Source organism: Lepidochelys kempii, chromosome 2 (assembly GCF_965140285.1).
Source record: "Lepidochelys kempii isolate rLepKem1 chromosome 2, rLepKem1.hap1, whole genome shotgun sequence".
Classification (NCBI taxonomy): Eukaryota; Metazoa; Chordata; order Testudines; family Cheloniidae; genus Lepidochelys; species Lepidochelys kempii.
In genome coordinates, this window is record NC_136381.1 from 79031588 (window position 1) to 79319945 (window position 288358).

At 41.5% G+C, this 288358-nt stretch overlaps 1 protein-coding gene across 1 annotated transcript; it reads left to right on the forward strand.

Moving 5' to 3' along the window:
* Window positions 1-35203: 35203 nt before the first annotated feature.
* CDH2 (cadherin 2) lies at window positions 35204-210251 on the forward strand. The gene is made up of 16 exons (XM_073331333.2): window positions 35204-35798; window positions 49767-49878; window positions 157922-158148; window positions 160677-160823; window positions 162020-162175; window positions 164166-164310; window positions 166053-166225; window positions 171881-172018; window positions 172792-172977; window positions 174678-174934; window positions 176577-176719; window positions 178517-178750; window positions 179120-179353; window positions 183095-183234; window positions 198771-198935; window positions 208888-210251. Exons 1-16 carry the CDS (start codon window positions 35724-35726, stop codon window positions 209092-209094), a joined length of 2739 nt encoding a protein of 912 aa, XP_073187434.1. The 5' UTR covers window positions 35204-35723; the 3' UTR covers window positions 209095-210251.
* The last annotated feature ends 78107 nt before the right edge of the window (window positions 210252-288358 follow it).

Here is a 288358-nt window from a genome sequence, read left to right on the forward strand (position 1 = left end):
AAACTACGGCCCGCAAGCCACATCCGGCTCACAGGACCCTCCTGTCCAGCCCTTGAGCTCCTGGCCCGGGAGGCTACCCCCAACCCCTCCCTTGCTGTTCCCCCTCCCCCGCACCTCAGCTCAGTGTGCCACCAGTGCAATGCTCTGGGCGATGGGGCTGCGAGCTTGCCCACAGCCTGACCCGATGCTCTGTGCTGCGCGGCCGTGTGGCTGGCTCCGGCCGGGCGGCGCGGCTGCCTGTCCTGGTGCTCTGGGCGGTGCGGCTGTAGCACCGGCAGCCACCAGTGCTCCAGGCAGCGCGGTAAGGGGGCAGGGAGCAGGGAGCTTGTATAGAGGGCGGGGAGTTCGGGGTGGTGGTCAAGGGGCGCGGGTGTGGATAGGGGTTGGGGCGGTCAGAGGGCAGGGAACAGAGGGGTTGAATGGGGGCAAGGGTCCCAGAGGGGTAGTCAGGGGACAGGAAATAGGGTGGGTTGGATGGGGTAGGAGTCCAGGGGGACCGTCAGGGAGAGAAGCAGGGGGGGTCAGATAGGGGGCAGGGGCCGGGCCACACCTGGCTGTTTAGGGAGGCACAGCCTCCCCTAACTGGCCCTCCATACAATTTCGTAAACCCGATGTGGCTCTCAGGCCAAAAAGTTTGCCTGCCCCGATCCAGACCATCTCTGACAGGTGTTTGTCTAACTTGCTCTTAAAAATCTCCAATGATAGAAATTCCACTACCTCCCTGGGTAATTTATTCCAGTGCTTAACCATCCTGGCAGGAAGTTTTTCCTAATGTCCAACCTAAACCACCTTTGTTGTAATTTAAGCCCATTGCTTCTTGTCCTATCCTCAGAGGTTAAAGAAAATAATTTTTCTCCCTCCTCCTTGTGTACCTTTTATGTACTTGAAAACTGTTATCATATCCCCCCTCAGTCTTCCCTTCTCCATACTAAACAAACCCATTTTTTTCAATTTGCCTTCATGGGTCATGTTTACTAGACCTTTAATCATTTTGTTGCTCTTCTCTGGACTTTCTCCAATTTGTGACTATCTTCAGTTTGGTGGCTGACCTAAAAAAAATCCCTCCAAAATTTCAGTCATTTCCAACAAAAACTTTTTTTCTTCAGTTTTTCGCATCAAACCAAATTAATTTCATTTAGGTCAAATGAAATGTTTCAAATATGACATTTCAAAACTGTTTATCTTGACATTTCTGAAATTTTTGTTTCCAGGTTCTCCCCTCCCACCAGCCAAAACTATTAGTTGAATCCACAAATAGTTTTGGTGCCCCAAATGCATTTTTTTAGCTAACCAGCTATTGGCCAAAAACAATTTGCCCAGCTGTCACAGTGATGTAACATTACCCCTTTGCAGCTTCTTTTTTTGGTTTGTTCCCAAGCACTGGATCTGCATAGTCTTAGGTCCACTTGCCTCTTCCCCATTCTACCCCCAGAGACCATTACCCCCATTCCAGTCTAGTTGGGGCTTTCACAGATCCCATCCTCACACTACACAGCAGTGTAGAGACATATGCTTCTGGATCATCCTACCACTGGAGTTAAGAGTGATGAAAGGCCTTCCACTGCATCCTAGTGAATTTCCCTCACCAAGACCCTGTTTGAGATATTACATCTCCCCATGCTTCAGTTTAAGGCCATTCAACCAAAATGTTCCACCGTAACTGGAAGACATTTATATAAAACACGTTTAGTACAATAATCTCCTAGGAACAGAGAAATTACTGCCTGCTCGTGGCTACAGTAGACGTTAAGACCAGGGTTCCTTAAAGCGACGTTTGAGTTTTCCCTTGCCCTGTGGCAAATAAGAAGACTTCTGAAACCATGGCATTAGCTGAAATAAAGCTTGAAATGAGTACATTCCACTAGTGTAATTAGATTTTAATAGACATCAGTGATGGTTTCCTACTAAGCATATAGAACAGGAGTACTTGTGGATACAGACTAACACAGCTGCTACTCTGAAACCCGTCATTATGCAAAGCTACTCAGAATATGAAACTGATCATAGAATCCTAGAATATCAGGGTTGGAAGGGACCTCAGGAGGTCATCTAGTCCCACCCCCTGCTCAAAGCAGGACCGATCCCCAATTAAATCATCCCTGATAAACAGGCTGCATTTTTATGCTTCCATGTTCCATAGTTGAAAGAGCAGAATGGAACCAGATTCAGAGTTATTTCAATGCCTTACTCTGCCAACACAATGCATAATGAAAGAAATACCAGGTTACCAAAGGAGATAATTGGAATTGAAAAGTGATAATGTGGCAATTTTCTACCTCATTTTTTTTCAAAGTGTGGCTAGTCAATTTTAGCTAACTTTTCCTTAACACAGATTAGCATCTTTAACTTAGTTTTGTGCAGGCTTTATAGTTTAATATTTTAACAGTGATTTTAATGAGACTTACCTTGCCATATTTACTTGATAATCATTTTCTAAAAATAAACTAAATTCAAAGCTAGAACATCATTAAGGAAGAAACAAGTTGAGGGCATCGGTTGAGCCTTCAGTTTGGTGCTTTCTGAGTGAGCAATGTAAACCGCTTCTAGAATCCTAGTGGGAGAGGAGAGAAGTTCTGCTTAGGGCTTGTCTACATTTACAATGCTGATTTACAATGCAGCTGTGCCGCTGTAGTGCTTAGTGATGACTCTACCTACACCAATGGGAGAGCTTCTTCCATCGGCATAGGTATTCCACCTCCCCAAAAGGCGGTAGCTATGTCGACAGGAGAAGCCCTGCTGCTGACATAGTGCTGACTACACCAAGGGTTAGGTCAGTACACCTGCATCACTCAGGGATGTGGAATTTTTTCCACACCCCTGAGTGACATAGTTATATTGGCATAAATCTGTAGTGTAGATCAAGCCTCAGTCATGCCATCTCTCAAAAGGTCTTCTTTGGTTGGCTGTTTGACTTGTCTGGCAAGATTTCACCATCACTGTTGTTGACACAACCTTCAATACCTCTACTGAATAATAGTTTTCTCTCAGACCTCTTTGTTGGTCACTTTTTATAATATTTTCTACAAATAAAACTTAAATTTTCTTTATTTTTTTAGAAGAATTTCAAAACTACGTAATAAGGTGTGCACAGCATATTAAGCGTAATGTTGTTTAATGAATAACTAATGCCTGAAATAATTTCTTCTTACTGGTCTATATCTAAGCAACACAGGTAGATCTGACAATTACTTTTCATCTTTAGTTGTTGATCAATATTTAGCTCACCATTTGAGGAAAGACCCCTTTTACCTTACTATTGTCTGGTTTGCTTTTAGATTTGTGTTCAGAGTGAGGCAATGAAAAAAAACTCGACATTTTGTTGATCTGCTGTACAAGCCAGTGCTACAGTCAGGATCTTATGCTTCGCTGCTCTTAAGTATATCAAAATGATTTTTTCCCAAAAGGGGTGCATAAGTGCTGCATAATCTCAGTAAAAATAGCTCTCTAGAGAATTGTATCCATTCACTTTCTCACCCACATTTAGAAACAGTATCCTAGTAAGCTATAGTGCTGTTTTAGTTGTAATTTTCTAGTGCTTAATTTCCTAATACCATTCTCATTGGTACAAAGCACCTCTCCAACTCGTCTGGACTCTCGCCAGGACCTTGAAGTATCCCACTTTTTCCTTTAAACTTTTCCAGCATATTTCCTAATGCAGAACTGGGAGGAGGATGTCAAATTTCATGCTTGAAAAAAAAGATCCATATCTTTCACCAAGGAAGATTCTCCTTCCATCCTGGGAAAAGAAAATTAAGCTTCTATTTTGTCTGATTTTGTTCCACATCTAATTTCTTCCCCTTACAACTTCATCCTTCTGACCAGGGATAAAATCCTAGGACTATATTCTGTCTGGCCTTTTATGTGGGTGCACAGTTTGTGGGCAAAGGGAGGGCACAACAAGACCTCCCTGTCCTTTGTGTGGCCCTGATAACGGCCAGGTAGAACTGTTGTCCTGGTAGAGGGTCGGCTGCATCTCTACTTCCTTGGGAGCACACTACAACCCAAAGGGGTTTGTGTGAGCAGGTGGAGTATTGCTCAGTTCTGCCACCCAACACCATCAAGAAGTGTAATAGTTTGTATGCTTTTCCCTACACCTGGAGAGTACAAGAAAAATTTCTGCCTTCTGAGACAGAATGCCACCCTGTGCTCACTGTGCCTAAAAGTGAGAAGCCATCTCCTTTTTGGTTTGGGGCTATCTATTTAGTTCCCTTTGCATATTTCTTGGCCTCTCCATTGATCTTGACTATTTTCTTCCCATTTCAGTTTCCTTCTCATTCCTGTAGATAGACAAATGGTACCAAATTGTTCTCTCAACCCCTGCCTGACAATCAGAGCTACTAAAACTTAGCCAAATATGCCAAGCAAAAGTTGTAAATGGGGGTCTGGGGAAGAGGGTTGAAAAGGACAATGTGACTCCAAGGGTTATTCCAGTATTATTTAAAGTAGTGTAACTCAGAGCAGAATTTGACCCTATTTGTTTGGTTTGGTTTTTTGGGGGTGGAAGGCTTTGTTTATTTGCTTTGGTGCTTCCAATGCAGAAACATTTTTAACATTTCTATCTCCTCATCTGTTAAGTGTTAAGAGGAATAAATTGTTGCTGTACTTCTGCGTGCTATACATGATAGATATTCTGATAGCATCCTTCAGTTTTACCAAAAGAACAACTGTCAACACTTTACTGATGAAAGTACATTAAATTGTGGTCTGCATCTAGGACATCAATTGAGTAATAAAAATTTAGAAATACATGCAGAAGGCTCTAGTTTAAATATTAGCATGCCTGGTACTGCAACAGAGGCCAGAGCCTTTGTGCAGGCAGAAATACAGTAAACTCCCTGCTGAAGACTTACTTTCCCCACCAAATGAAATGGGAAAGAGGGAATAATAGTGAAACTCTACTCACAACCCATTTGGTGTACTCCTTTCCCAGGTGACTGCCCCCTTCCTACCTTCAAAGTGCCTCCCTGCTTGTTCACTTTGAGCCCTGAAAGGGAAGTGGGGTAATGGGATGAAATTTAAAAAAAGGAAAATTTAATCTGTACCAAAAAAATAGGGAAAACTAGCTGTGTGGGAACTAGAATTTTTATTTCATGGAAAATTTAACGATTGCAAAATTTTTCATTCCAACTTCGAATAACAGCAAAAAATTGATATTTTCCACAAAACAAAATTTGAGAATTTTATGTAAATTGAAATGTTCCATTTCAGTGAACATGAAATGTATTTGTTCTGATTTCCATAGTTTATTTTATACCGTAATAATTGATAATATAAAATGTTGAAAGTCATTTCAAAATGTAAAAAGGAATCATTCCATTCCGATAGGCCAAAATAGATCTTATTGAAATGCTTCATTTTGATTTTTTTTCCAAAATGAATTTTTGTCAAAATCAACCCATTACTGCAGAAAGTTTCAATTTTGTCAAAAAGGCATTCTGAGATGGAAAAACGTTCAAACAGAAAAATTTCAACCAGGTCTAGAAAACTTACTGTGAGTGTGAAATAGTGGTCCTAAGAAAGTCTAGGAGCTTATAGAGACCTTTCTAATTAGATTGCCTGACACCTTCCATTATAGAAAAAAATTGTCATTTTTTTTTAAGAGACACTATTAACACCTCTGTTATTTGCAGATAGTCTTTAAAATTCAGCAAGAGAAAGTCCTCAAGCTAGGCTCTTGCCTCTGCCATAGGAGCTTCCAGAGCAACTGTAGCAATAGGAGGTGAAGATAACCAGTCCAGGCTGGGATCCCCACCCCAATATGCGACTTTATCACCATATCTGGTACATGGCCTCAGAAGCCCATCCCCATTTTGGAAGCCCCATCTGGGACAGGAGTGTCTCAAAATCCCAGAGAGTAGCGGGAAAGAGCTGGGCCAGGCACCTTCCATAAACTCTACAGTCCCAGCATGTGGTGTGAGTGGCCCATCTCTTTCCTCCCCCACCTTGGGGATAAGTCTTTGCTGGCTACCAGCTGTCATAGTTACGCCTAAAGCTCACATGGTAGGTGTCTGTGCTACAGTGTTGAAGGTTCAGTGTCCTAACACTGCTGGTGATGCATAAAATCTGGGTTTGTTACAATTGTACATAAGAAATTTGTTTTTCTGGGGGGGAGGGGGAACCCTAAGAAATTACATGCAAAAAATGTTGTTTTGGTTGCAAAGATAAGTACTCAAAACTTTTTAAAATGCCAGATTTATGGTTGCCCATGCAAGCTTCATTCATCTCCCTTGTGTATATCCATTATCATAGTCTTCAATTACATGATGACATACTGGGTTTTTTTCCCACTGGACCACCATCTGCCTCATTCAGTGCACAGGTTGGCTGCACAAGGCAGCAGAATTAAAGAGCCTAGACAACTGTAAAAGTGCCATTTCCTAACTTTCAGGTGCTTGACTTTGACACCTAAATAAATCTGATGTTGGGGGGGGCATTTTAATGTATTTTTAAAATAGACTGGATAAAGCCCTAGTGATAATTCTGTATAATGCATTATAGAGAATACATATTACATGTACTAGTAGAGGAAAGGACTACATGGCCTAACCTCTTTCCTATAGGAATGGATTTAAGGATTAGGGTACAGTGGACAAACAAACTGCAGGACAGGTGATATTCGGGCCCAGTCTTCAACTTAAGAGAGGGGTATAACGAGGAATACAGCAAATCAGGAGCAGTGGGTCACAGGCTGGAAGGAGAATATGATGCAGGGATTGAGAGTGATGGAACAGTGTCCGACTAGGGAGGTGGGAACTCCCCTCAAAAGCTGATTCCTCTGCAAGAATCACATGTATTCATATTATCCACAGGTGTCTTGGTATTAGATTTTCAATATTTAAAAAGTTTCCTTGGTACATCTCCCTTGGGGTTTTTTTCAGGTTTTTTTTCAATCCACTCTACTTTCCCCTACTCCTCTTTTCCTTTTTTCTTTGCCTGTTTATTTTAGTGTACTTTTTTCCTCTGTCTACTCAATTGTTCTTTCAATCCAATTTTCTTTTCTGGCAGTGCTAAGCTGTTTGGTGAACAGGAGTAACAGTTCTGCAACTGGGCTCTTAGCATGCTGCCACCACTGCTGCTGAAGGGGATCAAAGGGAATCATCACCTGGCTTCCTCCTATGCAATCTAGAAATTACATGTGTTTCAGCAGCTACCTCTCCTCCCTCTGGGCTCTCTGCTCCCTCCACTTTTAGCACTCGTCTCCCCAAAATCGGTAATAACTCTGTCAGTTTGCTCCTCCCCATCTCCACTCTCAGACCTTGTCTACACTAGAGAAATTTACCAAGCTCAGAACCACGCAGGCCTCTTAAAGTGCTTGTAAAACAACTCACATCCTCGCATCCAAGTGGTTTGCGCTCCTGTCAGATATCACTTGGATTACATTTGCTTTCCGCAGGACTAAATACCAGCTTAGGCTGAACTTGCTTTTGTGCTTGTGCAGCCAATACTAAGATAGTTCAGACTGAAACCGTTCGGACAGTCCTCCTCCTACTCGCCCAGTGTGCACCACTGTCCTTCTGAACACCACCAGAACTCATTGCTTTTGAAATCTGTGCTGGGGGCTGTGGGTTAGCTACCCACAAAGCTTTGCAATTGCAATGATTTAGAGCAGAGTTAGTATGGACGTGGGGCGAAAGGTCAATGGTTCAGAACATGAGTCAGCATGACTAATGTGGACATATTGAACCATCGTGCTGAAATTAGTCAGGAACAGTTCAGTCCTCTAGGCCTTAGTGAAGGAGACAAGTGAGGGCAAATTACCTGTACAATGGACTAGCATAACTGCCGGCTTACTGCTCATTTTTCTCTGCTCTGTTCCCCACAACATTATCTGAAGGCAACCCAGACCCGCTTCATCAGGGTTTTTTAAAAAAAAAAATCTATTAGAGTAACATTTTAAAATGAACGTGGGGCTTTATTTATAAAATATAAGCAAACAGTTGCACTTGCAAAGCGTGATTAAGGGTATAAATGGTGAGGCCACTGCTTTACTTTTTTAATTTAAGTAGCTAGAGTTGAAAATGACAAAAAGGAGGGTATCTAAATGGTTCCAGTTACAGTTGCCTATGAGAGGAGAGAACCAAAAGTGTATCTTTTTCTGGTGCTCCCACCCATGCACGAGAAAGGGAGATACAGAAGAGTCAAGTGTGGAAAGAGGCAGTGCTGCACCTGACATCCTCCCTGAGGGCTGGGGCATCGCCAGCTGACGGCCTTCTGGGAGGAGCAAATAACTTCTGCCTGCTACCTCCTGTCAAGCAGGATCTCTTAGATGGCAAAAAGGCCAATTAAGCCAAAAATATAGGGAAAAGTTAGCAGAGGGGCAACAGAGCCTCTGGAACATCCATCCAACCACTCCTATCTCCACCCCCCACAAGCACCTGCTCTGGCAGATAGTTTCAGGTATATTCCTGCCTGCCTCCTTCTCCTCCATGCAAGCAGCATCATGGGCACTACTGTTTCCTCCAGGCAGTACAAGTTTCTGGGCTGCTGTATGAGAGAGGCAGAAGTAAGGACATGTAAAGTCCAACAGAAGCGTTGGGAACTCCGATGCATGTGTCCTCCATCCACTTCTGAGCTTCTAGGGTCCTGAGCAGCCACTTTGTCCTTCTGTGGGATTAACCTGGCCCATGCAGAGCTCCCATGTGTTGGGAATAAAGGGCTTCCATGGAACTTGGCTCTGGAAAAGAGAGCAAGAATGTTGTTGAGTAGAGATAAACTAGCTCTGAAATTTTGACTAAGCTGTCCCTTGATATAACACAGCTGTGCATTCAGGTTCTCCTACTCTTCTGCCTAAAGGCATGACAGAGTTCAATATCCAATGAAGAGCTGAGCAAAAATGTTTGCCTTTTTTTTTCCCAAAGAAAAATCAAGATTCAGTGGTAACTAAACACTTTGTGAATGTGTGTCAATTTCACCAAATTGTTTCAGCTGGGGGGAAAAAAAACCCCTTAAAAATAAATCAGTGATTCAGTTGGAGATTTTCAAAATGAAAAGTTTCAATTCAAAGTGACTTTTCATTTTGAAATTTCCTTTAATTTTATTTTTTTAATAAAACCCTACAATGATCTTTCTTTATTGGAATGCTCCTAGCACTACCTTGGGCATCACTCAAAATAATAATATAAAATAACTTCATTAGAGTTAAGATTTTTCATCATGAGTTTTGTTCTATTTCCATTACAAGAATTAAAAAGTAGGTTAGTGACCCAGATGCTGTTCAAAGTCAGGTAGGGCTCAGCCAAGCAAGCAGTGGGAAGCATAGGTTGCTGGTCTCTGTTGTGTATTCAGAGTCCAGATTCCTTTATGAACGCCACAATAAACTAAGAGCTGACTCTGCTTGAACTAGTTCTCATCCTTGTACGCCAATATGTTTACAAAATGAAGTACGCTCCACAGGTACAATAAGTTTGTAATTCATGCTGTGTTTTCAATTTCACCAGTAATAACATCCTTAGAGGGAAAAATACTGTTAAGATTATGTGAATTCAAAGGGCCAGAATCTCTTGTCTAACCTGATAGTGCAAAGAAGCCTGAAGATAACCAGATCTTCCTAGCTGAGGTGTGGCGTCAATGCAGCTAGCCCTGGTATGTCCCATGCTGATGCTCCCTGGCATGGATGAGATGGGGTGAGGAGGAACTGTCACCAGAGCATGATGAACTCCAGCAATTCCTGGCTAGTGGATAACCCTGTGGGGGTGACTGTCAACCTGCATAAAATTGGCCCTAGGATCTCACAGCCACAACTGGCTCCCCTGCAACCCCTCAGCACACATGCTACACCTAGTAGAATCTTGGGTACAGAATCCCAAACTTCTTTTCATACGGTATAAAAGTTCTCCAATATTTCTTCTATGATAATGTTCTTTAAGGTGACATTATGTTACATAACTACATTTCCTCTGCGAAGTGTTATACAGAATTTCTCCAGAGGCATAAGGAACAGTTAGAGGCAAGAAGACAGCACCCCATATTGCTAACACAGCAAATGCCAGAAGAGTAGGAAAATATTGTACAATAAACTCACCTTCTTCTCTAACCTTTTAAAAAAGCTACTACTCTGCACAGAACTGTTCCTGGTAGAGGATTGGATTAACACATTTACTCCAACTGACTTCAAAACCAGCTGTTTCTTGTTATGAGGAAATCTCAATTTGCTCATCAGCAAAGATCAGTCTGAGCTAAGACTGTTTCTCTGAAGCCACTGTAGTTCTGACAATGCAGGAGAGACTAACTGCGCCATCTTCCCTCCCTGAATTTCATCCAGTGTCCTGGTCAAAAATTCTAGACTTGCTACATTACAGCCACTTAATTATCTTCCAGTTGGATCCACACCCTTGTGAATATCAGGGAAATGCTTAGATCCACTACTAGGGCAGGGGGAACTATAAATGCCTTCCAAAGCAAGTCCAAGCTGCCTGCAGACCTTGAACACCCAGCTCTTGTTTTAGAATTAATCTCTTGATATGAATGTCCTCATCACATTTTGATGATCTTTTCCAGAAAAGGGAAGTGATAAGGCCAATTCGCACATCAGAAGTCTTCTAGTGCTTTAGATCTCAGTAACTAGGAATGCTCAGTTCTTGATGTTGCAGTAGATGGAAGAGGCATTCAGAACTATGGCTTTCAAAATCTTCAGTCATGAGGTACTACTGACACTTTTTTGGATGTAGTAAATGAATGGACGAAAACATCTTAGCATGGTTCCAGGTACTGTGGTGGCTGGGGCCACACAAATGCTTGTAATAAATTTTAAATTTACCCATGGTGCACTCAGTGGTATCTAGGTGCTCACATACTGCCTCTCTTCAGCTGGATTTCTTTGTTTTTTCCCTGCCACATTCTTTGCTGTCACTTGGTTTCTGTTTCTAGTGTTCTTTTTTTTTTGCTCTTTCCCTTCTTCAACTCATTTTTTTACTTTCCTTTTACTGTTTTTCTTGCCTCACGCTCTACCCTGCCTCCTGGAACCATTTCCTCACTCACTTGTCCTTTATCTCATTAAGCTAGTCTTTCTGTGGCAAACATACTGTCTCCAGTTGCCATTCCCTACACTCAACATTTCAGATTCCAACATTCTTCCTCTCTTCTCATTAAAAGGGAGATAATTATACCTGATATTGGAATAACATGAAGTGGATAATAATACCACTTTGTGGGTACCACTGCATTTTATAAATACTTTTACTTTCTAATAACTCAAACTGAATTCAGACCACCTGGAAATTCTTAGAAACAAAGGAATTTATTAACGTAGCAATGCTGGCTGTAGCTTTTTAGTTTCTTGTTGATGTGGGTGTAAATTATGTTCATGTTGATTGTAGCGTGTGTTATTGCTGTTGGGTTTGGGGGGGGGTTAAGGATAGGGGGTATGCAGTTAACATTTTATAAGACATGAGGCTCCTGTGGTGCCCATATCTCATCAGGGGAACTGTTATAGTGTAACTCTGGTCAGAGAAAATGACACTATAAAAATGACATCCATCGTGTACCACATTTATTTTCCCTCTGTGACTTCCAGATTAAATCTGCTCAGTTTACAAGTGAAGCAGAGACTTTATTTAACTGCCTTTTATCTAACAGTCTACACAGCAAGTTCAGACTAGTTGGGTTCTTTCTGTTTCACACATCACTTGCCATCCACCACTTACGATGAGGATTCTTCAATTAAAATGACAGGTTTCAGAGTAACAGCCGTGTTAGTCTGTCTTTGCAAAAAGAAAAGGAGTACTTGTGGCACCTTGGAGACTAACCAATTTATTTGAGCATGAGCTTTCGTGAGCTACAGCTCACTTCATCGGATGCATCCGATGAAGTGAGCTGTAGCTCACGAAAGCTCATGCTCAAATAAATTGGTTAGTCTCTAAGGTGCCACAAGTACTCCTTTTCTTTCTTCAATTAAAATGTACTTTACATTTCTATTGATGATGCATAAACCAGAACAAACTACAGCTCACTCAGCATGTTGGTAAGATTACAAATAGTTTTTCCCAATAAGCTACTTTAGCAATAGAACACATCCTATGTTATTAAAGGGGACACTATCAGGTTAAATATATGTATGTGTATTACATTATATATTCCAAACAAATATTCTGTGGTCTTATACAGTCTTTAGGCACCATTCTCTTGATCAGGATTATGCCTGAATTGCACCACCCCAGCTCTAGACCCAGGAAGCATTGTGCCTCAGACACTTATCTGAGAAACAGTTCCCTCTCTGCTTCTCCCTTCTCCCTAAGGAAAGTTGAGAAGGGGACAGTAATAATTTCCTGCTGGAGTATATTAGCAGTAAACTATGACTCCCACCCTTTCAGCATGTTGGGAGAGTTGGCATCAAAGCTCTACCCATTCCCTACCCCTTTCCTACCACTCTTTGCCCACTTATTTTTCACTGATTTCCTTCTCAGAAATGGCAAAACTGTTTGTGCAGAAACTCATTTTCCCTTCTCTCCCATCACAAGCTCCACCCTACCGGTCCACCAGCCAGTCCCCACCTCTGGCTCAATCCCAACAACTGCTTCCAGTGCTCCTTATCTTGCTGTGGAAACCCTGTGACCAGCCTGACTTCCTCCTCTACAAATTCATTCTCTCCTTTCAGTTCTGCTATCTTCCTTACTGAACAACTCAACTTCAATTTAACTGAAACCCACTCCTGCAATCCCAGCTGCCTATTCATCAGCTTTGACTCCCACCTCAAAACCTCCCCTCCTTCTTCCTCCACTTCTCTATGTATGGGATCTCACTGATTTCTTCCAAGAGAAAATTGACAAAAAATGATGTGACCTTCCCATTCCACTGCTAGAACCCCCTTCATCTTCCCTATTAGAGATCCAAAAGTTTCTCCTTTAACCTCTCCAACCAGTGATCCCATCCCAGCACCTGACCTCCCACACTCAGGTCCCATACTCTTCTTAGCTCTTCATTCTCCTCTGACTCTTTCCTCTCACAACACAAGCATTCTTTAGTCTCACCGTTGACTCCACTTGGCTCTATTTCAGTGTTTCTCAAATTTTTGTACCAGTGACTCCTTTCACATAGCAAGCCTCTGAGTGTGACCCCCCTTATAAATATATAAAAACGTGTTTTTAATTTAACACCATTATAAATGCTGAATGCAACGTGGGGTTTCAGGTGGAGGCTGACAGCTCGCCACCCCCCCATGTAATAACCTCGTGACCCCCTGCGGGGTCCTGACCCCCCAGGTTGAGAACCCCTGCTACTGATGGACTGTTTACAAATGCTGTCTTGAGGTCCTTTCCTCCAATTTCATCCTCGATCCCCTTCACTCTGGCTTTTGCCCCTTGCACTCAACTGAAACTCCTCTTGCCAAAGTCTCTAATGACCTTGTCCTAGCTAAAGCTCAGAACCAGTACTCCACCAAACTAAAATCTCTGGCCTGTCTCTCTGACATCTCCTTGTGGATGTATAGCTGTCAGGTCAAACTCAGCATGGCTAAAACAGTACTCTCAGTCGTCACCCCGCCACCTTTTCAGCCACATCTTCCCTGCTACCTCCTTCCTCGATCACCGTGAACAACATCATCACCCTACCTGTCATTCAGGACCACAGCCTGGGTATCATCTTTGACTTGGTCTTCTCTCTCCAGATCCTCACAGCCAGACTATGTTTCAATCCAGCAGATTCTTAGTACATAACATCTCTAAGATATGGCCTTTCCTATCCATCCACACAACTTAAATTATCATCAAGGCTGTCAACTAGTGTCTCAGTTACTGCAATGTCTGTTTCTCTGGCCTTGACAAATGCAATCTTGTCCCATTCAGAATGCTACTGCAAAGATCATTTTCCTAGCCTGTTGCTTAGCATCCCTCTCTTTGCATCCTTCCACTGGCTTCCCCTTCTCCATTGCATCAGAACATAAGCGACATACATCTTTCATTTGCTTTTGAGAGGTTAACTCCCACCTCTGCTCAGCCCATGATGTCTGCCTCCATCACCCACTCATTAAATTTTCAAAGAAGTGCCTTTGTGCTTTCTCCCATGCTGCCCCTCATGCTTGGGAGTTACTTATGCTTCAAAACCTTCCTGAAAACTCTCCTTTTCTGTGATGCCTCCAAAACACTTGACAAGGGTTGGCTGCTGGTGTGCTGAAATCGCAGCCTATCATGATACTCTATACTGTCTCATTTGTTTCCTGTCCCCACCAGCTTCTGTCTGCTTGTGTCCATCTGTTGTCCCTTCTCTTACACTTAAGATTGTTTTCAGAGTAGCAGCCATGTTAGTCTGTATTCGCAAAAAGAAAAGGAGTACTTGTGGCACCTTAGAGACTAACCAATTTATTTGAGCATGAGCTTTCGTGAGCTACAGCTACATGCATCTGATGAAGTGAGCTGTAGCTCACGAAAGCTTATGCTCAAATAAATTGGTTAGTCTCTAAGGTGCCACAAGTACTCCTTTTTCTTTTTACTTAAGATTGTAAATTCTTTGGGGACAGGGACCATCTTTATGTTCTGTGATTGTACACCACCTAGCACAATTGGCCATGGTTCATGACTAGGGCTCCAAGGTGCTAAAATTACAAAAATAATAATGAAGTGTAAGACCATTTGATCTATAGACATCATAAATATAAATAATACCTATGATAATACATGTTACTATGATGTAGATTATTAATATTAAAATTTTAAAGACTGAATTTATTATTTGTATGGTTTCCTTTGTCTCTGAATTTGGACAATTATTATTTTACTTTGATTTATAGTTAGTTGCATGGAAGTTTCATGTGCACAGTTTAAGGTACCAGTGTTTGGGTTCAAATTTCAGGGAGACATTCATGTATTTAAAAAAAAAATGTTGGGATTTAAAAAAAATGAAACATTTCGACTGATTTTTATGGTTTTTGTCGAAGATTTGCTTTTTAAAAAAACAAAACCCTAAATCTGGGACCTGCTTAGACCTCACAATGTCTTTTTTTCATTTACAATATGAAATATATTTAGCCATGTGAAGGGGAACATGCATGGGCAGTGCTGCCCAGTGTTCACGCTGGCCATGGCAGGTTGTCATTCCCCTTTCTCAATACGGATCTGCCATGTGGGAGTCTGTCCTTTTAGTGACTCATCCCTCTGGCCGGGTCACTTGTTTGGGTCCAACTCCTTCAGGATACACATAAGGAGTCCAATTATGTGGAAATCTTCAGATGTCAGCAGGGCTTCAGGAGTCAGGACTTACCCCTTGGGTTGGGGTTTTAGGGTCTGGACCCTTACACCTTCAGGATCTTCCCCAGTTAAGTTCTCCACCAAGGGATGGACTTTGGTTGCTGTCCCCTCTTCAGGAGTTGGTAGGGGAGCCTGGGCCCACCATCTCCACTGAGCTCCAATCCAGGACTCAATGACAAGCAACTGAGATCGGCACCTTGGGGCTCTATGCAGATGCCTCCTTGACCGCTTCCTACCACTCTTCCCTCTTCCTGTATGGTAAATTAAAAAACCGAACATAAAATTAGAGTTCCTGGCCTTCAACAGTCACCAGTCCTTCCATTATAGGCTTGTCAGGACAGTATCTCCAAGCCTCAGGCTGCAAGAGTTCCTGGGATGCTCCTTCCCAAGAGCTCAGAGCACAGGTCTGCTCCCTTCCACCGTGTGCCCCCCTCTAAGCCCTGCCTCTAGCTTATGCAGGCTTTGCAGGTGTGGCTGGGCAGGTTTGCCTGGGCCCAGAGCTGCTCCTTAACCCCTTGTTCTCCAGTGTGGGGTTTGTACACTATATTACAAGCCAGTTGTGCAGATTCTTGATATTTGTTCACAGTATGGACTGCAGGGGAAGTATGCTATGGATGCCCAAAAACAATATACAGGAATAAGAGTACATACAAATTGCCATACCATAAACCAGTCCAGCCCATCTTGTCCACCTGGGTTCAGGAGGAGGGAAGCCATGAAGTTCTGCATCACAGAACTGCCATGCTTCACGGGCAGGTATTTTTTATGACAAAACAATTTCAGACAAAAATTGGTCTTATGAAAATGTCATTCACATAGTGGCAATTCCTAGTCATTCATGATGAAAATGGATAATCATTGGAGCAGGGAAAAAGTAAGAATGCCTCTATCGCCTGAGGGTTAGAGTACTCACCTAGGATGAGAGAGATCCAAATTCAAGTCCCTGCTCCAATGATTATAGTATTTTATACAAAATGGAACAGCTTCAACAGAAGAGATTGAGAAAGACTCATATCACACTGTCCCCTAGCCCAGTGGCTAGGGCCATTTCCTGCAATGTGGAAGATTGAAATCCCTTCTCTCCCTCAGACAGAGGGTGGAATTGAACCTGGATTTCTCACATCCCAGGAGAGTACCCCAATCATTGGGTGAAAGGTTATAAGGGAGGTCCTTTGGCAAACAAAGTATTTGCTGAAAAAATTTCATCCATCTCTACTTTCTACCATAAGGGTAAAGCTCATCTGCAGAGCCAGATTAAGCCACCACTAGGCTCTGAGCAAACATACACTTCTGGGCCCCTACCTTCTGACATGAACAACAACAGATAGGCAATAAATGGAAAGAAGGGGAAAATACACTCAGTGATGATCCCTTGCATACATGCCACTGAAGTAAATTCCCACCCCAGCCTGTTCGCTCACTGCTGCTGGAGAAGGAAGAGGTTTCTTTACCCAGTGCCCTCCTCTCCTTGGCTCTGTTGGGAATTGAAAAATGAGTCTCAGCTGTGTGAGGAGTGTCTCTGCTCACTCACCTACTGGTGGAGATGTGTGCATGACCTGAAAGAAGTTCACTCACATGAGTGAGTGGCATTGTGATTTGGTGCATGGGGTTGTAATGCCACTTAAGTTGAATCCCTGCTTTAAATGCAAAACTCACCTGAACATCAACTAAGGAGCTAAGCTGATGCCTCCATAACATAATATATAATGGACATTGGAATTTTTGTACAACCTTCCAAATAGTAATTTACAATACAGTATACAGTCTTTGGACTTGTTTTGTTTTTTACCTAAACTAGATAAGATCTGCAAAACAAGTCAAGTTTGAAGAAAAGAGTTTGAGTATTCATTTTACCAAAATTGCAGGTTATATATAGGCTTGGCAGAATTTGATTTTTATTTTTTGAACAATCTCAAATGATATTGATAATTTGTAAGCATTTCCCCCCATTTTTATCCATTTAAATATTCACAGTTGCACAAAATTATTGGTGTAAGCATTTTTTCTATTTTTATCTATTTAGATATTGTAGAAATTATGTTGGGGCCAGACAATAATTATTTAATGACTGTAGATGTTGAGATTCAAAAAGTTAAAGATTTATAACAATTAAAACACAAATTATCAACATCACATGTCAAAATTTATCAAGTAAATATCCTTAAATCAAACTCTCTAGTAAGTTCTCAAGCGGCATTTTTCTTTGCCTAACTAAATTTTGATATGATGGAAATATATTTTTGTCAGTTTATGTGTACAGTAAAATCGACATTTACTGCTAAAAATCTAATCCTTCCAAGCCTGGTGATATACTGAAAGGAATCAATCATTCCTACGTCTTTTCATTCAAAAGCACGAGACACTTTTCTTACACATCAAACTAAGTGCAATATTATCATTATTTTAATTAAGATATTTGCTTGCCACATTGTTTGAAAAATAGTTCCACATGGAAGTGGGCCTGTAACACTGCTGTCAATGGCAAATTCACATTGATTTTAAAAGTTCTGGATCAGAATCCTGGGATGACTTTAAACTTTATCCCATGTGGCTGCTATTTGAGAATCTTAACTTGTTTCCTACTTCTTTCTAAGTCTCAGAGACAGCATTTGCAGACAAACACACATCTCTCTGGAATGAATTTCAAAGTCTGGATGAAATACAATGATGAACAGCTGCAAGTGCTGCTTGATCTAATCCTCTTGGCCTGAGACTGTTTCTGCAGTGGAGTTTGCCACTAGCTCAAGAAGAAGTTAAAATACAAGGGGGGAATGGCACCCGGTATGAAGCAGCAAAAAAAATTCAAGCAATATCCTACTGCCTAAATATGTTCATGATCCAGCAGTGAGAATGAGAATCTGACAATGTTCTTTTTTACTCCAGAATAAGTTTGAAAGGGAGAATAGTGAACTGAATTCTAAAGTTTAGTGGCAAAGAAAATAGAAACCAAAAATTAAAAATATATTGCAAAGCGCATTGGCCAACAATATCTCCACAAACTAAACTACTTTTTTTCAAGGGTAAGTTGGAGTTAAAAAATGAGAAGGTTGCTAGTCTCTCTGAAGAAACAAACAGGTGAAAGCAGCGGCACATTCAGTGGCATAGATGATGCAGAGTGGCAGCGGAGCTAGGCAACGTGAGGGAGCAGCAGCCTACCAAAGCGACTCTGGTGTGGGCAGCTGAAATCACTCCAGCTGGGTTAGCTAGTATAGCCCCCAGAGCAGCCCAGGCAGTACTGACCTGCTAGAATCCTTGGACTTCTCCAACCTAGGACAGCTAACCATGACTGGGGAGCTGGGGATGAGGGACGTGGCCCGAATACATCAGCCAGATGAAATGGCCAAAGGAGGATTGAGGCCTACTGTTCTGGTGGTATTAAATCATAGAATATGTTAATTGCTGGCTTTTCCAAATTCATTCTGTCATCTTCCTTCTCCTCCCCTGCACCCCAATTTAGTTATTTTTGTTGAAACCCCTGGATTCAGGGCTTGTGAGTGGGACCCATGGTGGTTACATTGTTCCCCAGGTGGGGAGTTGAGCTGGTGCTAGTTAAATCTTTAAGAAAACCTCTAGAAAATTGAACCCAACCCTTTTTGCTGTTAACACCATCTGTCAGAGAAGCATGTTAACACATACAGCAGCAGTCACAGCAAAAATAGTTGCAGAAATTATGGTGATAAAGAAAACTCTTATCAGACATGTTACCCTATACCATATTACGTTCAGCCAAAACATTAGAGAATCAGTTGGGGGGTGGGGGAGGGGGAGGGGAGTAAATATTACAGATGTGCCACAAGGCAAGGGAAATCTCTGGAACCATTAATACTTATTAAGAAGATGGTCTGATTATTTTTAGGGTTTAAACACTGAGTTGTGAATTTAAACTCTATAGCGCTTTTGGACTTGTAAAGTTGGGAAATCTTCAGATTACAGTGTTTGCAACTCTGCTGAACTCCAGAGCCAGAGAGAGGATTTTAATAGTGGCAAGGAGGGAAAATCCCCTCTAGGCTCTGCCTGAGCCATTTCAGGGTATTCCTGCTCACCTCTGCAACCTCTTGGAGGTAGGGCCAGAATATTTGGGATCAGTGGTATCAGAGAGCGCACAGAAGATCAGCAGGATGAGCATGGCTGTGTTTCCCCTGTCTACAGAACAACTGAAGGTTTCTTTAATATTGTTCAGGATATGACACGTTTTAGGGTGGGTGCTAGACTCCTCTCAGATGTGTTGATAGTTGCTATTAGGTTCCAGATGTTCCCTACTATCTTTTACTAGCCAGGAGAGGCAAAAGTCAGAGTTGCAGATGTTGCTCCTGATTGCTGTCCATGCTCCCAATACAACTTCTTCTGTGAATAGGACAAATTTTTGGAAGGAGAAGGTCCTATGTTTCAGATTCTATGCTTGGCTTGTTGCTCCTGATTGTTCATAAGGCCATCTTGCACAACAAGATAACTCCTGACAACAAGAGGTGCTAGGTTCTGTGGTTGAGTGAAGGCAATATGACTTTGCTATCTCTGATCCAGAAGAAATGGAACCTCTTCACATAAACAGCAGTGACATCAACTAGCAGAAATTCCTTCCATCCAAGGCTGTTCATATCAGCCCACATTTTCCACACTCCTACCCACATAGTCTTTCTTCCCACTTTTTCTATCTCAGTTTATCCAAATACCATGGCAATGTGTGGGTGTTGGGGTGGGAAGGATTCAGGAAGGGGCTGTAGTGCTTTCCTAGTACAGCTACTTTTTGACCTCTTCATTAGGTTGGGTTTTATGAATACACTTTGGAATTGGGCAAAGTTCAAAAGTTTTCAATGATTGGTCATGGTGATGAATTTAATGTGTTGTGTCATTTAGGAGGCTCTTTTTGTCCACCTGATAAGAGACTGGATAAAAGTTTTAGGTATATGAGCAGATAAAAGTTTGGATTTTAGAAATCTTGTGTGGGAAGAAGCAGCAAATATTTTAGACATTATCTGGTAATGTGGGATGAGGAAGGAGGAGGAATTGAATCTGGTCTTGCAAACTGGAGTTGACTTTAATCTGTGGAGTTATAAAACAAGAGGGCAAATGTTGCTCCAATAGATTAGTACAAAATTATAGCAGGGCATTTCAAATTTCTTTATGAAATCTCATGTTCTGTTTTATTCAGGTTTAACTACATGTTTTTTAAAAGCATCTGGTTGTCATTTTTTAAGTAAAACCTTTTTGCCAGTTTCTAGTTGTCAATTTTTACAAAACCTTAGCAGAGTTTTTAAACAATAGCTATAATGTAGGTACTTATCAGTACTGCAGCAGTGTGAGTCAATGTTTATTAAGTTTAAGTTATTATGAAATATCTCATTGTTGCTGAAAAATCCTTTCTAATTCCCGTCTTTTCTCACATCCTAATATCATTTGGTATATTACTTTTGTTCTTAGTCAGGACAGAACCTTCTCAACCCACACAGACCCCTTTTCTTGGTTTTCTAAATGGACTCATTAAAGTAATCTATGGCATCTGCTCATAATCTGACTCATCTGTGGGTTTCAGCTGCCTTTTCTCAGAACTAGACTAGTTGGAATGTGTGTAAAACCTGCTCACCCACTCTTCAAGAATTCTATGTCCAGTGTCCCACAAGCCTTGGCTAGGATCAAGAGGTAAACCCTTTGGGGAAGGAATTATCTCTTGTCTATGTTTGTACAGTATCCATCACAATGAGGCCAAAAACCCAATTGGGACCTCTTGGTTACTACCACAATATAAATATTTAATAATAATAATAGGGAGCTCACTAATTTCATAGGGGATGTGGTTACCATCCTCTGAAATTCTTAATGTCCAGGTTTTATTATATTAGTCCCATTAATTCTTCTCCAAGGCAAAAAGGCCATGAAAACACAAACTTATCCATGCTATTTGGGTTTGTCCAAATACTGAAATATTTGGGTTTAAATGTATTGAGGTCCATGGGAAGCTCAATGCCCAAATGTATCATTCAATGTGGCTGCATAAGAAATAAAGAGGGTAAGTATTTGAGGAAGGAGGCACAGGGAAGCGAATAGCCATACAGAATGACGGGAACATGGGGTGAGCCCGGAAGGAGTGCCTACCTTGTATATTGTTTGTTTATATTACAGTAACACCCAGATGCCCCAGTCAAGGATCAGGTCCTCACTGTGTTGGGTGCTGTACAAGAGACAGCCCTTGGCCTAAAATATGTACAGTCTAAAGTGCTATTGGTAGCACTTCTGCTGCAGAAGGACTCCAGGAAAGCTGCCTCTTTCCCTAACAGCACTGAGCAGTGCTTGAAAGGCCACCAGCTGTGGGAAGTAGAACTAGGAGCTGAATTAAAGCCTCAAGTTCAGTTTCTTGAGTAAGAGGCTACGTTTACTTTGGAGCTGCAGGGCCAAAGCAGAAGATGTGGGGAGAGAAGGAATGGGGAGGCAGAGGTGAAAGTAAGCTGGTCCGGTCCGGCATACCGGCAAGAGTCGGTACACAGCTGACCTTAACAGTAGGGGGCACCTTCCCCAGGCTGGCAATTTAAAAGGGCACTGGGCTCCCGCAGTGGCTGGAGCCCCTGGCCCTTTAAATCACTGCCAGAGCCCCAGGGCTCCCAGTTGCCACCACAGCTACAGTTACCATGGAGCTACGGTGGTGATTTAAAGGGCCCAGGGCTCCCGGCCGCCGCTACCGCAGCCAGAGCCCCGGGCCCTTTAAATCGCTGCTTGAGCCTTAGGATAGTGGTAGCGGATTCAAAGACCCCGCCCCTTCCTCCTGAGGCCCCGCCCCTTCTGCCCAAGCACTCCCCTCCGCCCCCCACTGCTCAGGACCCCAGCCCTGTGTACTGGTAAGTCCCTTAAGTTACTTTCACCCCTGTGGGGAGGTGAAAGACAAGCAGGAAGGTAGGGAAGTTAAATGCTTTGGCTGCCTTTGTATTTAAAGCCTATAATATAAGGAGGAGGTGATCCCTATTATACCAGTTATATCTGATTTTTTTCCCTTGGGGTGAAAATTATCCTTTTACCATTTATTCACATATTTTAATCAATTTAACATAATGAGTATAAGGATTTTTTTTTGGTGATGAGATCATTGTGCATCATTGAGAACTGGTGCCTGACTGGGGAAGACAATCTTGTGAAAAGGGCTTATTGCCCTGGCTTTGGCAGCCCAAATCTACACCTAAGCTCTAATGCTGCTAAAACTTAGTTTTAATATATTACTAGGCTACATTCCCAAATCTTTTTAAGAGCCCACTATACTGATGAGCTGGTCATGCAACCCTGTATATTTTCCTCTCTAAATATTAACAGGGAGAAAAATATAACTGAAGTATACTAAGTTCCAAAATATGTGGCAACCAAAGGAAGCCATAGCTGTGGAAGAGAAAGGAAAAATAAGAATGGAGAATAGATGAGAGATAAAGATGAGCAGTAATCGGGGCTAAAATGGCAAAAGCTGGTATGAAATAAATAGTACTTAGTGAATGAGCCTATTGATGTCTTAAATTGGTATTTCAAATAGCTTTCTTGTGGTTTTTCTCTATATCACATATGATAAAACTTCATGTCAGCAAACTGCAGCAGAAAAGAACATAACATGTAATGTTATCATTAAAATAGCATTAAGAAGTCTTGGAGGGGAAAACAAAGGAATCAGAGAAAATAGTACCTGCAGTTATAAAGTAGTTCATTTTGTCTGACACATAAGGCAATGAAGACTTAAATTTTACTAATGGTAAGGAATTTGCACTCTTTACTATTTCAGTCAAGGATTAAATGTCATTATATCCCATCTGTATATATATGCCCAGTGGTAGTGTTCTGCCTTTATATATTGGACAACTATATCTCTGGTCTGAAAAGAATACTTCTCAGAAGATACTTTATTCATTTATAACATTTTAAAAGCTATCTGGTTTAGAGTTATGATATTAATCTTAATCTAAAATATCTGTTAATCTAAAATGTTCATACAGTATAGAGTACACTAAATACCATTCAGAAGGTCACTTCTTTTGCTTAAAAGAAGAAAACCAGGAATATATCAGTAGCTGTAGTCCATATTAATTGCTACATATACACCTTCCCCAAAATACCTTTTGACAATAATTTCTGAATGTGAGACAGAGCTCACCTTAAATGGGATCTGATTCCACTGAGGTCTATGGGATTCTTTTCATTTGCACCAGAGGACATTGGATTGAGCTTGTGGTGTAAAACCTAGTATTTGCTCTACATTTCTTCTGGAGAGAAATTCTAAACATAAAGCAATTGCTCATGTCTTCAGGAAAGATAAATTCTCTCTCTTTTCTTAGCACCATCAGGTTTTGGAGGCTTGCCACTTGCATTTGCTGGGACTTTACAACATACTGTACAATATTCAAATAAAACTATATTACATTGGGGGGAAACCTATGTTAACACCATTTAAAGTTTAAACTTCAGTTGTGCTAAAGTCAGTAAACTCAAAATTAAGCTTCCCACAGCATCCTTAACTCTGCTCCACTGTGTGTACGGCAAATGTCTTTCACTGAAAAACTGTGTGATCATGCGATAGAACATCCTATTATAATGTATAAACATAAATATATTAAAAGATAGGGAAGAACTCACTGCAAAGGAAATCTCAGCAGGGTTAAGAACACAGTTTCTTCTTAAGTACAAGGTAGTACATAAAGCTAAAATTGTGTTAAGTACTCCTTGTCCTTCATCTTGTTTTAGCTTTGCCTGTGAAACAGTTTCCAAAGCAATCAACTCAAGAAAATCCTGGACTTGTTGTGCAAGGTTTTTATCTGCATGAATCCCAATAAAATCAATAGGAGGCATGTAGCTAAACCCTTTTAAAATGTACCCTGTAGCAGTTCAGTCATCAACTTTAAAAGTAACTTTCATTTGCTAAGTCCCCAAAGTCACAGGATTGCCTACTGCCTAATGTTCCTGATATGAATTTTGTTTTCCATAAAATAAGACTTTTTATTTTCTTTCAAAACAATAACCAAAAATCATGTCATTGCCTTTGGACATAATGTCCAAAGCTGAGCCTGTTTTTAAAATTAATCTCATTATTCTGTGAAAGACATTGCTACTCCTTTATCTGTTGAAGAAATAGCCTCCTCTAAAGAATCAAATCTTTTATTTATCATTTCAGTGTTAGCTACAGTTAACTTTGTTATTTTAAAGACATTATCTTCTCACTAAAGAGACCTGAAGAGAAAAAGAGGTCTGTTAAAAGGACACATTTTGTAAATGACTATTAGTCTTTGAAGGTTACCGCACATTGTGTGTTTTTATCTCCAGGAGTACAGTAAATAATTTATACACACACATGTGGATATATCTTTGCTGAATAATAACATTAAGAAGACTTACTGCATCTCCAACTAAAAACTGTATATGAGCCATCACCTATCACAAAAAGTATGATGTGTGCTGGATATAGATGGATTTAAATATATATATATACATATGCAGAAATCCTCAATACATGAATTACAATATAGGTCAATTGTCATGGTGTAAGAAACTTGGCAGTGTTCGTTTAAATATGTAGTATCCAGAGTCTTATGAAACAGTCCTACAGAATTCGATAGAGATGACACCAGTAGGAGTCTATAGAATTTTAAAAAGATTATACAGAAGTTATTTCTAAAGTGAAATTCAATCCTCCACCTACATAAATTTTAAATATTCAGACTCCACGCATGTTGAGTATGGAGGAGTTGGGGAAATGAAATCCACCCCACTTCAACATAGGCCAGTGTGTGGAGCTGTTGTACATTTGCTTCAATAGGATACAGGTGCTCAGTATCTGTAAAAGGCCTGATTCAAAGCCCATTGAAGTCAGTGGAACTGTCCATTGACCAACTAGCATATGTTTAAAGTATGCTGCCTTATTTATACTAAACTTTTAAAAGTGTTAGGTAGACTGTGTTAGCTAACACGATTTAGCAGTATTTTTAACCTAGTTTATCCTTACTCAGGTGCCTAACTTGTGAGTAACTCAATTAAAGTCAGTGGGACTACTCAAGTGCTTAAAGTTAAAAAAGGCACTGAATTGCTTTGCTTGTTCACGGCCTTTATTTACAGTGGTTTTCTTCAATAAAAAGTACAAAGAATTTTCCTATACTTTTCTCACCCATTTCTTCATACAGGGGGAAACTATCCAAATTATTCTTCATATGTGATGTTAGGGTGATTAGGCCTGTACAAAAGATCTCTCTCTCTTTTTTTTTTAATGTAAGGGCTATACCTTAGATTTTCCAGCAAAGCATGCTGTGTCACAGAAACAGAATAACGAGTGCTGCTTCATTTTTTAATAGTGTATTTATTTTAACAGACTTTTTTTTTCCCAAAGAAAATGTGGATCCAGATGAATCAGTGGCTGTTTGGAGAGACCTATGGTTAAAATGTTTTTATTATTTCATGTCCTCTTAGTTTCAAACTAACAAAACTTTACATTGATATCATATTGATTTTTTTCAGACTCAGTTTGATACAAACAAATGTAATGCTGTCCTTCAGTTGACATTGGCAGAGTCAAACTTTTGCTCAGATTTTACATAGCATGATTTTACATAGCTGAAGATGCATCGGCAAAGTATTCTATTTATCATGATTTCACATAGTTAGAATAATGTGTATTACTTAGTAGTAAACACTGACATAATTTCATTTGATGGGATTTTGCATTATAAAATTATTATACAGCTCATATTCGTATGATGTAGAATCATGCTGAGAAGGAATATTGCAGGAGTCCTAAGGTGTATTCAGGTTAGTTTCAGGCTTAATTCTGTATTTCCATTCAGGCCTATTGAAATAAATTTGCGGACGTTACATCATTCGGGCCCTACCCCCCCCCCCATATCACTTTGTTACAGACATTTTTGGGGGTGGGGGTAACTGAACTCAGAGCCCAGTACAATTGACTCCCCCCCCAACCCCCCAATCAGCCCAGTTTCCATGTGCTTGTGAGTTTTTCACAATTTTGCTGTGAAATTTAAAAGTACAAAAAAAGAGTGGAGGGAAAGGCCCATAATACTTAATAAAACAGATTCCTTAGATACTTATTTGAGAATAGATTATGCCTTTCTTTCATAGATTCCAAGGCCAGAAGGGACCACTGTGATCATCTAATGTGACCTCCTGTATAACATAGGCTGTAGCATTTTCCCCAAAATAATTCCTAGAGCATATTTTTGGGGAAAACATCCAGTCTTGATTTTAAAATTGTCAGTGATGGAGACTCCACTACGACCTTTGGTAAATTGTTTCAACGGTTACTTACCCTCACTTTCAAAAATACATGCTTTATTTCCAGTCTGAATTTGTCTAGCTTCAACTTCCAGACATTGGCTTGTGTTATACCTTTCTCTGCTAGATTGATGAGCCCATTATCCCCGTGTAGGTACTTATAGAATGCACTCAGCTCTCCCCTTAATTTTCTCTCTGTTAAATGAAATAGATTGATCTCTTTGAGTTTATCACTATACCATGTGTTTTTGAATCCTTTAATCATTCTCATGGCTCTTCTCTGAACCCGCTCCAATTTATCAACATCCTTCTTGAATTGGAGACACCAGAACTGGACACAGTTTTCCAGCAGCATTCACACCTGTGCCAAATATGGAGGTAAAATAATGTCTCTAGTCCAACTTGAGATTCCCCTCTTTATACATCCCAGGATCAGAGTAGCCCTTTTGCCAAAGCATCACACTGTGAGCTCATGGATTATCAGATGATTATCCACCCTGACTCCCAAATATTTTTCAGAGTCTCTGCTTTCCACAATACAGTCTCTCATCCTGTAAGTATGGCCTCCGGTCTTTGTTCTTAGATGTAAACATTTACATTTAGCCATATTAAAATATGGATTGTTTGCTTTAGGCACAGCCCTCAGGAAGGGGTGGTAAGTAAGGTAAGGTAAGACACCTCTCCGAGACTCAGTACTCTCCCTCCTTCCCCCTTGACCAGGTGGAATAGTAATTTGCTGTAGTCCTAAATGAACAGCAAATTGACACTCCCTACATCAGTTCAATTGTGCTGGGTAGTATTTCAGGGCAGCATGGCTACGTGAAGCAAGTGCTCCATCCATTCCCTGTTCACTCCTCATAACTCAGCAATATGTATGTGTGCAGGACTTATTTATCCCTGTGTGGTGAAACATAAGGTCCAGATACTTCACGGAAGAATTTCAGGAAGTGGTGGTTCTTACTCGCCCTTGGATGGTGGGTCGCCCAAGTCTCAGTGTAACGTTCAGTTATTAGATAAATAATAATACTTTACATTTACTATACTATATAACATCTTCTGTCCTGTGAGCACAAGGCGATTTACATTCATTAATAACTAATGCCTCGCAACAACCCGTGAAGTACTCTCACCATTTTTCATAAACTACTCTCGATTTAGTCTTGACACAGGATTTTGTTGAAGATGTGACTGTAATTGACCCATGAAGTAATAATGACCACACAATAACCAAATTCAATATCTTCATGGGAAGCAATCAAGTAAAAAGGCCCAGGGTTTTTTTGACCATGAAAATAACTAAAGCATTGGAACAACTAAACAAGAGTTGTGGTGGATTCTCCATCACTTTAAATCAAGCTTGGACATCTTTCTTAAAATATGCTCTAGCTAAACCACAAGTTACTGGGCTTAATACAGGAATTGCTGAGTGCAATTTGATGGCCTGTGTTCTTCAGGAGGTCATACTAGATGATTATAATGATCCCTTCTGGGCTTAAAAATCTATGAAAAACTTCAACGTGACACTTTAGAAATGGGATTTTTCTTTTTTAGCACATGGGCCCTAATTAGAAAGAACCTTAAAATAAGTGTTAAGGAATTAAAATCCCTAGCATCATTTCAGAAGCTATTCAAGCATATCTCACTAGAGTTCAGACTCCTAAACAAAAGGAAAACAAGAAGCAAATACAGAGTCACGTTTTTCAAAAATCAGAGCCTAAAATTAAGCACCTAAATCCATAGTAAGCTTCCTAAATTATCTTAACATGTGGAGGGGCCATACAGGGGTGTGTGTGAGGGGGTGAAGGGATGGGGATCAACTGTAATCCCAGTTACATCCCTGCCTAGGTACATAGGCCAGTACACCATTATACCTAAGCGTGTTGCCCAGTTTTAAACAGGAAGTCTGTGGCACAGCCAGGATGAAACCCCTATCCCCAAGCTCCCAAATGTCTTATTTAACCACAGGAGTATGCCTCCACACTAAATAAGGCTTTACAGATTTAATAAAATGTAGATTGCTGACCTGCTCATGTAAATGCATACAGCATTTAGGGATATTTTAAACTTGCATTATTTGCACAACACAACGAAAAAGTCTCCAAAATGTCATTTCAAAGAACAAAGCTATTTTGAAGTCCTACAAATATAAAAAGCAGTCAACACCAGGAAAAAAATCTTTTTTAATCATCAAACAGATTTTTCTGAAAGTATGGAGACTATTGCTGCGATAGATTTTCCACAGTGTATCAAATTTTAACCTGGAGTGAATTTTTACAGCCAAATTGCAAGGCTTTGAAGAGGAGCACTACTATAATTAACCTTAGTTGTCAATAAAAGCAATTCCTGTGAATCGTGAATCCACATCTTACAACATTTCTGAGGGCTCTAAACTTCTAGCACCACTGGACCAGAACCTTGAAACCGCCCCGGTCTCTTTTTTTTAAAACTGCAATTTTGGGTACACAGTCTATGATCTAGAACTTATGTAATTGTGCTTTCTTTCTTTGAAATATTGGAGGACATAGAATATAAACATAGAATAGGATAGAAACAGAATATAAATAATTTCATGATGCTGGGCAGCTTTGTACTCTTCATCTCCCAGTTCCTCTATAGAAAATACAGTTATCACCATTACAAAAGAAGGCATCATAGGGCACAGGTCACTTGCTGGTTTTAACTAGAGTAAATGGTGGATTCTCTGTAACTTGAAGTCTATACATCAAGATTTGAAGGACTTCAATAACTCAGCCAGAGACTATGGGCCTATTGCAGTACTGGGTGAGTGAGGTTCTGTGGCCTGCAATGTGCAGGAGGTTGGACTAGATGATCCTTCTGGCCTTAGTTTATGAGTTTATAAAGTATCTAGAGAGTAGAACTACTGTTTGTATTGATAGTGGTCTTTGGACTGAAGGTCTGTGAATGCTTCTAACACTTCATGTCTGAGAAATATTAAAGTACAAATTTATTTTCAGTATTACATCCAAAAGGACTACTGAGTCCATCCCACCTCCCATTTCGCCCCTCTGTGTTCCACTCAGGCTACCTCCTTCTCCACATACTCTGGGCACTTGCCGAAAGTGAAAGCACACTGCCACCGGGAAAAGAGAAGTCCAATAGATGCTATACGCATCTTTCCTGGCCAGGTTCTATTGCATGATTCTTTACTTCCCAGAAAGTTTGTTTTGTTAATATTCTTTATATTATTTAAAGTTATAACCCTTGGAGGCCAGGTAGTTCCCTATGCTGTACTGCCTGTCCATAACCTAGCAAGGAACTACCACTACCATGTTTTTCCACTTGGACTGTGATAACCTCAATAACTAGAGTTGTGTGTGCTCACAAAGCGAAGAGGTGAGGGATTGGGGAATCTACTAATTAGTTTTCCTGTGGGATTTTAATGTGGGTTTTCTGAAACCCTTGAGTTTTTCTAGGTTGAACTAAATTATGTCCATTATCCTTATGCTACTTAAAAAATATATAGTAAATGTAAACAGTGAATTGGTTATGGCATGAAGCTTTTTAGCATTAGGTCACCAGTTCAAACGTAAACTGGAAGTTACCAGGGTGAATTAAAATCAACAATTTAATTAAAATTGTTCTTTTATATTTAAATATTTTAATGTAAATTACATACATTTTTATTTTTAAAAATAAACCTACTTAACATTACATTTGAAATTGACTACCTATATTAAGACCTAAACTTACTATAATTTATTAAAATAATTTAAATTAAATAAAAATATTAAGCAGTACCTGCTTGCGGCCAAAGTTTTAAAGAAAGTCCAACCACTGAACTGGAGGAAGTCACTGGCTAAGCACCTGAAACCAGCGTTTGTTGTTGAAGGACCAGGTCCTCCAAGTTATTTAGGTGCTTAATTCCCATTGACTTCCCTTTGACGATCTGGGGTAAGGTACCTAATCCGCTTTTGATAGCAGTAGCTTCTTCTGCAGGTAGAGAGAGAGAATATTTTCTTCATTCCAGTGACCAACTCATTCAAAGCTGAGAAACCAGCTAAGAACTGAAAAAGGAAAAAAGCCTGTTTTCCTCTTCCATTCTATGAATAAAAATCATGAGTAAAAAAAACATCATCTAATAAATAAGAAATGAGTCATTCACCATTTGCTAACATAATAAAAACAATAAAAACTAAGAATCTGTATAAATGTGTGGTAAGCTATTACTTAAATGTGTCTAAATATAATGTATCCTCCTGGTTAGCTAAGGAAAATATCAAATTTAGTACAAAGGCTGTATTTAGTTGCAAATCAACATTTTAATGGTTATCAGCAAATGAGAATCAACTTTTCTTTAGGAAATAACTAAAAAGTACAGATGCAAAACAAGATTAAAATCAATAATTTAAATCCAGGTTTCCTGCTTGGTGATTTAAATAATTATTAAAATCAGTGATTTAAATCACTTTGATTTAAATCAATCCACCCTGGAAGTTACTGCCATCCAAAGGCAACACATAAGTATTGATAGGGGGGTGGGGAGGGGGAGGGGGGTTGCGGAATTTAAAGGTTCTGGTGGTATGCAGTGAGATTCAGGTCAGGCACACAAGAGACAAAGGAGTTTTGATTTATAGAGCTGCTTCCCATTCCCCACCGCGCCTCCCACACCCAATCCAAGACAGCACTGCCTTGCCCAACCACCTCATAGCTCCTTCCCCACTTACTTCTCCCATCGCTTCCCCGTTGGGCACGGCACGTGCTGGAGCAGGCTCTGGACACTGTACTGCCGAGTATTGGTAACTGTGGGTAAGGAAGGGACAGGACTCAGCGGGCTTCCCTGCGACCACTCTGGCAGAGCTTTGCTACCCGCCCAGTCTCTCTTCCCTGTTCCAAGCACCTCCTAAGGGGCCTAGTGGGAGTGCTAGGTGCCTGTGCCTTTCCCAGGCATGTCCCTCTCACCCACATTCAGCCCGATTCCCACCCTAGCAGAAATCGGGGGAGGATGGGAACGTGACCCTGCATACTCCCCCCTCTGCCCACCGCACATCACCTCTGCCACCATCTGCTGACTGTTGGGTGATCTACATGAAAAAGTTTGGTGGTCTTAGTCCAGTTCCCAGTGCCCATTTTATAGAAACTCTGGTGACAAATGGCTAGAACCTTTGTTGCAGATTTAAAATAGACTGAACTAGTTTTTCAATGATACAGGTGCCTCCTCAGATCAAAGTTGAGCTCGATTGCACTGGCAGAGTGATGTAGGAAAACTTGCTCCAGCACTGCATGTTCTGTGGATAGAGGACAAAAGTCACCAGCAGTGATGGTGATCCTGGCACCTTTCATAAGCATGACATTCACCTTAAAATAGCTAGATTAAAATGTGCTCTTCAGTCGGTGGGTTTGGAAAAGCATGAGCTGTGTTGCTGTAGGAGCATCTCCAGCAGTGGGAAAATGCTGTGAGCCAGATACTGATCTTAGTTGCAATGGTGTCAATGAGGGAAGAATCCAATCCTTTTCCAGCAGCTTGTTGAACGCTGAAGGACTGAATAGAAAGGTCTTGTGAAAGCAATTTTTGTTTCATGGTATGACTTTTTCTGTTCAGTAATTTTATGGCAGCAACAGCACCATGAAAAGTGTCAGCCAGCCCCTGCATGAGGTAACCTTCCAGGGGCACAGCTATTATTTTCTCAAACATTTTGGAAATGGATGTGCTGAGAGCTATGAGGGGCCAGGGCTGATTAGATGCTGGGTAATTACTACTTTATTATGTTAGTGGACATTCTGTTTATTTTACATATCTATAGATTGTTTATATTGTACATTGTGCATTTTTTAAAAACATCTAAAGTTTGAAACAATTGAAAACAATTCTCAATAAATGAAAACAATTCTCAATAAATAAATGAAAACAATTCTCAATAAATAAAATAAATAGGCAACTGTTAATAATCACGTCTACTTGCATAGAAAGTACAAATATAAATCTATTACCCATAAAAAGTCACACTTTAGCCTCGCTATATTATTTAACAAATGAAATATAGATAAGACAGAAATATCCTTAGACCAAGGAAGCTTGGGGGAAAGATAAAAATTGATATTGCTACCTGCATCCAACACCATGCTCGCTCAAGTGCAAACTCGGTAAACTCATCCTTCTAGCCCTATCCCATGTTCCACTCAGCAGCAGTGCAGCTCAGGGTTACTTTCAATGAGTCCTGGGCTGAATTTCTATGCAAATCTTCATTATTGGCCTTTGCAATTTCTATTATATATAGTTCTTTAAAGAAATTAATACCAACTGTTTGTGACAACATACAACGTTATGGGCTCATGGATTACAGCCTTTTAAAAAGTCACAAAGTTGTTTTGCAAAACATTGGAGCTGATTCTCCTTTCTGCTAAGACCCCTTAATACTACTCTGGTGATATAAAGAGCTCCAATGAATAAGCCACTAGGATTTTACAGCAAGACAGCTGATTAAGAGATACATTATGGGTCAATTACAGGAATGGGTGGGTGAGTTTCTGTGGCCTGTAATGTGCAGGTCAGACTAGATGGTTATGATGGTCCCTTCTGGCCTTAAAATCTACACGTCTGTGAACTCATGCCTGATATCTCACTGTAAACATACTTTTTTGGTAGTAAAGATATACTTGTAGCCTAAGGCTATGTCTATACTACAGCCTATGTTGGCAAAATTTATGTCGCTCAGGGGGGTGAATATTCCATCCTGAGTGACATAAATTATAGCGACATAAGTGTTCGTATGCACAGCGCTACATCAGTGGGAGAGCTTCTCCCACCAACATAGCTTAAGCCACTCACTGAGATGGTTTTGTAATCCAACGGGAGGGCTCTTTCCCATCAGCATTGAGTATCTTCACCAGCCCTGCTGCGCTGCTGCAGCCCTGAATGTATAGATATATCCTAAGAAGCCTCCCCTGTGGCAAGGAACTACTTAGCACAACAGTATGCCTCTTCATCCCAGCTTTTGTAAGAGGGTGTGGGGCTGGGACAAGGTGTGGCATGAAAGGAGAGGGAGAAAAAGGAGTGTGGTTTCCCATGGCCCATATAGGCAGGGTTTAAGGTGAGGAGAGGACAGCTCTCCCATCTTTGTTGCAAGGGGGAGAGGGCTTCTTTCTCTCTCTGCGCTGGGTAAAGAGCTGCATGATAACTCATAAATGATGGGTATTTTGAAGGCTGAAGCTAATGAAATCAACATTGCACTAGTTTGTAGATGCTCCCCTCCCCATCACTAACTAAATATAAAGATACATACAAGCCTTCCTCTCAACATCTCTGCATGGCAGTTCACATTATTATTTCCAAATCAACAAGCAAAACAAAGATGCTTTTTTCCTTGCAAGTTCAAGTTTAAAATGAGATGCTTTAAAATAAGGAACGCACCATTTTGTATCTGCTGTTTGTGAGAGTGTCTAGGGGGCTAACGCTATAAATCCTTTCCTTCCTATGTCCCTGGATGGGAGCTCTGATGCATGGACACAAAACAACTTTGCTCAGTGACCTGTGGGTGAGGGGGAATCCTTGCCAGCGCAGCAAATGACCCAGCACTGATACTTGCTGCTGTAACTGTTCACTCAGCAACCTTCCTCGTTTCCGTTATGCTGACCTTTTTTGGACCCCACCTAGGCTGGGACAAGGTGTGGCATGAAAGGAGAGGGATCAGATGTCCGGATCAGAGGTCAGCACCGTGTCCATACAGGGACACAAGTGTCTGTGGTAAGAATGACAGGTTTCAGAGTAACAGCCGTGTTAGTCTGTATTTGCAAAAAGAAAAGGAGGACTTGTGGCACCTTGGAGACTAACAAAATTATTTTGTGGTAAGAATGTTGAGGTCCCTGGTAATTTTTCAAAAAAATAAATGACTGAATGACATGAACCCCCCCCCCGCCCCATGTCCCTCAGGAAGTACGGTAATTTTGTCAAGTATCCCTTGCACAACAGGGTGGTGCTCACCCCTGGTCCCGATATTAGGGGCTTTGTCTGACATAGGTGCCTAGAACCTCCCCCATTTTTCACGCTTGCTATCTGGTCACCCTGGCTCCAGCCTTTGGAAACATTTGCTGATAAATTAGGCCGCTAGATAAACGGCACTCGCTAACCAAGTAACAACCAGTGACCGCAACTTCCGAAGGGGCTGCTCCAAGCAGGGCTCGGCGATGGCGGGAGAGGTGTGAAGCCAGGGCAGCCAAGCGCTAATTTCCCCGCCCCAGCAGGTGGCTCGTCGCGATCGCCGTGCATCAGACAATGGACGCGCTCGGCGCTTCCCACCGGCGCCGGGAGTTTGTTTGTTTGTTTTGCACGCTCGTTTCCCTGGCGAGGCGGGAGAGGGGGCGATTTCTCCCCTCCGCCCCCAGCCCTTTCCTCACTCCGGTTTTTGTCCCGATTACAGGCAAAGTTCCGGGCTCGTTTTTAGTATTTGTTTGTTGTCTGGCCGCGGTATCCACAAGGGGCCGGGGCATTTCCCCCTCCCCCGGCTTACAGGAAGCTCAACCTACATTGGCAAACAATTCACAGACACCCCCAGTGACTCCCCTCTGGCTGCAGCAAACCCTCTTCTCTTGGGCGGCAGCTGCTGCCCACCCTGTGGGCGGATGATGCCTGGCGGGGCAGGGCTGAGCTGCTGCGGGTAGTTGGGTTCCCATTGGCCGTGCGGCCGGCAGGGAGAGCCAGGGAGGAGAAGCGGCCAGGCGCAGGGAAGGCGTATACACACACGCACGCCGAGAGAGAGGCAGCGGCTGCTCCGGCTGGCATTGTTATCATTGTGCGAGCGGAGCGGAGCGGAGGGGTTTGGGCGCGGGGCTGCTCGGGGGAGGGGAGGAGTGAGAAAGTGACGGGGAGAGAGACTCGGGAGCGGAGCATGCAGCAGAGCGGGGGCAGCGGCGCGGCGGCCGGTGCACGGTGGGCTGCCGGCTGCGAGGAGACCTGCCTGCCCTGAACTCAGCCGCGGAGGACGCGCTCCAGGAGCAGGGAAGGCAGCAAAGGAGCCGCTGAGGAGCCAGACCCGGCAGCGGCACTACTCGCCCCCCTGCCTTTTGTTTGCCCATCCTCCTCCACCAGCCCATCCCCTTCGCTCCCTGCACCAAGGACGGGGGGAAGCGGAGGAGCAGCCGCCTGACCCGGTGCTGAGTTTAACCCGTTCTCCGTCGCTGCACCCTGCCCAGGAGCCAGCTCGAGCAGCCCCCGCAGTACCGCCACGGGCTCGGTGCCAGCCCAAGGGGAGGGCAGACAGCGCCCGCAGCCGCCCTTGCTCCGCCGATCCCCACACTTGATCCGCATCCCGAGACCGCTGGTGGCCGCCGCTCCCTCCCGCCACCCACCCCGCCTCCATGTGCCGGATAGCGGGAGCGCCGCCGCGCAGCCTGCTGCAGCCGCTGCTGCTGGTGCTGGCGGCCCTGCTGCAGGTAACGGCGGAGGGGGGTCGGGGTTGTGGCTCTTTGTTCCCCTGCTCGCGGCGATGCCGGGGAAGGGGAGCAGGGGACTGGGGGGGGGGTGACACGGAGGGTGTCTCTGCTGCGCTGCCCCGCAGGCTCGGTCTGCCTTCTCTGACCCGGCAGGGGGCTGCAGGGAGCAGGTGGCTGCTTTGAACGGCTGGGGCCGGAGCGAGAACCCCCCCCCCCCTCCGGCCAAAAAAGGTTGGGGAGGACGCGAGCCGGTGCCCGAGCCTCGGGGTGGGATGGGGGGGGAGCTGGTGCCCCGTCCCCGTGAGACCCCCCGCTTCGGAGGAGCTGGTGCCCCACGAGGAAGGGATGGGAGCTGGTGCCTCGCAGTTTGGGAGAGGGGGTCTGCTCTGCCTGGGAGCTGGGGGGAGGGAGGGCAATAGCGGGGGGTCCCATTGTGCTTGGTGGAAGGGCTCGGGGCAATAGCGGGGATCCCCTGGGGTTGGGAGGGCTGGGGGGGCGGGCGATAGTGGGGGTCCCCTGGGGTTGGGGGCGCTGGGGTTGGGAGGGCAATAGCGGGGATCCCCTGGGGTTGGGAGGGCTGGGGGGGCGGCGGGCAGTAGTGGGGGTCCCCTGGGGTTGGGGGCGCTGGGGTTGGGAGGGCAATAGCGGGGATCCCCTGGGGTTGGGAGGGCAACAGCGGGGGTCTCATTGTACTTGGGCTGGGCTAGGAGCTGGTGCGCCTTTTGCTTGGTGGACCGGCTAGTAGGGAGGCAGGGGGCGGACTTAGGGTGGGGACCCCAGCCTGTCTCGGGGCGCCACCCTCGAGGTGCTATCGGTAGGGGGCACTGCGCCCCGCAGCCCGTCTGCCGGAGCTCCGGCTTTGGGGAGGGGTCTCTGGGGGTCGCCCCCAGCGCTCCGCTAAGGAGGAGCAGCCAGAGCCGCCGCCGCCTCCCCCAGCCATGTGCACGCTAATCCTTTCCCGGGAAGAATTTAATCAGCCGCCTCCTCCGCCTGGCAGCCTCGCCTGCCCCCGCTGCTACTAACGGGGAATTTCCATTGGGACAGCTCCTCAGTCTGAATGTATATTACCGCCCTGCCCCCTCTCCCGGGAGGGGACCCTAGCGCCTGGGAGGACAGGGAGTGTCTGGCGCCTGGCAGGGTGTCCCTGGGATAGGGGTCCCCTTCAGTGTACGGGGGAGTGGCTCTGGAGCAAGGGTTGAGTATCCTTAGGGTGGGCGGATGCCTTTGGGATTGGGGTCCTGTGCAGCCTGTGTTGGGGGGAGGGGGGATGAGTTTAGGTGTCCCTAGAGTGGGTGAGTGTCTTTGGATGGAAATCCTCTGTGTGTGTGTGTGTGTGTTGTATATGTTGAGTTGGAGGAGGGGCGAATATCCTTTGGAGGTCGAGGGAGCAGTGTGTACGTGGGATAGGGTGATCAGTGTGGGTGGCTAGGTCCCTACGTTCTGGGATAGGTATCCCCACTGTATGTCCTCCTCGATAAGGGTTTTGGGTGCTGCTGGCTAGGGGTAGGACATTGTGTTCCTGGTGGCGGGGTGCGCATCAGAGTTAGGAATGGGGGTTTGTGGGGTGGGGTTACCCAATTCGCTTGCCTTTTCTAGGGTAGGAGATTGAGAGTGCTCCTGGGTGGGGTGTGTGGAATGACTGTCATTATCTGGGTTGTTGGCATTGCTATGAGTTGAGTGTGAAGCTGGGTGCAAGGGGCAGAGAGGGCCGTAAATCTGAGGGACAGATGGTGCAGATCATCCCCCTTAATGGTATTTCTGATTGGGGCATTTCTGGATCTCTGGGGGAGGGGAGCGCAGTGTGTGGGTATGAGGAGAAGGAGGTATCACTTGTAGGACAGTGTGTGTATGCTGAGTGGATCAGGCTGGTAGCTGTGGCTGGCCTCCCCCTGGTCCTGCTGGGGTTGGTGGCTGGGTAGAAGGAGGCGGAGGCGGTAGCAGCAGCAGCAGAAGCAGAGTCACTGTCCATGGTGCAGAGGATTACACCTTCTCTCTCTCGCTTTGTGACACTGAAGTGAACTAAAATCCCTCCTTGTTTTTCAGATAGCTCCCTTCTCTGTCCCCCACCCCGTTTCCAGTCACTTTTTTCTGCCTTCTCCCCCCACATTTACCAGGGTTTGATGGCTGCACCCTACATGGGAGGTGCTGAAACATTGATTCTAAACAGCTGGGGGATTTTCTTTCTAGCTTAAGAGGATGTTAGTTTCTCTCGTGACAGAGAAGTGTCTGACTGGGCGCCAAGGTTCCTTCCATATGAAACTGCTGCCCTGCTCAGAAACTTGTTTTGATCTGTCACTAAAAAGGTTGGTTTTGTTATCTGAGTTTGTGTGGAGTGGGGGAGTCTGGATGGCAGTTGTTTCTGTGTTATTAACTTGGAAGAGCCTACCTGCAGCTTCTTTATGGGTGTTTTTGTGTGGCCTTTCTTGTAAGCGCCTTTCTGCTTCTGTTTATACACCATATCACTTAGTAAATCTTTAAATCATGAATTCTGCAGTGGGCTATTATTCCACCATCTTTTCACGCAGGACTGATTTTTAAATTAAAACACAAACTATGAATTAAGGGCAGGAACTAGCCTAATTGCTTTTGTGTATCGCTCAGCGTCAGTTACGGTTGGGAAATCCAATTTCCCCCTTGTTTGGGTATCTGCTAATTCAGGTTAGGGCTAGTTTTAATAGGGTGTAACAAAGTTGGAACTTAGGTATGAAATCAGTTTAATAACTCTGTGTCTGGAAAGCAGTCTTTTATTTTAACAGATTTTTTTTCTTATGTACTGCTAAGAAAAAAACTTACAATTCAGACATGCATTATAACTTCTTTCTATATTGACTGCTTTTGGTAAATAGAAGTTAATTAGTGAGAGATTTTTCTAAAATGTCCAAGCTTCCTATTTGCTGTTAATTTGTTTATTTTGTCATTTCAAATCTTTGTTGTACTGAAGACATATAAATTATTTCCATGAGTTATTGATGACTTCATCATTTGTCAGTGGTGTAGTGAAACCGTCACAATTGAGTTATTTGAAAGATCATTAGAACTGGAAGAATATCAGGAGTCAGACCTTTGTAACTTCAGTTTATGTTTGAGAAAGGTGGGATTTGAAAGCAGATACTAAACTCAGGTTTTCAGCAACATATGCAGAACATTTGAGATTAGAAACTGGCCTAGTCTGTGGTGGTGATCTATTTTAACATGATTCTGTAGCTGCTATGCAAAATCTTAACATCAAAGAGGGAGGGGGAGAAGAGATGGCAAAAGGAGAGATTTGCTTAACTATCAGAATCGTTGGGGGAGTGGTAAATAATGAAGAGGACAGGTCATTGATACAGAGGAATCTGGATGGCTTGGTAAACTGGGCACAAACAAACAATTTATGTTTTCGTATGGCTAAATGTAAATATATACATTTAGGAACAAGGAATGTAGGACATATTCACACAATGGGGAACTCTATTCTGGGAAGCAGAGACTCTGGGAAAAAAAATTGGGGGTTTTGGTAGATAATCAGCTGAACATGAGCTCTTAGTACGATGCTGTGAACAAAAGAGTGAACGTGATCCTTCCATGCATAAACAGGGGAATCTCGAGTAGGAGTAGAGAAATTATTTTACCTCTATATTTGGCACAGGTGTGACTGCTGCTGGAATACTGTGTCCAGTTCTGGTGTCTGCAGTTCAAGAAGGATGTTGATAAATTGGAGCGGGTTCAGAGAAGAGCCATGAGAATTATTAAAGGATTAGAAAGCATGCCTTATAGTGATAGACTCAAAGTGCTCAATCTATTTGGCTTAACAAAGAGAAGGTTAAGGGGTGACTTGATTATTGTCTATAAGGATCTACACAGGAAACAAATATTTAAAAATGGGCTCTTCTGTCTATCCGATAACATGATATAGTGGTTGGAAGTTGAAGCTAGACAAATGAAGACTGGAAATAAGGTGTACATTTTTAACAGTGAGAGAAATTAACCGTTGTCAAGGGTTGTGGTGAAGTCTCCATTAGTGACTGTTTTAAAATTAAGATTGGCTGTTCTTATAAAAGATATGCTCTATTATTTTAGGGAAGTTCTATGGCTAATACAAGAGAGCAGACTAGATGGTCATAGTGCTCCCTTCTCTGGCCTTGGAATCTGTGAAAACATCAACTGCTACCATTGGTGCTTTAACTGGGGATAAGGACAAAATTGAAATAGAAACAGGAAAGTTGGATGTAGAATTGAAGAAATAAAGTGAGGGAGTGGCGCTGTTGACAGAAATGTTTCTGACCTTCAAACATTTGTTGAGAAGGGGAATAGCAAATAAGTACTCAGAAGGGGGACAGTATTTTTTAAAATATGAAAGATGATTGGATGGCTGTGGGGATGGTGTTCAGACACTATGGTGATGGACATGTTAGAAAAAATAGATAAGTAATAATGTGCTATGGAGCCTTTCACTCTGTAGTTGCTGGTCTGAACTTAGCCTAGAATGACAGAATGAAAGTTAATACTGTTTGAAGACTGTATTGGTTTTATTACATTTCCTAGTAAATTTATCCATGTGGCAAAACCACCACCCTAAGTGACATTCATGCTTGCTGCGAGAATCAAATGATTGAATTTCTGTGTGGACTGAACTACCCTGTTTCCTCTAGTAGTGGTCTCTTTAGGTCAGGTTTAAGGTGAAGTGGCTATTGCTGTTGTGTGTGTTGTGTTTTTGGTGGTGGTGGTTTCGTGTGTGTGTGTGTGTGTGTGAAGGGCTTCACTCTCCAATGGTATGGCTGGTATATTTCACAAGTATTATTTCACTAAAATATATTAAAAGAACATGGTCAAAATATGATTGTATAACCACAGACACAGAGTTGAGGATTCAGGGGCAGGAGGAATACCAGTCTTACTGCTTTTAACTCATTTTTTAAAAACTGACTAGACTTCAACTTCACCATGTTCACTTGAAAGTGAACAGAAAGCATTTTTAAAATATTATTTAAAAATTATGGTGATCCTGAATCATTAGTAGAATACTTGCCATGTGTAGACTTTCAAGATTTTCAGTGGACGGTTCTATGTAGGTGCAAAATATTATTATTACTGTTTCAAGTACATCCACTTTTAAAGGGTATGTGGAAAACTTTTAACTTGGTAAGATCTGATTTCAAGATTTTATTTTCTCCTGCATCACTAAAACTTATAATAACCAAAAGAGCTACAGTCATGGTATCAGCTAGGTGTTAGTGATGTCATCCACACTTCCTGGGAAAATGCAGAAAAGTAAAAGAAGGAATTCTTTTCTTTTTACATTGTCTTACTCCTATTATTAAACAGGCAGATACCATTAAAAGATGTGTTGTGTGAAATGATTTGGGATCTTTTGCAGCTTTTTAAATTTATTTTAGGATATATCAGATCATCTTTAAGTCTTAAACTGACTTCTTTGAGATAAAATAACTGGGTTTTGACACACACAAATTACTTTGTACTTTTATGAATCCAGTTCATTTTGTTTTGCTGTTAAGATAGAGTTACATTAGCATTGTATATTATGTTTATATTATATATGTTCAAGAAGTTAAAGTAAGCTTATATAAATAAACCATATATTTTTAATCAGTTTGTTTATAAAGCCTCCCTCTTCTTTCCCTTCAGCCCCCATCACCACTCCCCCAAACATACACGCAACTTGCTCTGCTGCAATTTTGAAATACAGCCAATAAATAAATTCAGCTTAAGATGTCAGAATAAATAATATAAAATAGTTTGGGAACCTAGTGAAGTGGCCTTATTTTAAAACTGCAATTAATTTGGCACAAGATACGTATATCCAAAAATTTAGCTTCTCCTCTTCATTGGTTTCATCTGGCTACTACTCAAGTCAATGGCAAACTCCCATCAGGCCCCATCTTAATACAGGTGATTTTTCCAGATCAAGTGAAACTTACAGCGTTCTTTAATTATTTAAAAATTATTTTTAAAGTATGCAAGCTGTAAAAACGTACTGTATAAATGTAAGAATAGCTTGAGGAAGTTGGGAGTAAAGTTATTTTTACTCAGTAGAGATTATCATGCATAAGTGACTCATGCTCTGCTTCTTTTCTCATCTTGTGATTGTCTGTACTCAGTCCTCATTTGTGAAAATGAATTATTCCTCCATGTGTGGTATAGTCTTTTAAGTACCATATGATTTTTTCCCAGTTTATATAATGAGTGCAGTAGAATGTCTACATACAACAGTATTTTGGATAACTGAATGGTTTAAAATCACCTCCCAGTTTTGCTATTGACCTATCAGTTAACTTTACAAAAGTTCAGCATCAAAGGCTTTTTTTTATACATTTTGCTGAATAATGCTATATTTTCATGTTTTGTTCATTTATTTATAATTTTGAGAAATATCATGGATTGAATATTTTCCTACTGGTATGTCTTTGTCCTCCTTTATGTTAAACATTAAAATATATATTGATTGACTATTGAAGTCCCCAATTCAATAAAGACTTTTATACATACTTATCTTTGTGTATGTGAGTAGTTCCACTGGGACTACTCACATACACAAAGATAAGTATGTGCATAGAAGTTTGCAGGATTGAAGCCTAAAAGTGGTACTGTCATATTGGACAACTCCCAAAGTACTGCATATCAATTTGTCCCTGTAAGGCTAGTTAATCAGCCTAGAGTTCAGCCTCAGATTCATTTCCCTTTTTTGGGAGGTGAGGGAGTGGAGGGCAGGGGTGTTAAATAACTTCTCTGACATGCCTTAAAGTAACATGTTTTTAGTTACACTTCCTTTTTAAAAAAGGAACCCTTTACTAAAGTAACCCAATATTATATCCATTTAAAAACTCATTGTGACAGTTTCATAAGTGCACAGGGCACCTGATTAGGATAGAGGAGGTGTCATTGTTCTCAACAAACATATAAAAATCATGGTCCTTTCCCCAGCCTGTGTGCCCCAATCCTACAAAGATGTCTTTAACTTAATTTTAGGAGGAAAAGATAATAATCTTACTTATACGCATGTAGTCCCATTGAACTCGGTGAGATTACTCATGTGTGTATAAGTGTAGGACACAAGAAGATAAGTCACAGATGAAAGGAGGTGTGTGTGTGAAAGGGATACCTTTTTTGCTTTAAAATTATTATTAGATAAACTAAATTTCAACTATCCTCTTCTGCCTCAGCGTAGCCCTTGTTAATTGACTGATTAAATATTGGCCTCCTTAGAGGGTTGGTCTTGAGGGAATGTAGAAGGAAGGGGTAGCATCCTTAAATATGGATCAATTCAAGGAAAGCTTGTTGTATCACAACCAGCTACTGAAAGAGTTTTTAGTTTGTTACTGATTTGAGAGGGATCAAAGTTTTGGTCTGGGTATCAGGATTGCTCAACTTCACTTTGCAATTCTTTTACCAGTTCACAAGACAATACCCTAATCTGTATGATTAACAATTGGGTCTGATCCTGCCATTTTTATTCAAGTCCATGAGAGTTTGGTTTGGCCTGAGTGAGGAGAGAAAATGTAGGCTTTCAATTTTCATAAATGATTTATGAGAACAGGGTTTGCAGGTTCCAAAATGGCAGGCCCATCACTGCCAAGCCTTTTGAACATTTTGCTCAAATTATTGTTTTGTTTCATTCAATATTTATGGATTTGATTTATAAACACACTCATAAAAGCAATGTTTATCCTTTTTTCTATGTGCGACTTGACGTATTTTAAAAATACTTTTGTACAAACTCCTCCGGGGACTCCACTTTTTCTCAATAATATATAATCATCACCCAGCAGCTTAACGTAGTTCAGATCTTATGATATCCCACCAATCCCTGGCAGCTAGGGAAAACAAGTAGGCCTTGCAAGTGCCCTGAAGGTCAATAAAATAGACAGGGCTGTCCTTAGGATTTATGGGGCCCTACACTGTATTATTAAACTGGTGTTCCTATGCCCGACTTGTTCTTTGCAACACAAACAAGCTTACAGTATTGGAAAACTTACCACATGCACTTTATTAAAAATAGTTTAATTGTGCCGCCTTCACCGCTAACCCCTGCATTTCCCTCCCACCTGCGCCCCCAACCCCAGCCCTGCCACACCACCTGTCAGCATGCCCTGCCACACCACCTTCCTGCCCAGTACCCCTCACTTCCTTATGCCCAGTGGCCCCTCACCCAGAGATCTCCACCACAGATCCCTATGCCCAGCGAGCTCCCCCTCACAGACCCCCCCAACTGCCCAGCACCCCATATTCCTGAGGGAATTCAGCACCAAAAAATTCTGTGCACAATATTTTAAAATTCTGCAAATTTTGTCAGTAAATAAATGTGAGGCTCTAGCATGGAAGTGGCAAGCATAGGCCACTGGCTGCAGGGAGGTGGGAGATCACCCTGCAGCTTTCTCCCTCCCTGCCCCTCTCGTCCCCTCCCCTCCCTCTCCTAGCATAGGGACTTGGCAGTGAGTTACCTCTGTATGCACCTCAAAAGGCCACAGAAAAGCATTTTGCATGATGGCTGGGATGTGAGCCATGACCCAAAATCCATTTGGATGACAAAAAAGAACTAGCTGACACCAATGGCTGAGTCAAGCCCTCATCCAGGTCCTTGCCAGCCACCTCTATGGGCCATCAACTCCCAAATGGCCTTTCATTCTCCCTAAAATAGAGCATTTCCCTCTAATCCTGAAAAGTAAAGAGGTGCTTAGGATGTGCAGTTTAAAAAGCAAAGGAATTATATTCAGGCACATTTTTCTGCCCTGATTTACACACCTGGTTGCCACACACGGCTCAGTGGGATTGTACTGGGTATAACTCAGCACACAGTTTCAACAATACTTCAGCAGTGGGGCTGGAGCCATAACCAGCCAAGTCTCATTTGAACAGTGGCTCTTGTTTTGGATTATTTAAGGCAGTTTTTAAAGGTCTTTGCCATGGGTGAGGAAGAAGGTGCTGCATTCTTAAAGGGATCTTTAAAATCAACTCTGCACTGTTTAGAACTCTCCCTCATTCAAAATGCTACCAGCTTGAGAGACAGCCCTGGACATACTTGGCTCCACAAGAAAAAAAATCATGTCCCTTTTCTCTAAATAGAAGTTTTCAGCTATTCCAGCCTTGTCAAATGTGAGTCCATCTTCTTTCCCAGCTAAGTGGTTGCTCCCTCCTTGTATTCTGCAGCCCTGATTGCTGCTTTGCTGCTCTAGGTAATCCCCCTCCTCCCTTTGTTTTAGTGTCAGTTTCCTCCTGTTGACACCGTAATATTGTGAATGGGCAGGAAAAGCAAACACCATCTTCTTTATTTTCCTTGTGTGTGCCTCTCTCTCCTCCCAGCCCCTGTCTGCTGCTAATCCCAGCTGGGGGAGGAAGGAGAGGAAAAGGTGGCGGTCCAAAGGGGATCAAACTTCAGAGCAGAGGGAGGCGGAGTGAAAAGGAGACTAGGAGAGAGATTGCAGGGAGTTGCTGGCGGGGAAGGGCACGTGGGCAGAAGAGGACAGAGGTACAGGTACAGGGCGGGTCTGCTCGGAACAGCTGCTCTCCCCTGGGGCCACCAGCCTGCTCCCGAGGAGGCCCTAGAACTAGCACATTCGCTGCTCGCTCACTGAGCCAGACAAAGAGCCCCCCCGTTCTTCTGCTCTTTTCCCTTCCCAGTCTGGTTCCCCCCAGCCATCCCCAGCCCAGTTCCTCCTCCGTCCCGCCCCGCTCCCTGTAGTCCTGTGCCTGGCTCTACCCCCCCCCCCCCCGAGCTCGGCTTCCCCCCCATCTCTTCCCAGCCTCCGGGTATTCCCCCGCTCTGTTCCCAGCCTTGCCCAGCCCCCCACCATCTGGCCTGGCTCCCCCTGCTTGCTCACATTCAAACTTTTGCTCCTGGCCCCACCCAAGCTAGAGCCCTCAGCTGAGTAGTGAGTGGGTGGAGGGGACGGACCAGGGGGTCTGGAAGAAGCCTGCTGGCCCAGCGTGGGGGAAGGGCCAGAAAGAAGTCTGCAGCCAGTGACGGCGGTGCCCCAAATTTTCGGGTCCCCTACGCAGCCGTGTGTGCTGCATATGCCTAAGGATGGCCCTGAAAGTAGATTTTAGAACTTTCTTTCTCTTAAAATTGGACTATTGGGATCTTCGTTCTCTATGTTTGATGGAGACCCTTGACCTCTTTGGTGGATCAAATATTTTAGATGTTTAAATAACCCCTGCTCTCAGTTATGCAAAAGGAGAGCTGCAACTCCAACAGCCTCATGTTACATCAGGAAAATGGTGTTTGGAGTTCTTTATGAACTGTAAAGCAGTAGTCAATTACAACAACTTTCTTTTTGCTTTGCAATTCATTTTACAATAGGAATGGGTGGAAAAACAGATTTTTTTGTAATTTGGGGTAAAGTAAGTATTTTAAAGAAAACTTAACTGTTGGTTTAAGAATCAACAATTTCTCATTTGAAATCCCCTGACTTAATGAGGTACAACACCAGATTAGATCTGATGAACTTTTAATGAAAACCAAATCAGAAGCATTTCAAATACAGACCATGAAGAGGTTGCTCTGAACCTGAATTTGGAAGCCTTGAGCTTACAAAATAGAAACTTGAATGAAAAGAACATTTCTTCCACCAATTCAAGCCAACACTGGAAAACAATGTCCTGATGTTGCAAAAAATTACACATAAGTTTAGATTTAAATTTATGAGTCGTGCCAGAGGGTGAAATCTTGGCCGGCATTAAAGTTAGTGGCAAAACTCTCATTTACTTCAGTGGGGCCAGAATTTCACTCACTCACTTTAATGGGACTGTACACTTGTTTGAAGGTAAGCACATACATAAGTGTTTGCAGGACTGGGGCCCAAATGTAACATTATGTCTGGCCACAATTGCAAATTAATTAAGAAGAAAGAGCTGAACTACCCAGTTATTTGCTGGGTCTTACATTGCAACTTTCCATAATGCATGGAAACCAGAAAATAGACTTTTATTAGAAACGAACTATATAGTTAGGGTAACGAACTATAACTGAGATTAGCTTAGCTTGGGTGTAAAGCAATACCTGCATTACTGTGTCCTCACTGTTTCTTCCCTCACCTATGTGTGTCTGGAAGCATATCCTGTTGTTCTTTGCACTGAGACGTTCCATGCTTTGTTCAGTTGTGGGAGAACTTGTCTATCTTTGGGGCAGGAATGGTAAACGGAGTCAGACTGTCAACATTTGAGTGACTTAGCCTGCACCCTCAGTGCAAAGTGGTTGGGTTCTAGTCTGAGTTAAAGTGTAACCCGGGCTCTAACCTATACTCCCATCTGAATAAGCTAGCCAGGGCTTAAAGCACCTCCAAACCCTGGTAAAAAGCTTCTGTGGGGGAGGGGGAATGGTAGAAGGCTGGGGTAAAGCCCAGATAAGAGGCTGGGTTAATGCGGCAGTGAAGATATAGCCTTAGATGCAAATTTTCAAAGTGTTGCCCCTATTCTAGGCTTTAAAACTCCCCTTAAAGTCAGAAGGTTTTGTATTGGTAACATTGCGTGCAATTGCTATTAAAAGGTAAATTGTTCAGTAATCTTCTCTTGTGGATGAATGTACAGTTATTATATTCTGCTTGAATTGGTCTTCTGGACTGTGCTAGTCACAGAAAAAACCCTGTAAATTACAACAATTTGTTTTATAATCTCCCTTTCTTTCTTGCTTTTGGGCCATACAGTAAGGGAAGGAAAACAAATTTCAATATTTTCTTGATCATAAGATTTCATACTTTTAGTTCAGATTGTTTTTCTGAGAGATATTATCTTGTAAACCCAGCAACGATTTTTAATACTCCTGGGCTGAACTTGAAATGACCCAGATCTTGCCATGGCTCAAGCTATGACTTTATTTAATTGAAAATGCATAACACAGGTTTTGTTAAACATTAGAATTCTGCCTCCCCTTGGGGTTTTATTCCCAAAGAATGTTTACAATGAACTGTTTTTGGGAACAGCGTACTGTCTTTTGTTTTTGTATAAAATTGAGGGCTTGCAAATGAAGGAATAAAGAGGCCTCTTTATTCATGTCCCGAAGTCTTTGTTTCATTGGGCATTGTTTCACTTTATAAGAGTTGTTCAGTACATCTAGCTTGTTGGAAAGGCTGAAGGATTCCCAGGCACATCAGTGCAGACTTTTAAAAATCCCGTTATCTACTCAATTGCCCACTCTGGATTTATTTGTTTCACGGATACCATAAAAGACTATTTTTTCCCTTTTTTCCCTATCACGTTTGCTTTGAGATCACCTTTGCACAGTAGTTTAAACAGTTCTTTCTTTAAATTATGGAAGCTGTATGAAACTATTAGTTGTGTTATAAAGCTGGGAAAAAAGGAAGATTCAGTCATTATTTTTGATGTAGTAGTTTTTCAATATTGAAAAAAACTCTAAACATTTTTATCATTTATAAATCTGATACTTAGCTGAGTGTTCAGTACAGGTCCCTCATAACTTAGAGTTATAACTTTGTTTGCAGTCTTAAATTATATATATGCTTTTGTCATTTACATTTTGTTTTAAGCATTTTTGTCTATAAAGTGTAAAAAGCATGTAAGTAATTGACATCGCTGAGAGATCTGTGGTGCACTTTAAATTACAATTAAATGCAGTCCACAGTTTAAAGTTAATTGGACACAGACACACTTGACAACTAGGGGCCCTGTTACAGGTGCTTACTCTGATAAAATGTACTACCTCACAAATGGATGGTAGGTTAATTAAAATTAAAATTGCAGTATGCTGACAGATTTGCTGTTCTGATACAACTCTTGAAATGAACCAGGATCAGCTGGATGTGGGCTCAGCTGAACACTTCAAGAATTTCTCCAAGTGATAAAATTCTTGTAATGGGAGTTGGAATGCTGACTACCAATATGTGCCAATGGAAAAAAAGACTTTGGTACATTTATCCCCACTAATGAGTGAAAAGACCTGTGAGCCATAAAATGTATGAATATGTTTGAGTCCCACAAGACCATCTAAGGGGAGTCCAATATGGTGTTCCATTATGATCACAAACACTGCTTCTTTTGTTTGATACATTATTTTAAACAAAGTAAGTACTAGGATCATACAAAAGATGGCCACTGTGGCTTAAACAGCAGGACTATTTGTAACCATACACTGTTATTTGGCCACATGTAAACTAGAATTTTGCTATGTGTGCCACTAATATAAAAAATGAACCAAACAGAAAACCGTTTTAGTTCTTTGCCTCATAGAATTGTATGTAGTTACTGATGACTATGCATAGTCGATAGGTTAACTCTTTAACTTTAAAACCTGCTTGGAAATAAAGGAGAAAGGTGAAAATACCCATTTTAAATGTCTTTTGTGGAAGTTATTTTTCTCAAACTGTGAAAATGATGTGATTTGGAAAAGGCTTTATTTTTAGAAGTGAGATAGTAAACTCAGTTTCAGTGGCTAATATATTGCCGTGTTATGCTGATTTAGTAATATCTCCTTCTCTCTTTCACATAGAAGGTGATTGTAGTAGAAGTATGTGGCCTTTCTATGGTCTCTGTTTAAATATAGGTTCAACTAATTAAAATGTTGCACTTGTGATTTTTTTCTCCCAGCTATTTACCCATTGAGCGAATGCAGACACAGAAAAGTACCCACAACCAAACATTTTAAACTGATGGTTAAATCTCTCCTCTCAAAAGTAACATATCCATGTCTGAAAAAGTTGGTGATCAGTTTTGTGCAATGTTTATTTCCAGGAATGTTTTTGTCCCCTCTGTGATTCCACTTCAGTCTCAATGGCTGTTTTAGTTGAAATGTTCAGTTGTTAGAGGAATCAAGATTGTGTATTATTTAGATCTTATGAGACAAATGGGATTTGTTCCCTCCATTCCAGTTATCAAAAAGATTAACCCTTTGCCCTCAGAGTTCTAACTGCAGCTATTTAGATACAAAGACGGTGTGGTAACAAAACGGGGTTTATGCCAAGTGGAATGTTTCTCAGCTGAATGGGACTGCAAGTATTACATACATTTTGTCTTGCATTTCAGGCACCAATAAAAGCAACTTCTGAAGGCATATTATGCAAGACTGGATTTCCCGAAGATGTTTACAATGCAGTCATATCGAGGGGTTTAAACGAAGGACAGCCTCTTCTCAATGGTATTGTTAGAAGAGACATTCTGTTTTCTTATTATCTATAATCTTGAACATAAATTGGACTCAAGGGCTTCTTTTAAGCTTCTTAAATAAGACCTTTTTTATTTCAGCTATATTACTTGATTTTTTTCTCAACTTATTGTAATGAGACTTGAGGGAAAGTTTGTTGACCTTAACAGTAACTTGTGAACTTCCCACTGACAATAGTTTGGAGATATGTGAGTTCTGGCAAATATTCCCTTGACTCTGTCCTAATGTACTCCTCAGCAAAGACTTCATACTGAACTGTATTTCTTATATATTACCTCCCAGTAATTGCACTATTAGCATATGTCCCCACTGTGTTACTAGAAAGGCCCCTTACATGAACGGTCAATGGGGAGAATGGGGAATAAGAGCCTTCCACTTTACCTGACCCACAAAGGGGTCATAAATAACTGCAGTCCTTGTGATCAGCGTAGCACTGAGGCTGTTCTCTTACTATTCCTTTGAAGGCCCACCTTGCTCCAAAGTGGGTGGGAAGAGGCACAGAGAAGGCAGAGTCATGGCTCCGCTGTTCCATGCGTTGGCCAGTGGAGTTTACCAGTCACATGGATGTAGGGGGGTATGCTGTACTCCTTTAAGAGGTGTAGCAGTGTACCTGCTTCCCCTGTGCACTGGCAGAGTATCTCCAGTGCTACGTGTTGGGCAGTGTGGCTCTTCATCGCCCCAGCGCAGATCTATGTCTAAATGGCACAAAGCCCAGAATGAAGCTAACAAAGTCCTAAACTCACAATGAGCTCTGCAAGTGCAGACTCTGGTGCCTATGCGGAATTTAACTGAACTTAGTGGGACTCTCCATGGGCCCAGGTATCTTCTGGACTGGAGTTTTAATATGCAGTTCTGTATGTCTATTTTTTTTGGGGAGATACAGATGTTGTTTCTCTTTCGAGAATGCAAAGTGGCATATTTCCTAAGTATTTATTAGTGTATAAAATTGCACCTCAATAGTTACATTTAAGTGGAATAGTAATGGTTAGCAGATGGTCTAAAATGCAAGAAATACACATTAATTTTGCTGTTTTATAATTTGTGAATATCAAAGAAATTGCTTTCTAGCTAATTTAGAAATTGTGGAGCTGATCAACAGGATTAGTTTCAGGCAGTTTCAAATACATCTTAAATAAGGACTAATTTAATTCCATTCATTGTTTCTCTCCCATATGAATATGGCTTCACAGATCAAGACATTTAAATGAAAAGATCTTTCTTAAAGGAAGCTAAAACACAAACGGATCCTTGAAACAAAAGCATTAGTCTTGATTTAGCAAACTGTATGTAGCAGTATCTCCCCATAATTATATTTTACGGACCTGTTCTGTGTTTTTTATAACTATAATGGAAATTTGAATGCAGAAATAATTGATTAACTTTAATGTATTAGAAACTGAGTTATTCAAGTATTCTTCTGCTTTATTTCAAGCAACTAAACACTCTCCATTTCAGACTTTATTTTGTTAAAAGGGTAGCTTAGAAATTAATGTAATAAATTGAAGTAAATATTTTGCCAAATTGAGGTAGTGTGGTTTGAGTAAAGGTGGGGATTTTTTTTATTCCCCCCGTCTGGGAATTGTTTATATTTTTATTTATTACTTAATGCTTATTTTACAGTAGCACCCACAGTTCTCACTGTGCTAGGTGCTGTACAAACACAACAGATGGCATTGTCCCTGCCCTGAAGAATCTACAATTTAAGAAGACAAGTGCTTGTGGAAGGTTCCAGCTGAGAAGCACTGAAGACAGAATGCTTCTAGTTAAGCATAAAACAGACACCACATAGACAGTGAAATCTTCCCTACGTTGCCCTGGTCAGTCTCCTTGGCCATTCGATCTTTGCCCTCCTCAGAAACTTCTGACAAAGCTTTTTCCTTTGATTTTTTTTTTAAATGGTTTGGATACCTGTCCTATTAAGAAGTGAACTGAGATATTGAACTCATTTCATATCAACCATCTGATGGTAATGACTTTGTCACTACTAATCTGAGTGGGATTTGAGACAGTGCCATACAGATGAAAGACTTCCCCATTCATTACCAGCTCCATGAGCCAGTCAGTACGCTGCTGATTTTTACTTTTTAACTAAGTGTGTGAAGCAATATAGCCAATCTTCCTTTGAAAGATATTAATATGTGTGACGTTTTAGGGAAGTAGGAATTGAAAAAATGTACAATGCATACAATATGTATCACATCTGTGAGATAACATAAACTAGTTGAAAAATGACCTGGGGGAGTTTGTCTTCCTACCACAACTTCCTCAACAGAATTATTGTAATGGTTAATTCTTTTGAAAATTTTGACATGCTTAAAAAGTATATAATTTGCCATTATACACAAACATACAGTCCATCATTGCGTGGCTTTGACTTAAATGTAATTATACTTTCATTTTGAAATATGATTGTTGTGAAAAGCCCATTTTCTGATTATTAAGCTAGATGGAGATGACAATTGAAGTTAAGTATAGTTGCATGACATTTGCTTTCTAAAGAAAAATATGGATCTGATTCTGATCTCACGAGTAAATAGTCTCATATCTCTAACTCCTTTGAAATCAGTGGAGTTACTTCAGATTCACTCTGTAATGATAGGTTTCCTGTAGGGTTGCAGAAATGAGAGCACTAAAGATTTTTTTGGTTATGCACTTTGATGTCACATTCACAGAGGCTTTATTATCCTCTTTGCCAGAAGTAAAATAGACAATGACCACTCACTGTCTTTGTTTTCTTTCATAGAAAATGTTGACTCAGAAAATGACCAAACAATTAACACTTTTTTCATTATTTCCCTTTTGTCTTAATGGTTAGACAGCCAACATCTTTAAGGTTTGTATTTTTAGAATATTATGTTCCCCTCCCTCCCAAAATTTAAATAAAAGTCAGACTTATGTGAATGTTGTATAGGGAGCCATGCCTGAGAGATCTTTCAGTTGCACACTCAGTAAGATACAACAGATACAGGGAATCTGTTTTAAAATATTATATATGGACATTTAATGTACAGGATGTTGGGTGATGTTCCACAGCTAATGAACCACACTGGGTCTTGTACTTTCTGTATGTTTTCCCCCCTCCCCCCCACTTCTAGGTTCCTTCACCTGTAGTCTGTACTAAAGAGGTGGTGGGGAGATATTTGCAATATTGAATTTTTGTTTCATATTTAAAAATATTTACATTTTCTAGCAGATGTGCCTCTAATACAGAGTTTCCTAACCTGTAGGAAACTCAAACTAGTCTGGGATGTGTGGGGACCACGGGGAATAGCCTGGGGAGAGGAGAGGAGAAGAGAAGAGAGGAACAGTAGAGGCAGAGATGGCTGCATAGCTCTGCACCCACTCCATGCTTTCACTGCATATGCTTTCTGTGGCAAGACACCAAGCCACAGATGGCAACCATGTCCAGGAAAAGAGGCAGAATGTAACAGATGCCTCACAATGGGATATTTTGCAAAAAGCATGCAGATCACCAGGAGCAGTAGAAACAATCCCAAGAGGATGTGTTGCAGTGGGGAGCTTAATAAAGATAGGAACTTCTTGGTCAGGGAGTTTTCTAATTGCTGCTTAAAGCATAGCTCTTATGTTTGTCCTCACCCTGCACTCTCCTCTTTCTAAAGGTAGAGGAGTAGGTAGTTAGCTCCTTGAATGTTACCTGTCTTCCTTCCCTGTTTCTACAGCAGCTTCTAGAGCCAGCAGCAATGGGAACTCATGGGTTTAGGGGTGCAGGCTCCGATAAGCTCAGCGCATGGGCTCAAGCATCTCTTGTTTATTTCCATTTCACTTGTGTCAGCTGTCTGAGTTCATACCCCTTGGGGCCGGGGGTAAACATTCTTTCATTTGCAAGTTAAAGTTCACAGCAGGATTAAAGAATCTTAGCTGTCATTTTATCTTAGAATTACTTTATTCCTATGATCAAGATGCAGTACAGTCATGCTACTATGCCCTAATTCATAATGGCTCCTAAATGTAAACAGAAGATATGGGGGCTGATTTTGTGCTCACTCTCAAATGTTTTACACCATTATTATTCCAGTCATTTTGATGGAGTTACTCTGGCTTTACATAAGTGTAAATTAGCTCAGAATCAAACTTACTATGTTTGCAGAAAATTAGAAATCTCTGTGGCAACAAAATGGTATAAAGAGCCCCTCACTCCGCTCCTAATCCCTATTATGATTTAGCTGCAGACAAAGCTGTGTGCTTTCTTGATAGAGATTCACCCTAGAGCTTCTCTAAAGACAATTCTCTGGCTTTCAGGGGCTAGACTCAAAAATTGATTCTTTTGAGTCTGTGTGATCTGTTGGCTAGTAGGACTTCTTTACTGGAGGGCAAAAGTGGGGTAGTAAAACCTAGAGTAAAACCTAGAAACAGTTCAGAAGCAATTCCAATTTGGAAGTTAAAGGTTAAAATAGCTTGAAAAGTTTGATATACACAAATGAAAGCAAAAACCAGAAAGAGATAAAACTCTACCTTTAATTTACTGCCAACTCTGTCCTTGTCTTGACCCTTCGTGCCTGCATGCTACAAGGATGTATAATCAGTGATTTAGGTGACATAACATATGCCTTGGAATTCTTGGGGCAAAAGAGGGTAAGTTAAGGAGGGAGTTTGATTTTAAATATTAATAGTCCTTTCTTATGCTGATTTGTCACATTAACTTTTTTTTTTTTAGTTTAGCGTGAGAAAAAGAATTAGGATCTTGTTTATTACAAATAAATTTCTAGCTTGTTTAGCTAAATCTTTAGGAGTCTATCCTGCAAACAATTACACAGGTGAGTAAAGTTGCATTCCCACTGAAGTCATTCATCTGAGTAAAATTATTTGGGGTCATGTTTGCAAAATCAGACCCTACATTTACAGATGCTTGATCTATTAGTCTGTGGTAGGGCTTATGAAGATATTTTATTTTTTGTCAGTCTTGTTGTTGCACATGTACTCTAAGTTTTGTGCTAAGAGGGTTCTTTTTCTAATCAAGATTTGTTATGTGGATTGTATATTTATAATAATGTTCAGAGCTGGCATAGTTACAGAATGGTTAAGGAGAAGATATCTTAGTGTCGGTCACTGAGATGAAACAATGATTACGGATGGGTAAGGTTATCTCAGTTTCTTCTTTCTTCTTCAGAACATCATTACAAGGCAGAGTTAAGATTGTTTTAAGATCATAAGAATAGCCATACTGAGTCAGACCAATGGTTCATCTAGACCAGTATCCTTTCTTCCAACAGTGGCAGGTGCCAGATGTTTCAGAGGGAATGAATAGAACAGGGCAATGTATCCAGTGATCTATCTCCTGTCATCCAGTCCGAACTTCTGGCATTCAGAAGTTTAGGGATACCCAGAGCATGGGGTTGCATCCCTGACCATCTTGGCTAATAGCCACTGATGGACCTCTCCTCCATTAACTTAACTAAATCTTTTTTGAACCCAATTATACTTTTAGGCCTGTGTTACACAGAAAAGCTTTGTTTATAGGTATATGTTAATTAATCGTCTTTTAAAGTAGGGTTCTGGATTGTATAGTTAATTATAGCTAATGATTATTCTGGGGTTTAGTGTTTTGTTTTTTAAATGTGTGTAATGGTAAATATTGTTTGTACAAACACTTCACAGCCTTAACTGTTACTAACAAGACTTTTTTGTTTTGGCATTTCCATGATTTTTTTCGTAGTTGTAATGAACTACTGAAAATATAAATGTTGATTTAAAAAAAAAACCAAACTGGTTGGAGAATGGTAGATCAGCGGCATGAAAGAGGCTTTTCTTTTTGGGAGAATCCTGTTACTTGGGGCCTGTTGGCTGGCTTTCTAATTCCTTCTCTGTTGTTGATGTCTCTCATTATCTCAGACTCTGTATGAGGTCCATATTATGGAGGCTGGAAATGGAAACATAGGAGATGGAGGTATCATGAATATAAAGACAGTTGGTTGCTGGCCATGTGGTCTGCTCCCATCACTCTAGCAACTTGAGAAATGAACCAATTGGAGATCCCCTGGAATTTCAACAGCCAGTCATGCATTCCTTTTCAGACTGGGGTTGGAGTGAACTCCTTAACGCAATTTCTTCAGTCCCCTGGATGCTGAAGGAACACCAGCTGTATATTTTTCTACTACTGCTTCCTCAGCCTTCCCATCTCAGGCAGAGAAACAGAAGGCACGTTCTCCCAAGGTGCCTGAAGAGGATCCTCTTGCTATTTTAAGGAACCCTACTGTGACGGAGACCTCCTTGGGACTGTCACCTGATGTGCTGAGACTACCTCTGAGCCCGTTTGGACCTCCAGCACCCTGCCTTGTTGAGCCAGACACACCAGTCTGCTCTAACACAGATCCAGGATCTGAACCACGTGCCCCAAAGCTGCAGACGTAACTGAAAATAGCTTAAGAAGTGCTCCTGTCTCTAGCATCCAGACACCCAGCTCCCAATGGGATCCAGACCCAAATAAATCCATTTCACTCTGTATAAAGCTTATGCAGGGTAAACTCATAAATTTACCGCGCTCTATAACACTGATAGAGAGAGATGCACAGCTGTTTGCTCCCCCACGTACTAATAATTTACTCTGGGTTCAATAATAAACAAAAGCGATTTTATTAAGTATAAAAAGTAGGATTTAAGTGGTTCCAAATAATAACAGACAGAACAAAGTAAGTTACCAGGCAAAATAAAACAAAAACACGCAAATCTAAGCCTAAAACATTAAGAAACAGATGACAGATAAAATCTTACCCTCAGAGATGTTCCAATAAGCTTCTTTCACAGACTGGACTCCTTCCTAGTCTGGGCCCAATTCTTTCCCCGGTATAGTTCTTGTTAGCTCCAGCTCAGGTGGTAAGTAGGGGATTTCTCATGACTGGAACCTCCTTTGTTCTGTTCCACCCCCTTATATAGCTTTGGCACAAGGCAGGAATCTTTTGTCTCTGAGTCCCCACCCCTCCTTCTAAATGGAAAAACACCAGGTTTAAGATGGATTCCAGTACCAGGTGACATGATCACATGTCCTGTGAGACCCCCAAGCCTTCATTCTTCCTGACCTGACTCTCGGGCAGAGAAAGAAAAGCCATATTCTCCCAAGGTGCCTGCAGAGGATCCTCTTGCTACTTTAAGGAACCCAACTGTTAGGCACTCCATGAAAAATATCAAACAGGATGAGGGGGAGGTATACCAATCAGGTAAAGGAGTGGAGTGCAAATAAACAGCCCTATACTTATTTTTCCCCCACCAAACACTAATGCAGTATGATGAATTTGCTGAACAGTCACAGGTCAGCAGAGGGGCTGTGTCATGAACTGTTAATAGCAAATCTGGTGCTCTTCTTGCTCCTGATTGGAAGGATATAGGCTGCGAAGAGGAGAAAGGGTCTGTGGCATTCGGTCATATTCAACAATAGGGCAGGGATGCAGGGTGTCTGGGTACCTTGAAAGGAGCATGGCAGTTGGAGACAGCTGGTAGAGTATGTTGGGTTTCACTAGGTGCTAGACCCTATGTCTAGTATTTTGAATCATAGAATATCAGGGTTGGAAGGGACCTCAGGAGGTCATCTAGTCCAACCCCCTGCTCAAAGCAGGACCGATCCCCAATTAAATCATCCCAGTCAGGGCTTTGTCAAGCCTGACCTTAAAAACTTCGAAGGAAGGAGATTCCACCGCCTCCCTAGGTAACGCATTCCAGTGTTTCACCACCCTCCTAGTGAAAAAGTTTTTCCTAATATCCAACCTAAATCTCCCTCACCGCAACTTGAGACCATTACTCCTTGTTCTGTCATCTGCTACCACTGAGAACAGTCTAGAGCCATCTTCTTTGGAACCCCCTTTCAGGTAGTTGAAAGCAGCTATCAAATCCCCCCTCATTCTTCTCTTCCGTAGACTAAACATTCCCAGTTCCCTCAGCCTCTCCTCATAACTCATGTGTTCCAGTCCCCTAATCATTTTTGTTGCCCTCCGCTGGACTCTTTCCAATTTTTCCACATCCTTCTTGTAGTGTGGGGCCCAGAACTGGACACAGTACTCCAGATGAGGCCTCACCAGTGTCGAATAGAGGGGAACAATCACGTCCCTCGATCCGCTGGCAATGCCCCTACTTATACATCCCAAAATGCCATTGGCCTTCTTGGCAACAAGGGCACACTGTTGACTCATATCCAGCTTCTCGTCCACTGTAACTCCTAGGTCCTTTTCTGCAGAACTGCTGTCAAGCCATTCGGTCCCTAGTCTGTAGTGGTGCATGGGATTCTTCCGTCCTTAGTGCAGGACTCTGCACTTGTCCTTGTTGAACCTCATCAGATTTCTTTTGGCCCAATCCTCTAATTTGTCTAGGTCTCTCTGTATCCTATCCCTACCCTCCAGCGTATCTACCTCTCCTCCCAATTTAGTGTCATCTGCAAACTTGCTGAGGGTGCAATCCACACCATCCTCCAGATCATTTATGAAGATAATGAACAAAACCGGCCCCAGGACCAACCCTTGGGGCACTCCACTTGATACCGGCTGCCAACTAGACATGGAGCCGTTGATCATTACCCGTTGAGCCCGACAATCTAGCCAGCTTTCTATCCACCTTATAGTCCATTCATCCGGCCCATACTTCTTTAACTTGCTGGCAAGAATACTGTGGGAGACAGTGTCAAAAGCTTTGCTAAAGTCAAGGAACAACACGTCCACTGCTTTCCCTTCATCCACAGAACCAGTTATCTCGTCATAGAAGGCAATTAGATTAGTCAGGCATGACTTGCCCTTGGTGAATCCATGCTGACTGTTCCTGATCACTTTCCTCTCCTCTAAGTGCTTCAGAATTGATTCCTTGAGGACCTGCTCCATGATTTGGAGCCTCTGACATCTAGTGTACAGCGTCACCCGTCATCTAGAAGGACCTGGTGTCCTCCTGCTCCCCACGAAGGGCCGGAGATTACAGTAATCTTGATAATGGGATTACTTGGCTGTTTTTGGTGCAAGTGTATATGCATTGTCTTTTATGCTGTGAACAAAACTGCTCATCAGTAACTTTAGAAGAGAGAACACCTCATACTGTGCTTAAAATTAGAGCCAATAACCCTTCTATTAAGGCTTCTCTTTCCTTCTGTAAACAATTATTCTCTTGTGCCGGTAGCATGTACTATGTTTCTTTGTGTTCCATCAGACCTTAACAGTAGAGCTCGTCAGGAGTTTTTCTGTTAGAATAATTTTGCAACAGGAAATTCCCTTTTTGTAAAATCCAAATTGTCCATGGGAGAATTTTAATTTTGTCAAAAAATGTCTGTTTTCCATTAGGAAAATCAAAATGAGGCTGCCTGTCTGGTAGGCTCTTGTCAGTTTTGCTTTCACCCTGCAGGCAGCAAATGAAATTGACAAGAGCCTTCCATGCTGGCAGCTGGGAGCTGCAGAGAGGCTTCTGAGGGAGGTTGAACAGCAGAGAACCATGGCTCTCTGCCTGCCCTGCAGCCCAAATGCTGGAGAGGCTGAGTGCCCTCGCTCCTTCTGCAGCCTCTCAAAGCTTTTAACTTATTCTCAAACACTTGACCTCTAGAAAACAAAATATTCCCTTTCTGAAGCCAGAACTTCCTTCTTGTCCATTGTAATGTGGTTTCTTACACACACCCTGCACCACAGTTAAATATAGAATATATCCTAGAGTATGTATAAAATATTTGTTCACCTTATTGAACAGCTGTAAAATATCTATATTAACTCGGCATCTTTTTTTGGCTTTTCAGTTTTTGTAAACTTTTACATCTGATTTAAAGTTAGGGTGTCCAATTTTAATTTCTTTAAATTTCTAGTTAAACTGTTCATTCATATTTTTGTCTTTTAATAACTGATCAAAATAATAATATATAGATAAAATGTGATACATAATAGTCATTAAATACAACATTTTGGATATATATACAGTGGGTCAAAATTAAGTTCTCATTTAAATTCATGAAATTCCATTGTCTTCACTGGGGCTTTTAGTTGTAATGAAGGTTAAAATTTGGTCCTGTGTATACATCCAAACTGTCAAGGGAGTGCTCATGTCTGTAATGTAGTAGCTCTTACTAGCTTGAATTCTGAATAAATATTTTTTGCCATTTGAATTTAAGCTTAAATATTGAACATTTAGCTTTTCTAAACCCTATATTCCAGTTTCATTTTGTTACATTTACTTGACGGAGAAAAGCAAATACTGAAAATAAAGAGAGGATATGAAAAGATGAAATGCTGTTTTCAAATGAGTTTTCAATTGTCATATCAATCAGAAATTCTTTGTTTTCCTTTTCTCTTGTGGAGTACCTGAGGCTAAAGACAGAAGTATTTGTTTAACCGTGTTAAACACCCCCCCCCCCAACAAAAAAACAAAACAAAACAAAATCACACTTCTGTTCCTGAATTTCAGTACAGTGGCTTATAATGCATTTTGATATGGTGAAAATCCATTTATAGAGAAATAAATATAAATCCTGTATTGTTAGAATGTGTAAATTCTTATTCTAGGTAAGAGTGTGCTTTTGCTTATGATGAAGTTATTTGTGGGGAGAAATACTTCATTCACGTTATTTCATTTCCTCTTTAACTGTATGAACAAATGCTTATAAAGATCTAAAATACAGTGTTCTTCATATGTAAGAAAATATTAAGTATAAGGGCTGAATCCTTGGCTGTGCCCAGGGCTTACTGGGCACAGCTCAACAGGGAGCAGGAAAGGAGTTGTTTCTGACTGTGATCTTAAGGCCAGTTTTACACCATTTCCAATGTCATTTAGAGCAGCCTTAGGGCTGCTCTAAACTATGCCATCTGGTAATAGCTCTCAAAGGACCATTACACCTCCTGGGATCACTGAAATGCAGCATTCTTCCGCTATCATCTCTCTATATGGGAGGGCTATGGCTATGCCAGAGTTTTGCACAGGGGCCAGAGCACACAAAGCTGAGGATTTGGCCCTAAAAGGGGGGAATTTAGTTATGGAGGCCTCCAATTAAAAAACAAACTTTAAAAATAAATTAGAAAGGGCCATTGTATTGGAAATTGCAGAACAAAAATGCAAGTGAGTATGTATTCACATAATTCCTACGTGAAACCCTGTTGATTTTCACATTGTGTGTGTAATTATACATTCCCTTCTATCATTTAGAACTACAATGGCATCTTTTGTTGACTTGTCATCTTTCTAACAACCCAGGAGACAAACTTACAAAAGCTTCCTATTGAACTGATATTATAGGGAAATATCCTGTATTGCAGAACATATTAACATACTAAATAGAACTGATTTCCAGTAGTAGCTAAATACTTGATGACTAAATTAAATAATACTGTGTTAAAGTTCTTGACATCAATCAACAAATACAAAGTTATTTTGAGCCACTGTGACTTCAACTCTATGCAGTGAGCCAAATTCATTCTTGGTGTCATTTCAGTGTCTTCTATGGAGTTATACCAGAGATGAATTTGTGTTACTATGCCTAATTCACAGATTAGAGGCAAGGATTCTGTAGAAATGCACATGTTGTACAGGCCACCATATTCTGTTGCTATCTATCATATAGTTTCACATTATGAAATTTTTGTTTTACAAGTTTTCCTTAAAAAGAAAAACTAGGAAACTCCATACAAAAAGCAATGTTAACAAAAAAGTAAGGTTGAAGAGAAAAGCATGCATATGTAAAGCAGTGTTAATATTGTGGTTGCACATATTTTGATGATTTCCTTTTACATATGCCTTGTGATGCAGTTTTACACACAGTTACCACAGGATCCTACCTCAGTCAGTGCCTGATCCTGCAAACACGTATGCATGTGCTTAACTTACTATCATGATTAGGGCTCAGGATGTCAATACACAGACAATACGTACTGAATGAAACAGGTTGCCTAGCTCAGTGTCTGATTTTTGGGCCAAGATGCGATTGCAGATTCCAAAATGTAAATATGGAGTAAATCTTTTGAAAGCTGGAGACTTTGAATTTACACTGCTATAACGGAGGCCGTATTTTGTCACTTATATTGAATGGACTTGGTGTAATGAATGAGACTGGGGCCATTCATTGATCAATGAAAGTAAAATATATAATTCAGCTGCTTCAGTCACAGATCACTATCCAGTTTATTTCCTATGGAAATATATTTATATAACCATGTAATTAAAGAATACGTTGTAATGCATACACTGTCTGCGACAGAGTAAAGATTGCATAGGCAACCTTAGAAGAGATACTGACAACTTGACATTTTAGTTATTTTTTAAAAAATGTAAAAAGTAGTTTCAGGTAGGACACTTGGCTGAGCCTCCCCTGCCAGTTCTTGGGGTTTTACAATCACACTCTTATTTTTAAAATGTTTTTCTCTCCCTTGTATGGGTTTTTTGGACAGCACAAACAGGGAAGACTGACTGACAATACAGGGAAACTGACTAGACAAAATGTTGTCAAATGTAAAAGTAAACAAACGGAGGAAACACACTTTCTTTAGTATCTCAGTTACAGTATGTTTAGATAGTGGTACTGTTCAGATAATGACTTGTGTTTAAGTAGATTGTGGCCTTTTAAAATGATTTTAATGTGTCTTTTTATATAGTGGATAGAGCATAAAGAAGTGTGTATTACAGAGCCAACTAGAGTACTGTCGGCAGAGTAAAAAGCAGAATGGTAGCTTTAACTATGAATGTGCTCAGTTTTAATGACTTTCCCACTGACTTACAAGATGCAGGATCAAAGTGTGATTTGCCATTGACTTAGGTGAGTGACCTTCAGAGAGTGACCTTGAAGACCCATGGCCAAGTAGCTTAGGCAGGGAGGCAAAAGAAGAGCCCTGATCGATTGAGTCCTCTTTAGACTGAGGTTGTTCACACCCCATTTAAAGAGGGAATTGTCCTTAATATTCCTGGACTTCTTCCCAGCATTCAGTACAGTCACTCAGAAGGTATTGTTATCCATTCTGCAAGAAGTAGCAGGGCTCCAAGGAAACTCACTACAATGAGTTAACTCTTTCTGGGAAAGAGGCACTAAGAAGGTAATGATGAGAATTGCACCACCCCTCGCTTGTAGAGACTCACAAGACTCAAGTGTCTTCCTAGACCTATTTAATATTTACATATATCCACTAGGAGAACCTGGGGGGACTTCACGGATTCATATGATGATAATATGCACTTACCTGTCCCATTTTTTTTCAACCTATAATAACTGCGTGGAGACCTCATTATCCCAGTATCTGGCTAAGATCAGCAAATGCATAAAGAATAGCTGGTTGAAGCTGAACCCTAACAAGATGGAAGTTTACTTGTAAATAGAAGAGAAATAGTTTGAAGAACTTCCAGCCATAGTGTGGCCTCCACTGATTAAGGATGCACAGCCACAAATCATTGTCAGTCTGCAGTTCTGGACTCTGTACTGAAGCTAAGCTTTCGCATAGTAGTGTCTGTAAGAACTAGCTAAAAAACTGCTGCTTGTCACTGCTGCTGATGACCTGGCTTCAGTAATACATACTTTCAGCACTTCTCATCTAGATCATAGTAGTTGTCAAGGTTCCTTCCTCACTCTGAACTCTAGGGTACAGATGGGGGGACCTGCATGAAAACCCCCCAAGCTTATTTTTACCAGCTTAGGTTAAAACTTCCCCAAGGTACAAACTATTTTACCTTTTGCCCTTGGACTTTATTGCTGCCACCACCAAACATCTAACAAATATAACAGGGAAAGAGCCCACTTGGAAACTTCTTTCTCCACAAAATCTCCCCAAGCCCTACACCCCCTTTCCTGGGGAAGGTTTGATTAAAAATCCTCACCAGTTTGCAAAGATGAACACAGACCCAAACCCTTGGATCTTAAGAACAATGAAAAAGCAATCAGGTTCTTAAAGGAAGAATTTTAATTAAAGTAAAAGAATCACCTATGTAAAATCAGGATGGTAAATACCTTACAGGGTAAGCAGATTCAAAACATAGAGACTCCTTCTAGGCTAAACCTTAAGTTACAAAAAGACACAAAAACAGGAATATACATTCCATTCAGCACAACTCATTTTATCAGCCATTTAAACAAAACAGAATCTAACGCATATCTAACTAGATTGCTTACTGACTTTTTACAGGAGTTCTGACCTGCATTCCTGCTCTGGTCCCGGCAAAAGCAACACAGACAGAGAGAATCTTTGTGTCCCCGCCCCCGCCCATAGCTTTGAAAGTATCTGGTCTCCTTGTTGGTCATTTTGGTCAGGTGCCAGCGAGGTTGTCTTAGCTTCTTAACCCTTTACAGGTGAAAGGGTTTTTCCTCTGGCCAGGAGGGATTTAAAGGTGTTTATCATTCCCTTTATATTTATGACAGTAGTGCAGTCTACCTCCGCGTGAAAACATCAACGCTGATAAAACTACAACTGGTACAGAATGCTGCTATACGTTCTGCAGCAACACAGGATGCTACAGGCATGTATATCTGCCATTCATGTGGCAGGAAGGGAAAAGAACTATTGCAGACAGGCTAAGCAATGGACTGTGATGGACTGTCAGAAATAGTCCCCAGACAAAGAGTGCTACAACAGATCTTCTTCCAAAGGGAGATCCCAAAAGTTCAGCTGTTCATCAGTCACCTTGTCACAGGGCCCTTCTTCAGCTACCCTCTGTGCCACACTGCCTTGCCTTGTTCCCATTGCCTGGTGGTCATAAACATACACAGGCTGTTTCCCTTTCACGACATGTACCTTTTATTCCACAGTTCTTTTGGAAGCAGAACATGACACAGGCATACTGCATCAGAAGCTTTCCACACAGCTCATTCACTGAGCTCCTCTCACCTGCTACCTGTTCCTCCCACCTCCCAGTTACTGCCAATTGTGTCAATAGCCTAGTAATGACCAGTCCGTGCTTGTAATCCCCCCAACAGAAGGTGGTTAACTGCTTTCAGCTGAGCCTGTAGTCCTCTCCATGGAGTAGCAATCTTAGTGACCAGGGTATTACAGCTAGCACCCTGTCATACCCCTGAACAAAATGCCACCCGTCATCTGCCTCTAATGCTGAAAAGAGATCAGAGTTGGTGAAGGCCATCTTCTCTGTCCCCTGTGAAGGAAAACTTGATGTTTCATCTTCTTGCCAGAACTTCTGGTAGTGAGGGTCCTAACCAAGTTCAGGCGATCCAAAGGTTGGATCATCTTAATGGTCCCTTGCTGGCTAATAGGAACAGAAAGAGGATCCAGCCCTTATACAGCACAAAGTGAAATTACACCAGCTAGAGATTTCCGTTGGAGAACTTCCCCTCTGTCAGGGGACGCTTCAGCCAGTGTAAAGCTGACAGAGGCAGCTGTTCTGTCTCCTGTGGCCTCTTCCTCTCTCGCTACTGCTGCCGCTGCTAGAGGTGCACCATGCAGCAAAAGGGGAGTCGTCTTACTGGGGAAAAGAGGGAGGTGAGGGAAGAGAAGAGGGGAAGAGGGCATGGCAGAGGGAGACTCCACTATGGCGGATTCTCTGTTGGCAGGAGGTCTTCTGCCAGCACTATCATTTAAAGCTGTCCTCCTGCAGCTACAATTTATGCCAGGCCTGGGTATCTGAGGATTTGGAAGATACGATTTGCTCCCTGTCAGTTCTCAGCTGTACATGACATTATGTGGAGGATTAAGCCCATAGTTCTCAACTCTGTTGCAAATGGCAGTAACCAATTCCATTACTTCCTGAGTCTGGCTGCTGGTAATCTCTGAGAACCAAGGCACCTAGTCCATCACTGGGCTGGGATCACTTTCTCTGGTGGCATGGCTGGTGAGAGGGGAGAGAGCTAGCTCTTAGTAGAGGGTCAGCAGAATGAAATTGACCTGATTCTTGTCAGTTTCTCTGTTGCCCACAAGGTTCTGAGTAGGAACAGTAACTTCAGTTTTCCATTTGCAGCAGTTTGGAAAAGCTCTGAGCAGTGACACAGATTCTGGAGCTGTCCACCTGCAAACTTAAGCCTTATTTGCATAAGGAAGTTGTTCCTTGTGTGCAGTATTACCTTGTAACCATAAGGACTACATTTTCTTTTTTGTTTTTAAATGAAGACCTTAATGACACTAGCCTATGAAAGATTCCTACTTGCCACAGACAGGCAGCATTTTCAAGCTGTATGTGTGTTTTAAGATTAGTGTGGTTTTAAAAGGACAAAAATCTTTGAAAGGCATAATTTGTCACAGAAAAGCTGACAGAAGCAATAGGATGTGTTTAATACAAACGTGTTTAAAAATTGGATTCTGTGCAGTTAAAAATCTGAAATATATATACTAATTTTATTTCAGTGCAGATGCAGATAATATTTGAAGCCTGTCTGTAAAGGCATTGGCACTGCAGTTAATAGTGAAATGCTACTTTTTCTGTAAGGGGATCAGTGATGTTCTCTAATTAGCTGGAAAACTGATATTCAAATACAAGTAAACTAGCAATCAAATGGAGGCAAAACATCCAAATATACTTTTGGTTTATGCCTTTAGCATACCTCTGTCAAAATTGAAAAATATAATTCTTGGTCATTTTCAGTGAGGTGTCTGTTAATAATAGCATTGGATCTAAATCAAGTTGTTGCTTTAAAATGGGCTAATGAAAAGGTTACAAAAACCTGTCTTTGACTAATGGGTGGTTGTTAAGCATCACTAAAAAATCAAATATAGAGATCGGGGTTTGAGTTTTTTTTGTTTGCTTCCCCAGAGCTTATCTACTGGTTCTGCCCAATAGGGTTTGATCCAAAGCCCCACCGAAATCAATGGGAATAAAAATAGAATAAAAATAAAATAGAATGCAAATTTTACTATCTAATGATGTTGTATAGCCTGCATATGGAGTAATTACTACAATAACTGTAGACATAACGCAAAAAGAAACGTGACACTTAAAATGTCATCTGATATTTGTTCTGAGGTTTTGCATTGCAGAAGGAACACTGCTTTTGAATCTTACAATTTAATGTATAGTTGTTTTCCACAGAACACCCTCAGAATAAATAGAGTAAGGGGAAACTGTTGTGCAAAAGATAAATAAAGCTCTTGCAACTAAAATTTGGATTTCAATTAAAAAAAATCCCTGTTCAGTCCTACTCTGCTCTGAAAGAGTCATTGGCATGTTGGTAGTTTAGTAACGATCTTCAATCTTTCCTTATTCATATGCACATTATGTTTGTTGGACAGATAAAAGTGTGAGTGCATGAGGATAGCAACTAATCATTAATCATGTCCCCCTCCCCCTTTGATTTGAAGCCCATTGCATTTGTCATTCAACACAGCTTTCAAAGTAGTAAGCTATTTGGAACATATTTTTATAAACAATTCTTATAAAGTGTCTTTGTCAAACCCATTTATTATAGTTTGCTTATTATTGTTAGAATTAACATGCAATGTTATGCTTATTTTTTAGACTTCCAAGCTCTTCAAAAAGGGGATAGTGTGTCTATAGACTGCAAAGCAACAAGCACGCTTTTTGGCACTGTAGAAATAATAATGCCAACCAAAATCTGTAGTTCTCTTACTGAGCATATGCCCTTATACTCAAAGAACAACACTTTCCTTTCTTACTTAATAATATAGTGCTGGAGTGCACACACTTGCTTTTATAAAATTGATTAATTCAGTTCTCAAGAGATTGGTAATGGGGAATACAGCCTTTCACTTCTAGGTCACTAGTTCAAATTCAGTCTGTCAGTTGTATATGAAAGGACTTACTAACTGATGACTCCTCAGTAGCCTATTGTGAAAAAAATGTGCTGGTCTCAATCCAGTTTCTGGTAGATATGTGTCTATGTCACACAAGCCACCATCCATGAATTAGATGACTAATCCTTACATTTAGTAGTATAACTGAGTTGCGTGGGAAGTGGGATCACATATGTGAGTAAGGCTCACTCACACGACTAAGGGTTTCAGGATAGAGTAAAGCAGTGCTTTTCAAACTTTTTTCTGGGGACCCAGATGAAGAAAATTGTTGATGCCCATGACCCAGCGGAGCTGGGGATGAGAGGTTTGGGGGGTGGGAGGGGGGCAGGGCTGGGGCAGAGGGTTGGGATGCGGAGGTGAGGGATATGGGGTGGGGCCGGGAATGAGGGGTTCAGGGTATGGGAGGAGGCTCTGGGCTCGGGGGGCAGGGCTCTGGGCTGGGGGTGCAGGCTCTAGGCTGGGGCCAGGGATGAGGGGTTTGCGGTGCAGGAAGAGGTTCCGGGTTTGGGGGGCTCAGGGATGGGGCAGGGGATTGGGGCATGGGTTGGGGCACAGGCTAACTCTGGCGGTTCCCGGTCAGCGGCGCAGCTGAGGTGCAGAGGCAGGCTTCCCACCTGTCCTGGCACCCCAGACCACGCTGTGCCCTGGAAGCGGCCAGCAACAGGTCTGGCTCCTAGGTGGAGGTGCGCAAGTGGCTCTGCGCGGCTCTCGCACACAGGCAGTGCCCTCAGCCAATGAGAGTGCGGAGCCGGTGCTCAGTGTGGGGGCAGCGCACGGAGCCCCGTGGCCCCCCTGCCTAGAAGCTGAACCCACTGCTGGCCACTTCCGGGGTGCAGCACGGTGTTGGAACAGGTAGGCACTAGCCTGCCTTAGCTGGGCAGCACCGCCAATGGGACTGTTAATGTCCTGGTCGGTGGTGCTTTGACCAGAGCTGCTAGGGTCCCTGGGTGCTGAGCAAGGCGACCCAGTGCCTTTTATGCTGCGACCCAGTACTGGGTCGTGACCCAAACTTTGAAAAACACTGGAGTAAAGGCTGCAGCACTAATTGTTAAACTTGCTAGAGCAGAAAACAAGTAAAAGGGAGTCACAAGTAATTGTTCTCAACTGGAAGGACTCCATCCAAGTCAGAGTTAAGGTACATGGGGTAGCTTGGAAAAAGTGTTTCCAAAATTTTCTGTTTTATCAATCTCCAGAACTATCAGTTCAGCACTTTTTTCATGAGCCCTGCATTCATATAAAGTAGTAACATTGAAAGTCAACGACTCACATCCTTATTTATACATTGACTCAGTCAAGTTTATAATGCTACTTTACCACCATTTCCAACTATATTAAGTCTATTTTATTCAAACCTTGTTTACTTATTTACCTTAATCAAATATTTCATGCATATAGCCATAGGTTCTGGAACTAAGGGAGCTGGGACTGCTGCCACACCCCCTGGCTTTCCATCATATGTAAAGTTTGGTTTAATGGCTCTCAGCACCCCCACTATACAGATTGTTCCAGGACCTCTGCATATATCTTATGTTAATAAAATGCATTATTTTCCTTTAATTAAAAAGTTATTTTCATGTGACAATATATTTGGTTTCCAAATTCTCTTTTTCTCTATTTTGTTCTTCTTAAATAGCTACAGAGTCAAAGATCATGTTTAACTGCTTAAGGGGGTTTTCTTTAGAAGTATTCTTTTGATTTTTAAAACAAAAACAAACCCCATGCCTTAGATATGTTACACAGCCTCCCCAACAAAAGTAAAACCAGAGATTCCTGGTTTTGAAGAGACTTTTACTTATAAGCAAATTACAATTGTGACAAAACTACAAACAATGGATGTGATTTTTAGAACAGAGTTCTGCAACGGGATCTTTGACCCTTATGTCTTGATAGCCTACATTGTGATTCAGACAGGTATTGAAGTCAGCAGGGCTCCATTTGGTGGTGTGGTGCAACCACACAGATCACAATGCTTTATGTGGGCCTTGCTTTGCAGGATCAGGGCTTTGCAATGTGTGACGGGGTGCGACTCACCACTGCAGCGCCTCCTGCAGGCTGTCATGGGGGTTAGTTCTTCTCACCAGTGTGCCCTCTTCTGATGGTGCCTCACTGCTGTCACTTCTGCTCTGGGGACTCACATCACTCCCAGGACCATGGCTTCCTCTTCATGACATGGTCGTCCGGCTGTGCCGCACTCTGTGCTCTCCTCTTCCAGGGGACAGTGTAAGAGTCCGCTGTCCAGCCACTTCCTTCAGTGTCTTCTGCAGCCAATTGTCTGGCCACTTCCTCAGTGGCATGGCAGGGGAGGGGCAGAACCTGGCCCACCCACTATTTCAGGTCCCAGTCCAGGGACCCTGTAGATAGCAGCCACATGCTGTGTCCCCTCCAACCTCTCAATACCTTTCCCTGGCCCACTTCCCCATGGCCCCAGCACCCTCTTTGTCCTTGCCTCAGGACCTCAGCCAGCAGATCCCTGCAGCCCACCAGAAGCTGCCTTTAGCTCCCCAGGTCTCTGCCTGCAGCACTGCTCTGTCTGGGGTGCTTGCTACCTTCAGCCTGCAAGGCAGCCAGTCCTCCTCCCTCCTCAAGCTCCAAAGAGTGACTGAAACTGCTTTGCTCTGCAGCCCTTCTTAATGGGCCAGCCCGACCATGATTGGCTGCCCCTCTTTGATTGGCTCCTTCTGCGCAGTCTCCCAAGGACGCTATTAACCCCTTAGAGCGCAGTGTGGGGCAGGCGTCCCATCACCCACTGTAATGTGAATCTGCATTTTGTTCCAGTTTCTTTTTAAATTAAAGCCAAGTGTATTGACTATCAGGATAGAAATTCTTGTTTCCCTTAAATAAAAATGAAAATGAACAAAATGGTATCTTAATCTTGGAACCCCATTTTAAAATAAGATTTCAAGTAGCAAAAACTATATGGGCTCTGAATATTTAATGTTAGTACCCCTTTAAGGTTAGTATGAACTTTCAGATATTACTGTACATTTTGTATAGTAACAGAGGCAGAGTGCAGAATAACTCTAGTTTTAATACTGTATGCTGTTTGCTAGTATTTGCTAGAGAGACAAGGTGGGTGAGGTAGTATCTTTTATTGGACCAACTTTTGTTGGTCAGAGAGACAAGCTTTTGACATGGGGCTGACGTGGCTACAACTGTGCTGTTTGCTAGTAGGTCAGTCGTAACTTTTCTTATGTACTGTAAAAAAAATACTGTTTGACCAAGGGGGAAAACAGTGTTGTGTTGCTCATTTGTTTAGTAATCCAGAACTGCACATCATGCATGGCCTAGCAAACAGTAAGGGGTTTAGTTAGAATTGATCAATAAATTCAGAGCCTGTTGTTTAATAAGATCAATACTCTGTAATGAAGTCTGTGCTCCAATTCCCTGCTAAGGATCGCTGCAGGGGATATGAAGGTGTCTGTTTTTCTGTTATAAAGCACAATGAAAATTATGTTTGAAGTTTTTTCCTATCATGCAAGGATTGAACTACACTTCTTATTTTCCTCCTCACAAATTCTGAAAATCCTCAATATATAATCTTTGTTTCCTGAAAATGAACTCCAAAGTTTTCCATTAGATTGTTTTGTTTTTGTTTAAAATGACCATGCTGTGAGCTAAATTGATCGCCATCCGAGTCTTATTAAAAAAACAAAATAAAAACCCAACTTAATGGAATCCTTATTTCGTGGGATTCTGTTGGGCTATTTTGTTTTGCCTGGGTCAGAGTAGATAGCATTTTACAAAATAACTTTTTTTTTAAATTAAAATGCATGGTTGTGGGCATAGCAGAAGAACGTTGTCTGAAGGTTTTAATACAATCCTGCACTTACACTAGTGGGCACATCTTATATAAAAGTACTCTTGTTAATAGAATAGGTGTGATGATGGTGTGGTGGAGTGGAGTGGTTGTGGTAGCTGTTATGCAACCCTCTCACCAGGGTGCTTCGTTAGCCATTTGTATTCATTTGTGAAATGGAGAATAGTGTGTGAGTTGTATGTAATGTTGTAGTTACATGAGAGGTAAAAATTGGGTTATTGGGTTTGGGATTTATTGCTGTTTTTATAGTATAAATTCATAATAAAAAGTTTGATATCAAAAGACCTTTTGATATCATTATTCTTGTAAGAATGTGGAAGTCTTTCATTTTAAAATTTTCTTTGGTGACATCTTTATGGGCCAAGACCCAGTGCCCTCCATGGCAAGCTGAATCTAAATTCAGTGGTACTCCACTGCAGCAAATTAAAACAGTTGAAGTAAATATAAAATGAACAGCACAATCAGCAAAGTATTCATTGTAGTGTTTATATTTATGTCAAACTTGGTTTATTTTTCTTGCAGTTTCCAGTACAATACAATAGACGTTTTGTATAACAAAACAATTGCAGTGTACAAGTTGTCAAGAGAAGCAGTAGAGGATTGTTGGGGTGTTAGGCACATGAGAGACTGCTTGAGAGGTAATTTTGTATTGTTGGATAACTGGTAGCTGAATAGTTTTACTAAAATTATCAGAAGTTGGCTAGTCAATAGTGTTCATATTTAATGTGCCATCATTAGCATTCAGAGTTAACACACATTCAGATATGTGGTAGCTCATACCTTTGAGCTGTTGCTTCAAGCCATTTGCAGAATCAGGAATTCAGCTCTGAATTGGTTCACTCTCCATATCTGGAAGATTTTCTTTCCAGCATTAAGGGATAGAAAAGTAACAAAAAAGAAAGCTTCGATTCTCTTAATACAATTGTGCAGAAGCGTCATGACTGTGGAAACACCAAATGTATGGGGCCCCGCTCTTCTCTCCCAAAGTTCAGTGCATTGGGTGATGACACGTAAGGATAGAGTGCTTCAGAACACTTGGAAAATGGCCAACACTGACTGACTGCCTGAGATGTAAAGATTTATAAGATAATGGTTTAGCTGCCTCTTATTGGGGAAGAGCGTTGATTTGTTGTCATTTTAGGTGCAGTAGATCTGCAAAATTATAGTGAATGACTCAGTACCTCATATGCAAACAGGATGACCTTTCCTCTACCATTACATTTTAATGAATGTGTAAATCACAGTTATTTGACAATTAGTGAACACTCTCATATGAAATATGAGAACCAAGTGTTCCATTTTAATCTCTTTGATGTTTCTTTTTTTCCAAAGTATGAGCTTGCCTGGATTTGCACTGCAGACAGATCTGCAGTCTATTCAGAGGGTGAGATTCTGTGCCATGCCTCTAAAAGGTGAAGCACAGAACTTGCAATCCACCGGGGAGCTGGTGCGGGCTATGATGGCTTTAAGCCACCTCTGCGCCCTCCCAATCCTGGACTGTTCCAGAGGCTAGAGAGGTCTTCAGTACCATTTAGGTAGTTTTGGGGCTCTGTCTAATTTATGGCTGCTTCCTTGGCTGCTCTGTCAGCTGCAGTGCCACATCACTGCCTCAACGCTCCTCCTACAGCAGGGCTTTGGAAGGGAGTCTTTCTGCTGTTCTGTGCTGGGGGAATAGGGAGTTTTTAAGGCACAAGTAGACCGGTGCAGGCACCCAGAGTGTTTTGTATGTAATGAATGGCAACTGAGATGGGAAGATGAGTGCTTGAGGTAACTGAGAAAAGAATGACTGTATTTTAGGGGGTGACATGATTTATAATCAGTTCATGGGTTGTCTGAAGTTTAGAGCAACCTCTAGAACGCTTCAGTTTTTCTTTTTCATAGAATCATAGGGTTAAGTTATAGTCTTTAAAAATACTTGGAAATTCCTAGTACAACTTAAAAAAAAAAGTATTAAAACCCCGCAAATCTTGCTTAATTATTTACTGTACATACCTTTACCCAGCAGGGCCTGATTCTTCTTTCACATCAGTAGTCTTTATAAGAGGTAACTCTTGAAGTGTAAAACTTGTGTAAGTGTAAGAAGAATTAGGCCCATATGTTTTAAAAAGATTCTTATAACTAAAAGCAAATGATAACTAATTTGGTATGGACCAAAATTAGACACACATTCAGTGGGTTTCTTGTGCTTAGTTTTTTATTTATTAAGAAAATTGCACAAAAAGGAAACAATAACTTGCATAGAAAAGATATTCTGAAAAAGATAATGTAGATGGTTTTACTATCTCATATAAACCATACATATGTTAATATTGTATTGTGTAAAGAATACTGATACTGTTTTTTGGTTTGGGCAAGGATGAGCTACATATGTTGATTACTGCACTTGTGTGTGTGTGTGTGTTAGAATTTGAAATATAATGGATGTACATCTGATATTATACATATTTTTCTCCTAATATACCGATTTTTGTCTCTGTTTTATTTTAATCTGGATCACTACCCCTACAGTCAAGGGAACTATTTATTCCTTTTTCTTTTTTTATCCGTGACAGGCTGAAATCTTTTTATGTGGGTTTTTAGTTAATTGAAAGCTAGATATGTAATAACATAGCATTGTTAGTCTTGGAGCACTGATATGCAACTGCGTAATGTGAACATGATAAGTAACATTAGGGTTTCCTAGTGGTTTCCATGGATTTTTTAATTTGTCCTTGACTTGTAATGAGCCTATTATCTACAACCTATCTCAATGCCAGTGGGCAGATCCTGATTCCAAAAGTAAAAGCTGACAGCTGTGGCCAGAGGGGCCTTTATTGTGAAATACACTGTTGCTGTTGCCAATAATTCCAATTTCCTGAACAGATTTTTTTTTTAATTGGTTTTCATTGATGGGACCAAAACTTAATGAAAGTAACATTTCTTTTTAACTCTTATTTCCTTTTTATTTACAGTGATATGGTTTTGAAATGTGTTTAAAATCTAGAAGTATACACGTTAACATTGCAACTAAAACATAAATCAATCATCTTTTGATATGTATTAAAGAATGGTTTCTCATCTGAATTTAGTCACTGGTGCTTTGACCTTGGAGAAGTTAGTAGGGACCAAATTCTTAAAAGTGGTCTCTTATTTTGGGTGTCCAACTTTGGACACACAGGGCTTGATTTTCGGAGCTGCTGGCTTTTGAACTTTACATAAGTTGTTGGTGTCCAGGACCTTTTGAAATCAGGTGATTAAATTTGGGCACTCAGAAATTGTGATACCCAAAATTAGAGGTCACCTTTTAAAATTTAGCCTTTAATCTCACTGTCTACCTTAATTTCTGCACCTATAAAAAGAGGCCAAGTATATATCCCTCACATGCTTTGCAGGGATTGATAATTGTATAGCACTTTGAGAGTCTTTAATAAAAGGTGTTGTGTAAAGAAAGTGTGAACATTAAAATGCCATCTTTTGGAGGTGAGGGAGGGTGCCATGAAGAAGAAAAGACTTAGTAGCTCCTTGTGATTCCCATAAGAAAACCTTATGTGGTTGGCTTTACATGGGTATCATTTTAAATGCAGTTACAAGCTATAAAATATATTTTTCAAAAAGACCAGATATAAAAGTTAGTTATTCCCCAGTTACCTTTCATTACTGATTGTTAGGAGTCTGATAGTTATAAATCAGTTTGATGTTTTTGTCATCTTTCTTGCAAGCTGCAATAAACTTGAGTAAAATTGAGGCTGATTTTGTTGCATAATTATGCAATATGTCAATAACAGTTAAGTGATATTGGCTTTATTATCACTAGGATTTGTGTTTTTCTTTCTAAAATCATTGACATAGCAGCAAAAGGTAAGAGGTTGTTATTGACTGTAACCTGCAGTCAGCACAAAAAATGTAATCAGAGCTTAAAATGCATTGTATTTTGTAGAGATTCAAACTTAACGCTGAAGGTTTATTCCATACACAACACTGTATCCCTTCTCTTGGGGACTGGAATGGTGGAGCATGTCACTTGCCTTGGTCTTTGTCCGTCCCTTTGGTTCTCAAATAAGTTCTTTCTTTCATCCATCCCACCCACAGTAAAGAAATTATGATGAAACTTGTGGTATCAGTTGCCACAGTGGCAAGTTGGCCTGCGGGCTGCAACTACATCTGTTCTAAGTCTCAGGCTTCACCGCTCTTTCCAATTGACAAGTGTGCTTCCCGCTGAGCAGAGCATGGTGGGGCAGAATAGACCTAGCTCCTGTGGGAGCTGCCAGGTCCCTCCCAAGGAGAGAAGAAAGACCCATATGAAACCCTCGTTCAGAGAGAGCAGTACCCCACTAGCAGCCAATCCCCCTTCACCTTCTAGGAAGAAATGTCTGGCATTCTACGTCACAGCAAAAAAAGGCCCATAGCCCTTTTTGTTTCTGAAGAATCTCAAGGGGTTGCTTCTCATGTGGAGGGATGATCAGAGTACTTTTCAGAGTACTGTTACAGTACATCAGAGTACTGTTACTGTTACATTTGATGCAGGATGGATTGGTTGAGGGAAGGCTGCTGGTAGAGCATCCACTCCTCTGCCCTCCCAGCAGGCAGATGGAACTTCTCATTTCTTTCTTCAACCACCCTGCCCCTCAAAGGGAGTTTCCCAGGGGCTTCTCCATCCTGAAATAAAGGAGGTCCATGAAATGCCTTCTCTCATAATCTGCCTAGCTGAGTGGGAGCACTCGTGTAAAAGTGAGAGAATGGGCTCTGCAGTGTGACAGCGTCTGGGTCCCCTTGTGCAAAATTAACCAATGAGGAAAATGTTGCAGGCTCCACATGATGTGTGCAAATCTGATGCTGCCTTTTCTTTTAAGAGATCATTTTACTGTCAAATTTGTGTCATTCATAATTGCATAATAGAAAAAAATTAAATTAGCAAAAACATTCAGACTTTTTTCCTCCACCCCTCATATCCAACATGGTTATTAATATTGATATCTTTCTTTAAATTTGTGTGTGGGTTTAAATTACACCTTGTCTATATTTCAAAAGAAGGGAAGTATGACTTTTTGGGAAGTCCTATGAATAGTCATACTATTTTAAAAAAATAAATAATGTTCTTTAGCTGTTAGAAGAAAGCTTACAAACTCACATGCAAATTTTCAAGTGGCCACTCAGTCTGGTTGTGTCTGGTTTTGGGTGCCCGACTCAAGATACCTAGAGCTTGATTTTCAGAGATGCTGCAGAAGTGCTGAGAACCTGTAGCTCTATTTGACTTGAATAGTGTTTGTTGGTGCTCTAAACTTCTGAAAGCCAGGCTCAGGGTGTTTCAAGTTGGGTACCCAAAACTTGAGACACCTAACATTAGTGGCCCCTTTTGAAAATTTTGGCCTTTTATCCACTATTTGTGGGGCAACGTAGTTATTCTTTTAAATAACTTCACTTTTTAATATTTTCTGAGTAACCCACTTGTGTTTTTAAGTGATAAATATTCCATATGTGCAGTAGCTCCAAAGGGTGCTTATTGTGCTTTGTGTTGGCACAATGTTATACAATAACATCCAGTTCTCCATAAAACAGGGTGAAGCAGTCTGTCTTTGACACCCAGCTGTCTATCTCATTTTCCATAGATGGAACTGATACTATTCTTTACAAAGATGCCACAATACATACAGGAGGTCAGCACACGGATGAAAGGCAGCCGGCTCAAACTCCGCATGTAAAAGACTGGCATGATGCTGGTTGGAAGGGGAAAACAGAGGAACTAACAATGACACTGTTTTCTCCTTACATGGAGGTAATTTCCCCTCCCATGCTCCATTTGTCAAGATGGTACAAAGCCTCAGGATCAAATCATCATTAAGCATAAACAACCAGGTGTAGTATTGGTGGTAAAAACAGCTTTCATTCTGCTAGGAAACTGCCCCTTCCACCACGATGAGGATTTGGCCACAGCAATCCACACATCTGTCATGTCCTGACTGGATTATTGTAATTTTCTGTAATTGGGGCTGATTGTGGAAATAATGTGGAGACCCCAGTTAATGCAAAAGGGGCAGGACGCCATGAACCTTTCACTCCCATCCACCATTTCCTGCACTGGTTCATAGGCTCCAACTTCCCCGCTTTCCCCTGGGTGCTCGACCCCCCGACCCCTGCCCCACCTCTTCCCACCCCATTCCAACTCCTTCCCTAAATCCCCGCTCCAGCACCGCCTTTTCCCCGCCTCCTCCCCCTCCCTACTAGAGCATACTAATGCCACCAAACAGCTGTTTGGTGGCAGCCTGGCGGGAAGCGCTGGGAGGTAGGTGGAGGAGTGAGAACGTGGTGCGCTCAGGGGGACGGAGAGGAGAAGGTGGGGTGAGGGGAGCTTGGCTGCCAGTGAGTGCAGAGCACCCACTAATTTTTCCCCATTGGTGATCTAGCCCCGGAGCACCACAGAGTCGGCACCTATGCACTGGTTTCCAGTCTGCTTCTGGTATCAGTTCAAGGCCTTGATTGTGTAACCACACCACCATCCTTAAGCCACCTTAGGCTATGCCCTTTTGGGACAATGCAGCTCACAAAAGCCATAGACGATAGTGTTGTTATTCAAAGGGGTCCGGTTATGCACTAAGCTCTTGGAGGAACTTGACTGACCTGTAGTATAATCACCTTTAGGGCACAATAGCCTCTTTGAGAAAGCTTTCCTCCCATAACAGGATAGAACACAACAGAGAGTCCCCACAAAAAAACCCAAAACAAAACCCAGATACAAATTCAACTGAAGCATCGCATCGAGGGAGAAGAGAAGAAAATATCATGAAAAACAAGAGGTTCAAAGTACAGCTGCTAGATTTATAACCAAACTATTACTGATTTTGATTTTTTTTTTCCCAACAGCCAATTTATAGGCAAAAAGTTGAGGATAACCTTTCAATCTTTAGCTGGACTTTTCTGACTTTTGTAGGCTTAAATCAGACCTCTAACAGTCAGTTTTTGGGTAGAGTTTGTGGGGTGATTGATATCAGTAAATGTCTGAATAAACACACAGACAGGAGCAAGGTGTAAGAGGTTCTATAGTCTTTAATATCATTTGATTTATTTTTAAATATAACATTGAGCCTTCAATTGCTCGATTGCAGATCTATAATATTTGAGGGAGTACAGCACAAGTAAAAAGAGAGAATATATAAAATTGCTCTTTGATTATTACAGACATTAATACTGTTTAAAACAAATTATCTAAAAAGAGCAGTAATAAAACATCAACAGAGCGGTCTTTAGGTCTAGCCATCACCTTGATAGCAGATCCAGGATGGGGGGGTGGGAGAGAGAGCGAGAGGGTGTGTACGTACATACAGCATTTCTAACAGACACTCTGCTTCAGCTATGCTGAGGTCATTAGCACACCATGTGGAATTCTTCAAATATCATTAACTAGCTTGCAGGACAATAAAGGCAGAAAGTGGCTGTGGTTTATTTTGGTTCAATGAGTTTATGGCCACATAGCAGAAATATGAAATAAGCAGGCCTGCATACTTCAAGGAACCCATAGTGGGTGTGATTTAAGAAGTTATCTACGGGTGACAAGGCTTTCTAAATACATCAATGTATAGATACTGAATGTCATTTCTATGAAATCCGTCACTAACTGCTAACAGCTAATAGTTTCACACATGCTATAACATCAGTTAAAGTTAAATGGTAAAGAGATGAAAAACTTCCAACCTTACGTATGACCAAAAGCAAAGACCAAATCAAACTCAAAAGACTTTTAAAAAATTTGGCATGAGTATTAATGTAAATTAGAAAAAATAGACTTTAAATGTTTGATATTTTTTGATTGATTGATTTTTGTGAACATCACATGTGTACAACTACAAGATGAAGAATCAGGCCCAGATCCTGCCACCCTTACTTGAGTTATTACTTACTTTGCCACTAGTTCCCTTGAGGTCCATGAGACTTTTTTTGGAGTACTCATTGTGAGTAAGGGTGACAAAATCAGGTCTAATAGAATAAAATACAGTTTAAGAAAATGCCATAACATACAGAGAAAATCTCTACAACAAGAACATGTATAATATGCTCCCATTTCTTTTGTCAGTGCACATGGATAAAGCTACAATATAGATCCATTAACTTGGAAAAATAAGTAGAATAGTAAGATTATTATTTTGAAAGAATTTCAAGTAATTTCTATTTAATGTCAGGTGAAGCTAGATAAGGCATTTCTCTACCTATTGCCTGATCAATGAGCCCTGCCATTAAAATGACCAAAGAAATATTTAAGGGGTGGAGAATATTATACTGCAGTTCAGCACATTTGATATTGTAGAAAACCTCACTCTCAATTTTAATTTTCAGCTAGTGTACTTTCTTTAATAATTTAAATTGTTGATTGTGCTATTAACAAGTGCTTTTTTCATCTAAAGATTAACGCTTGCCCATACAAAAGTTTAAAAAATAAAATTTAGAAATGCTTTGCTTGGTTTATTTGTAGGCTCTGGATTTTAGGTTGTTGGGGTTTTTTTAATGAATGTAGTACTCATGTCTGCTGCTGGTTTATGTGTACTGGAAGTTGATTTCTGTACCTTGTAACAAATACTTTATGAACAGTGGTATTGCACGCTTCCCCATGCTTGTTTTGCCTCAGATCTGCTGTGGAGAAACCTCCAAAGGCGTGAGAGGGCAGGTCATTCTTTATGCCCTTTCAATCCCTTGATCTTTCTGCTGAGTTTGGATAACAGGGCTCCCAAACGGGAGGATGTGTTTTTGCAATGTGAATATTCACTAATAGCTGGACTGCAACCATACATTCACTTCAGACAGGCCATTTAGCAATTGGTAACTAGGTCTCTACTGACACAGGTTGGAGCTGAGCCAAAGATTTGAAGGAGAAAGATTCAGGCCCAGTTTCCTTCTCAGACCAGCTACACTGCAAGGTAGCTCTATGTGGTCCTCCTGATTTACCCTGGTTTCAGTGAATGGAGAATCAAGTCCTCAATTTCCCATTACCAGTCCTTTGAAACCCTTGGCTCATATGGAATTATATATAATGTGGATAATTGTCGGTCTTGATTTATCCTTTATGGGAGTAAACGTGGAGTTTCAGAGGCTTCGTTTGAGACATTTAGATAGCACTGGAGTGAGAAATGTTCTTAAGGGGAACAGAAACTGAACCTATCAATACTGGACAGGGAGGAGGAGCAGAAACAGTTGGGAGGAAGCTGTCTGGGCATGGAAGGAGCTTACAGATCTTTCTGGGCAAAATACCTCAAAGGGATTTAGTGAGGATGATTTTTGTTTGCAAAGCACACAGAAGACAAAAAACAGTATAGAAGTGCTGAGTACTATTACTTCTATCCTTAGTCTGTCTGGTGCATAGTAAATACATCTTGTGATGTCTGTTATCTTCTGGCCAGGGAAAGCTGGTGAAATTCCACTAAGTGTTTGTTACCGCCATTCCACTAGTTAGCCAGATTCTCTTTAAAGAGCTGATGTTGCTTCATGAAAAATTTTAGAAGACATTGTCTGTAGAGTTTTGTTCTTTCCCTTGTTTTCTGTAGTTCCCTTCCCTCTTTCTATATGCAACTCCTCGTGATAATGTAACAATGAAGGTCCAATAGTTTAGGCATCATAATCCTCTGCACAGCTGCTGACTGTGACTAGATTGATCCTTTAGGCTCAGTCCTCAGTATGAGGCGCCACTTAGCTATGGACGAGTTCTGAGAGGAATAATGGCTCAGTCTCAGCTCGTCTTCTGCAGAGAGTGGTAAGAGGGAGAAAAGTTACTTTATCCCTTTTCAGGGGGCAGCTTACTTCCCCTCTGGTATCTAGTCAAGTATTTTGGTCAGTGCTTCGATCCATAGCTTCTCTCAAACTCCTTGCTTCTTCCCTATTCACGTGCTCCAGAGGTGATCGTGGATGCACAGTTCTCTCCCTCCCCGGGACCCCCAAACCACAGTGTGAGGCAGCTCTAACAGAGTCATGTGGAGGGTTGCAGGGGACCTTTACTCTTCTGCATAGTTGCATTAGGATTAATCAAAAACGAGATTTTTTTGATACTATAAACTGGAGCAAGAACTGCCTTATTCTGTTTTGGAGCAGGGACTGTCTCACACTATTTTGTAAAGTGTTATGTGTATTTAGGTGCTATATAGATTATGTATTTAGTGAGATAATTTAATTATTGAAATAGTTACTGCTTAACAAGAAATAAGGTGAGTAACTTCATGTAGACGTCATGGTTGATAAAATAAGAGAAATTCTGAGATTACATGATAAAGAGGCATAAATGGTTCTAAAGGAACTGAAAAGAAGTTCTCTTGCAGACGTCATTTGCTGTCTAAGGATTTGGTACAGAATCCAGATTTGCTTATTTTGTCATATAAACCCCATAATTTGTTACTTAGATGATTGTGGGTATAATTTTGGAGGAAGCCTTCCAGAAGATACATAACTCAGAGTTATATTCTTTCTCAAAGTAAGATTGCAGGGTGGAGGGAGGTGTTGTCAGCTTTTTATATCCTTTCTGATTTTCTACGTGGTAACGTTAAAATTAGACTGTGTATTCATGTTAGCCTGCATTTTTACATCCACATATGTTGTCTCAGAGCAAGTTGAGAGGGGACAGCATGACTTGTATTTATGTAGCCTTTTGGAGATGTTTAGGAGATTACAAGCTTTTAATCAAACCTAAATAAATAAATTAAATAGATTACAACTATACCAATGTTCTGACTCTATGTAGGACTTTTTGTTTTGAGGAATGAAGAGACACAGTATAAAGTAGTCTTCAGAATTGTGATGATCACCTTACCTGCATACATGCTAAATATAAAGTATTGTTTGCTCACATCAGTGCCCTCCTTTGGTCGATGCTGATCATGGCCAGGATTGCAGTGCAAACTTCAGTGGGGACAGGAAAATAATTCTGCCTGGATCCTCTCTTTCATTAGAACACTGGATATACCACCTGTAAATACAAGCCATTTGGTTCAAAATACAACTCTTTCTCCCCCGAACCACTGCATTAACTCTTACTCTCATCTCAACCCTCTATTTTTTTTTTTTTCAAATTTTAGCTTAGACTTCCAGGAAGGAGCAAGGTGCCAAACTGTTAACATTTACTGCATGTGTTGCTTTAAGAGAAATAGAAGACATGTAGAGGGGAAAAAAGAATTGCTGGATGTAGCACCTGTCCCTTTAAATAGGATTTTTGAATGCTTACCAGAGGAATTTGGTCTTTCAGAAATGGCAACTGGAAACTTGGGAGGGAGAAGGGGAGTTTGTTTTATCAAAATTTATTGTCCTACGGAGAGATGTCAAAGTGTACTGTTTTTAGTTGAAATGTAGCGATGCAGTGCATACACAAGTTTTGTGAATTGCAAGAAATCCTTAAATGTTTAAAACAAAATTGATTCTGATAACCCTGCCTTTGGCTTTACTGCTGAAGTTGACTCTTATAATGGGCTCAAAAGAGTCCTGTAGCAGCTGTGTGATTAAAGACTGAGCACCAGCCTATCAGGATGTGTTAGACTTGGCAGGGTCCCAAATGTGTGTGATTGCATTTAATCTGTTTGGTGTCTCGACAGCTGGACCTGTTTAGCTGGATACTTGTGGTTTGTCCTTCAGTAGTGGGCTGAAAATTCCAGTTGCAATTAAAAGAAAAAAGTTAATGAGGGCATATGCTAATAAGGAGTAAATGTGCTAAAGAAGTTTATATTTCTAGATGTGTTAGCGACTGGTAGTTTGCAATACTTTATTTCATTGCAGGAAAAGACACTTTGGTCAAATGCCAATATTAGGAAATGAGTCTATTTACATTTTTTACAGTTTATGCTCATTGAACACCTATGCTTTTAACACATAAGTGAGTAGTTCTCACTTCTCAAAATCCGCAGCCTTTCAGATGCAGAAAAAACAATTGATAGGCGCCAGCTTTGTTTGCCTCTTAAGGGGGGTGGGGTAGGGTGTGTGTTTAATGGAAACTGTAGGGTAATTGAGTTTAATTTGTAACAAGAGAATATTTGTATTGTAAACAATCAGTTCTTTTTAAGATAAATCCTGTCAGTAGCTTCAGGAAGGATGCTAAAGAAAGCATAGTCTTTTATGGCCAGGAGTGGGAGGGCTTTTCTTTTGCTAGACAACAAAGTGCTAGCTACAGAAGGTGTTAATTGGTAGTCTTCACCTGCTTCCTTTTTTGCAAGCTGGCTTATTAAAATGCATGAGGAAAGTTTCACTTATCCTTTTCAAGGAAAAATATTTTCCATTTGCTTCATTTGCAAAAACTTTGTTTCCTTACTTTTGTGGTGTTGGGTGAAAGTATATAGACAGTGAGCAATTTTGGGACCCTATAATAATAAATTAATGCACACATGTATATTCATAGCACTTTTCCTATTATTTGCTTGATCCTTGTGTGCAGCCAATAGCTAGAAATTTACATGAAGTCTGCTTCCTAACACACTGAAAGAAAAATTGCATCTCATGCATATGACCAAAAACACAATAGGTACTCCTACCAATCAGTTTTCCCTTTTTTTGTTAAGATAATTTGCCACTGAAAATGAGATTCAGATTTGAAAGGCAAGTTCCATGCTTTGTTTGTTACTTTCAGAATCTTTCATCTTAAGTTTCTTGATATGCAAGTCTAAAAGCATGACCACTTTTTTGGTTTTGGATTATTTTAAATAAGTTCAAATTTTTTACATCTGTGAAAAATACTTTGATATTACACTTCGTTTTTTCCCATGATCTCTTTTCCTCCTCCTTTCTCTATTTTAACCTTGGAAGTAACAGTGAGTGAAAAATAAAGTGTCAAAAAGAGTATGGAACATTTTTTAATACGCTTTGCTCTTGGAGGGAAGTAGCATGGAAAAAAAAATCCAGTATATTTGTTAACATATATCTGGGGTTCAGAGATACTGATTTCTTTTTCCTGCCTCTAAGATGAATAGCCAAGAAAGGAGATTTGTCATCTAAATTCCTCTCTTGCGCTTTCATCCTAATTTTACAGTTATAAATGTACTAAATGATACAGCTATTTACAAATTGGTGTATTAGTTCTCCTTTGTTTTTCATTAGCCATAATGAATTTGCAAAAAAGCCTTGATGAATCCTCTAGATAGTGGAACAAACTGTAGGTGGATGGTTAACCATAGAATGCTGGGACCATCTGAGGGGCTTGCAGGCAGAGGCTACTGAGAAAGGTTGAAGGCAAAGTGGACTGTGATTGGTGTCAGGTTTCAGAGTAACAGCCCTGTTAGTCTGTATTCACAAAAAGAAAAGGAGTACTTATGGCACCTTAGAGACTAACCAATTTATTTGAGCATGAGCTTTCGTGAGCTACAGCTCACTTCATCGGATGCATACCGTGGAAACTGCAGCAGACATTATATACACACAGAGATCATGAAACAATACCTCCTCCCACCCCACTGTCCTGCTGGTAATAGCTTATCTAAAGTGATCATCAAGTTGGGCCATTTCCAGCACAAATCCAGGTTTTCTCACCCTCCACCCCCTCACACACAAACTCACTCTCCTGCTGGTAATAGCCCATCCAAAGTGACAACTCTCTTCACAATGTGCATGATAATCAAGGTGGGCAATTTCCTGCATAAATTTGTGCTGGATGTGGCCCACCTTGATTACCATGCACATTGTAGGGAGAGTGGTCACTTTGGATAAACTATTACCAGCAGGAGAGTGAGTTTGTGTGTGTATGGGGGTGGGGGGGTGAGAAAACCTGGATTTGTGCTGGAAATGGCCCACCTTGATTATCATACACATTGTAGGGAGAGTGGTCACTTTGGATGAGCTATTACCAGCAGGAGAGTGAGTTTGTGTGTGTGGTTTTTGGAGGGGGGTGAGGGGGTGAGAGAACCTGGATTTATGCAGGAAATGGCCCACCTTGATTATCATGCACATTGTGAAGAGAGTTGTCACTTTGGATGGGCTATTACCAGCAGGAGAGTGAGTTTGTGTGTGTGTGTGGGGGGGGGGGGTGGAGGGTGAGAAAACCTGGATTTGTGCTGGAAATGGCCCAACTTGATGATCACTTTAGATAAGCTATTACCAGCAGGACAGTGGGGTGGGAGGAGGTATTGTTTCATGATCTCTGTGTGTATATAATGTCTGCTGCAGTTTCCACGGTATGCATCCGATGAAGTGAGCTGTAGCTCACGAAAGCTCATGCTCAAATAAATTGGTTAGTCTCTAAGGTGCCACAAGTACTCCTTTTCTGATTGGTGTCAGGCAGCCATGCATCTTGCTCTCCTGAATCTTCAGAGGTTTACAACAGGACTTTTAAACCACTAAGTGTGTCTGAATTTGATTCCATGGCCAGTGGTGCTGCCAACAACGTAAGATTCCTGTTGAGTGGTAGCCACACTGGGCAAAGGGTTCAGAAACAAAATCAAACAAAAAAAGAAAAGGAGTACTTGTGGCACCTTAGCGACTAACCACTTTATTTGAGCATAAGCTTTCGTGAGCTACAGCTCACTTCATCAAGTACCAGCTAATTAAATTCTAGGTTGCAGTAGTTAGAAGCCCTAGGGTTCCCTACTACACGAATGTAGTGAAGAATATCATAATCTAGATTATGCATCTGAAAACGGCCAAAATGTAAGGTGCTGTGGCCATGCCACTATTCCTTATGCCAGGGAACTGAAAACAGGTGGCATAGACCCAGCTGTGCTGGCTGTATGCCTTCCTGGGATTCCCTCACACGACAGAATCTCCATTTGCCACGTTAGGAAAGCTTTCTGGTCCTTTTGCACTATGGTTCTTATCCTTTTTTAGGAGACGAAGAAGAGGGAGACAAGCCAATCCTTAAATTGCATTGGCAATGGAGAGAGAGAGAGAGAGGATTGGGTTCAAAAAGGAAATAATACTCAAAATGAGAATTTTCTTGTTTATAGTGAATGAATTTGCAGCACCTTCCGGACCCTAGCAGTTCTTGAAACACTGTGACTTCAAATAGCTACATAGCTTTGTTTCCTTGATCTGGTCACTAACAGTCATTTGGTTTGGAAGTGATGATCCCCATATCTTCAGACCCATGAAGAGACATGAGTGACAAAGGAGTAATTAACAATGAGCATAGAACATTGCTGTGCATTTAAATGTCAAGCTGCTAAAAGGCCTACCATTCTGGTGGAAGCTTGTTGAGATTCTATAGCACTGTAAAAGAAAAGATCTCTTTTACCTCCAGACATTTTAATGCAGACAGTTGAGACTATTTAGCGTATGTCTACACTTGCAGAGTTTTTGCGCTGTCAGATTCACCGTGAAAGAAAAGCGCTGGTTTGTGTACTCACTTCCACAGGTGTCAGATAGTTTGCAGCACTTCCATCGCCGATGAGAGCATTGCACTAGGGCAACTATCCCACAGTACAGCTCTCTCCATTTTGTGGATGGGGGGGTGAGCGCAAGGCATTCTGCGTCCCTGCTCACTGCCCCGAGATGTACTGCCTCATGTCCCAGCAGCCACATTACTACTTCGTTTCTTTCGTGGCATTTTTTAACACCCCTGCTGTCTGGCTGTTTTCACCACCACATCTACAAGCAGGAATGGATCCTGCACTGCTGTCCATTACTCTGTTAACTGTCAAAGAGAACTGCAGTCAGAGATGCCTGATGAGCTGCCTGAAATGGAAAGCAGTAACATTTGATTGCTTTTGGCATTAACTGAGCAGCTGAGCACTGTGGAATGGCATTTTTGGGCTAGGGAAACTAGCTCAATGTGGTGGGGTCGTATCGTTATGAATGTCTGGGATGACAACCAGTGGCTTTAAAACTTTCGGATGCAGAAAGCCACCTTCATGGAACTGTGTGCTGAGCTTTCCCCAGACCTGCATCGCAAGGACACCAGACTGAGAGCTGCACTCACTTAGGGTATGTCTACACTACGAAATTATGTCGAATTTAGAGAAGTCGGTTTTGCAGAAAGTGTTTTTATACAGTCTATTCTGTGTGTCCCCACACAAATGCTCTAAGTGCATGTAGTCGGCGGAGTGTGTTCACAGTACCGAGGCAACCGTCGACTTCCTGAGCATTGCACTATGGGTAGCTATCCCACAGTTCCCACACTCTCCGCCGCCCATTTGAATTCTGGGTAGAAATCCCAGTGCCTGATGGGGCTAAAACATTGTCATGGGTGGTTCTGGGTACATATCATCAGGCTCCCCTTCCCTCCCTCCTTCCGTGAAAGCAAGGGCAGACAATTGTTTTGCTCCTTTTTTCTTGAGTTACCTGTGCAGACGCCATGCCATGGCAAGCATGGAGCCCGCTCAGCTAACTGTCACCGTATGTCTCCTGGGTGCTGGCAGACACGGTACTGCATTGCTACACAGCAGCAGTTTATTGTCTTTTGGCAGCAGACAGTGCGGAATGACTGGTAGCCATCGTCGACGTAGTCCTGGGTGCTCTTTTAACCGACCTCAATGAGGTCAGGGGCGCCTGGGCAAACATGGGAGTGACTCAGCCAGGTCATTTCCCTATTAAGTTTCGTCTCATGGCGATTGAGTCCTACCGGCAGTGCCAGCAGAAGACGATGGCCAGCAGTCATACTGCACAGTCTTCTGCCGAGCACCCAGGAGATGACGATGGCTAGCGGTCATACTGCACAGTCTTCTGCCAGCAAGATGTATAAAATAGATGAAGTGGCTCAAAACAAGAAATAGGACAGATTTGTTTTGTATTCATTTTCTCCTCCCTCCCTCTGTGAAATCAGTGGCCTGCTAAACCCAATTTTGAGTTCTATCCTTGAGGTTTTGAGTTCTATCCTTGAGGGGGCAATTCAGTTTCTCACAAAGCCACCCCCTTTGTTGATTTTAATTCCTTGTAAGCCAACCCTGTAAGCCATGTCATTAGTCGCCCCTCCCTCCGTCAGAGCAATGGCAGACAATCGCTCCGTGCCTTTTTTATGTGCAGAGGCCATACCACGGCAAGCATGGAGCCCGCTCAGCTCACTTTGGCAATTAGGAGCACATTGAACACCACACACATTATCCAGCAGTATATGCAGCACCAGAACCTGGCAAAGCGAAACCAGGCGAGTAGGCGACATCAGCGCGGTGACGAGAGTGATGAGGACATGGACACAGACTTCTCTCAAAGCACGGGCCTTGGCATTGTGGGCATCATGGTGCTAATGGGGCAGGTTCATGCGGTGGAACACCGATTCTGGGTTTGGGAAACAAGCACAGACTGGTGAGACCACATAGTGTTGCAGGTCTGGGATGATTCCCAGTGGCTGCGAAACTTTAGCATGCATAAGGGCACTTTCATGGAACTTTGTGACTTGCTTTCTCCCGCCCTGAGGTGCAAGAATACCAAGATGAGAGCGGGCCTCACACTTGAGAAGCAAGTGGCAATAGCCCTGTGGAAGCTTGCAACGCCAGACAGCTACCGGTCAGTTGGGAATCAATTTGGAGTGGGCAAATCTACTGTGGGGGCTGCTGTGATGGAAGTAGCCAATACAATCAAAGATCTGCTGATGTCAAGGGTAGTGACCCTGGGAAATGTGCAGGTCACAGTGGATGGCTTTGCTGCAACGGGATTCCCTAACTGTGGTGGGGCCATAGACGGAACCCATATCCCTATATTGGCACCGGAGCACCAAGCTGGAGAGTACATAAACTGCAAGGGGTACTTTTCAACAGTGCTGCAAGCTCTGGTGGATCACAAGGGACGTTTCACCAACATCAACGTGGGATGGCCGGGAAAGGTGCATGATGCTCGCATCTTCAGGAACTCCGGTCTGTTTCAAAAGCTGCAGGAAGGGACTTTCTTCCCAGACCAGAAACTAACCGTTGGGGATGTTGAAATGCCTATAGTTATCCTTGGGGACCCAGCCTACCCCTTAATGCCATGGCTCATGAAGCCGTACACAGGCAGCCTGGACAGTAGTCAGGAGCTGTTCAACTACAGGCTGAGCAAGTGCAGAATGGTGGTAGAATGTGCATTTGGACGTTTAAAAGTGCGCTGGCACTGTTTACTGGGTCGTTTAGACCTCAGCGAAACCAATATTCCCACTGTTATTACTGCTTGCTGTGAGCTCCACAATATCTGTGAGAGCAAGGAGGAGAGGTTTATGGTGGGGTGGGAGGTTGAGGCAAATCTCCTGGCTGCTGGTTATGCACAGCAAGACACCAGGGCGGTTAGAAGAGCACAGGAGGGCGCGGTACGCATCAGAGAAGCTTTGAAAACCAGTTTCATGCCTGGCCAGGCTACGGTGTGAAAGTTCTGTTTGTTTCTCCTTGATGAAACCCCCCGCCCTTTGGTTCACTCTACTTCCCTGTAAGCTAACCACCCGCCCCACTCCGCTTCGATCACCGCTTGCAGAGGCACTAAAGTCATTCTTGCTTCACATTTATGCATTGTTTATTAATTCATCACACAAATAGGGGGATAACTGCCAAGGTAGTCCAGGAGGGGTGTGGAGGAGGGGAGGACAACGCCACACAGCACTTTAAAAGTTTAAAACTTTAAAACTTATTCAATGCACCGCGTTCTTGGGCGTCTGGGTGTGGAGGCTATGGAACTTGAGGAGGAGGGCAGTTGGTTACACAGGGGCTGTAGCGGCAGTCTGTGCTCCTGCTGCCTTTCTTGCAGCTCAACCATATGCTGGAGCATATTAGTTTGATCCTCCAGCAGCCTCAGCATTGAATCCTGCCTTCTCTCATCATGCTGCCGCCACCTTTCAGCTTCAGCCCTCTCTTCAGCTTGCCACTTACTCTCTTCAGCCCGCCACCTCTCCTCCCGGTCATTTTGTGCTTTCCTGCACTCTGACATTGTCTGCCTCCACGCATTCGTCTGTGCTCTGTCAGTGTGGGAGGACAGCATGAGGTCAGAGAACATTTCATCACGAGTGCGTTTTTTTGTCTTCTAATCTTTGCTAGCCTCTGGGAAGGAGAAGATCCTGTGATCCTTGAAACACATGCAGCTGGTGGAGAAAAAAAAAGGGACTATGGTATTTAAAAAGACACATTTTATAGAACAATGGGTACACTCTTTCAGGGTAAACCTTGCTGTTAACATTACATACATAGCACATGTGCTTTCATTCCAAGGTTGCATTTTGCCTCCCCCCTCTGCGGGGCTAGCGCCTTCACCCTCCCCTCTCCCCGTGGCTAACAGCGGGGAACATTTCTGTGCAGCCACAGGCAAACAGCCCAGCAGGAACAGGCACCTCTGAATGTCCCCTTAAGAAAAGCACCCTATTTTAACCAGGTGACCATGAATGATATCAATCTCCTGAGGATAACACAGAGAAATAAAGAACGGATGTTGTTTGAATGCCAGCAAACATACGCTGCAGTGCTTTGTTCTACAATGATTCCCGAGTACGTGCTACTGCCCTGGAGTGGTAAAGTGTCCTACCATGGTGGACGGAGTAAGGCTGCCCTCCCCAGAAACCTTTTGCAAAGGCTTTGGGAGTACATCCAGGAGAGCCGCAAATGTCAGGGCAAATTAATCATTAAACACGCTTGCTTTTAAACCATGTATAGTATTTGAAAAGGTACACTCACCAGAGGTCCCTTCTTTGCCTGGCGGGTCCCGGAGGCAGCCTTGGGTGGGTTCGGGGGGTACTGGCTCGAGGTCCAGGGTGAGAAACAGTTCTTGGCTGTCGGGAAAACCGGTTTCTCCGCTTGCTTGCTGTGAGCTATCTACAACCTCATCATCATCATCTTCCTCGTCCCCAAAACCTGCTTCCATGTTGCCTCCATCTCCATTGAAGGAGTCAAACAACATGGCTGGGGTAGTGGTGGCTGAACCTCCCTAAAATGGCATGCAGCTCATCATAGAAGCGGCATGTTTGGGGCTCTGACCCGGAGCGGCCGTTCGCCTCTCTGGTTTTCTGGTAGGCTTGCCTCAGCTCCTTAAGTTTCACGCGGCACTGCTTCGGGTCCCTATTATGGCCTCTGTCCTTCATGCCCTGGGAGATTTTGACAAATGTTTTGGCATTTCGAAAACTGGAATGTAGTTCTGATAGCACGGATTCCTCTCCCCATACAGCGATCAGATCCCGTACCTCCTGTTCGGTCCATGCTGGAGCTCTTTTGCGATTTTGGGACTCTATCATGGTCACCTCTGCATGGTCACCTCTGCTGATGCGCTCTGCATGGTCACCTGCAGCTTGCCACGCTGGCCAAACAGGAAATTGAAATTCAAAAGTTCACGGGCCTTTTCCTGTCTACCTGGCCAGTGCATCTGAGTTGAGAGTGCTGTCCAGAGCGGTCATAATGGAGCACTCTGGGATAGCTCACAGAGGCCAATACCATCTAATTGTGTCCACAGTACCTCAAATTTGACCCGGCAAGGTCGATTTCAGCGCTAATCCCCTTGTCGGGGGTGGAGTAAGGAAATCGATTTTAAGAGTCCTTTAAGTTGCAAAAAAGGGCTTCGTCTTGTGGACAGGTGCAGGGTTAAATCGATTTTAACGCTGCTAAATTCGACCTCCAGTCCTAATGTTGACCAGGGCTTAGAGAACTGTGTCACATTGTGGAAGCTGGCAACTCCAGACAGCTACCAGTTGATTGAGGACCAGTTTGGAGTGGGGAGATCAACCCTGGGTACCATGGTAACTCAAGTGTGCAAGGCCATTAATCGCATCTGACTGTGCAAGACCATGACTCTTGGTAATGTGCATGATATTTTGTATGGCTTTGCAGAAATGGGCTTCCCTAACTGTGGGGGGGCAATAGATGGAACATACATCCCTGTTGTTGCCCCGGTCCACCTTGGCACCGAGTACATGAATTGTGAGGAGTATTTCTCCATGGTTTTGCAGGTGCTAGTGGATCACCGTGGGTGTTTCACTGATATTAATGCTGGATGGTCCGGAAAGGTGCATGACACACGTATCTTTAGAAACACTGGCCTGTACAGAAAGCTGCAAGTGGGGACTTTCTTTCCAGACCAGTGGATCACTGTCAGGGAAGTGGAAATGCCCATTGTGATCCTGGGAGACCCAGCTTACCCATTAATGCCATGGCTCATGAAGCCATACGCTGGAAACATAGATGTCAGTAAGGAACGTTTCAACAACAGGCTGAGTAGGTGCAGAATGGCTGTCGAATGTGCTTTTGGCCATTTGAAAGCGTGCTGGAGATGATTGTACGGTAGACTGGAAATGAGTGAAGAAAATATTCCCATGGTTACTGCGGCGTGCTGTACTTTACATAACATTGGTGAGGGGAAAGGCGAAAGGTTTACTCAGATGTGGAGCATGGAGGCCGAACGCCTGGCTGCTGAGTTTCAGCAGCTAGATACCAGGGCTATTAGAGGGGCACAACGTGTGGCAGTTAGAGAAAAGAACTACTACTACTCACTGCCGAAATGGGAATATTCGGGTGGACACTGGATAAGATGAGAGCTGATTGGCTATGCTGTGAAATGGGTCTGAATAATACCTCCCCGTCACAGAAACGCTGAGGGAGTGTTGACTGGAATGGCTGGGTCATGTGAGACAAAGAGATATGGAATATGTTGGGCAGACGGTGCATGAGTGAATATTTCGTGGGACAAAGATCACAAGGAAGACCTAGAAAAAGGTGCTTTGAGATATTGATGGGGCACATGAAGAACGTTAATTTCAGCTTGAAAGATGCACTGGAAAGGACACTTGGAGATGAAGAACAAGACCCTTATTGATGGGACCAGGTGAAGGCAAAGAAGAGGTGTCTGATAGTGAAACATATTCAGAAGGAACTGTAAAATTAGTCCCATCTGGCAGTTGTTTTCAAAAGATCTTTATGGGCAATGAGGTCATTTGTGGACTAATATGTGGTGTCCTCTGTCAGAAATGTTGTTGAAAACTTATCAGCTGTTCCTAAGAAACATGCTATGTAGAGTCCTGCACGGAAACAAATTTATACCTGCAAATATAAATTGGTATCCACGGAAATGCAGTGGCAAAAGGAGCAGAATGTGGGGCCACCGCTCCCAGGAGCCAGTGCCCCTCGCTGGCAGCTCCTCAGGCACAGCTGTACCACTCCAGCCCTTTCACCCCCCAACCCCCACCCACCCCCCACTGGGGTGGGCACCAGGCTCCAGCAGCTGTCCCTGGTTGTGCTCTTGCGATGCTGCATGGAAGGGACAGGGGCAGGGCTGGGAACAGTACAGCTGCGCCGGAGGAGTGGCCCAACGTTCTGCTGTATTCACTGTTGTGGTTCCCAGGAGAGCTCTGCGGTTCTGTGGATACACGTATCGGCAGATATAAATTTGTATCCACTTGGGGCTCTACTTATGACGAGGACAGAAAGACTGATCACTATACCTGTTGCAGGTTGAAGGAGTTGAAATGTTGGTTTTACTCTATCAACTTCCCTCCTGAGATTAGTACCTTTTCCCAAACACCCAGTTCCCCATCCAATAGCTGTTTTTGGAGGGGTGTAGAGGTGGATATGTAGGCTTCCTTTGGCAACTTGAACACAATTAGCGCAGCTAATTCCTGGTTTAAGTATTGGCAAAAATTGTGATAAATCAGATGTTGTTTGGTAGCTGAAACAACTTTGGTAGCTGAAACTTGCAAATGCTGAATATTTATTTATTTTTAATTATAACTGCTTAGGTATTGCCTTACAAAGAATATTTAAATCCACAGGGAAATATTTACAAGTTCTCATATATTGTCCTTATACAGAGAGTACTTTTTGATGGAAACTGGGACTGAAAGATTCCTTATTCATTTTTCCTAATTTTGTGACTACTGGATATGGGATGGTGGCAAATCTCAAAGGAGTACTGTAGGCTTGCTGGCTAGGTCCAAAGTCATTTTGCCACAGGTTTTGGCTACTGTAAAACTTTTGAAAGTTCATATGCATTGACCCTCAAAAATTAGGTGGAAAAATCTATGAACTACAGCAGAAATTGTTGACAGACATTCTGAGAGATGCTGGTCTGCATGGATAGCTACAGTTTCTCCGGGGTTATTGTTTGTTTGGAGGCTTGTGATCAAGCAGAAGAGCTCAGCTTCTGAGTAATATTTTTTTGAGACCATAGTTGTGTTTCTCTCCTGGTTAAGGTTTGAACATATAACCGAGGGCATATCAGTCTTAATCAGGTCTGACAACACTGACACGGTGTCCTACATAGGGAACTGAGGAAGCATCAAGAGCAGAAACCTTGCAACAGAAGGCCACAGACTATTCTTTCAGTTTCAAAGACCCAACTCCCATGTACCCAACTGGTCAACTAATTAGAAAGGCAAACATATTAGATGTTTGGCTTACCCAATAGGGATGGTGCTTCCCCCTGAGATCTTCAAAGACTTGACTCAGAAATGGGACAGGGCAGGAATGGACTTTCTGGAGTCTTGTCAAAGCTACCTGTAGTAATGAGACGATTCTACAGTAAATATGGGATTGCAGTCTGTTACCATTTTCACAAGAACAGAAGTCCTATGTTTAGTCTCAGGTATTCAAAGGTAAATTTATTTCTTCTCACAGATCTGTAGGTATTTTTGTGGTAATTTTGTTTGGGCCAAGTATAGTGCAAATAGGTGATATGTGCAATCTTTCCCTCGTAGCTCTGTCACAAAACATCAGTCTTATCCATAACATGTATGATATTCCTGTCCTAGGGCTCTCTCGCGCAAATACCGACTTTGTGCTATACTATAGCAGGCCATGTGTTGATTTTTATCTACTAGGAAGAAGGGGTGAGACCACCAAACATTTTTAGTTGTGCCCTAAGCTAAGATTTAGATGCCCTCATCTGGAACACTGAAAAAAGTGTCACAGGGGGTTTTGCTCCTAGTCTTTTATTTCTAAAAAAATCATAATTATGACAATTATTTGTGCACTGAGTTGATTTTTGCAGTTAATCAAGTCATATGATGTTAAATATGTTCTGGATTATACAGGAGGTTAGACTAGATGATCACAGTGGTCCTTTTTTCTGGCCTTGGAATCTATGAATCTGTGAAAAGCTGCTTTACCTGTCTCTGTTTTCTTTCAAAGGTGAAAAGTGAACAAAAAATGCAACCTATCTACTGTTCAAGTCAGAAAGTGTTAAAATCATGTGTGTCTTCAAATTCCTCTCTATTACTGTATTTCAAATGTTTCTTCCTGAACTAAATTGCAGGAATCCCAGCAGAAGTCAGACATTAATGGACATACCAGTTTTCTTCACCATGTGAAGTAAAGGCCTAGAGATTAGCACCTTTAAAGGGACATTTAGGGTTAGAGTTGACTAGGATACTGATTTATTTAAATATTTGTTAACATGTAATGTCTGCAGGTGAACTTGATGTGATTGATGTTTTACTGTTTCACAAGCCTTGAGTTGAGAAATTAGTCTTTTTATATTGTGTATTTACAAAATGAAGAACAGTTTATGCACTTTGCTATAATTTGTGATTAATTTCTTTCTTTTGTATATTTCAATGGGAACAGTGGGTACTAAACCATTACTATCACAGAGAGATAGAAAACAGAATAGTGAATTAACGGACAGAGTTCTTAAAACCACAACTTTGCATCTCTACATATTTTTTAAATGGTGCTTTTAACCGAGTCAAATAAGTATGGATTTTGTTCTGAAATGCTGTCAGTTTTAATATTTTAGCTAATAGGGCATCAATTCTTTTGACAAATCTAGAATCTCAGCAGAAGAGGATTTTTTTTTCATGTGTAATTTACACAATCTATCCTTGCAAAAGAAAAACTAAACTTTGTAGGCAAGCACTGCCCTGTGTTCAGCTCATACCATCAAAGCTGTCATTCCTTTTTTCCAGTGCTTTTACAAGCAAAGTTTGGTTCTCATACAAAGATTATGTGGGGAAAAAATACAGAAGGCAACTGTGAATTAAATAGCATAGCTATTGTATACATGTATTGTTACTCTATGAAAAATATTTGGCTTTTAGTATTACAGACTACAATCTAGAAATATTTGGGCATGAATAATGAGATCCTTTTTATTGGACTACTTACACATTTAATTATTAAAAAACTGAGTTCCAAAAGTTTTTATAATCTGTAATCCTAATATTTTTACAGGCACAACTTTGCACTTGCAGTGAAATGCAGACAAAAATATTAGCAGATTGATATATAATTACTTACACATCTTCAGAAATGAAATAATGTAGCTAAACATTAAAAGGATTTTGTCAGTTTAAAACCACACTTAATGTAGACAATCTTTTTAACTTATTGTTAAAAGTACAGTTAATAAAACCAAAAAAGTGATCAGAAAGAAATATTTTCTTTATTTTTTTAGTTTGTATATCGTCAGTTTCCCTGTTTTCCCTGTAGAGTCAGTTTGATAGGGCCCCATTCCTGCAAAGTGACCTGTGTACTTTTGAGCTCTGCTACGCCCATTCAAACCCATATCAAAGTCATCAAGCATCTGTGCAGCTGTAAGGGTCTGTCATAAATCATTCTGCAATATGAGGGCCTTCTTCAGTTTTCATGGTTTTTTGTTCTTTTGCACAACGGAAGAGAGAGAAACAATTTTTTTTAAAAACAGATAAAAGATGTGATTGAAGCACCACAGTAATTGTTCTTGATGTGGGGATGGATATAATATGAACTGCTCTGATATTGTTTTTTGAATTACTGGATTTAAATTTGACAGTATATCTTTTCAATGACTATTTCCATTCATTGTTCACTGTATCTGCAAAAAATCCAGGCTGGGTTGTTGGCCTGGCTGAATAATTGCCCCTATGCATATACTACTTTTTTATTTCTATATGTGGTACTATAAATATATTTTGGAGCACATGATGGCAAAAATACAGCAGTGCAAAATATAATCTTGAGTTGCATTTTGGTATGAATGATGGGGGTGTTAAATTTTTTATTCATTCTGTATCAGCAGTTAAAATCAAGATATGCTGAATCAGTAATATTTTTCTCCTTTTTGAGACTGAAGTTCTGCTACTGTTTCACTTAAAATATAGTGGTTTGTGCTTGTTCTGGCTTTAGCTTTTGGTTTCTTTGCAATCTTGTATTTTCATCATTACATTTTCGTTCATCATCACAGGTCAGTGGGAGAACTGCTTTATCATGCTTTTCTTTACACAGATGCACAGCTCTTTGTGTGCTTTGCTTCTAACTTGTCTTTCATCCTGCCTTTTGTCTCTTTTGCATGGAAATTGATCCCTCATAAAGAATGCTATCAAATTCAGGAACTGGTAAAAGGATACCATTTCAAAGGTAGACTGGAGATCGACAGATTCTGAAGGATGAGACAGTGAGTTTGCCTGCTTCAACATGGCTGCATAGCTAAAATATTACAGCTGGTGGCATGCTGTTAAATCCCTTTGTGCATACCATCTTAAGAATTTCTCAATGTGGATAACCTCCAGCCCTCTGACTGTATGCAAAGGAGGAAGCCTGAATGAGAGCATTGTGTTGCAAATACTTAAAATGAAGCAGGACTAAAAGCCCAATCTCAGTGGTTATTTTGGACATTTAACATTCAAATCATGTCTAAAAGAAAAGAGCTCATTATGACTCAGTTCCGTTAATTAGACGTAAATTGCCATCTTTAGTGCCTTAACACAAAAGAAGGTAGCGGGAATTCTGCAAGACCAAAGGATACAGAAATTCTAATCAGATGAGAGCATAGGCTAGGAAACTGTAACTGAATACAAGGCCCCATTGAACTTGAGCAAAACCCTCATCACATATATGTGTGTGTGTGTGTGTGTAAGTATGGTATTTAAAATAATTACTACTTAAACTTTTTTCCTTGATTATACACTCATGTTTGGATTGACTGTAAATAGTGTGGTGAACAGATGCACTTCTTCCCAGTAGAGACTGTGTGCACTACATCATGGCATGAAACAATTACGTTCAGTCTAAAAAAGTGAGAGATCATTCTTTTAGACAAGAGACATAACTTTTCATAATCTTGGGATTATGTTAGAATGACTGATTGTCCTTATTAATTGTATGACTTTGGGCCTAAAAACTAACAGAATACAGATTGCATTGAAGCTAACATACACTGATTTTAGGATCCTGTGCGTCTTTAGACAAAACAAAAAAACTGAAAGCCAAAAGAAGTAAATATGTACGTGTAGGCAGCTTGATGTTGTAATATTGGTAATGATTATTGTTATATTAACTTAAATATCCTGCATATTGCACTGTACATTTGTTTTTACCTTTCTTGCAAAATTAATAGGAAAATAATTGTATGTTTAAAACATTATTTGCACAGATTAGAGCCTACTAAAAATAGATCAATTAAATTCATACACATGAAGTTTTCATCTTCCTCTCTTGGGATTTTATGATGCAGTGACTTCTAATAAATCTCTACGTTGTGCACTAAATAATCTTTCACAGACTTGTCCTCCAAATTAAATTCAGAAATAGAAAATTAAATGTGAAGGAATGTTTAAACAATCAAAGGCAAGAAAATGGAATAATGCTTACTGGGAGACTAAAAAAAATTAAAGCATTTCAGATTAATGTTTTTTTTTAATGTAGGCATCTAATAAAGAATAACTTAGTTATGTAGAAATGAGATAGGTGATGTGGGCAAATTATTTTTAAGAAATTGATTTCATTTTTTCCTTTGTGTTAGATTGATAAAGGCCAACTGACTGTTACTTTCTACATTGTTGTGAAGTTATTTGTCTCTGTTCAGTTAATAAATATTTTTATTTGCAAAAATGAAAGCCAACATATTTTTGGAGCTTGGTTTTCTGTTATTCTTTTAAGGTATGGTTTCTATTTGTCAATATGATGTCCTCCACCACATAATATCTTGTTACCTTCTTTACCTACATACTCAGTTACTTTGGTTTAACTGAATCTAAAAGAGAAGGCCAGTGCTGCAGCATGAACAGAAGAAGCCTTAGAGACTGTGTGTAATTGATTGTGTGCTTGGTTCTCAGAGTTGTTGAGCATCTGAGTTGCAAGAGCGGGAGAAAGGGAGGACACCCTCAGTGGTGTAGAGCTGGCTAGCCTCAGCTCTATGACATCTTGGGACTCCCCGAGGCCAAGGGAATCCTCAGCTACTCCGTTAGGATGGCTCTCCAACCCCTTTGTGCCTCCAGAAGTGAGTCAGGAGGTCCTAGGCCATGAACTTATGGTGGTGGTTTTTGTTTGGTTTTTTTTGGTCAGTTCAGCAAATAGTAGGAAAAAATAAACAGGTATAAAGGAAGTCTGAAAGAAGAAATAGGAGCTTCAGTCACTTTCAGAATCATGCCACTAGTGTATAGCACACAACATAAAGCACTAAAAAAAATTAAAACCCATAAAAATGTCCAAGTAAATATGAATAAAAGGAAAACTTAAAGGGTGAGTGAAAAGAACATAAAGCCTATAAAATGAGTCATTTTTTAAATTCAGACTACTGACACCTCAACAGGATTCTAGACAAGGAAAATATGGCTCTTGGGATAGCACAATAGTTTAAAAAACAAGAACCAGAAATATCACTGTTTTCAAAAGTTAGCTGACACATAAGCAAGCTTTTTTGTCTTCTTCAGATAACATATATGTGAATTTAGTAGGTTTAATGATTTTGAGTTATTTTAAATTAATCAGCACTAATTTTGAAACTGTTTTATTGAAAGTACTTTCTTAAATAACAACCTATAAAAGTACAAAAATAAAAATGTCTCAAACCCTTTGTATGGGGGTGGGGGGGATGTGAGAAAACCTTGATCTATGCAGGAAATAGCCCGACTTGATTATGTAAAGAGCTGTCACTTTGGATGGGCTAGCACCAGCAGGAGAGTGAATTTGTGTGGGGGGGTGGAGGGTGAGAAAACCTGGATTTGTGCTGGAAATGGCCCACCTGTTGATCACTTTAGATAAGCTATTACCAGCAGGACAGTGGGGTGGGAGGAGGTATTGTTTCATGATTTCTGTGTGTATATAAAGTCTGCTGCAGTTTCCACGGTAAACATCTGATGAAGTGAGCTGTAGCTCACGAAAGCTCATGCTCAAATAAATTGGTTAGTCTCTAAGGTGCCACAAGTACTCCTTTTCTTTTTGCGAATACAGACTAACACGGCTGTTCCTCTGAAACCTGTCAAACCCTTTACACACTAAAAGATAAATTATGGCACGTGTAACTGTAGGCAGAATTTGTCACTGAAAATGCTGATCTAGAATCTTAAAGCAGCTGCTCTGCTTTTATGCTATTCAAGAATTATGGAATTTTAACTTGTCCTCATGTGTGTCTTTTTTTTTTTTTAAATTCACAAATTGATTTCTTTTGTCCTCCTGTATTGAACTATTTGGTTTGTGGATTTTGTGTTAACCATTACTTCAGAAAGGTGGTGGGAAAACACCAATTTTTATTGTACATCCCCATTTGTTAAAAGTACGTTCTGTAAATCATCACAAGTAGGGATTTAATTTAATGTACTAGTTGTAGATTGAAAATATTGCTTTTACCCATGCAGGTACAGGGTTCAAGTGATATAACCCCAAATCAGATCAGAACACAAAAGGAGTTAGCAGATATTCATTTTATTAACCATATTTTCATGTCATATGCATCCAGTTTATAACAATACATGTTGTACAGACACCAGGCACAAATTCTGCACCATTTACACCATTACAGTGCTGTAAATGTGGAATGACTTCATGGATGTTAGTAAGGTTACCCCAGCTTTAGACTGGTATAACAGAGCAGAATTTGACCCAAAGATTCTTCCTTGTCAAAAAATGTTCGGTAGGAGTGAAGTGCTTATTAAATAACATTATAAGCTATATGAGTCATGCAGGAAGCAGGTCCTGGAGCAAACCTAGGAACCCAACTGTAGCAAGTAATGTTCTTTTCTTCTATCAATATCAGGCAATTACATACCGCAGTAGTGGACAAAGTACAAGAACCTAAATACTCATCAGACTTGTGCCAGTGGCAGGACCAGTAAATTGCTTCCCTCAGCATCCTGGTGTGCATGTGTGTTTCTTTCCATTCTGTTAGTCAACTGAGGAATGAATGTAAAGAGGCTTTGTTCAAGCCATGCACTATCAATTTAATTAAAGAAATTGCTGTTATTACCAAATATTTATTTTTATTTATATTTTTATCATTTTGCTAGAATAGAAATGGTGCTAATTATCTGAAACATATAACTTAGGAGCACTTCATTTACAGCTGTGAGTCTTTGGTGGGTGTGTGTGTCTGTTTGTTTCCTACTTCTATGGCCATAGATGCAGACTTCTGTGAAGGCTGCTGATTAGTTATTCCCTGTGACTCACCCTACCTCAGAATCTTAGCAAGCCTAAGAGGAAGTAAAACTCTCTTCATTTAAGAAGGCAATATCTATCCACATAAGTGCACTGGCTTCTTTCGAGTTAGAACTAGATTTGGAGTTTTCAAGTGCACCCAACTGTATCTCTCTATTGGCCCAAGGCGCTGGTATTCTTCAACTAGTTCTCTTAAAAATAATAATAATCAATAATAAATTAATAGTGTGTTGGAGACTGTCTGTGGATGCTGATTGTCACAGCTATGTTCTGATTGCTCAGTTGGGACTTTGGGTGAACTCAAAAGTGCAAAGCTAGGACCTCATCAAGACAAAGTAAGGAAGTTCAGACATCCATTAGGTTAAACAGAATTTTTTTTAAAATAAATGTTTACTAGTATACTTCCCCACCCTTAAACCTATGTTTTTTTCCTTTGTACCCACAAGATCCCTTCTTTTCCCACATCTGCTGAACTTTGCATCTTCAGAAACTAAATTGGGAGCCTTAAATCACTTTCTAATTCAGGTTTGTTCAATATACTTTTATCTTAAAAGCACTCCTAAAGCCTCTGTAGCACTGCTGCGCACCACAAAGCTGTGCTGAAAGTGAAGCAGAGTCCCTTTGAAGCACACTGTTCGGTGTTCTTTATGCAGAGGTCCTTCAAGGGAATGGATGCTTCTCAGCCTGGTTGCAGTGCTCAGCAGCGTGATAGGTTTCAGTTTAAAGAGTGTTGTTGAGAAGCTGAACAGGGAGCTGGTTTGAGGGTCACAAATCAGCTTCCTGAGCTGTAAAGTTTACAAAGTGGGGAAAGGGGGGAAATTGACACTTTTAAACTGCCTGTGTCTGTCTGAATTATGCTGCCCTTTCAAGCAGCAATTTGTGGTGCTTTGGGCACTTTCATGTCTCTCTTAACTGAGACAGGAAACAAATGAATTTTTAAAAAAACCCTAACATTTTATTTAAAAAGCCATGATTTAATAACAATAAACCATTAAGCATTAACGCTTAATAATAAAGCATTAGGCAGTGAGGCCAAATACACGGTCGGCATGCACCTGTAAACTAGGCATGCACGTTCTGATGTGACTTACCACTCCAACAGTTGCTTTGTGAGCGCTCATTTCTGCCCTTCCCCCACACTAACTCCTGCCTGCTTCTGACACTGGCATTATCATTCCATGGATTTAGGCCTTGCACCATTGGATACAATTGGCTTACATCTTGCCGCCGCTGTAGTCTACCAGTTGCATACTTCGCTCATCCAGTTTTTCTTCAATGGCTGATTTAAAGCTTCCCTCTGGGTTCTTCCTGCTCAGCTGGGCACAGTTCAGCAATTTATGGGAGGCTTTTTGTTTGTGCCTGTCAACTCCATTTCGAGCCAGATGAGGGCATTGTTCCTCCCCAAGCAGCAGTGTTAATTGCAACCCAAATTGGCCATATTGTAAAGACTATTTTGGATCCCTTGCTAGCAGCCTTTGCCAGGTCAGCCTCTATCCATCCAAGGTCAGGTTAGCCTATGAGTCCCTAAGGACAACTGCACTGAAGTTCTGTTTTTAAAATCTAGCTACAGTTCACTGGAAGGGTTGTGTGAGAGCACAGATTTTTGGAAGACTGGTTTCCCTTATCTATTGATTCTAACGTCAGGCAGTCCTCAACCTCAGAATTGTAAACAAATGTATCTGTAATTTTTTCCCCTCTGGGTAGCAGTGTATATAAACCTCTTGTAATCTGTACTGACTTTATCAGAGTCACTGGCTGCAAACAGACTTCCTCTTTTCTCCTGTTTTCCTTAGTAAGAACAAATCACATTCAGTATTGGGTTCAAACAGGAAAAATATTAATACTCCCTTGCAGAAGACTGTCCTCTGAACTTGAAGTACCTCTGTTTCAATGAGTTAGTACATCTATTCATTTGTGCAGTTTTTGGTGTTTTTTGTGGCTTGTGTCAATGTGATTTGATATGCCTAGCTATTTGTGTTGTGGATTGTATCAGTCCTTCCACTGGTGACTTAAATTCTGGCCTACAAAAGAGCATACTTCCCACACCCATAAAGATTGGTTATGACCAGTGCCAGAATGATGGGCAGAGAAACTCACTTTAGGCAAACCTAGTTTCAAAGTCTGTGTTCTTATGTATAGCAAGCACAGCATTAGGGGAGTGGAGAGGAAGTATGGTCTAGAGGAATGAGCACAGAAGTATACATCAAGAAATCCTAAGCTCTAATGTCTGCTTTACCATCAACTTGCTGTGTGTGGCATTTGGCAAGACATTTAAGTTTTGTGTCGCTTTCTCCATTTGTAAAATGAGAATACTTACCTACCTCAAAGTGCCATTGTCGGGGTTGTATGATTCTTTGGAGATGTAAAATGCTATCTGTAGTCAGCGCTAAACACTGTTAGCTATCTATCTCTTGCAACCTTTAAAGATGTTCTTACTTATGTGAAGATCTATTGTAACAGTAAAACTGCAGTAGTTTCTGAGAAAAATATGGGTTTAGCGGATAAACTCTGAAGGTCCAGTTTTCGGATGATCAGCTAAAAAAGAGAAATTGGCCCAATAAAAGATATTACTTCATCCACCTTGTCTCTCTAGAAAGAGATTCTTTGCATTTTCTTTTTGGCTAGCTGTGTACATGGAAATGTGCACTTGCCCAGTGTTAAGAACTTCTGCCTGACAAAGAGGGGGTGCTTGTCATTCATTGACTAAGATAGTTAAATAGGGTTTTGTTTTTTAATTATTACTTAGTCTGTGCTCCTCTATCCTTGTTTCTGCACTAGATGGGAGGATTGCTAGCCAGTGACAGCCATAGATGCCCCCTGAATTGGAACCTGGAGGGAAGTTATCCCCTCTTTGATTTTTTTGCCATTGATTCTTGTGCTACTTGGGAGAATCAAGGATGTCAGTATGTAAATCACTCTGCTAGCACACTTTGGGATAGAGGTTTTGATAACTGTTTTTTGTTTGCCTCTTGAATTCTGGTTCCAAGGAGAATCTGAATCTCTTTCTGAATCTCTGAACCTTGTATGTACTCCTTATTAATGACAAAGGAGAAACCAAGGTCTTATGCAACAGATGAACATTGGATATGATAGCTCTTATTCTTACAGCAGCAAACACCATCTGCTTAATACAGACTGACCCTTACTGTTGTATTTGAAATGGTTGATTTGGAGAGACAAATAATGTTGCAATATTCACACATTATGGCTTATGTTTATTTGGGTAAGTTGAAGAAATATCATATGCATTCTGGGATGTGTGTCAAGGGCATAGGCGCAGTTTGAAAATCTCTCTTGCCCACAAACACCCATGGTGTCGAGAGAATACTGTATGTACTTGTAGCGCCCCCTCTCCACCTGGTTACCTCCTTTAATGCCAATCTGCTTACAGGTTTTGATGGACAGGTCTGGGTTCTTTTGGATCCCGCCACCCACTCAAGGGGGTATCTTCTTTCTTTTTTTCCTATGAAATTATTTGGCAGTGCCTCCACCCCCCTCGCTCCTTCCTGGCAGGGTCACCAGAGCAGCTTGGGCGAAAAATTCTAACTACAGAGTAATCTCTACTTACTTGCCAGATAGTTGGAGACTTCCAAGAAATAAAACAAACACAAAAATATATTCAACACAATAATTATATTAAACAGGAGACACATACAACGTAACAAGGTAAAACACTATTTTTAGGGTCACTGGTGCCCACACTGCAAATACCCATGACTTGATGTAGCATATGTAAAATTAGTGTCCCGTTGGTACACGTACTTTGCTGTGGCCCTTGATGACCTGTGACCACAAAATTCTTCTCTGTAGTGGTTTAGCAGTGTGGCTGACTAGGTTCAGTACAGCCCAAAGGACTCACAAGTGGGAGAAGGTGGTAAATCTCTCCACAGATGTAATATGCAGCAGGTTATAAAATCCTCAAACCCTTACTCCCTGGCTTGAGGACACAGTTCAGGGAGTAGGGGGTCCCCAAAACAAATTCCCTGACTAACTAAAAGATGGTGCACGCAAAAACTCCATGAATGATCCTCAGATTCGAAGATGACTCTGGACTCCTCAGTCACTGCAGAGGGGCTGTTCTCTGTTGGCGGGGATCCTCCTCAGGCAGGAATCAGGCTGTGTCCGTCCCAGGATTTCCGATTTCCCCTCACCACAAAGGGGTGCAGGGCTCAAGGTGTGGGTTACACAACTACATTAACATCCAAACTGTAGCCTCCTAGCCCAGCCTCCAGTCACACACTCAGCAGGCAGCTTCCCTGGACTAGCAGACAGAGCAGAGCTGACCATGTGGTGACGGGTCTCAACTAGGGAGCTGGAGGGCGAACTCAGCCTGGCTGGGAAGTTTCTCAGCAAATGCTACAAAGTGGGAATAGTCAGTGGGGAAGGAAAAACCCAGCTGAGGGATCTGGTGCAGATCCCTAGAGGCCAGTTCTCAGGGGGAACCCTGCATGCAGGCCTAGGACTCACCAGCTCCCCACACAGCCAGCCCTGCCCTTTCCCTCACTGGCTCCAGACTGTCTACAAAATGGCTTCTCCCTTGGAGAACCTTTCACTCCCTATTGGTTGCTGGGCGGACTCTGAGTCTGCCTTGGCTCCCCCTCCCGACCAGGGATAGTGTGCCTCTCCCTGAGCTGCCAGCAGACAGCGTCACAGGAATCTAGGTAATCTCCTTGGGGGGTACATACTTAAATGCACAATCTCCTTCAATAAATAAACGGACATGAATTAAGTTATTTAAATAACCACTGACTTATCTCTTTGCTTATGTGAAGTTTTACTTTTTACTCTGAAACTAAATGTATTGCAATGTAAAAAAAACTGTGTGCTTTGAAAAGCAAATAATTTATAACCCATATGCATTTGTATACTTGCTTTGAAAAGATCACAGATGTTCATTTGTGGAATGACTGATATGTTTTGGAGTCTGTGTTTGTGAAAAGTGTCCTGACCTCCTATTAAGGCCTACAGTATGAAAACAATACCAAATACTTTGATTAGGTTATCAGGAAAAAACATATGAAATATATTTTTCTGTTGAAAAAAGTGAGGATTTTTTGTTGATCTTTGAGAATTCTAAGGAACTTCTAAATCTTTGTTTTCACAAAAGAGAGGAAAAACAACCCTAAGATGCACTTTCTAATATGAAAATGCAGCTCCATAACTTTTAGAATCTGTTTACTCATTCTTGTACATTGAAATACTTCAGTGAGTCACTTTATGCAGATGTTGTACGTAACGTATTTTTGTCTGTAGTGGTGGTATAGCCATGTTGGCCCAAGATATCAGAGAGACAAGGTGGGTGAGGTAATATTCTTTATTGGACCAATCAATGTATGTTGGTGAAAGAGACAGGCTTTTGAGCTACACAGAGCTGAAGAAGAGCTCGAATGCTTTTCTCTCAGCAAAAGGTCCAATAAAAGTTATTACCTTACCCATCCTGTCTCTCTAATATTTTTCTAAATAAACTGCATCTCATCTCTGATGTGTTTATTTGTTGAATTAAATGTGATCAAATTTACCTTATTTTAGATGAAGGCCTTGATAAAATATGGAGATAGGATAAACTGAACACTTGGATTTTTATCTGGTTGATAAAAGGGATTTAAAGGGCCCCGGAGCTCCAGCCGCCGCTACTGTCGCGGGGCCCTTTAAATTCCCGCCTGAGCCCTACTGCCTGAGCCCTGGGGTAGCAGCAGTGGCGGGGCTCTGACGGGGATTTAAAGGGCCCTGGAGCTCCAGTCGCTGATGCTGCCCTGGGGCCCTTTAAATCCCAGCCTGAGCCCCGCTGCCGCTACCCCAGGGCTCAGGCAGCAGGGCTCAGGTGGGGATTTAAAGGGCTTGGGGCTCCAAGTGGTTCCATCAAGCTAACCACTGCTTCTTGCGGAGGTGGAGTGCATATGCCAATAGCAGAACCCCTCCCATCTGTGTAGGTAGTGTCTACGCTGAAGTGAAGGAGGACTTGTGGCACCTTACGGACTAACAGATTTATTTGAGCATAAGCTTTCGTGAGCTACAGCTCACTTCATCGGATGCATTCACTGGAAAATACAGTGGGGAGATTTATATACACAGAGAACATGAAACAATGGGTGTTACCACACACACTGTAACGAGAGTGATCAGGTAAGGTAAGCTGTTACCAGCAGGAGAGTCAGGGGGGAGGGGGCAGAAACCTTTTGTAGTGACAATCAAGGTGGGCCATTTCCAGCAGTTGACAAGAACATGTGAGGAACAGCTGGGGAGAGGGGGTGCGGGAGCGGGGAATAAACATGCGGAAATAGTTTTACTTTGTGTAATGACCCATCCACTCCCAGTCTCTATTCAAGCCTAAGTTAATTTTATCCAGATTGCAAATTAATTCCAATTCAGCAGTCTCTCGTTGGAGTCTGGTTTTGAAGTTTTTTTGTTGAAGAATTGCCACTTTTAGGTCTGTAATCGAGTGAGCAAAGAGATTGAAGTGTTCTCTGACGGGTTTTTGAATGTTATAATTCTTGACATCTCATTTGTGTCCTTTTATTCTTTTACGTAGAGACTGTCCAGTTTGCCCGAAGTACATGGCAGAGGGGCATTGCTGGCACGTGATGGCATATATCACATTGGTAGATGTGCAGGTGAACGAGCCTCTGATAGTGTGGCTGATGTGATTAGGCCCTATGATGGTGTCCCCTGAATAGGTATGTGGACAGAGTTGGCAACGGGCTTTGTTGCAAGGATAGGTTCCTGGGTTAGTGGTTCTGTTGTGTGGTTGCCGGTGAGTATTTGCTTCAGGTTGGGGGGCTGTCTGTAAGCAAGGACTGGCCTGTCTCCCAAGATCTGTGAGAGTGATGGGTCGTCCTTCAGGATAGGTTGTAGATCCTTGATGATGCGTTGGAAAGGATTTAGTTGAGGGCTGAAGGTGATGGCTAGTGGCATTCCATTATTTTCTTTGTTAGGCCTGTCCTGTAGTAGGTGAGTTCTGGGTACTCTTCTGGTTCTGTCAATCTGTTTCTTCACTTCTGCAGGTGGGTATTGTAGTTGTAAGAATGCTTGATAGAGATCTTGTAGGTGTTTGTCTCTGTCTGAGGGGTTGGAGCAAAAGCGTTGTATTGTAGAGCTTGGTTGTAGACAATGGATCGTGTGGCGTGGTCTGGATGAAAGCTGGAGGCATGTAGGTAGGAATAGCGATCAGTAGGTTTCTGGTATAGGGTGGTGTTTATGTGACCATCGCTTATTAGCACCCCTGTACACTGAAGTGGTGCAGCTATGCCGCTGTAGCATTTCAAGTATAGACAAGACCTAAGTAGTTGGACTGTAATGGAATAACCAATTTTAGCTAACTGTTGCAGTGACAACAACAGCTTCCTCTCTACCCCAAAGAGTTTACAATCTAAGGCCCCAATTCTGAAAATATTGACACATATGAGTAGTCATGTGGAGCTCAATGCCTGTAAAGTTAAGCATGTATATAACCCTTTGCAGGATCAGGGCCAAAGAAAACGTTCACATTTAGAGGTATATATTTGTGTGAAAAATCACTATTGCAGTCTCCTACTGCACCCTCCAAAAGGAAAGTTAAATATGCAGTTTCAATTACAGATGCAATCTTTTGTAATCACAATTCTTCAGGAGCCTTGATATTCTCGAATTTTATTTTGTGTAGAAATTGTACTCAACTTGGAATAAGTATTAGCTTAACAGTAGTGTATAGATTTTAAAGATCTAAGAATGGATTACAAAATGAAGGACTCATCTCTGTCAGAAACTTTATCTATCCACATATCTATTCAGGGGACACCATCACAGGGCCTAATAACATCAGCCACACTATCAGAGGCTCGTTCACCTGCACATCCACCAATGTGATATATGCCATCATGTGCCAGCAATGCCCCTCTGCCATGTACATTGGTCAAACTGGACAGTCTCTACGTAAAAGAATAAATGGACACAAATCAGATGTCAAGAATTATAACATTCATAAACCAGTCGGAGAACACTTCAATCTCTCTGGTCACGCGATCACAGACATGAAGGTCGCTATCTTAAAACAAAAAAACTTCAAATCCAGACTCCAGCGAGAAACTGCTGAATTGGAATTCATTTGCAAATTGGATACTATTAATTTAGGCTTAAATAGAGACTTGGAGTGGCTAAGTCATTATGCAAGGTAGCCTGTTTCCTCTTGTTTTTTCCTACCCCCCCCCCCCCCCCCCCAGATGTTCTGGTTTAACTTGGATTTTAACTTGAAGAGTGGTCAGTTTGGATGAGCTATTACCAGCAGGAGAGTGAGTTTGTGTGTGTATGGGGGTGGGGGGGATGTGAGAACCTGGATTTATGCAGGAAATAGCCCAGCTTGATTGTCATGCACATTGTGTAAAGAGTTGTCACTTTGGATGGGCTATCACCAGCAGGAGAGTGAATTTGTGTGGGGGGGTGGAGGGTGAGAAAACCTGGATTTGTGCTGGAAATCACTTTAGATAAGCTATTACCAGCAGGACAGTGGGGTGGGAATAGGTATTGTTTCATATTCTCTGTGTATATATAAAGCCTGCTGCAGTTTCCACGATATGCATCTGAGGAAGTGAGCTGTAGCTCACGAAAGCTTATGCTCTAATAAATTGGTTAGTCTCTAAGGTGCCACAAGTCCTCCTTTTCTTTTTGAGAAACTTTTAAATGTTTCTGCTGTGCAAACTCAGATGGTTGTGAGTCTATTTAATAACAGCTCTGGCAACCAGATCTCTTTTATGTGAAGTGTACTTATCTTTGTCTCTACATGAAAAAAAGCTGTTACCAAAATTGATGTGTAAACATTGTATTAGGGAAACAAGTATTTCCGTGTAAATGTGTGGTTTTATTTGAATTTATTAGCTTTGAACCGTGATTAATAATATGAGATAAGAGTATCAAAATTATAGATGTTTAAAATACGTGAGTGTTGGTTACGGGAATCACAGTCCTCGCTTCTGTTCATGTGAATATGGTTTAACTAACAATAATTTTGCATGGGACAATGTGGTTTGTAGTTATTTTTATTATGCCCCAGAGAATGTAATGAGGTGACAACAAACAGCCATGTCCAGCTTTAAGTGCTTTTCTGATGTTGTCTTATACAGCAATTTAAAGAAAGTTGTATGAAGCCAGTTTACATTTTAAATGGCTTAATCCCAGGAGTCCCATTGTGCCTGGCACCCCCACCTCCCTACATACTGCCCCATACTCATTGACAAGAACTTTGCAAAAATCTCATTGGAGCATTGTAGTGTCTATTCTTCTCCACAATAAAGCCTTCCCAGTGGTGTCAGTGGAAATAGAGTGAATCTGACACTGTATGAGCCTAGTTAGCGTCCCTGTGCTTTTGCTGAAACAGAATCCCAGAGCTGGGATACAGGCTCCTTTGCACTTTCTGGCCTCTCTCTGCTTCTGCACAGTGGAATAATTGTCTGAAGCAGGGGGAAGAAGGACAGAGTACAGAGGGTTGAGGAGAAAGGGAGAGAAATAAGGAAAGGCTGTGTGGAACTGAGCTATAAGCGTAAGGTAAAAATGAACTGCATAACAGCATTGCCATCTTGGATTTAATATCAAGATGTGGATGCACTTAATAAGGTCAAAGAGTCCTGTGGCACCTTATAGACTAACAGACGTATTGGAGTATAAGCTTTTGTGGGTGCATCCGAGGAAGTGGGTATTCACCCACAAAAGCTTATGCTCCGATATGTCTGTTAGTCTATAAGGTGCTGCAGGACTCTTTGCCGGTTTTACAGATCCAGACTAACACAGCTACCCCTCTGATACCTGAATAAGGTCAGTTACTGAAAACTCTTATCTCCCATCAACCCCTGACCTGCTGGGTTCCTGTCTCTCTCCTAGCAGCAGAAGACAGAAAACATATACTCTTTCATTGTAGACATTTTTAAGAGTGGAGTAAAATCTGGCTGCTTCAATTAACATCAGGATACAGAGGTAATTATAACCCTAATTTTTAAGCATATGCCTAATTTGAAGCATATGAGTGGTTCTATTGACTTCACTGGAGATTGCTCACCTCTTAAAGTGAGGACATACTGAAGCAGTTTGTCAGGGCTGACTGTCCAATCCTCCAGGCTTTAGTCATACAAGACTTCAACACACAAGTAAGTGTTGAAGGATCAGGCCATTACTGATTTTGTGTACATTATTTAATATTATATACTCACCTGTACCAGCCCATTTCTTTTCTTCATCCTCTTCCCTCTCCCTTTATTCTAGCAATTTCAGCTTGATCTGTTGGGTCTCTCTTGATTTTGAAAACATTTTGGAGGTTTGGCTTTAGTCTGAAATTTCAGATGTCATGAAAAAATATGTCAGAGGGGTGTTGGAGCTGAACTTTGAACCTCAAATTCCCCAAGATAATTTTGGCAGGATAAATTCTAGCTGGCTTTTGAGTTTTATCTATAGACTATATAAAGCCTCACTGCAGACTGACAAAGGATTGGAATTCCCATACAATATTTGAATGGAAACTAGTGGCTTCTGTTAAAAAAAAAAAGGGGGGGGGGAAGGCCTGTTCCATTTAGTGTAATAAAAGCCTCAAGATGTAAGTTTGCAAATATTTATTTTTCTCACTAGTTTTGATAAGATTCTGCAAATTGGCTAACCAATTACTGTTGTTACGGAGAGCACGCAGAGTGTGCTAATCTAAATGTTAATACATTCGTAGCATTTCATTCTGTTCTGTGAAAAGAGAAAGTAGGGCGGGGGAACCTTCTTGGTTCTAGTTATTATAATTATGTCACGTTTTGTTTTTGTTTTTCTTAAATGAGCTTGTTTCGGTTTTACTGAAGCCTGTTAGGTGGGCTAATAACTTTAGAATTAGGCATTCCATGTAGCTCTGCCACATGCAGCAAAGAATTGGGCAGGTAAAGGCCTTTGGAAATTGAGCATTCCTGTAAATTCTAAAAAAAACCAACATTATAGATTTCAAACTGCGAAGAAAGAAATGATAAATATTTAGGTAACTTGAAGATCACTGTTTCCCTGCTTTGCTATGATGAAATTAGTTTTTATAGACTCTCTCTGGTATGTCATGAGCACAGTGGCACAATTTAGCAAACACTAGATGAATACCAACTACTCTATAAATGGAGATAGTAGAAATTCTAATTCTGATAATGTCCTTGATGGACTGTATGAAAAATCAGAATTAAAATTTTGGCTTTTCTGGAGGCATGAGGAAGGATCAGAATTTTTTTTTTTTTATTGTTTTGGCATGGGTAGAAGGAACAATAGAAGAGGGTTTTAAAATTCTCCACATCTTGAAGAGAGTTTACATTGAAATATGGCAATAATGTAATAAGCAAAATTAAATACTATAATCTCTACTTGTTTAACCAAATTTTCATGGATTGATCTGACATTATGTTGCAACTTCACATGAGCTAATTTTGAGCAATTATTTGAAGATATTCTCAAAAAAAGGGATAAACTGTGCATAGTAAGCATACATTAAAGCAGTGGTTTTCAAACTGTGGGTCGCGACCCAGAACTGGGTCATGGAATGGAAGGGACTGGGTTGCGGCAGCTCTGGTCAGCACTGCCTACTGGGCTGTTAAAAGTCCCATCAGCGGTGCTGCTCGGCTAAGGCAGACTAGTCTCTACCTGTTCCGACACCATGCTGCACCCCAGAAGCGGCCAGCAGCAGATCCAGCTCCTAGGCAGGGGGCCCACAGGGCTCCGCGTGCTGCCCCTGCCCCGAGCACTGGCTCCACACTCCCACTGGCCAGGAACCAATGCACACCTCCGCCTAGGAGCCAGACCTACTGCTGGCTGCTTCCAGGGTAAGGCATAGTCTGTGGTGCCAGGACAGGCAGAAAGCCTGCCTCTGCATCCCCGCTGTGCTGCTGACCAGGAGCCACCCAAGGTAAGCCTGCACCCCAATCCCCTGCCCCAGCCCTGATACCCCCCACAAACCCAGAGCCCATTCCTGCACCCCAAACCCCTCATCCCTGGCCCCACCCCAGAACCTACATCCCCAGCCCAGACCCTGACCCCATCCCACACCTCAAACCCCTGCCACAGCCTTGAGCCCCCTCCCACACCCTGAACCCTTCATTCCTGGCTCCACCCCATAGCCCTCACCCCAAGCCTCTGTCCCAGCCATGAGCCGCTCCAACACCCCAAACCCCTCATGCCCAGCTCTGTTGGGTCACAGGCATCAACAATTTTCTTCAACTGGGTTGCCAAAAAAAAAGTTTGAAAACCACTGCGTTAAAGGAAGAATTTTCATCTGAAAGAGTATGTGTATTTTAAATCCTACAGCTGCTGCTCCTGCTCCTTAAAGTGTGCAGTGGATCTGAAAAGTGACTATAAAAATATCATTTGTGACAAAGCTCTGTCCTTGCCTCCATGGGTCCCACGTTTCCTGGCAGATTTCGCTAGCCTCAGAGGCTCACTGTGACCCTCCACGTAACCCTTCTTTCTCTAGAGACAAGGGTCACAGTCTACTGAGCCATTTTCATCATAAGCCAGTGAGGGAGGTGAGGAGAAGTTATCCTTCCTTGCACAGTCTCTGTTGTCTCCCAGTCTCAGTGATTAATCAGGGGGCAACAGTGTGTGTGTGGGGGGGGAGCCCAGGCCCACCCTCTACTCCGGGCTCCAGCCCAGGGACCCTAATAGTATCAGCTATGGTAGCTAACCTTTTAGAAACATGACATGTACAATTCCCTGGGCTACTTTCCCCACAGCAGCCCTCACTTCATCAAGCTCCACTTCACCCTTACCTCAAAGCCTCCTTCCTTGTGCCTGATATGGTGTGTACTACTCAGCCTCTCCAACAGCATAACTTCCTTCCACAGCACCTGACATGCACACCCACCTGACTGGCTGGGAGGCTTTTAACTAGTTTCAGCCAGCCCCTGATTGGCTTCAGGTATCCCAATCAACCTAGCATTCTCCCTGCCTTCTGGAAAGTTCTTAATTGGCCCCAGGTGTCTTAATTGACCTGGAGCAGCTTCCATTTCATTTAACCTGGTACCAGGGATTTGTTTAGCCTGGAGCTAATATATCTATCTCCCACTACTTTTCTATAGCCATCCGGCCTTGCCCCGTCACACATTGTAATATGTATATTACTGCTATCTGTATGTATTTCAAATATTTATTTAGTTTTTATTTCTGCAAATTCAATAGAACTGAGGAACAGTATTTTATATTTTGTTCTCCCTCACGAATCATCAACAAAATGGTCATCTTTTTTCTGAGTTCAGTCTTTATTGTTGGTGTTGATACATGGAAAAGGGAGGGCACAACTTGGTTATTTAGTTCTCCTAAACTTTACAGCAAGAGTCTGGACGTTAAGTTCCTGTGAAATGCCCCTATATCCATCTTAGAGGATCTCTTTGTGGAAGCAAGATCAGAGTCATCTACCACTGATGTGGCCTGATCCTCCCACATTGCCATCTCAAGTATGCTTTAAGGTACAAAGACACATTTGTCCCATCTTTATTTCAGAGTTCATCAACTTGCTCATTGCAAAAAGAATTCAAAATGAGGTATGCAAGTGCAATTCTACCTCTGCTAGAGGAAAGTGATATACTGAGATACTGCACTCATACTGGGATACCAAAACAACAAAGTTTTTTACCCACGAAAGCTTATATCCAAATAAATCTGTTAGTCTTTAAGGTGCCACCGGACTCCTTGTTGTTTTTGTGGATACAGACTTACACAGCTACCCCATGATACTATCCCTCCCACCAGACGCATCTTATGTTTGCCAGTTCACAATGTTCAGGCTGGCACTGGGGAAATGTTTGTGTTGTACACACAGAATGGGAGTGAATATTTTCCCCTTACCCGGATGACTGGCTGATCAAGGACTTCACTTTAGAAGGAATCCAAGCATCAATCTGTACCATCATCAGAGGGCTGGAGTCACAAGTGTTCATTCTAAACTTCCCAGGTACTTGGCTAGAACCCAAGAGACAACTGGGATCCTGGTAGACTTGGTTTGACTCAAGACCAGATCCGTGACATTGGAAATCCAGCAAATAGGATTTGTCAGAGTTAACCTGTTTAAATAAGAATCAGGCTGTAGATACCAGGCCGTATGGCTACAGTAGTATTTGTGATATCTATAGCATACCTCCACATAAAAGCACCCCTCCATGGATTTTGAGGACTTAGAGGTGAAAAAGCACATATAAGTAACCACCACATCTGGGTAATAGACTCCTTCCAAGACTCACAGTCTAGGTACGCTTTACACTGAGGAATGGATTTCCAGATCTGTAGTAGTATAGTAATTGCAGATGCACCCATCCCGGAGAGGGTGCCCACAATGGAGAAATTTGGACCAAGATTTAAAAAACTAGCTGCCTAAAGTGAGGTTCCTAAATTCATATGTAGGTGTCTAAGTGGCCTGATTTTTCAAAGATATTGAGCATCCAGCCAGCCACCAGTTACTTTAACTAACACAGTGTGCCTTTTCCTTGGCTCTGTTTGGTAGCAAAAATCCTGACCAAGCTCAGAAGAGAGACAGCATCTATGGTCTTAACAGCTTCTTACAGCTGAGGCAAATCTGATTTTTAAACCTGGGTGACTGGTAGTAACTGATCCCATGAAGCTCTGCATCTCACCTCATCTGATCGCAAAACCAGGTACAACCTGACCTAGGCTTTCTGTCCCTGTCATTATTGCTTCTGAAATCTCTCAGCTGGTTCAGATATATCCACTTGAAGGGCATATCACTGTAAATTAAAATAATAAAAGATTCTAGTCTTCATTAATTTACTGAAACATCCTTTATTCAAGTGCCACCTCTTCATCTATCCTACAACCACTCAGAACAGAATATGGAAGGGTTGCAGACCAAACTGGATGAGCAAGCATCTCCAACAGATTATTAAGAGAAAGCAGGAAGCTTACAAGGAATGGAAGATGGGATGGATCAGCAAGGAAAGCTACCTCTTGGCGGTCAGAAAGTGTAGAGGAAAAAGGGAGAGCTGCCAAAAGCCAAGCAGAGTTGGACCTTGCAAAGGAAATTAAAACCAACAGTAAAAGATTCAATAGCCACACAAATAACAAGAAAACAAGGAGTGAAGAAATAGGACTGCTAAGCACTGAGGATCAGGTGAAGATTGAAGATGATCTAGGCATGGCCCAACACCTAAGCAAATACTTTGTGTCAGTGTTTAATAAGGGTAATGAAGATCATAGGGGTAGCAGCAGGGTGGCAAATGGAAATGAGGATATGGAAGTAGAAAATACCACATCAGAGGTAGAAGTCAAATTCAAACAGCTAAATGGGACCAAATCAGAGGACCCAGAAAGTCTCCATCTAAGAATATTAAAGGAACTTGTAAGCCCAATAGCAAGGATTTGTAATGAATCTGTAAACTCAGGAGTCATATCTTACGACTGGAGAATTGCTTATATACAAGGTTTAAATTCAGCAGAGCTGTCTGGAGAACAGCTCCAGTAAATATTTCCAAGCCTGTGGGAGCCCCAGAGCTTCCCACGGGGCTGAAGCCCCGAGCCTCTGGGAAATACTCAATGAGAATTTAAGTCCTATTACTATATTACCTATTTTTAAGAAAGAGGAAAAAAAGTGATTCCAGAAACTTCAGGCCCATTAGTTTGACCTCAATTGTATGCAAGATATTGGAACAAATTTTGAAAGAGAAAGTAGTTAAGGGCATAGAGGTAAATGGTAATTGGGATAAAATGTGACATGTTTTTTCAAAAGGTCAATCGTGCCAGACCAGCCTGAGCTCTTTCTTTGAAAAGATAACTGATTTTTTTTAGACAAAGGAAATGCATAGATCTAATCTACTCAGATTTCAGTAAAGCATTTGACACAGTTCCACATGAGAAATTATTAGTTAAATTGGAGAAGATGAGTATTAATATAAGAATTGAAAGGAGGATAAGGAACTGGCTAACGGGGAAACTACAATGGGTCATGCTGAAAGGATGGAGTGTACCAGTGGTACTCATGGGAGAATTCTGTGCCATCATGCACGTGCAAAATTCATGTCTCTCGCAGATTTTCCCCACACCTTCAGAAAATACATTCTTCTGGGGAGGCACTGCAATTACACCTTTTGGCCACCAGGGCTGCTGTGGCACCAGAAGAGAGGACAGCCGGCTCAGCCAGCTGTGCAGAGGGAGGCTAGGTGAAGAGGCATGGGATATGGGGGAGATGGACACACAGGGCTGGGGGGGGGTCACATAGACTGGGGTTCAGAAGGGCTAGTGTTGGGGGGGCAGATTGAGGTGGAGGCACAAGATCTAGTGGAGTGACAGTACTGAGCCGGGGCTGAATGGGAGTGAGAGTGCAATGACACATGGGGACAGGGAGTGGGGGAGCACAGAGCCACATAGGGACAGGAAAGAGGGGTGGCTAAAAGGGGTGCAGGGACACATGGGGATTGGGGAGGGAGGTGCAGGGACACATGGGGGAAGGGCAAATGTACCTGACTGAATGGGAGAGAATACAGGTCAGCCAGGGTCTGTATGGGGATTGCTCCCCAACTCCCTAACAATCCTCGCCCCCCAAAAAACTATTTCATACTTCTCCCACCCACACACAACAACTCTCCAAGTTCACACCCAGGCTCCTTCACAGCAATTATTTCCCTTTTCCTCAGTTCCTCCATTACCCCTGACTCCCCCAAACCTTTGCACTGCTTCTGAGGGAAGTATGTTTCAGTATTGTATTTTAAACGAATTATTACTCAGAGTTCTGTATTAATATTCCTAACAAGGAATCTATTTATTAAACATTTCCTGAATATGTTTTGCTGTCTGTATTGTTACAGATATACTTTCTGACAGGTATTTTGAAATAAATTACCAAAATAATTGAAACTAGCATGATTACACTGTATTATTTTAACACACAAAATATGCAGAATTTTAAAATACTGTGTGCAGAATTTTTATTTTTTTGGTGCACAATTTGCCCAGGAGTACCTTTCCTCAGGGATTGATCTTGGGACCAGTCTTATTTCATATTTCATTGATAACCTTGGCACAAAATGTGGGAGTATGGTAATAAAATTTGTGGATGACATGAAGTTGGGAGGTATAGCCGATATGAAGGAGGACCAGAATATCGTACAAGAAGATCTGGACAACCTTGAAAACTAGAATAATAGAAATAGGATAAAATTTAATAGTGCAAAGTGCAGGGTCATGCACCTAGGGGCAAACAACAAGCATTTTTGCTATAAACTGGGGATGCATCAGTTGGAAGTGACAGAGGAGGAGAAAGACCTGAGTGTATTGATTGATCATAGGAAGACTGTGTTGCCAATGTGATGTGACTGTGAAAAAGGCTAATGCAATTCTAGGATGCATATTTCCAGTAGAGATAGGGAAGTGTTAGTACCATTATACAAGGCACTGGTGGGACCTCATCTGGAATACTGTGTGCAATTCTGATCTCCTACGTTTAAGAAAGATGACTTCACACTGGACCAGGTGTGGAGAAGGGCTACTAGGCTGCCCAGAGGAGTAGCGAGCCTGCCTTATGAGAACAGACTCAAGGGGCTTGGCTTGTTTAACCTAACCAAACGAAAGCTGAGGGGAGATATGATCTCTCTCCATAAATACATCAGAGGGATAAATACCATGGAGGGAGAGGAGTTAAAGTTGTGCCAGTGTTGACACAAGACCAAATGAATATAAACTGTTCCATCAACAAGATTAGGTTTGAAATTAGATAAAGGTTTCTAACTATCAGAGGAGTGAAGTTCAAGAACAGCCTTCCCGGAGTGGTGGGGAATGGTGGAGACAAAAAGACTAACTGGCTTCAAGACGGAGCTTGATAAGTTTTTATGGAGGGGATGGTATGATGAGACAGCCTAAAACAGTATGTGGCCCATATGCAACTGGTAGTTGTAAATATCCCCAGCAGTTGGAGATGGGATACTAGATGGGGAGGGCTCAGGTCAGATTGGCAGAGACCCTGGCGGGGAAGGGGGTTGTCTTCCTCTGCAGCAAGGGTCACTTACAGGTTTAAACTGGAATAATGGTGGATTTTCTGTAACTTGAAGTCCTCAAATCATGATTTAAAGACTCAAGTAACTCAGGCAGATATTATGGGTCTATTACAGGAGTGGGTGGATGAAATTCTGTGTCTTGCAATGTGCAGGAGGTGATGTAGATGATCACAGAGGCCCCTTCTGGCCTTAAAGACTATGAGTCTGAAGTCAAGGAATAGGCAGACAAAAACAGTCATAAAGTTAATGATGTGTGTATTGCTAGACTCTTCCTCTTCAGTCAATCTACTGTAAGATAAAGAGGGAAGTAGCGTGAAGAAAGAGACTTTGATAAGGAGTATCGTCAATGAGCAATTGTTTTTTCTAGATCATCTCACGTTCCCCCACCCTACATTAATCAGAACTGAATGTGGATGTACTGAGCCAAATTTTTGGTGTAGATACAGAATTTTAAAATGAATGTACAAAAAACCCAGTAACTCTTAAAATCATGACAATTACAAATACACACACATCAAATTACCCAGTAAAGGAGTAGAATCCAGATCCTCTTTATCAGAAATCAGTACAACTCTAATAGCATCTCTTTACAGCAGTGCTAAGCAATAGCAAGTCTGTCCTGCGAGAAGTTCTGATACGGGGGTAGGTAGTCATCATATCAAGATCCTTTATAGCATGTGTTTTCTGGCAGATGTCGTGGAAGCCAGCCACCACCTGACAATATTAGCACTTAGTGCTAGTACTACAGGCAGGATGGCAGCGTGTACCTGAAGATACTGATATTAATCACCACAGTTGCTATTGTAGTACTGTGATTTTTTAGCCCCTTTGTTTAAAACAAATAATAACATGGGTGGTAACAGCTCCTTAGTTCAATTTGAACTTTTTCAATATAAGGCAATTATACTCAGTGAGACTTAGTTTTGAATTAGATTATCAAGAAAAATGGTGGAAAAAATAGAAACAGTCCTTATCCAGCACGCACTTGGTAGAAACTCCCAGGAGGGAGCCGGTTAAACTGAATGCTACTTTATTGCTGTAATTGTTCCTAGCAATTGAAAGGTGCAGAACAGGTACTTGCATGGGATGGATCAGATATGTAAAGCTGTGATATGCTAATTAATTGAACAGTTCAATAGAGAAGTTACTGGATGATGGACTTGTAGTAGCAACGCAATAGTTAGAACTGCAGAATTCTATCTTCATTCCACTGTAATTTGATTTAAAAATTCCCTGGGAGCTGAAATTGTTCTTGCTTCATCTTACTCCAAAAGTGAGGGGCATTTGTAAAAGTTGATACTTTGATATTTTTACTGATATGGTAGTCATAATGCCCACTTTAAAAAAAAATCAAAAAAAATCAGAGATTGCAAATAAGGAAATGAAGTAAAATGGTTGCCATTTGCCAATAATAATTAACACACAAATACAGACTAACACGGCTGTTACTCTGATGCAAATACCACAGTTCTTTCCTATTCTATGCCTAGGGGGGAACTGATCACTTAGATACTTGTTGGCAAAAGCTAATTTGTAATTGTGGCCATTGTAACACACACACACACACACACACACACACACACACACACACTCGACCAGAGGTTGGATATCTGAATTGCTTCCAGTTGTTTGAAGGAATGTATCAGAAGGGCATTCCAATCAAGTGGAAATAGTTCACAGTTTGGTTCCAAAAGCACTGTGTGAATCCCTTTAGACAAGCTGCTAGACATTGTCTCTTTTATTTGTCAATCTGGTTCACAGACCTCTTCCCCAACTGTACATTTTTCAGTTATTTGGGCTTTTCATAATCATGTTTAAAAGTTTATCAATTTATCTGCAATTACTAATCACTCAGATTCATGGGATGCTAATTGCAATTGAAATCCTCCATTCAGAAAACTTGTGTCATGGGATACTAATATGGGCTTTACAAAGCTGATGAGACTTCTTTTTCAACTTGTGAGCTTAAATTTCTTACATGGAAGGTTTAACACTTCTGCAGTGTTAAACTCCCCAAGTGAGCCGTCTTCAGTCTTTGTCAATTGATCACCAAATAGAAATACTACATTCTCTAAGGATAAAGTGGTGCTGTGAACCCATTCTAAAAGCTAGTGCTAGAATTCAACCTTAATCAGTTAGTCATCCTGCCAACATTCTTTGCATACCCATCTTAGCAAGGCCCTTCTCCCCAAAATCAACATGAAAGGGAGTAGACGAAAAGCTTTAGAAAGTGCACCCAGCTTTTTGTTTCTTTTGTAACCAATACACTAGGTTCTGTTATCTCCAAGACAACCATGTCTAAAAGGTTGTCTGACTGCATCTCTCATTGCTGTTCTGTAATAGGCTTGCTGGTAGGTCTGCTTCTGCAGCCAACCTCCAGTCATGTTTTATACGGGAGAGTTTAGAACAGCTACATAAGTGCGTAGGGTACCTGTATACTCTTGCAAGAGCAGTGTAGCTTGGAATCAGGCTTAACACAAGACTTAAAATGTTTGGTTTATCGGTATTAAAGAAATTTTGGGTATCCGAACTCTTCTGTCTCCTAATTATTTTGTGACTGGACTGTCCCAACTCTTTGTTATAACAGTATAACATTTTGGCCCATTGTGAATTTAAAATTAAGCATTCTACTGCCACTGAATGAAGGAACAATGTGGGTGAGGGAATATCTTTTTTCTTGGACCATCTTCTGTTGGCAGGAGACGAGCTTTTGAGCTTACCCAGAGCTCTTCTTCAGGTGATGGGAGGCACATTTTACCATTTATTCTGCCTGCTCTTTGCTGCATTAACATGTCTTTGTATTTTTCTTACATCATTGCAAGTCATAAATTTAAGCGTAGACTGTCAAAACATACACATACTTTTGCATGTCCATGCTCACCTGCCCTCAGAACTTTCCTAATGGCAGCTTATACCACGTTTTGCTCAGAAAGAGCTAATGGTTGGGAGCGCTAAGGGTTCTTGTGGCTGCGTTTCAGGAGCTGTTAAGTCAGTGGTTTTGAAACTTCAAGCTATGGAAATTTCTGCTAGTCACCCCAAGAGTGGTGACTGTTATAGCGATAGGAAACAACAGTTACAGATAGATAAATATCTCTGTTTATTATCAGTAGCAATATCTCATATGATGCATTAATAATACATTAATGTTTTAAGTATGCAAAAAAGATACATGTTCACAAATTTTATGGAGAATGTTTAACAGAATATTGTATATTGCAGACACCACATACAAATAGACACTGAAATAAGTATAATGGTCCCTGGAAAAATCATGGAGCAGTTCCTCAAGGAATCAATTCTGAAGCACTTAGAGGAGAGGAAAGTGATCAGGAACAGTCAGCATGGATTCACCAAGGGCAAGTCATGCCTGACTAATCTAATTGCCTTCTATGATGAGATAACTGGCTCTGTGGATGAGGGAAAAGCGGCTGTCCAGTTTTGGGCCCCACACTACAAGAAGGATGTGGAAAAATTGGAAAGAGTCCAGAGGAGGGCAACAAAAATGATTAGGGGACTGGAACACATGAGTTATGAGGAGAGGCTGAGGGAACTGGGGATGTTTAGACTTCAGAAGAGAAGAATGGGGGCGGATTTGATAGCTGCTTTCAACTACCTGAAAGGGGGTTCCAAAGAGGATGGATGTAGACTGTTCTCAGTGGTAGCAGATGACAGAACAAGGAGTAAGTTGCAGGGGGGGGAGATTTAGGTTGGATATTAGGAAAAACTTTTTCACTAGGAGGGTGGTGAAACACTGGAATGCGTTACCTAGGGAGGTGGTGGAATCTCCTTCCTTCGAAGTTTTTAAGGTCAGGCTTGACAAAGCCCTGGCTGGGATGATTTAGTTGGGGATTGGTCCTGCTTTGAGCAGGGGGTTGGACTAGATGACCTCCTGAGGTCCCTTCCAACCCTGATAGTTTATGATAATGAACAATTAAATCAATGTAGCAGTGTATTCAGTCACGGGCATTTTTATGGCTATAGTATCTTAGTTTTTCACAAGCATTGATGAATTTATCTTCACACACACCCCTGAGTTGAGGTGTTATTATTATCTGTCTTGTGCACTGACTGAGGCAGAGTTGATGTGGAAAAACAGTATGTGATCACATAATTAAAGATTAGATCATAATGCATATGTAAAAGAGGACTGAATTAAGGCTGCATGAACAACCATAAATTTGGTATTTCTTTAACCTTTGACTGTTCTGTCATTTGAGCTAACTGAGTAACAGGTGGTAATAGTAGGCTATTGTCCTCTGTGTCGGCTATCTACTGGAAGGGGTGAGATAAACACTTGCCAGTGGGCAACAGAGGAATATTTGGACTCAGACACCATGGGTTCTAACCCATGTTCTGGAGGGGAGTGTTCTCTAGTGGTTAGACACTTCTGCTCCTGTCCCCGCTAGCCTATGGCCTTCATCTCCTATCCTCTAGCAATCCCTTGAATCTGTCTCTATTGCATTCTTCCCCCCCGCCCCTTTTGTTGCTGTCCCATCCCCTATTCTGTACAATGCCCCCTCTACTTTGGTCCCTGTTTTCCCCTTCTCTTATCCTTTCTTTTTCCCTCCCCAAATCCTCACCTTTCTCCCTTCAACTCAGGCTGCTTCCTCCTTCTCCTCCTCACTGCCTGGGTCTGCGAGAGGAGAATTGAGAACACAGGAGAGACTGTTTCCCTTCTTTCAGTGCTGGTGTGCGGCGCCATCAGCTAGGAGGAGAATCGCAGCCCCAGGCTGGAACATGCTCATTGAGCTTTGTGGGGGTGGAGCAAGCTCATAGTGTTTAGCATGGAACTCTGTAGGAGTGGAGCATTCTCAGTGGAGATAGAATGTTCGCTGAATTTTGTTGCCAGCCTCTGCTGAGCATATGCAAATGGCTATTTTCAGACCGAGGTGTATAATTCAACCAGATTTTTTCAGGGAAGCAAAAGACACCCCTTCAACACCAGGGTGATTGCTATACTAGATTTCAAGTCCCTGCTCCCAAGCATAGTGGAGTCCAAGCATAGAGGAGCCTCTTAGATCAACAATTGTAAGAATTTTTTTAACACTTTTTCTCCTAACCTCATTCTCAGGAGTAGTTGAACCATTTTGCTGAAACTTTTTAAAAAATTTAATCCAGGGTTGCATGGAAAATTTCAGCCAGAATGGTTGAAGTTTAGCAAAGTTTTATAAGCTATTGAAAAAAGGAGGATCTTTTATAATAGAAGGGTTTAGGAAACCTTAACTAAATGTGATGCTGCCAGATGTGCCTATAAGTATATACATTCCCGTCTGTTTGAAATCACTAAACTGGTCTAAACCCTGTTGCAGACAATTAATGTATTCAAACTTCACACACTGGCATCTTCAAGGTAAATTGGCTCCCACTGACTTTCAGCTTTGCATGTAGATGGAAGCACTAAGGCATTTGTTAGCATGTGTTAATGAAGTTTTTGTGCTCTGTGCCATTGATGAGATCAAAACATATTTGTGGGTGTGAGCATTACCATAAATAACTTGAAAGAAATCTCCCGTTCTTCTTTGCTTGCAGTTATGGAGACCAATTCTTGTACTCCCTAAACATTGTCTACATTAGGATTTTTCTAAATTTTTCCACCAATGCTACCAGTAGCTCCACTGTACTCACAGGAGCAATGGTGCAAGTTCTAGCATAGACCAGGCACCCTTGGTAACTGGTGGTTTAAAAACTGTCATCTAGACTTGGTCTGAGCAAGATTATATGGCAGGGATTGGCAACCTTTGGCCCGTGGCCTGCCAGGGTAAGCCTCCTGGCGGGCCGGACCGGTTTGTTTACCTGCCGCATCTGCAGGTTCAGCCAATCGCGGCTCCCACTGGCCGCGGTTCGCCAGTCCAGGCCAATGGGGGCTGTGGGAAGCGGCGGCCAGCACATCCCTCGGCCTGCACCGCTTCCCGCAGCCCCCATTGGCCTGGATTGGCGAACCATGGCCAGTGGGAGCTGTGAGAGGCCAAACCTGTGGACGCAGCAGGTAAACAAACCACCCAGACCTGCCAGGGGGCTTACCCTGGCAGGCCACGGGCCAAAGGTTCAAGATCTCTGTTATATGGCACAGTGCTTGAAACACCAACGTCTGCTTGATGCCCTGTCGATACTAGCGCTCCCATTTTCCTACCGTTGGGGTAACAATGGTGGGGAATTTTAGAGAGAAAAATCCTAGGGGCAGAGCCTCATCTTGTGTAAACTGTCATATCTCCATTGACTTTCCCCCTAATATAGACAAATAAGAGCCAATTCTTGTAGTCCTCATTCACACAAAACTTCCTTTGGAATCAGTTGGAGTTTGTATAGTCAACTGGAGTATTTGCAATATTCTCTTGCTTTCCTTTAGTGTCATCTTTGCAGATCCAGTGACTTTATTCTACAGCAGTGACTATATATTTCCACAGAAATCTTTTGATTGTTGGCATTTATTTATTTAGATTTTAAACACAAAGTTGTGTTTTATGATTGTAGTCCAAAGATGTCTTTGGTGTAACTTTCATAATGAAGTCACAAATGAAAATTAGCATTAATTTAATGATTATTTATATCCGTATTCTTGTAAGTTATTTCTCGTGTAGCATTTATAGCAAGCATAATACACAGAACGCTCTAACAGTTTCAGATTTTGATTTTCATGAGCTGAAGTTACATTAAGTAGCAAGAAGATACTGAAAGTATACTGTTCAACAGTTTTAATGGAACAGTGAAATGATATTTTATCTGGAATCTGGCTTTCTCAGTTTAAGTTTTATAAGCTTTTAGATGTTTTCAAAATTTTGTATAGACTTTTGAGAATATAAGGTTGATTTGATTGGACTCCAATCTGCTTCCCTTTCAGGCATTAACAGGACATTGCTAGTTGGTTCTGTTTAGAATAAGCTTTTCAGCCTTTGTATAATTTCACACTAATAATGTGGCTGCCCTGCATTAGCTGTTCAGTTGCACAATAAATCATTTTGTTTCATGTGTATGTGCTGATGTTGTGAGCATAGAGTTTACATAATTATGAAGACCGTAAAACTATAATTTCATCCACTGTGCAGTATCAAAATAATGAAAAAGACAGAACTAAGACTTTTTCTCAGACGATGATGGTATTTGAGTTTAATAATTTAACAGATTCTGAATTGTTGTTGGTTTAACATGAAACACAGAAATAACTAACATTTTCATTTGGAAAGGTTGATTGTTCCTTTCTGTAAATGGATATTAGATCAATATTTACCAAAGTCACCTTCTCAGTCTTCAAGAAATTGAATGTTTTTACATTTGTCTCATTTCATACAGTAATTTTAGTAGTTTTGGTACAAATAGCTCCTTTGCTTAGATAAGATTTGGAAAGGAGAGTTACATTGATATTCAAGGTTATTATTAAAGGTCCTCTTTGCCATCAGCTGTGTTATAATTTCCCATATTTAAACCAAGAAAGCAATGTAATTTAAAATAAATTACCAATAAATAATAAAGAAATCAATCTTTATTATTATTGTTGTTAAATCAGTACCTGATAGCATAGCTATACAGTTCTGTCAGTTTACAAATAAATAATTTTTCAGCAATTTATAATTTCTTTTTAACTTGCCATACAAATTCTCAGCCTAGGAATGTAAGAACCTTGAGAACTGGTTATACTGGGTCAGACCAATGATCCATCTAGCCCCATATCCTGACTTCTCACAGTGGACAGTGCCAGATGCTTCAGAAGGAATGAACAGAGACCGAGCAATTTCAATGATCTATCCCCTGTCGTCCAGGCCCTTCTTCTGGCGGTTGGAGGGTTAGGAACACCTGGAGCATGGGGTTGTATCCCTGGCCACCTTGGCTAATAGCCATTGATGGATCTATCTTCCATGAACTTAATCTAACTCTTTTTTGAACCCACTTACACTTTTGACCTACACAATATCCCCTGGCAACGAGTTCTACAGGTTGACTGTGCGTTGTATGAAAAAGTACTTCCTTTTGTTTGTTTTAAACCTGCTGCCCGTTAATTTCATTGGATCATCCCTGGATCTTGTGTTATGTGAAGGAGTAAATAGCACCACTTCATTCACTTTCTCCACACCATTCATGATTTTATTGATTTCTGTCATAGCTCCCTTTAATTGACTTTTTTCTAAGATGAACAGACCCAGTCTTTGATCGCTCCTCATATGGAAGCTGTTCCATATTCCTAATCTTTTTGTTGCACTTCACTGTACCATTTGCAATTCTACTATATCTTTTTTTGAGATAGAGTGACCAGAACTGCAAGCAGTATTCAAGATGGTGGTATGCCATGGACAGGGCCGACTCTAGGCACCAGCAAAACAAGCAGGTGCTTGGGGTGGCACATTTCTAGGGGCGGCATTCTGGCGCCAGCCATGCCGCCCCTAGAAATGTGCCCCAGCTCGCCTCTGCTCCGCCTGCTCCCAGGAGCGTGCCGCTACTGCTCCGCTTCTCCCCCCTCCATCCCAGGCTTGTTTCACATGGCAAGCCTGGAAGGGAGGGAGGAGAAGTCTAGCGGCAGCGCCTCGGGGGAGGTGGTGGTGGTGGAGCGGAGGCGAGCTGGGGTGGGGAGCGGTTCTTCTACCCCCCCCATTAATTCCTGCGCTCCCCCCGCCACCCTCGCTCACCTCCGCTCTGCCTGCTCCCCTGAACGCACTGCCTCTCCCTTGCCTGAGAGGGAGGGGGGAGAAGCGGAGCGGTGGCGTCTTCAGGGGAGCAGGGGGAGCGGAGGTGGCGGGGGGGGGGGGGAGCCGCAGGAAGCAATGGGAGGGGAATGCGGCACGCCCGGGGGAGGAGGCGGGACTGAGGATTTGGGGAAGGGGTTGGGAAGGGGCGGAGTTGGGGCGGAGCTGAGAGTGGGGGGCACGAAAAAAAAGCGGGAGCAGTCAAAAATTTTTTTGCTTGGGGTGGCAAAAATCCTAGAGCCGGCCCTGGCCATGGATTTATACAGTGACATAATGATATTTTTCTATATCTATTATCTATCCGTTTCCTAATGGTTCCTAACATTCTGTTGGCTGTTTTGACTGTTACTGCACATTGAGCGGATGTTTTCAGAGAACTATCCATGATGATTCCAAGATCTGTCTTGTGTGTTAACAGCTAATTTAGACCCCATTGTTTTGTACGTATAGCTGGGAGTATTTTTTTCCAACGTGCATTACATTGCACTTATCAGTATTAAAATTTTTTTGTGTAAAATCTACATGTCTTTTTTTTTTTTAGAAACAAGGCAAAAATACTTGTTTACACTGCAAACCTTTGGACAGGGAAACTTGTCAAATACGTACCCCTTTATTTAGACCTTTAGTAATGTTCCTGGTCATATGACTTGAAATAAAGTGAGAGCAAAATGAAAAATATAAAAGTCTTTTACATGCAGTAGAAGACTTGGCAGATTTGATAAAGAAGCAAATCTAGAACTCTCCATCTCTGATTTCCCCAGACACCAGTAAAGCACAAATGCTTTTATAGTATTGACTGCGCAGGCAAACCAGAAAGATTACTTCCCCTCCTAGTCAAAAGTCACTGGCACAGTAAACAAAATAGTCACTAAACAATTTGCTGCCCCTGATATTTTGTTGCCCTAGATGACCTCTTGTTCTCCCTATCTGGTAGAGTTGCCCCTGCAGCAGCTTAAAGATGGAAAACTCACTGGTTGAAATGTTTCTTTGGTATTTACATTTTCCACTGAAATTGTTGTCTTTCAGTGCTTATATGATCAAGTTTGAATTCATATTCCAGAGAAAGTAGAAGCTCATTTCTGTGTTTGGATAGGAGAGAGGAGTTCTTGACATTTAAAGGAAGTGCAGAAATAGTGTACCATTGAGATCAGAGAAATAATTAAGGCTCTATATACCTATGTGCTAACAAGCTTCTCTGCCCAGGTCAGAGTGTACTTATTTGTGGGTTCTATAATATGAATAATCCTCTGCTCTAATAATTGTAATAATAATGAATACTTAGCATTTTAATACCATCTTTCATCAGCTCATCTCCAAACACTTTATAAAGGTTTGCTAAACATTATTTATTTCCAGTTTGTATAAATATGAAAAATTATGTACAGAGGTTACTTGAACTATCTCAGTGAGGTTGCGTTATCTCGTTCAAGGTCACACAGTGAATCAATGAGAGAGGCAGGAATAGAACGTATATCTAGTTCTGTGTCTTATCCACTGGAGAATTATTATTATTTTTTTACAGTAGCCTACACTTTGTTTTGGAAAGCTTTCAAAACACTCAAGAGGGATGGTCTCTGCTTTGAAGAGCTCACAATCCAAAGTCAGACAAGTTAATGGGATGGGAACGACAAAAGGCAAGGCATATATATATATATATATATATATATATATATATACAAACCCACATAATTCAGTGGGTAACGTAGACTCGGCTCATGGGTCTCCAAAGTATAGTCAAGTAGCTGCGAGAAGCACTGATGCACCTTTCAGAACCTTAAATATTAACATCAGAAAGGAAAATATTTTTGAGTCCAGTACTAAACTGCAATCAAAACTGTATTTAGTTTTGTCAGTGCTGTACTTTGAAGTCAAAGACTTTTTCCCATGACCTTCCAAACTATTCTCTACACCTAATCAGAGTCTTCCCACATACAATCAAATGGAGTTGGCCAGAGTGTCTCAACATTTCTCAATTTATGAATATAACTATGAGCCTGAAAAAAAAGTCAGGCGTGTCTATGGGTTTTTTTTTTTTTTTGGAAGGTAAATATCATAAGTGCTGAAAATACTGTCTGACAGAAAAATCATTTGGGGGCAGATTCATGCTTTTCGTGAAAGGGAAGCAAAACCCTAAACTCGCCCGGTGAGAGGACCACTGGGAGCTAAACTGAGTACTTTCCTTTAAAGGCTCAGATTTCCCTTGCATGACTATCATGTCCAACTACAGGTTTGATCTGCTGAGGCTAGCAAGAGGGAGTATATCTCCATTGATCAGGAGAGAGAATATGGGTAAAATTAACCTATTTAATAATTTTTTTTAGATAAGGACATGGTGGTTGTGTATTATTCAACATAACTGTAGTAGCTGAAATGTTTGCATTTTGTGAAGGTTATTTTATTAATTTCTTTGCTTCTTGTTCATTCTGGTTCGGTTTTCCTTTCTTCTTTTTGTATATAGCCCTTGACTCGTTTTAAACTCTAAATAAATTAGATAATTTTTTTCCTACCAAGTGAAGATTGCTTTATTTGAACTATAGTAGTAATCTACTTTAAAAAAAGAGCTTGGGGGAAGATGGTGTTTAACACAAAACATGGTACTCAGTATAATAGAGGGGACAAGGAAGATGTCCCCTAGGTTTGCTCTACACACAGATTTTGTACCAGTATAACTATTTCACTCATGGGTGTAATTTTTTTTTAACAAAAATGATATATTAATGTAAATGAAGTACAGCTTACTCCCCTTTCTGCATGGGAATATCTAAATGGGTATGAACATTTTTATATTGGTATAACTGAGTTCACACAAGTGCGATTGTGTACTGCTATACTAGTACAGTTAAAGTGGTACCACTTCTATGTGTAGACAAAGCTTTAATCCTTGTAAATGTACACTAAAAATAGGAGTTAATTGGATGGCAGCTAAAACCTAGTTTATTCTATTTTCTGTTGGAATATCCTCCAAATTTCAATATGCATTGGCTGATTAGATAAGGATCAGAAGCTGCCATAAGATCACCTATTCCTGAGGAATCGTGCCCAGCTTAGAACTATTTTTTGATTCCTTTATGAAAGGATTTTGAATTCAGTTCTCCCCCATTTGGTCTGGTGCAGAGAAATAATCGAAGAATTGCTTTGGGAAGCCTTTATGTACATAGAATGAGTTAAGATTGCTCATCATTCTATGTTATAAGGGAATAGTATTTCAGACCTTTTTTTCATGTTCCATATTATGCCCCTACAGCCTTCATGAGGAAGAGCTGACTGTTTTCCTAAGCAGAGCTGTCCTCTCTCCTGGTGGCCAGCTGGCCCTTTCATGTCTCTGGTTGCTGCCTGGAGAGCTCTACCCTATGGAAAAGAGATGGGAGTGGTCTAGCTGAGGGAGTGGTCAATGGGTGAGGAAAACTGGTGGTTGGCTCCCAACAGGTACTGGCTGATATAGCACCAGCATTGCCCCTCTTACCATGGGCATATTAGACTTCCTGGTAAGGGCACTACTATTTTTCAAGCTAATTAAATATTGTTTGAGGGAATTTTTTTTGCTCTAAAACCCAAAGATGAGGAGTGAGGTGCTGTCATGCACAGGGGCAGCTCGAGGCAGGATATGGAGTCATTTGTGGAGTGTCAAAGCAAGCTAATTTGGCAGAGTACAGTGCAAAAGCAAGGGAATAGACAAACTGAAGCTGAGATGTAGCAGAAGCAAAACTGCGTAGTACCTTGAAGATCAGGAGTCTGACTGCGATTTGGAAACAAGTAGACAACCAGTACATGCATTGGCTAGTGAATTTAGTGGTCCTGCACAAATACATGGTTTGTATATCCAAACTTCTTAGCTTGTTTAGTCTGTTTCTCTGGTATTGTCAGTACAAATGAAAGAGCCGTGCTGAAAAAAATGCACTGCAGCAACTGAAAGGTTAGACGAAAATGTAGTCACACAATAGGTTCTTGAAAATCGATTAACTACATTCATAATGAACCTTTGCCAGTCATGGGCACTAAAAGACACATCTGTCCATTTGAAATGAAAAACATGTCATGAACTTTGTCAAACATTGCTAATGAAGAGCAGCAGCCATATCATGTATTTGTGGGCTAAGAAAATTGTTAATTTGACTGCCTGGCTGCTGACCCAAATGTCTTTCACCAGGTTCCGGGTACTGTACTTTGCACAGTTATGACACCTCTTGGATGTACCTTTGTAGGTTTCCTGATGAGAGACAATGAACCCATCGGGGCTTTCACATTAACATTATGACTTTGTGATATCACAGTCTGTTCTCTTTTGTAAAATCACCAACTTATGTTTAAAGAATTACAAGGATTATTTAATAATGGATGCTTGGTTTTGCATAGCACTGAATTTTCTGTGGATTCAGGCTTCCTTTGGCAGCATATCAAAGCAAAATACCAGTTTTTTGGTGCCAGTATTTTAAAATCTAGCTCAAATGCCTAATGTAGGGACATAGCGGCTCAATTTCATGTTTTTAGGGCTGTTTCTTTCTCCTACTGAGACTGCTTTTGATTTAAAGAGATCCATCTCTCACAGAAGGTGAGCTTTAAAGACCATATTTTAAGCCATGAGGAGAGAATCTGAACAGAATATCAATCACTCCCAGCTATCATATCTATTGTATGCCAAAATCGTAACTCTTACACCATTATACAATGCAGACACTGTATGGACAGATAATTTTAGCTCTGCAACCATCTCATTTGTGTGTTACATGCCTGCACCTCATGTCATTGTAAGTTTTACTGTGTGGACATGCAGTAAGCACACTGTAACATGATGCGGTTGACTGACTTGGTCACATTGACTTCTCAGCTCTCTGAGGCCCTGATTCATGCCAGTCCATCCCTATTCAGGATGGCACTTAAGCATATTAGGCCCTGATTCAAGAAGGTACTTAAGCACCTGGGTAACTCTAATGGTATTACTTACATGCTTAAAGTTATGACCTTAAAAACCTTGCTGAATTGGGACCTTAATTTTCAAACTTGTCTTTTCCCTCAAGATGTCCCCAAATAAAGCAATCACAGTGGAGAATCTCTGCATTAAACAATATGATACAAGCAGAAGCAAGTGTGCCTTTGGTTGTTTTAATTTCTCTCTCTGTTCTAAATCACACAACCTGGAGAAACAGTCATGTTCAGAGAGTGAAATAGACCCCAAATAGCAATGAGAGCTGGACTATAGTCCTGGGGTGCAGTAAGTAGATTGGCAAGACGTGTACTCTTATTGCCATGCAGATAGTATTTGTCAATTTGCTCAGACATAGATGGGAGTGGAGGATTGTTTTAGCTGCGATTGATGAATATGAAGCTCCCAATGTCTGATGACAGGTTGCTATTTCACACTTTGCAGTTTTGTTTCAACAGAGATGCAGTACGTTGTTTCACTGAACAACTTTCTCTAGTCTAGATAGCGGAACCAAAAGGATTCTCATATGCATATAAAAACACATTGTGGGTTGTAGTAAGTGTCTGAGATTTATTAGAGGTGAACTGCACTTCATGCACTGGAAGAAAAAAAAAGAAGTCTTTTGTGTATAACTGTGTAACAATCATTTAGATAGATCATGAATCGGCTTTCATTATTAGCTTTCAAGATGCCACATTTAGGTGATTTTTATACAAGATGTTCATAATAATGTCCTAAGTTTGGAGAAAAAACACCTCAGCAGAGAAAGAACATGCTCATTAAGTAGTCATGCCAGTAGGGTATGCTGGGCAAGTACTTTCTGAAGTGCAGTCAAGCTGTTTAGCCATAAATTCCATTTGAAAACTGGCAATCTTCTCTTGAAGCAAAGGAGGCAAGAGACATGGAAACACAGGTCTGAAAGGGACCTTGAGAAGTCAACAAGTCCAGACCCTTGTGTCGAGACAGGACCAAATAAACCTGACAGGTGTTTGTCCAACCTCTTCTTAAAAACCGCCAGTGATGAGGATTCCAGAACCTCCCTTGGAAGCCTAGTCCAGTGCTTCACCATCCTTATAGCTGGAATGTTTTCCCTAGTATCTAATCTAAATCTCCCTTGCTGCAGATCAAGCCTGTAATATATTTGAAGACTATCAGTTCCCCCTGCACTCATCTTTTCTCAAAACTAAACATGTCCAGTTCATTAATCTCTCATCATAGGTCAGGTTTTCTAAACCTTTTATCATTTTTGTTGCTGTCCTCTGTACTCTCTCCAATTTGTCCACATCTTTCCTGGCACCCAGAATTGAACACAGTACTACTGCTCAGGCCTCACCAGTGTTGAGTCGAGCGGGACAGTTGCCGATCCCCTTCCTCCCCCCGTGTGTCATATGGGACACTCCTGTTAATATACCTCACAGTGATATTAGCCTTTTTTCACAGCTACATCACGTCGTTGACTTATATTCAATTTGTGATCCACTATAACCCTCCAGATCCTTTACAGCAGCACTACAATCTAGCCAGTTATTCCCCATTTTGTAGTTATGTTTTTTCCCCTTCCCAAGAGCATTTATCTTGTTGAATTCAGACCTATTCTCCAATTTGTCAAGATCATTTTGAATACTAATCCTGTCTTCCAGAGTGCCTGGTGTGATCTCCAAATGTTGTAAACATACTCTCCACTCCATTATCCAAGACATTTATGAATATATTGAATAGTACATGACCTAGAACTGACCCCTGCAGGACCCCACCGAGGAGATACACTCTCCCAGTTTGACAGCAAACCATTATTAACTACAGTTTGAGAACAGTCTTTCAATCAATTATGTACCCACCTTGTAATAACTTCATTAAGACCACATTTCCCTAGTTTGCTTATGAGAATATCACATAGGACTGTGTCAAAAGCCTTATTAAAACCAAGATATATCATGCCTACCACTTCCCCCAAATCCACTAAGCCAGTAAAATAACCCTATCAAAAAAGGTAGGCTGGTTTGGCATAATTTGTTCTTGACAAGTCTGTGTTATCTATTACTTATTACCCTGTTATCTTATAGTGCTTACAAATTGTTCCAGTATCTTTACAACTAAGGAAGTCAGGCTGACTGATCTATTAATCCTTAGGTCCTCTTTGTTCCCCTTTTTAAAGATAAGTACTATGTTTGCCTTTCTCGAGCTCTGTGGGACCTCACCTGTCCTTCATGAGTTCCTGAAGACAGTTGCCAACTGTTCCGAGATTGCTTCAGCAAATTCCTTAAGTACTCTAAGATGAATTTCATCAGGCCTACTGATTTGAATACATCTGACATATCTAAATATTTTTAATTTGTTCTTTCTCTTATTTTGCTTGTATTCTTACCCTCCTTGTTGTTGATATTTATTGTGTTGAGTATCTAGTCACCATTAACCTTTATAGTGACAACTGAAGCAAAATAGGTGTTAACACCACAGCTTTCTTGATTATCAGTTGTTAGTTCTACTTCCTTCCTATGTAAAGGACCTACACTTTCTTTCATCTTTCTCTTGCCCCTAATCTATTTAAAGAACTTCTTATTGTCTTCTATGTTGTTTGCTAGGTATAACTAATTTTGTGCCTTAGCCTTTCTGATTTTCTCTGTACAGCTTGTGCTGTTCTTTTGTACTCCCCCGTAGCAGTTTGTCCATTCACCAAATTGCCTTCCCCCTTCAGATTTGGTAACAATTACTCCGTGTTAGTCAGAATCAAGTCTAAAAAAGCTGTCCTTCTAGTTATTTCCTCCACTTTCTGAAACAAAAATTTGCCCTAAGAAAACTTCCAAGAACTTACTGGAAATTTTTTGTTTTAACACATTATTTTTCCAACAGATGTCTGGGTAGTTAAAGTCCCACATTACTACCAGGTTTTGTGTTTTGGATATTTCTGTTATTTATTATAGAAATACCTCATACATCTCTTCCTGATTTGGTGATCTATAGTTAGGACATTACCAAATTCATGGTCCATTTGGTCAATTTCACGGTCATAGGCTTTTAAAAATTGTAAATATCATGATTTCAGCTATTTAAATCTGAAATTTCACAGAGTTGTAATTGTAGGGATCCTGACCTAAAATTGAGTTGTGGGGGGGTCGCAAAGTTGTTGTGTGCGGGGGGGGGGCGGGTTTGCGGTATTGCTATCCTTACTTTTGCGCTGTTGCTGGTAGCGGCGTTGCCTTCAGAGCTGAGCAGCTGGAGAGCAGTGTCTGCTGGTCAGGAGCCCAGCTCTGAAGGCAGAGCCACCGCCAGCAGCAGCGCAGAAGTAAGGATGGCATCATATGGTATTGCTACCCTTACTTTTGCGTTGCTGCCTACAGAGCTGGGCCCTCAGTCAGGAGCTGCCACTCTCCAGCCACCCAGCTCTGAAGACAGCAGCACAGAAGTAAGGGTGGCATGGTATGGTATTGCCATCCTTACTTCTGCGCTGCTGCTGGCAGGGCGCTATCTCTAGAGCTGGGAGCCCAGCTAATAGCTGCCACTCTCTGGCCGCCCAGCTCTGAAGGCAGTGGGGAAGTATGGGTGGCAGTTCTGCGACTCCCCCTAAAATAACCTGGCGATCCCCCTGCAACTCCCTTTTGGGTCAGGACCCCCAGTTTGAGAAAAGCTGGTCTACCCCCGTGAAATCTTTATAGTATAGAGTAAAAGCACACAGAAGATCAGATTTCACGGGGGGAGACCAGATTTCATGGTCGGTAATGTATTTTTCATGGCCGTGAATTTGGTAGGGCCCTATCTATCGTAGACCCTTACCATGACTTCACCTCTGTTCTTTGCCCAGACACTTCCAATTGGTTTGTCTCTCACCTCCTTCCGGACCCCAGAACAAGTATATATGTTTTTGATGTATAATGCAACCCCTTTTTCTTTTTATCCTGCCTCTCCTTCCTGAAAAAGATGTACCCCTCTATACTAGTATTTCAGTCATTAGACTTATCCCACCAAGTCTCAGTGATGCCAGCTAAATCATAATTTAGCTTATGTACTGATACTTCCAGTTTTTTCTGTTCATTCCCCATACTCTTTGCATTTGTGTATAGACATCTAAGATGTTGAGCAGAATCCCCCTCTAATTTCCTTTTTGTTGCTCCCATGATCCTATTGTAATTTTCCATTCCCCCCCCCCCCGCAACATTTAGTCTTCCATTAAGGTTACCTTTTTTATGCTTACCTGTGGGCTTTTGTCACCTGGCCCCTTTGATCCTAGTTTAAAGCCCTCCTCACGACATTGGTGAGTTGGTGCGCAAAGATGCTCTTCCTCTTCTTGGTCAGGTGGGCTTCATATTTTTTCTGGGACAGCACTGCATGGTGAGGAAGCTGAAGCCCTCCCATTGACACCATGTGTGCAACATGATGAGTACTGAAAAGAAACCACAGTTCCAATAGCCATCATGTTTGGTTTTGGTTACAGATGTGGCTTTTCATCTCAGATTCCTTTGGGATAACTATTTAAGAAATCATCAGGGTGAATGACCGTTTAATGGCTATCTAAATATAAGTGAAGGAGTATGAGTTATGTGTGGTATCAATATAGGCCCCATGACAAGGTTGCCCTGAGGAAGAGAGGGAAAAGGTCAGTAAGAGCTTGCAGAACCTAGTGGGAATGGCCAGATCAGAGGAATTACTGTTCATTCTGGGAGACTTCAGTGCTCAGACCAGCTCAGGTTGATCAGGCTATGAGCAGATTCTGAGACAGTATGAACTGGGATTGCAGAACACAGAGGGCGTTGCACTGCTTGACATGGCAATCAGTTGGTGATTACCACATTTGGTTTAAGAAAAAAGAAAGTCATCTTTACACATACCGAAGTGGTGGAGTAAGCATGCAAATAGATTTCTAGCTATTCTAAAAGAACCAGAGGAAGATGGTTAATGATTGCAAGCAAGACTGTCGCACCCCAAGACAAGACTGGCAAATGAACCTAGTCTACTCTTTGCTCCAAGGAAACATGCATCAGAATGTTTAAACTGTGCAGTGTGACTGTAGACAAGTTTACTGAGACACTCACAAAGTTTGAGTCAAGAGATACACAAATTAGAACAGTAGAAGAGGAGTGGTGTCTCTTCAAGAACGTATTGATCCAAAATCTGAGATGCTATGTGGACATGCTAAACTGGGTAGACCGCAATCTGTTGAAGAATGGTAGTGGGAAAAAAGAGATTCAGAAAGCAGTAAGAAATTAAAGAGATGCCAGAAAGGTGATGGAAAATAACCCTTCAGAAGAAGTGATTGCCACCGATAGCATCTCCAAGCAAGAAGCAAAGCAAGCAGTCAGGCGATAAATGTAGCTTTAGGGAAGCTGTATAATGAGTTTAACAACTATCTTCAACTTGCCAAAAGGAAATATATGTGATCATACGGATGAGAAACAAAAGAAAGGAAGACAGAGTGAACATACCATTCCTGAAGAGCACAAAGACAGACTGCTACTGCTGGGGGAATTCTGTACCATTGTGCATGTGCAGAATTCATGCGCCGTGCAGAACTTTTTTTCTCAGCAGAAAATATATTCTGCTGAGAAGTGCTAGTGCTACACTTATGCCTTTCACCCACCAGGGGCTACTGTGGCCCCAGAACAGAGAGCCGCCCCCGCTGCGAATAGAGAAGAGAAAAGCTGCATTCCTCACCGTTCTCTGCCCATGGGGCCAAGTCAGGAGACATATGATATGGGGGTAGAGACAGCATAGGGCACATGGGGCTGCTGGGGAGGGGGCTCACAGACTAGGGTTCAGAAGGGTTACTGGGGGGAAGAAAGACTGGGGTGGGGACTGAATGGGAGTGGGGTTCAGGGACGGGGGAGGGTATGGCTGAGTGGGAGTGCCAGGACACAACGGGGAAGAAGGCTTAGGGATACATGGGGAGAGCAGGCTGGCTGAGTGGGGGTGCAAGGGCAAATGGGGACAGGGGCAGATGTGCCTGATTGAATGGGAGAGGCTAGAGGTCAGCCAGGATCTGTATGGGGGAGGCTCCTCAACTCCCTAACAATCCCTGCCCTCCGCACCCCCTCAAAAAACTGTTCCATACTTCTCCCACCCATACCCCCACACGTTCACACCCAGGCTCCTTCCCGACAACTACTTCCCTCTCCCTAAGGTTCTCATAATCCCTGACTTCCCCAAGCCTTTGCACTGCTTCTGAGTGGTGTAGGAAGTACATTTCAGTATTGTAGTTCAAATGAATTATTTCTCAAAGTTCTGTATTCATATTCCTAACAAGGAATCTATTTGTTAAAAAACATTTCCTGAATCTTTTTTGTTGTGTGTATTGTTACAAACATACTTGCTGACAGGTATTTTGAAATCAATTACCAAAATAATTGAAACTGACATGATTATATTGTGTTATTTTGACAAATAAAATATGCAGAAGTTTGCAGAAACTTAAAATATGGTGCACAGAATTTTTAATTTTTCGGCCAGAAGTCCCCCAGGAGTAGACTGCTTGTGACCGAGGACGCCGTATGTAACTAATGGCAATTAATACTCTGAGGGTCTGCTTAATGAGGAGAACCCTTTATATGCTATGTTACCATCATGCAAATCGATAATTATGGATGTCAGAGGCAGACATCAAGACTGCACTGCTGAAGATGGCACCTGGAAAAGCAGCAGGTCCACACAACATCATTGTAGAAATGATCAAAGCCTTGAGACAGGTTGGTATATGCTGACTCACACAAGTCCTGAACACAGTTTGGAAAGAGAATTAAATCCCAAGAGACCAGAGAAAGTCTATACTGCTACTGATATGCAAAGAAAAAGGTGTCATACACGACTGGTTGAAGTACTGAAGAATGAAGCTGTTGTCTTACTGCATAACACTGCTCCAGAGAATCAAAGATAGCAGCATTTGTTGAATAGTGAAGCCCATTGTAGGAAAGGATCAGTTTTATTTTCGAAAAGAAACAGGGATGACAGATGGCATGTTTATAGCTAGACAGCTGGTGGAAAAGAAGCTGGAGGGAAATGTTGCGCACAGTTGAGCTTTCCTGGAGTTGGAGGAAGCATTCAACAGAGTTTGCAGGCAACTGCTAGTGCCTCTGCTATGAGTCTATGAAGTATTAGAGGATCTTGTCCAGATGGTGATGGGTGCTCATGGTGGTTCCCGGACAAAAGTGCGGATGCCCTTTGGTGTAACGGAGGGTTGTGAAATGAAGGTTGGGCTCCACCAGGGATCAGTGCTTAGTCCATTGCTATTCTTAATTGTAATGGACTTTGTAAGTAAACATATTCAAATGGAAGGTGGTACGAAGTTGATCTAGGCAGACGATATTGTGTCAATGGCCATCAGTGAGTAATATTTGCTCGAGGCGATTGATGTCTGGAACAGGGTACTAACAAACTGTGGCTATAAAATGAGTAAAGAAAAGACTGAAGTCATATGGGTGACTCACCCATAACCTAGAAAGATGAATATTAGCATCGAGGGCCAGCACCTAAATCAGGTGTCTGTGGTTAAGTACCTTAGAGGCTGGTTAGTGACAAATGGAGAAATAGAGAGATGACTGCAAGCAAGGCTGCTAAGTATGGGGGAAGTCCAGTTCATGATAAGTGGAGTTATTTATGATAAACGGAGGCCCAGACTACTTAAGGAACACTTATGCAAAACCATGGTTAAGACCAGAAATAGCTTAGGGCAGTGTGTGTGGCGGGGGGAGGGATGATATTGCTGGACCACATGCAGAATGATGTCATCAGAATTGAGACCAAGGTCTGTGATATTAGAGAGAAGCTGCAAGAAAGGAGGTTGAGATATTATGGGCATGAATGAAGGGAATCCTGTTAGGGAGGCATTTGAGACTAGAGTTAGCAGGCTGACAATAAGAGAATTGCCTAGAAAACTGTGGATTGATTGTGTACTGGAGGATGGAGTGCATATGGAGTGGGCAATGGACCGGCAAGCCTGGAAAAAGACTAATCCAGCAACCTGAGCCCAGATAGCTGGGAAAAGGGGAAGAAGTAGAAGCAGGAGTAGAACTAGTAGCCTTTAGGGAAAACAAACATCTTATTTTCTTTGCAGATTACCAAAAATCTCATTTCCATCACCCAAATGTTGGTACATGCTTGAGAACAACTTCTCTTTTTTTGGAAATTATTAATATTATTTATTTTTCAGTAGTATCTAAGAACCCCCATCAAAGATCAGGATCCCATTGTTCTAGTCACTATAGAGCACATAAAACAATTGCAGCCTCAGAATTTTCAATCTAGGTAGTGGGAGGCAAACAAGTTTCTGATGTGTAACATCTCTCTTCAAACCCAGTAGTCTTTACTGAGAAATGTGAAACTTTGCGGTATCATGACCTAGAAACCTCATGAATCAGGATTTCATAAGCCAAAATGTATTGCTGCTTATCAAAGAGAATTCCTGGCTGTAGGCAATAATAGGTTAAGGATTGTTTCTGAATGTATTAATGAAATTGCTTTAGAAACAACATTTCGGTAAGATTTTTGTTGTGGTACATGTCATCAGTAATCTCCAAACTCTTGTAATTTTGTTCACCCTGCAATAGATTTCGGAAAGGTAATATTCTACTCCTGTCCCTACGGTTTCTAAAAGTAGACTTCTAGTTTTACTTTAATCACTGCCCCTATGGGTTTCTAAAAGTAGACTTTTAGTTGAACTTTAATCCATCAACCCCCACTGCCATTTTCACCCAGTATGCCAATCCAACACAAGTTGAATTGCAATTACAGTGTCTTGTATTTTGCACTTAGCAAAGCCAACTGGAAAGTCCAGATAAAAATTTGCTTCATTTGTCACAGGAAGCACATCTTCAAATATATCAAAAGGTCTGTTCATTTCCCTTTTTGTTCTTCAGGGGCTGGAAGGAATCATGATGGTTACATTAAAGCATATTCAGCCAGGTCTATGGCAGTCTGTTCCCTAATAAGATGTTACCTGGAATATATTGCATACATTTGCACAGTGTTGTCTTGGTACTGGCTCTTAAAGTATGTTTTAATTTGTGTTGACTGTATAATAACATAAGATGCTTCTTAGATGAATGCTGTAAAATTTGCAACCCCTCTCATTTGTCTGTATTTCAGATCCAAGGATCTTTCTCCCATCCTGTATTATCATATGTATTCATGTTATATAGCTGTTGCACTCATCTGCATTTTAACAAGAAAACAATTCTCTCAGTTATTTTATTAGCATTACACTTTTTTGTTCTAATTTTGGTGGTTTACACTAATTGAAGTGGGTTGTTTTTGAGCCTTGCAATTTTGTAGTCTCCTAGACTGAGTATATGAGGGAGGGTCATGGTCTTTGAAAGAAAATAATTATTACTTGTAAATTGACTTTTCTCATACAAAAGCATAATTATCTGCTCTTTACATTTTCAAGGGCTTGAACTTTATGGAGTAGTTAGGCATGGCAATGAAAGGAAAGTTATAGTGGCTTTCTACAATCAGTATTTCTATCTGCTTTACTGTCAGGCAAGCCTTATGTAAAAGAATTCAGTAATTTTACGTATTTTGTAAAGGAACCTGAATCTGAGGCAAAAGTGACACTAATGTGAGACTCTGACAAAAATATGGCCTTCAAAGAACTTTCATTAACACAAGTAACAAAGCTGGTCTAGTAACCTAATAGTATCTGTTTGTGCTGACACACCAGAGACCCAATTTTTTCTTCCTCTTTTTTCCTGCTTACTGGGCCAGCTAGAAGTGGGAGGGTTGCCCTTGATGTCAATGAGGACGTGATACCCTTTCTTTCATAGATAGTCAGTCATCCGTGGTATTCATAGAGTGCCAGTCACTGCAGAGTGTTAGGTAGTAGATTCCTTCTAGTGCTTATACTTTTTCTTAATGTTTTAGTTTAAAAGAACTAAGGTCAAAATTAAAAAGCACATATTCAGTATTGCCTAACTCTAAAATTAACATAAGGCTGTATTCATCCATGTGATTCTGCTGTAGTTTATAAAACATAGATGAGTTTTCATGTTTTGTGATGTCAAAGAATTCCTCCAATTAATTTTATTCATTTGTAATGAATGTGAGGCCTAATATTAACCCTTCTTTGTTTATTTCTAAGAATAATGAAACTAGTTGAGGCTATTTAACCTGTGTAGGGGGCAAGAATGCATACTAGCAGGTGCACTGAGCCATCAGAATGGTGAAAAATCTAGATACTAACAGAAATTCCTTCCAGCATGAGAAACATGTATTACCTTGTCAATGCCTTTGGTATCTTTATACGTCTTTGTTTTCTTTAATCACTATGTTGCAGACACGCGCTCCTTCAGTGTACTATTATAAATGGCTATAGCTGTGTTTTCATTCATATATATGTGTAAAGTATATAAAAAATGCATTCAAATGACTATGAAAATGTAATTGATACTCCTCAAATACAAGCAATTCACTGTCAGTCCAAGTACTGCTAGTTCTCTTATCTTTAGTTTATTTTAAGTGTACTATGAAATACCAGAGGAACAATTTGTTTGAAATTTCACAACTCTTCTAGGGCAGTTTTATATGTGAAATGTACTGCATTAGCTTACCAATTTACTGGATAGTTTTTAAGGGTACATATCAGTGTGCAAGTGTTTATTACAAAAAAAAATCCTGAGGATAGTCTAGGTAACATTAAGCAGCCACTAACTAGTTTTCTGCCAGAGGTAGACTGGACATGATCCATTGATAATATAAACCTTATTATTTATGAGTTTTATTGCTCTGTCTCTCTAATACATCAATGTAAATATGGCTAGGCTGTCACTGCTTTTCTTCTGCAGTAACTACAAATTCGTTGCCTTCTGAATATAAAATCACCAAGTTAAAGCAAGTAGGATATTTTTGTACAATTAAGGATTTTTTCTTGAGGTAATAAGATTTGTAAAATATAGACTAAAATTGAATCTCTAGATCTAGATTTCTATTTTACTTAAGTTCCATCGTACTCACAGTTTGACAGGAAACACTGATGCATAATACCAAGTACATTGTATTTAATACTTATGTATGAGACAGCTGTGTCAGTGTTTCCCATTAATTAAACTTTCCAGGAGTTTCACTAGACTCTCTAAAGAGCTAGTTTTCTATTTAAAAACAAGACGTCTTCTGGAAATTGAAAGCATCACCAGAACATATTACATAACACTGTTGCTCTGTATTAAAGATTAATAGAGGCCACTGCACTGTCATAAATATTTACAGTTTCTAAAATTTTGACCATGATGTGTTTGAATCCTAGAGTCAGGTCTTTTTGATTGTGCCAGACTAGGCGAGTTTGGGCATAGGACAGCCGACAGAGAGGCACAAGTCAGGTGGAGAGAGCAGCATGAGCTCTGGTTCATTGCATTCCTCCATCACAAATATGCACCTCTTTCAAAGGTTAAAGAATCAGGCAACTGCTGAAAAGATGTCTGCCTTCCCTTACCGCTCCCATAGCAGCCAGCTGAGGGAGCAACTCAGATATATAAGGATACAGGCTCAGACAGCAACTGGCAGAACTAAATGTCTTCTGCATGCTGGGCTGTGTGGGGAGGGACTGTGCTTATAAATATAAAATCCCTTACACAGTAATGAATTAAAGGCTGACATTTTGGAGACATGCACATTTTAGTGCAGTCTCCAAAATTTCAGCCTTTCATTAAAATGTACATTTTAATGCTCATACAGCCTTGGGTTGTAGGACTTGTTTTATGTATTGCAGTAATGTTGGCTAGAAAGTGGTGAAAGAGTCCCGTAGTCAGTGTTTCATTTTGGGCAAATCATTTCTCTATCCCTACTGGTATAATGAAGATGATGATACCTACCTTCCTTTGTGAATTGTTTTCAGATCTATTAATGGAAAACTTCTCTATAAGAGCTAAGTATGATGATAATGATTAAGACTTTGTCTACGCTCGAACTTTTGTCGATCAGGGGTGTGAAAAAACACACCCCTGACCAACATAAGTTTCACCGACAAAAGTGCTGGTGTGGAAAACATCTCCCACCAACATAGCTACCACTGCTCATTGGGGGTGGTTTAATTATGCTGGTGGGAGAGCGCTCTCCTGCCGGCATAGAGCGGCTACACAGGAGACCTTACAGTGATGCAGCTGCAGTGGTACAGCTGTGCCGCTTTAAGGTCCATAGTATAGACAGAGCCTAATTGTCTAGTAGTCCATAAACTATAGAGAGAATGTCCATATTTCAGGGCCTGTCTCAGCACCTATGTCGGTTTTATACAGCAACTCTTTTTTCCTGTTTTTTTTCTAAAACCCCTGCAGACTCGCCATCTGTGAGAGCTGCCAGCCAGCTGTGCTGGTGAGATTAACATAAGAACCATAAGAACATAAGAATGGTCATACTGTGTCAGACCAATGGTCCATCTAGCCCAGTATCTTATCTTCTGACATTGGACAGTGCCAGATGCTTCAGAGGGAGTGACCAGAACAGGGCAATTATCAAGTGATCCAGTCCCAGCTTCTGGCAGTCAGAGGCTTAGGGACACCAAAAGCACGGGATTGTGTCCCTGGCCATCTTGGGTAATAGCCATTGAAGGACCTGTCCTCCATGAATTTATCCAGTTCTTTTTTTGAACCCACTTACACATTTGGCCTTCACAATATCCACTGGCAACGAGTTCCACAGGTTGACTATGCGTTCTGTGAAGTACTTCCTTTTGTTTGTTGTAAACTTGCTGCCTATTATGTTTGTTTTAAACTTGCTGCCTATTAATTTCATTGGCTGGCCACTGGATTTTCTGTTATGTGAAGGGGTAAATAACACCACCTCATTCACTTTCATGAGGCTCATTCATGATTTTTATAGACCTCTATCGTATCCCATCTTAGTCATTTATTTTCCAAGCTGAACAGTCTATCTTCTTAACCTCTCCTCATATAGAAGCTGTTCTATGCCCCTGATAATTTTTGTTGCCCTTCTCTGGACATTTTCCAATTCTAATATATCTTTTATGAGATGGGGTGACCGGAATAGCTGGCAGTATTCCAGGTGTGAGTGTAGCATGGATTTATATAGTGGCATTATACTTTCTGTCTTATCTATCACTTTCCTAATGCTTCCTAACGTTCTGTTCGCTTTTTTGACTATGGCTGCTGCACATAGGGCAGATGTTTTCAGGGAACTATTCACGATGAGTCCAAGATCTCTTTCTTGAATGGTAACAGCTAAGTTAGAACCCATCATTTTGTATCTATTGCTGGGATTATGTTTTCCAGTGAGCATTACTTTGAATTTATCAACATTGAATTTATCCACCATTTTGTTAGCCAGTCACCCAGTTTTGTGAGATCTCTTTGTTACTCTTTGCAGCCTGCTTTGAACTTTAACTACTGTGAATAATTTTGTATCATCTGCAGGTTTTGCCACCTCACTGTTTACCCTTTAATCCAGATCATGTGTGAATATGTTGAACAGCACTGGTCCTAGTACAGATCCTGGGGGACCCCACTGTTTACCTCTCTCCACTGTGAAAACTGGCCATTTATTCCTTCCCTTCATTTCCTTCCTATCTTTTAACTAGTTACTGATCCATGAGAGGACCTTCCTTCTTACTCCATGACTGCTTACTTTGGTGGTGGAATCTCCTTCCTTTGAAGTTTTTAATGTTAGGCTTGACAAAGCCCTGGCTGGGATGATTTAGTTGGGGATTGGTCCTGCTTTGATCAGGGGGTTGGACTAGATGACCTTCTGAGGTCCCTTCCAACCATGATATTCTATGATTCTATACTTTGCTTAAGAGACTTAAGACCCAAGACGGACCCAAAGGCTTTCTGAAAGTCCAAGTACACTATATCTACTGGATCACCCATGTCTATCTGTTTGTTGACCCCCTCAAACAATTCTGATAGATTGGTGGGGCATGATTTCTCTTTACACAAGGGGCATGATTTCTCTTTACACAAGGCATGTTGACTCTTCCCCAGAATATCATGTTCAAATATGTATCTGATAATTCTGTTCTTTACTGTAGTTTCAACTGCCTGGTACTGACGTTAGGCTTACCGGCCTGTAATTGCCAGCATCACCTGTGGAGCCTTTTAACAAGTCAGCATTACATTAGCTATCCTCCAGTCATTTGGTATAGAGGATGATTTAATCAATAGGTTACATACCACATTTAGTAGTTTGCAATTTCATATTTGAGTTCCTTCAGAACTCATGAGTACATACCATGTGGTCCTGGTGACTTATTACCGTTTAATTTATCATTTTGTTCCCAAACCTTCTCTCTTGACACTTCAATCTGGGACAGTTCCTCAGATTTGACACTGGCCTGCCCCATTATACTTTTTCATTTGATTTGTCTGAGTTTATGCTCCTTTTTTTTTTCCTCCGTAGGATTTGATTTCCAATTTTTAAAGAATATATTTTTGTCTTTAAGTTCCAACTTGACTCTATTGTTTAGCCACGGTGGCATTTTTTTTGTCCCCTGTTTATTATTGTTATTGCGGGGGGGGGGAGGGAAATATGTATAGTTAGAGCCTCTATTATGATTTTTTTAAAAGTTTACATTGAGTTTTCAGGAATTTCATTCTTGTGACTGTTTCTTTTAATTTCCATTTAACGAGCCTCATCATTTTTATGTAGTTCCCCTATTTCAAGTTAAATGCTTCTGTGGTGGATTTCTTTAGTATTTTCCCTCTACAAGGATGTTAAATTTAATTACATTATCATTGCTATTACTGAGCAGTTCAGCTATATTCACCTCTTAGACCATATCTAAGTACTAAATCAAGAATTGCCTCTCCCCTTGTGGGTTCCAAGACTAGCTAAAGAAGTGTCTAGAAATGTTATCTCTACATCCCATCCTTTGGTGACATGTCCCCAGTCAATATCATGAGAGTTGAAATCCCCCATTATGACTTGGTTTTCTGTTTTTGTAGCCTCTCTAATCTCCCTGAGCATTTCACAATCACTACCATCATCCTGATCAGGTGATCAGTAGTATATTCCTACTTCTCTATTCTTATAGTTTGAGTCATTTAAGATTTTTACTATATTTGGCTCCATGCTTTCTCTTGCATATAGTGCCACTCCCCCACCAGTGTGATCTACTCTGCCATTCCTATATATTTTGTACCGTGGTATTGCCATGTCCCATGGATTATCATCATTCCACTGCCTGTTATAGCAATATCCTCATTTAATACCAGGCACTCAGGTTCACCCATCTTAGTATTTAAACTGCTTGTATTTTTATACAGTCACTTATCAAATTTGTCCCTATTTAGTTGTTTGCTTTCCTATGATGTAATTGAATGGGACTCTTTTTCATTTGACTGTTTCTCTTCAGCTCTTATCTATGCTTTATCAATTTCTCTCCTCTCCTCTCTACTATGATACAGAGTATCCCCTTTAATAAATCCTCCCCTAAGGGATGTGTCTGTCCAAATCATGTATTCCTCTGTACCTGTTGGCTTTCCCCTAGCCCTTAGTTTAAAAATTCATCTCTGACCTTCAATTTTATTTGCCTCTGTTGGCTCCCCCCTTTCCCAAAATGTTCCACAGTTCCTATCAAACCTAAATTCATCCTCCGAACAACATTGTCTCATCCACGTGTGAACAGTAGGTTGACTGAAAGCACGTGTAGCAACCAAGGATCAACACATCAGGCCTGTTCTCATACTGTTAAGCCTAAAGCCCCACTTCTCAGCCATCCCTGCCCCATACTTAGAGTCAGATCACATGAAGTGATGGACTCACTCTGACTGGGCATGATTGAAGGTCGCAAGCCTACTGGCAGGACAGCCACAGCACCTCCATTTAGGGTAGATATTGGAGATTTTGTAGATTGAAAGGTGGGGCAAAGAGAGGCTAAGTGATAGACAAAATCATAAAAAATATGAAAACAGAAAACTCAGGCAGAAGGAGAAAGTAGGAGACAGGGAAGAGCAAAAAATAAAATAGAACTTGGAGCCTGAATATGTAGAGATGGTGGAAAGTACAGTGCAGAAACTGGGACTGGGAGAAAATAGCAAAGGGGACACAGACACTTACTCTCTTCTGCACCCTGGGCTTTTGCATTTAAGGTGGGGGAAGAACTGTCTCTTGCATTTTCTAGGGATGACTTAAAACAAACAGAAAACATTGGTTGTTTTCCTTTTACAATGTAATATTTAATTATTTTTATTGTAGTTAAACAGCCTTCTAAATTCTACATTGTGCTGACAAGTAGTAGCATCTCAGTTTCTTAAACCACAAAAAATTGCCTTAGAAAAGAAGCCATTGTTTTATAATATATTGAAGACAAAGAAACGTCCCTGCTTAGAGCCTAAACTGTGAAGGTGGTCTATTTTCTGCTGGCTATGTGTAAGGCTACACTTTCCCTTCAGACTCCTGAACAGATATTCTTTAATTACCAAATTGGATTTTAGCAGTTGTTGTGAGTTGATGCATTGTGGGCACATGAGATTAGTGTTTTAATCCTGCTTTTTATTACTATCTAGAATTGTATACTTGAGAAAGTATTGCAGGTGTATTGCACACTCCAGAGTACAGAAATGATACTTATTACTGAGTTTTCTTCCAACTGGCACCAGTTTGAAAAAATTCCAGCAGAGCTCTGCAGTGATGCATATCCTTATATTTACCAGCAGTGTATTAAATAATGTGAAGTAAAGGAGGACTGCAATCTCTTAATATGTATATATTTTAAAACTAAAGTAGTGGTCTAAATATAAACATTTTCCCTCATTACCCCAAGATGTTTACTCTCTTCTCTTGTATTTTATTTTTTCTGAAATAAAGACAAAAGGGATGTCGGAGCTCAGAAAGACTTTGTGTTAGTGAGCAGTTCGGAAAAGAACTGAAAAGGATCAGTGAATCAGATGTAATTTGGGCTCTGTTTGAGATACCAAATCTGTGTTTTGCTGACGGCCAGTATTCCTGTTTTGAAAAGCTGCATAGGCACTTCTATCAAACAGAAAGAACTTTATCCCTATTTTCATTCTGGCATGCCTATTATGACTTTGTTCAGCAAACAAAGAGGATTATGGGAAATGGAAAGTAGGTGACATGTTTTATTAAAGAACTGTGCAAGTCTTTCACTGTGAATTGAAGGATTGAACAGTCTTGTGATAGTATTCTCGTTCACAGGTAACTTTAAAAATATAGGACCCTTATATTAATTTAGCTAGCTTAAGTGGAAACCAAGTAGCATTGAATGCTTTAGGTTCAATATTTCTCATTTACATTTTGCAAAAATATATTCAGCACAGCTGAAAGTATACTTTTTAAAATTAAAAACTATAAAACTGCACAGAGAATAAGAAAAATAAAGGTGAAACTTCTGTCTGTCTCTCTCTCTCTGTGTCTCTGGCATAAACACCCAGATTGTCTTGAACGTGCCATATTTTAGGACAACGTAAATACCACAACACCTGGTGTGATGCCATCAACTGTGGGCACTCTGGCCAGCACAACAGTGCTTAGTATACTCTGTGTGTTTGATGATGTTGTTGCATATACTGTTGTTGCTACGTGGAAACAAATTAGCTCTTGTATTGAATGGCAAAAAAATAACAGAAACTGGCACAAAGTGTTTTTGCCAGGATATTGTCCTAATAACTCATTCACAGTGTAAAAAGTGCATAAATTTCACAGAGTAACACTTGTATTCTAGGTTTCAGAGTAACAGCCGTGTTAGTCTATATTCACAAAAAGAAAAGGAGCACTTGTGGCACCTTAGAGACTAACCAATTTATTTGAGCATAAGCTTTCATGAGCTACAGCTCACTTCATCGGATGCATAATGTATTCTAGCAGTAGGTTAAAACAGATACATACCAAAACTTTTTTTTAAACCATTATATTAGTACTGTTTTCAACTGATGAGATAAACAAATCCTGTGACTTAGGTCTCAACTCTGCAAATATTTTTTCCCCTTTAGTTAGGCTATTTTTATTTATTTATTTATTTTTTCCCTAAAGGATTAGTGAACTGAGTAAGGGAGCCTTACAACATGGAGATGTGGAAAGCTGAGCTACTAAGGATCAGATTGTGGACCCCTTAATACTGCAATAACTCAGACGAATAGTCCCACTGATTTCAATTGTATTGCTTGTGTGATTAACTCCACATCATCGTGAGTAATACTTTCACAATCTTGCCCTGAGTCTGCACAAATTTGCAGAACATTTTGTGAGAGGAGAGGATTTGCAATCAAAGAGCTATATATGGCCCTTAATAAGCATCTGAACTCCCATTGCATCATACGTACTGCATAAGACTAATTGAAGTTAGGTACTACTCAACATGAGTAAGGATGTCAGAATGTAGCACATAGAGTATGTCTACACAGCAGTGGGATACCCTCGGCTGCCCTATGCTAACCAACTTGGGATCGCGGCACTCAGGTTGTGGGGCTGTTTCATTGCTGTATAGACCTCTGGTCTTGGGGTAGGACATATGCGGTGGGAGGGTCCCAGATCTCAGGCTCCAGCCTGAGCCTGGAAGTCTACATAGCAATGGAACAGCCCAAGCCCCATGATCCCAAGTCACATGGGCCAGCCACAGGGTTTTCTTTGTTGTCTGTGTACAGAGACCCTAAGAATGTAGGCCCAAGATATTTAAAAGGAACTAGTGGATTAGTATGCCCACTTTCTGAAAGCACTAAGGAACTTCCCTATGAAAGTCCACTAAGGTGTCTCAAGTTAGGCACCCAAATAACAGAAGCACCCAAAAAATAACTAGACTTTTAAAAAAATTATTTTTGGTAGAGCATGGAATAATTATAAAATGTGGTGCATGTGTGTAAGGACAGAACCAAAAGGTGCTACAAAAAAAGAATTAAATAACATGTTAAAAAGAATAATGATATTGAAGCATCTGTGAAAGATACAATGAAAAGTTTAAGTATAACATTTAAGCATGGTTATAATCAGAAAAGTGACTATGTAAAAATGACCTAATATTTGATATTTATTCTCCAATTAATGATTTCCCTATCAAATTTGCTTGTCTTGCAAGTGAAGGCAAGATATTTTTAATTGCAATTACTGCAGATCATCCTGTTGTCCAGAAACCAAACTTGTGTTTTCTTCTATGTACATCATCCGTAATAAAGATTCTGAAATCAGATGATGCATAAGGCAGGCTAGAATATACTTCTTCACAGCTACAATAATCCTACAGTTCTGATACTATAAAAAAATCTAACTTTGTATATTACTTGAAGATTACCTATATTTGTGTTGAAAGATGTCTCATGAGCATTTCTTGTGTCAATCTGGAGTACCACAAGTTGAAATATGAGTGGTTCTGTTCAGATGTTTAAATTGGGAGTAACTGATCCCCTTGCAAAGAAGGGGGTAACCAGTCTGAACAACATACAATGTTATAAAGCGGTATATTTTATTTTGTAAAAATATTTTTTCCAGTTTCCCTATCCATGAAACGGTACAGTGGTTCAGATGTTAAAAATCTTTAGACTGTCAGAAATCAAGGTAGAGCATCTCTAAATACTTTCTGGTACTCTCAGAAGTAAAGAAACATGACTAGAAGCGTGCAGACTGGGTAATTGATGTGTAATTGTATCATGGTTACTTTTGTTGCTATTTGTTTGATTCACTAAGAAGTTATCCTGCAGGGATAAATATATCTGGATTTTCCATTTTATGACATATTTTGTTTGCTGTTTTTTGGAAATATGTGTTTAATAGCACTTGGAAATTACAGTATAATCTCCAAAATATCCACTAAGTGGACATTAGCTCTAAGGACAACATTAGGCTAAGATAAGTAATGTTGTTTCTATAAAATACAACCAATGTTGAACCATATTTCTGCCTTTAATCTCCAAGCATGGACTCACATTTTAAAGCTGAAAAATCCAAATGGCAAACTGCCCCTGACTGGTTTGGGATTAGCACAAATAAATGAAGTTGCATATAAATATTTTGTATGAAAGTATCTTTATTGATTATATGAAGATAGCCCATTCCTTACACTCTTTTCTGAGTCCTTAGTTAAAACTCCCCTTGATTTCATTGGGAGTTTTGCCTGAGAGAGGATCGTAGGAGTGGGCTGTCAAATTGCAAACCAACTTGTTAATGGAGAAACTGAAAGTATATTTTAATTGTATGAGAAATGATGCTAGTTAATTGAAACTTACTAGTAAAGTACATCAGAGTAGAGATGTATTTTACAGATATTATGAATCATTCATTTCATTAGTGTGTGAATGGTTTAGTTCTCTAGTGTACTCTAAATGAAATTGCATGTTTTGTAGTACTTCAGGTTTTATACACTACACATTAAGACATATGTTTTTGTTAATTGCATACAAGAAAATTTAATTTGAGAGCTTTATTTAATACCACAGAGATGCAGGAGTTTAACTTACCTTTTTGTGGTTGCAGAGTTTAATTTTTTTCTCTTTTAGGCAACAAATATGTATTTGTTTTGGTTGGCATATAATAAAAAGCAATATCCAATTAATAAATTTTATTTACCCTCTAAATTCAAAACTGTCAAATGGATTATCTTTCAAAATACTCCATATTTAACAGCACAGCAATAACAATACAAATAACAATAACATAAATATAAATTTTGCTTCTGGATTAAAGCCCATATCCTGCAAATACTTACACACAGGAATAACTTTAAACTCATGAGTAGTCTCATTCACTTCAATGGGAATATTCACATAATTAAAGTTAAGTATGTGCGTAAGTGTTGGTAGGATTATGGTCTAAGTCTTCTTAAAATCTAAATTTCAGCCTTTCATAATTAGTCTGCTTCCTTTAACTTGCAGAGATTTATATTTGATTATTTATGTGGATACCAATAATAAAGAACAATAAAAGATTATGTAAATATCTGTCATTTTTGTTGGCGCAGACACAACAATGTGCTATAAAAATATAGCTGATAAATCTTTTTAAAGTGAAAAATACCCATTATAATTTTTTTTTTTGACAGTAACATTGTTTTGGAAATCTGCATCCCTTTCAAGGTGTTTGGAACATGATTAGTACCAGTAATGTCTATTCTCAATGAAAAATATTTCCTTACTACTTCTACAAAATCGCACTACTAACTAGCACTGAAAGCAAATAATTAGGATTCCATATTTGTTGATACCAGTTGCGCACTGGAAAAATGAAGCAAACTAAACTGAATCAGATTTCTGAGACTAATAGCCATGCAGTTGGGGAAAAGGTAGCTACTACTCAACCTGTACTCTGTCAAGGTAATTTAATTATGAACAGTTATACTTCTCTGTAATTTGTTAATGTGTGTTCTTTGCAGAAGGAGAATAATTCTGCCAGGGCATTGACAATTTTAAACATTTTAGGCAGGTTGCTGTCAAAAGACAGAGGTTTTCATTGAATCTCATAACATATAGTTGCCTAGAGGAAGAATATCAATGAAGTGGATAGCGGATTAAATTATATATTTTTTGAGTTATTAGGATCTATGTGAGAGAAAGTGGGGGGGATGGGAAATCTTTCAATTTCTCATGAATTTTAGTATATAAAATTGGATGCATCAAATTACTGAATAATACTTTTTAAATTATATTTTTCATATCATCATATCTTAATAGTTCTTTTGAATCATGCTCATTGCAGTGTTCCTTTTAAGTCTTACCTCTAAAAAAAAAAAGAGAGAAAAAAAGAAATCAAGTTACAATTTACATGTATTACCCTCCCCCCAAACACACATACACACACACACTTGTCAGGGGGTAGATCATGCCCCCTGCATACACAAATATCATTATTCCCTTCCCCTGCAACGGGAATCCCCTGTTAAGCAGGAATCCCCAACTGGTGGAGGAAGGCTGACAAAGACCCATGGGTCATGTGCATGGTTCTGACTCCTTGCTGACCCTTTCAAACCTAACTGTTTTTAACAAAGTGTCTTACAGGGCTCCCTCTCTACTAGGAGTTCTGCATCTCCATGGGAGCAGAGCCAGCATGAAGGCATGCTCTTCGGTACCCTAGCTTCTGTCCCATTCTGTTCTGATTGCTCACTTTCTTCTCTGAAATGATTTAAAAACTCATTGAGAAGATCCTCACAGAGTTTAACTCTCCACAGAGCCCTAAAGCTGATCTGATTATTTGTAAATAGGATTCAGAACTGCTCTTAATGCCATTGTCTAAAGGAGAATGTGGAATATTGTTAGCTTAGTTTATTTGAATGCTGTTTTGAGGATATTGCAATAGTAGATTTCAGGAAAATTAAGAAGACCCATTCTGGGTACTTCTATTCTTACATTTCTATAATTAATATAGTCTAGTGTGGGGTTGTATTCTGGTTAGAAGGTCAGAACACAGAAGTATGTCTAATTAGGACTATGATTTCTTTATAATGATAGAGTTGCTGTAACCAATTATTTTACTTGTATTTCTTTGGCTACTTGTTGCAATTCAGAATATGAACTCGCCTTGGTAAATTGGGTCAGATAATGAAGTAGTATGGATAAGGGAATAAGGTATAAGTTACCACTTGGCTCACATCTAGGAAGGGGATCCTCTACATGTGGCTTTCTTTCCTCCCATGTGGAATTGGGGTTGAATTGCCCCATGTCACTGTCCCTTCCTCCCGCACAGCCCTCTTCGTAAATCTGTGGATCCATGTGGGAGAAGGGGTTGGCTGTACCTTATGAAATAGGTGGGACTTGGGAGCTACAGACCCAGGGAACTTACCTAGAAAAAAATAGTGGAGTCCCAATTTGGATGAAATGTTTGTGGGGATGCTCCACCAAAAAGCATGGGATCTCTGCTGCAGTATTGCCAAGGAGCCAGGCAGAGATAACAGGGGCCAGAACTAGTGCAGAGATTCAGAGCTTCTGCATGGATAGGCTTGTCCTTCCCCATATTCGGTGAGATCTCCCAGGTTTGATGGCCATTTGTGTGCCTTTTTCCTGGAGGAAATTAACCTTGCCCCGATGGAATGATATGGTGGGAACTGCATGAAATATTCCTCAAGGAGATTCTCCCCCATCCCTGAACAACTCAAGCAGGTTTTACTGCCAGAAAGGGTGATCAAGGCCTGTATTCCATCACAGCTAACTGACTATTCTTGTTTAATCTTCCTTAAAAAAGCTAACATTTTAAAATTTCTATTGAATTTTCTGTATTCTTGAAAAAAGAAATAAAGTTTTATATATATAATTTTCCAGTCATCGTCGTCTTTGTTTGCGTCAGAGGTCAAAGGGATGTGGGAGACCCAGCATAACACAAAAGGATTAGTGAGGAAACTAATTTTATCTGTCATTTGAATGTCGGTCCCAGTCCTTGGAGTTCAAGTATCAAAAATTATAATCTCTCTTCTCACTATCTTCCTTATAACTATAGTATTTTAAAAAAAGAAAAAGAAAGCATAAGATGTGCAGCTTTTAGCAGGGTTTCTCTTGAGGGGAACCTTTAGATTTTTGGAGACTTATAGTTTGTGCATCATTCATTTCAGTGTAAAAGTCCAAGAACTGGAATGAGGCACAAGGATAGGATTAATCTTCACTATCTGCATTTCAGCCCAACCTTTAATAATAATGCTTTGCACTTCTGTTGTTCATACAGTCTGAAGATCTCAAAATGCTCTGAAAACATTAAAGGGAGATAATCAATTTTAAAGCCACATTTCCATCTGATATTTTTTACTTGCTGTTGTTACAAGTAACACTGACGATAACTAGAAACGAAGGGGATCATAGAGAAAAAAAATCTGTTGTACTTTGTGCATTTTACAGTACTGTGTATATATTCGGTTTCACTAAATCTGTTTCACTGTGGATCTTTCACATAGCAAAAGAGGAGAGGAAAACATTTGTAAATAGGAAAATATTTTAAAGTAGGAAAATGTGATTGTTAAAGGGAGCTTATAGGCAAGACTAGTACCTGTAACTGCTTTTAATCTACTTTTTGAAATTGACTGGATTTCAAGTGAATTGCATCCCTTTAAGACTTCTAGCATTCCTATGAGGTAAGCATATATTATAATTCCCCTTTTACAAATGGGGAAACTGAGGACCGGAGCTGTTGTGTGTTCTGTCCACAGTAATACAGCATGTTGGTGACAGAGACAGGAATAGAAAGTAGGTCTAACTCCCAGAGTTGTGCGCTGACCTCTAGGCTGCTACTTCACTGCTGTTAGCACTGGAGGTGCTGAATCTAAACCATGTTTGTGATGATGATTGCCACATATTAAAAATGTCCGGGGCATATTTTTTTCCAGTCCATGATAGCAGTTTGACTACTTTCTCTCCACTCAGTCCTTTTCACTAGTTTTAGGCGTTCATAAAGGGGAAAAGACCTTTTTAATTTTCAGAATGCATATTATTTTGTGCACTTGTTTTGTCATTCTCTGCAGAAAGTCTAATGAGATCATAGTGAAATCTAACTCTAGATATGAAAAAACTATCCTTTTTAAAAAAAGTTATGAATAGAAAAATCTCCCTTTGACAGGCGCTTCTCTGTGTCGGTTTGAAGAGCCCCAAGTGTTCTTCATTTTAATCCCCTATGGCCTTTGACCACTTGGGTTCATCTATCACATATACTTATTAGTGATAGTAATTGCAGTCAAGGTCAAAGAGGCTGGACCTGTATTTGGAACCAATCAGTTCTGCCCCTTTGTGAGAGAGAGCAGGTGGTTGTTGTGGAGGTCAAGGCCCCTGTAGTAGAAACAGGCAATCTGGTTGGGAAGGAGAACTTAGTCTTCCCTCTCTGAAGGATGCCACTATTATGTGGGCTGATCCATAAAGTACGATTTTTAATTCCTCAAGAATGCATTCACTTAATATGATGAAATGACAGTGAGTTTATTGTGACTGCGGAGAATAGGCTTTTAAGATACAGGTTTTTGTTCTTGACCTAACACCAGCTGATGATTCAGTTTAAGCAGGCTCTGTCTCTTTCAGTTCTTATATTCTCCATGTTTTTTGTGTTTTACAGTGCGATTTAGAAGCTGTGATGAAAAGATAAAAGTACAGTTTGAAAGCAGCGAGCCAGCAGATTTTAGAGTAGGTGAAGATGGTATGGTATATGCAGCAAGAAGCTTTCAGCTTTCTACAGACCCCACAGAATTCATCATATATGCTCAAGACAAGGAAACCCAGCAACAGTGGCAAGTGGTGGTGAAGCTGAGCATCGAGCCAACATTTGCAGAGCATTCAGAGAAGGTAAAGCTCAGTGGTTTGAGCATTGGCCTGCTAAACCCAAGGTTGTGAGTTCAATCCTTGAGGGGGCCATTTAGGGATCTGGGACAAAAACTGGGGATTGGTCCTGCTTTGAGCAGGGGGTTGGACTAGATGACCTCCTGAGGTCCCTTCCAACCCTGATATTCTATGATTCTATATATAAAACATTTGCCTTTGGAAATGTCTCTGAAAAATAGGTTTTTAGACTAAATCTGTCACACACCTCCACATCTGACTTCCTGCTAGTGGGTAACTAGTGCATAAATAATTGTAAAGCTGTAGTCTTTAAAAATAATGTTCCATAATCTATTATTTTGTAGCCCTGCTAAAGTCATGCAAACCCATATCTGTTTAAAGATCCAGAAATCATTTGTATTTGAACATATTGTTTGTACAGTTTGAGATTTGTACCTGAATTTAAATTGGAAGTGGTCATTTCTTTATTTTAAATTGCTGGAGAGCATTACAATATTTATTCAAGCAGTTAAATTTAACCACAAAATAAACAAATCTCTGCTAGAATCCATCAATCAAGATTAGACCAGAACTGTAGATTTACAGCAGTAGCAGGAAGGCATTCCTGGCACAGAGTATTTGTATTGTCCCTTAATAATCAAATTGAGGACTGGAAATTATTTAGGATTCCAGCACTACTTTTAGGGAAGATAGTCTCACTCTGGTGGAAACCAATATACGCAAAGCCAAAGTAACACAAAATTGAACCTACCAATATACTAATATACTCCCTGTAGTAAAATATTATGTGATATTTCTGCTACACCCACCCCTTATACTACTGCCTGCTTTTTTTACTTCCTTTTGCAAAGCATCTTTTTAAAAAATAAATATTCTTCATAGATTGATATAGCCACACTAAAATTATATTTACAGATCAAAGACTTAAGTATCTGTTTCAAAATAGATTGCTTTTAGTTGTGCTACATATTTTTCTAAGAATAAGCAATTGTTCTGGGTTTTGGAGACATTTAAGACCAAGTCTTAATAAAGAAGCATGCGGTGGCTCACATTAAAGAGGCACACAAGAAACTGTTCCTTTCAGAGGACGTCTTTTCTGCAACAAAAGTAATGTCCTTAAACTTGGATTTGCTAACATGAGTTAAGAAACTCAGGTTAAAATAACAGTGACACCTCAGCTTTTAACTTGAGTTCGCAACTCAAGTTAAAGCTCTAAGAAAGCCTGCGGTCAAATTCCAGCTCTTAACCAGAGTTACAAGCCAAGTTGCTGTGTCATCACTGCTATTTTAACCCAGGTTACCTAACCTGATTTAAGAGTTGCAGTGAAGACAAACCCTTTGGGCCCAGTTCTGGTGCCCTCAGTCACACTCAGGTAGTGCCTTACATGTGAGGGTATGTCTACACTGCAAAGAGAAACCCGCTGCACCAAATCTGAGTCCAGGTCAGTTGACTTGGGCTTGGGCAATAAGGCTAAAAATTGCAGTGTAGACATTGAGGCTTGGGTTAGATTAGCTGGGCTCTGAAACCCTCCGCCCTCGCTGGGTTTCAGACCCGGGGCTCCAACCCAAGCCCAAACGTCTAAACTGCTATTTTTAGCCCCACAGCCCAAGCCCCTCAAGCACAAGCCAATTGACTCTGGCTCTGAGACTCAGCACCATGGGTTTTTCTTTGCAGTGTAGGCATATCCTTACTAGACAGGGGCTATCACTTGTAAGGCACTATTCAAAGGGAGTGAAGGTAGCAGAAACTGGCCCTCAGTTTGCACCTGTGGTTTTTAGCCTCCAACACATTTACTTGATTCAAAATAACTTTTTTCCGCAAAGTAACCAAAGAATGTATTTTGGGCTTTTTTCCCTAACCAGAGTAACATGTCTGTATGCACATGTGCATCAAGAGCTAAAGGCTGAAATAACTGCAGATGTAGAGAGGAATATAAAGGCAGTGTTGACACCCAGCAGAGATTAATGCCCACTGTGCAAAGTGGGTCATCTACAACATCCATCATGGGTGACATAGGTTTAAAATAATTACAGCATTAATTCTATGGGATTTAATAAGGTCATAAATATTTCAGACATTCCTTACCAGTATGTATTAAACTTCTCTTGGAACTCAAATTATATTTTAGCACACCCAGATCTAAATTTAATATACAGTTTCACATTACCTGAACTGTAGTTCCAATTAATGAGATTATATACATATAAAGGCATCCTATTAAAATTCTGCACAATATTAACTACTATCCAACTGGAATATAGAAAGTGCAAAGTAGTTTACACAGCAGTACTGGGTAATAAATTGCTTATAATTCCATTTGACCTCCAAGTGGCATGCTGAAAAATGAAGGAATTGCTACTATTTCATAGGAAAAATGTAATAATATTGCTTATTTCCATTTTGTACTGTGAACCCAATAAATAGCTTCATAAACATGGAATGAAGTGTGTGTCTCAGGCAGTCATGTAATGGTATGAAAACCATTCTCCAATATACACATTTTTACCAATTCTCATTCTAATGTCTGTTTTAAGGACGAAAACAAAATTGAAGAAATAGTATTTCCACGGCAACAATATAAGCACAGCAGTCATCTGCAGAGACAAAAGAGAGACTGGGTCATCCCTCCAATCAACTTACCAGAAAACTCCAGAGGGCCTTTTCCTCAGGAATTAGTTAGGGTAAGGTAATTAACCACCAAGAAGGCAGAGGTGTGATTTCAGAATTCCTTGGAAGTCAACCTCGGATAGGCTTTCAGCTTATCAAAGATTAAAGGACCAAATTCAGCTGTTAGATCTATACAAAAGATAATGGGGCAAATTCTGTGGTCTGCCAAGCCCTCTTTGTTTTTCTTACATTGAATTACAGTGAATTTAAATCAGCAACTGCCCTGAAGTAGGGGGAACTTCAGCTGGTGCAAAAGGTGGCATTTGTGACTCAGCCAACTCTGCTGCATCCTGCACTGGAACCTCCCCACTTGTGTGTTTGTGTATGTGTTTGTTGGGAGAGGCGGGGGAAGAGATAGGCCTGTCAGAGGAGGGGAACAAGGGGAAGGGACATGGCTGATTGAGGTTACACAGTGCCTGCTGTGCAAGAATGCACAGCAAGTAGGTGTCTGTTACCAGGCATTCCTGCACAAGAGGCTGGGGGCAGGTGTTCCATTAGTGTGGCCTGCACAGTCAATTTACCAAAAGGTGGGGGGGAGGGGTGTGTGTGGACAGGGTAACAGATGTGAACATGGCTCTACCCTGTCTATGCACTTGCAAGTGACTTTCTTCAAGGTATAGCAAAGGCTACCAGTGAACATACTATAAAATCAATTTCTACTTTATTTGTTAGCCAAGAACTCAGTTCAAAGTTCAGTATTTCCCCTGCAGTAACCATGCAATCACAAGCACCTAAATGGTTGCAATACTACAAGTATTATAAAAGAAATGCAGAATGCTGACACGGGTCTTGAAAGGTAAATGAAAGAGACTGTCTTACAGTATATTGTAATGTTCACAAATCTTGTGTACTGTTTTAGGAGCTAAGCAGTAAATTTAAGGATAAAAGTATTTAATTATTTTTAGTAATATAATTCATCCTATTGTGGAAAAAGTAGAGATTTATAAGAAGGGTCACTTTACATGACATTTTTTCTGAAAAATTCAGTGACTGATTTTCTGACAATGTATTATAATATTGAAAAGCCCGAACATTGTATTAGTGTTCATGCCTCTGCCATTGTTTTCTTGTAAATATAATTTCAGCCTAAATATATTAATATATTTAATATTATTAATATTAAAATGAATGCCAATCTACTGTTCTTCACTCTCAGTTCCAATTTCTTGTTCTGTTTAACTAACAAAAACCTCATCTTCTTGACACTTAGATTAGGTCTGATCGTGATAAAAGTCTTTCACTGAGGTACAGTGTTACTGGACCAGGAGCTGACCAACCTCCAACTGGAATCTTCATCATCAATCCCATCTCAGGTCAACTGTCAGTGACGAAACCTTTAGATCGGGAGCAGATAGCTTCATTTCATGTAAGATTTTAATTTACCATAAACCAGATGATCAAATCAAAGATAAACATCTGCTTCAAATTTGATTCTGCATCTGGCACAGTTTTCTACAAGATGTGAATTAAAGAGTTTATACTGGATTGGAATTAATATTTATTCTACTTATTATTACATAATACAGGGAAGTCCTAGCATGTTGAAACAGCTTAACAAATGTGAGTTAGTATATTTAGATAATTAAAGAAGGCTGAAATGTGAATGCTGTAGTTTATTTTTCTCATTTATACCATTGATTACAAATTCCACCATATTGTTTGTTTGACAGAAGTTTATTTTTAATATAACACCCTAACTTGGGCATAATTGTACTGGAATTTCAGCAGCTAAAATTTGAGAAATGGGTGGGAAGAAAAACTACCAGGTTTCATTCTCAGGGCAAATCTAAGCATTTTAAGGGAATTATAATTGTAAATTAGGTCTCTCTGTTTATGAAAGCTATGTTCTTTGCTCTAGAAAAATTGCAAAGTAAACCAAATATTCTGCAGCACTAGTAGAAAAAAAATATTTGGTTGCAAAGCAGGAAACCAAGGTTTGACATGAAACGGCCCTCACTTGAAACCATAGGGAAGAGAGACAGTTCCTGGAGATAATTTCCAGAGTAGCATAGTTTTAGTGCACAATTTGTTGGCCCATCTGAGGAGCAAGTGTTAATCCTGTTTTCTGTACATAGGATTTAGCAGTTGCTATTCACAGATGGAGTTTGACCATGCTAGGGTGCAGCAGCTCTCGAATTCATGGGATTTTACCAAGAATTTGGATTAACCGAAACAATTAGTTTTAGCTCTTTCCCTTTCAGTTCCAGTTTAAGTATTAGCGACTAAGGAATTTTCGAACAACCCCTAAAACCATGTCCAGAACATGGTAGATTAATCTCACCCCCTGCCTCCTATAACTGTGTGTCAAAACTACTTCTGAGCTACATTGACAGGTTTTTACCTCCCAGGTTTCAAATTTAGGATACATCTACACTACAACATTTACAGCAGCACAGATGCACCAAGGCAGCTATGCTGCTGTAATGCTTATGGTGGGGACACTCTAAGCCGACAGGAGAGAGCTCTCCTGTGGGATTAATAACTCCTGTCTCTGTGAGAGGTGGTATCTATGTCCGACATAACACTGTCTATATCAGCTTCTTTAAGGTGTCTCAAGTAGGTGCACCCAAATATCACTTTGGAAAATTTAGGCATAAACTTTAGACTCTTGAATTTTCAGTTGTTCAGTGAAAACAATTTTTGCCATACCCTGCCAGCAAAATAAAATAAAATAGATATACACAATTCATCTTTTTCTTTTTTAGGCTTTAAATTAAGAATATTATCTCAAGTCCTACCTTTCCTTTGAAATATTCTTACAATACAGTTTCCATAATACCATTTCAAACTTTACAGAAACGAAGCAATATTCGTTCCAGATGGATTACCAACAAAAATTTTCTAATAGTGCAGGATTAGGTGATCCTGGAGACTTTCCACTGGCAATCAGGGTTAAGAAGTACAAAAGCCTATATAACATTAGGTAGTATTATTATTCCAAAAGTAATTTGGAGTCTGTAAATTAGGCCGTGGGGAGTTTAAACCTTCCCCACAGAAATCTGTCCTCTCTGGGTGAACTATTCAGATTTTTTTTCTTTCTCAACCCAAGAAATTTCCAGAAGAAAAAAGGCCTTCAAAAATAGAAGGAAAAAACAAAAAAATCAGTGTCCGTCCTTAAATATAAAGAAAGGGCTCAGTTTTGCCCTGAGTTACACTTATGTTATACCCATTGAACTCAGTCTACAAAGGCTCCCTCAATAAACTGAAAATTGAAGTCATCAAGATAGGGGAGCAATAAAAGATACTGAAATAGATCTGGCTAAAATGGTTATTGTAAAATTTCCTCTCCTCTGTGCTAATGTCCATGTATGTTCATATGTCTTGCAAACTCACATAATTCCCAATGGCTTTTGCAGCTGAGAGCGCATGCAGTGGATGTAAATGGAAACCAGGTGGAGAATCCAATTGACATTGTCATTAATGTTATTGATATGAATGACAATAGGCCTGAGTTCTTACACCAAGTCTGGAATGGGACAGTCCCTGAAGGATCAAAGCCAGGTAAAATATAGCAGGTTTTCTGTGTGAAAATAGATGTGTGTTTTTTAATTTTGGAGAAATATACTTTTAGAAGTCATAACGTTTTTGAAAGAAGTAATCAACAAAAATTTCAGGATACTATATTGCCACTACTCTTGATTTTTAATTTACATTTTTGCAAGTTAAAAATTAATTTAAAAGAAAGACTTCATTACACATGTTAGGGAATGAGTAAGGGACAATGCTGAGAGAAGGAAAATAAGGAAGGACTACTTTTTTTGGACAGCACCCACATATTTATATTATGGCAGCACCCATTAAAGATTGGCTTTACCTGAAAAATAAGGGAGGCCAAACAGCTGTTTTGTAACTTTGAAGATTAGCTTGTTGCTCGACAACTGATTAGTGACCTTTTAATACACCTCTTCCTATAAAATATCTCTCTCCCCTGACTAGTTTTGAACAAAAAGAACACTAGGGGATTAAAAATGAAAACTAAAAGAAGTTGAACAGTTTTACAGTGATGATACCTTATATGGTTGTGGAACACATTTTCCTGTGCTTATCCTGTGGCAGTTTGGGGTATTTGTACATTCTGAAGATTTGTATGTGTTGCACTCTAGCAGCCTACTTGACCGTCCTTTTCAAATGAAGCAAGAAACAAGTGATCCAATGTCTAGAAAAGACAATGTCAACATTTTAAAAACAAAAGTTTTACAATAGCTTCCTTGATAGAAAGGAAATGCCATGTAGTATCCTTGGAGAGTCTATATAATTATATATATATATTTTAAGCCCATTCTCTGTGTTATATATAAAATAAATACACCTAATATAGTATGTATTACATAATAGATTATGTGATCTGTATGATGCAATTTATTTAGGCCAAGACTGACCAAAAATGAGAGCCTAAAATTAGCATCTGTATCTATATACAGATGCAGTCATGCAGTTGACAGTGCACAAGTGCAACAGTCCAATCTAGGCCATTAATTGCAGGATTGGAGCCTATATATAGACCTGGATATGAATCTCAGTAATTCTGGGGAAGTTTGGATTTGGAATCAAACTGTACAATTTAGGACTTTCCCCAGAACTAAAATTATGTATCTGAACCACCCTCAAAGTTGGAATAAGTTCAGATTTACATCTAGATGCAAATTTTGTGTCAGAAGCCATTTTCTTAGCAGTGCAACAAGGAATTTTTGGGACAACTGACATGTCCCTTCAGTTTCTCTCAAGACATATTATGCCAGGTTCAAGTGCCAAGAACCAACATGATCTTAAACAGTCAGGATTGCAAAGGGAAAGAAATAGTATGTAGAAAAGCCCTTGTTTTGATTTTTGCGTTGATTTTGCATACACAATTAACACATGCGGCACATTTTAAAATTAGCCATGTTTTGATTATCAGATGTTTCATGTGGCCCAGCGATTGAGCCTGCTATTTAAACTTTAGAAGCTTCATTGTTAATTAAATGTGTTTATGGCAGAATTGCAGGGTTTGATTGCCTGTGGAGCTTTTTCAGTAATAAGCAAGTTTGATACTTTATAAACACCAGTGTTATCTTCTGTTATGTATCTTAATTGCTTCATTAATCCTGGGACTCAGGCCTACTCAGTTTCCTTTGGGTAAGAGAAAGAATGTGTAATGTTTATCAAAAGAAGTAAATGTTTTGACCAATTTTTGTGCTTGTAAGTGACCTTGTGTAATTCAAGTAAACTGTTTATTTAACACTAATTATGTATTGTGCTGTTAGGAACCTATGTGATGACTGTTACTGCTATTGATGCCGATGATCCCAATGCACTGAATGGGATGCTGAGATACAGAATCTTGTCACAGGCCCCAAGCACCCCCTCACCGAACATGTTTACAATCAACAATGAGACTGGTGACATTATCACAGTGGCAGCTGGACTTGATAGAGAGGTAAGGCGGGCCTGAATTTTATAGGTTGTGTTTTAAATGCTGTCCATTTTTGTGCATATGTAAAATAGCTTGTAGGTAATTTACACATTTTTTTCAAATGTAATTTTTTTCCCCTTGCACAGCACTACCTAACCAGTACTCCCTTAGAGCTGGCCAGCCCCAAGGTTTGAAAACTTGGATTTTGGCAAATATCCTAGGGGTAAAGGATATTTTCGAGCTTCGTTTTGCATAGAATGTAAAACATCTGGTCTCACTCACATTCACTGGAGTTAGCTCAGAAAGTGGAAGGAGTCTTGGAGAGAAGGAGGAAGGAAGGTGGGGGTCTTGCCGTGGGTATGGTTGGGGGGAGAGGATGAGATGGCCTGGAGGTTACTTCAGTCTAGAAACAGACTCATCCTTCAGTTTCCAGCAAACATCCTTACTGTATGTTGGATAAAAAAGCACTGTCCACACCATTTACTGAGCTTAACTAGTTTAAAGGTTTAATAAGAAAATTTTAGGACAATATTTTACCACCTTAATTAAGCATAAAACATAAGTAAAGCAGATGAGCAGGATAGTGTTGTGATGAATTACCCAGTCTTTGGGCACAGGTAGGCTCTTTCTGTCTTTATTAAATCCATGCTGGTCCAATCTGGTGTATGTCCTGTGTTGCTTCACTCACTCAGTCACTCACTCTCTCACACACACACACCCCGCCTCTGTTAAACACACATTTTTATACTTTGTCTCATTTATAAACATTCCATTCTAAATATATTTTCCAATACATTTTTACTTTATTCTGCTACAACTCTAATCCATGCTGTATTTTTTATTTTATTTTATTTTTTAAACCATTGCTTTTATGTATTCATTATTTTTTACAACAGTTGTCTTATTACTTATCTGCTTCTTGTAGCCTTGGAGTGGTTGGCTAGTTCTGTCCAGTCATTATCTATTTTTCCTAGTCTGTCTTGCTAGGGGGATTAGGGCCTGGCTGATAAATTAGTCATTGTTTGCCCTGTCATCTACACAGACCAAGAATCCACTGTCAATGAGACAAAAACTGACTTTCTGATTATTTTTTTACAGCCTTTGAAAGTTGTATCAATAAGATACATACAGAAAGCATAAAAGTTCCCTTTTGCACTTTCTTATAAAATATATATTTACTTCTTTAACATTATTTAATATATATTTATTTAACACAGTTCATTTTACATTTCTTTGCACATAACGCAAAACTTTTTGTGAACTGTCCTGTGACCTGTATTTTAGTGTTAATTAATTTACACAACCGTGATATAATTGCTCACCCTTCACAGACACGCTTGCCAGCTTGCATTTGTTGAATTAAAAATCACACAGAGTGAATGCTGTGGCAGAACAGTGCTGACAAGGACACCCAGAGCTAGCTATGACTCAGGGGTAGCAGTAGTTCCTCAGGAAAGAGCACCATCCTCCTCCTGCACAGCTCCTCCGGAGAAGTGGGGGTTGGGAAATAGAGCCATTCTTCTGGCTTGAGATCAGGATCTAACCTTCCTTCGATCTGTGGACCGCACTAGTGACATGTAGGATAAATCTTCTGGCAGTCATATTGATGGATGATTCGTTGAGGATTGCTAATGTCATCATATAGTATAGGGGTGACCAAACTTTTGGGCCTGAGGGCCACATCGGGGTTCTGAAACTGTATGGAGGGCTGGGGTGTAGTGTATTAAATTGTTTCCTGTAGGAATGTGCTACTTACGGTGTACTACTTACAGCTGCCAGTCCTGGTGCTCCGTAAGTAGCACATTCCTACGGGGAGCAATTTAATACACTACACCCCGGCAGAGCCACGCTGCCCAGCAGGACCTCGTAGGCCTGCCGCCCAGAGCACTGGTGGCACAGCAAGCTGAGGCTGCAGGGGAGGAGCTGGGGGCTAGCCTCCCTGTTCAGGAGCTCAAGGGCTGGGCAGGATGGTCCCGTGGGCCGGATGTGGCCCGCGGGCCGTAGTTTGCCCACCTCTGAATTAATAAATGTTATCTGATCTAAACTTTTTTAGCAAAATAAATGGAAAAAATATTACTACTTTTACATTTTGAAAGCATAATTAAAATGAGTACATCAGGATTAATAATGAATAGGGGGAATGGTATTCTTAGTCAGTTGTTCTGAGCCCAGGACTGGTATCCAAGAACTTCTGAATTCTTCTAATTCTGGTTCTAACAATAATTCCTCCATGTGGTGTTGGAAAAGTCACTTAAATTCACTTGGTGTTGCCCCTTTAAACTAAAAGAAAGGTTTGGGTTTTCATCTATCTCCAGTTTTGGAACCCTGGTATCTTCTTTGACATGTGTACTTTCAGAAGGACTTACAGTCTGTATAAATGAGATATGTCTTCTGCTACATAGCAACTAGCAGTACCAGATTTACCACAGAAGAAATCAGCTGCCACATCAGGACTTCCCTGTAGACCCTCAAACTAACAGTCAAAGAGGCCTTCCATCCCAGTAGTTTGCCATTAATTCTACTCACTGATTGCTTTACTGATGTCCTAGTGAATAATTGTTTGTAAAAGATGTTGGAAAAACATGTCATCTTTTGACATCTTTGTTAAAGGTTGTTGTATGAAAGTGCCTGAGAAATATTCATTTAAAATACTAAACTAGACAAAAATAAGATAAAGGCATTTTTAATCCATAACAGACTAAAAGAACATCAGTATATTTCCAGCTGATGGGAGCCAATGGTATGCACATTTGGAAATTTAGGAGCAAATTGTGGCTGCTCTAAAACAACTGCCCTGGAGTGGAGAGGATATAGAGCAGGGATTGGTGACCTTTGGCATGCGGCCTGTCAGGGAAAGCCGCTAGCGGGCCAGGCCAGTTTGTTTACCTGCAGCATCTGCAGGTTTGGCCAATCGCAGCTTCCACTGGCCGCGGTTTGCCGTCCCAGGCCAATGGGGGCTGCAGGAAGCAGCGGCCAGCACATCCCTCAGCCCCGTACTCATTCACTAGCCAGATGCTCTAACCCGGATTGGGGAAGTGCATACTTCACTGTTACAGAAGCTGCCAGTGAACATCCTGAAGGTGCTAGGCTGCACCTGGATAATGTTTTATCATTTCATGTCTACCCTGGCTTGGATAGAACATTGGACATATACCTGTTCTTTGCAAAAATCTAAAACTATATGGGCCAGATCCTTTAGCCCTGTTTACAGAGTAGTAAGGGGCACGTTAGCTCTAGGTAGCTTGGTGAACCAGCTGAATATCAAGCTGACTAACCAGCTGACTCATGGTATGGAATGTTGGGCCTGGTGTGTAAAAGGAGAAATGAGGGAACCCACACTCACTTCCCAGGTGAAAGTTAACTACTGCCTCTCGGAGAGGTGGATTATCTACGTTACTGGAAAAACCCCAGTGTGAGAACTGTTTGCACTATAGCAGCACTGCTGTCACACCAGAGCTGTGCCACTGTTGTTTAGACATAACCAATTATTCTTGCCTTGCAACTGAGGTTAGCTAGGTGGAGTGCTCTTTTCTCTTACCGCCTGCCTGGGGTGGGAGTGCAAAGATTTCACCCAGTGGGACTGTCTTCTCTCCCTACCTGACAGTTCATTTTCAGGAGTGTTGCTGTGAAGTTCCTATAGAGGCTGAAGCATGCTGGGCTGTTCCTTTATTGTGCATGCCCAACGCCTCCCAACAATCTCATTCCAAGTAGTTCATCTTTCATACATGAGGGTCAGACTACACAGAATATTTAGATAGCACGCTCATTGGGGTGGGACCATATGTTTGCTTGATATGTGGGGTGCACGTCAAAAATAAATAAGATGATGATTCTGGGGAAAAGGAAGACTTGGGTAGCCATGTAATCCTAGCAGAATTCTCTAGCGCTTCAGGACTTGTGACTTCAGAGCCAAGAGGGGTCACAGAGCTCCTGCTATCTTTCTGCCACAGAAGAATCTGGGCCCAGGATTTGGCCTGATATTTTTGTTACCTTTATTGTTTTACAATAAGCAGTGCACAGTTGTTCCATAACATAAATGTAACAAATGTATTCCTTTGATTCTTTCATCACTACGTGCCTTGTTTATGTGTCATGAACAAACCCTTAAGAGGATTTTTTTTCTTGAAGCACGATGAGTTTTATATATAAACAATATTGTTTTATAAAGAATGACTTGCCCCCACTGTCCAGATTCCAGTACAGAAAAGGATGGAAGTACATGCTTAAGGGACTTAAACATGCACTTTTGTGCTTCCCTAAATAGGGATGGTTTCGTGAATTTTGGACCCTGGATCTTTTGCATGTGAAAGTCGTGTGCATACATTTATAAGTGTACACGCTTTTAAAAACTTAGGCCAATATGTATATGATAATATCAATCCAAGATTTGAAAGCAAATGAGAAATTTTCACTGAATGGACCCATGTTAGTTTTCTTAAAAGTAATTATTTTGGGGGGAGGGGTTAAATCAAAGATTTCTGTCTTGTAACTTATCTTGTGAAATAATCAGTTGCATACCTCCAATTTACAAGCAATCAGAATGTGTGGGGGAGAGGATGTGGTTTCATAGGAAATAAAAAAACTGAGCTTTTCTTTAAGTATCCTTATTTTGACAGAAAAAAATTTCTTTAGCTGTCTCAATAAACCATGCATGAAAGTAACATTTTAAAGTAATAACAAATGCTCATGTCATTGCCAGAATTCTGCTGGAGGAAGAACTGAATTTCATAGTATCATCCCACCAAGCTAGGGAGTGCTAAAGCTGAAGTTTAATTGGTAAACGAAGTGTAAAAAAAACCCAAAACTTTATTTACATTTCACAACAGAAATGTACAGAACATCTTCATAATTATTTTTTAAAAATCTTATAAATATTGTAGTAAGATCTAGCTGGTTTTGAGATCTAATCTGTCAGGCAATTCTTTTTCATAGACCTAACACTGAGCCTCAGAAAGACCTGGCATACTTCCAGCAATGATTTAAGAATACAGATTCTCTGTACTGTGTGCTGTTTTTAACAATACATAAAGCAACTGGCACTGGAAAATTGGGAGAAGGAAGGGACTATCTTGTTTGGAATGTTTAACATTTATGGAAATAATCAGGGATGGAGGGGAGGGGGTGTTCCAGTCACTTTACTAGTTTCTGTTAGCCTTGACAGCTCCAGTTTCCATAGTGATATCAAGAAGTTGCAGCTACATTCTAATACTTAGGCTTCGCTACAATAAAGCCTTGGCGGTTGTAGTCATTTGGCCAGAAATACTCCCTGGCTCAGATTTCGTAAAACCCTTTTGGATTTACTACTTATTTAGGTAGAACTACTATACTTTTTTTCCATTTAAAAACGAAACAAAAAGATTGGTCAAAATTCCACCTCTGTGGTAATAACAGTAACTTGTATAAAGTTCTTTCATTATCCATAGTAAGAGCATATCATGCAAGCCTCCCCAATCGCAAGTGATGCATGAAAAATGCAGGCAGTCTAATATATTTAGATGCAAATCACTGCTGTACTTCTGGTGATGTAAACTTTGCTTCAGTCATTTCAACTGATGTTAACTGGAATAAACAGTATGATAGGCTCTTTGCGTAATAAAGCACAATTTATGGAACACCTGCTGTCCTACTGGAATGTTGTTTTTGTCTATAACTTATGTTGGTGTCATTTTTGTGTTTTAGAAAGTACAGCAGTATACATTAATAATTCAAGCTACGGACATGGAAGGAAACCCAACATATGGTCTTTCAAACACAGCAACTGCTGTCATCACAGTGACAGATGTCAATGACAATCCTCCAGAGTTCACTGCTATGACTGTAAGTACAGTACAGAAGTAAAGGAAGGGTATGAATGTTTATGACCATTATTAAGGAATTTTTCACATTTATATATATATATATATATATATAATATGAATTGAAAATATTTGTTACTTATCTAATAGCTTGCTGTGTTGCAATGATTTAACTGAGAGGAGAATCTGTCCCTTAGGACTACCATACTTAATCCAAAACACAGAATTTAGCTAAGGAATCAACCCTCTCGTTTTCTAGGTGGTTTCAGATAGGTTTTAGTTTGCTAGCTCACATTACTGTTTGATAATGGTAGACTGCTAGGTGGTGGTCTCCTTTTATTAAAGTATTTGTCAGATTTTTTTTTCTTTCAAATAAATGGATCGCAGAGAATTTTGATTAAATTGACTTTAAAGCAAGACATCAGGAATCCTCATAAGTTTTCAATCCTCAGGTGGTATAAATTTTCATAGCTCCATTGAGGACAATTGACACCAGCTGAGGCTCTGCCTCTTAGTGTACAATTGAACTAAGATGAATACCAGTTTCTGTGCTCTGATGGGTATTTCATGGGGCTATTATACACTGATATATAAGAACATAAGAACGGCCATACTGGGTCAGACCAAAGGTCCATCTAACCCAGGATCCTGTGTTCTGGCAGTGGCCAATGCCAGATGCCCCAGAGGGAATGAACAAAATAGGTATTCATCAAGTGATCCATTCCCTGATGCCCATTCCGAACTTCTGGCAAACAGAATGTAAAATATGTAAAAATATATGCTTTTTTGTTGTAGTTCTATGGCGAGGTACCTGAAAATAGAGTGGATGTCATAGTAGCTAATCTAACTGTAACTGATAAGGATCAGCCACACACTCCTGCCTGGAACGCAATGTACCGAATGACTGGTGGAGATCCTACAGGTCGATTTACTATTCTGACTGATCCAAATAGTAATGATGGGTTGGTAACTGTTGTGAAGGTAAGTGATTCCTACAACTCATTGAATTATGCAGAGACAGATAAGTGGGAAAGCACTGAGAATAAATATCTCCCTGCTGTTTAATCGTGAGGCCAGTGTGAGATTTGAAATTAAAATTAATGTGCTTGTTCTGAAAGTAACTTGTTCACCTTTTGAATGGTCCTCCTACTTACATTATCATGAACAATCTAAAATACCAGTTCTGAAAATCAGGTTAGCTAGTTTTTAAATGGCAGATTAGAAAACCTTTATTTGCCAGAAATAAAAATTAGCCTGTGAAAAAGCCATTTGCCTATCAGTGGATCAGAACTAGCATTAACGGCTGTCTGTTGGAGTAGTAAGCAAACTGCTTTCTACCTTTTGGTCAGCATTGGTCTTCCAGGCCTAGGAATGCCTTTCCCCACAAGTATGATGCCAGAATGTTTCTATTAAATAAATAGCCAATCAGGATGATATCAGAGGGGAAGGAAAGTGGTGTTAGTGATGGTAGGAGGCTACACTTCAACAGGCTTCTAAAGGATGATGCTATTTTTAAAACCTCATTCAAAAGCCTTGTATGGAGCAGGTTCTTCATCTTCATTCACCAGCCAAAAAAGTCCTGGACTGAAGGGATGACTTGTTTTCTAAGTTATGATAAAAAGGCAGTACTACAATTTGAATCTGTCAAGAAGTAGTCCCCTTTCCTCTCAACTGTCTGATAAATGTCCGGACTCTTAGTTTATCTGGTTCATTTTTGGATCCATCCACTCAAGTGGGTGACAGGATACGAAATCCAGCACTCAGGCTTGAAATGCCTGTATTCCAGTCTGGGATATGGTGGAATTATTATTTATTTATTTATCCTTTCAGTACCTTGTGGGGGAGGGGGGCTAGCGGGGGAATCTGTGGCTTTATAAAGCAATCTAGGCTACATTGCATGCTTGGGGTTTTTTTCCTCCATAAGTCCCATAATTGGCGTTTCTTGAGAGATACCTGTTATGTTTGATTCTGCTGACAAGACACACTTGACTGCCTGTGTGCCTTGTATTTAGGCACATATAAGTCCATTTCAAATCTATTGACAGTTAGAAACTTGAAACCTCTGAAAGAGCAAACAAAATGATACTCAGATCCAACCAGTATAAAGAGAATCAAATGAAATTCCCAAGGGCATAATCTGCTTGAAATACTTCAAACTAAATTATTTCTTTAAACTGACAGAAGAGAAGCAAAAAGTACATTGAGATAAATAAATGACATTCTGAGGAAACCCCCCAGAAAAGTTGTAAGCACTGATGAGGACTAATTTGGCTCAAGGACTCTTGAGGGGACAGAAGTTGGCAGGAGATCACCAGCCACAGTGAAAAAGCAACATGCTTCTTGGGGTACAAGGAGTGGCTGAATCCACTAAGCCGGGGACAGATTTGCTATCATTGCCCCTTAAATCCCTTTGCCTATGGATGTTCCTAGCTGCCCTTGGCACTAGAAGAGCTGCTGCAGAAATTGTCCTGAAGTGCTGCAGAATTCTGTATTCCAGAAAAACATATAGAAACTTTATAGGTACTGGTTTTGCCATAGTTCTCTTTTGTTTAGGCTCTGTGTTCATCTAGCTCAATATAAGCATTATAAAAACAGAAGAACTTTTTAAAGTAATTTTTTGTTTGCATACCAGTCACGACTATGAACAACTGCTAATATTTTCCCCCTTTTGTTTTTGCCAGCCAATTGACTTTGAGACCAATAGGATGTTTGTACTTACTGTAGCTGCGGAAAATCAAGTGCCTTTGGCCAAGGGAATTCAGCATCCTCCTCAATCAACAGCAACTGTATCCATTACCGTCATTGACGTGAATGAGAGTCCATATTTTGTCCCAAACCCTAAGCTTATACGGCAAGAGGAAGGGCTTCTTGCTGGTAAAATGTTAACTACTTTCACCGCTCAGGACCCAGATCGCTACATGCAGCAAACTGCTCTAAGGTATGGTGTAAAGCACGTTCCTATTTTATCCCATGCTAGTAATCTCAAAACTGGGCCTAATCCCCCTGCCCTCTGCACAGGCTCTGAAGGCTTGAAACAGAATACAGAATGCTGTATTTCTCTTTGGGGCTGGCCATGAAGTGAAGAGCCCATGTACGATTTCTCGGTTTACTATAGCACCCCAGATGGGAATTATGGGTGGGCTGTGGGAATGGTGTTGCAAATAAGTCTGTATCTAGCACAGATCTGCAGGTACAGCAAACTATGGCATCTTCTTCTGCTCATAGGACACAAATTCATCAAGGTACTAAACACATACAGAACTTTAAGCATATGGGCTGTCCCAGTGGATTGAGTGAGGCTTAAGTTTATGCTCATGCTAATGTATCTTGCTGATCAGGGTCGTAGGCTATGATTGCTGTGGCTCAACTTTATGGCTGCCCTGCATCAGATCAGGATTCACTGTCCCATCCCCAGCAACTGTGGAATTCATGCAGGCAAAAGAATCTTTAATTTGTTCTTTCCTTGTAAAATGAAAGATTTTACGTTTATACGTCATATAATTTTGCGCTTTTTGTATTATTTAGGGCTGCTCTACACTAGAAAATTGTATCGACCCAACTATGTTGCTCAGAATGTGAAAAATCCACACCTCTAAGCGATGTAGTTAAGACGACCTAAGTTTCCTGTAGAGCTAGGTCAACACAAGAATCCTTCCATCAACTAACTACTGCCTCTTGGGGAGGTGGACTTACTAGAGTGACTGGAGAAATAAGCAGCTATGCCACTGTAGCATTTTGAATGTAGACATAGCCCTAGTTAATTAGCTATTATTGCTGATATTTGCTCATTTGGGGCCATAAAAATGATATATAGGTCTATAATTTTGTAGCCTAGTACTGTTGTTTTTATTTTAAATATCACATGAGCTAAGATAGTTTGTAATTTATTTAAACTAATAATTGATACAATGACAACTTCTTATAAGGAAGGGTGGTTTTGAATGACCCTATTCCTTCAGATCAGAATCGGAGAGTACAGTAAAACTAGTTGGATACACCAAGGCATCCATAGAAAACCAATGATTTATTGTCATCAACTGGGATTAAAAACTAAAAAGAGCCTAAGATAATAGGGTCACTTCTGTCAAATCAGAATATGTCCATCATCTCCTCCCTCTCTGTGTACATGTACACACACATGGTTAACAGAATTGAGAAGGCCGCATAAATGGCTCTCATGCTGAAAATCAAGTAGGAGTTCTTATTAAAATACTTTAATCATGGTTGAATGTGAAATCTGCATTCTTGTGGTGAATAAGTCATATGCAACTTAAGAAAATTGTGCATTTTACTAATTTATGACATGTATGTTCACTTTTCAGACAGTTGTATATAACTTATGTAAAATAGAGTTATATAACAGCTTACTTACATAGAAAGGCTTTTAAAAACTTTCTTTATTAAAACAGTACGTGTATCCAAAAAAACTCAAGAAGGCAAGCTAATAAACTGAACCTCATAAAATAGTGTTACAGTACCAGATATATGCGTTTTCAGAATATGAGTTGAAATATAGTTATGTTTCATTTTTAAAAAGTTTATTGGAAGATAAATTACATTTCTTATCGTCAAATATGCAGGTACTCAAAGCTTTCAGATCCTGCAAACTGGCTAAAAATTGACCCAGTTAGTGGACAGATAACTACAATTGCAGTTTTGGACAGAGAGTCACAATATGTGGAAAATAACATGTATAATGCGACTTTCCTTGCCTCTGACAGTGGTATGTATTCACATTTATATATATTCAGAAAGTTTTAATTGACATTATATCGTACTAGCACAGAAAGAAAAAAGGAAGAATAAATCAGTTTTCACCATGGCAGAAGGTACTAAGATTGGAGTTAATATATTGATCAAATATCTGGAAAATGGGTTAACCTGTGAGGTTGCAAATTTTGTAAATGCAACAAAAGTATTTAGGACAGTCAAGTCCAGCAAAGGCTGTGAGGAACTGCAGGAGGCTCTAATCAAGCTTGGTGAATGGGCAACACAATAGCAGATGAAATTCAGTGTTAAAAATGCAAAGTAATGCATGTTGGAATGAAAAAGCGCACTATATCCTTCTAGTTCTAAACTAACTGCAATATCTTAGGGAAAAGGCCAGGCCATCATTGTGGATTCCCCAGTGAAGACCTCTCCTCTATGTTAATATGTTAAACTGCAGTTAAAGAAGCAAACAACATTTTAGGATGCACAAGGAATGGGATATGGGGTCTAATATGGGAAATATTACAGTTCCATTAATCAATTATATGCCCTCATCTGGGATACTGTGTTACTTACTAGTCATCTCATCTCCAAAACAGATTTTGCAGATTTAGGCGTATAAATTCAGTATGTGGAAAAAAATCTCATATGAAGAGAAAATGTAAAGAGATGACTGAGAGGTGACATCATAAAAGTATTTAAAACAGTAAAAAATATAGGGAAGGTAGATCAGAAAGTTCTGTTTTCCTTATTTCATAACATCAGCACAGAGGGGCATTTAATGAAATTGAAAAGTGGCAAGTTTCACACAATGGGTAATTATACTATGGAACTTGTTACCATGGGTTGTCATTGTAGGTAGAATTTAACAAGATTTAAAGAAATATTAGACTCTATATAGATAAGAATATCCAGAGTTAGAAAAGTAAATACTAAAAAAAATGAGTTTTGGAAGGGATGTAAATCCTCATGCTTAGGGGCTTAAGTCAATCTAATTTGGGGGTTAGGTGGAGAGGTCTTGAGGGTGGGATGATCTCAGATCTGCCTACTGAACGGTTGTTCGCCTCTTTCTCTGAAGCATCTGGTGTTGGCCACTGTTGGAGATAGCTTAATGGACTGGATGAACTACTGTTCTGGTCCAGTACGGCAATTCCTTTGTTCCTGTATTCACCAACTAAGGCCCTAATCCTGCAGACACTTATGCCTTCAAAGACCATTCCCTGTGAAGACAGTGAAACTACTCATGTTCAGGTTTGCAGCCTCGAGGCCAGGCACCAGATTTTGTTTATAAATCCAGAGCCCTAAAATAGAGGTATGTGGAAGTGCACTGCCCCAACATGACCTCCCGGAGGCATTTGCTTTGATGACAGGCCAAAGCAGCCCCTGCTTTATGCTTTCAGAGAATGCAGAGGGTACACATCTATTTCAGTCCTGTTCAATTGGCTCTACTCTTATCCTCAGGGAACACTGACACTGCTATCAATGCTGGCTCAAGCAGTTCTTGGGCAGGCCCCGTCTCAGTCTAGCTCGAACTGTTCGCAGTTATTTCAAAAGCACGTGTAAGGTTTATTATTAGGTGACATTCTGACATAAAACATTATAAAACAGTTTGGTACATTTTGAGTAATGTAGAGGTAGAAGAAGCATGTTTTGTTGTTGTCGGTGTTTTAATTATCCTTTCAAATCAAATTTCAGTTTACATTGTAACTGAACACACGTACATGGGTAGCTGAAATATGCTTGCATGAAATATTGTGAATAGGTTTCTAATGGGAAGCAGAATCAAGATACCAATTTTTGTTTCTTTAAGGAATTCCTCCTATGAGTGGGACTGGCACTCTTCAGATATATTTGCTTGACATTAATGATAATGCACCCCAAGTACATCCTCAAGAGGCTACAACCTGTGAAACACTACAGCCCAATGCAACTAACATCACAGCAACAGACCGTGATATTGATCCGAATGCAGGACCATTTGCCTTTGAACTGCCAGAAACTCCTCCTAGTATTAAGAGGAATTGGACCGTCATTCGTATTAGTGGTAAAATTAATTTACACAACGGAAACTTTAATGTTTTTAAATGAACTACTGACTGCATTTTGTTTTGTTTCATTTTGTCTGGCAATGGGTACTTCCCTAGATGCCTGGATTGTTTAGATTAATGTGAAGGAAATGTTATCAAATGCCATTAAAGTGAGCTCCCTTGAGAATGGGAGAAAGATATTTTAAAAGTTAGATTTAGAAACTAACGTTCACACTAATAAGTCTGTGGCACCTTATGTGGCATCCAGTACATCCAGTAACAAAAGGTTAATATAGAGTTCAGAAACCTGTAAATTTTCCATCATTGTTTAACATCCACATAAGCAGTAAATTTTATTTTTACTCCTAATGTATTTTCTCATATAGGTGATCATGCCCAACTTTCGTTAAGGATCAGATTCCTTGAGGCTGGTATCTATGATGTTCCTATAATAATCACTGATTCTGGAAATCCTCCCAAGTCCAGCACATCTATTCTGAAGGTGAAGGTTTGTCAGTGTGACATAAACGGAGACTGTACTGATGTAGATCGGATTGTTGGTGCAGGACTGGGCACAGGTGCCATCATTGCAATTCTGCTCTGTATCATCATCTTGCTCAGTAAGTACATGGGTCTTTCGAAAATTAGTTCTTTAAGCTCTTCTCATAGTATTTCACAAGAGCAAACCTAAACAGGTAACATGAGGTTTTTTCAAAAAGATTTTTACATGTATGGTAATAGTATACCTACCCCTCAGCCATCCAAGTGCTAATACATATATTCCAAGGCCAGAAGGGACCGTTGTGATCATCCGGTCTGACTTCCTGTATAATGCAGGCCATAGAACTTCCCCAAAGTAATTCCTAGAATAGATCTCTCTGCCATGAGCAGGACCAGACAAAAATCTTGCCTCCTAAAGAATTGCCCGTATTCAACTTTATAGTTTTGATGCAATGTTAAGATTTTCTGGTGATAATTACTATTACAATATTAGGAATATGAGAGCCAGATGGCAGCTGGCCCTTGTGCGGGCACTTCAAGATTGGGGGTTAAGGAGCTTCCCTTTTGTGCTTACCACATTCTGTGCTCATAGGAGTGCAGAGATTCCTCCCTCCAGGCACATTGCAGGGCACACATTGCCTCATGAGGCTGGAGAAGAGGCGAGGCCATGGCCCTCAGACACCCAGTCTTTCCCCCAGGCTGTTGCAGATGTGACTGCACACCATCCCCAACAGGGGTCAGTGCCTGTAAGGCACAATTTGGCTTTGTTATCTCAAACCCAATGGAATTAAGTAAAGAAATTTATGATTTGGGAAGATGGTACATCACAGTCCCTTCTACAAGGCCTGACAAGCAGCTAGTCACGCAAGAGCAGAGGTATGTGTTTGTCTAAGCGCTGCATAAAGCCCAAAGTGGTATTCTGTTTTGTGTCTAGTGCATTTGATGAGGGAAATGACTAAACGCCATGACTGTCTGTCCAGTGTAGTAAAATTAGATACTGTAGCTCTCTTATATATATGTTTAGCTTATCTCTGATTGCAGTGGAAACACAAGAAAGGGATTCACCTGTTAAGAGTACTCAGCGCACCAATTCAAAATATACAGAATGATGGAGTGGAGTCCTAAAGAAGAATAAACTTTCCATGCCTGGCAAAGACTTGCACAGTAGCAGTTTGTCCAGGAAAAGCAAGCTGTGCACAGAGACGATACATTAAACATGTTTCCATGTTACTGAGCCATTCTTAAAATGTTAGCCATTGATTTAGTGAAGTGCTATCATAATTACCAAATCAGTTACAAATGTTCTTCAGGCGGTTACGTGGCAGATGAATTGAGATTTCTTGCCACCAGGATGCTTTTTTAGTTCTAATTTGAAATGTGCATTCTGTACTAGGAACGAAGTCACCCAGCTCCTGCTACAAGAATTACCTCTTTATACTACTTTTTAAACAACTTTAGCTTATAAACTAACAAAATAACTAAAGTTTGAGGATTGTCAAGATTGAAACAAAAAAACACAGCTTTCTTTTCCAGTCACTCTTTTTTTTTACCTCTAAACCCAAGCCTAAACTTAGGCCTCATTCACGCAAACTGATCTGTTCAGGTGGACCCTGCACCATGCATTCACATGGCTTAGACTTCTGGATCAAAGTCAAAGACTGTAACTCTTCATATGATGTGCCATGCACTGTTGTGGCACTGTATAAATTAATAATATACAACTTCAGAGCTCAGTTTCTCTCTGAGAGAGATTCTCTCATCTCATTGCAAAACTCAGTCTAAATCATTCTTGCCCGCAGTGTGCATCCTACTTTGCAGACTTGGCTATGCGACAGGTTTGTGACCCTGTATTGTTGGAATGAGCGATTGGTGTTCAAGTCATTGCTTAATTGGAGCTAGGTCTAAGCATTTCTGAGTTTAAGGTTTCAGAGTAGCAGCCGTGTTAGTCTGTATTCGCAAAAAGAAAAGGAGTACTTGTGGCACCTTAGAGACTAACAATTTATTTGAGCAAAAGCTTTCGGGAGTGACAGCTCACTTCATCGGATGCATTCAGTGAGCTGTAGCTCATGAAAGTTTATGCTCAAATAAATTTGTTAGTCTCTAAGGTGCCACAAGTCCTCCTTTTCTCTTTGAGTTTAAGGTGTTCATTTTGATGAGAAATGCAGATGTTACAGAGAATATCACCCAAACTAGAACTAACATTCTGTTAAATACTTCTGAACTGAAACACCAGTGTCACAATAAGAAATCTAAAAGACTGTACAACAATGAATTATTAATTTCCAAATCACAGGGAAGCGGCTTGGTCTAGTGGCTAGGGTACAGGATTGGGAGTCAGGTGACTTAGGTTCTCTTACTCGCTGGGTCCCGCTGATCTTGGGGAAATCACTTAACCTGTTCGTTAGTTTCCCCATCTTTGTAAAAGTTCTTTGAGATCTATAGATGAAAAGCATTATGTGAAGTCCAACTAATATTATTAGAGTTGGGCAGCCATGCAGTTGGGGGCAGTATAGTAAGCTCCACCTTGTGCTGGAGTTAGCAAACAGTGGTTGCACTTGCGGTACACACAAAGGCTCTGGGAGGAATTCTTCCTCATTCAGACGGAATACTTCCTAGCACTGTTCCTGGAGTCATGCAACTCTGTAATGCCCCCAATGCAGGGCTGTGCCTTAAAGGCACAACTGAGTCTACCTATACAAAAAACACAAAAGCACTGGGGCCCACAGGGAGATACTGTTTTATGTCCTAAGTTCTGAACTGTGTTACATCAGAGTAACTCCACTGAAGTGAGAGGAAATAATTTGGAGATAGACTAACATAGCTGAGAGCTGAATTTAACTCTTATGGTGTTTTTTATGTAAAATAAATATAGTCTGTTTCAGAACATTTCCACTGATCCTTCAGTAGTGAATTGCCTCCTTGAGAGAGACCAGAGATCATCCAACACTTTGAGAGGATACCTAGGACTTCAGCCCACGAGTCATCAGCAGTGTACAGCCATCTTTGTCACATGATTTTACATAAACTATTTTTTTTTAATTTTGAGAGAACAATTCTCAACTTCAGAAAACAAAACTACGCAAATTGCCCTTACAAATAAGAATAGAAAAGTCAAAGTTCCTTTGTTTTCTGAAACATCCCAACTTTTGAGTGCTTAACTTTGCAGTCTTAACAATAGTCTTTTAACACAGTTTCTTTGTACGATAATTAATATAATACGGAAATCCTATTTCTGGGCTCTGCTGCATCCCTTTTACTATACTAATTCAGCTAGCAAAGAGGGGCCAAAAAGATGGCTTAAATCATCTTCCAGCAAATACCACATGCATAGGGAACTTCCCCAGGTCACGTAGGGCTGGTTGATCACTTACACACTGCCCTCATCCCACACAGCCCCAAGAGGAGAGGTGTTCTGGCAAAGGGAAGGAGGTGGGTTGAAGGGAAGTGAAGTCTGGCCAGAGCACTCTGATCTCTGGCTATTCTGGGCTGTTGAAGTGACCCACCTGTGGCCACTCAAAGCCACCATAAAGTAGACTAGCCCCTAGGTTTAAATCAACCTCTGACTTAAAACTAATTTTGCCCCCTTTTCTTTGGTGGTACTTCCAGAAGGGTGCATCTCAGAGTCAGGTCATTATATATGTCTCAAATCCTGGATAATTAGTGTCTGGATTGTGAGATGTGGTGTTTTTCAGCTACCAAAATAATTCAGTTAAATCTCTTCCTTAAAACCATGTCATGGGGTAGAATTCTGCTTTAATATTCAAGGGGTGATTTAATATGAATTTTCATAAGGTGTAAATATAGTATAATGTAGAGAGTAGTAATGTTTTTGTTTCTGGTCTTCCCCCTTTCCAATCTAGTTCTAGTTTTGATGTTTGTAGTATGGATGAAACGCCGTGATAAGGAGCGTCAGGCCAAACAGCTGTTGATTGATCCAGAAGATGACGTAAGAGACAACATTCTGAAATATGATGAAGAAGGTGGTGGAGAAGAAGACCAGGTGAGAAATGTGGTTAGTGCTTCTAATATGTAGGTTTAGACCTGAAGGTGTAATAAATCTTCTTTTCCATTACCACATTGTATAACATAGCCAGTTCTTGCAATGAATTATACACATGCTGAGTAATAGACAGAATCCTGAAAGCAGGCACTGTTTTCCAGTGAGGTCTCATCAGTGTTATAGGTGTCCAACTCCTGCCTTTTGCATGAAATGTAAAACCAGTATCTTGTCCACTTATAGGTATTAAGCTTCCCTTCGCATTCTGGTGAAATTCCAACTTAGGTAACTACATTTAAAAGAAAATTAAAATACCCTTCATTTCAATTTTTAAATGTTATTCTTCACTACCTCTCTAAAATACTGTTGTGTAGAGTCACTGATGCAGAATGGCTAATGCATTCCACTCTGAACATCACCGTATTTCAGTGGTAAATGAATGCTTCCAATATTTTATAATCAGTAAAACTCTTTGAGGTTCTTGTGGATGAAAGGTCCTTTGTAAATACTAGCTAATCAGAGATTGGCCAATGCTGGAACAGCAGATTAGAAACCCTTTACATTTCAATTGAGTATCAAGGAAGAGGATGATGGGTGTTCCATGCCCAAAGGAGAATGCTGCCCTATGATATGTTTACAAGTTGGCACTATATGCATCCATCCTCTCCTCCACCTTTGGAAGCACCATCATTGGAATACCAGAATGCTGGGACAGGTAGACATATCTCTGGTGAATGTGCTGTTTTTAACGATGGGGTAGAGTCAGCCAAGCAGTGTGAGATCACGTACTGCAGGCAGCCACCGTGAACAAAAACTGCATACCCTCCATAAATGGAGCTTTCTTACCGGTGCTGAGTACTGAACACGTGGTAGAAGAAGGAGCTGCAAATGATAACAGCTGGGAAGAGAGGGAGAATATCCTTGTCTCCCACTGAGTCAAGGTGCACAGCTGCAAACAAGAAGGCTGAGGGGTATTTTTATAAAATTGAGGACTTTTGGCCATGACTCCATGGACACCTCCTGAAGATAAACCTTGGGGTTATTGTTGAGAACCAGTGTTCTAATTAGTACCTCATGGGGCTCAGTACACAAAGCCCTGTCACTGCAAAGTTCCATTGAGTAGTGTTAGATTCTTAACCAAAATGTACACTCAACTACTGAGGTGTTATTTTTCAGGGGAGCGGGGAAAGGAAGGGATCCAATAAGACATTTTACCATGTAAAAACTAGAGTTCCATCTGAGTTTAACTGGGTAATAGGCATTCATAGTTCTCTTTTTGTACAGTATAATGCAAAATTTAGATATCTGAAATGCATGTTTGAAATGGCCTAACAAGTTCCCTGCAAGTAGCAGTCATATCTGCCACAGGCACTGGGCATAGCAAGGTATTGCAGATGTAGACTTACCTATACAACATTCTAAACAATAGACGTTAGCCATTAGCCCTTTCTTATGTATGTGCCTTTGCCATAAATGACATATGAGAGATTTCTTCTGGTAGCGTCTATATTTCCAGCACTTTCAGAATAGCAATTGAAATTGCAGTTCTAGTCTCTTTTCAAAATAAGGCCTCCTAGAGAAAACTGCAGCCCTTTTAGTACGATCAAGGTCAATCCAGTGTGAAATTAAACCAAGGAAAAATTGTATTGTTACCCCACATCCACAAGCGAGCAATGAAGGACGGAGAGAATGCTTTTTATCAATATTAACATTAGGCTAAAAATGTCAGGATTGACTGAGCAAAAAACTTAGGTGGAAAGCAATAATATGACTCCAGAACACTGAGGAATCAAACAAAACCTTGTCTTCCACAGCAGAATAAGGTGCCATGTTCAAAGCTTCTGTCACAGCTCAATGAAAGCACTGCATATTTTAACAGCAACAGATATTTCCCCAACCAATGGCTTTTTAACACTTTATTTATTTTTTCGTCCCAGTCATTTAAAAATTGTTTAAGCTGTATACTTTTTTGAACAGCTAGTTAATAATGTGTGTGACATTTTGTTATTTTTCCCTCGCGTATCTTGGGGCCCTTGAATTACATGTGGTTCGTCTTAGTGCTCAGATATGGTGAGCAGTGCCATAGAAATGTCAATTAATTCATTAAATAGTTGTTGTAGTACAATCTGAAATTGAATTACTGTGAGATGTTCTTTTCTTACCAGTCATGCAGTCTTTTTTTTTTTCCTGAGCTGCTATTGCAAAATTCATGAAAGACGTATGTCATCTTCTCTCTTATGGTCTTCCTACAAGGAATCAAAATGGAGTTTTCAATAACCAATGGCATGACTGGCTGCCTTTGGATGTTGTATCCAGTTACTGCTCTCATTCACAAGTCACGTGAATGAATACCTTATGCTATTTGATGTTTGAGATTTTTAGAATGGTATTTGATGGGATGGGATGTGACTGGCAGTATTTGAATACAAACCAAACATTGGTTCTTTCTCTAGTTAATAGTAATCTCTTTCAGATTAGCATTGAGGGCAGCATCATGTTATTTTCAGTTTTAGATTTTGTACATAATAGTGATGGTTCTGTGGCAATATTTCATCATTCTGGTTTTTAAAAGAGAGGCAGCCATAGCCTGTATTACAAACTCTGCTTGTATTGCACTTCTTCCCTGTGTCCCAGCACTGGCGAGGGGCATGATTTCTATCCCTTCAGCGCTGATTTATCCTGTGGTAAGCAGAAGGCTAGAGATGAGTGTGAAGGTTACCATGGCCTCACATCAACAGATACATCCTTCTGATGTCAGACAATATCACCACTATATCATAGGCAAATAAATTTAGATTAGCAAGAGAGACTTCCCGGCATAAAGAGGTGATGTTCCATTTAAGATGGGTAGAAAGAGTCCCCTAAGTACTGAAGACAGCTGTTGACTCGCAGGGTGTGGGGGGGAGGGGATGGAGTTGTTTATTTTCCAGTGTTTGTTAATACGGTCAATGGAGTACAAGACAACAAGCGAGATTGTCAGCTGGTGTAAATTGGCATAGTTCTGTTGACTTCAAAAGCTGAGGATCTAGCCCAACATTTTTATAGGGAAAGAAAATCGTTGCAATCTGAATATTATCCCATACTTATCGCCTGACATTTGCATATCTAGTTTAGGCTTTAGACAAGTTCTGTAGTCGCCCATCACAGCACTGATTATCAACAGATTACATGACTTTGAGGTTGCCATAGTTAGTAAATGTGATAGGTGTAATAGACAAATGACTGGCACTATGATGCTCTCCCTTGGAATGATGTGCACTCAATTTGTAACCACTACAGTCAGCTCTAAATATCCAAACCTTATACTGACTCAGTGTTAATGCACCTAGCACATGGTGCAACACAGTTGATATATATAGTAATTCATTTTAAAATATAAATCAGGATACTGATGTGGTTTACATGAAGCCACTGGGGTGTTTGACTTGGATATCAAAGTAAATGTTGACCAAATAACATTGAACCATTCCCTTCTTTTCTCATTGTATTAGGTTATATAACAATTTTTCTTTAGTAAGTTAAGTTGATACTCAAATCCCCTGTTAACTCTGGGACCAATTGTGCAATCCTTACTCCTGTTGAATAGCATTTATGCAGTTGGTCCCGTTGAAGTCAGTAGGACTGCTCAGGTGAGTAAGTGCTACTCATCATATGTGTTGCAGGATTTGGACCTATTGTTTTAGACTTATATTTTTGTCTTGCCTACAACCCTCTTCATTCCAAGAGTTTCTAAGTCAATGTTAAGATTTTTCTGAGTATATTTTCCCTTAAGATCTTAGTTCTCTACAGGAGACACTCTTATTCAAAAACTATCTAGAAAGCCTACAGCTCAGATGTGTGTCATCATTTTGATTATAAGAATTATTTTGTGTATGAGAGAGAGAGAGAGAGAGAAATCATTCACTAGCATTACTATACTTAGTAGTATTTATTTTAGAGGTGATAATCAGAACATTAAAAATAAAAACAGAATGGACTTGTGCAGGAATGGATCTAATTTCTAAATTGCACATAAAGTATTTGTCATGTTACAGAATGATTAAGCTTATTTATAATTCCTGATAATTAGAAGAACAGACTTGTTCTAGCACTTAAGTCGTGAAATATGCTTGATATTTGAGTAGCCTTCTGAGTTTATCCAGTCAGCCTTTGACTCTTTCTACTCTGCTCTTTAAAATACCAAAAGAAAATGCACTTAAGGAAATTTTAAGTAATCTCTTCCTAGTTACCTAGATCTTAACAGCTGATCAGTTTTGTGCTGTGGACCCTACTGGTATTTTTCTTGTATATATGAAGATACTGCTTATTTACCGATCAAAGTGTAAACTCCTACTATCATGTTTTATTTTTACCTTCCTATCAGACAAGTGACATAAAAGGGCTTACCAGATCATTTTCCCTCCTCATTTATCCTTTGTTTTGTGTTAGATAAGATTGTCATTCATTTTATATCGAGTTCTTAATGATAATGATAAACTAACTGCTATAAGCCAGTAGGCATCTCCATTATTATCATTAAAAGGAAATTCCTACTGGGATCAAATTTGCATATTAAAAATTTTGACTTTTTTTTCTGAATGATTACATACAATGCTCATGTGCAGGAATTATTTTCATTCCTTTGTGAACCGTTCCCTAATTATAGAAAAGGTAATGTTTTCTTAATTCCATTACAAAAATCGTTGCAATATATTTTATCCTGTCTAGAATCTGGGGCCTTGTATAGAGCTTTATCTGTAGCTTGGGTTTAACTTTCACTTTTTATTAATAAAAAAAGCTAGCTGGATCTTTGGTTATCTTAGGAAATTATAAAGTTGTCGTGCTCCAGATAGACTGATAATAAAAACAAATGGGAAAAACCAAGGCAGCAGAAAGTAACAGAAAAGTGAATGGAAAATAAAAAAAGGCGTCAACTATTGGTGAAGCTATGGCTTTTCATAAATAGCAACACTCCTGCAAAACTGCACCACCTATGTAGATCACTGCACTTCCTGAAGCCTGTTGACTTGAGCCACTGTCGGATTCAGCCTGCAAAGTACACCTTGTAGTATCGGGACCAATATTTTCAGTGTAAACTCCCTTCCAGGTTAGGGTTTGGGGGTGTTTAAGAGGTAACTTAAGCTAAGTGGGTACAACAGCAGAGAAATTCTGCTGAAATTGATTGTTCTTCTAGTGAATGGGTCTGAGCCTTAGAGATTGGTCAAGTCAAATTGCAATATGGAGTGCCTGGGTATGATTCCTAAAAGTCCTACATTTAAAATAAAAGGCAGCTGTGATTCCACACACAGTTACTTGGGCTGTGCATGCAGCTTGGGTAATTGTATATGAAAATATCTAGCTAGGTGGCCAACTAGACATTTGTGTATGCAGTCATGCAGTTTACACACACAGTCACAGGAATTGTGGACAGTCATATTTGAACTCTTATGAGTTTATTCATGGATCTGAGCATTATCTTGAAAAATTGGCCCTACTTGTGCACTGTGTTTTGTATTTTACAGAGGTCGCTAGCTCGTTCACTTGATTGAGAATCTGGCTTGTGCAGTTATGATACATACTCATGTAGACCAGATCCAGTTCTCTAATTACACACAGTATAATTCACTGATTCACAAGAAAAATCTGTTAAACTCTTGATAATGATTTAAGTAAATACCTTAACATTCAAATATAACCAGAGCAGCTGGTCCAGAACAGGAAGAGTAGGTCGTAGCTGCCCTGTTCATCGGCAGTCTGCAAAAACCTGCAATTCAGACAGAAGGGAACACTACCCAGTCTGAAGACGCTAGTAATAGTCTGTCAGGTTTACCTACCCATTTTTAGATGTTTCGAGCCACAATCAAACACAGCTGGCATTGCCTTTTAGCATTTTTTAAAATTACCTTTGGTTGCTTTCAAAGCCATGACATTGCTTCTACCTTAAGAAAAAACATGGTATATAAAAATCCTCTTTGAGGAAACTTAATCTTGAAAGGTGCCAGTGTTTTGCTGTGCATTTCTCTAATTAGATTAAATTAAATTATAGATGTATTCATGGTGGAACTTCGTGGCACGAGACGCACCTTCTTCTCTGGAGTAGTGTGGAAGGATGCATGTTGACTGTGGCATGTTAGTGGTGTCCCTAGCCCCTGTTTACCAGAAGCTGGGAATGGACAACAGAGGATGGATCGCTGATGATTAGCTGTTTGGTTCATTATCTCTGGAGCCCCTGGTTTTGGCCACTGTTGGAAGACAGGATATTGGGCTAGATGGACGTTTGGTCTGACTATGAGAATACTTCCAGGGGTCCCAGCACAGTGCCTCTTGCTACACTTGTTGCAAAGATGTAGCCTGCACTCTCCAAGACATTCCCCTGTAGGTATATGCTGGTGTGCTGGGGGAAGAGAGGGCAATGTCTCCATCCTACTGAATTAGACAACCTCCCCACAACTGCTTGACTTGTTCCCCTCTTTCACTCCAAGATATGTAGACAGAATAAAGCATAATTTGGCCAATTTCAGAGCTACAGTCTTCCAAACTCTTAACAGCTTTCAAGTACTGAGCATATCAAAATATTTCCTATTATTTTGTTTTGTTCCAATTTGGATTGCACAGCTGTATCAAATACTTGCTTTGCCCCAATCAATGCAACTGTGTCAGTTTTCACACATTAAATTTGGGATGCACCTGAATACCTGGGAATATAACCTTATACTTTGCTTAATACTATAACCTATATAATGTGTGCCTATCCCTATAATTTAAATATGCATGGCTGCAGTCCAATCTTTCAGTTTTACTCAGGAGAACTGATACATTGTAATTGGATTCCCTTCAAATACATCTGTTTTGGGGTTTTTTATTAATGGTAAAATTTCTCCTATCTGTAAATCATTTTGAGATGCTTAGTATGAAGGATGTTGCATAAAAGTACTTTGTATTGTATTCCTGATGCACTTACTGAAACCCAGTTTCGAGTTATATATTCCTTGGCATAATTAGTTTTTTTTCCCACTTGCAGCGGTGTCACATGCTTATTAGAGGGTCAGTTGTTGGTCCTTGAAACTACATAAGAGATTGTTCTTGATAGTATTCACTGCAGACAGTGCCATTTGTTAAACTGAACCACTTTCAAACATTTTTCATTCAGTTACCAGTCAGAGATACGATAACTTGTCAGACAGTTGTGAGACAGAGGCGCTATATGTGCATTGTATATACTTTGTCCCTTCATAATGATAGCATTCCAGACTCTAGTAACCATCAAATGAGTATTTATATGTCTGTCTTTCATTTAGTTTACCATACTTCCCTGATTTAAGGACCTATTAAGCTTAAATATACATGGGCTTCTGGGACCATACAGCCGTTCTGAAATGCAGCACGTACATTAGACGTATCTATTCCAGAAAAAGGTCTGCCCGCTGTCCAAGTAAAATAAATTGGAGGGGCTCAAAGCTTCTGTGTAGTGGCCACTGAGCACCACTATTCCTGGTCTGTCTTCTCATCTCCTGCTGGGATTCTTCAGAAATCCAATGGTGAGAGGGGCGGTTGCTTTTTATAATCACCTTTCCTGCCCTCAATTCGTGATCAAGACCTCATCCCCCAGTGCTGTTATAAGAAGGGAAGTTTCACCTGCTTAGTAGTGAGTTCCTCCTTTCTCTTCCCTTCATTGCCATGAGGGGAAAGTGCCTTCAGTTGGATGTGCCCCCAGCCCAGTCTTCTGTCTCTCAGTGGTATTTGTAATGAGGACATTAGCCAGGGAGAAATTATAGTGACAGCCCTCTCTTAGGCCGCTGAGAAGACTTCTGTCTTCCTGTAACTGAACTGCTGAGGGAGCGTGTTTTGTTGCTGTGGGCCAAGTTGAAGCTTTTTTTATTCGTATGTTTACTTACTCTTTTGGAGGCAAGTGAACATATCCAGGGGGCCTTCCCCAGTTTCCTGCAATCAGGTTTTGATTCTCACTGACCTAGGTCTTTGGAAGGAAGGTTGAGACTGGATTACAGCTATCCTACACCATGAAAGGGGAGAGGTTTTCAATTTAGGAGTGAGGACTGGTGGGTGACAACTGCCCTGTAGTGTCAGGAGGAAGTTGTTTAGGCACATATCAAGGGGATAGGGGAGGAACCTCTCTGTTTGGACTGGGGTATACTCTTGGATGAGTGATTTCTGGGGATTGTAAAATGGCATTTTTATCTTATTCTGGTCATTGAGAAATTTGGTATGTGCTTCCAGGTGCTGTGGAGTTAGAGATCCAGAAAGGAATCAACTTTGGGGTTTGGACCCTTTTACGCACCTCCTACTTAAGAAGCAGTTAATTTCTGGGGCTTGGCCAGTTGGTTGACATTTAAGATCTGTCTCAGCTGGTGTCAGGGTTCAGGAATGCAAAGCAGGATCTAACAGTGACCCAAATCTCCCCTCAGAGCTCTCCATTGCAAAGTCACCACCATCCATGATTTAAAGGGATATTGTCAGCTTTATTTTTTTTTTAAATAGCCTAATTCAGAAATCTCAAGTTTCTGCTAGCACACCCTTTCAATAATACATCCAGATTTTTTTTTCTTTATACCTTTCTTTAAAAAATGAGAGGGGAAAAAAGTAAGATTTTTCTGCTTCAGTGCTGATGTTTACAAGGAACTTTTCAGCAAGGCTGAGAAACAATACCAAAGATAACCTGAGCTTCCTGTCTCATGTATCTACAAGACAGTGACAATATACAAAGTGCCACCAAATGCACTAAAAGAACAAACTGAAAAATAGTGAGAAATCATATATTTAGCTAATTTATTTCAGTATTTAGCAGCAATAATAGGCAAAATATTTCCTAGTAAAATGTCATTTTTTTTCAAGTTGGTAGTATAATGTAATCATTTAGGATTTTATTATGGAGATCTGGTTTGATAATTTGGTTGGCACGATATTGGCACAGATTCTTCCAAAGAGGTACTGCAGTGAGGCTGTCCTGGGAGATTGCTGGGAAGGAGATATAGCTTTTTGTATCTGATCTAGTGCAAGAGCTGCCTAGTGTCAGGGCTGGGCTGTGGGTGGCTTGTGTGCACCGGTCAGCTACTAAATTGCAGTCAGGAGATGAGTAGCGGTGTCAGGGTCAAGTTAGGTCAGGATACCTGGAAGTCAGCATCAGGCCCCAAGTTATAGACAACATGCAAATAGCAGAGTTAGGGACAAACTAGGGTCAGAAGCCAGAGCAAAGAAAGGTCTGGAGCAAAAGCAAACAGCTCAGACAGCTCCCCATGATGGCTTCCCAGTTTATAGAGCAGCATAAGCCAACTAGTGGGCTGTCAGAGGCCGCCAATCAGGCCATGCAGAGCGGTACTTCCTGAAGAGCCTAGCTTCATAGGGTCCTCCAGCGGAAACCCAGCCCAAGCTTCCAATGACGATGCAGAAGTATCAGTGGCCTAGAACATCCCAGGTTCTAGTCCTGCTGGTTCTTCTTCAAGTGCTTGCTCATGTTCATTCCATATTAGGTGTGTGTGCTCGCCACATGCACCTGTGCTGGAAGTTTTTCTTTCAGCAGTATCCGTAGGGGACCAGCTCTGGCGCCCTCTGGAGTGGCGCCCGCATGGTGCGATATAAGGGGTGCCGCCGGCTCCCCCCACCCTCAGTTCCTTCTTGCCACCAGTGACGGTGCTGGAATGTCTGCTGCTTTGGCTAGTGTTACCTGTTCTCTGTTCTTGTGAACTTAAATAACCTGTTATTTAGTTGTATATAGTTAGTAGTTAAAATAGTTACCCTTAATTGTAGTTTAGAGTCTTTGTGAGTTCTGAACGGGACTCAGCCTGGGGACAGGGCATGTGCTACCTCCAAAAACAAAGACTCAAGGAGGCTGAATCTTTTTGGATGCAAAGTTTATTCATCTTCCAGCCTGCAATTGATTGTGGCCAACCACCAGGCCCTCCTGGGCTGCTGTGACTTTAACATGTGGCAGACCATGGCCAAGTTCAAGGGTTCCCTTCCTGAAGGATCCTGGAAGGAATTCTGAGTGATCCTCGGTGAAGGCATGGCCAGGGTGGCCTTCCAGGCAGCATCTGATGCAGCGGACTCTGCCACCCACTCCATGGGCTCCGCCCTCTCCATGCGGCACACTTTCTGCCTGCTCCTCTCAGGCTTATCCAGTGAAGCTCAGCAGTCAATGAAGGACCTTCCCTTCAATGGCCAGACCCTGTTTGCAGAACAGACAGCAAGCTGCATGGTTTGAAGGACTCCCTTACCACCCTGAAAACTCTGGGGCTTTATGTCCCAGGTCAGACGTGTAAGCGGTTCAAGCCGCAGCAGCCTCAGGGACAAGAGAGCCAGTCTTGGCAGGACCTGCCTCATAAGAAAGCCAAAGGCTACAAACGCCGTCCGAGCCACACTCCTCCACTCTCTGCTCAGTCGGGCTCAACCCGAAACAAGCAGGGGGCCAAACGATCATTTTGAGGGTGTGCCCGAAGGCAACCTACCAGACCAGTGGTCGGAAACTTGTGGACTGCATACGGCCCATCAGGGTAATCCACTGGCGGGCCATGAACAGTGTTTACATTGACCGTCCATAGGCACGGCCGCCTGCAGCTCCCAGTGGCCATTGTTCACCATTCCCAGCCAATGTGAGCTGCAGAAAGCAGCACAGGCTGCAAGGACTTGCTGGTTGCCACTTACCACAGCTCCCATTGGCTAGGAACGGCAAACCAGCCACTGGGAGGTGCGGGTGGCCTTGCCTGCGGACGGTCAATGTAAACACTGTCTCACGGCCCACCAGCAGATTATCCTGATGGGCTGCGTGCAGGCCGCAGGTTGCCCCCCACTGCAGCAGGCTATTCCCCGGATCCATCTTCCCCGTTTTTTATACCTTTCTGTGAAATCCTACTCGCCTCCATTGGTACTGCTTGGGAGTCATCTAATACGGAATGGACATGAGCAAGCACTTGAAGAAGAAAAGGCAGTTACCTTTTTCCGTTACTGTTCTTCAAGATGTGTTGCTTATGTCCATTCCATGACCTGCCCTCCTTTCCCACTGCTGGAGTTCCGGCAAGAAGGAACTGAGGGATGGGGGAACCGGTGGTACCCCTTATACCGCGCCATGCGGGCACCACTCCAGGGGGCGCCAGAGCTAGTCCCCTACGGATACTACTGAGAGAAAAACTTCCAGCACCAGTGCACGTGGCGAGCACACACCTAACATGGCACGGACATGAGCAACACATCTCAAAGAACACCAGTTATGGAAAAAGTTAGCTGTCTTTTCTTACATCTAGTCACAAAGTATGGTTAATTTGATCTACCTGATGTGAAATTCCCTGGGAGGGACTAAAATTTGAGAGCTGCTGGAGATTGAGCTAGACAGAAGAAGATGATGATACTGGTAAGTAAAGGGAGCCTCTGAGGATATGTCTACACAGCCCATGGCAGCAAATCTCTCAGCCTAGGTCAGCAGACTCAGGCTTGCAGGGCTCATGCTAGAACTCTAAGAACAGCTGAGTAGATAGTGTGTTGATTAGACTCAGGCTCTGAAACCTGCCCCCCTCAAGAGGCATCAGAGCCTGAGCTCCAGCCAAAGCCGCAACTTCAAAGTGCTGTTTATAGATATACTCTTAGAGCACTAGTGCAAGCCGTTCAGGCCTGAGGCCGTCAACCTGGGCTGTGAAGAGATACCCTGAAAGATTTGGCAGGCATTGCCTGCTGTCTTCGCTGATAGATTTCCAGCCTTGTTCATCATATTCGTAAACAAGGGCCAAACAGTGATTTGGCTGCATGTTTAAAGAGGGAAAGAGGAAATGTCTTAAATAGTCAGGACCCAAACTATATAGGGCTTTCTAGATTAATATCAACTCCATGAATGCAAAAAGGAAGCCAGTGCAATACATGCAGCACATGGGGTATGTGCTAAACACTGATTGCACTACTAAATAGATAGGCCATCATTTTCTGCGCTACATGAAGCTCAGGAGCAGTTTTCAAGGATAGTCCTAAACAGCGTGTGCTAAAACAGTTAACCCCAGAGGGTGTCATAGAGATTCATGGCACAACATAGAGAAAGACACCCAGGTGGCTGGGTAAAAAGCACTGACTCACTGTTTTTACCTGTGATTCCAAAAGTATACTGACGTCTACCATTTCCCCTCATTCAAAAAGTAGAATTGGTTTTAGACAGAAAGTTCTCCACTCCGGAATTCACATCTGTCGTCTGGTTTCCAGAACTCCATGTCAAAGTATAATAAGGCCCATCTCTTTTCTCAATCTTTGGGCCAATTTAGAATTATTTTGGTGGAGTGGTCAGGATCCTACCCATGGCTCTCTGATAAATATTTTAATGACGTTTTAATGGTATCAGAGAATATATGCTGATAATAGGCACAATACATACCTTGGTGAATGCCGTCCCTGATAATGACATTCCTGTGAGACAGTTTCAATAGCTGGAAAACAAGGCAGGGGAGTATCATAGACTGAGCTCTGAGAACCAACAGGTCTAGGTGGCTGTGTAAAAACAAACTTGGCATTAGTAGAACTCACTTGCAATAGAAGGTAACCTCCATATCTGTAGAGACCAGGAATATTTACAAACTTACCAAAAAAGAGTGCTACCATATTTAAATTATTGTGCCTGACTTGTTTGTTCTTGCTGTATGATTGTTGTTCAAAAATGCCTTTTTTTAACATCATTATAAAAATTGAATGGGCCTCACAGTTGTATTAAATTGGTTATTAACCATATTTCCTCGAGTGCGTCCTCATGAAATGCTGAGTACAAAAATCAAGAAATTGTTTTTCATTCCTCTCTGTTGATGTTTTCCACATTTGTCTTTCATGAGGGTGTGGGAAGTATATTTAGAGTCTGTTTTCATAATTTCTAAAAATTTAAATCAAAATTCTGCTTTGTCTTTCCTTGAATTTTCTGATATGACATGTCGCTAAACTATTTTGGATTATTTTACTTAATAGAGGGAAAGGATGAAGAGCTCTTTCTTCCTTTTGTACACCTTTCATCAGTTCTTACATTGTATTGACCTCACATACTGTTTAGTAGAGACTGCTTTATTATTCTGTTTTGTGTATTGAGCACTTTAAAGAGGAAGAGTTTATCAGCTAATTCAAAAACAGGCAATAAATTTTAAATGTATGCAATTCCATTCCCAGAGCTCATCAATGCTATTCCACCTTTTTATCTACATATTTATGGCCATCAAAAAGTCTCAATCCCAAAGCTGAGGAACAGTAACAAATTTTGGGATGGAGAGTGCAAATGACAATTTGTTACAATTCTCCCAAATTTTACTGCTATCAGCAAACCTGTTCACCCACCCATCTGCATGACCCCTTTTATTACAAAGTAACATTTTCAAAAACACCCTATGTCACATTTTCTGAAGTGCCTTTCATGAGACCCACTACAGACAGAGAGCTCCAATTCTAAATAATAATCTTTACTAGGCCAACTCTATGTGGAAAAGTAATGTTAAATGATATTATGGGATTTTCAACATTTCCAATAAATTCAGTTGGTATTGTTTAACTCCTTACATCTTCCTCTGAAACTACCTTCAGGACCATAATTTTAAAAAACAATCTTTATATTTAATTGAGATGATAGCCAGACATGGCATAGTCCTGGTCTAAATATTCATGGGCCAGATCCTGATCCCCACTTCAGTGTGCAAAGCATCCAGAAAGTCAATGGATCCAACTCCATGAGGAGTTCGTCTATACAGGGGACACTCTCTGATGGCAGAGGACCACCACATCAGCTCCTACACTCCCCACAACCCAAGTCCCAGCATAGGGGGTGTCAGGGTTCCTTCCCCACTCTGAACTCTAGGGTACACATGTGGGGACCCGCATGAAAGACCCCCTAAGCTTATTCTTACCAGCTTAGGTTAAAACTTCCCCAAGTTACAAACTTTGCCTTGTCTTTGAACAGTATGCTGCCACCACCAAGCGTTTTAAAATAAGAACAGGGAAAGAGACCACTTGGAGACATCTTCCCCACAAAATATCACCCCATGCCTTACACACTCCCTTTCCTGGGGAGGCTTGAGTATAATATCCTAACCAATTGGTTACAGAATCATCAAAGACCCAAACCCCTGGATCTTGGAACAATGAAAAAATCAGTCAGGTTCTTAAAAGAAAGATTTTATGAAAGAAAGAAAGAAAGAAAGAAAGAAAGAAAGAAAGGAAGGAAGGAAAGAAGGTTAAAATCAGGATGGAAAGGGTATTCAGATTCAAAACACAGAGGATCCCCTTCTGGGCAAAACCTTAAAGTTACAGAAAACAGGAATAAACCTCCCTCTTAACACAGGGAAAATTCACATAAAACAAAAGATAAACTAATCCGCCTTGCCTGGCTTACCTATACTGGTTGCAATATTGAGACTTGGATTAGGATGGGTTGGAGAAGATGGATTTCTGTCTGGCCTCTCTCAGTCCCAAGAGAAAACAACCACGGAAACAAAGAGCACAAACAAAAGCCTTTCCCCACCCAAGATTTGAAAGTATCTCATTCCCTTATTGGTCCTTTGTGTCAGGTGCCAGCCAGGTTAGCTGAGCTTCTTAACCCTTTACAGGTAACAGGATGTTGCCTCTGGCCAGGAGGGATTTTATAGCACTGTATACAGAAAGGTGATTACCCTTCCCTTTATATTTATGACGGGGCATGTCTCGGAAAATGTGGGCGTGAATGGCTGGGTGACCCCTGGCTGCTGGAATGACCCGTGGGGCAGTGGCCAGCTGGCATAATGTAGAGCAGCCTTAAGGTTATGCTACTTATATACCAGGGCCTGGCCGGGCATCCACCTGCTGGGCACTATTCAGATGCAGCCCAGGATGGGGATTTATATTTTAAATCTATAGATATTTAACTAATGCAAGATTTTTTTTTCTTCCGTTGACATGGAATTCATGCTATGCTCGTGTCATCAATCAGCCAGAATTCTGAATCTGCAGAATCAAGTACTTAATGATCGGATTCCAAGAGTAATCTCCAGAAAGTGCTTAGAATTAAGGCCAAATCTGAGAAGTTTTGTACTTTTCATGACATTTTCCCCCTTTAGCTTTCCTGTTATGGAAGCCACATGAAATCAGCAAGCAGTCTTAAACTCAGTCTTGGAAGGTATTATAAAACTGCAGCACTCTGCACTTGCGTATGTCTCAGAATGAGGGCGTCTGGCATTTATTTGGTTTGAAAAATACAGGTCAGATCTGGCATCTGTGCTACATGCTGTAAATCAGCATTTACTAGGCAAATTGTTCAGTCGCTTAATAGAGCTACTCCAAATCTTTGTTTCTCAATGGAAAATTGATGAGATGCACTACAAAGCTGATGACATATAGACATTTGATATGGTATTGCGAAGGTAGACACGGGGTATAAAAGAAATGATGGTTTTCTTCATTATTCATGAATGTAAATGGCCGATTTCCATTAGGATAGCTACAGAATCATTCTCAATAAATGTTATGATTTGCAAGGTATGTCTTTTGCTGAATATGTGCTTTTTATTTTATTTTCCTATAAAAATTGTTGAAAATCTCTGGACCCATTTTCTTTGTTTCCTTCTTTTCAGGACTATGATTTAAGTCAGCTTCAGCAACCCGATACCATAGAACCAGATGCCATCAAACCTGTGGGGATCAGACGGCTCGATGAAAGACCAATCCATGCAGAACCTCAGTACCCAGTCAGATCAGCTGCTCCTCATCCTGGGGATATCGGGGACTTCATTAACGAGGTAAAGGAGAAAAAATAGTTTCCTTGTAGGATCCGATAGGCTTTTATATGTTGCTAATTGCACTCTGCATGAATAGCTGTTATATTTGGAACATAATAACTTTTTAAAACTTGCTTATACAATTAAAATGACCTTGGAAGATAGAAATAAATATGGCCTTTTTAAGTGCAGATAAATTTAATTAACTCATTCAAATAGAAAGGGAAGATATGTCAATTAACTTTTGTACATTTGTATTAATTGCATTCATACTGTGTTATCAGCCTTAACCACAATATCTCCAAGAGGGATTATACCATGGGTTCCGAGTAATAAACAGACTAACAAAATTATAATTTAGCCTAAAATCATTTATTAATGCAGATTAATTTAATAATGGAAGAAGTTCATTTTGATTTTCCTCACATATTACCCTTTGAATCCAGATAATAGTGGAAATTCAATGCCTTGAAAAAGACCAAAAGAGTTCCAGCAAACAAGATTAGTGAGTAGGGCAGCTAAATTAAATGTTATATAAGTGCTTTAAGTACTTTCCTCGTCTGAGAGTTTTTAAGAGGCTCTGTGCCTTTTTGATTCTTGCAAAGTAACAAAAAGATAATTGACAGTGAATGAAGATTAAGAATTTACTTTAAAAGATATTTTCAGTTATGAAAAAAATATTTGCCTACAAACATTTTTTTTAAATTATTGTTATCGTTGTCCAAATGTTCGGGTATATTTAAGTCATTTGTTTTGTGAAACTTAAAATGTGAGACATTTCAGTGTGTTCTTTATGCTTATTACTTTGGGCAGAAGAAATATTAAAGAATAGCTTGTCATTTATATTCTCTGATTTTCTCAAGTCTTTGTTACCTGAATAAACAATTTAAGGTGACTGGTGAATGGAGCTAGGAAAATTTTACAGAAATACTCTTGTGAATATTTGAATTTTTTAACAAAATCCCTGTTGGGATGTTCATACCTCTTTTGTGCTTGCTAGAATATTTGTTGGATGCAACAAGATTACTCCCAGGAATGAACACAGAGACCTCCATTTCTAAGTAACCATTGAGAGAATATTAGTATTTACTTTCGATGAGCATTCAAAATCTGCATTAGAAATCTGATTCTGAGAGTAGCATTCTTCGAATCAGGGCAGAAACCAACCATGTGACAAGGTGGCCAGTCACACAGCTAACATTTCAAATAATAAATATCTGAGAAGATCACAATCTGCTTTTGGACAGTATGGAATCAAGAGGGGGAAAAGGTGACATTCATCATGGGTCCCTTGTTTCCATCCCCTCTCTGGGGATGGTTCTAACTTCCTTGCACAGCCAAACAAGGGCTAGAGATGGTCTAGCTCCATTTTAAGTATTTCTTACATATTATTTATCCAGCTGTTCTTGTGACATAGTTTCTGCGTGCTGTACAATGATGTTATACTATCCAGTCATGATTTATTGTGAATGTGGACATGCTGAGCCATGGAAAAGGGAAATCAAGGCAGGAGACTACCTTCAAGGCACCTTCTCCTCGTGGCCTCAGATTGGCTGTGCAAGTGGTTGCCTGCCTTGAATTCCCTCTTCTGGTGATTTCTGCCCAGGGATGGATTGCCTGCCTGTACCCTCCTTCATAAAGTCATGTGGTGGCCCTGGGTGGGTGCCCTTCTGCAGCAGGCCACAGCATGACTGGACTGCCTTCCTTATTTGCCTCTCACATGATGGAGTCCCCAGTAACTTCACACAAGCTCTTCGCGTATAAATAGCTCTTCTCCAAGGTTAATTTATTTCAGAAGTCCAATATATGAAGAACCATAATCCAGAATTCCCCAGCACAATCCAAACATCAAGTCTTTCAAGGCCCAACAGTCCATCAACAGACTAAGTACAGCTCCGGCATCCACCTCACTCCAGCTCTAAAGTACAGCTTCAGCGTCTCTTGCCTCGCTTAGACTTTCAGATACTTTCTGGTGTCTCTCACCACTCCTCACACCAACCCCACTAGTGGGGTGCTTCTCTACCTTGTTTCCTTCCTGGGTAGGGTTCCAGTACTTGCCCAGAAATACCAGCGAGCTGACCCCTCCGTCGATCCCCAGACTCGACCCTCTCTGGCCCTCTGACTTCAGCTCTCTTGCTGAAAGAGCCAGCAGGCACCTCCCTCTGTTGCTATCTCTGGCTCTCTGGCCTGGGGACATTTGTAGGTGACCCCCTGGCAGCCTTCCTGCCTTCCGCTTTCAACAGCTCCACTGGTCCCTGTATTAGGGGCTTCCCCTCCCTGAAGCTCTGAGCTCTTTCTCCTCTCAGAACTCTGGATTCTCTCTTTCTCTCTAAGGACTCAGCATTCTAAACTCTCCCTTGCCTTTGGAGTGTCTCTCATTTCTAATTTCTAGGGACATTACACCAAACTAGGGCGCACCTGGATTGGAACAGGAGAGCTGGGCCCAATTCCATTTAAGGGGCCAGCTACCCAGTTACAATTATGCTTCACTGTTATGCTTTTATTTTTACTTTGCAATATAGGGAGCTGTTCCAGCAAACCCTTACTCACATGAGTAAACTTCTACAGATGTAAGTGGTACCGTTGACTGCTACATACGTAAGGGTTGGTAGACTGATCCTTGAATATGTAATAAATTTCAGAAACACATCATTTTATTTTTAAGAAGTCTTTATTTCAGTTACTTTTCTGATGCTGAAAGGCTTTTTTTAAACCATTTAGACTCAAGTTTTCAGCACCTTTCTTTTGCAATCCTCACTGCAGTGCATCATTATAGCACATGGCATCCCCCGTCAGCCATAAACAATGAGCTACACCTCTTCCTTGTGGAAGCTGGGGTCAGTCCAGTGTTGTTGCAGGGGCTCTTCAGACTAAGCCGTGCCCCTCATGACCATCTGCCTCAGGTTTTGCCTGTTGAAAAAGTTGGAGGTTTGGCTTCTCCTGAACAACTGTATTATAATTTCAATTTTAATTTATGTTTCAGCAGTGGGAAGTCTCTTTCTGTTCACAACACACTTAATGTTTTATTTAGCAAAGCCTCAAGTGCTCATAAGTCTTTCCTTAAGTACTCAAATGGATGTTAATGAGCTTGGAAAGCAAGAAGATGTCTTTTCAGGTGGTTCCCAGGGCCCCATGGCAAGCTCTTTGTCCAGTCAGGGTATTGCAGCCTCACACCCATTTGCGCAGGGCAGCAGTCACACATGAGAATCTACAACAAAAGAGTTCCCTTCTCCCCCCGGCAGTGCTTCTGAGGAGGGCAAGATCTCTGCATCCGGCGATGACCTGGAAAGCCATACACTCAGGTTTTTCCCCTAGTGCTTTAATACTACAATTGCAAGGCAGTAAAACAGGCAAAATGAAAAAAGAAGATCCCAAAATTAAGGGGAAATATCTTCCCACGAAACAAAATTAGATGTTTCCCCTACTTTCCTCCTTGGAGGACATGGCAGGTTCCAAATGGAAAGTCCCAGTTAAAATTAAAATGTTAAATAAAATCATAAAAATCTCATACATTTACATGAAGTACAACAGGACCCTAAAGTTAGAACAGGAGTAGCCTCACACAGACTTATATACAAAAAATCACTGAGACTTTAAGACAAAAGACACCTTGTAGGGAGTTCTTTGAAGCCCTCATCACCAGCCATGTAGATAGTGGTAGCAATCACAGACGTTGCAGGATCAGCAACTTTACAAGGTGTGGATCTAAAGATCAAAAGGATTCCTTGTCATTATTGAGGAAAATATATTTATGGTAGCCCGGTGGCTTATTGGCCTCAGAGAATTATTCTCGCTTTGTGCAAATTTGACTGGGTTCAGATTTTGGACAGGTACACCCAAAGTTTATGTAAATTATGGGTCTTAATGTGATTTGCTTCAAGAGCAAGGTCTCCAGTTCAGTGGCTACAAGGAAGTGGTGCCTACATCCATGGACAGCAGACAGTCATCAGCATGGATACTCTGCACATTCAAGTCACAGGTGAAAAGCTGTTGGGAAATTAGCAGCAAAGAATGCAAAAGGGCTTAAACTCTCTAAACCAGAATTGGCAACACAGTCCCTTTGTCCCTACCAGCACCTAAAAAAGGTCTCTGGAATGGAACTTGGTCATGTGCATTTGCATACGGGAGCTTCGAATTTCTATACAAGCCTCTTCTTTTAATTCTACCGTCTGCGCTGAGAATTTTACAAAAATGCTGGTAGTGCAAGTCAGAAGACCAGCCACACTGGGTCAGACCACTGGCCCATCTAGCCCAGTATCCTGTCTTCTGACAGTGGCCAATGCCAGGTGCTTCAAAGGGAATGAACAGAATAAATAATGATCAAGTGATCCATCCCCTGTCATCCACTCCCAGCTTCTGGCAGTCAGAGGCTAGGGACACCAAGAGCATGAGGTTGTATCCCTGCCCACCCTGGCTAGTAGCCATTAGTGGACCAAATCCTCCATGAACTTATCTAGTTCTTTTTTTGAACCCTGTTATAGTTCAGGCCTTCACAACATCCTCTGGCAACAAGTTCCACAGGGTGACTGTGCGTTGTGTGAAGAAACTCTTCCTTTTGTTTGTTTTAATTATTAATTTCATTGGGTGACCCCTGGTTCTTATGTTGTGAGAAGGAGTAAATAACACTTCCTTATTCACTTTCTCCACACCGGTCATGATTTGATAGACCTTTATCATTGCCCCCTTAGCCATCTCTTTTCCAAGCTGAGCAGTCCTAGTCTTTTTAATCTCTCCTCATATGGAAGATTTCCCACCCCCTTAATCATTTTTGTTGCCCTTCTCTGTATGTTTCCATTTCTAATGTATCTTTTTTGAGATGGCCCAAATTACTCAAGTGATAGGCAAGGAACTTGATGAGGAATATGTAACTGAATATGCTGGACCATCCTAATGACCTGGCAGTTAAAAACAACTGTTAAAATATGCAATGCTGTTAAAACAATCAAGCATTTTGAAAATATTTATACAGTTATGCTTAATAGCTAACCACTTTCCAAAAAGAAAAGAATTCCAGTTGTGACTTAGTTATAATATGGTTTGCAGGCATAACAAAAATTACCACAGGGACTTGCTTGCTTTGTCTGTTTCAGTGGATAGATAAGTCTCTAATTTTAAGGAAAAACCTCCTTTGCTTCCAGTCCAGTGTACAAACAAGTTGGTAAGATAAGTCATGTGTTATTAGGAATCCTCTGAAGACATTCTGCATTCTATTTTGAGTTTTTAAAAAGTGGAACATTATTAACACTTAGAATACCTGAGGATTTGCATACCAGTGTAAATTAAGCATACGTTGCAATAGCTTTGTTCAATCTAAAAGTACATTTTCAAGAGTCACCTGTCCCTGAACAGAAATCTGAAACAAATTGTATTATGGTAGCGAGCTTGAGGCTAAAGATCTATTTCTAATCAACACAGGACGTAGTCTGCATTAAATTAAATGTAAATTACAAACTAAAGGTCCCATCCGATGAGAGGACCGTCCTCTCACTTTGAAGTAAAGTTGTTGTTGATGGTGTTAAGCTTTTTGCAAGAAGGAGCCCTTCAATGTGCTCTCTCTTCAAAAGCCAGCTCTTAGATTGTTACAGTTATTCCACAGGCTTCCCTTCCTTATTCCCAATCCCTATCCCAGCACCACCAAACATCTCTCAGATCCGATAAAGAACTATCATTTATGAAAATGTAAGCACAAGAACATTGATTCTCTAATGTTTCCCATTCCTGTTCAGGATTCTGTAGTTTACCCTTTCCTGTCATTTGGTAACAATAGATAAAATGAGAGCATTATGTGTGCTTAGCTTATGTAAACATAAGGTTGCTGAACCTCCTTAGTCAACTCTGGGTGCAAATTCCCCTTCCTCCTTCATGCCTCCTCTGAGTAACAGGGGCTGGGGCATGTGCAGAAAGGGGGAAGTTGCAGCCAAATTTGTCTGAGTAAAGTTTACATCTCCTCTGCTGAGGCAGCTTATCCATCTGGCAAACCTCCTGTGGTTCTTCAAATGGGGAAGCCCAGTCCAAATGACCTTACCAGCTCCTTTAGACAGGCACTCCTTCTGGTAATGAACACATGTGAGGAAGGCATGGAGAGCTAGCTAGTCATAGAAATAGCACCAGACAACAGAAGTAGATGGCAGATTGGGTTAGTGTGGTGATTTTATTCAGCAACAGGAAAGCAAAATTGTCTCATTTTAAATTTCCTCTAAAATTTAGTAAATATTTTGCCAAGGATATATTGTGGAAAATTCACTTGTCCTCCCAAGAGTTACTGTGTTTAAATTCGGAGCATTAGAAGATGAAATAGAGGGATTTTTAACCTTGCTTTCAGTGCAAATGTCAACTTAAGTTTAACCATGTTGATATCCCCATAATGCTGCCTCTTGGATTTTCCTGGTTCAGCATCCATTGCTGGCAGTGGATGAAATAAAACTTGCTGTGTCATTGAGTTTACAGGATAGAACGACAATGAAAAATTCACTGTTCCAGAGGCTGTATATAATGTGCAAATTGTTTCCTTGAGAACAGGTACCAGATACCAACTTGAAAATAATAAGAGATTGTTCAGTCTGGAAGCCTCGCTTCATGCTGTAGATGGCTGGTGCCTGGCAGAACTTCTACAGTTGCATGGGGGAACTGTTGTTATTTACAGATACCGATTAAGCTAGTATCCCAGAGTCAGACTCACAAGCTGGCCATCCTCAGAGTGGATCAACTGTGAAAACTGTAGGAATATCTCCAGAATTTCTGCTCCAGGCCAGCATTGTGAATGGCTTTTACAGAATAGCTCTGATCCTTTCCACATAACCTCTTCAGCTGAAGCAGGACTTCTCTTCCTTCCCCGTTACCTACATCCAAAAGGATGGGAGTCTGTAGCCCCGAGCAAGCTTAAGGGACTGACTGAAAGGAAGAACATTCAACAATGTAGACCCAGCTATATATAGCTCAGTAAGTAAAATTGTGTTTCTGTTGCAAGAGCAGAAATGAACAAGAAAGACTAGAGCTTTGAAGTTGGACCAGATAAGATGTTGCACTCCAGCTACAGACATTTAGGATGATGGACTCATTTGTCCTTATTATAGCTATCAGGATGGAAAACTCAGAAAAGAAATATAACAAAGGCTACCAATTATCCTGGTTAGATCATTCGACTAGAGTGCTGGCTACTAATTACCAGCTCAGTGACTTTGTACACCCCAAAGCATTTATTTAAATTCTAGAAATGTTCTTGGCTGAGGTTATTAGTATCATAAATATACAAAAACTAAATACCCTGAGCCAGGTTCTCTGCTGCCTTGTGTAGTCATGTACACCCATGCAAAGTGGGCATAACGTGCTATTAAATCACATTGGCAGCACTGTACACTCATTTTGCATATTTGTGAATGGTTACACAAGGCAGTAGAGAATCAGGCACATAGTTTTACTGGTGTTTCTTTTCTTCTGCATACGTGACATATGGCCTAATTAACTGATTTAGCGATACTGGGGTGTTTTCTAGAAAAATCAGTGCCCATGCAATTGGCTGTACATCACATGATTAGACCTACAACATGCCATGTGAAACCATATTGAATGAATTTTACTGAAAATGGATAATCTCCGAGGAAATACTCAATCTTGCAGATAATCTGTTTTGTCAGGAAGCTGTTCTCAGAGAAATTTGTAAGTGCTAATTTAAGAGTCAGAGGCTTGACAGGGCCCGCCCTCTGAAATTCTTCACTAAGGCTTCTGGCATTTTGGCTGACAATTTATCTGTTGCCAGTGGCTGCCAAAGTAGATACTTCAGCTAGAGGCCTTGAAAAAATATTGCATGTCCAGTGGAAGAAACTGCACGGTTGAAAACCCCTGAAGGTGGTGACTCTATTTATATTCTCTTCCAGACTTCAACCCTCTTTGTTGAGCCTTTATGGCCATTCCTTTCAGTGTCTCTGAGACTCTAGCAAACGATGCTCATTTAACCTTCTAAAATCTGTAAGGCTAGACTGAGCTTTGAGGCTTAAACCTGGGTAAGAAGATGGTGCAGGTAGCACCAGGAAAGAATTGTCTCTGAGAGAGAGCAGGGAGAAAGAGAGATTTCATTCCGTACTCTGCCCTTGCTTCAAGGGAGGAGTGCCTTGCCTGTATTCCTCTTCAGCAGTGGCTCTGTTGATCCCCTGCCCACCAGCTCCTGAGGAGAAGTGTCAGGCATGTAGCCTTGGTCTCCCATGGTCTTGCCATGACCCTCTAAATCCCAAGTTTCTTTGCGGCCACTTAACACTCTCACTCCCCGCTGAGGCCCCTGGGCCATGGCAGGGGGACAGAGCTTCTCTGGTCTTGGGGCCACAGTGGGGGGGTGGGTGCAGAATGGGGTGGGACTGTGGGCGAAACAGGGGCAGGGCTGCAGGGGAAAAGGGTGGAATGGGGCGGAGCTGTAGGCGGGGCCACAGCCAGAAGGGGAGGGGCTGGGCCACAGTTCTAGCACAAGGCCCACCACTTGTTCTGGCCTAGGGTAGATGTTAATCTGCTTCTGCTTGCAGCTCATTTGAAGATGTATCCCATGAGCTGAGAAGCCCTGCTGTAAAAGACATGGAGCATTCTGGCTCTCTCCTTGGCTGGCAGATATGAATGGCCACAACATCTGTTCTTTAATGTATCAAATTGTTTCACCAAAACACAGTCTCTCATTAAAAGCCAAATCCTGGGATGTGCTCCAAACCCTTTAGGACCTTCCCCTAAAAGTGAAATTCGAGTCACTTACTTCCTCAGGACAAGCTATAGAAGTGGTCTTCTAAATCATCTTCAGGATGTTGATAACTGAAATCCTTCATCCACAAAAGAAAACACAAGTCATGCCCGACTTTGTATTTATTTCAAAATGTCCTCAGAAAATGAAATATTTTCATCCCTCCAAAATGAGATTGGCAACAGTTATCTGTTATCCCTGCCTTGAAATAAGCCCCACCAAAAAACCAAGGCCAGGCTGTTGTATTTGCCAGACCGGTCTTGTTACTATTACTTCACCAAACTTTTGAGATCCACTGATAATTATGGGTTTCTTTAGTTTATGGTGCTCAGCCTTAGAAGTGGAATTTTAAAATTATGGATTGTCTTTTGACTATCTAATAGATTGAAGACTTTGAAGCAAAGGTTACAATCCCAAGAAAGCAATAATTGAAAAAAACATTCTTGTGAAATTTATTATTTGCACTTGTGAAGTGATGTACGAGAACTCATGTGTGGTCACTGTAAAACTCATAAAGCCTAGGCCATTATTTATTAATGCTCTCTTCCTCAAGGTGGGGCTTAGAGGTAGGTGACCTGAGTGCTGAAAACTAGGGAGCAGGAGTGAAGTTAAATATCTCCCAATTACTTATTTATGGAGCTACCAGTGTCTTGTGGCATGTGCAGATTAACCAAAGGCCTGCTGTCTTTCAGTGGTTGGGTGGGGACCATGTGATACCACTGTTGTAACGAATCTATACAAACACACTTGTCTGTCCTATAACCTTTCCTTTCTTTACCCCTCCATACCCTTGACTCCAATGGTTTGTGGTTTTGTTCATGTTCTCATAAACTGTCCATATCTTAGTTCTGCTTCAAGTGATGGTCCCTATTGTATATCTTAGATTGTGAGCGCTCTGGCTCAGGGAATGTCTATACTGATTTGTACAGCACCTAATCCCCATTCAGTTGCTACTGCAACAGAAATAACAGTAATAATAGTGTTCTCTAAAGATGTGTAACCATATTTTCAGTTAAATTCAAAATCGGCTAATGCTGGAAACTTGAGCATAAGAACAGAAGACACATTATTTATATTTTTGAAGTTTCAAAAATATGAATGCTGTTTCATTAGTTGAAATCTGAGGAAATGGATAAGAGGAAGAATCTGGTTTTCTCAGCCTGCCGTGGACGTGACAGAATTGAGATACTCTTGTTACATTTTTTCTCCCTGTGTCACATATAGAATTTTGTCTTTCTTCTTTTCTCCTTATTTCAGGGACTTAAAGCCGCTGACAACGACCCTACGGCCCCACCCTATGACTCCCTCCTAGTCTTTGACTACGAAGGTAGTGGCTCCACTGCTGGGTCTTTGAGCTCTCTTAACTCCTCAAGCAGTGGCGGTGAGCAGGACTACGACTACCTAAATGACTGGGGCCCACGTTTCAAGAAACTTGCTGATATGTATGGTGGAGGTGATGACTGAACTTCAAAGCGAACTTTGGTTTTGGACAAGTACAAACATTACAACCGATATTCCCCAAAAGCATACAGAAGCTAGGCTTTCACTTTGTAGTCTACTAGCACAAGTGCTTGCTGAAGGCTTTGGCATAGGCTGCAAACCAATTTGGGCTCAGTGGGAATATCAGTAATCCAATGCTGTTTGGAAAACAATATTGAGCTCAGTTACACTTGAATTTTACAGTACAGAAGCACTGGGATTTTATGTGCCTTTTTGTACCTTTTACAGATCGGAATTAGTTTTATGTTTAAGGCTTTAATGGTACTGATTTCTGAAATGATGCATTAAAGAGACAAAATATGTTGGGGTGGGGAGGAGTAAATTAAATCACAGTATGCTTCAACATGCTTTTGTTACAGTGCATTGCTTTTATTAAAATAAGGAAATTTTAAAAAAAAACCTCATGGAGCCATTTTATTATCTGGGGGAGAAGACCATGAGATTGAAAAATGTACATTACTTCTAGTTTTAGATGTTAGGGGTTTTTTTTCACTAAAATTCTAAAACTTATGCAGCTGGTTGCAAATAAAGGGAGTTTTCATATCACCAATTTGTAGCAGTATTGATTTTTTTTTCCTTATGGTAGAATGTTAGGCACATTTTGGTCTTAATCCATGTACACTTTTTTTAAAAATTTCTGGTACTGTCTTTTTTTTCACTTCACTGTAAAAATGGTATGTGTACATAATGTTTTATTGGCATAGTCTATTGGGAAGTGCAGAAACTTCAGAACATGTGTATGTATTATTTGGACTATGGATTCAGGTTTTTGCATGTTTATATCTTTCGTTATGGGTAAAGTATTTACAAAACAGGTTGCAAACAAGTGACATTGATTCAATTGTTGAACTGTAGTTAGAGTACTCAATTTTATTTTTTATTTTAATGTTTTGGTTTGGGGAGGGAGAAAAGTTCTTAGCACAAACGATTTTACATAATTTGTACCAAAAAGAAGACGGGGTGGCCTGATACTGGTGGTACTAGTAAATATACAGTATGTTGGAAAAAGGAGCTTTTGAACTGGAGAGACTTCTGACAACAGCTTTGCCTCTGTATTGTGTACCAGAATATAAATGATACACCTCTGACCCCAACGTTCTGAATAAAATGCTAATTTTGGATCTGGTGGCTGGTTTGGACTTCTTTTGCACTTGAGCAGCTCTGATTGTAGCAAAAAAATACAAGAGACTATAGCTTCGTTGAATAACGGTGAAAAAGTGTGTGCAGTTTTTCATCATTCAGTACACATGATCTGCGAAGAAACTATATGTAGGCTAGAAGAAAGTCTGAATTTTGTTACAAGTTTGGAAGCAAAGTGCCAAAATGAAATAGGAATACGCTGTGGTGTTACTATTAAGGCAACACCTTCAGAACTCTCATTTCAAATGGATGGATGGCTCTTCAGTTTTAACATACGTTTTCCAAAAAATCCAATTGGCATGCTCTCTGAATACTTTCCGGTTTCATAATTGGATGATTATGATACTGGGTTATATAAATATAATAGGTTGGAAGGACTTTGCAGTTCCTGGCAAATCACCCAATGCCTAACCTTGCTTATGTTGAAGTCAGCGTCCATACTCCCCGTACAAGTGAGAAAAAGCCCTTCAAATTGTTCCTTAAAATCATATGGTTTTATCAGTGGAATAATGATATTTGTAAAAAGTTCTATTTGGTAGGTAATAATAACTAGGTAAATTTCTAACCTAACGATTGATTTACAAACCAAATGAATGTAGTAGGCACAGAAATTCATTTACTTGCTGCCCATTTTTAATCCATACTTTAGGGGCCAAATTCTGAAAAGCACCTGAGACTCAAAACTTAGCAGAAATGTCACATCTTCTCTGTGTGCTGAGAGAATCAAGCAGTGGAGATCTCCATTTCTCTTAGATAGTGTGGCAGCTGTCTCTGCTCTGGTGCAGGTCAATGGGACATAGCCTGTGTGTCCCCTCACATCTACATGTGGAGCTTGAGGATTCTGTTCTTCAGCCCCATTGCATTCTCTACACATTTCCCGTGTTTGTAGGCGGGATTTGGACACAAGTTCTAAAGGTGTAGCCTGCAATCTAAGTAACGGAGCTTTATCTTTAGCTTGTCCTATATCACTGGGATTAAGAAACAGACTATGTATTTTCTTAAATGGGCTCCTCGTGAACCTGTTCATTTTATGGCCCAATCCTGCTCACATTGAAAGCATGGAGCAGGAGACTTTGGCATGGATGTGCATGGGGTCAGAATGGATCCCTTTAGTGTCTCCACATCCCAGGCTGTTTTATTTAGGTGTTTTGTATGTTTGTAATTAATCATAACTAACTCTGAATGTCTAATTTTTTAAATAAGGTGTGAAAGTTAGCAATGAGCTTTTTCCTTTATTAAAAATGGGTGTACGTTTATTATTTAGAGATGAGGAAAGATGTATAAACAGTTGCAAATGAAGACGTGATGGCCTGTGCGTAAGTGAGCAAAGTTGTCATGATTTAGGAAGCTAGATTTATACATGCAAATTATACAGGTAGGCAAAAGGCCCCTAGTAACATACAGCGTCTTCATTGCTTTCCCAGCAGCTGTAATTTACGCAGAAATGTATTTAATTATAGTAGCCAATTTTTTTGCTGCTTTTCCAAGCTAGGAAACATAGCTAGGAAATGGAAAGGTCGAAGATGTTCACTCTGTTGACATTAAATACAAGGGTGGGGGGGGGGAATATGAAGAATGCCCAACCTCCTACACTACAACTATGAAAGAAAAATGTGATATGGGCATCTTCTCTTTCTGAATGCAGAGCTCTTATGAACAGCACTAGGAGTTACATACGTCCATTAAGAAGAGAGATATCCATTTATCTTGATCAGAGTAATCACACAATTCAATCTAGAGTTACTTTGGAATTCTAGCAGTAATGGATATAAAACTCATTGCTCTGTCTACTGGACAAACAAAAGGTCCTGGCACTTATGGCCATTGAAGATTTCATAACATATTTTACAAGACAAAGTGTACTGACTCTATTTTGTCTGCTTATATTTCCCCTGAATTTCAAGTTTATTCTTCCCTCCCTAAAAGCACGGTGGTAGATTATGTTCCCATGATTCATGCAGGGATCTCCATAATCTGTGATTTATCTGCAGAAGGGGAGTTGTTCAGCCATCTCTCTAGCACCATCCCTTCCTCCAGGCCCTTTAGAGGTGCTGCACTGGGTTGTAATCTGGGAAGATGAGAATGGGCAGCCTCATTTTTGGTGGTGGATTTGCACCTGAAGAACATATATTTCCCCTTTACACACACACTACATATCCTTTGAAAATTCCTGGCAAAAAGTAAAGCCATGTCATCTTCCTCTCCGCAATGGCTATTCTCCTAAAAGGGGAGTCCGTTGTAGCATGGATCCATTAGAGCCACATTGCCAGGGAGTGATCAGTGGGGACACAGAGCCAACATGGATACACAGTCCCTGTGTATGGATGGATCTGGTTTCCTTTGGATCATCTGTGGTCCTTAGGGCTTGGAGATGAACTCAGCTGCTCATTCCACAAAGGAGAAAATTACGTGCCTGTCACATACCAACAGAATGACATGGCAGAATCTACATGAAAGGATCCCTTGAAAGGATCAGGTTTCACCAGAGCAGAAGCTGATCCAGCTAATGGCAGTACAGTAGCTGTAAAGTGCTTTGGGATCCTTGTGAATCATAAGTACTCTATAAATCTGTACTGGCAAGATGGTAAGTGCTAAACACTTACAAGCTGAACTATTTCTACCCACCCCCAGTTCCTTTGTCTGGCATTACCTTTACAAAATGTTTATAACTACATTTTAAACCAAAAGAAATGTTTAACTTAGTGCTGGAATTGCACTAGTTTGAGGGGAGGCAATGTTTCTCTGTTCATTGTAAATGAAAACATTTTAGACAGCTACTTATTTTCTCTTACTTCACCTATTTCAAAGGGCAGCAGGGTCGCTTTGGTGTTGAGAGCCATTTGAAATCAGCTACTGCTCAGGAGGTTGGTTGGTTCGTTTTCTTCTGTGTTGTTTATTTTTCAGTTTCTGGGGCCTCAGAATTCCTCACCCAGCCTAAAGAATATCTACATTTGCACCCTCTTATTCACATCCATGTCAATGGTCCTATGCAGCAGTCTTCTGAGAATTGGATGCAGATTCCCTTCAGACTCTCAAACCACTCTACTTTATTCAGGAGATCTAGGTGAAGCACTCACGTGCCTTATCTCAGCCTTGGTCTACACTAGGAGTTGAGGTTGAATTTAGCAGCGTTAAATTGATTTAACCCTGCACCCGTCCACACAACGAAGCCCTTTTTTTCGACTTAAAGGGCTGTTAAAATCGATTTCCTTACTCCACCCCCGACAAGGGGATTAGCACTGAAATCGGCCTTGCTGGGTCAAATTTGGAGTACTGTGGACACAATTAGACAGTATTGGCCTCCGGGAGCTATCCCACAGTGCTCCATTGTGACCGCTCTAGACAGCACTCGCAACTTAGATGCACTGGCCAAGTAGACAGGAAAAGGCCCGCGAACTTTTGAATTTCAATTTTCTGTTTGGCCAGCATGGCAAGCTGCAGGTGAGTGCAGAGCTCATCAGCAGAGGTGACCATGATGGAGTCCCAGAATCTCAAAAGAGCTCCAACATGGACCGAACGGGAGGTATGGGATCTGATCGCTGTATGGGGAGAGGAATCCGTGCTATCAGAACTCCGTTCCAGTTTTTGAAATGCCAAAACATATGTCAAAATCTCCCAGTGCATGAAGAACAGAGGCCATAACAGGGACCCGAAGTAGTGCCGCATGAAACTTAAGGAGCTGAGGCAAGCCTACCAGAAAACCAGAGAGGCAAATGGCCGCTCCAGATCAGAGCCCAAAACATGCTGCTTCTATGATGAGCTGCATGCCATTTTAGAGGGTTCAGCTACCACTACCCCAGCCGTGTTGTTTAACTCTGTCATAAACATAAAGGGAAGGGTAAACACCTTTAAAATCCTTCCTGGCCAGAGGAAAAACCCTTTCACCTGTAAAGGGTTAAGAAGCTAGGATAACCTCGCTGGCACCTGACCAAAATGACCAATGAGGAGACAAGATACTTTCAAAGCTGGAGGAGGGGAGAAACAAAGGCTCGCTCTGTCTGTGTGATGCTTTTGCCGGGAACAGAAAAGGAATGGAGTCTTAGAACTTAGTAAGTAATCTAGCTAGATATGCGTTAGATTCTGTTTTGTTTAAATGGCTGAAAAAATAAGCTGTGCTGGATGGAATGTATATTCCTGTTTTTGTGTCTTTTTGTAACTTAAGGTTTTTCCTAGAGGGATTCTCTATGTTTTTAATCTGATTACCATGTAAGGTATTTACCATCCTGATTTTACTTTTTTTCTTCCATTAAAATTCTTCTTTTAAGAACCTGATTGCTTTTTCATTGTTCTTAAGATCCAAGGGTTTGGGTCTGTGTTCACCTATGCAAATTGGTGAGGATTTTTATCAAGCCTTCCCCAGAAAAGGGGGTATAGGGTTTGGGGAAGATTTTGGGGGGAAAGATGTTTCCAGGCGGGTTCTTTCCCTATTACATATTTGTTAGATGCTTGGTGGTGGCAGCAATAAAGTCCAAGTGCAAAAGGTAAAATAGTTTGTACCTTGGGGAAGTTTTAACCTAAGCTGGTAAAAATAAGCTTAGGGGGTTTTCATGAAGGTCCCCACATCTGTGCCCTAGAGTTCAGAGTGGGGAAGGAACCTTGACAGACTCCTTCAATGGAGATGGAGGCAGCACGGAAGCAGGTTTTGGGGACAAGGAAGATAGCTCACAGCAAGCAAGTGGAGAAACTGGTTTTCCCAAGAGCCAGAACTGTTTCTCACCCTGGACCTGGAGCCAGTACCCCCTGAACCCACCCAAGGGCTGCCTTCCGGACCTGCAAGGGACCTCTGGTGAGTGTACCTTTTAAAATACTATACATGGTTTAAAAGCAATCATGTTTAATGATTAATTTGCCCTGACATTCGCGGCTCTCCTGGATGTACTCCCAAAGCCTTTGCAAAAGGTTTCTGGGGAGGGCAGTCTTACTCCGTCCACCATGGTAGGACACTTTACTACTCCAGGTCAGTAGCACATACTCGGGAATCATTGTAGAACAAAGCATTGCAGTGTATGTTTCCTGGCATTCAAACAACATCCGTTCTTTATCTCTCTGTGTTATCCTCAGGAGAGTGATATCATTCATGGTCACCTGGTTGAAATAGGTGCTTTTCTTAAGGGGACATTCAGAGGTGCTGGGCTGTTCGCCTGTGGGTGAACAGAAATGTTCCCCGCTGTTAGCCATGGGGAGGGATGAGGGGCTATCCACGCGGTGGGGGGAGACAAAATGCAACCTTGGAACAAAAGCACATCTGCTATGTATGTAATGTTAACAGCAAGGTTTACAGTGAAAGAGTGTACCCATTGTTTTATAAAATGTGTCTTTTTAAATACCACTGTCCCTTTTTTTTTTGCTCCACCAGCTGCATCTTTTTCAAGGATCACAGGATCTTCTTCCCAGAGGCTAGCGAAGATTAGAAAGCGGAAAAAACACACTCGCGATGAAACGTTCTCTGAGCTCATGCTGTCCTCCCACACTGACAGAGCACAGACGAATGCATGGAGGCAGACAATGTCAGAGTGCAGGAAAGGACAAAATGACCGGGAGGAGAGGTGGCGGGCTCAACAGAGGGCTGAAGCTGAAAGGTGGCGGCAGCGTGATAAGAAGAGACAGGATTCAATACTGAGGCTGCTGGAGGATCAAACTAATATGCTCCTGCATATGGTTGAGCTGAAGGAAAGACAGGAGCACAGACCGCCGCTACAGCCCCTGTGTTACAAACCACCCTCCTCCCCAAGTTCCATAGCCTCCTCACCCAGACGCCCAAGAACGCAATGTGCGGGGCCTCTGGCCACCCAGCCACTCCACCCCAGAAGATTGCCCAAGCAACAGAAAGCTGGCATTCAATAAGTTTTAAACTTTTAAACTTTTAAAGTGCTGTGTGGCCTTGTCGTTCCTTCCTCCACTACCCACCCTCGTGCTTCTCTCCTCCACCACCCCTCCTCAGCTACCTTGGTAGTTATCCCCCTATTTGTGTGATGAATTAGTAAAGAATGCATGAATGTGAAGCAACAATGACTTTATTGCCTCTGCAAGCGGTGATCGAAGAGGGGAGGGGATGGTGGTTAGCTTACAGGGAAGTAAAGTGAACCAAGGGGTGGGGGGTTTCATCAAGGAGAAACACACAGAACTTTCACACAGTAGCCTGGCCAGTCATGAAACTGGTTTTCAAAGCTTCTCTGATGTGCACCACGCCCTCCTGTGCTCTTCTAACTGCCCTGGTGTCTGGCTGCGCATAACCAGCAGCCAGGTGATTTGCCTCAACCTCCCACCCCGCCATAAACGTCTCCCCCTTGCTCTCACAGATATTGTGGAGCGCACAGCAAGCAGTAATAACAGTGGGAATATTGGTTTCACTGAGGTCTAACCGGGTCAGTAAACTGCACCAGCGCACTTTTAAATGCCGAAATGCACATTCTACCACCATTCTGCACTTGCTCAGCCTGTAGTTGAACAGCTCCTGACTACTGTCCAGGCTGCCTGTGTACGGCTTCATGAGCCATGGCATTAAGGGGTAGGCTGGGTCCCCAAGGATAACTAAAGGCATTTCAACATCCCCAACGGTTATTTTCTGATCTGGGAAGAAAGTCCCTTCCTGCAGCTTTTGAAACAGACCAGAGTTCCAGAAGATGCAAGCGTCATGTACCTTTCCCGGCCATCCCACGTTGATGTTGGTGAAACGTCCCTTGTGATCCACCAGTGCTTGCAGCACTATCGAAAAGTACCCCTTGCGGTTTATGTACTTCCTGGCTTGGTGCTCCGGTGCCAAGATAGGGATATTGGTTCCGTCTATCGCCCCACCACAATTAGGGAATCCCATTGCAGCAAAGCCATCCACTATGACCTGCGCATTTCCCAGAGTCACTACCCTGGATATCAGCAGATCTTTGATGTGTTGGCTACTTGCATCACAGCAGCCCCCACAGTAGATTTGCCCACTCCAAATTGATTCCCGACTGACTGGTAGCTGTCTGGCATTGCAAGCTTCCACAGGCCTATTGCCACTCGCTTCTCAAGTGTGAGGCCTGCTCTCATCTTGGTATTCTTGCACCTCAGGGCAGGGGAAAGCAAGTCACAAAGTTCCATGAAAGTGCCCTTACACATGCGAAAGTTTCGCAGCCACTGGGAATCGTCCCTGCAGTCCCACCAGTCTGTGCTTGTTTCCCGAGCCCAGAATCGGCATTGCACCGCATGAACCTGCCCCATTAGCACCATGATGCCCACATTGCCAGGGCCGATGCTTTTGATAGAAGTCTGTGTCCATATCCTCATCACTCTCGTCACCGCGCTGATGTCACCTACTCACCCAGTTTCGCTTTGCCAGGTTCTGATGCTGCATATACTGCTGGATAATGCGCGTGGTGTTTAATGTGTTCCTAATTGCCAAAGTGATCTGAGCGGGCTCCATGCTTGCCTTGGTATGGCGTCTGCACAGAAAAAAGGCGTGGAACGATTGTCTGCCGTTGCTCTGACAGAGGGAGGGGCGACTGACGACATAGCTTACAGGGTTGGCTTACAGGGAATTAAAATCAACAAAGGGGGTGGCTTTGTGAGAAACAGAATGGCCCCCTCAAGGATGGAACTCAAAACCTCAAGGATAGAACTCAAAACTGGGTTTAGCAGGCTGTTGATTTCACGGAGGGAGGGAGGAGAAAATGAATACAAAACAAATCTGGTCTTTTTCTTGTTTTGATCCACTTCATCTATCTTTATACATCTTGCTGGCAGCGGACTGTGCAGTACAACCACTAGCCATCGTCATCTCCTGGGTGCTCGGCAGAAGACGGTGCAATAGGACTGCTGGCCATCGTCTTCTGCTGGCTGCAGATTAAAAGGACTGAATCGCCATGAAATGAAATTTAAAAGGGAAATGACTTGGCTGAATCACTCCCATGTTTGCCCAGGTGCCCCTGACCTCATCGAGGTTGGTTAAAAGAGCACCCCGGACTATGTCGACGATGGCTACCAGTCATACTGCACTGTCTGCTGCCAAAAGGCAATAAACTGTTGCTGTGTAACAATGCAGTACCACGTCTACCAGCACCCAGGAGACATACGGTGACAGTTAGCTGAGCGGGCTCCATGCTTGCCATGGTATGGCATCTGCACAGGTAACTCAAGAAAAAAGGCACAAAACGATTGTCTGCCCTTGCTTTCACGGAGGGAGGGAGGGAACGGGGGCCTCACGATATGTACTCAGAACCACCCATGACAATGTTTTAGCCCCATCAGGCACTGGGATTTCTACCCAGAATTCAAATGGGCGGCAGAGACTGCGGGAACTGTGGGATAGCCACCCACAGGGCAACGCTCTGGAAGTCGACGGTTGCCTCAGTACTGTGAACACACTCCGCCGACTACATGCACTTAGAGCATTTGTGTGGGGGGACACACAGAATAGACTGTATAAAAACGCTTTCTGCAAAACCGACTTCTCTAAATTTGACCTAATTTCGTAGTGTAGACGTAGGAACAAAAGGTGGGTAATGGGTCCTATTCTGGGTGGGCAGGTGGAATCTTACCTCATAACTGTCAGTCTGGCCTCGATTGGCTAGGAATGGAAAATGAAGGCACTTAATTGTCTGTTCTTTTGTCCAGTAGTGAGCTCACCCATTGTATCTAAGCCAATGAGAATGAATTTGTCAAATACGATTTAGCGCACTCTGAAATGCCGAATTCAATGATGGTATTTCCCATTTTGCTCATTTTGTAATTCTGTTGAAGGTGATCAGCTTTGGTATGATTTCTTCTTTCCGAATTCATACCCTTTACTGCTCCTGGTTCTGGTGGTCTTCACAGTAAAGGATCTGGGGTTGTGCCAATATATATTAAATAATGTATATTCATATATTTATACAGTTTTTAGTATCTCAGAACTATCAAGCCATGCATATTGTAGCCTATGGCTTATGCAGCTATCTATTCATATCACTACCCGTGGCCTCGCTTACCCATTCCTCTCCCCGCCTCCCCCACCCCTGCACCCCCATTTGTTCCATGCATTTATCATGTCTTCTTAGATTACAAACTCTTTCAGGCAGGGACCATGCCTTCCTATGTCTTTGTATTGGGCCTAGGACAGCAAGGCTCTTATCCTAACTGGGTTTGTTATAATATAAACAGTTATAATGGGATGGAATTCACCCTTACACACACACACACCACACCACACACACACCCAGCCCAATGGGGAGGTGAGCGGCGGTGGGGGGATGTAAGGGAAAGCAGAATATACCTTTCCAACCTATGCACATGCTACAGGGACTCAGCAATGTCCCTCCACCATCACTTGTCTGGTATATAAACTGCAGTAAGGGGCATTACCCCTTTGCACACCTGTGCTCCCATTCTGTTTTGGTCAACTCGATCTGAATAAGTATCAGTCCAGCAGCTCCATACACAGGCTAGCTTGTTCCATAGTGGCCTATTTGAGGCTGACATGGGGCCACTTTCCATGTGATAAGGGGCTCAAAGACTCCTCTGCAAGGGTGTATTAGCCATGTGCTTTAAGTACCTTGCTGAATCAAAGCCTGGATGCTGTATTTCTTTCTATATTTCACTGAAAATTGAAGCCAGATGGTAATTGCCAAGATAACAATCTTTCTTTTTTGAAGTTTAGCACCACAAATTACTTTTCTTCCTATATACTGGTACCTCTCTAGATCTCTGTGCCTGGTAAGAATACTGTAGAGCAATTGCCGTTATTCAGTAAAGTAACTGCTTGAATCCCTTGAATCAATGCTGGAGCCTTATTCAGATGTTTTGTGTGTGTGTGTGTTTTGTTTTGTTTTGTTTTGTTTTTTTTGTCACACAAAGGCATACACTGATGTTGCAAAAACAGCATTAATACGAGCCCTTAAACTCATCCAGTAACTCCCTACAGAGCTCCCTGGTAGGAATAATCTGGATGCGACGCTAGACATGTGCACTGCCCACATACTTTGGAATGCCCCTTCTATAGCTCCATCTGTGGAGGACATGAATAAAGTGAACTCCTGGGGTTTGGGAAGAACCCAGATTGGTGTACAACTGGTGCACCTCTTTAATCCCTCCTTTCCTGAGTACTCAAAGGCCACCTCCATTTTACCACCAGGATGCAGAACATTCAGATTTGCTGACACTTTTACATATTCCGTACTTCCTAATATTCCCATAGTGGCTTTTTAATCAACAGCTATACAGAAAAGTCAATTATTTTCTCATTGCCTGTATCCTTGATTTATTTTTTCCTGTTAAATATTGATTTTTTTAAAAGCATTTTAGGATAATAGTTTTTTTCTCTCTTCTCCCTTAGTAACACATGATATTTATCTCTAGTTCTTTTTTATTTTTCTCTGCTTTCATATTTGTAAAACCCTTTTGGTTTTCATTAACTCATTCTGCTTTTTTACTTTCCTTATCTTTTCCTGGCAAGCCTGACTTTGTATTTTTATTTTCTTCCTTCCCTTTGATTACAGGTTCTTTTATTTTTATTCTCACGTCCTTTGTAAATAAACCAAGTTGTCCCTGTCTTTTAACTTTTTTAATGTGATGCATCAAATTATGTTTCTTCTAGGATTGAGTGTGATTTCTTGTTTCAGTTTAGTATTTTTTTTCCTATTCCACCATCTTCACTGGGTTATTTTTAAGTTTTTTAAATGTAGTATTCTTGTAATGCTGTGATTTTTATTAACGCAGGCTTTAGTAAGCCTCATGGCAATATAAGTTTATATAATTTAATGAAATTACCTTTAAATTGTTCACTCCCTAATGCATAGCCTAAATATTGATACTGAAAGAAATGTGGTTTGCTCTGGGTATGAATAATGAATAGGAGCATTGTGCAAATTATTTTTATATCCCTTCCATCTAAAGATAAAATTCCTTGATGCTGGTGTGTGTGGGTGTGTTTATATAGATAGACAGATCTATAGGCACACCCTTTCTGTGTTCCATGTTACAGAAGTTTGATTATTGTATTCCATTTGTTATCTTCAATACAGCAGGGTGAGATTATAAAAATCCAGCTGTCTCTGACCTCCAGAAACCAAAAGTAATGGCCAGATAATCAAAATTATGGCATTCATAACTGATGGTATTATATAAAGGAGATATGAAACCAAGCAAAGTTTTTCTGCTAGGTTGATTATCTAGAGAGAATTACTCTAAAAACACATAGTCATTACTAGTATATTTTGGATATAGCAGTAATAGGGGGCTATTTACTCAACAGGTTATTTTAAGGGTGAATTCTGCAGCAGCCAAACAAAAAGAAGCCTTTTAACACTGCTATATGATGTAAAACCCAGAGTTTCAACTTTTTTCATTATGTGATTAATTTACCTTTTTAGGTGCTCATTTCTGTCTTTATGACTGGGAGAATACTGCAAGATCTTGGAGCTCTATCTGGCTGAGATATGTCACCTGAGCCACCAGTTGGATCCCAATCCAGCAGGGCACTCAAGCACATGAGCATAAGCTGAAAATTACACACATGCTCAAGTGAATTGGGGCCTTGGAGGCTAGGACATGAGCTGCACTTCAGGTTTCGCTCTCCTCTCATGTTACCATGCAGATACTCCAAGGATCTTGCCGATGTCCTCCAGCAAAAAGGAGGATAGTAAAGACCTGACTTTTCCAGTGTAAACGCCAACAGGAACAAACAAAACAAGACCGTGTCTGGTTGCATAATAAAGATGTTATGAAAGGAACCAAGAAAGCTGGAGTATAGTGGTGTTTACAACTGATGCGAAGAGTATGTAAACGTGTGTGTCTTTGTCTTTACTTATTCTCTCTTCAGCCCTTGTTGCCCCACCAGCTATTTCAGTGGTTTTAGCTCTGGGTTCAAATGACTGAGCTTTGTGGCTTGGTCCATAAAGGAACTTAGATGCTCTCGCCACCCAGTGGAACCCAACAAACCTTGAATTAGGTGCTAGGCTCTCTATACAATGCATGGAGAGAGAGAGTTGCCTAAGAATGGTGCTCACTGAAACCAACATACTAGATGAGGAGCCACATAACCTAGTCAATAGTAGATGCCAGGGAAGAGGATGTGTCATAAGCCCCATCCCTATCTGGGAAAAGGGCCCATATCTCTGCTTGGGATTGAGAGCCAGGAACCTGGAGTCAGGCATCTAAGCCATTTCTAGCAAGAACAGTGGCAGCAATGCCTAACTCTGCATAAAAAAGAAGGAGATGGAAGCCTCCCTGATGAGTGTTAGTGGAGTGGTTAAGGAACTCACCCAGGATGTGGGAGAATTCCCCCCTCTGCCAGATGAGCGTAAGGGACTCAAATAGGAGTATCCCATCTCATAGGTGAATGGTCTAACCACAGGGCTGTAGAGTCATTCTCACTCACACTTTCTGGCCCAGTGTATATTTTATTGTTACTTATTTATACAAAAGTAACAACTTCAAAAGGAGGCAGTGAGAGAGCTCCACACAAGAATAGCCAATAACCCAGGGTACACCCATGAGAGGTAGGAAATCCCTGTCCAAATCTCACATCAGGCAGCAGGGGGAATTGAACTGGTATCTCCTACTTCTTTTTTGAGTAGTGTCCCACCATCTTGGTAGAGCCACCAATGGGCATCTCCACCAGGCCCTATTCCACCACAATGGCCATACTGGGTCCCTTTGGCGGCACACCGACATCCTACCTCACATGCTTCAAGCATCACCCGACAATCCTCCAGACATGCTCCTTCAGTCACAGAATCAAGTGCATCAGAGCCTCGGGAAACAGAGGAGTAAGAAGGGAACATGGAGGAGGAGGTGACACCTAAAGCCATATCCTCCTCTTCCCCAGACAAAAAGGTTATGCCTTCACCACCATCAATGTCAGATGATTTCCGTCTGTTCCAGGAGCTGGCAAAAAGAGTAGCAGATACCCTCCATATACCACTGGAGGAGGTCAAGAACACACCCATCATCGGCTCATTGATATCCGCCACTCTTTATCCTCCTCGAAGATCACCCTCCCAATCAGTGAAGACGTCATAGAAAGCACTAAAACAGCTTGGCAAACCCCAGCATCGTTACCCTGACATGCAAGCATGCAGACAAGTAATATTATGTCCCCTGAAAGGAATCAGAGTTCCTTTTCTCCTACCCACCACCCAATTTCATCATGGTGGATGCTGTAAACTCTTGTGGCCAACAACATCATTCCAGGGCAACGCCTTACGTCAGGGACTGGAAGCTCCTCGATCTCTTTGGCTGGAAGACCTATTCCTTGGAGACATTACAATTTTGTATTGCCAATTACTAGTCAGTTACAGCAAAATACGATTACATGAATTACAATAACCTGAATGACTTCATTGATAAGTTGCAAGAGAGTCATCAGGAATCCCTCAAGGCCACCATTCAGGAGGGACAACTGGTGGCAAAAACATCACTGCAGTCGGCCCTCGACACCGCCGACATGGCAGCCAGATCCATCTCCACGGCATCATGGCACCACTTTTTAGGATACCCGAAGGAGTTGCAGACCACACCTCCCTCTTCAACTGAGAAGAGCGACGCCTCCCTCCACACCTTGAAGGATTCCAGGGCCAATCTTAGGTCACTGGGAGTCTACACCGTAGGGCAAAAGAGACATTTAGCCCTCAATCCCAACACAGACCTTATGCGTCTCAATTCCCATCACAATGCCATTATGTGCCACAAAGAAAAAATGGAAAATTCCTGAAACATAAGCCATCTGGTCCACAATCTTCAACCCAGCCCCCTGCCTCTAAGCACCACTTTTGACAGGGAGGTTGAGACGCTACCTGTCTATCACCATGCACCCATTTGGCCACCATTTGGCAGCATTTTGCAATGCCTGGGAACGCATAATGTTGCACAGAGGGGTCCTTTCCAGGTACTCCGTCCACTTCACCTTTCTACCCCCTCCACAACACCCTTCCCCATCCCCCTTCAGGAACCCTTCTCACAAGAGTCTACTGTGACAGCAGATAGATTGACTCCTCCAGTTAGGAGATATAGAACCAGTTCCTCAACATCTTCAAGGCAAGGGTTCTACTCTCATTACTTCCTAATACTCAAAAGGAAGGGAGGGAGGAGACCTATACTGGACCTCAGACCTCTCAACAAGTTTGTCAAAGCTCAGAAGTTCAAGACAGTCACCTTATCAATGATCATTCCATCACTGAAATAGGGAGACTGGTTTTCAACCCTCAACCTACAGGACACCTTATTGGATCACATTAAAGAAGTTCTGTATTAAAATCACAAATGAGTTTGATTCTCCGTAGTTTAAATTCCAGGGTATTACTAATAAAGAGGTCTCTGGGTTTTTGGTACTGTTTCTCTCCCTCTCTGTGTGAAACTTGCAAGCTGCTAATTGTGTTAGTAGAGATTTAATAATTTTATTAAGATGATGTTGAAGTAAAAAGAAAACGGTACAGAGTTTAAGCATAGAAGTTTCTGGTTATCAGGGAATAAGGTATAGATTATCAAGGGGTGCGAAATTCGGTTTAGGAACAGGTGGCCTAAGGAATACATAATCTGCAATCTCCCCGATTGGGGGTAAAAGGTTAACGGGTCAAAGTATAGACATTGAGATATGGGGGTATGTTGCTCATATAATGGCTATGTTCAGGTGTGGAGTATAATGAGCAGATACGATGATGAGGATGGATTTACCCTCATTTGGTGGGATTTAATGTTTTGTGAGTTTATGGTTCCAGTTCATATGGTCCAATGGAAAAAGTCTCTCAGTCCCTTTCCCATAGTGGATGCACGTTGTTGTACCGGCTCACACCTCCTGGTACTATCGGTGGCCAGTGATGTGTTCGATGTAGATGTCCCTGGACCATCGGATGGTGTCCGAGACCATGAGGCGCCGCATGAGCCGTGCGTAGTGTTGACCAATCCCACAGGTCTGCAGCACACGCTTGTTGCAGGGGTCCCGAGCGCCCAGGGCTCCGATGATCAGGGCAATACCTTGTAACAACAACTACTCACACAGAGAGAGATTCAAAGCAATACTCTGTAACAACAGAAACAACACAAAAAGCCTCCCCGCCCTTTTGTTGTATTTATCTTGTTTTGTTAACAATTGTGATTAAAATAGAGATAGAGGATGTATGTGGATGGATGCTTGGTGTGGATAATAACTGAATGATCAGGGAGGTGCCAGCCTAAGAATCCAGTGTCCATCGGCTGTCAAGTGGAAACAACCAGAGGACCCCCGAAAGGCAGACTGGAATCCATGCAAGGATGGGAGAACCAAAGAACAAGATAACATCTGGCAGCACGGAGCCGTCAGGAATGTGCCATCTGCTGATTGATTCAGCAACAGCGTGATGAAGCAATTCCCATAGACTGGCCTAGGAAGAAATTCCTATAAAAATGGATCCTGCTGGTTTTTATTTTATTGGTATAACAGACAGCCCTAGTTACTCACCTTGTGAATTAACGATTGCTCTTCGAGATGTGCATCTGTATGGGTGCTCCACAACCTGCCCTCCGCCCCTCTCCTTCGGAGTTTCTCGTTATGACTCTGTGGTAGAGAAGGAACTCGCGGGCTAGCCTCGTGGCTCAGCACAAGGAGAGACAGAGCATGTGCAGGCCCAATGGACACTGCTACGGAAGTTCTCTGATCAGCAGCGCAGGGACGCAGACACACCTACAGTGGAGCACCCATAGGGACACACATCTCAAAGAACCATCGTCTCTGCATAAGGTGAGTAATTTCTTCATCCTGGAGGAGTATACTAGCCACTGAGCTAAAGCTTATAAGGAAATGCTCCTTCCCCAGCCAATTTGTGTGGAGTTAAGTATTCTCAGATCACGTCTACTGGTTTGGGCCCTGCAAACTACATAGGCAGAGAAATGTGTATCTTCATCCAGCTTGAGGGTCATGCTGGGGATTAGACATGAAGCAGACAGCTGGACACCTGCCTGAGGTGGTAGTATGCATGCTTGGTGGCAGAAATGTAGGCTGCTACAGGACTTTTACAACAAAAATTTAGGCTCCTACAGGATTAGACAGCAGCTGAGTGGGGGTTATGTGGATCGCAGTGACACTTAAATCTGGCCTTTAAATGATTAAGTCCCTTTGGGGCTCTGGGCCTGTGGGACTACGCAGGTGAGGGCTTTGGAGGTAGTGGAACAGTTGCTCAACATGTCTCTCTGCATTTGGTCTGCAAGGAAAAACCTGAGTCACTTCAGGGAATTTCCATTCCTTCTTGCAGCTTCTTGAAGGCAGGACAGTAGTATTCGGTGATCAATGTCAAAGGCTGCACACAGGGTAAAAGTGGATTGATTTTCAGGGGTGCACAGTTCCCATAGCTCCCATTGACAGACCAAGCATGAACGTTTTTGGCCAAAGTGTTTAAGGTAGATTATTAACTGCCAGTTAATTCTGAACTGAATATTAGTCCACAAACTTACATTTTTGTGAAAAATATGGGCCCAACTCTGCCACTCTTACTCAGGTTGAAATCAGTTTGGCTACTCAGGGAGTCAGGCTCTATTTAATGTAAGGAAGGGTGATAGCATCTAGGCCTTTGTGTTTAGGGACTGATCCAAAGCCCCCTGAAGTAGGAGAAAAGCTCCCATCAATTTCAGTGATTTGGATCAGGCCCAGAGTGCACAATTCCTTCCAAAGAGTGTATTCATTGTTATAAAATATCTGAATTCATATGGGGTGCGGTATGGGCTGATAATTCTTTCACCATCCCATTGAAAAGACAGGAGTGTGCATGTGGGCAACAACAAATATAAATCAATATACTGACGCTAAGTTGTTTTAAGTCAGGACTTACCTTCTTTTGCAAAATGGCTACGTAACTACAAGTAAAGTAGAAAAGTAGACTTGTTAATTTTATTAAACCTCATTTTATCCATGAAGGCGCTTTATCTGCATTCCTTTGATGCAAACTGTCATTCTGGACCAGGGGATCTCAACCTTTTTCTTTGAGCTCCCCCTCTCTCCCCAACATGCTATAAAAACTCCATGGCCCGCTCATGCCGCAACAACTGGTTTTCTGCATATAAGACCAGGGCCAGCGTTAGAGGGTAGCAAGCAAGGCAATCGCCCGGTGTCCCATGCCACAGAGGGCCTTGCAAAACCAAGTTGCTCAGGCTTCAGCTTCAGCCCCAGGTGGTGGGGCTTTGGCTTTCTGCCCTGGGCCCCTGCAGGTCTAATGCCAACCCTGCTTGGCGGATCCCCTGAAACCTGCTCGCGGGCCCCAGACCCCTGGTTGAGAACCACTGTTCTAGACAACACTGTGTAGATTGAACTTTTACAGAATTCCATTTCTGGACAGTATATCTGGACAAGAATTTAGAGTGCAACTTTGCTGATTGACTGTGTCACAGTCTGAAAGAATAGTAGCTGTTAAGACCTGTAGTAGCTGCCGCAAGAAAATCAGGTTTGTAACCATTCCGCTGGAGGAGGCAAAGTTTATTCTAAAAAATGACATCTGAGAACTGTCTCAGTCACATATACTACTTTAAACTAACATATGATAGAATGCACAGTGCTGGCATGCAAGATGTATATTGCATATATATTATGGGATTGTGTGTAACATCTCATAACAATCAGATAGATAGATAGCTGTGTAGTGATTATGGCACTACATTAATAGGATTAATAGGTACAGGAAAATCCAGCATCATGCTTCTTGAAGAACTCCATAAAGATATATTGTCCCCCCATTTCTTATGAGTAACTCATATTAGTGTTTACTGCATATTTACTCACATCCTCTTTTACTTCCTGCTATTGGAACTGAATTGAAAGAGTGCTAGTTTTTTGTTGTTTACATTATTTTAATCTATATAGAATAGTACTGTGTGGAGTCCTCCTACAGAAAGCACTTGCAAATGTGCATTTAGCTGAGTATAGAGTTGGAAATGTTCAAGCTTTCTAATGAAGCCCTGCTTCTTCCATATTTTAATTTGGTCATTGTTTTATATGCAGTGTATGTGTTAAAGGGATGTTTCCTGGGTTTTGTTACACACTTTATCGAATTTTAAAGACATTCTATGGAAGGGGATCATTTTGGAAACAGATAGGTGGGCAAAGAGCTAGTGTTTCTTCTCTGTCCATGAGGATTTGAGATCCGAGGCCCTCCATGATATAAGATTGTTAATGTCAACCCATTCCCCCGTGGGCAGCATCTCACATCGATATTATACATAATTCATCACAACTGACTGTCTTTTGAAGACAAGTTGGAGATTGATATGTTATGGAGGCTAAATTGCCTCTCCCTTCTGGAAAAGATGGTCCCTTGTGGCCAAGATTACTGTTTAGTGGTGGGGCAGTTGTGACATTGAGGAAGCTTGCAATGAAACCCGACTACAACGATAGCTGATGTGATGATACATACAGTACTGCAGTTACACAGTCAAGAACAGCTCTCATAGAAATTGCTGCTGTTGCGTGACACTCAGCAAAATCTCTCTTTCTTGCCACAAAATGTAATAAAAGAAACTAGAGTGCTTTACTCTGATTGAATTGTGCATACATAATACCAGAAGTATTGTGTACATTATTGGCTGGCGTGCAGCCCGTGCTAGCTCTAACAAACAGAAAAGAAAATTCAATTGTCAGAATTTTGCATTTTTCCTTTCCTATATGCTCGCCTACTTTTGTTACTGACTGATTTTCATGGACTCAATCCTATACTACCTCATGCAGAGCTAGGAGTGCAGATTCAGGCCTGTAATCACTGCTCAGTGACAAGGGCAGGACAGCAGCAGTAATAGAATCATAGAAATGTAGGGCTTGTGACAAGGAGTAGGAAGTTAACAGGTGAGCTTACTGATCAGGCTGACACCCATTAGTTCCCCTCCCCAAAGGTGACTGGGGTAATTAAAGGAAATTAGCTAATCAGGCTGGTGGACTGGGTGAATTACTGAGCCAATTTAGCACATCAGCTCAACACTGTTAAAGAGGCACAGGAAAGCAATGCCAAGTGGAAGAGGTACAGGGCTGACTGATCCTGTTATAGAGGTCTCAGGGAGGGAAGACCTCTGCTCCCCTCAGGCCCTGAGAAGAGGGCTGAAAGCACAGGGGATATTGTAAATAGCACTCTTGCTTTGCCCCCTGAAGGTATGGGTGGAGGGAACTCAAATAAATGGCATCTGAGTACACAGCCAATGGAGTCTGAGTTGGTTTCTGTAGTGCAAAACTCCAGGAGCAAAGCTGCCCTGCTATAATGACCTGCACTTTCCTTCATCTTTCTCTGCTGCTAATGAACCTATTCTTAATGCTTTTTATGTCCCTTGCCACATATAACTCATTTTGTGCCTTAGCTTTCCGATTATCTCTCTACATACGTGTGCTATTCTTTTGTACTGCTCCTTAACAATTGCTCCATGTTTCCACTTCCTGTGGGATTCTTTTCTGATTTTCAGGTCTTTAAAAAGCTCCTGATGGAGTCACAGTGGCCTCCTAGTATTCTTCCTATCTTTCCTTCGTATCAGGAGAGTTTGGAGTTGTGCCTTTAGCATTGGCTCCTTGAGAAACTGTTAGCTCTCCTGAACTCCTTTGTCCCCTAGAGTTTCTTCCCAAGGAACTTTTCTGACTAGTTCTCTACGTTTGTTAAAGCCTGTTTTTTTTTTAAGGGTTTGTCTTTTCATTTGGAAGCTTGGGACATAGAATTGCCATACTGGATCAGAGCGCTGGTCCAACTAATTCCTTACTCTGTCTCTGACACTGGCCAGTACCAGATACTTCAGAGGAAGGTGCAAGGAAACCCTACAGCAGGTAGTGTGGAATAATGTGCCCACAGGGAATGTTATTTCCTAGCCCCTTTATTGTGAGGTTGGCTTATGGCCTGGAGCCTAATCAGGTCCAAAACCATTGGTGGTTGATTTTTACTATTGTAACGCCAGCTATCCTTGTTATACATATAAATGTCTAATCCTTCTTTCAATCTTTGCAAGATCATACCAAGACAAAGAGGAAAGACCTGTCCTTTACCTGCATATCCCCCAAATTCCTTCTGTACCATACGTTTTTATTGTGGTTAAGTACATAACAAAGATGTCCCTGTTGTTTGGGGGAAAATTAACAACTGAAAACCAGTATTTGACAGTCAGATTTTTCCTTTTCTCTTTATTAGAGTTAGTGAGCAATACATGCCAGCCAATAATGCAGACAATACATCTGCTATATGCAAAAATCAGTATGAGTAAGGAACTCTATTTCTTGCAACCTAATCAGATAATCAGAGGTTTTGTCACAGTCTCATACTGTTTAATATAAAGTACATTGACTGATGATATGACAGCTTATCTCTGGCAAATTTAATAGGCTGACTATATGCATGCTGTAAGTTTAGTTTAATTGGGTGTCCTGAGATTTACTACAAGGAAGGAAATATTCTCTGTACACCAGCAAAGAGCTACATTTATTCACTGCCCTCAATATTGTAACTAAAAACTAATTTTCCAATGGGCTCTCTTTTTTCCTCAGCCATGGAGTCTACCAGAAAGAGGCATAAATTGATCCTACATTTAGAAATGAAACAATTTCTGCAGACAGTGTGTTATGCAAACACACAAGAAGTCCAAATGGCATTCCATGCAAACATGCGGGTAAGAAAGAAAACTGCATTTTGAAATAACATGAATTTTATTGAAATGGCAATGAGTTCCCTGCCCTTTTATTTAGCCTTTATGATAGCAAAGCAAGCTGATTTGGCTTGCCAGTCAGTCCTAAAAATGGGGAGAAAAAAATCCCTGAATGTAATTTCAAGTTGAATGACACTTGGATAGAATACAATGCAATTTATTTTTATATGGCATCCTTCATACAGAGCATATCACAAAACAGTTTACAGGGAGTCAATCATCATAAGTTAAAGGAAAAGGAAGGTTTTAAGAGAGAGAATAATTCAGCAGCTGGGAGAAAGTGTGTGAAGAAGAGAATGGGAAATAAGTTCCAGGCAAAAAGAAAAGGAGTTCTTGTGGCACCTTAGAGACTAACAAATTTATTTGAGCATAAGCTTTTGTGAGCTACAGCTCACTTCCAGGCAAACCCTTGTATCTTTTGTTCCTTTTGGTACCAAAATACTTGGTTCGCTTGTGTCAGAAAATCACATCTCATTGTTGATGGCATTACCTCCAAATGGCTCATTTGGCCAAAGGCATGTCAGGGATGCTATCCAACCTCAGATATGTTCCAGTCCAGTTCTACACTGTAGCCACATTAAATTTTTGCCCTAAATAGAAACATTACTGCCTAGGTATAGAATCACATAATGAATGCAGGTTCGGCCTGTTTTGGAAATGGGAGTGATTCAATTTGGTTTACATTTAATTGGGACGTGACTATTATATATATGTATTCACCTGTGGTAAATCTGTGCAACTCCATTGACATTAATGAAGCCAGGTGGATTTACACCAGCTGAGGATTTGGTCCATTGCATTTGTGTGTGTATGTGCATGTATAGACAGATAAACAGTTCTTTGTGCATGATTTTCTTACTGTTAAACAGTATCTGAACCTTGTATGAAAAAATAGCATTCAAGGATGGTCTGTCTTTTATGTTTTTGATACCTCAGCACTCTTCCCTTGTCCCTCCCACCTCCAGAGACCCTGCACTATGCCTCCTTCTACCCCTGCCAGTGGTTAGTAACCTTGAATGGGGAGAGGAAGGAATGGGACTGGCTAGGACTGATGTCAGGGTGGACATGCATTGTCCCTCATGCTCTCCTCTCCCACCCTCTGCCAACACCCAACTACCCTGTGTAGAATCAGCAGAAAAGTTAATACTGCTTGAGTCTGTGCTAACTTTCCTGTGGTGTCCCCTCTACAATAGGAAGAGGCAGTGGTAGCTGAAGATGTCCCTGTCCACACAGGTCCAATGGAACTACACGACCAGGGAGCCAGAGGCCAAGGGTCCCCGAACCAGTGTGGCAGCACAGGGGCCTCCACACAGACTGGCATTTCACAGAATATCTACTTCTTCCACAGAAGAAGAATATCTACTTCTTCCACATCAGATGCATCCGATGAAGTGAGCTGTAGCTCACGAAAGCTTATGCTCAAATAAATTGGTTAGTCTCTAACGTGCCACAAGTCCTCCTTTTCTTTTTGCATAATCCCTGTAAGGCGCTATCATGAAAATACCTCTTTATTTTTGAGTCCTTCTGAAGCTTCAGCTGGGGAACCTGAAAGAAGTGGACCAGCAACTTTTTGCCTTAACCTGATTTTTAGTCATTCTTGCTGTGCAAACCTTTCCGAACCTTGTGTTTGAGGCATTCTGAATAAGATTCCATTGTATAAGAGTGATGGGAATAATGGACCCAGCACCCTGAAGGAAGGGAACGGGAAGATGCAAGAGGAGAACCAGCTGGGGTCAATTACAGCTCAACTATAAACAAAGGCAGAAGGGAAAAGCCCTTCTTGAGAACAGGTCTCTAGATATACAAGCTGATGGGCCTTGCAAGGAGGTGAGCTAGAAATAAGAGGGTACTAGGGATGGGTAAAACAATGGGGTTGGATAGAGCAAGCCATCCCATATCTCTTTCATTTTAGGATTAGCCTGCAGACACCCCAAAGAAAATTGGGTTAATTAGGGACTCATGATTGAAGGGGATGGTTTATATGGGGTTGAACAAATTTTCAAATACATTTTCCCTAATGAGCCCAAACTAAAGTCTTGATGGTATTTGTTAAAAGGGTGGAACCAGTCAAGGACGATATCTGCTGGAGGGAGTCCTCTACAGCTACCTACAGAACAGGATTCCTTCTGATGTGCAAGTTGGAGTTCACTTTCTGTTACCTGGCTGAAATACATTATAAAATGTTGCCTGTGTGGCACAGCACTCTTGTTAAGTTCACAGAATAGACAAGAAGCTGGCCCTTCCTCTGCTGGAGGCCTTTTGGAATGCAGGGTCCAGGGCCCTCCTTAGGCATACAGAACATAGGGCACCTGAAAATTTGGGGCACCACTGGGTCTTAGTGTCCACCCACCTGGCTTTCCTATCCCTGTTCTAACCCTTCCTACAGGCTCCCACAGCTGGCTGCTGCAGCCTGGTGAATCTTTCTTGGGAGGGGATCTAGTAGTTAAAAGTGAAAAAGCCTCCAGCCTGCCAGACCTATTAGCAACACTGAAACTGTTAAAGAGCCATTCAAGGGGTAATGAAGCCATTTAACAGGCATTTGCCAACCCCCAGGTATATACTGTCAGTTTCTGAATTTACTGGCAAAAACAGCTGTGCACTACTGTAATATTTACTCAGAACATGTCAGTCTATAGGACCTTCGTTTAAAATTTGCTTTAAAAATATTTCATTAGTGTGTTGGTGAAAATTATAAAATCACATCTCTAAAAAATCCTTGCATAGATTTTTAGATGCACAAGCATCTTTAGCCTTAAATGCTCGGATCATCAGACATACAGTTTTTTAAATAAATCCTTCAAAAGACCACCCTTATCTAAAATACACATTTTAATTACTATAGTAAAAAATAACTTGCTTCCAAAGTCTTCCTGTCCTTTCTGTCCAGAGAGCTGCTGCGGCACAGGAGCCAGCAAACAGAACTGTAAACAAGGGAGTTTGAATTGGGAGTTTGTAAGGGGAGTTTTGGGGGAAGACTAAGAGAGTCGGGCAAAGGAACAGATAGGCTAGTGTGTGGTGTGCCTGGCAGTGTTTTGGTGCTCATTGGGGGTTTGTTTTGCTGTGGGTGATGGTGTTTTGGTTTGGTTTGTGTTTCCCGGACTAACAGGATTTAGGTGGGAAGGCAGTGACAGATACAGAGGCAGTGGTGGTAGTGACCCAAGTAGTGGAAGACACAATGAAGATGACTGGATGGGGAAGCTGAGGTATGTACATGATCCTGGAGGGGCTACCTGAAAAGAGTTTCGTCTGCACGAAGTGCTGCCTGATAGAGCTGATGGAAGAAAAGATCCGAGGATTGGAGACGCAGGTGGAAACTCTGGTTGAGTTTAGAAGCAGATGATGGAGCAAAGACATGAGGAGGCTGAAGGGAAAAGCTCAGACTTGCAGATGGAAGCAGGACCAAAGAATTCTGATGGGAGACTGCTGGGTAAGGAAAGTGGACAGTGGAAGCATGTGACTAAGAGAACCAGGCAGAGAAAAAGACTAGCTAGTGAAGGAGAAACAGAGCTCAGGAACAGGTCTGTGGAGTTGGAAAACGAAGAAGGGGCACAGCAGGTGGTCACTGAAGGTGAGAGGGCAAGGAAGAAGAGAAAAGCAGCTAGTCCTGTAGGAAGAGGGCAAGAGTCAATGGAGATAACACCAAATATGCGCCCCAGGAGGATACGGGATGGGTTGCAGAGGACTGCAAGGGACAATAGGAATCGAGAGAACTTGCAGCCAGAGGCAACAGGGGATAGACCAGAAAATCACACCATCACCAGGAAAAGGCAGGTCTATGTGATTGGGGACTCCTTACTGAGAAGAAAAGACAGCCCTGTAACAAGAGCTGATCCAGAGAACAGAAGGGTGTGCTGTCTGCCGGGTGCTAAGATACGGGATGGGGACCTGAGGCTGAAGAGGATCCTAACGGGAGTGGGCAAGAATCCACTGATTGTCCTTCATGTGGGAACAAAATGAGAAAGGCCAAAAACCATGTAGAGTTGGAGCTTGCAAAAGGAATTAAAACCAATAGTAAAAGGTTCTATAGTCATGTAAATAAGAAGAAAACAAAGAAAGAAGAAGTGGGACCGCTAAACACTGAGGATGGAGTGGAGGTTAAGGATAATCTAGGTATGGCCCAATATCTAAACAAATACTTTGCCTCAGTCTTTAATGAGGCTAATGAGGGCCTTAGGGATAATGGTAGAATGACAAATGGGAATGAGGATATGGAGGTAGATATTACCACATTCGAGGTAGGAGCCAAACTTGAACAGCTTAATGGGATTAAATAGGGGGGGCCCAGATAATCTTCATCCAAGAATATTAAAGGAACTGGCACATGAAATTGCAAGCCCATTAGCAAAAATTTTTAATGAATCTGTAAAGACAGGGGTTGTTCCGTATGACTGGAGAATTGCTAACATAGTTCCTAATTTTAAGGAAGGAAAAAAAAGTGATCTGGATAACTACAGGCCTGTTAGTATGTAATATACAGGCCTGTAGTATGCAAGGTCTTGGAAAAAATTTTGAAGGAGAAAGTAGTTAAGGACATTGAGGTCAATGGTAATTGGGACAAAATACAACATGGTTTTACAAAAGGTAGATCATGTCAAACCAACCTGATCTCCTTCTTTGAGAAGGTAACAGATTTTTTAGACAAAGGAAACACAGTGGATCTAATTTACCTTGATTTCAGTAAAGCATTTGATACGGTTCCACATGAGGAATTATTAGCTAAATTGGAAAAGATGGGGATTACTATGAAAACTGAAAGGTGGATAAGGAACTGGTTAAAGGGGAGACTACAATGGATCACACTGAAAGGTGAACTGTCAGGCTGGAAGGAGGCTACTAGTGGAGTTCCTCGGAGATCTGTTTTGGGACCAATCTTATTTCATCTTTTTATTATTGACCTTGGCAAAAAGCGGGAATGTGCTAATAAAGTTTGCGGATGACACAAAGCTGGGAGGTATTGCCAATACAGAGAAGGAACGGGATATCATACTGGATGACCTTTTAAACTGGAGTAATAGTAATAGGATGAAATTTAATAGTGAAAAGTGTAAGGTCATGCATTTAGGGATTAATAACAAGAATTTTTGTTATAAACTGGGGATGCATCACTTGGAAGTAACAGAGGAGGAGAAGGACCTTGTAGTATTGGTTGACCACAGGATGACTATGAGCTGCCAATGTGATATGGCCGTGAAAAAAGCTAATGCGGTCTTGGGATGCGTCAGGCGAGGTATTTCCAGTAGAGATAAGGAGGTGTTAGTACCATTATACAAGGCACTGGTGAGACCTCATCTGCAATACTGTGTGCAGTTCTGGTCTCCCATGTTTAAGAAAGATGAATTCAAACTGAAACAGGTACAGAGAAGGGCAACTAGGATGATCCGAGGAATGGAAAACCTGTCTTATGAAAGAAGACTTAAAGAGCTTGGATTATTTAGCCTAACGAAAAGAAGGCTGAGGGGAGAGATGATTGCTCTCTATAAATGTAACAGAGGGATAAATACCACAGAGGGAGAAGAATTATTTAAGATCAGTACCAATGTGGACACAAGAACAAATGGATTAAACTGCCATCAGGAAGTTTAGATTGAAATTAGATGAAGGTTTCTAAACATCAGAGGAGTGAAGTTCTGGAACAGCCTTCCAAGGGAAGCAGTGGGGGCAAAAGACATATCTGGCTTCAAGACTAAGCTTGATAAGTTTATGGAAGGGATGATGTGATGGGATAGCCTAATTTTGGCAATTAATTGATCTTCAACTATTAGCGGTAGATATGCCCAATGGCCTGTGATGGGATGTTAGATGGGGTGGGATATGAGTTACTACAGGGAATTCTTTCCTGGGTGTCTGTCTGGTGGGTCTTGCCCACATGCTTAGGGTTTAGCTGATCGCCATATTTGGAGTCGGGAAGGAATTTTCCTCCAGGGCAGATTGGCAGAGGCCCTGGGGGTTTTTTGCCTTCCTCTGCAGCGTGGGGCATGGGTCGCTTCCTGGAGGATTCTCTGCACCTTGAAGTCTTTAAACCACGATTTGAGGACTTCAATAGCTCAGACATAGGTTAGGGGTTTATTACAGGAGTGGGTGGGTGAGATTCTGTGGCCTGCGTTGTGCAGGAGGTCAGACCAGATGATCATAATGGTCCCTTCTGAACTTAAAGTCTATGATTCTATGATCCCTTTCTCCCTTCACACCCCCCACCATTGAAGAGAGTCTTAAAGGGAACCCCCCTCCCCTTTCCTTCCAGATAGTTGGACAGAAAGATTCCCTTTCTTTACTTCTGACTATCTGATAAACTAGTTTTAGGAGAACCCTCCAGCAAAATCAATACCTTAGTAAGATATAAAATCCTTTCTTATGCCTAAAATCTTTGGAAACATATTTTTTAAAGTTGGCGAAATTTCATAAACATGTCTATTGTTATGGAGATCACACAAAGTAAATCAGTGTTCCCTTTTTCTAAAAGCAATGAACGTGGTTATGAACACACTAAACCGCTGTGACTGATTAATTTAAAATAATGTCTTTGTTTCAGTCAGTTAAATAAGTAGTAATCTGGAATGATTACTTTATGAAGGCTTAAGAGTACATTTAAAATATAAAATCAGCTTAGAAATACTGATTAAGAAAATGTAAAACAGAGAAGAGCTGCCTCATGTATTCCATAATATTTAATGTTGTATTCAGCAAGACAGCTGACTCACCCTTACTACAAAGTTTTTGCAAATAAATGTCTGACAAACTTCAGGGCATATAAAAAAACCTGTGACTGACATTTTTTATTCCCAAGTTTAGTGCTTTTAATTAGGTACCTTCTGCATGTCTATTGTGCGTGAGGGAGAGGGAACGGGGGTGCCTGGGGGAAACTGCGACTCTGTGCTACCGTGAGGTGGGCCGGGCATCTTGTTATCCTTTGCTGCCTCGTCCTTTCCTCCCCCCACGCTGGGCTGTGAGCTCGGGCTGCCGTCAGGTATAGGGGCACCAGTTTAATAATACTGCATAGGGCCCCATAAATCCTGGCAGGGTCCTTTGAAATGTTTAATGGCTGTATTCTAAAATGCCATTTTAGGATTAGGAAATACTGATGTTAGAAGATGTTATGCCCAAAGTCTACTGCACAAACTCTTTAATGTCGACAGCTCCAGAGCACCTGCTTTGTTACAGAACAATCCATGATGAGTATCTGCAGATGCGGTGGGACTGATTCTGGATATGTCTACAGTTAGAGCTGGGGTGGGTGATTCCCAGCTTGAGGAGACACTCATGCTAGCTCTCATCCAGCAAGCAGGCTAATGATAGAGGGTAGCTGTGGCAAAGCAAGCTGTGGGATGGACTAGTTCCTCCAAGTACAGCCCTGCCTGAGATGCTAGATGCACGTTTGGGGTCACTTGGCCTCTGCCACTCATGCTGCCCTGGCTTCATTCTATTTTTAGTGGCACTAGCTTGATAAGAGTTAGTGTGAGTGTGTCACCTTGAACTGGGAACTACATCCCAGCCCCAAGTGTAGACGTACCCTAAGATTTTGGCTACACTAGTTTTACACAAATGTAACTTCCAAGTCTTTATTTCTGATTAACTCTCATGTAAGTGGTGAGGAGAATTGGGCCCATTGCTCCCCCTGCTACAAAAAAAAACAGTTTTAGAAGCTGGATAATCTAGAGTTATGACAAATAAGCAAAATAGACATACTAGGCATTACATTGCTGAGTCTGCTATGTGGAGCTAGCCCTAAATGTTTAACAGAACAACTTTAACAAGAGAGTAACACACAATGTGTGTATTTTGAACTTCTGTTAGAAAGTCTCAAGTGAACTCAGCAATGTTAGTTCATAAGCCCAAGTGTGTCAGAATTTCTCTCTTACTGCTGCCAGGATCCTCTCATTAAAGATAAGCATGGCCTAATAAAAAGGAGAGAGAAATCTCAATTCTCTTCTCCTCCCTACTTGTTCTTGTGATGTTCCTGCCCTCACTTCTCTCCCCATCACAGGTTACTTTGCTCTCTGTGATCAGAGTGTGGCTTTGCCAGAACTTGTAGCTTTTTCTAGTGTAAGTCATCCAAACGTGGTGTAAGTCATCCCTGCTAGGTGTGATGCTCTGTCCCCTTCCGGGGTTGAGGGGGGAGGGGAGGAGGACTAGGCCAACAAACAATTGATGAACCTGCTACAGCCTTGGCTAGAAGTGGTCTTTTAGCTCAGGCAATAGAGTCATGCGTTAAGATCTAAACCTCCCCTGTTTAATCCCTGCTGCCAACGACCCAGCAAGGGGCACCAATGCCATGGTCTACACTGGGGAGGGGGGGAAATCGATCTAAGTTGCTCAGCTTCAGCTATGTGAATAAAGTAGCTGAAGTTGACGTACTTAGATCGACTTATTGTGGTGTCTCCAGCACGGTGAATAGACTGCTTCTGCTCCCCCGTCAACTCTGCCTGCGCCTCTCGTGGCACTGGAGTACAGGAGTTGACAGGAGAGCGCTCGGGGGTCGATTTATCGCGTCTAGACTAGATGTGATAAATCCATCCCCGCTAGATCGATCGCTGCCCGCCAATCCGGCGGGTAGTGAAATCATACCCTGAGTTACAGGTGGTGGCCCGGGCAGAGACTTGACCTAGAAAGCCTATGAAGCTTGGCCCTTCCCTGGCCGGGGAAGGGTACAAGCCATGCCTCCTCGGTGTTGCACTCTGTCCCCCTCAAGTGGACTAACAGGCTAATGATCAGCATTTCTCTAGTGTAAGTAGTTGTAATTTCAGAGTTTAAAAATTTAGGGCTGGATTATGGATCCCTTACTTTCCCTGGGGATCACTTACTCATGTGTGAATTCCCAGTGAAACCCCTGTGGTTACTTGAGTCCATAAGGGCTACACAATCTGGTTGATAAAGTTAGTGTGCCATTATCCACTGTAGACTTGGTCTGCTCTGGCTTGATGCCAGCAATATGGACTGCTCTAAATTGGGTTTCTAAAGGTGTGCTTCATGCTCCTCTAAATTCGTGGCATCTGAAATTCATAGCACATTTTTTGCAATCTGTATATCATCCAAATAAGATGACTTCTGAATGCAAATATCATCTGAATCTCAATATTTGCCTGTCTGCCCAGTCCTAATAGCACATATATCCCTTAGTTTTCTTTTTTATGTAGTTATAAATTTCGGGCCAGTGAGGCAGGTATAATAGGATACCAGTGATTATGGAAACCAAAAACCTGGAAGACGAGAGTGTAAGAGGAAACATAGTAAAAATGATTAAATGGAATCAAAGGATCAAATAGCTTTAATAAAGAGTGAGCACTTCAAAGCATTAACCAGCAAAAAGGAGTCCGTTTAAAAGCAAACTTTTCTTGCCACTGTCTATGGCCCATTTAGAGGCTAATCAACGTCTCATGTTAATACATTTTTGGAGCAAATATTAAAAACAACGATTGCTTATTTTAAAAGTCAGTGACCAAAACCAAACTACACCAGAAATGGCATATGGATAATGAAGCTTAGTGAAAGAGAAGTGAATAATCTGCGCTGAATAAAATATCTTGCGTGACTGCTTTTTATCCCTGTATGTGCCTGTAAAGCACCCTGCTGGCAGACATAAAGAGTGTCAAATACAAGGGAAAACACTTCTCCCATTTGATCAAGACGCCTCTTCAGACTTTGCCATTTCCCACCCCTATTTTAAAAATAATTGTTGGTCTGATAAATGTGTGCCAGGTGTAACAAAATCATTGTCTGGTACTGAATTGCAGGGGACTGGTACTTTTCCTTAGGGAACAGCAACAATTCAGAAGCAAAAAATGAACTGGTTTCACTGAGCAAAGTACGTTTTCCAGCTAATACGAGTACTTATCAAATATCACTTTGTGAAAGGTAGGGAACAACTTGCACTCTCTCTGTGGAAGCAAAGAGCAGAATGTTCCCTGCAGGGCTTATGTAATACTAAATCCTTTTTGCCTTAAAGGAACAGTTCTTAAGAAAGTAGTTTTGATCCTAAACTGGAGCTGTACATTCCTGTGCTAGTACTATCCAGCACTGAGTAGTCCTAGCAGCAAGGCACACCAACAGTCCTAATTCAGGCATTGTGTAAGGATGGGTTCAAGGCCTTCTGAATCTAAATACTAGTAATGGAGGGTGGATAGTTCATTGTCCACATTTGGATGATTTTTGCATTGCAGGGTCCTACAGGAAATATTTAGATCCTGTAATACCAATGCAGTCCCAAGCCAAGCATCCTTTTCTCCCCTCAACAGGTTAAGGTATTCTTTAGTCACAGCTCCTCATTCTACCCCCCTTGCCAAATACACACACAAACAACCCATCTTTCCTTTCAATAGGCCATGGTCCTGTTTCCCCATAACACCATCACCACCCCCACCACATAGGCACACAACTGGCTAGGGCTCTTTGCCTTTAACATGGTGCATTTTCTTGGGCCGGTCTGGTCTTGGGAATGCCCACCTCTGACATCTTCAGTGGGTGACTAGCCAGCCCCTGCTAGGACCTTCAGGGACAGCCAATATTCTTAGCCGCAGAACAGATATTCCTTTGGATATTAGATGACCACTAACAAGACACTGGTGGGTTTCTAAGCCATCTCAAAACATTTTACCCTGTTGTATGGGTGAACAAAAATTAGTGCACAACCTGTCCTTGGATACGATGACACCACACGAGGTAGGTAATCCAACAGACAGACTACTGGCCTCATAATCAATTTCTACCATTCCCTTTTAATGCCTGTATAGTGCAATTGTTAAACAAATGGGCTGTGTTTCTTGGATATTTTTGCTTGTCCAGGGGAACCGAGGGGTTTGGCAGAGTTGGGAGTTACTCAGGGTTCTGTGTCATCAAGAGTAGCATGTAGGAACCACCGACTGTGTATTCAGCAGGGGAATTTCTCATCACACCTTTCTTGAAATGAGAATTGGTGGTTTCCACTAAACACAAAGTAATATTTATGAGAGCACATGCTCATTGTGGGCCATGAGTGATAATGGACTGGTAATTATCCATGTATTTTGGGGTCCTAACACAGGGTTTAGTACAAGCATTTTGTGGTCAGTTTTAGCTGGGTAGTCTCCAGATTACAACAGACAATGACCTCCGGGCTTGTTTGCTGGTTTTAAATAATAGTATTGAGTCAAGGGAGGAAAGAGATTTTTCCAGAGTTGTGCTATATTATATTCTTTCCTGCAAAGGTATAGATACTGGTAGTACTGTGTTCTTGAAACCCAGTAAGTCTTCAGTGGTATAGCAGTGTTGCTGTAGCCATGCTGATCCCAGGATATGAGAGAGACAAGGTGGGTATCTTTTCCTGGACCAGCTGCTGTTGGTGAAAGAGACAAGCATTCAAGTCCCATGGAACTCCTATTCCTCCACGAACCCACCCCAGGGACCTTCTACCTGCTTCCCAGGCTACACAAATAAGGGAACCCAGGTAGATCCATCATATCTGGCCATTGCACTCTTACTGAAGGAATACCAGGACTCATAGAAACCATCCTCAAACCACTCACCACACAAAAGGGCAAGTTTCCTCCAGGATACAACTGACTTCCTCCAGAAAGTCTGCAACATCAACAACCTCCCTCAGAACACCATACTTGCCACCACGGTTATCACCTCCCTGTACACCAAAATCCCTGTCCATGAGTACATTGCTGCCTGCCTCAAATGTCTACAAGACAAGGGACAACACTCAGATATCTGCCCCCAAACACATCGCCAAACTCATCCATTTCATCCTCACTCTTAACAAAATTACATTCAACAACCATCACTTTGTCCAAAGCAGGGGAACAGCCAAGGATACCACGATGGCTTCCCAATATGCCAACCTCTTCATAAGCCACCTCAAGGAAAAATTTCTGGATAAACACACCATGGAACCAATGATCTACCTTAGATACATGATGACATGTTCATCCTCTGAATAGATGTCCTAAACTCCCTTGCAGATTTCTATCACAAATTCAAGAACCACTACCCAGCCCTCAAGCTCTCTATAGAACACTGCCACACTAGCATCAATGTTCTGGGCAGCACAATGAGCTTCAGCAATGGAGCCCAACAGAAAACTGAATAAAAGAAACCCACGGAACACCACACTTAACTCCACAGATCCAGCAGGCACCCTAGACCCACCAAGAAATCTGTTCTCTACATCTAGACATTCAGATACCACAGAATACATTCTGAGGAGAAAATCTGGAATACACCCCTTAATTCCCCAGGAGAATCTGCTTCACTACAGGGGAAAAAACCCTCACTGACTGCACACACCTGCTTGTCACCTATGGCCCCACACTGGAACCCATGCATCAAACAAGTATGACCCATAGTTGATGGGGACCCCATCCTGAAAGAAATATTTCCAGAATCCCCTCTTTTGGCTTTTGCACATCCCTCAACCTTGCTAAGCTCATCATCAGAAGCAAGCTCCTCACAGACCAGGATACATCAACTCAAAGTGGCACCAAACCCTGCCATAATAACAGATGCAAACCCTGCAGCCATATCTCTACTGCTATGATGATCCATAACCCCCCACAACACACCTGCAGGTTCCTGTTACAATAGTGGTGTACCTCATCCAGTGCATCTATGCCCCAAAAACAACTGCAGGTGAATTTAGACAATCATGATGCTCTTGAATGAACTCACACAGAAAAATAAGATAAAAACACCCAGCCACCTGTGGGTGAACACTTTTCATAGAGCAATCACTCCACATCTGATTTCTCGCTCCTCGTCCTCAAGGGAAATTTGCAGAACACCTTTAAAAGATGAGCCTGGGCGCTTAAATGCATAACTCTGCTAGACACCAAAAATCATGGCTTCCATAGAGACACAGGTTTTATGTCTCATTATAACAGTTTCTTGTTGGAGTCTGTTTTTGAAGCTTTTCTGTTGCAAAATTGTTACCTTTTGCAACAGAAAAGCTTCAAAAACAGACTCAAATGAGAAACTGCTGAACTGGAATTAATTTGCAAACTAGATACCATTAACTTGGGCTTGAATAGCGACTGGGAGTGGCTGGGTCATTACACAAATTGAATCTATTTCCCCATGTTAAGTGTCCTCACATCTTCTTGTCAACTGTCTGAAATGGGCCATCTTGATTATCACTACAAAACTTTTTTTTTCTCCTGCTGAGTTCTCGCCTTAGAGTTGGTATGGCAACTTCCACCTTTTCATGTTCTTTGTATGTATATATATATATCTTCTCACTGTATGTTCCATTCTATGCATCTGATGGAGTGGGCTGTAGACCATGAAAGCTTATGCTCAAATAAATTTGTTAGTCTCTAAGATGCCACAAGTAGTCCTGTTCTTTTTGGGGATACAGACTGCTACTCTGAAACCTGTTGGGAATAGACCACTTCCACCTTGATTGAATTGGCCTCATTAGCACTGACGCCACACTTGGTAAGAAAACTCCTATCTTTTCATGTGCTGTAATATATATACCTGCCTACTGTATTTTGCATCTGATGAAGTGGGTTTTAGCCCACGAAAAATTATGCCCAAATAAATTGGTTAGTCTCTAAGGTGCCACAAGGCCTCCTCCTTGTTTTTGCTGATACAGAATAACACAGCTACCCCTCTGAAATCTGCAACCCACTAACTCTCCTTTGTGGTATGACTACAGAGGTGTTAATTGCTCACTTAACTTTGAATGGTTTCTTGCAATATATGTTACCTGCTACCACTTAACAATCTGTTCCACCTTGTATTTAGTTGTGATACTGATTACCTTTCCCAGAGCTGAAGAACTCTGTATAAGTTCAAAAGCTTATCTCTTTCACCAAGAGAAGTTGATCCCCTAAAAGATATTAGCTCTTAGGATGTACAGCATCCTTCTGCACCATTCTCTAAAAGGTTCATATGAAAAGGCAGCCCACTGTACATACCACAATGGAGGCCAACATCTCCCAGCACAGGGTCGGTGTAGTGTTTAAATGGCCTTTATTTTTAAGTACGTTCTGAAAGCTCCCATCTGCCGGGAATGGCGAACCTCTACTGGGAGCTGCGGGGGCTGTGCCTGGGACGGTCAACATCAGCAAAATGTCTTGTGGCCTGCAATCAGGTTACCCTGATGTGGCCCCATGTGGGTTGCCCACCACTGGTCAACACCATGTGTCAAAATATACAAAGTAAATATCCTAAAATCAAACTTTAAGTTCTCAAGCAGCATTTTTCTAACTTTGTCTATCTGTAAATTATTGATGGAAATTTTGTTGGTTTGTGTGTGTGTGCAGTGAAATTGACATTTATCAACATTTACCAGTAAAAATCTAATCCTTCCAAGCCTATTTACCATCTGTGTACATGACCTGCATTGCATGCCCACCATAACATGCAAAACCTGCATTTTCATATCCAAATTGGCAACTACATGTGAAAACTATATAACTGGACATCTAAGAATCATTTGCCATAACCAAATCTACATAGGAACAACACAATCAGCACCATATCAGAATCAGAGGCCCTTAAATATTTTTGTCATCAATTGTTTGATAATTACATAAGTTAAATTGCCATGGTGGGTATGTAGTGAGGCTGGTTCTGGAGGGACCCAACTGAGAGTGCCAATTCAGGACAAATTGCTTAAAGCAGGGCAGTTACAGCCCAAGGCTGGGGTTTCTCTGCACACCAAGGCAAACCAAACCAGCCCAAACAGAGAAGACTTTGGTTTTACTCCACTGGCTAACCACAAGTCACACAAGCAAATCCCTTAGATACTCCAGTTTCCTAGTATCACCACCAGTGCCACTCATTATGGGGACAAATGGTTAGGAAAACCAATACCCCAGTAAAAGAAAATAAAAGGTTCTCTTGATCCCAAAGGACCAAGCCCCAGACCCAGGTCAATATACAAATCAGATCTTACCCACAAATCACGCTGTTGATCTAAAATCTAAAGGTTTATTCATAAAAGGAAAGAAATATAGATGAGAGTTAGAATTGGTTAACTGGAATCAATTACATACAGTAATGGCAAAGTTCTTGGTTCAGGCTTGCAGCAGTGATAGAATAAACTGCAGGTTCAAATCAAGTCTCTGGAGTACATCCACAGCTGGGATGGGTCTTTCAGTCCTTGGTTCAACGCTTCAGTGTAGCCAAGTTCCTCCAGAGGTATGAAGCAGGATTGAAGACCAGATGGGTCTTCATAAATATCTTCATAAATGATCTGGAGGATGGTGTGGATTGCACTCTCAGCAAATTTGCGGATGATACTAAACTGGGAGGAGTGGTAGATACGCTGGAGGGGAGGGATAGGATACAGAAGGACCTAGACCAATTGGAAGATTGGGCCAAAAGGAATCTGATGAGGTTCAATAAGGATAAGTGCAGGGTCCTGCACTTAGGACGGAAGAACCCAATGCACAGCTACAGACTAGGGACCGAATGGCTAGGCAGCAGTTCTGCAGAAAAGGACCTAGGGGTGACAGTGGACGAGAAGCTGGATATGAGTCAGCAGTGTGCCCTTGTTGCCAAGAAGGCCAATGGCATTTTGGGATGTATAAGTAGGGGCATAGCGAGCAGATCGAGGGACGTGATCGTTCCCCTCTATTCGACATTGGTGAGGCCTCATCTGGAGTACTGTGTCCAGTTTTGGGCCCCACACTTCAAGAAGGATGTGGATAAATTGGAGAGAGTCCAGCGAAGGGCAACAAAAATGATTAGGGGACTGGAACACATGAGTTATGAGGAGAGGCTGAGGGAGCTGGGATTGTTTAGCCTGCAGAAGAGAAGAATGAGGGGGGATTTGATAGCTGCTTTCAACTACCTGAAAGGGGGTTCCAAAGAGGATGGCTCTAGACTGTTCTCAATGGTAGCAGATGACAGAACGAGGAGTAATGGTCTCAAGTTGCAGTGGGGGAGGTTTAGATTGGATATTAGGAAAAACTTTTTCACTAAGAGGGTGGTGAAACACTGGAATGCGTTACCTAGGGAGGTGGTAGAATCTCCTTCCTTAGAGGTTTTTAAGGTCAGGCTTGACAAAGCCCTGGCTGGGATGATTTAACTGGGAATTGGTCCTGCTTTGAGCAGGGGGTTGGACTAGATGACCTTCTGGGGTCCCTTCCAACCCTGATATTCTATGATTCTATGATTCTATGGGGGAGCTGCAGCAGCTTGTTATATTCTCTTGCCATGTGGTCTTTCTTTCTTTGTTCCAAAGACAAGCTGTCCATCATATGGCATGAAAAAAACCTCAGAGTTCTGTCCATAGGCATGTTCCTGCATACCTTGCTGAGTCACAAGGTATGTCTGCCTTCTCTCAGTGGGTCAGTTGTATGGCTGATGGTCCTTAATGGGCCATCAAGCAGGCCAGGCAGAGTGGGGGTGTCTGGGGTGTCACCCAGAAGCATAGCATAAGTTTGAAATACAGCATAGAGCTAATATTCATAAAAATGATACACATAGCATAATCATAACCAGCGAATCATAACCTTGTCTTAGACACCTCATTTGACCCCCCCTTTATACAAGATTTGGTGCCACTACAGGACCTTGGTTGCAACAATGATCTATATGGTCCCAGTTCAAGTCAATAACGTCACAGGGTGCTTGGATCCTCTGCTCGTGCTGTCCCACAAGAATTGGGGCTAAGGGTGTGGAGTCTAAATGCTTTGGCTGTGCTTTACGTCCTTGCCCCAGTAGACTCCCCCTGCATCCGGCCCCCAAAGACTTGGGCTGCCCACCTCAGAAATCACATGGTATAGTGGCAAGGAAGCAAACAATCCAGACCCATACGATTTCTGTTCCATGAAACACTGTGGGAGTAAGCAGTGCTTGTAAGATGAAAGAAAGTATGAACAGTAACAAAAAGCTTTTCATATAATACTTCAAGGAAGGATCACTCCAAACAACTGATGAACAAATTAAATGCTATTAAAAATACAGTGAATTCAGCCCTGAACACTGTCTCCAACAGGCAACCCATTGCCTTAAATAACCACTTTAAATTATCCCCATGTGGCTTTCAGTACAATTTTGTTTGACCTTTATTTAAAGACCACCAATGAAGCAACTGATTGTGGTTGGTCACCTGTGTGACTCAGCTCCAACCTAGATTCAGTTCTCTTTATCTTTGCCTGCCTTTCATGATATATTTCTCTATTTAACTTCTTTAATTTATCAAAATCTACTGCACTTTTCTCTTTTTGTGATCAGTGTTCTCTTGGTTTGTTCTCTCTGCGGCTTTTGTAACTAACCCATGATATGTGTGGTTTTTCTTTGACTAATCCAGCTTTTAAAAAGCATATACAAATACTTGTCAGCTGTCCTAAAAATCAGACTTATAAGTACTCAAAAGATATAGACCTGATTAAGTTCCTGGGTGGCACCAGCTCTGCTGTCATGGTCCTGGGAAAGGATTTTTTTTCCTTGTGAGATGCTCCCTAGAGCACTGCATGACTATCTGGGTTAGGATTTGGGTTAGGTCTGTTTGTGGTATGTCTATACTGACATTTGGGCTATACAGATATAGTGTATACCTAACTGCCCACTGCTGTGCCCTTTGTGTAGGCATGCGCACCTGTGCAAAGTGAATGTAAAATGCCACCCTATCAGAATTATATACCCCTTTTGTTTGTAGTTTGCACAGGTGCAAACAGCTACAGTAGGGACGCTGCAGAGGACAGCTCACCTAACAATGCAGAGCCCAATCCTATTCACCTTACTGGGACAGACTTCAGTGAGTATTGCCTGAGTGAGGAACACAGGATTGATGAGTTATACTGGCAATGCAGACAACACCTGTGAATGACCTTGGGCTTTCAGACATCCATTCAGTGCCTCGATTTCCCTCTCTGTACAAAAGGATGCTACTACTTCCCTCCAGTATAAAGCACATTTTGATCCTCGGAAGACAAGCACTGTCTATGAGTGACGTTGTATTACCGATAACCTTTCCTATTCTTCCTCTTCCAATACAGAAGAGCCAAACCATACTAAGCAGTGTTTAACCACTTACTAGTCACCCACTGGATGAATGCTGTGAGTAATGGAATATGCAGATGGTAATGAGACTGTCGATCTGTTGGAAAGTGTCCCAAGCATACCAACTACAGTAGTGAGCTTGGAGTTCCTCAGGAATGAGTAGCTAAACAAGGAGCTGCTGCTCTGGGGTAACTCAAAGGGTAAGGGGATGGACCTGTCTTTTGGTTCTGTGTTTGTACAGCGCCGAGCACAATAGGGTCCTGGTCGATGACTCGGGCTCCTAGGTCCTACAGTTATACAAATAAATGATAACATGACAGACAATTGCCACCAGGCTCAATGCTGTGTCTGGTCCCATGATCTTAGGATAGAAACAGATACAGTTGGCTGTAACATGCCTTTTTGATACAGTATGTTGTGACCCTACCTCCAAAATTCTCTATCGTCCATTGGTAAATTCTGTAGTGTAGCACTGGTGGAGAAATGTGTCACGTGTGATTGCAGCAGTCATAAGTAGGACCTGAGAATTAGTGATACATATGACATGGTGGCCAAGTTGTTTACAGCTGGTGTATACTATGGTCAGAAAGCCTAGCCTAGCAAGATAGAATAAAACACAGACAAAAAAAAAACTACATGAAGACCATATAGACAGGGTGTGTATCAAATACATTTGCAATAATCATGTATATGGGCCATAGTCAGATGCACAAAGATGTGTCAATACCAAGAGAGCTGCATACAGCAAGTTGTGCTGTGCGTAGCTATGAAATAACTTTCTAAACTTCTTTTTAGCCTAGTAAAAAACAAAAAAATAAAGATTTTTGCCCAAGTAACAAAACCGTATGTTTTAGCATGAAAAGCATTTATGATTTGTAACGGTCTCTTTCCTATGTGCTGACAATCAAAATGGGAATGGATATGAAGGAGAAAAAAAGAATTTGTTTGAAATGGACAGCTGAAAAGGTTTTGACCATAGGGAGAATTCATTTGAGAGCCATCACTTTTGATACATAATTTAAAATATGAAAGGTGGCCATCAGATCATAAACCTGATAACAGTGCTTCTCATGTCACTTTAACAGACAGAAAACCACAGTGAAAGACAGGTTCTTTACTTTCTTGATAATGTAGTTGATTCAAAATACAATATTAAAAATCATCAGCCAATCATTCGAAAAGCAGTTGCCAGTGTTTTATTGTCAATGTAATCGTGATACAATTATCATATTCTGCATCTCCCTTTGCCTGGGTCATCACTATATCTTGGATTAATTTTTTTAAAAGAACTGATATTTTAATTTACCCTTTTAAGTAATCACATTCAAATTTTGCATGAAAGACTGAGAGCCAGGTATGATGCCCCGATGCATAGTCACAGAACACCCAAACTGAAGCAGGAAGGCCACAGTTTTGTTGAAGAGGCAATGAGTGGTGGTAAAGAGAGTCCCTTCCCTAAAGAGTTAACAATCTGAATTAATGGCAAGATGTGACAGGTGACTGAAACAAATAGATAGGTTCAGTCTCTTCTTTATGATAGAAGGCACTACCTTTAACTAGTAGAATGACATTATAAGAACCAAAAAGGAAAGATGAGCAGTGGAGGAGAAGGGATTTTTAGAGAGACAAAGTAGGGGAGGTGATATCTTTTAAAAGATAGATTATTACCTCACCTCACCTCCTTGTCTCTATAATATCCTGTGACTGACATGGCTACAACAACACTGCATACAAGGGTTTTTTATTCAGCTTATTATTAGTCTTTGCTTTTTGTTTGCTTGGGAAAAGGAAGTCTTTGTTGAAGAGTCAGAGCCTCCAGCCCTTTAGTTAAGGTCTGAGAACTGTGTCACCTTGTGACACTTCCACTAATTCCTTTAACAAACCCAAGAATAATTAAAGCTGACATACCTAATAGATGTATGCAGTGTTGTTGTAGCCATGTTCATCCCAGGGTATTAGACAAAGTGGGTGAGGACAGGTAGTATCTTTTAATGGACCAATAAAAATGTAACTTCGCACACCTTGTCTTTCTAATAGCTAATAGATATAAGATGAAAAAACCAAAACCTTTCTGACCTTCTTTGTACACCATAAAGAAGCAAAGTAGGATATGAGCCAATTTAAAACCAATTATTTATAAGTCTCCATCTAAACCACTGTAGGCCTGAAAACTTTAAAGAGAGATGCATCAAGCCCCTACTGGTGGCCACTACAATATAAATATTTACCACCTTAACACCCAGCAGTACCCAAGGTATCACAGTACTTCCTATTAGGATAGGTAATAAGCAGATATCTCTAGCATCACTGTATGTTGAATGTTGGGAATGGCAAGCATGGTCAGTAAGTATTATATAAATCCCATCAGATGAAGCACACGGCCTTTCTCTGAGGCAGTCAAATTGCAATAGGCCTGTAATGGTATAGTGAACAGGTGCTGCATCAGCATCCCTCAGATACAATTATTAACTCTACATCGATGATGATCTGGAATAATAAAACATTGTCACAGGATCAACATTCAGTGCTTTGGGGCGGGGAGGTGGGACGGTGGGGGGGGGAGGCTTGCCCTCACCATGACATTTATTTTCCCTAAATGCCTTGGCTTTGCCTTGGCATTCTTGTAGCAGCAGGAGACCATTATCCCCTGAGAATGTGCTATTCCGTTGACAATTATCTCTTAATTATTTCTGTCCTTTCAATAGTGGCAGCACCTTGAGGAATTTTCATTATGAGATGTAATTTTCGCCTCTGTACCCTCTTTATCGTTGGAGGACAGGGGTGGATTTGCTATTAACCCTTCACAGTGCACATAAAAGTGAGTTAACAAGCCGGTGGAGCTTTTGGTTGGCTGCAATAGGATGGTCACTATACATGGCAGTTGGCTGGGAACCAAGCAACTTCCATTTAAGCAGTCAGCTGGGACAATAGAAATCCCAGGGTTTGGACAAAACTAGCAGATTTAGGCCTTTCCCACATGCTGTGTTCTCAATAATATAAGCTTTCATTAAAAAAGAAAAAAAAAAGAGTTTCTAACCTTTCCAGTTGCAAAACCACTATGTAAATCCCATCACCGCTGTTTTGCTGAGTCCGCAACCAGACAGCCTGACACAATAGCACCCAAAGAGCAGAGAATTCCCCCCATGCATTTTAATAGGCTGTTTGTTAACTTCAAAGCTGACCATTTAAATGCTAACACCATTAGGCAAGTAAGCCAAAACATAAGCACCCAGCTTGAATCATTAGCATTTAATTCTCTAACATTTTCTCTTGTTTAATCTACAATCCAACGGAAACTGGTTTTTTTAATTGTTTTTTTCAACACTTTAGCTCTCCTGTTTTTGGCTCACTCTGGGGGATCCACAGTCCCTGGAGGTAAAATGAATACACCAGTTACTATGTGACCCATTTTAGTAGCACATTCTATGTAGTTTCTTGCTTCCTTTCAATTCTGTAGATTGTGCCATGCTAGTGGTATTGAGTGACTAACCCTAACCTGTTAGGGACCAGGCGTGTTATTCAAAAATGAGGTATTAGGTTAGCAGGGAATGAAAGAGTTCAGTGTCTCCCGCCTCTTCTTTCTTTGAGCTGCTGGAAGAAAAGAAGCTGCCGGTGCTTTTTCAAGGTAATGTAAAGGTCACTGACAACAGCCAACCTATAGATGGTGATGTGTGACATTTAGACTGAATACAAGAGAAGCATGATAAGCTAAAAAAACCCAACAAAACCTGGAATTACTTTCAAGATAAATTTCAGAGTAGCAGCCATGTTAGTCTGTATTCGCAAAAAGAAAAGGAGGACTTGTGACACCTTAGAGACTAACCAAGTTATTTGAGCATGAGCTTTCGTGAGCTACAGCTCACTTCATCGGATGCATACAGATAAAGCTGCTTATCAAACATGCCTTCTTCCTCTGAATAAAACGTAGCATTTAACTCTATCTCCTGAATCTTACCCAAGCATGCAGCATGTCCCCTGAATATGTAATGGCAAGGATAGCTGTGGCGATGTTGGAAGCACTAATTACATCAAAGTCATTAGCAACGTGCAAAACGTGCCCTGGACAAAGACAGTCCAACGTTCAGCAAATGACGTTGGGAGTGGATAATTAAGGTTTGTATCTTTTGTCAGTTGGCCTCAAGTTCGGGGTGGGAGGGTGGAAGTTTCTTCCAACTCCGTAAAGAGAGAATTTATCATTACAAGGTACCCCAAAATCCCCATTTATCCTGAAAGCCGAGGTATTCCTATTTGTACTGTGGCAGTGCAAAGAGGCACCGATCAGGGCTGGGAAACACACAAAATGTTTATTGTCTGTGAAACATGCTGACATATCATTCAGTACAACTAATAGTTCTTATTTATTATGTAGATAGAGCTTATGGCTCTTCAGACATTTTGATTCAATAATACTTTATTGGCACGACAACCTAGACAAAATGTTGCCTGCGATCTAGGGAAAAGAAGAGAGAGGAACAAACAAGGGGGAAGATGAATGTGGCAACAATAAGACCGTGTGCTGTGTACTTAGCATTTTACACCTTCAAAGTGCTGTTCAGATGTTAATTTATCCTCTCCAAGGTGGATGAAGATATTAAATTGATCTGTGCAGAAAAGCAAAGTTATAGCATAGATTCTTTTTTTTTTACTAGAACTATTATTGTATATGGAGAAGTCAGACACTAGTATGGGGAAGCATCCTGTACCTTTGTAGCATTACCACACACAAAAAAAGTAGATGGTTGGATGAGCAGGCAGATGTTGTTGAAGAATGCTCGATGGGGGAATGTGCTGACCAGGCACCCCCAAAATGACATCACGATTAATGACTGGGAGAAGTTTAGGGTGGATGGAGACCTGAGGGAGATCAAGGGAGGGAGGGGTTTGATCGGGGACCTTGAGAGATTGGGACCCAGTCTTGTGAGTTAGAGTGTACCGCTTCTCTCTGGCTTTTCCTTTCTCTCTTTCCCCTGTGCCAATCAATCAGTGTTCCCCATCATGTTCCTCAAGGGGCTGTGCTCAATCCCCCTTCCTAAGAGTGGAGCTTCTTTCAGGGGCTCTCTCCTCTTTCCTGTCCTTCAGCTCTGTGTCGGGTTCTTTGGTCAAGCTGTGAATGCTGGCTGAGCTTCACACACTCACCTAAAGCCACCATTTCACAAGGGTTTGGGCTGTTAATATCACACTTCCTTTAAAGACAAGAACAATGTTCTGCAGATTGGTTCACTGAATTACTGCAGTGCAAAATTGGAGGCCACCAACAGATGATGACCTATTATATTGTTGTGAGGATAATATGAGGGAAAGACGCCCTGGGAGCTGTGGAGGCAGCTACAACTGGTCGATGTGACTTTGCAACGATTCCTAGTAGTCTCTCTCTCTCTCTCTCTCTCTCTCTCTCTCTCATTATTTCTAATTTGGCCTGTTACAATTGGTAGCAGCTGTGTGGGGACTGTTTTTTCTACCAGGCAGACAACTGTGATTGGCACTGATGCCTGAGTGGTTGCTGCAAATTATCTTGGACTCTCTTCTGCAGAGTATTTCTACCTTACACCATTTTTTTTAACACTTATTACCAAGTGGGCTGCTACCAATTGCTATTTATTAGAATTACAGCAAAGCACATGGTGGTATTAGCTACAGGGATAGTATACTGAGGGTTAACAAGTGAGAAATATTAATTCCCATTGAATTTGTCATTGTCATTTACTGTCACAGATGGTCAGAACCTTAGTACATGATGGTCTGAAATGTTATTTTGTGTGCAAGCTAATACAGATTCTACAGAGGAGGGGTTGGCAAACCCATTCCCAGCTCATTTAGATTTTGCATCACTTACAGTTTAGGATAGCCTCTCATGCAGAGAAAAAACAAAACAGATTTCAGCTGCTGACCACCTCTCTGAGGTGATTTTGAGACAGAAGAACTTTGCAAAGTCCCATCAGTGCTCAGTCATGGCTATATTGTGAACGCCAGGTTTATTTTGTAGAAATACCTTAGCTATGTAGCTATGTATCCCTCCAAGTACTGTGTTATACCCAAATGATTCCTGAATTTGGTGTTTGGTATAAGCACCTGGTGCCTGCCTCCCCTGGGAAATAAGCGGGAAAGTGAATAACCAATATAAAGATAAGAACAAGGAGTACTTGTGGCACCTCAGAGACTAACAAATTTATTTGAGCATAAGTTTTTGTGGGCTAAAGCCCACTTCATCAGATGCACACAGTGGAAAATACAGTAGGAAGATTATATACACACACACACACAGAGAACATGAAAAAATGGGGGTTGACTACAAACAAGACCAATTGATTAAGGTGGGCTATTATCAGCAGGAGAAAACAAAATTTGTAGTGATGATCAGGATGGCCCATTTCAAACAGTTGACAAGAAGGTGTGAGTAACAGGGGGAAAATTAGCATGGGGAAATAGTTAGTGTAATGACTCATCCACTCCCAGTCTTTATTCAACCCTAATTTAATGCTGTCCAACTGTTTGAAATGGGTCATCCTGATTATCACTACAAAAGTTTTTTTTCCTCCTGCTGCTAATAGCCCACCTTAATTGATTGGCCTCATTAAGAGTTGGTATGGCAACCCCCATTTTTTCATGTTCTCTGTATATATATATATTTCTACTGTATTTTCCACTGCATGCATCTGATGAAGTGGGCTTTAGACCATGAAAGCTTATGCTCAAATAAATTTGTTAGTCTGTAAAGGTATGTATACACTACGAAATTAGGTCAAATTTATAGAAGTCAGTTTTTTAGAAAGCGTTTTTATACAGTCAATTGTGTGTCCCCACACAAATGGTCTTAGTGCATTTAGTCGGCGGAGTGCGTCCACAGAACCGAGGCAACCGTCGACTTCCGGAGCGTTGCACTGTGGGTAGCTATCCTGCAGTCTCCGCTGCCCATTTGAATTCTGGATTGAAATCCCAATGCCTGATGAGGCAAAAACATTGTCGTGGGTGCTTCTGGGTACATATCGTCAGGCCCCCCCTTCCCTCCCTCCCTCCGTGAAAGCAACGGCAGACAATCATTTCGCACCTTTTTTCCTGGGTTACCCTTGCAGACGCCATACCACGGCAAGCATGGAGCCTGTTCAGCTCACCGTCACCGTCATGTATATCTCCCTGGTGTTGGCAGACGCAGTGCTCCATTGCTACCCAGCAGCAGCTCATTGCCTTTTGACAGCAAACGGTGCAGTATGACTGGTAGCCATCATCATTGTACTCCTGGGTGCTCTTTTAACCGATCTCAGTGAGGTCGGTCAGGGGTGCCTGGGCAGACATGGGAGTGACTCAGCCAGGTCATTTCCCTTCTTAAGTTTCGTCTCCTGGAGATTCAGTCCTGCCGGCAGTCATACTGCACCATCTTCTGGTGAGCAGCTAGGAGATGATGATGGCCAGCAGTCATACTGCACCGTCTGCTGCCAGCCTAAGATGTACAAAGATAGATGAAGTGGATCAAAACAAAAAATAGACCAGATTTGTTTTGTATTCATTTTCTCCTCCCTCCCTCTGTGAAATCAACCATCTGTAAAACCCAGGGTTTTGAGTTCTATTCTTGAGGGTGCCATTCTGTTTCTCCTTGATGCAAAGCAACCCCCTTTGTTGATCTTCAGTCCCTGTAAGCCAAACCTGTAATCCATGTTGTCAGTCGCCCCTTCCTCTGTCAGAGCAACGGCAGACAATCGTTTTGTGCCTTTTTTCAGTGCAGATGTCATAGCACTGGGAACATGGAGCCTGCTCAGATCACCACAGCAATTATGAGCACTATAAACACCGCGCGCATTATCCAGCAGAATATGCAGAACCATAACCTGCAAGAAAAGCAAAACCAGGTGAGGAGGAGGCGACTGCAGAGTGGTGACGAGAGTGATGAGGACATGGACGTAGACTTCTCAGAAAGTACGGGCCCCTGCAATGTGCATATCATGGTGTCAATTGGGCAGGTTCCTGGCATGGAACGCCGATTCTGGGCCTGGGAAACAATCACAGAGTGGTGGGACCACAAAGTGTTGCAGGTCTGGGACGATTCCCAGGGGCTGCGAAACTTTTGCATGCATAAGGGCACTTTCATGGAACTTTGTGACTTGCTTTCCCCTGCCCTGAGGTGCAAGAATACCAAGATGAGAGCAGCCCTCACAGTTGAGAAGTGAGTGGCGATAGTCCTGTGGAAGCTTGCAACACCAGACAGCTACTGGTCAGTTGGGAATCAATTTGGAGTGGGCAAATCTACTGTGGGGGCTGCTGTGACACAAGTAGCCAACACAATCACTGAGCTGCTGATATCAAGGATAGTGACTCTGGGAAATATGCAAGTCATAGTGGATGGCTTTGCTGCAATGGGATTCCCTAACTGTGGTGGGGTGATAGATGGAACCCATATCCCTATCTTGGCACCGAAGCACCAAGGCAGTGAGTACATAAACCGCAAAGGGTACTTTTCAATGGTGCTGCAAGCACTGGTAGCTCACAAGGGACGTTTCACCAAAATCAGTGTGGGATGGCCGGGAAAGGTACATGACACTCGCATCTTCAGGAACTCTAGTCTGTTTCAACAGCTGCAGCAAGTTATTGCTGGACTTATTTTCCAGACCAGAAAATTACTGTTGGGAATGTTGAAATGCCTATAGTTATCCTTGGGGACCCAGCCTACCCCTTAATGCCATGGCTCATGAATCCATTCACAGGCAGCCTGAACAGTAGTCAGGAGCTGTTCAACCATAGGCTGAGCAATGCAGAATGGTGGTAGAATGTGCATTTGGGCATTTAAAAGTGCGCTGGCGCAGTTTACTGAGTCATTTAGACCTCAGCGAAACCAATATTTCCATTGTTATTACTGCTTGCTGTGTGCGCCACAATATCTGTGAGAGTAAGGGGGAGACGTTTATGGTGGGGTGGGAGGTTGAGGCAAATCGCCTGGCTGCTGATTACGTGCAGCCAGACTCCAGAGCAGTTAGAAGAGCACAGGAGAGCGCGGTGCACATCAGAGAAGCTTTGAAAACCAGTTTCATGCCTGGCCAGGCTACGGTGTGAAACTTCTGTTTGTTTCTCCTTGTTGGAAACCCCCCCACCCCCAGGTTTCACTCTACTTTCCTGTAAGCTAAGCACCCTGTGCGGCCCCCTTTGATCACCGCTTGCAGAGGCAATAAAGTCATTGTTGCTTCACATTCATGCATTCTTTATTCATTCATTCATTGCACAAATAGGGGGATAACTGCCAAGGTAGCCCAGGAGTGGTGGTGGAGGAGGGAAGGACAAGACCACACAGCACTTTAAAAGTTTAAAACTTTAAAACTTATTGAATGGCAGCCTTCTGTTGCTTGGGCAATCCTCTGGGGTGGAGTGGCTGGGTGGCCAGAGGCCCCCCCGGCCACGTTCTTGGGTGTCTAGGTGAGGAGGCTATGGAACTTGGGGAGGAGGGTGGTTGGTTACATAGGGGCTGTAGCGGCAGTCTGTTTTCCTGCAGCTCAACCATACGCTGGAGCATATGAGTTTGATCCTCCAGCAGCCTGAGCATTGACTCCTGCCTTCTTTCAGCAAGCTGACGCCACCTACCATCTTCAACCTGCCACCTCTCCTCGTGGTCATATTGTGTTTTCCTGCACTCGGACATGGTCTGCCTCCATGTATTTTGCCTTGCTCTGTCAGTCTGGGAGGACAGAATGAGGTCAGAGAACATTTCATCACGAGTCCGTTTTTTTCGCCTTCTAATCTTCGCTAGCCTCTGAGAAGGAGAAACATATGCAGCTGGTGCAGGGGGAAAAAAAGGAGAGTGGTAGTTAAAAAGACACATTTTATAGAACAATGGGTACACTCTTTCACGGTAAACCTTGCTGTTAACATTACACAGCAAATCTGCTTTCATTACAAGGTCGCATTTTGCCTCTTATTGAGGGTATGCTGGTTTGGTGTGAGAGATCACTCACGCAGGGCCGGGCAGCAGAATTTGGCTTGCAGGAAGCCATGGTAAGCCACAGTCTTTTGGCTTCTTTAACCTTCATAACATGTGGGAATGACTTCAAACAGCAGTGCCCTCATTTCCCATATGAAGTAGCTGTTGGGTTGGTCATTTAAAATGGGTTGGCAATTTAAAAGGAGGGGCTGTGGTTTCCGGGTTCACGTGCAGCAAAAACCCAACTAAGCCCCCCTCCCCCCACACACATACAATTCTCTGGGATGATGGCTTCACCCCTCCCCCCTCCACATGGCTAACAGCGAGGAAGATTTCTGTGCAGCCACAGGCAAACTCCCCAGCAGCAACGGGCACCTCTGAATGTCCGCTTACTAAAACCACCCTGTTTCAACCAGGTGACCGTGAATGATATCCCTCTCCTGAGGGTAACACAGAGAGAGATAAAGAATGGATGTTGTTTGAATGCCAGCAAACACCGGGACCACACGCTGCAATGCTTTGTTCCACAATGATTCCCGACTATGTGCTACTCGTCTGGCGTGGTAAAGTGTCCTACCATGGAGGACAGAATAAGACTGCACTCCCCAGAAAACTTCACAAACTTGTGTGTGTGGTTTTTGGGAGGGGGGTGAGGGGGTGAGAGAACCTGGATTTGTGCAGGAAATGGCCCAACTTTATTATCATGCACATTGTGTAAAGAGTTGTCACTTTGGATGGGCTATCACCAGCAGGAGAGTGAATTTGTGTGTGGGGGGGTGGAGGGTGAGAAAACCTGGATTTGTGCTGGAAATGGCCCACCTGATGATCACTTTAGATAAGCTATTACCAGCAGGACAGAGGGGTGGGAGGAGGTATTTTTTCATATTCTCTGTGTGTAAATAAAGTCTGCTGCAGTTTCCACGGCATGCATCCGATTAAGTGAGCTGTAGCTCACGAAAGCTCATGCTCAAATAAATTGGTTAGTCTCTAAGGTGCCACAAGTACTCCTTTTCTTAATATAAAGATAGTTACTCAACCAGAAACTCCGTAGGTAATTGGGTTTCTCAAACCAGGAAGTGACTTCCCACAAGGTGACACACTTATTTGGAAGTGTGGGAAGGAGAGACTTGGATTTTGAGGGTAAGGAATAAATAAGGCAAATGAGCTAAACACATTTTTAAAAAAATGTAAACTACAGCAACACTGATGTAGTCAGAGTTCGCAGCATGCCCACTGTGCATGCCGAGCAGCAGCATGACTTGCCCTCTTCTGGATTTGCCTTCTGTTTGCAAGTGGGGTTTCTGCAGCTGGACAGGATTCCTTTGATGCTGTGTTTGGACAAGAGCAATTGCTCTAGGTGGAAGAAGGTCCAGTTGTGCTGGTACAGGGTGGCTTCTCTTTCCTGTTTCCCTTTGGGTCTCCGTTTCCCAGTCTTAAAACCTCACCCACTCAGATAGAAAGGGAATTGAATCTTCACATTTTTTGACTCTATCCTTCTCTTTTGGAGACCCACTAGGAAAGAAGTAGATCACACGAGAAAAAGAGTCTCCAGGCCTTGGCACATACAGACTGAGGTGCGGTGACAGAGGAAACCCAGGTTACATTTTTTGCACTGTCCTACAGTATAAATACCATGAGCTTGTGGCTGATAATGTACAGGATCTACAGTGGATTGCTGGCCAATGGGAGCAAGCAAGAGGCATACCCGAGTTCCTTTTCTCTCTGTTTTAGATTGCTGTCATAACAACTGACCTTTCCATGTAATTGAACACAGTTGCTTCTGCAATCCACTAAGGTTTCTTTTCAACTGGCCAAGTTGGGTGGGGCCCAGCCAGTACCTAGGAGACCAAGATGGTTCCAGAAGTTGAGTGTTCTGACTTCACAGCAGCCTGTCATGGTAAGGGTAATCCAACCATTTTCGGCAGCTGTCTCTAATACGTAAGCGGGCTTGACTACCACTCCTGTTGAACCTAAAAGACTGTTTGGCACATCCATTGGTTTTAATGATGTCTGTGACTGTCTTTGGATCTAAGGTTCACCTGCTGGCAGCTATTAGCATCTGTCACCATAACGATATCCGGATTTGCATACAAGGAATTGTGAATTCATACTCACTGTCATTACACAAAAAAAGAGACTCTATTTCATGGTCACTGATAGTCTCATACTCTACTTTGAATATATTCAATTTTTCAAAATGGCTATCCTGTATCACTTTTCGCTCTTTTATCATGTCTCCAGAATGCTACTTATTTTTTGTATTGCAGTAGCACCTAGAGGCCCCAATTAAGTGTAAATGACATTGTCCCTGCTTGAAGAGTTTACAATCTAAATAGACAAGACCAGCAAAGGGTGGAAGAAAGGAACAATTGTCTCCATTTTGCAGATGGGAACTGATTGATTTTGCCATAGGTCTCAGAGGGAGTCAGAGACCAAAGCAGGAATTGAATACTGATCTCCTGAGCCTCACTCCACTGCCTTAAATGCACACCAGTTTTCCTCAATATTTTCACTTATGTGGTTTCTTGGCAACTCATAATTCCTAGCTCTGTTTGGGACTTTGGCCCCCAAGCTCATTTTCTGTCTTGTATACAAGAGTGCATTTGTTTTCTTGATGTGGTATCATATGATTTTCTTTTGAACAGAGCTTACCGCACAATCTTATGTCAGAGTTCTCATTTGTTATTGTGCAGTACCCATAGTGTCTCTTGCCCTGCATGCATCTGTGCACTCTCGTAGATTAAAGTTGCTCTTGTCCATGTTATCACTGCCTTGCCTCATCACTTTTCAACCCATCTTTAATGCTATTACAAATTATTTCTCTATAAAATGTCCCCACATAGGTATGAAGGCCATTTGAAAGTCTGTGACAAAAGAATCAGATGTCTCGTGTGCTCTTTGTTTGCAAGTATTGAACACATGGTTTTGAAATGGGTATTTATCTTAAGGGTGCAACAATTTTCTAGTATTTTGATTAGCACATTCACGGTGTTCACTCCCCCAACTTCAAAAGTGAATAAATTATGTTAATCCTGTTCTCCTGCACAGCGTGTGTGTGGCTTTGCAGCTTTTCTCGGCTGGAGTCTTTTTTTCTGCTGTGCTGATATATATTGAAATATTTTATCCGGCTTCTGCTGCATTTTCATACCTTCAAATCTTAACTGCTTGGGCGGATGAATTTCATCCATCCACTAATATCCTTAGTCGACTATCTCATATCTGCTGTACTCCTTCACCTTTCCTAATTGTCACTTTCTCTTTTGAAGTCAATGTGAGACGATAATGTGTGCTGTCAGTGTACTCCTGGGGGCCAATTTTGGAGGGCCACATTGAATTGTAGCCACTACAGTGGCCATAGACTGTGCCAGAGTTTTCACTGGCCCCCTCAGAACCTGAATAGAGAAAGCACATGCTACACCTCCTCTGTCCCCATGAAGGTGCCTGCACCAGTGCAGGGATGATTCTACTCCTATATGCCTGCAGCTGTATCACCCAGTACAGCAATCTCCTCCAATCTCTCCAGCTAAACAGGGAGCTCAAGCCCCTTCCTCCAATCTGGAGAGACAGGATCTCAAGATCTTCAGTGGAAGACTTGACTAGAAGAACCCCAAAGGCTGGGTCTAGCTCCATTACTCTAGCCTGAATTATTGGGGGAGGGGCGGGGAAGGGGAGAACAATACTCAGGGATTCCAAAGGAAAAGAACTGGAGGACTTGTGGCACCTTAGAGACTAACAAATTTATTAGAGCATAAGCTTTCGTGGGCTACAGCCCACTTCATCAGATGCATAGAATGGAACATACAGTAAGAAGAAATATATATACATACAGAGAAGGTGGAAGTTGCCATACAAGCTGTGAGAGGCTAATTAGTTAAGATGAGCTACTATCAGCAGGAGAAAAAAACTTTTGTAGTGATAATCAAGATGGCCCGTTTAGACAACTGACAAGAAGGTGTGAGGATACTTAACATGGGGAAATAGATTCAATTTGTGTAATGACCCAGCCACTCCCAGTCTCTATTCAAACCCAAGTTAATGGTATCTAGTTTGCATATTAATTCAAGCTCAGCAGTTTCTCGTTGGAGTCTGCATAATCCAAAAGGCTGACAAAGGAGGTGCTGTCGTCATCATTAATAAGCTGGAATATGAACAAGAGGCTGCTAGGCAGCTCTCTAACTCCACATTCTACAGGCCATTATCCTCTGATCCCACTGAAGATTACCAAAAGAAACTGCACCATCTGCTCAAGAAACTCCCTGAAAAAGCACAGGAACAGATCTGTGCAGACACATGCTTAGAACCCCGACCTGGGATATTCTATCTGCTTCCCAAGATCCATAAACCTGGGAATTCTGGACACCCCATCATCTCAGGCATTGGCACCCTAACAGAAGGATTGTCTGGCTATGTAGACTCTCCTCAGGCCCTACACTACCAGCACTCCCAGCTATCTTCGAGACACCACTGACTTCCTGAGGAAACTACAATCCATCGGTGATCTTCCAGAAAACACCATCCTGGCCACTATGGATGTAAAAGCCCTCTACACCAACATTCCACACAAAGATAGACTACAAGCCATCAGGAACAGTATCCCCGATAATGTCACGGCAAACCTGGTGGCTGACCTTTGTGACTTTGTCCTCACCCACAACTATTTCACATTTGGGGACAATATATACCTTCAAGTCAGCGGCACTGCTATGGGTACCCGCATGGCCCCACAGTATGCCAACATTTTTATGGCTGACTTAGAACAACGCTTCCTAAGCTTTCGTCTCCTAACACCCCTACTCTACTTGTGCTACATTGATGACATCTTCATCATCTGGACCCATGGAAAAGAAGTCCTTGAGGAATTCCACCATGATTTCAACCATTTGATGATGACCTAAATGTGTGGACAATCAGTACTGAACCGATTAACACTGCTAGTAGCCTAATATTACTAACCTGGTATTAAGGCTGCTAGATATAAAGCTAAGGCCCTGATCATTTTTTGTAATTAAAGATCCCAAGGCACTTCTCTCAAGAGATAATCTCTGTATCCTGGTGGCATTCCAGCTTGAGTCAGATCCTCTCTCCTTAAAGTTTCCGCCATGGTTTTAATTAGAGAAGTTACTCTTTCCTACTTTCCTCCCTAAAATCTGATGTGCAGTGTTGCTGGTGCAGAATATCGGCTATGGTCCAGTTCCAGAGGTGGCTACATTTCAGTGTCATCTGAGCTTCTGTGTATACTGCCTGTGAGAACTATAGGATTAGTTTTGGGAAAATGTCAGTAGTGCTATGTTTTTCTTTAGATAAAGCCCCAGAAATTCTGATTTTTAACAAAACTATCTCAACCCCTGGAGGCTGGGGAAAAAACAAAACTGGAAACTTGGCCAGAACAGTCTCTCATGAAATTGCTGGTTTCCTTGCTTCTGGATTATCCATAAACAAATACAATTTACACTTTTTTTTTGTATTTCCAATGCTGGAAGCACAACATATGTAATGCAGGCTCAAACATCTGTGCCCACACTTTAGTGTAAGAGTTTAAAATGGGTCCCTGCAGAAATGGTTAATCACAAAGGGGGTTTGCGGGTGAATTCTAATACGCACTACTGCTTCCCCCATGGAAGTCTTGTGGGAGTAGCTCTCTCATATTTCTAGCCTGTTTGAGCTAACTGCTGTGTGGGTGGGAATGATTTCAGAAAAGAAGGCCAGAAACAGGAGAAGAAGAAGGCAGCAGAAATCTTTGGATATGAATGGAGAAAATTGCACAAACTGCATATATGGAGAGAGAGAGGCAAGAAGAAGAAACTCCTTTATTAGAGGTAGGAAACACTCTGCAAGGAGGTGAGAGAGGGCAGATGCCTTTACTCAGAACAAAACACAACCAGTTATTCCAGGCAGAAGTCATTTGCTGTGGCACCTGTTCTTCTATTGGGCCACTCTCTGAACTGCTGTGCTGTGGTACATGCAGCTGCTGCTGCAAAGTGCCATCCTAATTTAGGGAACCCACTGTGCGTCTGAGCCTGAAATGCTTGGGGGAAAGGACAATTCAGCTTCATTTTGTAGGAGACAGCACTCTAGCTATACCACCTGCTGCACATTTCCGGACAGTCCTTCCTAAGAGACATCTAAAGAAATGAAGCAGTCATGGGTTGAGTGAAATGGTTGTGTCATATATTAGATGCTCGCTAAGAGGTTGAAATCAAATGGTGGCAATACATGGTCACTGTTTAGCATGGAAATAGGTTGAATAGCTGGTTCCCTAGAATCCATGGATTGGCATTTTCCTTATATTTAAAGATTTGGAAGAGGAGGCGAGGAGTAAGATGGCAAAGTGTGTGGATGATACAGAATTGCTTAGTTTAGACAAGGTAGTCAGTAAGAAACCCAGTCAGGGACAAATCATAACCTGAGGCATGTGCTCCCCAGCATGGGCTACTTGCAATGTGGGTCATAGCAAAAGCATGGAGTTCAGCATCGGTGGGGTTGCTGGTTCCTCTCCCAGGTGTGTAGATGGGAGAGTGGGCAGGCAGAGTTGTAGATCCTTGACTCCACGCTCCAACTGGAGCTGGTGAGGAATTTTTCAACTAAAATTTTTCTTGTAGGAAATGCCGATTTGTTGAAACCAAAACTCTATGTGGAAACACATCAGGTTAACGGAAACTTTAATCAGGAAGGTTCCTCAAGTCTAAAATGCAATTTCTTGTCAAAATGAGAGAGACCAACCCTCCCAGAATAACCAATAGCTTGGTTATCTGGGCATCTGGGATGTGGGAGTCCCTCACTTAATCTCTCCTGTTGGAGCTGTTTTACTTTGTATAAATTAAATATTCATTGGGCCAGAGAGAGAGACTGATTGACTCTGATTTAGGCAGAGCAGGGACTTGAAGTTGGGTCTCCTACATCCCAGGTGAGAGCCCGAGTTGGTATTCTGGAGCGGGTTGGTTAATCTCTCTCTGTTTTTTGTGAACATTTTTGAAAAGTCTTGGTTTTGCTCCAACATGGAATGAAAACAAATTTTGAAAGCTGCAGAAGTTTTTTGGAATTCTTGTTTGCTGCCCAGCCCTATTCCAAATGTGCTTGTTACCATAGCTGAGTTGGAGTGGAAGTGGATATCAGCTGTGGCAGGATAAGGGCTGGAGGAACTACAGACTGAATTGTGGCTGAGGCACAATTTGGATTCTGGTCTTCTGGAGCAGCGCAACTAAGAGCTCATCTGCGCACTGTGTTAGTCCGCACCAGTGGGGTGTAAATTTTAATCTGCACCAGCACGCCGTGCACTAACTGGCCATTGTGCACCTTGCTGGCATGCACTAAAAGTTCCCTAGTGCTCATTAACGTAGCACTGTTTGAAATGGGACTATGTTAACGTGCGTTTAGGGGACTTTTAGTGCATGCCTGCAGGGTCCACATGGCCAGTTAATGCATGATACGCTGGTGCAGACTAATGCACTGTGTAGACAAGCCCATGAGTCTTATTCAGGACTTTTGGTAACTTCATGATCTAGCCCTTAGGATGGGGAAGACAGTGAGGAATTCTAGAAGTACTGAACAAAACTAGGCAGTGGGCAAAATGCTGGCAGATGAAATTCAGTGTAAACAAATATAAGATAATACAGATTAGAGGGAAATGCACTTTTATACTGATCAGTTCTAAATTAACTGTAAGCATTCAGTAGATAGATTTAGGCCTCATTTTGGACAGCTAAGTGAAAACTCCTGCTGGGTAGTTTTAAAAACCCAAACGTTTAGTTTGTATTAAAACCTACCGAGAGCCAGTAGCCTACTGGTCATCACAATCACTGTCAAATGTATGTTCGGATAATATTTAAGGAATTAGGTATCCGTATGAAAAATTATGTTCTTAAGGCAAGTAATCAGGAGGTGACAGGTCTGAGACAGGTTCCTTTCAAACAAGAGGTAAAGATGCTTATCTCTGTGGCTAGTCACATGTGTAGTGGGCATTGTATGTCTCACAATTAATGCCTGTCTGCATACTGAGCCAAATGCTAATCAAAATTAAGCAAAATCTTCAAGAGAGGAAATTGACAGGTAGAAATAAACAGCAGGAGGGGATCCTATTTATGGAGTAAAGACAGTGCATTCTTGGGGTATGTCTGAGGGTGCAGAGGTACACCCTGGATCCTTCACTGAGGAGGCAAGCTAACAGCATATTTGACTTATGAACAGAGGATCACAGACAAGCCTGGCTGTAAAACACTGGAAGGATGTGGGTGAGCATTGCTTTGCAAGACATGAAAGTATCCAATTAAGTAAGTTTAGGTTCTAGAATGTGTGTAATCACTTTATTTTATATATAACCATTTCTTTCCAATACATCTACTTGCTATCACTTGGGTCTGTATACTTTGTTAAACAAACGTTTACTTGTTTTCACTATAAACATATCTGAGGGTTGTTTGTCCAGCGGAGAGGTGATCTGAGGTGAAAGTGGTAAGCTGGGGTGTGCTGCTTCTTTGGAACCAGCAAATCTGTGAGTGCTGTGAGTGTCCAGTGCCTACAGGGCTGCACATTCCAAGGTGATGCTAGGAGGTCTCTGGAATTGGAATTTGCCAGTACTAACCAGCAGAGAGAGAGAGCAGGCTCTACATAGGCCTAGAGGGGAGTGCTTGTGTTTCCTGTGGCTATTGGAGTTGGGGAACTGACCCTGGCAGGCACAGACCAGGTTTACTCACCTTAAAGGCAAATGGTCGCCAGGTGCCTCACAACACTGAGGACCCCTGGGAAGCATTCCATTAAACTAAGGCTCATATATTAGAGCACTGATGGCAGCAGAAGCCTCCTCCTCATGCATTCAGGGAGTGTGTAACATAAACCACATCACACAAACATTACTGTGCAGTGGCTGATGCTAGATCATGTTATGAATATGGGGAATAAAAATACCTTCATTTTACAGAGTGTTTTTCATCCACAATGCTCAAAACGCTCTATAAGACAAGTAGCATTAACCCCATTTTACAGATGGGGAAACTGAGGCATAATGATTTGACCAAGGTCACCCCCCAGTCCAGTGGCAGAGCCAAAAATAGAACCGAGGTTTCCTGAGTCCTGATCCAGTGCCCCAGTCCCTGAGTCCCACTAGTCAGGAGAATAGCTACAGTCACTTTTTGCAAGTGAGCAGATTTAAGCTAGCAAATATATAAGCAGTAAGAATATTCAAACCATTATATGCAGTCCTTAAAACTTATTAGCTCTTCCATACTTTTGTATGGCTCTGGTTTTATTTTTTAATTTAAACACTTTTAGCATTTTGTGTGTCATGTTTCTCACACTGGGAACTTTAAGTTACAGTTACTGTGTTGATCCAGGACACACCACATGATCCATTGTCTACAGCCAAGCTCTAAGATACAACCGCATTTGCTCCAATCCCTCAGACAGAGACAAACACCTACAAGATCTCTATCAAGCATTCTTAAAACTACAATACCCACCTGCTGAAGTGAAAAAACAGATTGACAGAGCCAGAAGAGTACCCAGAAGTCACCTACTGCAGGACAGGCCCAACAAAGAAAATAAGAGAACACCACGAGCTGTCACCTTCAGCCCCCAACTAAAACCTCTCCAGCGCATCATCAAAGATTTACAACCTATCCTGAAAAATGATCCCTCACTCTCACAGATCTTGGGAGACAGACCAGTCCTTGCTTACAGACAGTCCCCCAACCTGAAGCAAATACTCACCAGCAACCACACAACAAAAACACTAACTCAGGAACCTATCCTTGCAACAAAGCCCAATGCCAACTCTGTCCACATATTTATTCAAGTGACACCATCATAGGACCTAATCACATTAGCCACGCCATCAGGGGCACGTTCACCTGCACATCTACCAATGTGATATATGCCATCATGTGCCAGAAATGCCCCTCTGCCATGTACATTGGCCAAATCGGACAGTCTCTACGCAAAAGAATAAATGGACACACATCTGACATCAGGAATCATAACGTTCAAAAACCGGTAGAAGCACACTTCAACCTCTCTGGCCACTCAGTAAAAGATTTAAGGGTGGCAATTTTGCAACAGAAAAGCTTCAAAACCAGACTCCAACGAGAAACTGCTGAGCTTGAATTAATGTGCAAATTAGATACCATTAACTTGGGTTTGAATAGAGACTGGGAGCGGCTGGGTCATAACACATATTGAATCTATTTCCCTAAAGTTAAGTATCCTCACACCTTCCTGTCAGCTGTCTAAATGGGCCATCTTGATGATCACTAAAGTTTTTTTCTCCTGCTGATAATAGCTCATCTTAACTAATTAGCCTCTCACAGTTTATATGGTAACTTCCAACTTATCTGCATGTGCGTGCGTATACATATATATCTCTTACTCTATGTTCCATTCTATGCATCCGATGAAGTAGCCCACGAAAGCTTATGCTCTAATAAATTTGTTAGTCTCTCAGGTGCCACAAGTACTCCTGTTCTTTGTGTCGAAGAATTACACAAGAGCTGAAATGCAGACTGCTACCAGAGACTGCAGAGCACGTGGTATTTTGCAAATGAAGCCTGCAAGATTTGTGTACAAGTATGAGCACATTCCTACTCCAGGCACTGTAGTTAATGAATCAGATGATGACTATAATACATTATATTGTCTGTCAGAGGTTAATTGCTCTTGCCCTCTTTGTCTTTTCCTCATATGGAGCACAGCCTTTTCCTTCTCCTTCACTCCTGCCAAGTGACAACTGTTGTTGAAAACAGCTTGGTGGTTTGTTAACCTGTATCAGGTGTGCCATACACTGTCTGTCCAGCATAACCTGCAGACATTTGGAGATAGCAACATGGTGTGTTCCAGTTTGGATGCATTATACACTGTCCAGATGTTAACTCTTCCTGCCCTCTTAGTCTTTCTCCTCTGGGGTGCCCAGCTCTCTTTTTCCTTTCTCTCTCTCCTGATGCAAGTGACAACACCTGTGTCAGCAGCCGTAGGGTTCATCCTGTACATCAAGTATTGTAGCGGAACACTAGTGGCTTCGTACTTGAGGTTGCATTTTGACTTGCACTCACCACGATAAATCAAGAGTATTATCTACGTTGCTGTAATGCCCAGATTGTACTAGATGCTCTACAGAGGTACAGGAAGGATCAGCCTCTGCCCCGAATAGCTTACAATTTAAAAAGACAAATAGATAACCAGACCTATGTGGGGGAAGTGAACGTGATACAATGTATATAATAACTAGGGCTGTTGATTAATTGCAGTTAACTCACATAATTAACTCAAAAAAATTAACTGTAATTAAAAGAATTAATTGTGATTAATCACACTGTTAAACAATAGAATACCAATTGAAATGTATTAAATATTTTTGGATATTTTTCTACTTTTCAAATATATTGATTTCTATTACAGCACAGAATACAAAGTGTACAGTGCTCACTTTATATCATTATTTTTATAACAAATATTTGCACTATAAAAATGGTAAACAAAAGAAATAGTATTTTTCAATTCACCTCGTACAAGTACTGTAGTGCAATCTCTTTATCATGAAAGTGTAACTTACACTGTAGATTTTTTTTGTTACATAAAAACTGCACTCAAAAACAAAACAATGTAAAACTTTAAAGCCTACAAGACTACTCAGTCCTATTTCTTGTTCAGCCAATTGCTAAGACAAACAAGTTTGTTTACATTTACAGGCGATACTGCTGACTGCTTCTTATTTACAATGTTATCTGAAAGTGAGGACAGGCATTCACATGGCACTTTTGTAGCTGGCATTGCAAGGTATTTACGTGCCAGATATGCTAAACATTCATATGTCCCTTCATACTTCGGCCACCATTCCAGAGGACATGCTTCTGTGCTGATGATGCTCATTTAAAAAATAATGCGTTAATTAAATTTGTGACTGAACTCCTTGGGGGAGAATTGTATGTCTCCAGTTCTGTTTTACCCACATTCTGCCATATATTTCATGTTATAGCAGTCTTGGCTGATGACCCAGCACGTCTTCGTTTTCAGAACACTTTCACAGCAGATTTGACAAAACACAAAGAAGGTACCAATGTGAGATTTCTAAGGATAGATTCAGCCCTCGACCCAAGGTTTAAGAATCTGAAGCGCCTTCCAAAATCTGAGACTGATGAGGTGTGGAGAATGCTTTCAGGTGTCTTAAAAGAGCAACACTCTGAAGCGGAAACTACAGAACCCAAACCACCAAAAAAGAAAATCAACCTTCTGCTGGTAGCATCTGACTCAGATGGTGAAAATGAACATGCATCGGTCTGCACTGCTTTGGATTGTTATCAAGCAGAACCCATCATCAGCATGGACATGTATTCTGGAGTGGTGGTTGAAGCATGAAGGGACATATGAATTTTTAGTGCATCTGGCACTTAAATATCTTGCGATGCTGGCTACAACAGTGCCACGAGAATGCCTGTTCTCACTTTCAAGTAACATTGTAAACAAGATATGGGAAGCATTATCTCCTGCAAATTGTAACCAAACTTGTTTGTCTGAGTGATTGGCTGAAGTAGGACTGAGTGGACTTGTAGATTCTAAAGTTTTACATTGTTTTATTTTTGAATGCAGTTACAAATGTAGAATTATATACAAAAAGTAAGTTTAAGTTTCATTATAAAGAGATTGCACTACAGTACTTGTATTAGGTAACTGAAATATAGTATTTCTTTTGTTTATTTACAGTGCAAATATTTGTAATAAAAATAAATATAAATTGAGCACTGTACACTTTGTATTCTGTGTTGTAATTGAAATCAATATATTTGAAAATGTAGAAAACATCCAAAAATATTTAAATAAATGGTATTCTATTATTGTTTAATGGTGCAATTAATCACGATTAATTTTTTAATCACTTAACAGCCCTAATAATAATAAGCAACAGCTTATTATTTTGATCTGTCTATATAACTGAATCCTGTCTATCTTCCACCTAGGCATTATTAGGGAGCGGATTTCTTGTGGGCATTGTGGCATTCTCAGGGTCCTGAGAAGGATGTGAATGAGGAAAGAATGAAGAAATAAATGAGAGCCAGAAGACCAGCTCTGGTGCTCTGTGGAAGAAACCATCAAGGTGGTGGGAGGAGGAGACATATTGGACCCCGAATCTGGGATAATGAAGCAGAGAGGGTAGGAGGCAATGTGATGAGACCGGGGGCAGATAAGTAGGTGAGACACAGTTATGCAGGTCCTTGAAAGACAATAGGTATGAACTTGAACTGGTGGAGAAGGGGGAGTTAGTGGAGGGTGATGTAGTCAGATCTATAATAACACAATGATAGACAAGGAAGGTGATCTAAGCAACTACATTTTGCATAGACTGGTGGCGAAGAGTTGTGCGTGTCAGGGAGTCTGGCAGGGTTTAACAAACTGTGAGGTTTATTTTGAGTTTCAGGTCCACCAAAGTTAGAAATTCCAAGTTAACATCAAGAAGACCCAAAGATTTCACCCAGTTCCACTTTCGCCCCTCATGGGGCAAGATGACGACTCGTTCTCTGTGCCCATTTAGTCATCTCTGCTTTGGGACTTCCAACAGTTGTCAGCCAGTTGTGAGAGTGACACACTTCTCTCCACTGGGAAGTGGGATTAAAAACTCAATTACAGGCCACTAAGCTACTGTTCAAATTTCCACCACTCCTCCAAAGGAGCAGAGGAAGATTGCTGAAGCCAGTTTCACAGAAACTGGTGCTGGGGGCAGAGGTGCACCTGTGGTAAGTGTGGTTCAATGATGTCGCTGACTGGATGGGATGCAGTATGACGTGTTTCTCCAGGCTGTGTGAAGACCACAAAACTGAGGAAGATTGCTGGCCAATGACTCTTGTGTGTTGTGTGTTCAGTGTGATGTGCCTCTGTGGTGTTCTGCAGTCTGAAACAATGTATATATGTCAGCAATTGTTGGGTATCCGCTTTTGATACCCAGTGACGTTGGTTGTGCTCGAATACAAAAGAGAGGTGAAATATTCAGTATTCCACTACCAGCCTATACCCCAAACAAGCTTTTGAGGAACATGAGTTTGGAAGTCTTTAGTATAAGCCAAGCATAAAATAGGTATTTTACAGCAAGTGTCTGATCCAAAGCCTATTTAAATGAATGAAGTAAATGGAAAGATGCCTCTTGTCTTCATAACTATCAGCGACGGTGATTAGTTTGGATATGTGTTACTATGCGGGCCAAGTTAGTACTTTAATCCTTATGCACCACTTACTGCCACTAGCCCTCAGCTTTACATCTGGAGTAGCAGCACAGGGAGGTTACTGAGAAGAAGACAGCTTCTTCCTCATGCCTCAGAAACTGCTTCTGCTGTTTCTCTGATCCCTTTACTACCACACAGCACTCTCAGGAGATAATTTTATTGGTTTTATGAGTAAGAAGGTCACATTCCATTATATTTATCCAGTTAACTCCCTCCTCTTTCCTCTCAAACCTGCCTTAAATGAGGAAAGGTTATAAAATTGATCAATTTTTTTCCCCAAGAGGATATAAATACTGTCATTTTTAAGGGTGATGAGAGGATTGTGTGCTAGAGGAAGATCTCTTTACTCCCAACCATTTTTTGTAGCCATAGACTTTAGAAAGGGGAGTCACAGCAAGGGAGGGGAAAAAAGACCCTAAAACAACTTACAATCTTTTACATTTCTATTTTTATGCATTTACTTTGAGATATCTGGGGTTGATGGTCTTTCCTGACTGCATCTGAAGTGAATATTACATCAAACAGCCCAGCACAGCAGTGATCTCGCAGCACTGTCTGATATTCCCTCTGTGCACCAGGTGGGGGGAGATTTCATTTCATGCATCATTCATAAACTCACTGCTGGGATTCCACAAGTTCTACATCCCCCATTCCTACTGCAATGGCTTAACACAAAAAAGATAATCATACACTCTTCTTTTGTGGATGTTGGTCAGAGATACCATAGCATACAAGGTAAAGAGGAACTGTGGATTATTTGGTTGGTTGCTTGAAAGTTTTGCTCAGGCACATTGTGTACTGTCTTGCAGGAATATTTCACAAATGTGCTGACAGAGGAGTCACTTGTACCCTCAACACAAAGTGCAGGAGAAAACAAAATCTGTTTTGGGGTGTGAAAAGAGGCTGCTTGAGAATTTCAGTGATAAATCTTATAGTCAGTCAAAACCGTTTATTTTACCAAGTAAAACCCATAGATTATAACTTTCTCTCCCTCAAATCTAGCATAGGACTGTATTCTCTGCATTTACCAGACTACTTTCTGTCTCCTTTCCCTCCTCGTCTCTCAACAGTCGGTGGTAGATCCTTCTCCCATGTTCCTTCCACCATCTGGAGAGGCCTTTCTTTCACTAATTGGCTCTTTCACTATCCCATCTCAAGAGACATCTGTTCTCCCTGGCCTATGCTTCCTTTTCTAATAGAATAATTAACTTTTACCCCTTGATCGTTCTCCATTTCCCTTATCAGAGATGAGGTTTCTGAAACTTGGCTGTTTTTCCCATCTTTCACTTCTGCCCTACCATAGGTTCAGGTGTTTTCTGCATGGCTCATAGTAACCAAGTACATTTGTGTTTGTGAGCATAGATTGTAACCTGCTGGGCAATGTTCTCTCATGTTCTGTGGGAATGATGGTGTATAAAATCTATTGTAATTGTTTGTATTTTGCAGCTGGGTTTCAAGCTGGGCCATAAATCAGATTCCCTTTGAGCCAGTGCTGGATGAGATTATAATGAGACAACTCTCCTTACCTCAGATGTCTTCCCCAACAGTTGCTTTGCCTGCTGAGGTAGAGGCTAGATATGAAGTTCCCGACTATGGAATCAGTTCAGACAAATGGAGCAGGAGGGGATTCCACCCAATGGGAATTGGGTGGAATCCCCTCCCTGCAGGAAAACCTCTTCTCCTCCCTTGCCTAAATGTCATAATCCCCATCTCCTCATTAAGTGCCATGATTTAGCATTCTTTGAAGACAATGGGAAAGTTCCCATTGATTTCTATGGAAGCAGGACTGGCCGCTACCGTAAAAGGGACCTTGCTGCCTATGTTAAATCCTGGTGGTTCTCCACCACCACCTGCCTTTCCCTCTCAGTTGTGCATGCAGTAAAGTTTTGGAGGATACAGGAGCACAGCGTAGCCCTTATATATGCCATGCTTTGCATATCAAGTTTAAACTCCATTAATAATGACTTCCGGTAACAACAACCACAGCATTTGAAATGGACACACCTCATAACACAAGTACACTAATCACACAGCTACAGTACAATTCTCATTTTTGATACCTGTAATTAACTCTGATTTATATAACTGGAAACTTGAGATGAAGCCAGGGGAAGTTTTCTAGTCAGAGAGGCCAGGACTTCAACCTTATTCATGAATTACTTGCTATCACCCCTTTTGTTTTATGGGTAACACAGGTACATAAACTACATGGTAGCAATTGCGCTATGTATTTTAGCCTTTCTGTGCAGGCCAGAAAGATCCTTGCCTAGCAAGATTAAGAAAATTCTTATTAATACCAGTAATAATAGTAACTAGTTGAACAGGCTGTTAGAATACTTTGGGGCCTTAGCCTCTCACACAGTGTAAAAAACCCAAACAACAGTACAAGTATTACCTTTATGCTACCATGACCCAAGAGCTGCATCTCTTGCTGCAAAGTGCAGAGAGCTTTGAGACCAACAGGATCATCACTGCCAAAATCACATTGCTAAGAAACCAAAAGGAAAAGTCGAGCACAATGAAGAAGACTTTTCCTCTCGTTCTCCCTTTTCCTTCTGTCTCTGCTCTGTTACATGTGTTTTGTGGGGATTTACTCATATGTGGTATAACACTGGTTTGAATACAGAAGAGACAAATCTTGTTGCAACTTCAGTCAGTCATTTTTTCAGGTCAGATTGCTGGTTTTGATTACTGAAGGAGAGTACCAAAGGTTGTGCAGAGACCTGAGGTATAACATTTCAATATCCTTCTTTCTGTCCTTCCATTACCTTTTGCTGTAGCAGAGCTGTTACGTTGTTTCTTATTTCTAAATAGTAATGGTAAAAGCCTGGGAATTTTCTTCACTCTCTTTGAATTGTGTCTGAAATTCAGTGTTTAAGATGGAAGTAATGAGCATCAAAGAAGATTTGGGAGTAAGATGTTACAATATTAAGAATACCATTTTTTCTTGTTCCCAAACATGTCACAGGTCATGTTGCCAAAGATGTGATGGAATTTCCTCCATGCAGTAGTTTATACACAATGTACTTTTCACTGCTGTCAGTTCACCAGGGAGGAAAAAAGTGCTCTGGGCAAACTTGTAAAGAAGTCATGCCTATCGATTGGTGAGATCCTTACTCATAAGTTATTAAAGATGTGAAAAGTTTTCATGTGATGGTGGGCCAGAGCCTTGTGCATTCTGTGGTCCTGTATTGTAACTGCTTGTTCAGTGTCCTTATAGGTTGGTGTGAAGGGTAGCACGGTGTGTATATGTGTTTTTCCCTTGGGTAATACTCTGCGTTCTGTAAAATTAAGACATTTGGCACTTCTCACTGTGAATTGAATGACAGCCTTTCATTTAGCTCCCATGACATTTACCCAATGCAGACTGAGTATAAAATGCTACCATTCTGATTTACACTCACTTTGCCTGGGTGTGAATAGCTACAAAAGGTGGAGGGTAGGCCCCCTCTTCCTCCCTCATCAGTTTCACAAGCAGTATCTCCTGCATCTGTGCAGCTATGCGGCTGTAGCTGAGAGCTCTCCCGTCGGCATAGTTAATCTACCTCCCCGAGAGGCGGGAGAAGCTCTCCTGTTAACATAGCACTGTTTACACGGGGGGCTAGGTCGGTATAATGACGTCACTCAGGGTGTGGATTTTTCACACCACCTGAGCGACGTCGTTATACCCACATAGGTCTGTCGTGTAGACCAGACCTCAATGTCTTCTTAGGCAGATATTACACATTGAAGTAGATCACCCGTTGCCTTTGTAAGATTTACTTCTTATGTGATGCCTGCACTACATGAGGCAATTATTATTCATGTGTATTTAGAACTGAATGAAATGGTCACAATAACTCATCCTTCCTCACCCCATCCCTTCCCATTTACTTGTCCCCAGTTGCCAGACCTAAAATAGCAACACTCTGAGAGCTCTTGGGGGGGCGAGAGACTGTTCTGTAAAGGGATGCAGTGAAAATAACGAAGAAACATTCCTTTTAGTTTGGGGGACCCTGGAGTTTGGAGCTAGTGCCCCCACCTCGTTCTGCGAATCTCTGTAATCTGTAGGTAAGAGACCCCTCCCCATGTGGAGCAAGGAACTATATCGTGAAGGCCCCCTCTCCTGTTGTCAAAGCTCCGCTGTCTAAGTCCCCCTGCAGCTGCTCAGTACCAGCGGTGGCAGTGTAGCTGTCTGCTGCATTACCTCATGACTGAGCTGTTGCAAGGCTTCCTTTGTTCCACAACACCCTCCAAGCCCTGGCACTGCACCCAGAACTCCAGGGCATTTCCTCTGCAGGGTACCTATCGAAAGCGAGGAAAAGCTGCTGCAGTACCTTCCACCCAGGAAGGGTACATTTAAAGTTTGTGCTGGATTGACATCTCTGTGGACTGAAGTCCTCTCCATACACAGGAGGAGTGCCGTGGAGCCTTCCTCACATTATCCCACCCCTGTGCCTCAGACATGACCTGATGGTGCCACTCCCATACATGTGTGACTGAAAGGATAGCTCTGCTGCCCCACACCCATACATGTGTAACCCTTCTGCCAGGTGGAGCCAGCAGCAACCAGGGCCTGGTTCAATGTCTAGGGGTTCCTTTTCAACAATACAATACAGAACAGGCTCAAGCCCCCATCCAGTAACCTAGGAAAATTACACACCACCCCTGGGTGCCTCTGAGAGGCAATACTTCCCCACTCGCAAGCAGAGTCTGAGTGTAGAAAAGAAACTTTTAATGAAAAGTGGGAAGTCACCCAACATTAATTGGGGAAAATGCCACAAGCAGGATTCATAATCATAAAACCATGAGCAGGACACCCACCCCAGAGTGCGTGGGGCAGTGTCTTCTGCCTCATGTTCTTGAGTTCTAAAACCAAAAGTTCTTTTTCTGTGCCCCTCTCTGCTCCCTCACCATACCCCACTCACAGTGGTTGTCCTTGGTCAGTGAGGACCCAGAGTTCAGAAGTGGATCTGTGTGAGTTCACCTCCCACGCGGGGAAGAAGACACCTGGCTTGCTCCACCATCTGAGCACTTGCTCTGGCTGGCCGCCTCGCCAGCTGCTGTTCCTCACCACCTGGCCACCCTGCCAGCCGCTGTTCCTCGCTGCCTGGCTGCCCTGCCAGCCACTGTTCCTCATTGCCTACCTCCAGCCAACTGCTTGCCACATTCGCCAGCCACCCGTCAGTCACCTCCTGCTGCCACCTGCCTTTCTGCTGTGACCTCTGTAAGTCAGTCTCTTAGTGATTTTTTTTTTAAGCTCTCAGCAGGCTGGGCAGAAACGCTACCCTGTCACAAGTGATTTCAGCTCTCATTGAGTACGTAACATAACAAAAGTCTCCTAATGAAGCCTATTTACCTCTATCATTGAGCAGTAGGGAGGAACAGGTTAAACCAGACCAGGGATCCTTAGGGAGGGTCCACACCTCCTGGCTGGGACACCTGTCTCCATCCCTCTTACTTTTACAGGGGTCTGGCATTCGAGCTCCTGGTTTAACGAGATCCTTTCAGCTGAGGGTGACCCCCTCATATGGGACAGGTCCCTTTATTCATACAATAAAGACAACAACACTGATGACAGCATTTCCCTACCCCTGCATTCAGTACTAAGGTGATTGTAACCCAACACCAGCCAAAGTTGATCACTTTGAGAAACACCGCTCTATCTGCTGGATAAGCAGAGTACGTTTGTTCATATAAATACAGTTTGCTCCTGAAGTCTCTCCCCTTCCCAGCTTGCTGTTGGGGAGAGTTCATTCAGACCCTGCTTACACATGCATAACTGGGGACTGCAACACATCATATGCTCTGTGGATCACGCACAGAGGGGAATGCATAACATGCACTGACTAGTGGGCTACACAGAGCACACAGGCAGCTATTTGGCTGCAGGGAGTTAGGCAGCACATGGGAAGGGACCATTACTACTATCATCAGTGCTAGCCTACCCAGATGTGGGGAAGAGAGGGAAGTTGTGATGTTTTTCACCTATCCATTGACCAAGCTGCTCAGGCAGATCTTCAGCACCTGTAAAGCAGCCTAGCTCCATTGAAATCAACAGAGCTATCTCAATTTTCCCCATCTGAGACCCCTACATTTTTAAGACACTGCAAATACTACAGAATTTCCAGTGTGAGACAACTTGCAGTTAGGGGTGCTCTATCTGCAAAGAACCTATAATATCTATCTGCCTTTCACTGTAAAATGCTGAGGGACCAGTGACCGAGAATAAACAGGGTCATACGAAAAGAAAAAAGACACAGGATGGCATAAATGCCGTACGAAGCTATTTGATGTGTTTAACGCCACTATTTTTTGTGATTTACTAGTTTGGTTTGAAGTGTAGACAATCAATCTGCTGTAATAGCAAAGAAATATTCTCTATTACAGCTGTAAGAGATAAATAAAATAAAGCTGTAACATAGTTCTGCATCTTTCTTGCTGCAGGGGCTGAGAGGAAAATCTACTTTGAAGAGCTAAGCCTTCGATGAGGTGAAAGAAAGGAAAAAAACAGACAAGGGCTGTGCAGAAAAACCTCAGACTGGGAGATGGGACAAGTCCTGGGAGGGAAAAAAGGCTTTCACTAAAGTTCCAAAAACCAGCTCTCGTACCACCTAGACAATATGTTTTGCTTAAAAAGATGAACAACCGAGGAGAGAGGAACTACGAGGTGAAAGTGCAAGTGTCAGGAAGACCAAGTGAAAGAAGCCCTTGAGATAGGAATAAAGAAAAAAAAAGAGATGAAAAAAGAAACAGAGAAATAGTAACTAGAGATTCTCTTTCTTTGTGAAGACAGTAGCCTGCAGAGTCGTCCCACTGCACCAGATAAAGTGTGTTGAATGCAGTAAATTCTTGTTACCAAAGGAGCCCAAGCAAAAACCTTAAGAGACATCAGGTGCTGTACCCTGCTGACTGCTGGCCACAGGTGGGATTTGAGTTGTCATTTGACAACCCATAACAAAGAGATCTAAATAAATAAATAAAAAATCTTCTGGATCTTCAGCTGTCTTTTGTTCTAAAGTTAGGAAGTTTTATGTTGAAAAGCACAGTTAACTATTATAGTCTATAATATTGCCATTTGACTCATCTGTCCTCGAGGCTTTCTTTCTCCTAGACAACTCCCCCTACCAGGGGTCAGCTTCTGTCTTTGGCACCCCCCTAGGAGTTGGTAGGCGAACCTGGTCCACCCTCTCTCCTGGATTCGAGTCCAGGGCCCATTGTAAGATGCTAAGTCCTGTACCCCTAATGTGCTATTTTGCTGCCTTCCTGGCAGACTCCTCTTTCCCAATAGGCAAAGTACTTGGAATCAAAGATAAAGTCTCAGACCTTCTGAGACTCACAAGTCTCTTCCCTTTTAGTTCAGCAACATTGCTACAGCTAGAGCACAGTAGCTCCCGCAGTGCGCCTTCTCAGAGTACAGCTCAGTTCACCTCCACTATCTGCTCTTCTCCTGAGCTGGGCTGCTTTCCTTTTGAGCGCCTCCTCCAAGCCATGCATGCTTTGCAGGTGCGGCAGGGTAGGGCTGCCTGACCCCAGAGCAGCTGCTTAACCCCTTCCGTATGGTGCAGAGTTTGTATATTATGGGCAAAATTATGCTTCCCTCCCAACCCAACCTGGGGGGAAGACCTGAAGCTCCTTGCCTAATCCAGAGGGCTACCCCTGCTGGACTTTTTATATACTCTGAAAGGGCTGGACATAAAATGTGTAACCGGCCTGGAGAGCTGAGTCTCAGAAGGGGCAGACCACCGTGAGACCAGAGTGGCTGTCAGTCGGAGGGTAACAGGAAAGGAGAGAACCTGCCATGAGCTGTTTAACCACTAGGTGGCATCTGTGGTGTGTGACCCCCCCTCACTGCAACACAACTGGGACCAGTCATCTATCTCAAAATCTCTACAACCAGTAGTAAGTTCCTTGTTTGTTAAGCAAACAGTCAAGTCATCTACCCAACTGGAACCTGGTTCACGTTAATGTGAACTTTGGTTTGCATTATACAAACCTCACTCTGTGTTTGATCCAGGGAATGCTCAGCAGAGATCTCACACATCTGTCATGGCATCGTCCCCAAGGCACCATACTGAAACCCGGGACCTAAGCATCCCATACTTCTGAAGGGTTTGAGATCTGGATATGAATTCTGCAGCTTCATCCTATTATTAAAATACTAACTTGGTCCAAGTTTGGATTTATTAGCTTACTCAATCCTGATCACAATCAGTGTTGTTGGCTACTTGCCATTCCTAGCAATGGTGCTCTTTGTAACTGAGTATGCCATGAGATTCAGCTCTTGTTCTTCATAGCCATTTCTGTTGCTTGGTTTTTCTATTCTCTGTTCTGTTTCCAAAATCATCTCGCATTCATATGGACTTTTGTTATTAGCCTGTTGTTTTCTGACTTGGTTTCAAGGTAAACTCCCCTCTTTAGACTGTGCTGTTACTCATTATTCAAATGATGGACTTGTGAACCATTGCAGCACAGGCTCATTATGTTGGTTATCCAAGATGGTTTGAACTTAGTCATTTTTCACTATGCTCTTATACTAAAAGAAGCTTTTGTGGGGAATTAAGCTGATGTTCACTCATGAAGAAAATATTCAAAAAGTTGAGCCTTGGGAGGAATGGATGATTCAGAGGGTTTAGTAATAGGATATACCATCAAGCTTTCCCCCTATAGTTCATTGATTCAAATCCACCCTGGTCAGATGTGGCCAGAAATTATCACCATCTGACAGCTGTGGGGAGAGGAAGGCTTGCTTTGTTGTTAACTCACAAAACTGGGGGTGAGCAGCATTAGGTTGTATAATCTGCTCTGTCACTCTCCTGTGACAATAGCTAAGAATCACAGAAAAAGTTGCTTTCTTCTATTATTCAAAAAGGAATTTTATTCTAGTGCTGAAAAAAGTTATCCCTAAAGCATTTCTCTCTGTGGGGGTGGGGGTGAGGGGACGAGGAGGGATTGCTGCACTGTAGACCTTCTGCCTTGAACCTTTCTAGCCCTCCTCTTGCCCATCTTCTTTCTTCATATTAAGGAAGTAGTAGACACACACTCATGCCATTGATTTCCTGTGTGTCACTGGGCAAGTCACTTAACATCTATGTGCCCCTGTTTTCCCACCTGTAAAATGGGATTTTGCCTGCCTCACACTTTTGTTGTGAAGCTAAATTTATTAATGTTTTTAGACCACTCTGAAAATCGGGGTGGAAGTCACTACAGAAAGGCAAAGTATAATTACAAATCAGTATGCAAAATCTTTATAGAGAAGTGATAATGGGAAATAACTGGTACCTTTCCGTTATGGAGCTGGATGAACAATTTGTATTGAATTACTTACTCTGGGCTAGGCTAGACCTGACTAGACTTTGCAATCTGCTTTAAGTAAGGGGCAGCATGTAGTTGTCCTACCCCAGGAGCAGAGCAGGTACTGAACTGTAGCTCAGAGTTTCCTCACTTCCCCTATGGAGCAAGGCGTAAGCAAGCTGTGCCAGCCATTTCCTAGCCCACCTCTGAAAGTTTCCTCTCATGATAGCTCAGTTGTGCTTGCTGACAGGTTTGGGGGAGAGGGGCAGAGCCAGGGCTCTAGAAACTCCCTAACCCTGCCTGCAGATCCCCCTGCAGGTCTCTGGGCAGCCACTCTGGGTCCCTTGATGCAGATAAGCCACAAAGGGGAGTAAGAGGGTGTCTTTTTCCACCTTGCTGCCCTGAACGGCTACATAGGCCAGCTTGTTGTTAAGATATTTGTATCTTTTTGTCTAAGATTGTTGCATCTTTTTCTGTTTCTGAACTGCCTGTGAACACATCACAGTGTAGTTGAATTTACATGATATTCAAACCTTATTTCAGAACAATTTCAGCAGATACTTACTGGTCAACACTGGAAATGTTTGAAATGTGTCCTGTTGTGCTTGGATATGTATGTTCCATGATGTTCTAGCCAGGTGAGTCATACGGATTATAATCAGGTTTCCACTGTGAATTTTTGCAATTATGAAATCAAAAGTCCTCTTCTGTGATTCTTCTGCTGTACCTGTGCAATGCACGCATTCCCCGTCACGTCATCCACTGCAATATTCACAGAAAGATAACAGGAAAGTGGTCCTAACTAAATTCATTAAAAATCCAAATAGCTATTCTCAGACTCTTCTTACAGTATTCACTTGGCATGATCAACATCGATTTCATGGACTGCTTCCATATGGTAGCTACCTAGATGTTGTCTCTTTAAAAGATCCTTGAGATACATTAGTAAGACGGCATGGAAGACAGTAGCTTGTCACTTCCCTGTCCTTTTGTAATAGGGAAGAAAAATTCTCTCCACTGAAGAAATTACTGGGTGAAGTGCTATGGCCTGTATTATACATGGGGTCACAGCAGATGGTCATAGTGGTCCCTTCTGGCCTTAAAAATCTGTTAGTCTCTGGGAATGATACTCTGGCACTTTCAGGGCCGTCCCTAGCTATTTTGGTGCCCTACGCAGCCGCCCCGTGGCCCCAGGCCTCCGCTGGGGTCGCTGGGGGGGCCCCGCCCCAGGCCTCCGCGGGGCTGGCCACTTCCAGTGGGAAATGGAGTGACCCGGCTCCAGCCTGCTCCACCCCCCTGGCTCCCAGCCGCGCCACCGGAGAGTGCTGGGGGGCGGTTCCCCGCAAGCCTGGGAGCCAGGGGAGCGGAGCAGGCTGGGGCCGGGTCGCTCCACTTACCTCGCGGCTGCAATCTTCAGGGGAGTCGGGGCAGGAAGAGTCAGGGCTGGGGCTGGGGCTGGAGAAGAGTCGGGGCTGGGGCTGGAGCAGTGCGGAGGCGTGCAGGGCCGCAGGAAATTTGGTGCCCTACGCAGCTGCGTATTTTGTGTATGGGTAAGGAGGGCCCTGGGCACTCTGCACAAATACTAAACTAACTTTAAAAAACAGGTGTTGAGTATTCAACACGTTATTGAACAATCTTGCAGCTTCAGAGCAACAGGGCAGCATAACTGTGTGAGTGGCATAGTTGCACCTTGTAATATGACCTAAATAACAAATCAAAGGCTCCTTAAAAAAAGGGAGAAAACGTTCCTGTGTTCACCAAACTGTTGAAGCTACATGACAGCAAGCAAGTATTTTGAAAACCATGAAAAAGGAGGGCATCGCAGTCTATAACACTGCATAATTAAGCATTTTCTCAAACCGTGTTCTGAAAAGCCTTGGAGTGTTTGTAAGCTGCCAGTAACCTATTAATAAGGCACAGTCAAAATGGAAATTAACTCTTTAAAATATGGAGGTAGATAAACTGAAGGTTTCCGTGCGTTACAATTAGGCAGAGGGCATGAATCTCTTAGCATTGTGCTCATTTAGAAAGAATTGCTGAATAAACATAACCTTTGATTTAAATGGAAGGTGTGCAAAATGGTGCATAGGACGGTAATTAGTTCTATGGCGCAGGGAAAAGTGTTCGCACAGAAGCCATGCAATCTAAAAATAGAAATTATGGCTTTGGTTTAGCAGGCTTGGTAATCAGCACAGTATCTGAATGCAGAAACGGCTTCTGGTCAAAAAACCCAAGCCTTCCTTGGGACCTAAATCATCTTTTCCCATTGCCGATCAGAATGCTTTTTTATTTTTTTTTTTTAAAGGTTTACAATACATGCTCACAGTTTCAGGTACCCAAAGCATTATCTATTAAAAGAACGTTAAAGCTATAAAAGAAGTCCACCAAAACAAGAAAAATTATAGTTGCAGATTAAACCTCTGTGGTTTAATATTAAGGACACCGCAGGAAAAATATTCATGTGGAACCTAATTTTGGAATCATAATGATAATGATTATTCTACCACAGCTGATAAGAATCATTGCCATTTATTCCAGTGCCTGGCATACACAAGATCCAGATCTGTTCAGTGCCACTGAAATGAAGCCACCAGTTGGGTGAACAAGACAGTGGTGAGGATAACTGTTGTGTAGCATGCTGCAGGAGAGTGGCTGGAAGGAACTTTTTGCTCCAAACTCTTCTGACATGCGAGAAATGCAATGGACCTTCAAGACGGGGGTTTCCAGTTTGGGGAGCAGAGTTAAGCCAACGCTGAGTGCTCTTGGAAAATCTCACCCTAATGTTTGCTCATGCAAAATGGACCTTTCTGTCTATCTTTATAGACTCTTAATATAATTTGTGCTTTGTGAATTTTCTTAATAATGTTTTTTTTAAATAATTTTCAACTGCTTATTAAGGAAAGTAATTATTGAAAATAGGTTGCATTATCTATTTAGTATAAATTAAATTAGATAAGCACATGTAATTACGACGTGTGACTGTACTAGAAAAAATTCCTATTAAGCTTCATGGAAGAAACCGACTGTGCATACACATTGGGCAAATTCTAAAGTTCAGCATATTAGTCATTTCTAATTTTACTTTTGCAAAATAGCAGAAGTGATTAAATATAGATCATATGGTTGGAGCAAATGCCTCAAAACCTGGGTTTTAAAACAGAAAACCTGAAGGGTTTGCGCAGTGGTCTAGGGACAGATTCTGCTTATCACTTCTAGGCCACAAATACTGCATTCTAGGGTGACCAGACAGGAAGTATGAAAAATCGGGACGGGGTAATAGGAGCCAATATAAGAAAAAGACCCAAAAATCGGGACTGTCCTTATAAAATCGGATCATCTGGTCACCCTACTGCATTCTGATCCACGTGGGTCCCCTGCGCCCATGATGAGCCAAACTGACTTCTACTGGCACAGATATAAGATCTATAATGGTGGATTAGTTTGCAGGATGAGGGCCTACAGGTGTACTAGTTTTTCACCTTTGGACACTATGGTTCAATTCATGTCACAAATGGATATAAATTTGTTGGCTTCAGTTTAACCCCTGGAGGACAGCTGTAGGTAACAAAACTGCCACATGGTTTGGAAAAGGAATTTCTCTTCAGGAAAGGATCAAAATAGAAAGGCAGGAGAGCTGCAGGTCATGAGACAGCTGCTTTGGCAGTGCTAGGATAGGGAAACTCGCTCAGTGCCTGTCATCTGGGTGTTGTGATCTACGCCATCTAATGCCAAGCAAATGCTATCAATCTGTCACATTTGTGAGGGCTAACATTCGGTTCAGATGAGTTGTATAAGAGTGAAACTAAGGGTCTGGAAAATTCTAACTCAGATTTTATTTTTTCCCTGCTATAAAATGGCTGAATGAACTTTTTGAAATTGAAAACAAAACAAAAAAATAACTTCTGTGCTGAGATCTGGATGCCAAGTTACAGTTCAGAGCAAGGTTTTATGACTCGGTATGAAACACAAACGTTGAGAGAATACTAATTATAGTGTCACCACAGAGCACATATTATCAGTTGCCAATAACTACCATACTCTATGAAGAAATATCAGCATCTAGTCCTGTACTTAAAAACGTTCCCTACCTTTAATGTTTCTCATTTGCATGTACAGCAAAACCTAGATTTTAATTTTATGTTTCTTAGCTTCTTTAGCTCCTCAATTAAAATCTTGGGGAGTAAGGAGAGGGAGGCTAAGTCAGATCTGCATTACTCTTGTGCAATTCCAGTGAAGTTGACAGCATGGCATGATACAATCTGAGAATCAGTTTGGTCCAAGGTATTTAAACATCACTTAATCTTCCTGCTTAGAAATGGAATCAAGAATCATGTGAACTGATGTGAAATAAGCCTAGCTATTGTAAAATGTATTGTTGATGAAAAGCAGGTGAAAACCTAGTTGTCTTTCAATACCACTGTGTTAGGTAGTTGCCTGCTACTTCAGTACTGTATGTGTGACTCTGCAGTCTGAACAGGATAAGGGGTATCATGCAGCATATCGCGTGGAATCCACAAAGCTACTTAAGTGCTTAAACCAAGATTTAGGTGCCAAAATGCCCTAAACTCCCGCTGAACCCTGTATGCACCTAAATTCACTTGGTGTTGAAGTTTTTCAAAGTAAATATTCCCTAGGCGCTTAAGTTTCTGCCTCTGGGCATGCACATTAGTGCCTCACCTACCAGATTAAGCCCCGTTTGAAATCAAGAAGCAGGTGCCCATTGTGACAAAGTGGGATTTTTTTCATAATATTTCATAAGAATATTGTGTGTGCCTGTCATAAAAATAAAGGGAAGGGTAACCACCTTTTTGCATACCGAATTATAAAATCCCTCCTGGCCAGAGGCAAAACCCTTTCACCTGTAAAGGGTTAAGAAGCTAAAGTAACCTCGCTGGCACCTGACCAAAATGACAAATGAGGAGACAAGATACTTTCAAAGCTGGGGGGAGGGGGGGGGGCAAAGGGTCTGTCTGTCTGTGTGATGCTTTTGCCAGGAACAGATCAGGAATGCAGATCAGAACTTCTGTTAAGTTAGTAAGTAATCTAGCTAGACATGCGTTAGATTCCTTTTGTTAAATGGCTGGTAAAATAGTTTGTGCTGAATGGAATGTATATTCCTATTTTTGTGTCTTTTTGTAACTTAAGGTTTTGCCTAGAGGGATTCTCTATGTTTTGAATCTGGTTACCCTGTAAGGTATTTACCATCCTGATTTTTCAGAGGTGATTCTTTTACTTTTTCTTTAATTGAAATTCTTCTTTTAAGAACCTGATTGTTTTTTCATTGTTCTTAAGATCCAAGGGTTTGGGTCTGTGTTCACCTATGCAAATTGGTGAGGATTTTTATCAAGCCTTCCCCAGGAAAGGGGGTGTAGGGCTTGGGGGGATATTTTGGGGGGAAGACATCTCCAAGTGGGCTCTTTCCCTGTTCTTTGTTTAACACATGTGGTGGTGGCAGCATAGGGTTCCAGGACAAGGCAAAGTTTGTACCTTGAGGAAGTTTTTAACCTAAGCTGGTAAGAATAAGCTTAGGGGGTCTTTCATGCAGGTCCCCACATCTATACCCTAGAGTTCAGAGTGGGGAAGGAACCTTGACAGTGCCTCAGTTTCCCCTCTGTGCTGCATGTTTAACAAGGTGGTGAGAACAAGGTGGTTTATTCTTTGTAACAATCCAGGTGTGATGGTTGCCTCACTGCCTGGGCCCAGGCCATGGCCTATACATTTTGTAACCCAGCAGCTGATGACTCTGGGGCCCACCCTCTCTAGGAACCCAGTCAGTTTTGGCCAGCGGGAGAACAAAGAGCTAAGGGGAATGACAAGGTGACTCTGGTCACCCGAGAAGAAGAACAAAGACTGAGAGGGGCCAGGGGGACGGTACAGTATCGGCTGCTGGACTGGGACTCAGGATGGGTCAGAGGAGTGGGCCTCTGAGCTCAGGGTTCACCCAAATGGAGTTTGCTGTAACTTTTCCATTTTCATTCCTGACCTAAGGTCTTTCTACGTTGTGTTCCAGACAACTCATAAATCCTTCTGTTTTACAATGCTGGCTGAGAGTCACTCCAGATTGAGTCAGAGGTGCATTGCTCCCTTTGGGCATGTAAGTCTCCCCCAGGTGTCCAGTTTGGGTGGATTCACTGAGGGGGACTCACAGTGTGAACCAGGGGCACTGAAACGCCAAAGTTCAGTCCCAGGAGGCAGAGAAGCCAAGGGGCTTACC

Bases quoted from the DNA above. Each gene is read 5' to 3' on its own strand.
- CDH2 (XM_073331333.2), top strand. From the start codon at position 35,724: ATGTGCCGGATAGCGGGAGCGCCGCCGCGCAGCCTGCTGCAGCCGCTG. The intron at 166,226-171,880 runs GTAAGGCGGGCC...TTTGTGTTTTAG, and splicing joins CAGCTGGACTTGATAGAGAG to AAAGTACAGCAGTATACATT. The intron at 174,935-176,576 runs GTATGGTGTAAA...TCAAATATGCAG, and splicing joins ATGCAGCAAACTGCTCTAAG to GTACTCAAAGCTTTCAGATC.